This window comes from Callorhinus ursinus, unplaced genomic scaffold, assembly GCF_003265705.2.
Source record: "Callorhinus ursinus isolate GAN/ISIS: 27379988/994484 unplaced genomic scaffold, GSC_fseal_2.0 scaffold3, whole genome shotgun sequence".
Classification (NCBI taxonomy): domain Eukaryota; kingdom Metazoa; phylum Chordata; class Mammalia; order Carnivora; family Otariidae; genus Callorhinus; species Callorhinus ursinus.
Genome location: NW_027397065.1, coordinates 44,879,259 through 45,124,379, shown reverse-complemented (window position 1 = coordinate 45,124,379; position 245,121 = coordinate 44,879,259). Strand labels below are relative to the sequence as shown.

Here is a 245,121-nt window from a genome sequence, read left to right as displayed (position 1 = left end):
GAAGTGCCGTGTAGTGTTCCTAAGAGCAAGAAGGCTGTGACATCTCTTTCAAAGAAAATGTGTGTTAGATAAGTTTTGTTCAGGCATGAGTTATAATGCTGTTAACTGTGAATTTAATGTTAATGAATCCATAGGTATATTAAATAAAGTGTTTTTTTAACATAAATGTGGGTAAAACAAGGTTATATATAGATCAGTTGATGAAAATGTTGTGACCAGAGGCTCACAGGAACCTAACCCTATACTTCCCCTAGGAGCAATGGTTCAGTATTCACTCATTCAGTGTCCATGGCAACTTTATAAAACATAAATACCAAATAATGAGAATCACCTGTGATTGCAAAGGGTTACGGGATGGAGCAGTTGTCACAATATATGAGTGCATAGAGTGAAAATACCTAAGGGATCAAGGAGGGCTTCACAGAGGAAGTGATGTTTGAGCTGTCCTGAAGGGTAAATAGGATCTCCCAAGGAAGAGTGAGTGGGTCTAGAAGGACATTTCAGGCAGAGAAATCAGAATGAAACAACAACAACAAATACATCTTATTCCACCTTCTTCCCTTGCGTTATTTTTCAACTAGGACTGGGAACCTTGAGGACAAAGGCCATAGGTGCTAGCTAGCATGGCCACGGGACAATCAGTTGAAGGAGCTGAGGGGACTCTGATTCCTCAGCATCCAGATTCACCTCTACCCCCCACCCCCCTACACACCTGTCTATAGCTATGAAGGAGTTTCTGGTCCCTTCCCATTTTCTTGGACTGATTTTGAGTACAAGTGCCTATAAGGTGAGATAAACTATAGAAACATTCATTTGCTTTTCTTTTTTGTACATATCAAAGCACTTTCCCATTTAAGAGGATGTTTGATCTCTCAGCACCTTTGGGATGAGAGTGGGAGTGCATGGGTCTCACTAGACAGACAAGGGAAGTGATAGAGAGCATGCCTGAAGTTGTAGAGCTACTTAACAAAGGTGACATTAGAACTCAGATCTCTTTCCAGGTCCTGCATCCTTCCTAGAGATCACACCAAAATTCCAACCATGTTAATAATAATAATGACAATAAAACTTCCGTTTTTGAGCACTTATGATGACTCTGCTTAGCGTGTTATGTTTATTATTTCATTTAATTTTCTAAGAACCCGAGGGATAGGTACGATTATGATCATTTCAATTTTACAGATGAGAACAGGGCTCAGTAAATTAGGGAAACAGTTCATGGTCCCACAATTGGTGAGTGACAGAATGGGGGCTTGAAGCCAGACCTGTCTGTCCCCAAATTCCACGCTCCCCAACCATTCTGTGGGGCTGACTACGGGGCCACGTTTGCTGGCCTCTGACAGTACAGTAGTTCGGGGTCCATTGTGCCTCAGCTACATTGCTGCATTCCAAATCCTGTTCAGAATATGCTCTACCCTCCTTAACAGTTCTCATCTAAAATTATCGTGTATAGAATTTGTTTAAATAAAGATGAAATGTTCTTTGCTGTGAAGTTATGTGTAAAAGATCTGACCTTCAAGGGAGACCAGTTCCGTAGAAGTTGTGAGAAATGAGCAAAGTGAGAGAAAGACAGCATGAAGGGGGGACATACATTTCCAAATGGCCCAGGAGGGAGCCGCAATTTTCAGCAGCACACCCGTTATCAATATTTCATTTATAAAATAACAGGGCTACTTCTTAGGATTTCATGAGGATGAAATGAGCTGATCCATGTACAGTACTTAGCATAGAGGCTGACCTCAAGTAAACATTTAATAAATGTTAGTTTAAAATATGTGCTTTAACAAATTATCCCAGATTCAAAGAAGGAAATAAGCAATCCAGTTTCCTATGGAAAGACCTGCGTCTGGGTCCAGCCAGCCTTGAGCAATCCTTCCCGTTTCTGGGCCCCAGTTCTTTCATCTGTAAAATGAGGCAATTTTGAGCAAGAGCTCAGGTTTTATTTAATGGACAACATAAATTGCATAACTGCCCATCAAGTTTCTCTTTTCCTGCTAACTACATGCACCAAGAGTGTGAGCCTACCGTATGTAGCAAGTCCATTGCACTGAGAAACTTCTTTTGTATTATTTACAGTTTCTCTCCATCTCACATCCTTTCCCTTCTTTCTTTTTAAAAATTTATCATTGAGGGGTACCTGGGTGGCTCAGTTGGTTGAGCCCCCAACTCTTGATTTCAGCTCAGGTCATGATCTCAGGGTTGTGAGATGAAGCCCCGAGTTCAGCTCCTCGCTCAGTCTGCTTGGGATTTTCTCTCCTTCTGCCCCTCCCCATGCTTGTGCTTCCATGCTCGCTCTCACTCTTTCTCTCAAATAAATAAATAAATAAATAAATAAATAAATAAAATCTTTAAAAAAATTAATTCGTGATTCTAGGGGCACCTGGGAGGCTCAGTCAGTTAAGTGCCTGACTCTTGATTTCAGCTCAGGCCTTGATCTCAGGGCTGTGAGTTCAAGCCCCATGTGGGGCTCCACACTGGGCATGGAGCCTACTTAAAAAAAAATTATTATTGATTCTAAAATATTTTAGCCATTATTGTTAATATTACTATTAATGTTTTCTCTCTCCAGAATCAATTCTTATACCCATTTCAGATACTCCATTATTGGTTTCTATGAAGCAGGATCTGTGAATTTTAAATGGAGACCTAGATGTCCTAAGTGATCTGAGACTTTTCTAAAAACAAGGCAATGTTGCCACACATGGAACCACCGTGTGTGGACCACAGCTTAGCAAGTGGCAAAGCAATTTTCTCCTAATAGCTTCAATCCCCTCATTGCTGATGGTGCAGCCAGGGGATGGACATGAAGCATATCTGAAGGCAGTAGACAGATGGCTACACATTTCATTGGTGACATGTAAGCTAAGATTTTACTTTTGATTATTCAACTCACACTTACTGAACTCCTGTTAAGTACTGGTCTCTGAGAAGGTGAAGAGAAGCAAGGAAAACACATCCCTTCTCTCTTTGATTTTATGCTTTAATGATGTATGTGGGCAAGTATGTCAGGAATCACAACACAGCACAACAAGGGGGATGATAGAAGCAGCCAAGGGGACTCTGAGAGCATAGATGACTAACCCTAGCCTGACCCAGACATGGAGGGAGCTTGAAGGAACTGACAGATAAGTGAACCCCAGAGGGACGAATAGAAGTTATGCAGCAAAATGGGGGCAAGGGCAGAAGTGGGAGGGAAAGGAGGATAGATCATTCTAAGCAAAAAGCCCAGCTTAGGCAAAGGCCAATGCAAGAGAGAACCCAGCAAATTTGGGAAACTAAAAGATTGCTTTTAGCTAAAAGCATAGAGAGCTTGCTCACAGAAGAGAATGGGGAGGTAGATGCTAGGTCATGAAGACCCTTGTGGGCCATTGGGCTCCGTACTGAAAACAATGGGGAGCTAGTGAAGTGCTTTAAGCATAGCAGAGGCATGTCCTTTGTTTTAACTCATGTGATTTTCTACATGTAGAAGGATTTTGGAATGTATCCAACTTACTTCATTGTATAGGTGGGGAAACAGGTGAAATGACTTGCCTAGGGTCACTCAGTTGCAAAACTGGGACCAAAAGGTAAGCCTCTGGATTTCCAACACAGTGGTTTGAATAAACCACATTGCTTCCCCTTATAAGCAAATGGAAATCAGGGGTCAGGGAATTATTTTTGCCTAAGACCTAACCAAATATATACGAATATTCTTTTTGTTTCTTTTAAGTAACTTGATCTTGAAAGGTGAAAAGACAGAGAAGAAACAACAGGGAGAAATAGGTCTTTCAGAATTCTACAACATCCAACATAGTTTGCCTTTTAGAATGAAAAGCCAACCTCTCTTGTTACATATTTGTAATTACTGACACTCAAAATCCTAAGGATCACAGTGGAAAATGAAAAAATTAAAAAAGAAAGGGAAGGAAGGAAGAAAAAAGAAAGAAAGAAAGAAAGAAAGAAAGAAAGAAAGAAAGAAAGAAACTCAATTTCTAAAGTCATCCTCCACAAACACCTCCACAGCTTTCTCACAGAAATGTGTGTGTGTACATATATATAAGTCATCCTTTCTGAAATAGCAATTTAAATTAGAATGAGTGATGTAACATCAAACCATAAAGGATCATGAATTCTGAGTGTTTGTGAAATGGTGGGAGATCAGTGAGGGCAAAGATTCCACAAGTCCTTTGCCAGAGACTCGAGTAATGTGGCCCCTCTATAAATAGCCCCTAACAGTAATAGCTAAGTGGTTAAGTATAAATTTGTGGGCCCTAGGCAAACATTTCAGAAAGCTTCCCTTGTAATGGGACTTTATCTTTTAGATCTGTAGTACTTTAAAATGTCTCAAATGCTTTCCAGTGTCTACCCTGTGAGGTAGGAAGGGCAATTATTATTCCTCACATTATAGATATGGTGGCTTTTTAGGAACAAACTGTTAAAGTGATTTGAGTAGGGAGTCTCAGGGTTGGATCTGAAGGCCCACCAGGCTGCACCTCAGTGAGAACCGTTTCTTTGGCCAGCCGTGAATGGCAGATAAGCCTCGAAGAGAAAGATGCCTGTCCTTTCTGGTTCCTCCTCTCACCATGTATGTTCCTTTTTGTCCATTAGGCAGTTCTTCCTGAATGAAGTTGAGGCAGGTCCCTGCTTAAGAGACGGCAGCTTCAGGGATTTGGCTCCAAGGAACTGAGGAGGTATTCCTGAGCAGAGGCGCAGCACTGGGGACCAGGCTCAATTGGTGGGAGTCCCCTCTCTCCAAACCTCAGCTTTATTTTCCATCACTTCGCCCTGTTTCTTTCCTTCACAGAACTTCTTCCAGCTGTAACTGCACATTACTAGGTTAATTTACGCCCTGTCTCTCCTGGTAGATAATAAGCTCCAAAAGGGCAGTACACCAGTGCATACTCAGCTTATGGCACGGGGCTCGAGACAAAATAGCTGCTCAGTAAATACTAGGTAGATAAATGAGCACTTGGAAATAAAGTGAGATCGATGAGAACCGAACCGAGCCCAAAGCTTCCGCCTTCCCACTGCCGCAGGGGTGGCTCCAGGTATGCGAGACCTGGGGGCAGAAGCCCCGCGCAGCGCGGCTGGCTGTCCTGGGGCAGCAGCTGAGGTGCAGGTCGGGGATGCGCCGACCGCGTAGAGGGGAGCACCGAGAGCCCCTCGCCGCAGCCATTTCCTGCTCTTTGTGTGACAGCCGCGGCGGCGGAGGGGCGGGCACCGCGCGCGGGGGAGGAGCCGCGACGGGCGGGGGCGGGGCCGAGGGCGGGGCCGAGCTCCGCAGCCGGCGGAGCCAAGCGGAGCCCCGCAGAGCATCCTGCGCCCCGGCGCGGGGCCCCGCCGTAGCCTTGGGCTGCTCCCCTGGACTTGCCGCAGACCCAGGTAAGCGGCGCTCGCAGGCCTCGGGGCCAGCATGGGGACCGGGATGCTGCGGGGGACGTCCATGCGGCCGTGAGGATGCGCAAGGGGCCGGCGCCCCTTCTCCCAGCCCGAGGGGGGCGCTCGGCGAGGCGCCCCGGCTAGCGCGGCCTGGGAGGGGGGCCCGAAGCCCCTGGAGGCTGGGCTCAAGGCCCTGCACGGTCTCCTTCCCCCTCCGGCCCACCCCGGGCCCGGCGGCGCGGACCCCCCGCGAGGAGGCGCGGACACTCGACGCAGCTCGGGCGCGGCGGCAGCAGCGGCAGCGGCAGCAGCAGCAGCAGGTGCGCGGCCTGGGCCGGAGCCGCGGGCCGGAGAGGAAGCGGCGCTAATCCCGAGCACCGGAGACACCTGCAGCGGCCGCGAGCCCAGCGGCGGCGACATCCCCGAGCCCAGGTATTGCAGAGCGCCGGCCGCCGCCTCTGCCGCCGCGGCCACCATCACCTCCTCCAGGGCCAGCGAGAGCCGCGTGGGCCCGCCTGGCAGACGCCTGGGGCGCAGAGCGCCCTGCGGTGAACGTGAGATGGGTGGGGCGAGGGGCGAAGCGCCAGTGTTTGGGGGTGGGGGTTTTAATGAGGGAGGAGGCAAGTCTGACCCGCTTTGAAGCCTTCTGGCCTACACTAGCATCACTCTCCCTCCCGGCTGGCTGTGGGCGGGGGAGGACAGGGGGAAGGGGGTGAGTGGGCTGACTCCCGGGGAAAAGGTTGGATTTTCTTAAGCTCTAGAGAACCGGAAAGATTGCCTACCTGTCTGTTGTAGCTTCTGCTTTTCAGGACAGCCCTCCCCGTCGATGGATGGGTGAGAAGGAAGAGAAGGGGGTGCTCTCTGTTTGGGGGTGGGGGTGGGGGTCGGGGCCGGAAGCATGGTCGGACAGGAGTATGGTTCTCTGTACTGAGGAGAACCTGGCAGGAAAGGACACCGGCACTGCCCTGGCCCTCCCCAGCTCAGGGAATCTGACTTTGACCTCTGCTTGCCTAGTGTCTCCAGCTCAGCAGAAACACTCACCTAGGGCTGATGGGCCATCTGCTCCCCTTCCAGCCAGGACAAGAAGGTGTCAAGGATCTTTTCCTGCTAGTTCCCAGGTGCCTGTGCCTTCCTAGCATGGGTGAGGAGACTGGGGTGGTCCTGCAGGCATGAGGGACAAATTAGGGGAGTGCTCGTTCCCATACTCATCTCTTCTACCTTCTACCTGTGTCCCCCTTAGGGCAGTGTGTCTTACTTACTTAATCTTGGGCACAGGCCCTGTTGTAAGCAATGCTGGTAACCCCAGAGATTACAGATGTTGGGGAGCAAAATTCTAGGTCCATATCCCTGAACAAGATTGCAAAGGCCATGAAGGCAGTTTTCAGCACCATAAGACCTTCTCTGTGACTCTCCCTGAGGCCTCCCACCTCCACCTCCGTGTTCTGTGCTTTCCCTATTCTCCTGTGTCAAAAATTATTTTCAAGAAAGGAGCCAATGAACATGTTTATCCTTTAAGAGCTAAACACAAAAGAATTTGCCATTCAGTGCAGAGCAGGTCCTTTAGAAGTCATTTAACTGGAAAGGAAACAGGCCCGAGGCATTTGAATGGAAAACAAAGCTTTAAGTCAACATATTTGATATCTCTAATGGTGGAATTTCAGGCAGTGGGCTGTAAGCGGGAACAGGGAACTGGGTAGCAATTTTGGGGAACAGCTCACTGAAATGACAGTATCTGGCAGCTGGCAGCTCTGTCTGCTGCTGGGGCAGAAATACTGTAGGAGCATGTGTATGTGTAACCGTCCAGGGGTTACTGTCACTGGAAGCTATGTGTGGAGCACCCAGTATCCGCTTGGGGGGAGGGTGAAACCTTCCTATAGAGAGTCACTCACTGGCACTGGCTGCCATCTGCCTGGGCAGTTACTAGGCCACAAGAAGAGTGTGTTGTTGCTTACAAAGCCGGTGCTTCTGCCTAGTTCTGCACACTGAGCCTCTGGCTGGGGGCATTAGCTCTCTGCTCACTAAGCTTCTTTATTATATTTCCTGGCCAGTTCTGACCAGTTCTGGAGGCACCCAAGCCTGCCTTGTTCCGTCCCTGCTGAAAGTGGAAAAGGAAAAACTTGCTTTAGGCATTAGGCCAAGATTGGGATATATGATCCCGTAGGGTTGGAGAGTTTTTCTCAAATCAAGTCAGAGGCTGGCCCAGAAAAGGAAGACATGAATTTAAAATCTGGAAAAGAGCCCCAGGAGAACACTCCATGTCCCCTCTGATAAATTGTGGCCTCTTGGGAGTTCAGTGGGCCTCCACTGCTGTCATTGACCAGCAAGCTGAATGAGGTGATGAATAGGCAACAAGCTAATTAGCATTGGAAACAGCACTCCTAGAAAACAGTACAGGGCTTTGGTCCCCACATTTGAGGATCAGCCTACACTATCACTCAAAGAGGTTTCTTTTGGCTCCTGTTGGCCCCAGGGTTCTACCAAGAGCTTCACAAAATGGCCTTTTGTAGCTTCCATGTGGCCACCATAACAATGAGTCTATTTCTTTACCAGCAAGTATTAATTATTCACTTGTAGTTGACAAAACCAGACATCAGTCACCTCATTGGAGCCTTTGTAACAGGCCTTTGGTCTCGTCATTCTGAGGAGCAAACCCATGTCTAGGGTTTAGAGGATGGACCCTCTTTTGGTAGTGGAGCATGCTGGACAGTGACTGGGAGGCCAGCAGGGTTAGGGAAGGAGCTGGTCCTTCATTGGGTGCTCTTTTTAGTGAGGGACGCATGAACGTGTTGAGTGTCTAGCACATAGTGAAGTGCTATTTTTTTTGTTTTAAAGATCTTATTTATTTGATAGAGACACAGCGAGAGAGGGAACACAAGCAGGGGGAGTGGGAGAGGGAGAAGCAGGCTTCCCGCTGAGCAGGGAGCCCGATGCGGGGTTCTATCCCAGGACCCTAGGATCATGACCTGAGCCGAAGGCAGACGCTTAATGACTGAGCCACCCAGGTGCCCCAAAGTGCTATTATATTTATGTATTTATTGTCTTAATGTATTAATTACATAATCCTTAAGAATATGGTTCATGTGTGTAGTCAACCCATAGCTCTTCCCAATCCCTCTACCTCCAGAGCCTTCCTGGATTTGGCTTTTCCCAGGGGAGTTGGCTTTGTGACCAAGAAACCTAGCCCCTGCAGGTTTCCCTGCAAAAGGTAGCCAAAAGAGCGATGAGACGTGGTATCAGTAAGGCCTTAAGATAGGAAGTGCTCTTGAGTAGCTCACTGAAGGTGGATATAACTTGAGTAGGCAGAAAGAAGGGGAGGGAATACACTGAGCAGAAGCCCAGAGGTAGTTCTCACATTTCAACACACAAACAGAGGTCAGGAAGGAACTTTCTTTCTGTGTGCATTTAGCATTTTGCAATCAGCCAAAAATGTTAAGGGCACGCTTCACTTCCCAGGCAGATGGAGCAGAGCCCGTGGCCTTCAGACACAGGATTTATCCTTGACTTGCTGTGTGCCTTTAAATCCTCCACTACCTCTCTGACTTTAAAAACTGGCCAAGGGAAAGCAGCTTGCCCAGCTTGTTACCAACCTGTTGCCACAGGAGCCTGCAGATGAGATAATGTCTATAAATCCCAGTCTTAGAAGAAAAGACCATGGAAACAGAGAAGAGAAAGAGGTTTCTGAATGTGTGGCTCTTTTGGATCCCTGCCCTTTATTCCTAAAGGAACAATTTATTAATTATATATTGTGTGTCAATTTAGGAAGACAAATCTGTAGCCTCTCTGTAACATTGAAGCCAAGGGGAAACTGAAAGGCACTTTGTGATTCACAGATTCTGTCAAGGCCTCTGGATGGCCTTGTCTGTACAAAGACACTTCAGATTTCAGTCAGTGGGTGTGGGATGCCTCCCAGGATGCAGGGTTTGGATATTGGCTTCCTAGCCATGGCCATTATGCCAAGGGTTCTGTGTGGTATGCCTCAAAGGATGACCATTCAAGCCATACTTCTTGGGTCCTGGCAACAGAGGAAGAAACCAACTGGGTATGCATCCTTGAAAGAGATTGTTTTGAGAAGGCAGAGCTTGGGTTCGGGCAGAATGTCTTGCAGGGACCCTTCTGGGTGAGTGGCATTTTGATAGACTCACAGCAACTCAGAGATAGTGCGAGGAGAGAGGAAAGTAAACATGACCTTCTGGAGAGCTACCCAAGGAGGACCCAGTGATGACTTCATCAATAGGCCTTTTGATTGTGTGTTTGCATCATTGTTAGGTCATCTTAGAGCCGTGGTTCTCAGATTTTAATCTCTTCGTGGGATAGAGGGATGTTTAGCATCTCCATGTTGTATGGTCTCTGTCTCCTAAATAAGGGAGGAGATGATGTCCTCTGCAGAAAGGAAAGGCGGTGGACTGGTTAGGAAAGTTCCGGAGACTTCCGGGGGTTTGGAACAGCTGCCTCTGTGGGTGGAATAAGAGATCAGCTGGGGGATGAGTGAGAGGATTGTCTAACGTTACTGAGACCAGAGAATCTGCAGGGCTGACCCTCCTGGAAGATACTCAGTAACTCAGGGTTAAGTGAAGGGATACCTGAGAAAGATTGTGATGCCTTAAGACTGATTTTGGCAAGGTATGAATGGTGAGAAAAGAATTCAGGACTAGGGGTCGGCCATCGACCTTCAAGGATGTTACATCTTCACGTGGGAAAGAGAAATAAAGACCTGCGTCTTACGGGTTAGTCGGTATGACTGAATGTTCTAAGGAAGTCCTCTCAGAGTCTTAGAGCAATAAGGCTGACTTAGATGTGAGGCCTTAGAGGACCATAATGTTTTAAATTAAAAAACTTTTTTTTTTTTACGAGAAGACGTGAATTGGGGCCACTTGCTAATGCATTCAACAAGTTGTTCGTGTAGTGCTTATTAAGTAAATACTATGTACCATGTGCCCTGGTCTTTACTAGGGCTATGGGTCAAACTCAAAAAAAAAAGATGACTCTTCCTGTTTTTGGTGATCCAAAGAATTAGTGAAACATAAAGCAATTTATAATGCAGTAGGAAATTGTGGACTCTTAGACTGAACACTTTCAGAATCCAGAGAAATGAAGGTTTGGTGGAGTTTGGCTGGTCAGACCTTCATGGTGGAGGCCTATCTTGAATTGGGCCTTGACAATGGTCAAGCATAGGATTCGAGAAGGGGAGAGGACAGTCGACTGGAGAGTGGAGGGAGTTGGAGCAAAGGCAAGAATGTCCGTGGGCAGGTTAATGGCACCTCATACATCCTGGCCAGTGTGGGTGTCCGTGTTGGAGAACCGTGGTCTTGAAGGAAGCCCTTTGCCTGGAGGGTCCATCTGCTGTCAATGTCATTTTTTGGGGGGGGGGGGGTTGGAAGAGCCCTGTGAGAGCCTCAAGTCCAGTGATTCTTAACTGGTTATTTTTGGGTTTGCTCTCTTTACTTTTTTAGTAATATGATGGACAATATTGACAGGCTCAACACACCACACCTACAGCCAGCCCCCTCTCCACCCTACCCCCACTTTCTCCTGCTCAGGGAAAGAGATAAACACGCAAGCAGTGATAGCATGGGGTGCTTGGAACCCTCCCAAACACATAATAAAAGTAGCTGTTTGCAAACCTCACTACTTAAACTGTTACGGGTAAAAGTTGCCCACAAGAACCTTAACAACGGACATTTTGACATCACGGTTGAGAACCACTGCCCGGCCAACAGACAGGGAAATGGCCTTTTTAGAGTGAGTGAATATGTGATTCCAGTCTTCAGAGCCAGCCACAGTCAAGTTGCAACCTCATGAAACTGAGGCCTGTACGCTCTGCTCTGGCGGCTGAACCTGCCGTCTCGCTCTTTGTTTCCACAGCACATGCAGGGTGGCTGGCTTCCCTTCCTGAGTTTGAGCAGGTGCTTCTGAGACGCAGCTCCTTTCCCCAGATAGAGGTCACGTTGGCGCCCCTCCCGTGCTGGCTTGTCACAGGCCCCATTGGGAGCAGATCAGCAAGCTGGCAAGCTGCCCTCGGTGGCATGACCCCCCCCCCCCGGGCAAGAGGATGGGATCTGCCCTGTTGGGTTATCAGCGGAAAGGCCCCCTCAACCCTGACAACACAGGAAGCAGCTGAGTAAAGGAGTGGTGGTGGCAAGGTCTCTAACCCTGCCAGGGTCTTTTTCTTTGCTGTAAACAACCAGGAGGGCAGGCCTCCTCCAGAGGCCCAAGACATGGACTTCTCTGCTCCGACCTCACGTCCCTTGTGTGGAGAGAAGCTGCTGGGGATGGGGCCTCTGTCCCAGAAGACCCACAGTGAGGGAGTTAGGTAGCACAGACTGCCCAAAGACAGTGCTGGGGACTGGCCAGATGTCATCAGAGATGCTAGGAAGGAGGCGTTGGGTTATTGTCTTTTAAAGTAAATTTAAAAATTTCCATCAAAATAATGCATGCCTTCAAAAGATCGAATAGTATTGAAAGACACATAATGAAAACAACCATCCAGTGCCCACCTTCCCAGAGAGGCTGTCACTTCTAACTCACTGGTTCTCCCTGCCCTTGCCTCCAGATCTCTCAAGGATATGCTTACGCTGCTGTTTCTTGATTTATCTGTTCTATGCATTGTCTGTTTACTTCCTGCTGTGATAGATGAAGTCTTCGCTTCCTTACACCATCCGCCTCCCTCCCCTGTCCCCATCTCCCAATATAGCCAGAGCTCTGTTTTAACCTAAATCATGTTTAAAGCATCTACATTATTAAGACGTGTAAATGATGATCACAAGAGAGCTAGGTAATGTCCTTTGATTTATCTCCTTTCCTACATGGCTTTTTTGTTTTATTGCAGAATAAGAGTTTTCTCCCTTCCTATTTAATGTTACTCTTTTTTTTTTTTAACAGCTCTGCCATATCTGTTACTGTGTCAGATCCTCCTATCTTCTGGGGAAGTTACAGTGTTAACCCCAGCTCCACCCCTAACTAGCCAAGTGACCTTGCGCTGGTCCATCTTCTCTCAGCCTCCCTGCCCTCCGAGCAGGAAGAGAGCTAGGGGAAGGAGGAAGTCTTATCTCATCCTAAACCTCAAAGCCCATTCCCCCCACCTCAGAGGCTGTTGCTGTCTAAGAAGTACCCCCTCCAGGGTGGGGCAGCTCCCCCCACCCCAACTCAACAGATGGCAGTGCAACAAAGCCTGGGAGGGGGGCTGGGGGTGCTGGTTTGGATGCTGCCCCACGGTGGTCCAGCTCGTCCTGCAGTCTAGAGCCTGCTCCATGTATCTGTCACACTCTGGTTCTCTCCCATTTCCTCTGGTGATTTTTATTCAACATAGTCTCTGCTTGTCCGGGGCAGACTTTATTTATTCACACACTCTGCAGTTCAGCCATTTAAAGCATACAGTTCAGTAATTTTTAGTATATTCACAGAGCTGTGCAACCGTCATCGTGATCGAGTTTATAACATTTTTGTCACCCCCAAAAGAAGAACCTTCATGCCCTTTAGCAGCACCATCTATTTCCCAAAGTCTCCACCCTAAGCCTAGGCAACCATGAATGACTTAATGTCTCTCTTGATTTGCCCACCCTGGACATTTCCTTTAAAAAGCATATTATGCTTCTTTCACTTAGCAGATTTTCAAAGTCTGTCCCTGTCGTGGCATGTGTCTATACCTCATTCTTTTTTATGGCTGAATAATATTCCATAGCATGGACCATATACCATGTGTTATTTACCCATTCATCAGCTGATGGACATTTGAGTCGTTTCTACTTTCTGGCTATTAAAAACAGTGGTGCTGTGAACATTCGTGTACAAGTTTTTGTGTGGATGTATATTTTCAGTTCTCTTGGGATAATACCCAGGAGTGGGATTGCTTCATCAGAAGGTAACCCTATGTTTAAAACTTGGAGGGACTGCCAAACTGTTTCCCAAAGTTGCTGCACTATTTTTACCTTCCTTCCAGCAGAGGTTGGGGGTTCCAATTTCACATCCTTACCAACATTTGTTATCATCTGTCTTTTTGATTATAGCTGTTGTAATGGATGTGAAGTGATAACTCACTGTGATTTTGATTTACATTTCCCTAATGGCTAATGATATAATTAATAATTTCTGTGTGCTTATTTGTCCATTTGTCTATCTTCTTTGGAGCAAGGTCTGTTCCTATTGTTTGCCCACTTTAAAGACTGGGTTGCCTTTCTGTTATGAATTTTAAGAATTCTTTATATATTCTATATAACTAGCAGATGACTTCCAGATAGTCTCTTCCATCCTGTGGATTGTCTTTTCACTTTCTTGATGATGTTTTCTGAGATACCAAAGTTTTAAATTTAATTGTGATGCTGTTTATTAATAGATAGCTAATAAAATCGAATAGATGCTTATCTTTTTTTATTTCAGTGCTTGTACTTTTGATGTCATTACATATTCCAGAGTCAGAAAGATTTACTCCTGTGTTTTCTTCTAAGAGTTTTATTGTTTTGGCTTTTACATTTAGGTCTTTGATCCATTTTGAGTTAATTTGTTGTGTGGTGTGGGGTAGAAGTCCACCTTCATTCTTTCACATGTGGTTATCCAGTTGTCCCAGCACCATTTGTTGAAAAGAGTATCCTTTCCCCATTGAATTGTCTTGGTGCCCTTGTCAAAAATCAATTGACCATAAATATGGGGTTTGTTTTTTATTTTCAATTCTGTTTTTTGTCTTTATAACAATACCACACTTTTTTTCACACTTTTTTTTTAAGATTTTATTTATTTATTTGACAGAGAGAGAGAGACAGCGAGAGAGGGAACACAAGCAGGGAGAGTGGCAGAGGGAGAAGCAGGCTTTCGGCTGAGCAGGGAGCCTGATACGGGGCTCGACCCCAGGACCCTGGGATCATGACCTGAGCCGAAGGCAGACGCTCAACGACTGAACCATGCAGACACCACCTCATACTCTTTTGATTACTGTAGCTTTGTAGTAAGTTTTTGAAATTGGGAAGTGGGTGTCCTCCAATTTTGTTCTTTTTTGGGATTGTTCTGAATTTCCGTGTGAATTTTAGGATTAGCTTGTCAATTTCCTCACAGACACCAGCTGGAATTTTGATGGGGATCACATTGGATCTGTATAAATTCGGGGAGTACTGCCATCTTAACAATATTAAGTCTTCCAATCTATGAAATGGGGTGTCTTTCCATTTATTTGTATCTTCTTTAATTTTTTTGACAATGTTTTATAGTTTTCAGAGTATACCTTTTATGCTCTTTTTTTGCCAAATTTATTCCTAAATATTTTATTATTTGTGATGCTGCTGTAAATAGAATTATTTTCCTGATTTCATTTTCTGATCGTGCATTGCTAGTGTATAGAGATACAATTGATATTAGTATGTTGATATATCCTGCAACCTTGCTAAATATATTTGTTCATTCTAATAGTTTTTTGTGGGTTTTGTAAGAATTTTCTACATAGAAGATTAAGCATCTGCACATAGAGATAGTTTTACTCCTTCCTTTGTAACATGGATACCATTTGTTTCATTTTCTTGCCTAATTACCCTGGCTAGAACCTCCAATACAATGTTGAATAGAAATGGAGAGAGCAGACATCCTTGTCTTCTTCCTAATTTTAGGAAAGCATTCAGTCTTTTACCATTAAGTCTGATATTGGCTGTGGATTTTGTTTTGTTTTGTTTTAGCTGTCCATTATCAGGTTGAGGAAGTTCCCTTCTGTTCCTAGTTTGTCGAGTGTTTTTGTCATGAAGGAGTGTGAGATTTTGTCCATTGTTCTTTCTGCATATACTGAGATGACCCTGTGGGATTTGTCCTTTATTCTATGATATGGCTTATTGCATTAATTGATTTTTGGATGTTATTGTTGAAACAGTCATACATTCCTGGGATAAATCTCACTTTGTCATGATGTATGATCCTTTTTATACATTGCTGGATTTGGTTTTGTTGGGGAAATTTTTTTGAGCATTCTCTATCTAGCAAGCTGTTTACATGGATTAACTCATTTGATTTTCAAAGCCTATGATGTAGGAACTATTTTTTTTAAAGACTTTATTTATGTATTTGAGAGCGAGAGAGAGTGAGAAACAGCATGAGAGGGGAGAGGGGATCATGACCTGAGCCGAAGGCAGTCGCTTAACCAACTGAGCCACCCAGGCACCCCTGACGTAGGAACTATTATTATTCCTCATATCAGAGATGAGGAAGGTGAGGCTCAGAAACATGATGCCAACTTCCCAAGGTCACACAACCAGCAGAGTGGCAGTCAGGACTCTAACTAGTTCTTCATCCCACTCTCACCAGGTAAACCACCTCTCCTGAGCATATCAATGGTGATGTGAGATGATTTTCAGATGATACCCATTGTTTTCATTGTTTTTATAGTTTCCCTTTTTCATGGCAACTGATACTGGTTCTCTGTTAGTGATTGTAATATGAGCTTCCTTCTAAAATGTATTAAGTGAAAAATGGTAAGTCTTTTTTTTTTTAAAGATTTTATTTATTTATTTGACAGAGAGAGACAGTGAGAGAGGGAACACAAGCAGGGGGAGTGGGAGAGGGAGAAGCAGGCTTCCCGCTGAGCAGGGAGCCCGATGTGGGGCTCGATCCCAGGACCCCGGGATCATGACCTGAGCTGAAGGCAGACGCCCAACGACTGAGCCATCCAGGTGCCCCAATAAGTCTTTTTAGAAAAAATATTAAGTAAGTAATTGTATAGACAGTTTATGGGTAAGACTGCATATTCCATGTTGATTTAAGTTATCTGTGTTGTCAGTAGTGAAGGAGAAGGAACGGGAAAGCTAGACATGAAGACATGGCCAATTCAGGTCGTCTCATTTCTCCTGTGTTGTCGGGGGATTCAGATACGGTCATGCAATCATCTGCTACTTCCTCGGTGTGTAATCTGTCTCCAGCACTCTGCTAAGGTCTCTGAGGTTTTCAGTGATGGCTGAGAAATGGTCTCTCACCTCGTGGAGGCTACACATGCGTGCATCATTCTACGCGAGGAAGGGCATCCGTGTTTTCTTTCACGGGCAAATGCAGATTGATGGCCGATGGCCAGCTGGAGCTCTGTATTTCCTGAAGACGATTCTGAGGCTGCCTGTGCACTCACTGAGAAATAAAGCCATTATCAATTAGTAACGGTGGCCCTGACATAGGAAGAGGAAGTATAGGTACTTGCCACCCTTCCCACGCAGCACGTGTCAGAAGAGAGGTACTGCTGATGGACCGAGGAGTGTAATTGCTGGGTCACACGGTTACTCTGTGTTCTAAAATTTGAGGAACTGCTACAGTTTCCCAAGGTACCACACTATTTTACTTTCCTACTGGCAGCGTCTGAGGGTTGCGATTTCACAGCCTCACCAGCACTGGAAGGAGCAATTACGTCCTAGAGGGGAGTGACCTTGAAGGATGAGTGAAATCAGGTCACACCGTGAGAGAAGGAAGAGAGTTTATTTCAGAGATAACTGTTTACAAAATATTGAAGCTTTTCACTTTAAGTGCCCACATGTTAACTATTTGAACCATTTTGATGGAGTTCTTTCTAAAATATAAACAGGTTTTTTGCTATTTATATTCCTTTTCCTCCTCTCCCACTTTTAAAATCCTGGTATCTTAGACATAGCAATGGCTTTCTTGATGTCTTGGGCTCACTGGCCATCTACTCATTGAATAAATCTTTTTTTTTTTAACTTTTTTAAAAAAGATTTTTATTTATTTGAGGGAGGGGAAGCACGAGCAGGGAGAGGGGCAGAGGGAGAATTGGGCTCCCTGCTGAGCAGGGAGCCCCACCCGACCCAGGGCTTGATCCCAGGACACTGGAATCTTGACCTGAGAGCCAAAGGCAGATGCTTAACTGACTGAGCCACCCAGGCGCCCCTACTCACTGAATAAATCTTTATGTAGCTACAAATGTGTGCTTGAAACTGCTGGGAGCTGGGTGTGAGTTAGACACACCTCCTGCCCTCAAGGAATTTGTCATTTAGGACAGGAGAGAAGCTGTGGTAAAAGGTGTAATAAAGCATTATGGATGCCACAAAAGTAGGGGCACACTGGGTTTTAAGGAGGGCCAAAGGAAAAAGTGAATTTGGGTAGGGGGTAAGAGAGTCAGAAAGGCTCCTTAAGGAGGTAACCATTCCCTTCAGTCTCCCCCAGCCCTAGGATCATCCTGGCAGCGTATAAAGTGTTTGGTGGGTTCTCCTGTGTACTGTGATATTGATGAGCCTGCTATAAGCTATTGAAATAGGTAGAGTTCTGCTTCTGTACTTTGTGGCCCAGCCTCCCATGCCGTATGGTTCCTCTCCATCCTGCATGGCTCTGCCACTCCTCTCCACGAACCACTCTGAGGCTTGCTGCTGTCAGCGTTGGGGCTGCGCCTAACCTATGGCTTTATTTTATGGACAGGCGATACATTAAAAGAAGTACCAAGGGGCTACAGTGGGGTTTGGAGCCACAAGGTTTCACCATGGGATCAGTGGAGCATTCCTGTCCAACTCTTCACTTCCAGCCTGTTCAGGATAAGCCACATGGTCCATTCTGGTGGAGTCTGTGGAAGTCCTGTAAGATGCACACGGTGACTGTGTCCCTGCTTGGCCCCCACACCTGTGAAGAGCTGCCCCTGACATGTGGAAGGGTCTCAGCTGCAGAGGAAATACTGACCTGTGGAGCCACAACCAACTTGGGTTCCCACACAATCTCCAACACGCCCAGTGTAAACCCATGATGGAAAAGCAGGCTACACTCTGGGTTCCTTCTTTGGATTTTTACTTGCTCAGTCAAGTGCTGAGCAAGAACACTTTTTTTTTAAGGGGTACAGTCTAAGCCTCCCTTGTATTTACCTATGCATTTATTTATTTACATACATAAATATGCACGTATTTATCATTTTTTTAAATTATGTGTTTATTTATGTATGTATTTAGTTGCTTTCTAGCTGGAGAGATTTACAGGCAGGGAAAATATTTCCTGGCCTCTTAATGTTTGTGGGACCCAAAGGTGACAGTTACCTAATCTTTCTAGGTTGGCAGAGTCTTGTTCTTCTTGGGGAGGGAAAAAGCAGCCAACCTGGAGGGGAAAAAAAAAGTAAAGTCCTTGGTACCTTTTATAAAGATACAAAAGTAGGTGTGGTCTAGAAGAAAGGGCATTGAACTGGGAGTCAAAGTATCCCCTTTCTGCCCTAGCTCAGCCACCAGCTGACCACGTGACCTTGAAAGAAAGTTTTCACTTCTCAGTAACACTGTGCCCTCCTTAGAAAAACAGCAAAAATAACACCTGTCCTCTCGAAACTGCAGGGTGGTTGTGACTGAGGAAATCAATACGAAAGACCTATAGAGTTGAGATGTTGGAGGTGAGATAATAGTAACGCCCTCCTTTTTTTTTTTTTAATAGAATTGTGGCAATGTTTGATTTGTCCATTCACTGTGTTAAAAAGAGGCCACCCGCCTGCTAACATTTCCCAAGGGCTTACTTTGTGCCTGCTATTGGACAGCATTCCACATTCTGCAATGTTATGTAATCCTCAGAATAAATCACTGAGGGCAGGGACCATTATTAATTATTGCCCTTTTAAAGGTAAGGAAACAGACTCAAGAGGTTAAGTAATATGCTTATGGTTATGTAGCTAGGAAAGTGGCAGATGACAGGTTTGAACCCATAGCGCAAGCTTAAGTGCTATACTTAGCCCGGTATTCCACTTAAGTAAAAAGATCTTACTGTTTTTCCTTTTCCTTCCAGAAAGTCAAATAGAAAATGACAATGCAGATCTTTTGCTTCCAGAGTAGCCAGGTTTAGGGTGTGGTTAGTCAGAACCTGTGTTCCCCAAGCCAGGTTCTCCTGGCACACATCCGGCATTTGTGGCCACCCCCCCCACTTGCTCAGGGTCCATCAGCCATCTCAGCCAGGGTGCCCCTAAAGCCCTTCTTGGAAGCAGATTGCCTTGGAGCCCGGGGTTCTTTCTTCTCGGTGAAACCAGGCCACTGCGTTTAAGCTTGTTAGAAAGATGCTGAATTAAAATCGGCCGTGAATGCCCCACCCCGAGAGGCTGCAGCTGTGTCTGGTAAGTGACACTCCCAGAACACTGTTCATTTTTAAATATTTTTATGAATTTCTCTTCCAAAGTGGCAAAAGGGCCACGTGTTCATTGACTGGATATGAAGAATTATTCTCACTTGGAAGATTGCATATTAGGCAGGACACTTGAGCCAGAAAGCAAGTGCTTATTTTCATGTATACCACTTAAAACTTCCAGAATATTTTTTTTCTTTCTCATTGATGTGGAGTTGGCAGTGACTTACAGCACTTGAGTTAGAAATGTCTGATTTCCTTCTCCCTGAGGCAGTGAATGATCTACAAACAAACACAGGAATCCATTAGAGAAGCTGCATTTACAAGGAGAAAAGAAAGGTTGCATTAACAGAAATAAAGACTCCTAATTTACTGGCTGGTAGGCTGTTCACTTATTGATTCTCTTCAAGGGAAGTGCAGGGGTATTATTGTGTTAAAGGGAAAACCTTAAGGGTTATTCTGGTAGATGGGTTATTTTGAAGTGTGTGAAGTCCAGAAGAAACCCAGGGTGTAGGAGAAAGGGGAAGGGAAAGGGTGGCAAGTGGGAGTCAGGGAAGGTGAAGGAAGGGGAGGTAGGTTAGAGCTGGTGGTGTATACACTGAGCCTGAGGATTTCATGAAAATTTTCAAACAAATGTGAAATTGAATAGGAAGATGTAATAAATCCCTATGTAAGAATCACACAGCATTAACAGTTATTAATTCATGGCCAGTTTTGTTTCATCTGTTACTTTTTCCTTCTCTGGTATTATTTGGAAACAAACCCCTATATCATTTTACCCATATTTTAGTAGGTGTTTCCAGAAGATAAGAACTCTTTTAAAATATAATTTTGATATTATCATCACATCTGAAAAATAATAGCACTGTTTCCTTAATATTATCAAATACCCAGTCACTCTTAAATTTTCCAATTTCTTCGTAAATGATTTTCTTACGGTCGCTTGTTTGAAAGAGGATCCAAACAAGGGGACACACGGTGATGGTCTGTTAGTCCCCTATTGGCAATAGCTTCCCCTTCATCTCTTCTTTAACCCCCATGGAATTTATTTGTTGAAGACACTGAGTCATTTGTCCTTCAGAGTTTCCCATAGATTATGTTTTAATACATCACTGTAGTGTATTCTGACATGTTCTTCTGCACTGTCCATTTCCTATCAATGGGTGTCAAAGGCTTGATTGGGTTCAGGTGTTTGGCTTTGGGTCCAGCATTCTTTGTAAGGTGATGGTGTGCTGTTCCATCAGGAGACAGATAATGTCTGATTGTCTTTCACTTAGCGATGTTAGCAGCAGGTGATGATCCGTGCCTATATCCATTTTAGGAGTTAGAAAAATAGGGATGTTTTATTTTTATTTTTTTATTTTTTTAAAGATTTTACTTATTTATTTGACAGAGAGAGAGAGAGAGTGAGCGAGTGCACAAGCAGTGGGGAGCAGCAGAGGGAGAGGGAGAAACAGGGCCTCCGCTGAGCAGGGACCCCGATGCGGGGCTTGATCCCAGGACCCTAGGACCACGACCTGAGCTGAATGAAGGCAGACGCTTAACCGAACGAGCCATCCAGGCACCCAAAATTAGGGCTATTTTAGTTGTCAGTATTTCTGGGGGAAAAAAAGAACTTCTGTATCTGTAGAAATTAACATTCCCCTTGGTTATTCATAGTGGTCAGTTTGTATAAGAAAGACACATCAAATGTTTGCTTCTTTCCGTTTTTGTACCTATTTTCAACATAAAGGTTGGTTCACTGGCATCCTCCCGCAGTAACAAAGTAATAAAAACCAAGGTTTTATTAAGTGTCTTTTTGATTTTATGGATTTAAACGTATTTGATATTGCTTCAGGTGTACTGAGTTATACTAACTGATGCTCACAGTGCCCCTTCTTTGGCCAGTGGAAGCTGCCTCAAGAGAGTTCCTGGGTCCCTTAGACACACCCCAGTAGTCATAGATAGAGAGCTGCTTCTTTGCTTTCTGCTGTGACAACTCGTTCTAAGTCTTTCTTATACAATTTCTGTCCCAGACCTGGACTAAGCTGTTTCTTCAGAATATCGATTCTTTTAACAGGAAATGGTATTTGCAGACCACAGCCTGGCAGTAAAGGTGCTCATTGCTCACGGGTTGGTCATTGTGTGCTTGTCTTTTCAGAGCACAAAGGTAGGAGATAAAACACATGTACACATACACAAACATATATATATATGGTATATTTAAAGTCAAAACACGCGCTGACTTACTACAGATACCCCAAATTCATATTCACGGCTATTTAGTTTACTTGGTTTTGTACATCCTTTCTCTAGAGCATCAAGAATGCCATTCTCAGCACCACCAGGAATGCTAGAGCATTCCATAATTGCTAATTTGTTTTACCTTACACTGCATTCAAACATTCTCACTGCTACAATTAACCAATATAATTACTAAAAAAAGCTTGAGGTATTTTTTTGCAACACTTCATCATTCTTAGGGTATCTTCTGTCAGAAATTTATGAGTTTTAAAATCACTTGGAATAGGTTCTTTCTGTGTAGTTATGCCAAAAACTAATACACATATACCTTAATTTGTTTTATCTTACTTTTTGGGGGGGAGTAGTTGCTTTTTAAATTTAAATTTTATTTTATAATTATGTAAATATATGGTTTCAAAGTCAAATCTACAAAACAAGGTATATTCAAAGAAATCTTGCCTCTATCCCCCACCCCCTTAACCATATTCCTGCCTATCCTTCTTCCCCGTAAGTGGCCAGTTTTTAAAATTAGATGGTTTATCCTTCCATTGTTTGTTTTTTAATGTGTGTGTGTGTGTGTGTGTGTGTGTGTGCGCGTTTGTGCGCACGCACATCACTCCTTTCTTAGATAAATGACAGTGTATTGTACACCACGTATCCTGGAGATCACCCCATACTTGTGTGTATAGATAGATTCCTCATTCCTTTTTACTGCTGCCTAGTATCTCACTGTGCCACTGTACCATAGTTTATTCAGACAATCTTCTGTTGAGGGGTGTTTGCATTTTGCAGAGTTTTGCTATTGCAGGTGGTGCCGCAGTGAATAGCCTTGTGCAAATGTCTTTTTGCATTTTTATCAACGTGTCTTTGGGATAGTTTCCTAGAAGTGATTGCTGGTCAAAGAATGAAATGCTTATACGAGTTTGTTAGATATTGCCAGATTTCCTTCCTTGTGCTCTCTCAGATCCTTACCAAGGTCCTAGGGATGGAGCCCAAGCATGTTATTGTTAAAAAGCTGTGCCTGTGCAGGGTGCCTGGGTGATTCAGTGGGTTAAGCATCTGACTCTTGATTTCAGCTTAGGTCATGATCTTGGGGTCATAAGATTGAGCCCCACATCGGGCTCGGCACTCTGTGGGGCGTCTGCTTGAGATTCTCTCTCTCTCCCTTTCCCTCTGCCCCTCCCCCATCAAATAAATAAATAAATCTTAAAAAAAAAAGCTGTGCCTGTGTAGTATTTTGGCACAGGAAGGACCAACAGGACCACAATCATTGAAGCATAGCATTTGAAAAGACCTAGCACAGGGCACCTGAATTCACTTGGTTAAGCGGCTGCCTTCGGCTCAGGTCATGGTCCCAGGGTCCTGGGATTGAGTCCCACATCGGGCTCCCTGCTCAGTGGGAGGCCTGCTTCTCCGTTTCCCTCTGTATGCCACTTCCCCCTGCTTGTGCTCTCTCTGTCTCTGTCAAATAAATAAATAAAATCTTTTTTTCAAAAAAAGAAAAGACCTAACACAGAGATAGACCTCCTGTCAGTACGTGCAGCCTTGCAATGTGAGCCTCAGCACTTGGAAGGAAGCACAAAATCTGGAGCTGGGGACACCTGGGTTCCAACCCCAGCCCCACACTTACCAGCACTTGACCTTGTGAAATTACTTAAATTCTGAGCTTCTGTTGGCCCTTCATAAAATGGGAATAATCATGGCACCTACCTTCACAAGGTTAATGCAAGATTAAAATAGTGGAGTGCTTGGCAGAGTATAAGGGCTAAAGAAATGTTAGTTTTATTATTATTATTATTACTATTATTATTATTTGAGTTAATGAAGAGAGTTATTAGGGCTTTGGAGCTTGTAGATCATTATGCTCTATAAAATTATTAATCCCTCCTATAAAATGAACATCATACTAATTTAAGAAGGGAGACAATTTTTTGTGTGTTGATTGGCAAATGGTTTTGCTATAGAACTGGATGCTGCCTTTAGAACGCAGGGAAGAGAACAGGAAAAATCGTAGGTATGGAGAGGACCTAAAACCACCCTGATGAGGCCAAGTGCTTGCAGAGGACAGAGGGAAGTCACTTCTGAGCTCCCCAAGCCCTCCTTGGACATGGCCTTTGTTGTCGTTAGCTGCTCAGCCCTGACCTGCCTGCCCTCCCAGCCGTGGGCCGGACAGAGACACCGGTTTGGGGCAGCATGCCTTTGGGTACACTCTGCAGCCCCTAGACCCAGCTGTCATGTCTGGGGCCCTTTTCTGCCCTGGTATCGGACACCACATTTCCTGACAGGCAGTCAAGACACATTCTCCGACACTTCAGAACTCCAGCCTGCAAGCCCATCTCATGCTTGCCTGAGGTCGGAGAAGGGAGGGGTCGGGGACTCTGACCGGCAGCACAGTGGGCTTCTCTTTTCCTTCTTCAAGCGTGCTAACGGGGCAGCTCCTTGTTATTGTTAATCTTATGAAATTCAGGTTTTAGACTTCTGTTCACCTAGTCTACTCTTGGTTTTGCTCGGCCCTGTACTTTGCTTCATTTATTTCTGCTTTTGTAATGATCAGTCCCTGCACTCTCCTTTCTTTGGGTTGATTTCTATTCTTTTTTTAGATTTTTGAGTGAAAATTAGGTTCATTTAGTTTCACCTTCTTATTTTCTGCTAAATGCGTTTAAGATGTTTATTTATGTTCTCTATCTTTCAGTTCTAAATATTTTATGATTTCTATTTGAATTTTCTCTGCAGCGATGAAGTATGTTTTTTGAAGTATGTTTTCACAAGTCTTCATAGGTATGGGTGTTTTTTTGGCTGCAATTTGCATTATTGATTTCTAATTGTATTCATGGTAGTCAGTGAATGGGACTTCTAGGTTGTCATGTTTGGGGGAACTCGTGAGAACCTGTTCTATGGCTTTTTTTTTTATCAGCGTCTCACGTAGGCTTTGAAAAAAATGAGTATTTTGTTTGCTGGGTGCTGAGTCCTTAAAATAGTAGTTAGCTCCGCTTGGGTAAGCACGCCTTCAGATCTCCTTCAGCTTCACTGCCAGATGAAGCTCTCGTCAAAGCCACTGCGCTTTGCCAGGGTCCGAGACACAAAAATGTCCATTTAGGACTCATTTGTTTGGTGTGCCTCACAAAACCTCTCCAGGCCAAGGAAGATCATGGAGCTTCCATTTTTTTTGCAAATAAGGTTAAACGTGTAGGAGTCTGAATTCTTTTAATTCCAGCTTACTTGGCTTGTAAAATGTAGGCCCTGGTTTCAAGTGGAGAATCTCGACTATTTCTGTTACAGGTATTTGTGCTGTGCAGTGATTTAGGAGCGGAACGGATGTGTATCCTCATGAAGAACCAAAGTTGGGGGCCGGCTGTGGCCCACGTCCGGCATCAGGCCCATTTGAGGCGCCCCTTGGCCTTTGTCACGGTGGTTGTCTGTGTGCCCCATAACTGCGCTGAGCCTTGTTTCTTCATCAGTTCTGTGGCTCTAATACCACCTGCCATGTTGATCACAGAGGATTGTGGTGAGGCTCCGTCCAGACAATAGGCAATCAAAAAAAAAAAAAAACCACAACCCCAGTACTTTGTAAACTGTAAAGAGATCCTCCAGGATCAGGTACAGGTTGCAGGCACCTTGTGAAGGAGTGAGTGGAAGTGGTCTTCGTGCATGTAAACCGTCTTTATTCTCTGGAAGGAGCCTCAACAGGGGGAGGTTGAGAAACCCTCGGAGGCCCCTGATGTCCTTTCCCCTCGGTGCAGAATCCGGCAACCGTAGCCATGACCACCCACGTCACCCTGGAGGATGCCCTGTCCAACGTGGACCTGCTGGAAGAGCTGCCCCTCCCCGACCAGCAGCCATGCATCGAGCCGCCGCCGTCCTCCATCATGTACCAGGTCCGTCCGCCCAGAGCACAGGGGCGGTCGGGAACTCCGGATGCCCTAGGACGGCTTGCCCTGAAGGCCTGGGGAAGGGGGCTGTCTGCCTCTAAAAGGTGAAGGGCCCTGAGCTGATGGAGTCACTTGTGCCCTGGTGGAGCTGAGTATGAGGAATAGATTAGCTAGTAAACATATACCAGGGCTGTTTCTCCTCTCCAGGGAAGGCTTGTTGATCTGCTCTGACCCCAAATACCTTCCCGGCTATTCTTGCTGCAGCACCAACCAAGGATTTGGCAGCTCTCATCTCATGAATTAAATATTACAATTTAGAAACCCCTAGAGCTTGCCTGGGTAATTACTTTTCCTTCATGTATGTGAAAAGAGCTTTCAGCTCCCCATAGCTGCTAATGGCTCAGGGAAGCCAGTCACCATTGTTTGCTTTTGCCTGAGCTTGTGATAAACCATGATCAGATTGCTTAAAACCATGACACCCCCCCCACCTCAGGGCATGCCGGGAAGGGCATCGGTGTAGCTAGAGTCAGCCTGACAAACAGCCCCTGGTCCAGGCGTGCTGGGTGAGTATGCCACACGAGGAAAGAATAAGTTAATGCAAAATTTTTAGCTGTGTTTGACCTTTTGTAGGTTCTGGGACTGCTAACTGAGACTAAATATGAATGCATAATATATTTGTAATTTCGTTCAGTAGTTAGATTTTATTAAGCACATTCCTGAAGATTCAAGTCACAAACTTGGCTTATTCACGTTTTCTAACCCAGGTTAAATTTTTAAGTACATATCTTTTTTATTACAAGCAATACAGGGAAGTATAACAAGTAATTTCCCTGTAACTGTGGCTACACACATACACACACACACACACACATACACATCTTTTTACCATATGTATGATATAAACATGTATTATACATAGATATAGATAGATATATTTTTTTTTAACCAAAAGGGAACCATACTATATATATTGCTCTATGATTTGGCTTTTTTAACTTAAAATTTATTATGGGTATTTTTCCATGACAATACTACAACGCTACCATTTTATTTTTAACTACCACCTAGTACTTATAAGTCCATCATATGGATATACTATTATTTATTTAACCTTTTGCTGTTAATGGACATTTGGATGGTTTCCAGTTTTTCTGTCACAAAAAATGCTGCAGTTATCATCCTTGTACATAAGCATCTGCAGCCTCAGGTGAGTATTTTTGCAACTGCCGGATGAAAGCAATGCACATCTTAACTTTTAACAGCTATTTAGGTTTCTCTAGTTTAAGCATTTACTTCCAAGACTCGGGCAACCTGGGGAAGCAGATGCGGGTCCTGTCTAGCCGGCGCCTGCCCGGTGTGAGTCAGAGTAGGATTTCCTTGGGGGAAGATCAGAGGACGATGTGGAGATAGGTTTCCACAGAGACCTGTGGCATTCGTTGGCAGTGGTTTGGACTCATTTTTGGACACCCAGCCACCTTGGACTCGTTTTCCAACAAACAAATGTTTCTGTCCTCTAATTCCTACAGGCTAACTTTGACACAAACTTCGAGGACAGGAATGCATTTGTCACAGGCATTGCAAGGTACATCGAGCAGGCCACGGTCCATTCCAGCATGGTAAGTTGGTGTGATCCTGCCAGCACGGGGGCCACCCCCCCCCGGTGGGCATGTGCTCAGCTCTCCCGGGAGCTGCCTGCCTCGGTCAGGCCCGTCTCCATAAGCCCCTTCTCATGCCCTGCCCCACCCGCTCCCAGTGCCTGGGGCACGCTCTTCCCCCGTCTTCCAGCTTTGCAAATCCTACTCACCTGTAGGTCACCCACTTGATCCCGCTCTTTACATCCCTGAACTTCTGGAGCCTTATAGGTTAACATATGATTAGATCCTGCCTTGTCTTATACTCTGTAGATTACTGGCTGTGTAGGAATTTACCTCTTGATCAAGTTTATCTCTGAGAAAGCAAAAGGTTTCTCAGAAAGAAGAGATGATGGTTGTAGAATAATACCTTATTGACCCAAGGAAGTTGGTGGTTAATCATTCCCAAGTGGGGTCGATGGTCTAATAGGTCTGTACCTGACCCATCTGTGAGGAATCATCCACTTCCCTCTTGGGCTTTCATTGATTTTATTCTCAGGTAGCCCTGGAATTTGCAGATTTCCAGAATCCTCATTCAGAGGCTCTGTCTGCAGCTCATTGGACCTTTCTCACTGTATCATTTATATGCTAAAGCCTTGCCTTACCATCCCTGACCCCATTCATTCAATAAATATTGTGTACCTGGTACCTGCAGAGACTGTGCTAGATGTTGGAGAGGGGGTGTACAAGGACAAATAGGGGCCAGCCTTGATTCTCAGTGAGGCAAGAGGGAAATAGACAAGCTTTCCCTTTATTTAACACTTTCTGTGCAGGTATTTTATTTAAAAATTTTTTTAAATTTTAATTCCAGTGTAATTAGCATACAGTGTTATATTAGTTTCAGGTGTATAATATAGTGATTCAGCACTTCTGTACATGACTCAATGGTCATCATAAGTATTCTCTTCATCCCTGTGACCTGTCTCACCCATTCCACCCATCCTCTGGTAACCATCAGTTCTCTTTAGTTAAGAGTCTGTTTTTTGGTTTGTCTCCTTTTTTCCCCCTTTGTTTGCTTGTTTTATTTCTTAAATTCCACATAGGAGTGAAATTATATGGTATTTGTCTTTCTCTGACTGACTTCCCTTAGCATTTTACTATCTAGTCTCTTTAGGTCCATCCATGTTGTTGCAAATGGCAAGATTTCGTTCTTTTTTATGGCTGAATAATATTCCATTGTATTAATATATACCATGTCTTCTTTATCCATTCATCTATCAATGGACACATAGGTTGCCTCCATATTTTGGCTATTATAAATAATGCTGCAATAAACAGAGGTACATATATCCTTTCGAATTAACGTTCTTGTGCTCTTTGGATAAATACCTAGCAGTATCATATGGATCATATGGTAGTTCTATTTTTAATTTTGGGGGAACTTCCAAACTGTCTTCCACAGGGGCTGCACCAGTTTGCATTCCCACCAGCAGTGCAAGAGCGTTCCTTTTTCTCCACATCCTTGCCAACACTTGATGTTTCTGGTGCTTTTGATTTTAGCCATTCTGACAGGTGTGGGGTGTTAACTCATTATGGTTTTGATTTGTACTTCCCTGATGATTAGTTTTGTTGAACATCTTCTTATGTGTCTGTTGGCTATCTGTATGTCTTCTTTGGAGAAAGGTCTGTTCGTAAGTTCTCTGTCAGATATTTTAAATGCACTGTTTGAATTAGTTCTCATCTCAACCCTGTGAGACAGGTTTTATTGCAATACCCATTTTACAGACAGGGAAAACCAGAGTTCGGATAAGTTAAGTAAATTACTCAAGATCACGCCGCTGACAAGTGACTTTGCCAAATGCAGGTCTGTCTGACTACAAAATCTGTGCTCTAGATTCCTCTGTGCGGGCAAATAGAAATGCAGGAAGTTAAAGGTAAATGACATGTAAAAGTTCAGAGCTCTGTGTTTTTGAACAGTCCTTGAGGGGATCAGAAAGTTTGATGATGAAAGAAGGACCTTTTGAATAGGGCCTTGTATATTATATGTATACAGACACATTTACAGATGCGTTTTAACCATATATAAATGATTTAAAAGTATAAGATATTCTCATACATGATATCCTTGGAGACTTACAACAACCCTGTGACTTGCAAAGGGATCATTAGGTCCATTTTAGAGATGAGAAAACTGAGACCTGGAGAGTGAACAAGCAGGTTTCTCATGATCCCACAACTAGTAAGTCACAGGGTGGAACCTGGAATCCAGGCTTTTGATTCCCAATCCTGATCTCTTTCCACTCAACTCCGCTGTCCCACATAGTTAGAATTTTATCTGTCAGAGATGAAGTGGGGAGGGCATACTAGGTGGTAGAACCAGCAGAAGCAAAGGCACAGAGACAGAAATTCTCAGAGACTTCCTGGGTCTGGGTGTCGCCGTATAGGCACATATATGGTGTCTCTTTCTGTGTCCACATTCCCTTTCCTGAACTGCACACTGGAATTGCCTTGAGAGCATTAAAATATACCGGGGCCTGGCCCCAACCCCGGGAATAAGGATTTAGTTCTGGTGGGGCATGGCCTGGACATCAGGAGTGAACTGGTGACTGAGGCCAACTCTACATGAGAAAACGGTGACATTTTCAAGGTAAAAGGTGAGCCCAAGCAGAGACTGGACCAGGACTTAAGTCTCCTGAGGCCCCACTTAGGGCTCTTTCTGCCACACCGTCCTGACCTCTGTACTCTAGTCATACAATAGATCTGGTAGATGGGCACCAAAGTATCCACAGGGCAGAGTCTACACCATTATTGTTTGCCATCCTGTTCACCGCACACAGCCCAGAGCCTGGGACCTCAAGCGCTCAGTAAACCATTCACTGAGTCAAAGTCAGAATCCTCCCCCTGCTGGTGGGCTGTGCGGTGCTAACAAGTAGACGCACGTTCCCTGCGTTACTGTCGCTTCCCTTTTTTGACCTCTGTTCTGAACCAGGAGCAGCAGGAGACCTACAGGCTTGATCTTAGTTGTCTCTGGTCTCAAGGACAACATGTTATTGACTTTACAAGTGCTCCAAATTAAGAATTGAAAGTATGACTCATCACTGACATTTGCTATTGAAAACAAAACTGTAAGAAGTAACAAATTCCAGACTAAATCTGATCTAGCACAAGGGAGATATTATGAAATAGATATAATACGTGGAATAAAAAAATGAATAAAGGTTTGTTTTTATATCAGCAGACATTTGCAAGAGAGATGGTCTAGTGATACCATTTTTATTGCTTTTTTGTAAACTGCATACAGTATCAAATTCACCATTTAAAGGGTACAACTCAGTGTTTTTTTTAGTATATTTACAATGTCATACCAACATCACTGCCATTTTATTTCTATCACCACAGAGAGAAGCCCCAAGCCCATTAGCAGTCCCTCACAATTCCTGTCTCTCCCCGTCCCCTGGCAGACAATAATTTGCTTTCTGTTCCTGTGCACCTGTCTGTGCGGAGCATCTCCTCTAAATGAATCATGTAGCATGTGGCCTTTGGGGACTGGCAGAAGGTTTTCTGAGTTGACCCATGTTGTGGCACGTATCAACACTTTCCTCCCGTTTACTGTGAAAGATGCTGCACTGCATCGTTATTTATCCATTCATCAGTTAATGGCCATTTGGCTTGTTTCCTCTTCTCTGTGTCAGGACAGCACTGCTGCGAACAAGGGTGCACGTTTCTGTGTGGACGTGTTTTCATTTGTCTGGGATGTATATACCCAGGAGTGGAATTGCTGGGTCACGGGGTAACTCTGTGTTTTACTTTTTGAGAAATTGCCGGACTACCTTTTTCCTAGTAATACTCTTACTTCCCTTTGCGGATCACCTACAGAGAGAGAGAGAGAGAGAGAGTGTGTGTGTGTTTGTGTGTGTGTGTGTGTGTGTGTGTGTGTGATTTAATTTTCATGAAATTCTCGGAGGTTGTCCTTGTCATTATCATTAAACAGATACTAAATGGAGAATTTTAGGTTAAGTGATTTCTTGAAGATCAAAGGACTAAGAAGTGATGAAGCTGGGATTTGAACCCACATATTTAGAACCTGAGTTTAGGGCTCTTAGCACTTGGCGAGGTGAGGTGAGTCATCCCTGTGTTTTTCGGATTCATTTCCCATGCTGTTATTGGTTTTGCCATCTGCTGTATATTATTTTTAAAAATTGAGCTTAATCATTTTCTTGCTCCTGAAATAGTAGCATGGGCTCTTATGAAAGGGCAAACATCGTACTCTATAATATGAAAAGTGAAAGCCCTGTTTATCCAGCCCCATAGTGAGCTTGCTCCTTGTCATAGCTTGATGCATACTGCACCAAAATATTTTTCCGTATATAACAGTATACTTTCATAATTATTACTCTTTGTTTTAACCTACCTGCTGTACATTCTGTTTCGCTACTTGCTTATTTTCTTGCTCACGGTATACCTGAGACAGCTTTTGCTCTGGGAACAAATAGATCTGCCTTCTTTTTTTCTAAGGTGCCTGTGCATCTTTGAAAAATGTGGCCCACTGGTAGCGCCCTCGGGTGTCTGTGGGGACTCCCTGAAGCCGGGGCTTCTCAAACATGAATTGTGTACCTGGGAACACGAGTCACCTGGGAGTTGCATTGAAGTGCAGATTCTGATTCCATAGGCCCAGGGAGGGGCCCCGAGAGTCTGCACATCTTGTCAGCTTCCCAGGTCGTGCTGATGCTGCTCACTTTGATGCATGAAGCTCTTGGGGGCCGTGAAGGAGTCTTCCAGCACCAGCGTAATTTCTCCCTGCTGAGTGTGTGTTTTGGTTTTCAGAATGAAATGCTGGAGGAAGGGCATGAGTATGCGGTCATGCTGTACACCTGGCGCAGCTGCTCCCGGGCCATCCCGCAGGTGAGACTGGCCTTGCTGGGTGACTCTCCTCCACTTCGGCCTCAGCCAGAGAGCTGAGCTTTTCCAGGTGCAGGGAGTGAAGTAGGGCCTGGTAGTCAAGGGTGCTTGCTCGAGGCATTTGGAGAGCTTCCCATTACACTGGTGACAACTTCAAAAATATTTGTTCAATTTATTTCAAAAGCGATATGTACTACCTGTACGACACCCAAACCATTGCCCAAAGGTATAAAGTAAAAAGCAAGACATCCCCACCTCCTCGCCCCCACCACCCAAATGCACCTCCCACCAAAGCCTAATCACTATGGATACTTTGCTGCATATTCCTTTGGATCTTTTTGCTTAAACATCATGAATATTGCTACGAATATTATTTGTAAATTATCATTTATTTGTATTTATAAATGTATATTGTTTATATTTATATGTATATTGTTCTGCCACTTGCTTTTTCCCACTTAATTCCTTTTTAGTAACTTTTTTGTGTTGACTCATGCAAATATATTTACTGTAATTATCAGCATCATATTTATATCCCATTATAACAAAATTAACAAACCACAGGTGTGCAAAGCAAACAGAAACTATTCTTCTCTCTTCCCCCTCACCTTATCCCCCAGAGGTAACTACTTATTAACAGTTTGCTTTGAACTCTTTCAGATTTTCTATGCCTCTATTATATATAGACACACACACACACACACACACACACACACACACACACACTGTTTGTTTTGTGTTTTGTTTAACAAAAATGGGATTCAATTACCCTTCATGTCCTGCAGGTTTTTTCACCTGGCAGTTTATGGTAGCAGTCTCTCCATGTCACTTCACAGAGATCTGTCTCATTCCTTCTAGCACCTTTATGATGATATCATATGAATACATCATATTTTATCCATTTAATCATCGGCTGGTGGGTATTTACCTTATTGCTACCATTTTAAGAATTTCTAAGCAACAGTGTGAAGAATGTCCTCATGCTTATCCTTCGCTCACTGTTCAGTTTCACTTGACCAGTTAGCAGTCTGGGGTGTGCAGGCTATGAAAACATCTGCCATGTGATTCTGATGTGTTGAAACCCACTGGGCAGAGAAAATGGTTTTTTTGATGGGGCCAAGTATGGCTGGGGACCCTCATGCCATGTGCTTGTGGAACAATGGCTGGAACATTTTTCTCTGCTTAGATGCTGGTGGGGTCCCCCTGGGGTAGGAGTAGGGGAAAGGCTGAAGGAGGGAGACCTTGCAGATCAAGGTAAATGTGTTCAGAGCTCATGGTCAGGGCACTGCAAAAGGATTCTATTAATAAGACAACAGATGTGAACCAGAACTGCCTTGGCAAAGTAGGATGTGCAATCTCCCCTCTCCCCACAGGTGAAATGCAATGAGCAGCCCAACCGGGTCGAGATCTATGAGAAGACAGTGGAGGTGCTAGAGCCAGAGGTCACCAAGCTCATGAAGTTCATGTACTTTCAGGTGAGGGGTAAGGGTGGGTCTGAATCAGGAGACTCGAGAGGCCCCACTCTGCCAGCTACTGGGATCTGGATTTTTGACCCAGGTTATTTGTCCATTGAGCAAATACTTCTTGTGGGCCACTGACACGCCCCTTGGTGAGCAAGACAAGCCTCCCTCTCCCATGTGATTTACATCCTAGTGAGCACACGAGTGTGATTCAGGTAGGAGGAGAGACTGACGGTAAACAATACTCCTTTTCAGGGTGTAGTAAGCGCTGTGAGTAAGATAAAATTTAAAAATCGTAACTCTGGGGTGGAGGGTGTCTGTGACCTGGTGCGGCTTTAGGGATGGTCTTTGCACTGAAATCTGTATGTAACAGTCCTCTGGCGTGTGAGGATTGGAGGAAGAAGGTTTCAGGCGGAAGGAACTGCAAAGGCCTGAAGGGGCACAGCATGTTTAAGAAATACCAGGCAGCCAGGGGAGCTGCAGTGAGTAGGGATGGCTGACGGAAGGTGACCTGGGGGAGGTAGACAGGACCTGATCTTCAGGGCACTGTAGGCCAGGAAGTAGGGTGTGAAAAGAGTATGTGGATTTTACTCGAGCACCATAGAAGCCACTGGAGGTTCCTTGTGACGAGTTCTGGCTTGAGGTTTTGCAGCACCGTTCTGGCTGCTGTGTGGGAAATAGATGGGAGATGGGGACAGTTACAGATGCGGAAGGTGGGAGGGGAGAAGAGTGACAGCAGGGAGGCCAGCTGGGAAGCCAGAAAGAGGAGTCATTTCAGGAGGAAAAGAGAAAAGAGCGCTGTGGGGCCTCCATGAATGGAAGGTAAGAGGGCAAGCTGGTGAAACAGAAGTGGCAAAGGGAGAATAATGCAGTCGGTCGGTTATGCTGGTCATGTCGGACGCTGTGCGAGAATGCAGATTGGAGACTTGGAGGCCAGTCTGTACCCTGGGGCGGGGTCATGGCACACGCTCTGTGCCCTCCACAGTTTCCACTGAAGCCCTAAGCGTCATAAATAGCCTTGCAAGCTACTGGCCGGATGTCCCCCCGCCCTGCACCCAGCTCTGCCCAGGCCTGGGGGTGGGAGATGGGACTGCCTGGGAAAGGTGCAAATGCGTGCAGCCCAGGGCAGGAGGGCTGGCTTCGAAGGCAGAGAAACTCAAGGTTCTGCACACTGTCCCTGTGTGCCTGTGAGTTCTGTAACCTCTGACACCTTCGGTTCTCACCTTGGAAATCATGCCTCATCTCAGGTGTGTGGTGAGGATGAAGGAGGTCTGTTTGTGAAGAGCCAAGTGGAGCCCTGGTCACAGAGTAGGTGTGACAAATGGCAGCCGCTGTGACTAGCATCACAACCCTGCCCTCAGGAGCCTGGTTTCTTTGGGAAGGCAGGTCCAAGAGAGAAGAACTATCCAGAGGCTGATGGAGTGCTAAACGAAGGGCCTTCCGACAAAGTATTTAGTGAAGGGAGGATCTGGAGTAATCTAAAACTATGCTGTTCAACACAGTAGCCATTAGCCATATGAGACTATCTACGTGAAAACTGAATAACACTTAAAATTCAGGTCCCCCAGCGCACTAGCCATGAAATGAAAAGTGCTCAGTAGCCACTTGAGATGGGTGGCTGCCATATTGAACAGTGCAGTCATGGAACATTTCCATCATTGCAAGAAGTTGCGTTGTTCTTGGACTCTGGAAGGAGAAAGTAGGGCTTGCCTGGGCTTTGAAGGAGGGGACTGATTCACTGGGGCGGGGTATCCCATGTCCATGGAGTGAAGTTCACATACAAGAGTGATTCCTCTCCTTCCCCTCCCCCTCCTCTTCTTCTTCCTCAACCTCCTCCTCTCTCTGTGTCTCTCCAAATTGTTGCTTTAGCCTATTTTTGTTGTTGGTCAGCTGCTTTTTTTGGTAACGTATTTTTTAATATAATTCATATACCATACAATTTATCCATTTAAATCGGACAGTTCAACAGTTTTCATTAGTTATATTCACAGAGTCGTGCATCCATCACCATCATCAGTCATAGAACATTCTCACCCCCCAAGAGAAATCCCATACCCTTTAGCTTCCACCCCATCATACCCTCTACGTTCCCCACTCCAGCTCTAGGTAACCACAAATCTGTCTTATGTCTCTATGGATTCGCCTCTTCTGGACATTGCATTTAAATGAAATCACATAATATGTGATCATTGGTGACAGACTTCTTTCACTTAACATATTGTTTTCAAGATCCATCCGTGTGGTAGCGTGTACCAAAATATATGACCAAATACTAATCTACTGTATAGAGCTACCACATTTTATTTACATATTTATTAGTTAATGGACATTAAGTTGTATCCACTTTGGGACTGTTATGAACAAGGCTGCTGTGAATATTCATGTATACATTTTGGGGGAGATATATTTTCATTTCTCTTAACTATTCTCCCTGCTTCTATCTTTGCCCCCTATAGTCGATTCTCACCATAACAGCTACTGCGACCCTTTCAAAATAGAGTTCAGACCATGTTACCTTTGACTCACTCAGTGTAGAAACCTGAGCCCTCACAAAGGCCTGCGACAGCCAGTGGCCCTGGTCCCTCTCTGCCTCCAGTTTCTTCCTTCTGCTCGCTTCACTTCAACCACCAGCTTCTTGTTCATCTTTTAAACGTATCAGGGACACTCCTGCCTCAGGGCCTTTGCACTGGCTGCTCACGTTGTCCAGAATGCACTTCCCTCAGTTATCCCTGTCTTTCTTCTTCTCTTCTTTCAAACTCTTTTCCTAAAAGTCACCTCTGGATGATTTCTTCTCTGATCTTCCTACTAAAGTGTACAGCTCCCCCTGCCCTCCCATTCCCCCTTTCCTGCTTTGTTTTTCTCCGTGTTGCTTATCACATTCTAATATAGAGTATTTGTTTTGTTTTCTGCCTTTCCTCACATATAAGCGCCTTAGGGCAGAATTTTTTTTTTTTCTGTTTTGTTCTCTACTCTCCTCCAGTACCTAGAATGGTTCCTGGCATGCAGTAGATGCTCAGTAAATACGATTTATTGGATGCATGAGCCTCTCTCTCTGAATGTCTCTCTCATTCTTGGTCCCTACCCTACTCTTGCCCTGACACTGTCCTAGATGCTGGGATACAAAAAATGAGTAAGACATAATGCTTCTGAGCAAAGGCATGGTGAATAAATACATTGGCTTGACTCACTCGGCTGCAGGTTCTGGGCTCCCCTCTTGAAATGAGCTCTGGATTTAGGGACCCCTCTAAGAAAGATCTCCTGGCAGATCTGACTTTCTCTAAATATCCACGCTCTGACCAGAGCCCCAGGGGAGGGAGTCTTGATCCTGCTCTCCGCACAGAGCACAGCGAACCACCTTCGGGGCTGCCTGTCCTTACTTGCTGCCCCTCCACCTGCAGCGCAAGGCCATCGAGCGGTTCTGCAGTGAGGTGAAGCGGCTCTGCCATGCTGAGCGGAGGAAGGACTTCGTCTCCGAGGCCTACCTTCTGACCCTGGGCAAGTTCATCAACATGTTCGCTGTCTTGGATGAGCTGAAGAATATGAAGTGCAGCGTCAAGAACGACCACTCTGCCTATAAGAGGTCAGGGCACCCTCCCCGACCCCCCTCTTCCTGCGGAGCTGGCCTAGGAGAGGCAGAGGCTAGAGCCCTTCTGCTGGGCTCATCCTCCAGAACCAAACTAACCATTCCCCAACCCTGCAGGGGTGGGCCTATATCTGTCTTTGCAGTTTGAGGAAAAAGATGCAGAGCTGAGTCTTTGGAAAACTGGGCCTTTGTAGGTGTTCTGTCTTAAGATGGGGTCGGAGCCTCATTTTCCCCTACCTGTAGTGGTTTCCCATGCAGTTTGGGACCAGGAAAATAATCATAAGATGGTCACATCAGTCATTTCTTGCAAGATTCAGAAAGCCAATTCAAACTGTTTATATAAAAAAAGGAACTAGATTGGCTCCCAGAACTGAACAGTTTCATGGTATCTGGATCCAGATACTCAGATGTTGTTGGTCTGGTACCCTCTACCTCTCGGCTCAGCTTTCCTGGATAGCAGCTTCATTCTCAGGCAGGCCTGTGCCCTGTGGTGGTCACCAGCAGCTGTAAGCTTCCCTCTGACCAGCGTAAGCAGCCCCAGCTTCAAAGGAAAGAAAGGGCGCTTCTTTCACATACTTTTGCAAAAGTCCCATGGAGGATTGTCATCGCGCTCCGGCTTGGGTAGCGTGTGGACACCTCCCTCAGTTCCTGCTGTGAGTGGGGCCTCCAGTTGGGCAGGTGATTGCCAGAGTCAGTTGGGGGTCAGTGTCAGATGAAAGAGAGACTGAGAGTGGGTCAGGAATTACCACTCTCCAGACGTTTAGGATACAGCCACCCAGAAGGTGGCAGAGGACATTTGAAAGCAACAGGTATCTTTCCTGTATGTTGCTGAGGCTCACATGAGCGCTGCAGTGTTTGGGGACATTTCTTGGGAAGGCTTTTCTGTGTCACTGGTGAAGAGGGCCCCTCCTCCTTGAATCGCATCCTCCTGGGGCTCCAAGGGAACTGGAGAAAGCAGGGAGCAGACCGATTCCCACCCTTGTATCCTCCTGAGTGGACTGCGTAACCTGGGGCTATGTGCCCGCAGGCAGAGCCCCATCTCCAGGCCTGGTTCAGAAACGGCAGCTTGCACAAAGATTTCGGAGACAACTCATGGCATAGTATCTCCCACATCTCCCCCCGCCCCTCCCCCGGTTTCTCCCCAGTTTTGGCCACTCTTTGCATTTGGTCACAAGTGACATGCTCACAAGCCACGTGAGCAAGGTGGGTGTCTTGTCTGTGCGCTCACAGTCGGCCCTGACACAGGCCACACCGCCACCGGGTGAGGCTGGGACAGCTCAGGCGCCGTGGTGTTCCCCCTTCGAGCCCATCATCCCTTCACCTGTAGTCCTGTTAGCTGGAATAGGCTTGTGTTTCCATGCAGGGCTTTGCTTTAGAAACTTGGAGGTTTCCTGTAAAGAGCATAGTCCACGCAAAACCAGCGCTTGCCCTGCCTGCGATTCTTCTCCCCATTTCCGCTGTGCAGTCCCACAGCAGGTCACAGCCCGGCGCAAGGATGCTTCTTTCACTCTGGCTTGCCACCTCTGGCTGGTTGATAGGATGCCACATGCCCTTAAACTTGCTGGGTTTGACCTTCAGTGTATTCTTGCCTCTTAATTGTAGGTGCTATTATTTCGGAGTGTGCATGGCCCCCAACGAAATGACTGCAGAATCCACTCTCCTTAGACAGTGGAGTCAGCTGTGCTATTCAGCGCACCTTAGCCTCGGGGGGCAGTGGGGCAGTGGGTTAGGTGGGAGTGGGATCCGTGAGGCCCGGCATGGGCGGGCTGTGCTTGAGCAGTCCTCTCCGCGACCCCGTGTGCAGGGCGGCACAGTTCCTGAGGAAGATGGCGGACCCCCAGTCTATCCAGGAGTCGCAGAACCTTTCCATGTTCCTGGCCAACCACAACAGGATCACCCAGGTGATGGCAGATTCCTTGTTCATCTTGGCCTGGGGTCCTAATGCCACAGGCAGGGGCCTGATGATCAAGGGACCACGAGCAGGGGAGCTCAGTCTAGATGAACATCCCCCACTTTCCTACTCCTGAATTAGCAGGCTTAAATCTCCCCTCCAACCACAGGTGACCCTTTTACCCTCCGCAGATTTTGTTCCCTGAAAGCCTTCTCAGCCCACACGCTGCCCCCATGTCAGCGAGGATTGAGAGCCTGGGTTCTGGAGTTTGACGGCCTTGTTTTCTAATCGTGGACCCTCCACTGACCCCTTGTGAAACCTTGAGCAAGGTCTAAGCCTCAGTTTCCTCATCTGCAAAGTGGAGCTGTTATTTTGAGAATATGAGCATCCGTCTCCTAGGACTGTTGTGAGAAAGGAGACACCATTTCAAAAGCCCTTAGTGAGCAGAGCCTGACAAATGGTAAGAGCATGAGCTGCCGTAGCTATGGTTACTGCCACCACTTTGCCGGGCACACCCATCAGCTATGGCTCTCGTGCCCTGACTTTATGTAATCCATCTTGCTCACCTGTCAGGTCAGCCTAAGCACGCACCAGCGAGAATGTGAGCAGGGCCCTCGCTGAGAGGGGCCCTCCACCTTGGAAACGTTTCCAGGCCCAGACCTCTCTCAGGGATGCTGCTGGCTTCACTGGGCCCTTCCTGCTCTTGGTTAACTGCACAAGGCTGTCAGTGTTGACATGTTTCTTTCCTGAGACTCAGCCCCACGTCTCAGCCCCAGGTTGTCTGTAGAGAGCACTAGCCGTGCCTCCCATGGCATCCCCCACAGGGGCCCAGGTTGTCCCTTTGGAAAGAAAGGGCCTGAGGTGGAGACCTCAGACTCTTCTCCGATGGAAAATGCTCCTGTACCACCGTGTCCTACAGCAGGGACACACCTGCTGGTCCCTCTCTCCTCTCCCGGGCTGGGTCTTTCTGTCATCATCTGAGATGTCATGGCTAAGGCTATGCCCTCAAAACCAAACCTAGATTGCGACAGGCCTGTTGCTGTAAAGCTGAACTGCTTTTCAGCTCAGCCCAAGAAAGCACTTTCTAACTATCAGAATTGCTGGGAAATAAAAGGGAGGGCTCCAAGGCGGGGCGCGGGGGGTGGCTTCCCTGCCGTGGGGGGTGCACAGGAGCTCCAACCAACCACCATGGGGACTTTGAGGAGGAGACGCAGTCTCCGTCCACCTGAGATGGTCAGGAGGCTGTGCCCTGTCACTGCCAACCAGCTGTGGGCCTTCTGGGGTGGGCGTGGGGGTGGGGCAGGAGAAGGGCTAACGGGGGGGGGGGGGGGCTGCTCTTCAGTGTCTCCACCAGCAACTGGAGGTGATCCCAGGCTATGAGGAGCTGCTGTCAGACATTGTCAACATCTGCGTGGACTACTACGAGAACAAGATGTATCTGACCCCCAGCGAGAAGCACATGCTGCTCAAGGTACACCTGCAGTCGCACGCCCCAGCGCCTGGGCTTGCCCTCCACCTCCTTCTTATTGAAAATCATTTTAAAAAAGGAAAAACGCTTACTTTTTCTTCTTTAAACACTGATACAGATCCCCCTGGACATAATTCTTTGTGATCCTCTTTTGTTTCCCTTTAATACGTCAGCAACACCTTTCCAAATGCCGTTCGGGGTATTTCTGCAATGTAGTTTTTAATGGCCGCTGAGGAGCTTGCGCACGTGGACCTTGTTATTAAACAAATCCTCTGTCATTGGATATTGGTTTGCTAAACTGCACTGAGCATTCTTACTACAGCACAGCTTCTGTGTCCACGCTCTTGCCAAGTCAAACGTCCTAGGGGAGAAATTGCTGACTCAAAGGGAAAGCAAAATCTTCAAGCTTTTGCTGTATTTTGCCAAAATAGGCACATTTGTTCCAGCCATTTGCAAGTTCCATTTCTAAATTATCAAGTAATATTTATTGTAGAAAATCAGGAATATATAGAAAAGCACAGTTTTTCTCTCTCACCATCTTTCCCTCCAGGGGTAACACTTATAGCATTTTGATGTATTTCCTTGTAATTTTTCTACGCTTTCGCGCTTTCAGCATACGCAATATGCATAAATTATGTGTGTGTGTAATTTTTATCCCATTTCATTAAATGTAGCACGGATGTTATGCAGCTGCTAAATAATGCAGTACGGATGCCCTTGCATTTCTGTGGCCATTCCTCTGCCTCTGGCTGCTTGGGTTGTTCCTGATTTCTCTTGACAGCAGTAGCACTGAGATGAGCAGCCTTCTGCGTGTTCTTCTGACACGCTGCATAGCCCCTTTTGAGTCTTTCTTCTCCAAAGCCTCCCCTTTTGGTGTTCTCCTGGTAGTTTTATTTTTCCTCCTCTCCTCCGTGCCACCCTCACCCACCAAGCACTCCGAGACGCTGCCAGCAGGTTTTCCTTTACCGGCTTTTGAGCCCTCTGCACCTCTGCCTCCCAGCCCTGAGCTCTCCCCTTCTTCCAGCCCGGGCTCCGGGTCTCAATGCTGGCTCTTCCCCCATTCTGCACGTTTGTGTCCGTGAACTCAGATGCCACCAGGGGCACCTCTCACCTAAGGTGGGAGAGTCTGGCACACACCCTGCAGAGCACAGGGACAGAATGGGACTAAGGGGGATGTGACCTTCGTGGTCCTCTAGTCCAGGCCCTTATGTGTCAGGTGTGACTTCTCCACAGTCACGGCAGCTGTGAGCCAAGGGAAGCTGCTTTCAGCCTCGCTGTTCAGGCCCCCGTCAGCCTTGCTGTGCATTTGACAAAAGGAGGAAAACATGTCAGCATTCGAGAAGCTATTAAATGGACCAGCATATCAAGAGTCGGCCTGGTGACCTGCTTATAGGGCATTGTCAGGCAAAAATGTGTTCTGAATGAAGTCACCAGTGGCTCCTTGGGAATCTGTGTGTTGTTTTAGCTTCCTTGGGGAAAGAAGTGAATAGTTTCATGTTCATTCAACACCAAGCTGGTATTCTCAAGTCCCTGTGATGTGCTAGACCCCAGGGATGCAGCAACAAGCAGCGCTCAGCCCTTTCTCGCAGGAAGCATCTAAATGTGTAGATGTTGTGGTCAGATCTGCCTTCAGACCCTATCTCTGCAACCTATTAGCTGTGTGACCTTAGCAGGCTGGCTAACCTCTCTGGGCCTCTAATTCCTTGTCTGTGCAGTAAGATCATTGTGTAAACTTGACTCATGAGATTATTGTGAGAATTGAAGAAAATACTTGGGAATGCCCTACGCATAGACTCCAGCCCACAGTAAGGACTCAGCAAGCGGCCACCATAATAACCTACTACAGGGTGTTCTGAATTCTACAGAGAAATCAGATTTTTAGTTGAAATTAGATTTATGTCTCCTTTCTTCAATTGAAGACACGTGGGTTTTGAAAGAGAAGGTATTCCTACAGGATGTGCATGTGTGTGTGCACAGACCTCCTTTTTTAATTTGTTTTGTTTTGTTTTGTTTTTAAAGCTTTTCCAATGGTCATGATAGGCTTCTGTGCTCTGCCCCTTCTCACTCTAGGTAATGGGTTTTGGTCTCTACCTGATGGATGGAAACGTCAGTAACATTTACAAACTGGATGCCAAGAAGAGAATCAACCTCAGCAAAATTGATAAGTTCTTTAAGGTCAGTATCTGAGGGTGGGGCTGGGCTGCAGAGTGCTCTCTCTGGGGAAAGGGAAGAAATCAGCTTGTTGATGGAACGGCAGCTCTAAAGACCCCAAGAGGAGGAGGCAGATAGAATGACAGGGCCTCCAGCCACCCTCTGTAGAAGGTGCTACACTATCGAAGGCTGTCGCGTTAAAGTCAAACATGCTCTCGAGTCTCTGGATTTGGCTGTGAGAGGCCTTACAATTTTTTCTGCATATTGCCTTTTCTCTTTCCTGAAATCCCTCGCTATCTAAAGAAAGAGATGCATCCCAGAAAACAGCACCTGCTTTAATTTTCCATATAAATCAGAGCTCACAGAAGCAGGAGGATTAAAGACTGGATTTTAAATTGAAAGTCACAGCCTCTCCTGGTCCACGGGGGGCTCCCTCGGCTCACCCCTGCCTCTGGGCACAAGGCCTCATCACAGTCCATTATATACCCAGACCTTTGCAGTGCCTCAGACATTTGATCTTCTGGCCCCAAATTTTTTAAAATAAAACCTTGGGGTTAAATGAAGCCTTTGGGGTTTTCATGAAGGGATTTCCTGCTTTGAAATTGAATTCCATGGTGTCGGTTTATACTAGCATTGGGCACTCCAGGCATGGAGTGGAGCCTCAGAGGTCAGACATGGAAACACCAGGCTTAACATTAAAAGTGGAACCCCTCAAAAGTGTGGCATGGGGGACACTGGGCTGGGCCTAGATCCCACTGACTTTTCCAGGTTAAGGGGGAAATAAATCACCAAAAGACATCCTGTGGCTTTGCATTTTTTCAGGGCCAGAACTTTCACTCTGCTCTGGAGCTGCCCCAAATGAAAACAGGGCTCATCTCAGGAGACCTTGCAAAATCTGCCTCTGCCCTCAGTCAGCATGAATGAGATTGGGGTGCAGTTGAGAAATACAACTTTGCCGTAGTCGGTCCTGAGTTTTAGTCTGGCTCTGCCACTTGATAGCTGGATAGCTCTGGGAAAAATCACTAAACCTTTCTGAAATGGAGTTCCCCAGCCTGAAAAATGTGAACGCGAAGGTTATCTACTTGCTAGGGTTCCTTTGAGGATTCAGTAGGAAGGACATACGTGAGTCAGAGCCCTGGATTATAGTCCTGGCTCCTTGATTTCTAGCTGACTTGACTTTGTGTGAAAATCACTTGAGCTATCTAAACCTCAGTTTTTTCATCTGTGAAATGGGGATGATAATAGTACTGACCTCACGAAGTATTTATATGGATTGAGATACTGTTTTTTGTTTAATAGACTATTTTTTAGAGCAGTTAAAGTTCACAGCAAAATTGAGCAGAAAGGGCAGTTTTCCCATTTATCCCCTGCCCTCCCCCACCACGCACAGCCTCCCCCATTATCAAAATCTCCCACCAAAGGGATGTGTTCTCTACAATCAGCAAACCTCCACCGACACATCATTATCACCCAAAGTCCATAGCTTACATTAGGGATCACTCTTGGCGTTGTACATTCTATGTGTTCTGATGAAAGCAGAATGACATGTACCCACCACTGTCCTAAGAATCTTCTGGTTTTGAAGCGCTTGACATGGTGCCGACTGCCTGAAGCCAGCAGTCCGCTCCAGCCTCCTCTCCGTTTGTGCTGGTCTTCACTTAGGACTTGTCTGCCCTTTAGTGTTTGGTGTTAGGGTTTCAATTTCTTCACGTTGTAGAGTTTCTCAGGAAGGCCACACCCAGACAGTGGCATCCACGTATCCACTCCTAGTCCAGAGTTCACAGCTGCAAGGATCCACAAATCCCAGGGAAGTTAGAGCAGAAAGAACCTGCCCTGGGAGGCAGGCTGTCTGGCCCTCATCCTTCGTCCATTCTGCCTGCTGTGTTACCTTGGACAAATCACTTTGCCCCCTCTGGGCTCAGTTGCTGGAACATGGGTTGGCTGGCGGCACAGGAGGACCTGTATACTGTCTGGGACTCTCTTTGGTTGCAAGATGACCCAGTAGCATGATCAGAAGCAGAACCTAGGGGTTGGCCCAGAGGTACACAAAGACCTGCTTTCCCCAGTGGAAGGCAGCCTCCCGGCTCCTCCCTCAGTATCTCATGCCTTGTGTTTGCTTCCTTTGCAGCAGCTGCAAGTGGTGCCCCTTTTCGGCGACATGCAGATAGAGCTGGCCAGATACATTAAGACCAGTGCTCACTATGAAGAGAACAAGTCCAAGTGAGTGCCTGCCATAATGTCTCTCGGCTCCCGCGAGGACGCCCAGCCCGGGCAGGGGGCCGAGGGGCCACTTCAGCCCCTCCTCCCTCCCCAGAGCCCTGGGCAGGTGGATTCCATCGCAACACTGGCACCCAGCTGGCCGGAAGGGAACAGCGGAGGGTGCTCTGAGCCCTTTTGTATCTGCCCTTTGCCGCCAGGGTTCAAAAGTGCTCAGAGCACAGCCACGCCCCTTCTCTGTCCTGGCGCTGATCCGTGCTGCCCACAGCGGGACAGCAGGAGCCCTCCGTCCCTCGAGAAGGGGGAGGACTGGCTGGCCCTCAGTGGTCGGGTGGAGCAAGAAGGCATTCTTCAGCATCTCGATTCTCTCCTCAGATTTGTGTCCATGCAGTAAGTATGTGTTTGAGTATATGGTTTGGATGGTTCCACCTGTGAAGTGAGTCGATAGCCTCGCCTTAGACTGTTTTATAAGCCACCGTTTCAGGTAATCTGTGCTAGGACCTGGGATGTCAGTGACTCCATGGCAGGTGGGTGACACCCAGCTCCAGCCTGGGCCAGCCACTCTGTTGATCTCTGGGGTTGTTAGTAAGGTTCCTTCTGTCTGCATCTTTCCCAAAGCTGATTGAATATGACCTTTCCCTACAGAGAGGGGCTGACTGTCCTTTGGTCAGAAGTGAGGGTTAGCGCCTAAAAAATAGGTAAACGAGTGTCCTTGAACCCCACCAGCCTTGAGCCCCTGCAAGGGAGTCTCACCAAGGAAGCTGGTTTAGTCTTTTCATAACCTGCTGGCTGCTAGTATGTGAGGAGGTTTTTTAGGAAGAGCATGGAACTGAGAAGGCTGAACTCCTTTCCTCAGGTTTCCTGTGTGCATTCTTGACCACCTGAAGTTGGGTGAGAGTGATGATGTGGCCACAGCAGCGTGTCAGAGGTTTGAGTGATAGTGTCCCCATTCCTGTACAAGTAAGCCAAAATAAAAGTCATGCCAAAGTATAAGCATGAGGAAGTCTATCACCAGTCCAAGTATTCTAATGAGAACCACTTCAAGGAGATCCTTTTGAGATATTAAATTTTTTTTTAAGATTTTATTTATTTATTTGACAGAGACACAGCAAGAGAGGGAACACAAGCAGGGGGAGTGGGAGAGGGAGAAGCAGGCTTCCCGCCAAGCCAGGGAGCCCAATGCTGGGCTCGATCCGAGGACCCTGTGGTCATGACCTGAGCTGAAGGCAGACGCTTAATGACTGAGCTACCCAGGCGCCCCGAGATATTAAATTTTTCCCAAAATGTTTATCCGCTTTGTTTGGTGCCCATGCTTAGTCTGTCTCCTGGGTCACCCAGCACCAGATGACAGAATGAGGGTAAAGGGGGCTATCTTTTTTCTCTTGGGGAAGGAGAGTGAAGACTTTCATTCATTGATTTCCTTTCCATTTTAGGATGGTTTTCCCAATGATATCTTTCCAAAGAGTTAAGGAGAAAGGAGAAGGGCAAGGGGAACAACAGGGGGTGGGGAGAGAGGGAGGGTGGGAGGGAGAACGTGCCAGCAGTACCTCTCAGAACACACGTTATCCATCACCATGGAGTCCTTAATGTTGCCTGATCACTGTTGAAAAAGAGGCAGGATCCCTGTGAGTTTCCCCAGTCCCACCCTAACGGCCCCACCAAAGCCAGCTTCACCCTCAGGATGTCAGTGCTGACAGTCAGTAGGCAGATTTGGGGAGGTTGCCCACCTTGCCTTTTCTTCGCTCGGTTTCCAGCTCTTTGTAGCCCTAGAGAGGCTCCTCACTCATATAACTGGTAAGTACCGTGGACACAAGTTACCTGGAAAAGCCTGTGATTGGATCTTAGAGGAGGAAGATTATTCCACTCAGCCTGTGGCAGTCTTTCTTGCTGGTGACTGGGTCACTTGTTGGGTCCACCTAGGGGAGCTGGCCATGTTTGACTGAGCACCAGGAGCAACTAGTGAGTGGAAGGAGCCTATCCCACTGAGGCACGTCAGGCCAGAACCTGCTCCCACCCTGTGATTTTCTGCCCAGGTGGACATGTACCCAGAGCAGCATCAGCCCCCAGTACAACATCTGCGAGCAGATGGTTCAGATCCGGGACGACCACATCCGCTTCATCTCTGAACTCGCTCGCTACAGCAACAGTGAGGTGAGCTCACTCTGGCTGCTGGGATGGAGGCCTGTGGGGGCTCAGGGTACGAAGGGGCCGTGACCAGCCAGGAAGGAAATGGTCCCAGGGATGACGGAGAGCAGGAGCGAGGCGGTGCACATCGGAGGCAAGAGGGCCGAGGGGCCGAGAGCGTGGATTTCAGAGCCAGACAGAACTGGATTTAATTCTGGTTCAGCCGCTGACCTTCAGAAGTTAGTCACCATCCCTGTGCCTCAGTTTCCTCATCTGTAAAATGGGGGTAATAGTATCTGGAAAGGTTCATTGAGAGGATTAAACAGTAGGATGCATGGAAGATGCATCCTGCCCAGCAGATTACAGTGGCCCAGTAATGGTTCATCTGCACATGATCCCAGCCGTTTCGACCCTGGACGGCAAAAGAAACAGTTCTGAACATGCATGCTCAGAGCACTCTCTGAGTATTTTAAAAATACACAATGATAAATAATCATTGTGACACATCAGAAAATGCAGTTAGGGACAGAGAAGGCCATGATATCTCTTATAATCCCACCAATTACATTTTTACTGACGTTACATTTTTTTCTTTTTTTTTAAATATGGAAATATAGTCGATGCACAAACCTCAGAAAAAATACAAATATACAAAGGAGGGAAATCAGTCATGTAAAATTCTACCAACCAGAACAAATTGTGATTAATATTTGGGTTTATATATCCTCCTGGACTCTTCCCATACATACTCTTCTAGTAAATGTATATGTTGGTTTGATAAACACAGCCCCCCCCCACCCCCGCTTGATTTGAACCTGCCTGACTCTGCACTATCCCACGTTTACTCACTGGTTCCACCATGTGGCTGGCAGCCATAGTGCACATGCTTTCCAAACCCAAATTCTGAAAATGTCTTTGATCAAAGGGCAGCATATTTGAAATGAGGACAGTCAGACAAGTGCACACGGTGTGGTCATTAGACAGGTGGCCCATGTTCTTATGAGGGCTCCTGAAAGACATGGACCAAGGTCAAGCCCCAACCTTTAGCCTTCTTTTTTTTTTTAAATTTTTTTATTGTTATGTTAATCACCATATATTACATCATTAGTTTTTGATGCAGTGTTCCATGATTCATTGTTTGTTCATAACACCCAGTGCTCCATGCAGAACGTGCCCTCCTCAATACCCATCACCAGGCTAACCCATCCCCCCACCCAACCTTTAGCCTTCTTAACCATATGTGGCAATCATCTGAACTAAAGCTATGGGAGTCATTTCAGAGCCAGGGCCTCCTTCATCCTTGTCAAGTTTTGGTGGGATCTAAGAGTGAATCTGGCTTCGAGTGGTTTTTTAAGTTGTACATTTTACACATGTGTATCCACAGACAATTCTTGTTACTTGCAGTAATTATATTCTGTATAGTGGGCATGAACGTTGGATCAGCAAATACTGAACCATTGCTCCTCGAAGAAGTACAGAGTTAAATTCCTGTGAACTTCTGGTCACAACATTTTCATAGGCTGACCAGTGTATAACCTTGTTTTCTGTGTGTTTCTCTTTAAAGATACCATATGTAATAGATATTGTTTATTCATAGACATTAACTCACATGCAACAGCACTATGACTTAACGTCCAGACAAAGCTTATCTAAAACACGTGCTTTTCCTCTAAGGCACATCATAGCCTTCTTGCAGTTAGGATCACTACACAGAACTCTAGCACTACATTTGGGGCCATTTTAAATAGTGAAATCACCAGTAAAAAGTACAAGGATATGGAAAACGTGGCATTAAATAAACCATGAAAAGGACAGGTATACAGCATGATTGCTGAAACAAGAAGGCAGAGATTCGCCATGTTCACCCTCAGCTGGGACATGACTCAGATTTTTCACCATTCTGCACATAACCTGCGAATGACCAGTAAAGGGACTGCAAGTATTGACTTGGGAGATTACAAATAAATTTTAGGGAGACAAATTCACAAATACAGAACCCGAGGACTGACTCTATATGTAGATACATATATGTACCTACATACACGTATGCATGTATACGTATATGAGTGTATGCATGTGCGTGCACGTGTGCACGTATGCACGTATGCGTATATGAGTGCACGCACGTGCGTGCACGTATGCGTATATACACATATGCATGGACGTAGATGTATGCACATATATCTATATGCACATGCATACATCCATACTGCCTTATGGAATAATACACATTCAAATAGACGTTTGTCCAGCACTTTGCAGTTGGTGTGTCATATCTAATTAATGAGCTGTGAAATTAATTTAGTGACTTATGATGAGCATTGTGTATGACATAGAATAGACAATCAGAGGAATTCTCATGTGTTAAGAGTAAAGTTGCTTCATGAAAAGCGTTGGTTCATATATATATATTTAAGATCTCTATGCAGGTATGTGTTCCTGAGTCACTCTGGGGTGTGCACCTCCTACTGTAATTAGCAGTTTAAAAAATTTGAAAGCCGCCTCCCTGCAGTATAACAGGGTAGTTGTGAGTGGGGCTACGGTGTCACACCACCTGAGTTTAAACCCTCAGTCATTTACAAGCCATGTGGCCTTCAACAAAGAACTTGTCTGAACCTCAGTTTATCTATCCAGGGGGTATAATAATAGCACCTCCCTTGTATTATTCTTGGGGGAATCAGTGAAATAATGTCTAAACGTGCCAGGCACATACATGGTGAGTGTGACGGCCCATGTTCCCCAGGTGGTGACAGGCTCCGGGCTGGACAGCCAGAAGTCAGACGAGGAATACCGCGAACTCTTTGACCTGGCCCTGCGGGGCCTGCAGCTTTTATCCAAGTGGAGCGCCCACGTCATGGAGGTGGTAGGTGTCCTGAAGGCGGAGGGCCTGCCCCTCCCCGGGCCCCTCCAGCCTGACCTCTGTGCACATGGACTCTTGTCTGCCTCTGCCTCTCCCCAGCACTCTTCTTTTAACAGCCTACTGAGATATAATTCGCACACTGTACCATTCACTCACTGAAAATGTAGATTCATTGGTTTTTAGTATATTTGCAGAATTGTGCAACTACGGTCAAATTTAGAATCTTTTTATCAGTTCCAAAAGAAACCCTGTGCAATCAACCCCCATTCCCGACCCCCACAACCCTAAGTAAGCTGTCTTCTGTCTCTAAAGATCTCCCTCTTCTGGATGTTTCCCATAAGTAGAATTACATACTATGTGGTTATTTGTGTCCAGCCTCTTTCACTTCATGCCTTCAAGAACCATGATCCACGTTAGAGCATGAATCAGAACTTCATTCCCTCTTATGACTGAGTCACACTCCCCTGCATGGACACACCACGTTTGGTTTTTCCCTTCATCCACTGATGGACATTTGGGTTCTTCCTGTCTCCCCAGTACTCCTGGAAGCTGGTTCACCCCACTGACAAGTTCTGCAACAAGGACTGCCCTGGCACGGCGGAGGAGTATGAGAGAGCCACGCGCTACAACTACACCAGTGAGGAGAAGTTTGCCTTTGTCGAGGTGGGTGCTGACTCCCTGCATTACGCCCTACCCCGAGGCTGCTGCTTGGTGTTGATCCTGGTTCCGGGAGTGCCTCTGAGCACGATGGCAGCCATGGTCCTCCTTGTGCGTCCACTTCCCTATCTTCCTCCTCCCGCCTGAATTCATCTCTGTCAAAAGTTACCCTTCAAGGGCGCCTGAGTGTTGCAGTCAGTTAAGCGACCCACTCTTGGTTCCAGTTCAGGTCGTGATCTCTAGGTGGGGGATGGAGCCCTGCGTCGGGCTCCATGCTCAGCACAGGGTCTGCTCGGGAGTCTCTCTCCCTCTCCCTCTGCCGCTCCTGCTCGTGCTCTCTTTCTCTCTAAATAAATAAATCTTAAAAAAAAAAGTTACCATTCAGAAATGATTAGAAACTCATTCTGTTCCCAAGAATCCAAGGGAAAGCATTCACTCCACTAGAAAAATGGGCAAAAGGAAACCAACAACAGAAACAAGGACAAAACCAATGACTAAAAGAGATAAGAAAAATGCCCAAACTGATGAATGATCAAAGAACTACAGGTGGAAACCAAGATGAGATGAGTTGTCAGATTTAGTGTCTCATTTTCTTACCTTTTCTGTCTTATTGTCCATCACTTATTTTTGTTCTGTTTTATGGGATATTTCCTGAAGTTCAACTCCTTATTAGTATTTTTTATTGTGCCTATTATATTTTTAATGTCCAGAAGCTCCATCTTGTTCTCTGAATGTTCCTTTTAGAGGACCCCGTTCTTGTGCCATGCGTTTGATAGCTTCATGAGGATAGTATAGTATTTTTATTATCTTTATTGAGGTATAATTTATATTCAGTAAACTGTGTCCACTTAAAGCCAAGAGTTTTGATCATTGTATACGCCCTGTGAAACAAAAAAGATTGGATGCAGAACATTCTGTGCTCTCTTTGGCAGCACATGTACTAAAATTGGAACAGTATAGATAAGGTTAGCGTGAACCCTCTGCAGGAATGACATACAAATTCACAAAGCATTCCCTTTAAAAAAAAAAAAAATGCAGAACATTTCCATCTCCCCTTAAAGACTTTGTGTTGCTTACCATCCATCCTTCCACCATCCTTGGGCCTGATCACTTTTTTTTTTTTTGGTCACTATAGATTTGTTGGCATTTTTTATCATTTGGTTTGGTTGGTATTTTTTTGTTTGGCTTCTTTTACTCACCATCATAATTTTGAGTTTTATCCCTATTCTGTGTATCAATAGTTTGTTTCATTTATTGTTGAGTATTATTCCATTGTATGGATATATACTGTAATTTGCTTACCCATTCAACTGTTGATAAACATTGGGCCATTTCCAGCTTTGGGCTAGTATGAATAAACTTGCTTTAAAGATTTGAGTATAAGTCTTTGTATAGATGTAGGTTTTTATTTCTCTTGGAATGGTCATATTATAGGTGACTTAACTTTTTAAGGAACTGCCAAATGGTTTTCGAAAGTGGAGGTACCATTTTATATTCCCACCAACTGTATATGAGAGTACTATTGCTCTACACCCTCAGTCCTTGATTCTATCATTTTATTAATTTTAGTCATTCTAATGGCTATTTAGTGAAAGCTCATTGGAGTTTTAATTTGCATTTCCCTGAAGACTGATGATATTGAGCATCTTTTCATGTGCTTATTGGCCACTCATATAGCTTCCTTTGTGAAATCCTGTCTTCTGAAATCTTTTGCCCATTTTTTAAATTGGGTTTCTGTCTTCTTCATATTGAATTGTGAGAATTCTTTATATGTTGTAGATACAAGTCCCTAGTCATATATATGTTGTAAATATTTTTTCTAATTGGTGACTTTGCCTTTTCATTTTCTTAGGGGTACCTTTTGAAGAACACTGTTTTTTAATTTTGATACAGTCCAACTTACCAATTATTTTATGGTTTGTGATTTTTGTGTTCTAGCTAAGAAATCTCTGCCTAGCCCAGAGTTGCAAAGATTTTTCCCTTAGGTGTAACAGATCCGCACACCCTGCTGTGTTTGGAATTATTCTGAAACCTCTCCATCATCTCTTCCTTACTTTGTCTCATTATTTCCTAGTTACGTCTCTAGCCAGGAGCCCAGATGCTTTTGTGATGTAATGTTCCCTTAAGGCTTCTGTCCCATTGTTTCTCTACAATAAAGCTTCTCTCCCGAGAAACCACTATACTTGTTGGTTCTAATGAAAATCCTCACTGCCTGAACTTTGTTCTCACCATTTCCTCTAACCTCAGATGTTCTATTTATTCTTTTAAGGTTTAGAGGGAAGAAAAAAATCTTAGCTTGTAAACTCATTCATTGCCTTATTCGTTCCTTTTCAACAAAAATGTTCTGACGGCTCACTGCAGGCCCAGGCGGTGGGCATAGGGCGTGCACAGCATTGCTGGGCCTTGCCCCGGCAGCACTTACAGCCTGGTGCAGAGCGTGGAAGTCCAGCACGTCACGATGATGTGTGGTCATGTCATCAGATCTGACACATCATGTCAGGAGGCTAATACGGCTTGTGCTGTCCCCTCTGAATTCTGACTCACCCTAGATATTGGCACTTGTGGCTGACAGGGGCCAAAGGATCAGGCATGTTGCTGGTGACGCTAGACTAGGGATGTGACTTCCACCCAAGACTTCTTATTCCTCCTTCGCCCCATTAAACTCACCTACTGGGAAACCGACAAAGTAACTGCAGAAACACATGCCTCTCTTCCTTGGGATGGGGAGGGAAGGGTGATTGCACGAAGAGAGGAACCCAGAAGAGAAGGCGCACGCTCCAAGGCGGGCCAGGATATACTCATCACAGATACCTGTCTCCCCGTCTCTGCAGCCAGATGAGTAGGTGAAGGGGCAGGGGGGAAGGAGGCAAACAGAAGAACAGAGGTTTTCCCTCACCTGAGACTTCTACAGAGATTTTATGTCATAGGAGGAAGCTCTGTGGACTCAAACAGCAAATGACTGAATTATTTCAAAAGCAAAGATTGTCAAAACCCTATAGAAAGTGTTATGGTCAAACAAAGTTCTATTTGATACGGTCTGTGGGCTCATAGTGTGTAGAGAGGCCTCTGGAAGTCAGAGTGGTCCACAAAGTGTGGTCCATGAACTGGCTGCTCTTTGTCGGCAGTCACACTAAGCTAGGGAGCTGGAGCCAGAGTGAAAGTGAGCTGCGCCGAGAAGCACGCTGTGCTGTTTAGCTAACATCTGTGACTGTAGTGGACTTTCCTTGATGAAGGAAGCAGTGCACTCATTTCCATTTGGGCACACGTTTCTTACCTTGCTGTGAACTGGCACTTTGAGTAGCGCTGGCCTCTGGCTTCTGGACCTCTCAGGCAGCACCCTCCCTGCAGTGTGGTGAAGGGTGCTGGACGGATAGGTAAAAGCTGAGGCACAGTGAGCCTGACCTTGATCTGTGCCTGGCCAGGTGATTGCCATGATCAAAGGCCTCCAGGTCCTCATGGGCAGGATGGAGAGCGTCTTCAACCAGGCCATCAGGAACACCATCTACGCGGCCCTGCAGGACTTCGCCCAAGTGACGCTGCGCGAGCCCCTGAGACAGGCCGTGCGGAAGAAGAAGAACGTCCTTATCAGGTGGGTCTTCAGATGGCCTTTTCCAGGGGTCACATAAAAAATCAGGGGTGCTATGTGCAGAACACAGGGGAAGTTCCTGGCTCAGTCAGCTTCCAGCACTGCCTCTGCACACACACTGAACCCTTCTAGCAGGTTCCCACAAGTTCTAGGACGCCTTCTTAGGAGACTGGACATTTGAAATGAATCAAACCTCAGTCTCTGGGTTTGAAGCCTGCATCCACCACTAGCTGTGTGTACCTGGTCGAGTAACGTACTTTCTCTGAACCTCAGTTTTCCTCATTTGTAAAATGTGGAATACACTGGTTGTTGGGATGATAAAGTGATACAATCAGTGTGTAGACCTGAGCACACAGCAGCACAGAGTAAGTATGCAACAAATGTAAGCTATTATTAAAACTTCAAACACACGGAGATGTAATTGGACTAATGAAGCTCCCCTGGAATGAGAAAGAAAAATAGCCAGGGGACATCAGAGTCCCCTGTGGTGCTTATTGAAGAGCAGATTTCTGGACCGTGGCTCAAGCCTGGGAAGCCAGCACCTCTTGGGGTGTGGGTGGGGCCAGAAATGAGCACGCTTCCCCAACGCCCAGGAATTCTAAGACAAGGGGTCCTGGGCCATCACAGACTCTAGAAACAGGCTTGCAGGGCCTCCTTCCAATGCTAAAACCAGGTCTGAGTATCCATTCTTCCTTCCCAGTGTCCTGCAGGCAATTCGAAAAACCATCTGTGACTGGGAGGGGGGCCGAGAGCCCCCCAATGACCCATGCTTGAGAGGGGAAAAGGATCCCAAAGGGGGATTTGACATCAAGGTGCCCCGGCGTGCTGTGGGGCCCTCCAGCACACAGGTAAGTGGCTCCAAGGCCAGCCAGGCCATGGTAGCTCAGGGGCTGGGGCGCCTCAGGCAGGAGGGGCAGGGTCCAGCAGCTGTGCTAGTCTTACTCTGCCATCTTGTTTTAATACAGGAGGGAGGACTACCAGCTTAAGATTCAGGAGACCTGGGTTCTAGTCCTAGAAACCCGTGTGACCTCGGGCACGTGACACAGTCTCTTTGTGCCTCAGTTGTCTAATCTGGCAAATGGGGGTCATACCAGGACTGGCTGTCTCCTAGCCCTGTGAAGTATAGGTTCCAAAGTGCAGGAGGAATTTAAAGTAGAATCTGTATGCATCTCTCCTGTTCCTCTTCAGTGAACCCTGGCCCCCTCACCCTGCAGTGACATCCTAGCTTGGGAATTCACGAGTTCTGCCTCTGACATGCTGTGTGATCTTGGGCAAGCACCTTGATCTCTCTGTACTCTGATTATCTTCTCCATTAAGTGAAAATTTTTAAGGAGATCATGTTACTGACAAAACATTATTATCCCCTCAAGTGCACAAGTACCAAAAGCCCTTGACCCCTTAGAGAAAGTCTAGTAATCAGAGATATCCAGAGTTGCTAACCAAAGCTTCAGAACAAGAGGTCACCTGTGATTTATCCAAAGTAGTCAGTAAATTAGCAAAAAAAAAAGTAAAGAATCTGGGCATCTTGGTTGAATCCTTGCCACTTACTTAAGGATAAACAATACCTGGTAGGCCTTTTGAGGTATTAGAAAAAAGCGTAAGGGTCCATTGAACGTTCAGGAGTCTTACAGGAACTCCCCCTTGACATGACCTTTCAGCCTGTCTCAGCTCTGCAGTCGTGAATCTGAACCATCTGAGATGAGCCGTCTGAGGCCCAGCACCGCCCCCCTCCTATGTGTGTGTGTCTGTGTCTGGGCAGGGGAGGGGCAGGACGGCTTCTCAGCACCGTAATTTCCCTTGGCTTCACAGCCCGTGGGCCAGTGTGCACTAATCTTGCTGGTCTTGGAAATCCCAAGGAAGCTTCTACAGACACTTCTGTGTAATGTCCAGGACCCCAGGCCTTTCCAGCCTAGAATATCCGGGAGGGGCTAAGCAGGGCTCTTGGGTGTTTCTGTAAGTCCCAAGACTTGAGTGAGGGAGACACAAGACAAGGCAGAAGGGAAACTGGAAAGGAGGATGAGGGGAAGGGCCAAACAGGCCGACAGGGGGAGAGAAGGAGAGGAGAGGGGTGGAAGGAGTGTTTGTGTAGGTGGTCTGAGAGGGGAGTGTGGCCACGAGTTAACACTCCCCCCACCGAATCCTGTGAGGTGGCACGGATGCACTGAGTAGACTCCTAACAGGCAAAGCTGGAAGAGCCCTTAGAGACAAGCTAGTCCCAGTGCCCTCCTTGTTTTACAGATAGGGAAACTGAGGTCCAGAGAGGGGAAGTGACTTGTCTAAGTCACAAGGTGAGTCACAGGTGGAGGTGGGACAAGAACCCAGGTCTCCTGACTCCCACCCCAGGGCTCCGTGAGGGCCTGCCGAGCACAGTAGACAGGGGCATCTAGCACAGCTGGGATGTTGGCTGATCTGATGAATTAAATGCTCTGTTCAGGTGGAGGAGGTGGGCAAAGAGTTCCCCCTCTTATCGACAGAATGGATTTTCAAATAGAATTTGACACAAATCAGTCAATTCCACATGGATGGTACTTGATGAATCCTTTCCTGGATGACTCCAAAGGCCGTCATTAGAACAGTGCTTCTTAGGGATGCTCAGGCCTGCCCCCCGATGGGGTTGGCGAGGGTGGACTGGCCACCATGGTAGCTCTTGGACCATCACGGAAAGTGCTGTGGCCGGGGCGCTGGGCCCCTCATCTGTGTGGCTGCACTTCCTGGCCGACGGCCAGGCGCGTGGTGGGGATGGTCCTCGAGGAGATCCAGAGGCAGCCAGGGCAGATGTGGTGGCAGAGGGAGGTTGGAGCTTCTGAGAGGTGGTCGGCAAGTGGCCCCTAGCAGTCGCGGCGGCTTCCCCACCGTATACAATACCTCTTGCTTTTCTCTCTCTCTCTCTCTCTCTCCTCTCTCTCCCTCTTCCCTGTCTCTCCTGCCCTCCCGTGCCCTCCTCCTTTCTCCTACCTGTGTCTTAGGCCTGCCAGTGGTCCCCGCGGGCTTTGTTTCACCCCACTGGTGGTACACAGGGCCGAAGAGGCTGCCGATCCCTGGTATAACACCGCCTGGCTGGGTTGGTTGGGGTACACTTCTCCAGGAGGCAGCAGGAATGGACTAGCCTGGCTCCTCAAGGCCCTTTCCAGCCCTAAGATTCAAAGGCAGATGATGTGGAAAGATCTAGATTAGCACTTGCACCCTTTGCACTTAAGGCCCTCTGTAAGTGGGAGTTGATTGTCTAGTAGACCTCCTGTGTAAGTACCCATCTTCCCCCGCTTTCCGCCCAGGGTTTTGGTAGGCTGTGAGATGCAGCTGGTGCCACCAGAGGGCGCCATCCCTCAGTAATGGATTCAAAGTGCTAAGGGTCAGAAGCTTGAGGTCGGCTGGGTGGGGGGTTTGCTCTGATCAAATCGCATTTCGCAGTTCCTCAAAATGTTAGAGCTGAAGGGAACTGATTTGAGAAAGCATCTGGTGCAACCCCTTCATGTTAGCAGATAAGAACACTGAGGCCCAGAGTGGGACTTTGTTGCCCAAGGTCACACAGCAAGACAGCAGGAGGGCCTGGCCTTAGACCCAAGTCCGGGGCTCCACCCATGGTGCCACCCAGCCAACCAGTAAAGCAGAGAGTGACTCCAGAGTGATGTGAACTGAGGTTCTCCTCTGATGCCCATGCCCTTGGCCAAGCAGAGCAGGCAAAAACCTGGGCCTTGAAAGACTTGTTATCAGGCCCTGGGCAGAACTTCCTTCCTGGGCTGACCAGTCTCCCTCATGAGGGTTTACATGTTCCATATTCACTTCTCCAACCCTAAACTGGTACTTCCTTAAGACAGTGCTTTTTAAGAGCAGACATCTGCAGAAAAAAAGAAAAATATAAATACAGCACAGAGAAACCTTTACCCCAGGGTGGAGGGCCAGCCCCTGACCTTCTCATCTCACTTTCTCTTTCAAGCTATACATGGTGCGGACCATGCTGGAATCACTCATCGCAGACAAGAGCGGCTCCAAGAAGACTCTGAGAAGCAGCCTCGATGGACCCATCGTCCTTGCCATAGAGGACTTCCACAAACAGTCCTTCTTCTTCACGCACCTGCTCAATATCAGTGGTGAGTCACGGTGTCCGGGCAGTGGGGAGAGGATTAGGGTCCCAGATCCCAGACCGACTAAAGCCACTGGACCAAAAGTTGCCAAAAAACGTGATCATTGACCAAAAGAGGCACATTTTGCCGCCGAGGTAAAAAATGCACCCTTTCTGGTGGGCTTGGAAAGGCCAGGCTCAGTCCAGCTATTCTCACTCCGCTAACTTCGTCTGGTAGACATTTGTGGTTTATTTGTCATGAAGTCTTTAGTACCCTCTACTAAGGACTTTTTTAAAACCAGCAACATACCCACAGACACAACCAGGCATTTGGTCAGCCTTTTGCTTCTAAGCAGCAGCTCTGAGCTGATTAGTCTTGTTGCTCATAGCAAAGGAGGCTTCCAGGCTGCACCCCAACCCTGTGTCCCCCATTCCTGCGCTCCTGTTAGCAGGATGACTGTGCAGGGGGAACAGGGCAGGGGGAAGGAGAGCAGCATCCAGAGACGTGGGAGTGGTAATGCACCTGTTGGTACTGAGAAGGGTGACCTTAACAAACAATCCAAACTTCTCCATCAGAGTGCAGACCAGGGCCCTTCAAGGCTTCTGAGCAGGTAGAAGGCAGAATTACCATGTACAAGGAGGCCTGACTGTGGATCTTCAGGATGGCTTTGTAGGGGGATGATGGAGGTTGTGGGGGCACCTAAAGCTCTAAAACATCACTGCTCTCCTCCCCCCGGGGCTGCTACTGTGAGCTTAACAAATGCTGTTTTCTAAATAGATGTTAGACTGGCTGTCAGGTACAAGACAGCAGGATCTACTGATCAAGTCGTATTCATGAGTACCTACTGTATTCTCGTTTAGTGGTAAGAAGAACAAAAGCAGTAAGAACCAAGTTAATAACAATAAGAGCAGAGAGCTTTTGGTGCTTCTCGTGTATAACCCACAACTCTTTCCTTTATGCTTTCAGAAGCCCTGCAGCAGTGTTGTGACCTCTCTCAGCTCTGGTTCCGAGAATTCTTCCTGGAGTTAACCATGGGCCGGCGAATCCAGTTCCCAATCGAGATGTCCATGCCCTGGATTCTCACAGACCATATCCTGGAAACCAAAGAACCTTCCATGATGGAGTAAGAGGCAGGATTGGGTCAGCAAGGAGGTTCCCAGGGTGCAGATGGAGGATAGTTTGCTAGGAAGCTCTGTTCTTCCCAGAACTTTCCAGATTAGGCCGCATACCCCACTAGGGAGAACACTCGTGCCAAGGATCAAGTCACACCAGATTTGACTCAGCCTTGCAGATAGGCTTGGGATTCTACCAGCCCAGCTGCCCTTCCTATGATCTGTCAGTCTCAGGGCAGCCATGCTTGGAAGATAGTCATCTCTGGGGACCAGGAAGCTAATGTCCTTAACTGCCACCTGATTTCTTTTGGTCCCAGACTCATTTTTTCAGGTCTTGGATTTATTAGCATCATGGACTTTTGATTTCTACAGGCAGACCGTAAAGTAAGGCATTCCTGAGGCAGGCTAGAAACATCAGAATGCCGGAAGGCTCTCTCTTCCTAACCCCGAGCTTGTTCACGTGTTCACCCAAGCCTTCGTATTTCCCAGGCCGCATCAGTCGGCTTGCCTTCAGAGGGATGAGTAAGCTGCTGGCCTCTACTTTTCTCTCTTCAGGTACGTGCTCTATCCCTTGGACCTGTACAATGACAGCGCCTACTATGCTCTGACCAAGTTTAAGAAGCAGTTCCTGTACGATGAGATTGAAGCCGAGGCAAGTGACATACTTCTTTTGTTCCTGTAATCTTATTCCGAGAGTCTGGACTTTTTAAATCTTTAGCTCTTGGCACAAAGTGGGCTGTCTTAGTCCATTCAGGCTGCTGTACCAAATAACCACAGACTGAGTGCCTTATAAACAGCAGAAATATATTTCTCACTGTTGTGGAGGCTGGAAGTCTAGATCAGGGAGCCAGCACTGTTGGGGGAGGGCACCTTTCTGGGTCACAGACTTCTCCCTGTATCCTTGAGTAGTGTAAGGCATGAGGGAGCTCTCTGCGATCTCTTTTTTTTTTTTTTTTAAGATTTTGGTATTTATTTTAGAGAGAGAGAATGAGCACGTGGGCCCACAAGTGGAGGGAGGGGCAGAGGGAAAAGGGGAGACTCTCAAGCCAACTCCACACTGAGCACAGAGCACAGCGTGGGGCTCAATCTCACGACACTCGATCTCTTGGACACTTAACCGACTGAGCCGCCCGGGTGCCCCCAGTCTCTCTCTTATAAAGCACTGATCCCATTCATGAAGGCTCTACCCTCATGACCTAATCACTTCCCAAAGGCCCCACTGTCTATTACCATCGCTTTTGGGGATTAGGATCTCAACATATGAATTTTGGAGCAACACAAACATTCAGACCATAGCAATGCAGGATCCATGACTTGTTCTGGAGAGTGATCTCTTTTTATGACTTTTTTTTTAAGATTGTAGTATAATTGACACCCAGTGTTCCATTAGTCTCAGGTGTACAACACAGTGATTCTGCAACTCTGTATGTCATGCTATGCTCACCACAGTGTAGCTCCCACCTGCCCCCATATAATGCCATTATAATATCATTCCCTGTATGGAGAGTGATCTTTACAAATCATGATCATCAAACGTATTAAGGGATGGCCAATGATAGAACTGCATGGGTAAAATTAATTTTCTAATGGGTCTTTTATGGTTGGATTATTTGGTTAATAATAATAATAACAGCAATATCGTGTATCAGTTATTATATATTTATAACTTGCCAGGCGCAGTGCTAAGCACTGGAGAGAGAATGACTTTTTAAATAACCTTTTCAGCAATTTAAAGAGCTATATGCTACTATCTGTTTTACAGATAATAAATCTTAGACTTGAAGTGGTCAGCTTTCATTACTCCAATGTCACACAGCTTCCAGTGTCACTTGCTAGTACTGGTAGGACTAAAGTAACCATCCTTTCAACTATGAAGCTATTTATTAGAGAGACACTCAATGGCTTTATTTCTGTAATGGTCAGGACAAGCTAGATTATGCTGCAGTAACAAATAATCACAAATTTTTAGTACCTTAAAATCAAAGGTTTATTTCTCCCTTATGGGTGGGTTGGGGGCTCTGGTCCATGTAGTCTTCAATTTGGGACCCATGTGGAACATTCACTAATTGCCATGGCAGGGGGAGGTGTTACTGGTACTTCAAGCTTCCACCTGGAAATGACACGTGTCATTGGTCAAAGCAAGTCACGTGCCTGCACCTCCTTTTCAGAGAGGAGCAAGGAAGTACAATCCTGGCACCTGCATGAGGCCAATGGGAGTGGTGGCTACCGCCGTTTCTCAGTTTTGCCTTCTGGGATCTGGAATGATAGTCCGGGTTCTGCTTAATTGCATGGGGTCTATAAATACAGACTGAGGCCAATTAGGTAAAAATATCATAGAAATATATAATTCTTATTTATAAAGGAAAGACATGACATTTTAGGATTAGCAAGAAAAGCTAGTAGAGATGCTGCTTGCCTCCTCTACCCTCCGATTTCTATGGGATTTGAAGACCTTGGTGGACCCCAACACAGATCTCTTCTCCTGAGCACAAACTTGGGAAGAGAGATTCTAGGAGACAAGTGAACTGGTTGCATCTCAGCTTTGACAACTCCATGTTCTGACAAGATCTCATATACTTGTGTTCTCCAACAGGTTGAAAACAAAACAAATCTAGGGTGTCATGTGGCCAAGTGAAATTTTTAAAATAAATGGAAAGAAAGCACACAGCCAGGCCCTGGGTAGCATTTGAGGGCATGGGGCCAAAGTATACATCGAGACCCACAAGTTGTGACCTGCCCCATTTCTCTCCCCATCGCCCAACTCTGTTCTGCACGATGAAGGGCCTCATGTGTATGTGTGTGGATACCCAGTTGTGTCTGCCACCACTGCCCACAAACAGTGACCCCTTAGCTAAACCTCAACCCTAGAGGTACATACACCTGCTGTGCAGTCCACCCTCAGGGATGATCCCAGGGAAAATACCAGACAGGCCTGGAAGGGGCTTGGGCTCTTGGGACAAGGATACTCAAGGCTGGTTCTAGAAGGGGAGCTTAGGGTATGACTAGTGGGCACCCCCACCTTGACTCTGCAGGTTCTTCAACTGGAGGAAGGCCCAGTGGGGGCCCTTGAAGCATGAATTCCAGAGCAGAGGCCTTGGTCATCTGCAAATGAGGGCAGAACTGCACATAGCTCTGTGTTGTATGTTCAGAATAACATTTGGCGTGTAAAATCAAAGATACGGGAGCTCTTCAGATAAAGAATTAACCTTCCACAGCTGCGAATTTGGTGAGGGAAGCATGGAAGATCAGTCACCTAAATATGCTCTGTTCCCTTTGAAGTCCCATGGCACCCTGCCACCACCACATCCCCAGGTCATTAAAGCCCCACCCTTGGCTGTTTCTCGTCCTCGGTGGACAGTTTGGTTTTGATCCAGTGTCTGACATGAACTTCTTACCTAAGCCTCATGGTCTGCCACCCATGTGATGAGACCCTGAAATGGCAAGATGATCCCATATTCATTAAGAACCAAAGGTTTCTAAGCTAAGTTTGAAAAAAAAAAAGAGAGATTTTTCAGTTTCCAAGCACCATCAACTTTTTCCTTTGTCAAGGAAGGGCAAATAAAATGAAAGGAAAAGATGAGAAAGTCTAGCAGGAAAGAGGGTGGGTGGAATGATGTGAGCAATTGCAGGATATGAAGAGCTATCTTGCCTTCCCCCTGGGCGGGCCACCTTGGAACATCAAGGTTCCTCAACAGCTTTGTGAACTTGGCCTTCTCTGTGCCTAACTAAGGGCCTTGAGAACAAGGGATTAAACTTCTTAACTTACTTAACCACAGGATCTTCTTTTTTTGCTACTCGAAGTATCTTGCCCCACAGCACACAATACTGCCCAGCTGACCCCTTGCAGCTGTGCGCGCTTTCTGTGCTAAAGCTAGAGATGCACCGCTGACATTCCTGCTTCCGTGTCCCCAGGTGAACCTGTGCTTTGATCAGTTTGTCTACAAGCTGGCGGACCAGATCTTTGCCTACTACAAAGCCATGGCTGGCAGGTACGAGGGTCTCGGGGCTGTGAGCAACAAACGTTCGTAGCCTGCCACCTGTGAGACATGGTTTCCTATCGTAAAACCTCTCTTCTTTAGCCCCTAAGGAAATTTGAGTGATTCCATGGGCCTGGACTGGGTGCTAAAATATAGGAGAAAGGAAAATAGGCAGGTTTGGTACTGCCCCTCATGGAGCTCGCAGTCTAGGAGGGATATCAGACGTTAATACAAACTGATGAGAGCACGGTGGCAAGGGAGGTTGCATGCTCCCCGTGAAGGAAACATTCATGGGAGTATGGAAATCTATGACAGTTAAACCTGCACTAGTCTTTGGGGTGAGAAACTGGAAAGGCTATCCTGAGAAACTAACATTTGAGCTCTTACCTGAAGTTGATAGGCATTAAATAAAACTAAGTGAAGGATGGGTCGGGAAATTGCAGGCAAAGGAAATGCTTGTGCAAAGTCCCTGGGGCAGAAGTATTGTACTGACAGCATGCCTATTCCATAGGACAGTTGAGACCATTAATGTGAATCAGTGCATGTAAATGCCTTGTCCACAGACCACAAGAGGAGACAAGTTGCACGATAAAGCTGGAGAGGTAGGCAGGGCTCAGATGATGGGGCTTGTAGGCATTTCCCTAGGAGGAATCGAATACCACGGGATGATATCAAAAGTATGACAGGAACTGGATTCAATTTTTATTTTTAAAAATTTGCCCTTATTAAAAACAAAAATGTGAAGAATGGATTGGTGGTGAGCAAGAATAGGTATATAAAGGCCAGATAGGAGACCGGTGAAGCAGTTGGGGTAAGACACTTGTCAAGTGTTGGAGGCTCGTTGGTAGTGCTAGTATGTGTTGACTGAGTAAATTCCTGGGTTTCACGAACCCATAACAGTACTGGTCAAGAAAAACCTCAAAATAGGTATCTATCTTCTTATTGGAAATCTAAATGTACAAACCAACAATGTCAAGAATAGTTACTTAACTGTCATAAATTACTTTTCTTTCCACACAGAGAATTTCCTTCATTTTGCTTTGACAGCTAGAATTGCTCTGACAGATTTCAAGTAGGAGGTGACATCAGAACACACCGGTCTCTGTTAACACAGAATGCGTATTAAATGAAGTGAATGGCTCTTGATGATTGAAAGTACAAAGGATGTACTTTCAGGGAAAACGCAGATTACACAGCCTTCTGCAAAGTAGTCACTTAGCAAGCATCTGGGTTGAATAGGATGCCGTTTTAACAGTGAGCTAGGCTTCCAATGTCTCTAAGATGATTATCATTTCAAATATGCTATATACACAAACTCTGTAGATCCTCTGGTCTGAAATAGATGGGGCTGGGTATTTGAAAACCATCCCCAGTTATGTTTACTGGCCTTATGTAACTTTTATTCCTTGCAGTGTCCTGTTGGATAAACGTTTTAGGGCCGAGTGTAAGAATTATGGAGTCATCATTCCGTATCCACCATCCAACCGCTACGAAACATTGCTGAAACAGAGACACGTGCAGGTGCGGTGAAGAAAGCCAGAGGGCAGGTGGAACTGGCTAGAGAGTAGCCGTGAAGTTAGCGGGGAGATTGGAGATCAGGACTGCATACTCCGCCCTGCGTGCCGCCCATGTGGACTTCTGAGCATGAGTGTAGCCCAGCCTCGGAATCTTACAAGCAATAAAGAGGCATTGGCATCCTGTGGTTCAATTTCTAGGCTTCTCAGTCCACCTGCAGCTTGCCTCTGGGGAGTCGTGGCCACCAAAGCCTTTGTCCTCTTGTCATAAGCCATGGCTCACTTCCTTCCATGGGGACTGCCGCTCAGAAATGGGTAACTGTTCCTGAGCAGGGCCCTCATGCTGGTCTAAGTGAAGGCGGGCTGCTTCGTGCTTTGAAATGAAGCATGTCCACTAAACCCACGCTAGAAATTAGTGTGTTTTTGTGGAGTTGCTTTTTGTTCACATTTGATCCCAGATGTAGCGGCAATAAATGCTGCCAGGAGCTCAGACACAGATCCCTGCTTAAAAATGTTAGTGTGAGCCAGGCAGGCAAAATACGAGATGCTCCAGCCACCTGACTCCTACACCACGCTGTCAGCCACTTGAAGCTGGTATGGCCTTTATGCCGTGACCTCTGCGCTTGGTGTGTGGGCCACGGTGTTTGTAGGGAAGACCCAGGTGAAGGGCCACGGCTGAGAAGTGCCCCAGGTGAAGAGGAAGGGGTTACCCTGGAAACCCTGGGCATTTTCATTACCATGAGAAATCAAAGGGAAATGGAGAATAATGAGAGAGAAAAGAACATCTTCATCTCTCAACAGCAGGAGCTCAGTGCTTTTCCTCCAGCCTCTCAGGAAATTACAGCCATCAGTTACTGATGCAGCCAGAATTAGCCACAGGACATTAAATACTGAGGGCTCCATGTGTGCACAAGGTAGCTGCCAGGGATCCTAGTCAGTTGGTAGAAAATGTCCCAAAAGGGAGATAGAAAAAGAAGTAAAATAGTTAAGAATAATCCTTGGACACCTAGCAAAGTACAATGCACACAGCAGGTACTCAATAAATGTTTATTGCTATTTGCATCGCATCTGTGATAATGCCCACACGTGTGTGCCCTGGTGGAAATTAGCATAAGTTCTGTTTTCCATCCAGCCCTTCATTCTCGTGCTTCTGTACTGATCCCCATAAAGGCACGCAGTAGGCCCTTGCTGAGGGAGCTGCTACCCTCTTGTGATTGGTGGGGCACGGGACCGATGTGGGAAGGACCTCATAGCTAAATTTAGGATGTCAACACTGCATGGGGTGCCGGAGCCTGTCCTGAGCCTTTTCCCACAGTCTGGATGAATCCTGTTTTTCCTCAACTTCTTATATTTCAAACTTAAGTTGAAAGAATAACACAATGAACATATATATACTCTACAGGCAGATTTGTGATCATTAATATATTACCACATTTGCTTTACTTTCTCATGCGCATATTTTTTCTTTCTTGCAAATACAGTAAAAAAAATAGTTAAGAATAATCCTTGGGCACCTAACAAAGTGCAGTATATGAATATGTGTGTGTGTGAATATATAAAGTATAGGTAAATAGTATATAAATATGTAAGTAGTGTATAGTATATATATTATAAATATAACATATAGTAAGTGGTATATAAATAGTAAATTAATACATAAATAGTAAATGTATGTAGTATATAAAGATATAGTATGTGTAAATAATTTATAACAGTACCTATATACGTAACATTACATTATATATACGTTTTAAATATATGTGCTCTTTTTCTCACCCGTTTGGGAGTAAGTCGCAGACGTCATGACACTTTACCATGAATACATCAGCGTGTATCTCCTAAGAATGAGGACGTTCTCTCATAGTCAGGATAGAATGATCATACTCAGGAAATTTAACTGTTTTCTGCATAGTCCTCATTTGTCCCAGTAATGTCCTTTTGCTTTTAATCCAATTTCTTATCAGTGCATTACATTTAGTTGTCATGTGCCTGTGAGAACCTTACGTAACTTTTCTCTCCGTCTCTTCCATGTAGTTGTTGGGTAGGTCAATTGACTTGAACAGACTCATCACCCAGCGCATCTCAGCCGCCATGTATAAATCCTTGGACCAGGCCATCAGCCGCTTCGAGAGTGAGGACCTGACTTCCGTTGTGGTAAGAGACTGGGGGCCCGTGGGAGTTCTGATCTGGGAGTCCTTAGACCTGAGGCCTGGCTGGAGGTGTTGTTAGCTTAGTACTGAGCTAGTTAAAGAGAAGCAGTGAGTCTCTTCCCAACGGAATGGAGCAGGTAAAAAAAAAAAAAAGAATGAGTGATCTTACCCTCTTCTTGATTGCCTTGAGATCTCTGACGTGGTCAGCCCTGGGGCACAGTTGCTTGTCCTTTGGGTTACCACAGAGCTGAGCAAGTACAGGGAAGGTCCTGAGAAGCTAGGGAAGGTTGCACGACAGGGTGGGCGTCGTGGATGTGCAGTATAGGGCCCAGAAGGGCTCCGTGCTGGGTTTAATTCTCTGCCATTGCCATCTTGAAATTCTTAATTTTTTAACAAGGGTCCCCACATTTCCATTTTGCACTGGGACCTGGAAACTATGTCTTTGGTCCTGATACACAAGCAGGGAGTAGGCCTGCTCCCTTCTAGTAAACAGCGATTTGAGCTACTCTCTGCTAACTCTTCCTCTCCAAGAATTAGAATAAACTTGATTGACCAGTCCTGATGTGAATCAAAGGAAGACTTTAATGCTTTCAAAAGCAGATGAGTAGAAGAAATGAGAGAAACAGAAAATCACCATTAAAATGCCACAGTGACAGTTTTGGGCAAAATCCAGCAATGGATGCTAAAATTAGTAGGCAGACCTTTGAGAAGAATATTTTATGGTTCCTCTTATTACGAGGTCTCTAAAGTAGTCACATTCATAGAGACAGAAAGTGGGATGGTGATTACCGGGGACGAGGGAATTGGTGTATGGAGTTTTGGTTGAGGGAAATTAGGTTCTGGAGATGGACGGTGATGATGGTAGCACATTCATGTGAATGAACTGAGCGCCACAGAACCATACACTTAAAAATGGTGTCAGTGGTAAGTTTTCTGTTACATATATTTGACCACAATTTTAAAAATTACCGGAAATTAAAAAAAAAAAAACACAACTAAGAAGCAGCAGGATTCTTGCATAGTCTCAAACTATCTCCTTCAAGATATTTATTAACTCCAAAAGGAAGATTAGTAACTTTACAGTGGGAACACCATCTTAACCAAGCATCAAAGGTCAACAACACCAGTAATAATATATATTCATGTAACCCCTGCTGGTATTCTTCTGTGGTATGCTTGCCGAAATGCATGTTCTCAATTTAATCCTGAGAAAATATCAGATAAACCCCAATTAAATGGCATTAAAAAAATGAATGATACTTTTCAAAAGCATCCAGATCATAAAAGACAAAGACTGAAAATGTTAGTGATTGAAAAAAGACTAAGAAGAATGACAACTAAAGGCAATGTGGGATTCCAAATTGAATCATAGAACAGAAAAAAGGACCCTCGTGGAGAATCTGGTGAAATCTGAATAAGTGTGTCATTTAGTTAATAGAATGGGACCAACGTTAATTTCCTACTTTTGATAATTATGCCATGGTTATGTAAGCTGTTAACATTGGGGAAATTGGGTCAAGGATATGCAGGAACTCTACTTTTTCACTTACAGAAAAGTAAGTCTAAAATTATTTCAAAATAAAAAAAAGTATTTTTTAAATGGACAAAGGGGTTAGAAAAGAAAAAAAGTGACTAGGGACTAGGGCTCTAGAGTCAGAAAGACCTTGGGTCCTAGTCTTGGCCCTGCCACTTACCAGGCGGCAATTTTGGCCAGTTACTTAACTTCTACAAGTTCATTTTCCCATCTACATGATGGAGGAATGTTAGAAATCATAGTATAACGTTTTTATAAGGATGACTTGCCCTTAATAAATAATAGCTTATGAAAAAAATGAGAAAAAGAAAGGAAAAAAGATGAGAGGAGCATAAAAATTTTGGGCTACAGTGAGACATTCTCAGGGTGAATTTTCAGCAGCATTTCCTGTGGGGACTTGCCCCCAGCTACCCACCTAAGTCCTAGGTCAGTTACTTTAGGAGACTATCATATAGCACATGTTCTGGGAGATCTATTTTAAGAAGTAGATTTTTCTTGGAAGGAAGGAAGAAAAAGGAATAGATTTTTCTTTGTTTATGCCAGAATGTTAGCAGTGATGGGATTTTTGTTTTCATCTTTGTTGTTTATCTGTAACTTCTAGCTGTCCAGTAATGAATGAGCATATCTCATGGAAAAACTGGTCTGGGGTGTGTGGGGGTGTCCATGACCTCTTCCCATCCCTTGAAAGGCACTGAATGTTCTTTTAGTTAAGAACAAAATCAAAACAAGCAGTGACTGCCCGTGTTTATCAGGTGAGGGCAGCAACCCCCAGGAGAGCAGGCACTCCCTGTAAAGCCCATGAAGAGGAGACCCCAGGGATGCTCTCTCCTGTGGGAGAGGCCCTACTGGCCTTGGCTGAGAAGCTTCTGCCTCTTCTGAGAAACAGCCCGAGGAATCTGCTCCCTTCAGCCCTTCCCTCCACCTTGGAAACTCTGTTCTGAGATGGGAAGGCGGCTTGATGATGCCAAGCTGGGAGGGTGGCAGAGATTTCTTAAGTCAGCTGTCCTCACCCGACACAGCTGAGCAAACAGATTCTCGGAGAGATCTGATGCTGAATTTGAGGGCTGGCAGCTTGCAGGCTGTGTTTTGTTTAGGCTGCAGAACACATTTGAAATTTTGAGCCAACATTTAACATTTGGAAGAATTTGAATAAAACTGCAGAAGCTTTGGCAACACCACACCAGCCATTCCAGATGGCAGCGATCGTCTAGAAATGACTAGATGATCCAGTCAGCCCGGCTGCACTCTCTTCAGCTTGCCGCCAGCCTCATTGGTGCACCTTATTCCCGTGTGGGACCTTCCATGCCCCGCTGCACCTGACTTTGAGACCCCTGGTCTTCTCACCTGCCTGGGGCCACAGAGCTGGTGAGCAGTCCGGTGTGGCTGACACTCAGCTTTTCTGGTCCCCATCCAAGAGCTCTTTCCACTCCTTCACAGAAGTTGCCCTGTTAGGTGTTTTATTTCCCCAGTTCTGCTTCTCTACGTTGCCCCCAGTAAACCAACTCTACTGTAGAAAACTGAGACCCTCTCAGAAGGCACCAGAACCACTCACAAGGCCGTTTCAACCTGCGCCAAGCTTGATGCACTGAGCTCTGCATCCCAGAGGCAAGTGCCCTCTTATGATTTGAAGACTGGAATAACCTGGCTGAGGCCAAAACAGGGCTTGGATTACCTGTCAGAAACCTTGGTACGGTTGTATGGCAGGATGGCAGGAGAAGTGGACCTGCGTTTCCAGCAGCCCCACATCAGCAGCGCTGAGAACTCCCTCCTTCGGCCTCCCTATAAACGCCGACACACATTTGTGAGACTGTTAAAATCACAGAACATTCCCTGGTTTTTTGCTTGCAGTTATCTTCTTGGTAACATGGCACCTCAGTGTGCCATGGGACTCAGGGAGCTTAGAAATAAAATCATTGGCATTTATTCCATTTATTTTATTTAATTCATTTTTTTACCCATCCAAAGTGAATGGGCACAAAGTTAATAGTCCACCTGGGTAGGCCCTAAGAGACAGAAGCAGAGAGGTGATTCGGTATTTCTGCCCTTCGTTTACTTCATGGTGCACAATGACTGGAAACTTATTCTTCCAGCTGCCATTCCAGAATTAAAATCCAGATTTCGACCTTCTTTTGAAAGACTGTGAGCTCTGTCATCACTGAGCCCATTCTGAGGAGGCAACAACTCTATGGAGTTAAGTAGCAGCTCCCCCGTCTCTGGGCAGACATTTTGCCACAGACAGCCCAGCTCTAGGAGTCCCTCCTGCTCCTGCCTGCGTCTCTTCCCTGAGCTGGCTGGCCTCTGCAGCCACTGAAGTTTGCAAGCTTCGATCTACTTCTGCACCCCCAATTTAGAGCCATAGCATCTGAGTTTCAGAAAAACAAAGCTCCAAAATTGGAAGCATGGTCTGGGGCCTCCACCTGGCCACACTCTAGGCCCCAACTGGCGTGAGGGATGCCTTGTGGCTGATGAGAGTAAAATTGATTCCCTGGTGTGGGACTGCACCCTATGACTGACTGTAGACACCTGAGCTCACTCTCCCAGCCATTAAAGCTGGCCCTCTGGCTGTCCCACCTCCTGGCCACCCTCTGGTCAACTGCCCTTGCCAGCGTTCGTGGAGTTTTTATATTGTCAAACCATCTTTACTTTGATCATCATTACTGTTCAAGGGGCTCTCTTAGCAAATTGCTTCTTTAGTCCAGGCAGCTCTATTATAGAGGCCCAAACGCGTGACTTGACGTCAGAAGACCTGGGATCACACATTAAACTGTGTTCTATATTCCCTGTGTGACTTTAGGCAAGTTACTTCACCCTCTGAGCCTCATCTGTCCCCTGTATGAAACAGGGGCCGTTGTACCCATCTCAAAAGAGGGCTTGACCACAACAATATGGGAGTGTCCTAGAGCATCACAAAGAGGGATGGCTTCTCTCTCTGCACAAGGCTGTGCTTTGATTCTTTTTCATAGTAGCACGGCGAGGGACTAAAGCCAGCCCAAAGGGTTTCACTCTCCTTTTACTTGCCAACAAATGCAGTGACCTGTTGTGTCTGCATATTGTCCACTTTGGTCCCATTCTCTGCCTGAAGGTAGGGTTCCCAGCAGTCAAGGCCCACAGCTCACGTGAGTCCTCGGTCCGTGGCTTTCAGCTGCACCTTTGCCAACATGTAAGCAACCCGGTGACTGGCAGACCCAGGAGGAATCCAAAGGAGGGGGCATTCTGCCCCCAGCTAGTTTTAAAATTCCTATAGTATACAGCGGTTAAGAATATGGACTTTGGAGCTCAACTTCCTGGATTTGGAGTCAAGTGATTCAACTTTCCAAGCCTCAGTGTCTCCAATGCATAAAATAAGGGTTTTTTTGAGCATTAAATGAGTTAAGACACATTAAGTGCTAAGGATACAGTTTGGCGTATATTAAATTGAATCACATGAAACTACTCATATCCAATGGTGTTTAACCTGAAAACCAGTAGTTTCATGTGGTCTGACCTAGTAGTAAGGCCTTCACGGGTGATAACTCTCAGGATGGCTCTCTGCACAGCCGAAACACAGCTCTCGTGACAGCCAGTCACACCTTCCTTTTGTTTACTTGCAACACTGAGAAGCAAGCTTTCTCCTCACCAGTATGGAGACTGGAAAGCAAGCAGGCATGCTCTCCACCCAAGGGGGTCCAGACAGGGCAATCATACATGGTCTGTGGACCCTTCTCAGAGCAGGCACGCAGCTTTCCTCCGCACAATCTGGGAATTCCTCCTCTGAAGAAGGGCATGTTGTCACATGCCACCGCGGGAGCCTAGTCTCCACGTCGGCAGTCGGGAGCTTGTCTGAGGGGCTCTCGCCCACATGAAAGGAATCTGTAAGATGAAGCGGGGCACGTGGGGTGCGTGTGAGGTGTATGTGTACGTCCTCAGCAGCCGTGGGCTCTCTCTGGCAGGAGCTGGAGTGGCTGCTGGAGATCAACCGGCTCACGCACCGGCTGCTGTGTAAGCACATGACCCTGGACAGCTTCGACGCCATGTTCCGGGAGGCCAATCACAACGTGTCCGCCCCCTACGGCCGCATCACCCTGCATGTCTTCTGGGAGCTGAACTTCGACTTCCTCCCCAACTATTGCTACAACGGGTCCACCAACCGGTAAGGGAGTCCCTGTGCAGAGGGGGCTGGGGTGGGCTGGGGGCCAGGGAAGGGGTTCCTTCCTGTAACAGGTGTCTTGTGGAGTCCCTCCTGGCTGGAGGCTCTGTGCTGGAGGCGGGGATGCCACCATGAACAAGCCTGCCTCTGAGAGCCTTCAGGCAAGGAGGATGCTGGTGAAAAATGGAAAGAGTGAATCTGCAGATGGAGGAAAGCCCCAGTCATGAGAGAGAAAAACACCACCACCTGATCCAGCCTGGGAAGTGATGGGAACCTCAAGAGAGGCTTCCTCCTCTGACAAGTAATGCTTGAGCAGAGATGGGAAGGATAAATAGGAGTAAATAAGGTGAAAAGACAGGGGAAGAATATTCCAGGCAGAGTCTCCAAGGAGCCGAGAGTACGTGGTGAGGGTGGAGCCGATGGGAAGAGGCGGTGCCATGAAAGATAGCGCAGGACCCAGGAGGAAGCAGGAGCTGGCTGTGCGCTACGCCATAGTCCAACCTAGGAGCATGCATGGTGCTTTATGAGCAGATGGTACTTTTATGACAATATCCACATACATGAATACGTTTGTGCAAAATAGGCACATGCACGCATGACAAAGTGGCGAATGTCTCCTGCAGGGTGCACACAGCCCTGCGTCAGGCACCGAGGTGAGGACAAGACCTAATCCCTTATCCTCACAGAAGTTCAAAACCTGATGGAGGATGGGAGATGCGTTCACCCACAAAACAAGTACATTAGGTCACACAAACATGCGTGTGTTTACCGGTCCTCTTGGTACCCTCAGGGCCTGGCTCAATACTGTAATTTAATACATTATAGTATTAAATAAATGTGTGCTGAATGAATAGAGGGACCTGGGAGGAAACCACACATGAGCCTGATTCCACACGTTTAGCAAGACAGACTTCTGGTTCTGTAAAGATCTGGGACTTTGAATCCTCTTGAGCAGAGGTCTGCAGGCCATCGCCCACAAGCCACATCTTGTTGCCAACTGTCTCTGTACAACCCAGGAGCAAAGAATGCTATTGACGTTTTTGAATGGTTGGGGGAAAAGAAATCCAAAAAATTATAGTTTGATGACAAGTGAAAAATCATTTGAAATTCGTAAAGTTTTACTGGAACCCAGCCATGCTCATTCATCTACAGTTATTTATGGGCGCTTCACGCTACCAGCACAGTTGAGTAATGGTGACAGAGACAATCTGGCTTGCAAAGCTGAGAATACTTGCTATCTGGGCCTTTACAGAAAGAGTTTGTGGAACGCTGCTCTTAAGAAGCCAACCTGGGTGGGGCGGGGGGAAGGATCAGAGCCCCAGAGAAGGCCATTTGCAGGTCCAGCCAGTTGTCTTTCTTGCCTACTGTCCTTGTGAGCAGCCATAGCCCAGAGGCTAGCCTGGGAATCTGGACTATGGTTTTCCCACCTATGGGAAGGAGACAGGAGGTGAATGAATGGGTGTATGTCATAAGAGTTTAGTACCTTTATAGACAACCACCTAGAAACACTGTGGTTGCACCTGGTCAGGAAGGGCTCCAGCTAGGTTGTGTCCCGTGAAGAATGCTCTCAGGACCCAGTTAACTCCCGCCCCTTCTCTTTTCCTCCACTAGTTTTGTTCGAACTGCCATTCCTTTCACCCAAGAACCGCAAAGAGATAAGCCCGCCAACGTCCAGCCTTATTACCTCTATGGATCCAAGGTGAGTAGTCCTGCCTGTGTCCACTCCTAAGACTAGTGAGCAAAGGCAATTAGAAAAGTGTTCCCCAAATCAGAAAAGTAAAAAGGTGCAGAGATAGAGAGACAGCAGGGAGATCCAGGCAGAAACAACTGCGAGTATATTCATCTTTATTTGTGCACAGCTAGCCAGGATGGGGGTGAAGCAGACCTGGCAGGGGTGGTTCTTGGGTGGGAATTAGTTGGGGGGATTTCACTGAGGTGAGCAGGGACATAGGTGCGTGGGGCTTCTCATCTTCATCCTCTCTCCTCCTGTTGCTCAGTTGATTCATTGCAGTATGGTCGTGTGATTCTGGGATTTTGTGTTCCAGAAAGGCAAGCGTTTTGCCAACAGGAAGCAATTGGGAAGGTGGGGTTTTGAAGGAAATCCCAGAGGGCTGGAGCTAGAGCCGAGAGACAGGTCTTTTCCCATCTCTTTGCCGCTTTGTTCCCAATACACATCCTGACACTAACCAGGCCTCCCAGATGGTGCCCTGTTCTAGACCTTCCATCCTTTGCCATTCATTAAACAGACATTTATGAAGCGCCCACGATAAGCCAGACATGGGGCTAGATTCTGCATGCTGGGGATATATCAGAGATTAAATCGGACATCATGTCTCCCCTCCTCGAATTTCTACACCCCTGGTGGGGACAGGGGGCAGTGTTCACAGAGTCTCACCAACACTATGATAGATGTAGGAGATCTATCTCTTACCCTGTGGGTTTGAAGGGGAAGTATGCCACTGTAAGAGCGAAACGTGTCCACAACAAAGCCAGCATTCTTCTTTGTGATAGAATTGAAATGGCTACCTTTGACCCCATTTTAAAAAAGTGAGCACAGATGGACTCAGAAGAACCACTGAATACATATAAGAAAAGGTACTCCTCCAGTTTGGGGAGCCCAAGATTGGGAAGTGTGGTGAACCAATGAGCTCCCACCACTTGGGCCTACAGGTGGGCTTAGAAGGTCTTGGGATGATGCTGGGACAGTGTAGATGTCCTCTCCAGGACAGCCAGTCTGGTCAAGGCAGCTTTCTCAACACAAGGGACACTCTGAGCCAGCATTTCGGATAGTTCAGACATGTCATTGAATGACTCTGACTCCAAAGCAAGAACAACACCTCCCTTTCCAAGTCTCTTACAAACCTTGTGATTATAACAAGGAGAAAGACACATTTATGTTGATGCTTATATGTCTTTAATACCTTCTCCTTTCCATTTTCCTTTTTCCTGGAAGCTAAGAGAGCAGACCTTAAGCTCAGAGTCTTTAGTAGGCAATCTAAGTGAATCTAAGTCAAACTTAATGTTACTTTGTTTTCATTATATTTATTCTTATGTCTCTTCTACTTATAGCAGGAGGGTGCTGGTTTTTCATTTATGGAGTCATATAAGTCTGTCTTTTAAAATAAGTTTAAGTTTTAAAAATGAGTCAATTTAAAGAAAAATATTGTTAATAATAGTAAAGATAGTCTGTGGTTTAAACAAAATGGAGATGGGGTACGAGATGGTATGTGATTGCCCGAAAGCTGGAAAACACTGTGAAGCAAGGCTTCTCAATCTTTCCAAAATAGTCCCCCCAACAGCAGAGGGGACTGGACGTCTGCCTCAGCTGACTGAATGCATAACCGGGAGAGCCCATTTTCAACTCAAAAGTTTCCTCAAAGTACTGTGTTTTATTAAGTCATGCAAATTTTGCTTTCTATACCATAATATATTCCTGTTTGTTTTAACATTAAAATAATGTTTTTCATTCCGTACTGGGCTCCCTTAAATGGACACTCCTGAGAGACACCATGTTTCCCCTCTGGCATACCGTGGGGGGTATATGCTTTCCAGCTTGAGAAGCTTTATCTTAGGGCCTTCATCCAACCCGGATGATCCACAAGAGCACTGACAGTTGAGGGGAGGCAAATGGGTGGTCTAGGGACACATTTTTACAAAAGATCTACTGTATGGAGGGCTTTAAGCTACATGACGCACGGGCTGCCTCCTCCCTACGTCTCACTCCCTAAAATGAGGCAGCGCGGCAGGATGATCACCACCACCGCCCCTCAGCAAGGCACCCACGTCAGGAACATCCTGATTGGCGGCATCCTGGTCAGCTGCATCATCCTCGTTGGCTTCCCCTTCGGCTTCTGGTTCTGCTTCAGCGCCGGAGTTCTTGCGTGGCATTTCCACCAGGGGGAGCCCTTGCAGGTCTTCCTCTCTCTGCCCAAGCGCGGGGGCCTCCTCTGGCCATCTCACCAACCCATTGGCTTCCTCCATGTGGCCGGCTCGGTAAGACCATCGAGGCTCGTGGCAACGGATGCACCAGAACTGGAGGCAGATGAAAGCTAAGACGGCTGTGAAGCAGGCCATTAGAATGGCCATCAACACCCACAGGGAGATTTGGGGGTCCACCAGGGAGCTCCCGGCTGCCAGTGGACTCTTATCCAGGGTATGGAACATGGTGCAGTAGTGCCTGTAGGGGAAGGCAGCCTTCTTGCAGCTGATGCACAGGAAGTAGAGAGTGGAAGGCGCGAGGTGTTCCAGCACCACGGAGCTGATTGTTCGGGGCACCTTCTCCTCGTGGTGGAAGCTGTAGCGCAGATAGCCGGAGAAGATGCTGTTCCAGTTGGGCCTGTACATAATATGGTAATAGTCCTCCAGGCAGGGCTCTGAGGACGACCAGGAAATGATGGCTCCTGTATGAGAAACGTTCCCAACCTCGATGTTCATCCTGATTCTAGAACCAGAATCAAAGTGGAAAATGACATCCCCTATTGAAGCATTTACGTACGATATTCATAACCACCGTATATTGAGCACTCACGACAGGGACTAAGATTGCCCCTGTTTTACAAGGAAATGGAGGGCAAAGAGGTTCCGTTACTCAGTGAAGGCATAGCTGAGAGATAACAGAACACAGGTTCACATCAGGGCTGTCTCGTGTCACAGCCTGTGTCCTGCAGGCCTGATGTCCCCCAGCCTCATCCTGCCCTGGCTCCGATCCCTCAGATACAACATTGTTTCCAAGCCTTTAAAAAACGAAGAAAGGCCATAAAAGAAATGAGATAGCCCGATTAATGTGCCCACATGAGTCACCACGGCTCTGCGACCTCCAAGTCAGACAATTATGTCACCTACAATATCCCTTCTGGACCTTCTGCTCGCAGTGCTGTGAGCTCAGTCATCTAGAACATTCTGCCCACTGCTTTTTTAGCCTCCCAGTTCTGTTGCCCGTGAGAGGAGATTTGCGTCATCACTCCTTGGCAGCTGATTTCTCCCCAAAGCCTCTGCTCATGTTTTGTTTCTTTGTTTGTTTGTTCAAGGCTGAAGGTACCCAGGAAGTTAGTTGTGTAGGTCAAGGCAGTCAGCTCCTAATACCAGCATAAATGCTGCTATTTAATACCCCTGGTACTGTGAGTGTTAATAATGATAGTAATCACCAACAGTTAGTGAGTGGTTGCTATGTCACATCTAGTATGTGTCATGCTAGATGCTCACATACCGTAATAAAGTTCCCTTAATCTTCATCAGGCCCTCTGAGCTAGATCCCCATTTTACAGATAAGCAGTCTGAGGTCACTCAGCTAATAGGTAGACTCAAAGCCACTTAACTGCTACATTTCCAAATGCAAGGCTGCTGGGTTTAGTTACAGCACGTTATTGCAAAATGAGGTGCTGGCACTAAGACCCAGTTGCTGTTTTTCCACAAATCAAATTAGCCCTCTTCAGATTAGCAGCGCTCCCACTTTGGTAAGAAAGCACCATCTTCAAGCTTTTTAGTTTCTCTCAAATGCTATCTCTTTGAGAGAGAGAGTTTCCCCTCCACTGAATTTCCGCTGATCTAAAAATGAGGGGCAGCCATGTTCATTCAGCCTGTGTGTCTGTTCATGTACGGGTCTCACCCAGCCCTGTTCTCTGCCCTTCCTGTCTCACGTGAAATGCAGAAGCCTGCGTTTTAGATTTTAATGACCCAGTAGAAACCCAACAGCCAGATTTTAACCTGAACTGGATGTGAAGCCAAACTGATTTCTGTTACAAGCTGCGCTCTCTCCTCCCTGCCCCCCTCCGACCTTCTCTTTTCATGGCCGTTTCCCTAGAGGAGGTGGGCTGCAGAAAGATGCACAGCGCTGAGCGATTTTTCAGTCCTTGTTTTTCTTCTCTAAGGATGACAGTGAACTGAAATACTCAGGAAGGGGAAGAGTTCCCTTCAGTTTGGTTGGAAATTTCTTCCCAGAAACATGGGGAATGAAAGGGACAAGACAGGTGTGCTCAGACCCCTCCGGGGGAGGTCATTGCAAAGGAGACTGTTTGCGCCCCCTCCGTCAGTCTCCCTGCTCATGACTTCCCCCGCCCACTCCACCCCACCCATCCCTATAAACACACTTCTGACCACAACGAGAAGAGCTTAATTCATTTCTTATAATACAGAGGCAATGGCCTTTGTAAAGCCCTTCCATCAGGGGTGATCAGGAATCCTAGGGTTTTTTTTTTCTCTTGAATATTTTCTCCTGTTTGCTTCGCATCTGCTGCTGGCCGTCTTTGCAGACTGAGTTCTCTACAGCAGACATTTTTAAGAGCTTTCTGGCAAGACACTGTGGCAGCATCTTCAGCTTTGGGGACCAGATCAGTCTCCCTTATTTGCTTTTCTTTCTCTGCTTCTGTTTCTAAATTCCCCCTATTTTTAGCTATTCATATTGCCATTGCCTGGCCCTCCGCCAAGCAGAGTGTGAAAGGAAAAACCATTTCCATTTCCAAGAAGAGCCATTTATGTCCCTTACCTGATGCTCGCGGTGGATCTGGTTAGAACGCAGCCTGCAGAGGCAGAGACAGAGTGGACCAAAGCTGAAGGAATGGAGCCTTCTCCCCTCCTCTGCTCTGGGCTCTCCTTGATGCCTCTCTCGCCACTGTCTGAGTAATCCCACTGTCGCCCCCAACGCTCACGTTATTCATTTCTTCAGATCAGCATCATTCACCATGGCAACCAGCAGGCATCTGTACGCACGATGCTTTCAGGGACCAGTCTGGAAAGGATTTTGCCCACTGAGCGGAGCTCTCATTCCTTTGGCCAAAAAAAGGCAAACAGTCTCCTGCAAACTGATCCTCAGAGGTACTGATTCTTCCAAGGCTGCCAGATTTTCTAATTGGCTGGTGATTGTTTTTTGCCCCATCTAGACCCTCTTTGGACAATGGTCAAATGCAAAGATGCCCTTCTCAGTTATCCCACAATTAAAATAATTTTATCCCAAGCCATCCCACCCCTACCCCACCTCTATATCACCTTCTTTCTTCATTCTTGTCTCCTGTGGAAGTCTCTATTTACATGACCCTGGTCAGGAGTCTTTTATTCTCTGGGCCTCAATTCCATCTTCTATAAAGCTCTGGGCTTGGGCTAGATAGGGATGGCAGATGGAAAGCAGGAGTACTGCCCCTGCTCAGTCCTGAGCCCATGTCAGGCTTGCTGAACCATCACAGCACTGGCACTGGGTTGATCTGAGTGTCCACCAAAATTCTGGCCTACCCAGAACCCCAGAGTGTGACCTTATTTGGAAATAGGATCTTTATACATTGAATTAGGTAAAGATCTTGAAATGATATCATCCTAGATTTAAGGGGAGCCCTAAATCCGATGACTGGTGTCTTTTTTTTTTTTTTAAGATTTTATTTATTTATTTGAGAGAGAGAGAATGAGAGAGAAAGAGGGCATGAGAGAGCGGAGGGTCAGAGGGAGAAGCAGACTCCCCACCAGGCAGGGAACCCAAGGCAGGACTCGATCCCGGGACTCGAGGATCATGACCTGAGCTGAAGGCAGTCTCTTAACCAACTGAGCCACCCAGGAGCCTGACCGGTGTCTTATAAGACAAAGGAGAGGGAGGTTTATATGCAGAGGGACACGTAAAGACAGAGGCAGAGGTTGGAATGATGCTGCCATAACCAAGGAGCGCCAGGTACCACCTGGAGCTGGAAGATGCAAAGAAGAAGTCTACCCTGGAGCCTTCAGAGGGAGCATGGCCCTGCCAGCACCTTGAGCTGAGGCTTCAGCCTCCAGAAATGCGAGCTATTACGGTATAAAGACACCATGTTTTTGGTAATTTGGTACAGTGGCTCAGGGAAAACTAATACAGCACTCCTTCCACTTGGGCTCAGAAACACAAGCATCCCAAGAAACTGCTTATCAATCCATCACTTGGGGTTGACACGGGAAGTGGAAACTGCTTACTGTTCCTGGATTGGATGGTCCCCAAAGTTCCTTTTCTTTGAGGAATCCTAACTCTGCTTCCATTTCCCACAAAGGTGTATCTCCCTCCGAGATTCTGCCGCTTCCTGGTCCCCTCAACCTTGAAAGAATTTGTTGCCATCACTATTGGGGCCATCACAGAGCGTGTCTGAAATATAAAGAGAATAAAGTTCTGTCATCTTCTGCCACCAAGTTTGTGGAAATTGGTGATAGCAGCTCCAGCGCAGACAGATTTAGACCTGAATTATTTTACACAAATTATGTACTTTTAAAAGTCAGGTGTTTTTTCTCTTCTTGGTTCTTGGCCAAAGTATCCAAGTGAACCCATGAAAGTCTCCTTGTGATTCACATGAGTGATAATCAAAAAGTTATGAAGAGTTTCCTAGTGAGCCACAGACCCTCCCCTGGCCAAGGGTCTCTGTGAGGCTTGGCATCTCGGGATGTCCCTTGATTAGACACTTGCTCTGTGGCTTTCCCATGGCATCAGGTCTTCCCGGGGGCCTGTCTAAACTCTGCTGTGATGTGTGCTAATGGCAACTCCCTGCCGAACATAAAAGTGTCCTCTCCACAGAACGGCCAGTGTGGTAGTTTGCAGGTGCCTTTTGAAAAGGTTATTTTGAGGGAAATAAAAATACCAGACTCAGGAGGCCTGTGGAGCGACGAGATCGAACTCAAGCCTTTGCCACATAAAATGGGAATTTATTTTTAATGCTCCTGGATGCCATTTTTAACACTAAGCTCTTTATTTGAGAAGTTGAGACACTGAGAGAATGCGCGTGAGGCCTGGAAGCCTTCCTATTTCCCAGATCCCAAGAAAGGGGATGGCATTCCTCAGGCCATACAGCTGATTAGTGGCAAAGCCGGGGTGGAAACCAGGTCCCCGACTCAAAGTGCTGGGTGCGTCCTGCCCCTTTGGGCCATCACCATCCACCAGCAGCACCCAGGGGAGCCAGGGCAGCCCTCAGGGCGTGAGATAAATCTTCCCGGAGCACTTGCCACAGGAGATCACATCCCAGCCAGACTCACTCTCTCTCCCCCTTCAGGGAGGACCCTCCTCCAGGGTATCCAAGCTGGAGCCTCTTCAGCTGGCAGCCCGGGAAGGCCCTGATTGGCTTGTACTGCTAGTAAATTATTGCCAGAGATCAGCCCTTCCTGAAGGTGGCAGCAAAGGGATGATGTGAGGGCATTCCTGGGGCATTCCTAGGCCCCAAAGCTGATCGGCACCCAGGAGAAGGTAGTCCTTCAGAGTGCAGGCCCTAAAACCCCAAGGCTGGGTTCAAATCCTGCCTGTATAGCCTTGGCAGATCCCCTCACTTTTCTATCCCATGGTTAATATCAAGAATCTCTGTCTAATAGTTTTGGAGCATGAGATGAGCCTCTCTCTGTAAGTGCTGGGCCTAGGAACAGCCATTACTCTTCAGAAGTCAAGGTCAGTGGACTAGAACCATTCCCGAGTTGACTGTAGCTTCATCCAGGAGTTGTAATGGGGAAGGTTTGCACCCTACGTGATGCTTCCTTCCTTCTTTTTTCTTTCTTTTTTAAAACAGCTTTGTTATTTAAAAAAATATATGTGCTCATTGTATATAAATTATAGAATACAGAAAGCCCAAAGGTAGCAGTCAAACCTTACAACTCAGCAATAAGCACTGAGAACCTGTGCTTTGTCACTTTACCCAGGCAACAACTCTTTGAGGTAGGCTCCTATCACCATTGTGCAAAGGGGGAAACTGAGGCTCACAGCGGCTTATTACCTTGACCATCATCACGAAGTGGGGTTTGGCAGAGCTGTGCCACCCCCTGGTCTGTGGTCCTTAGAGCTGGAGCTGCTGGCCAGCCTCCCTGACTCGCTGCTCCTCTCCTGCACCATTCTTCCATCAGGGCAAGTCAACAGGAACACTCACCTTTGCTCAGCTTCTCTGGAGAAGTAGAGATGGGACTTCACAGTTTAGTGGATTCCAGGATGATGGGAACAGACAAGGAACTAAAAGACCTCAGAGGGAACATCCAAGCACCGGAATGCAGCCAGCAGAAGCAGGGAAACCATCAAATACATCTGGAGAAATGTATTCAGCGACTATTTCCTCTCCCTGCCCTAGAGTCTAGAGTCCACGTACCCCTGACCAAGAGCTTTGTCACTGAGGGTTAGAGGCGACACTCAGTGTCAAAAAATGTTTCACAACTGGTCCAGTAATTGAGACTAGTATATGAGCCTAAGTTTTAAACATATTATTATTTAAGTCAAGTGAATTATATGGAGTCTATCATAAAACGGCCTTCTAGGTGACATAGATTGTCACACAAATCAGCCCTTAAATGATACCCATAATTTCCCAATAATTTTTCAGTCTTGAGAAATTCTTGGTGTGACCTTGTGTTTGGCGTGGTCATCACTAGCTAAATGATGCCCCCGTCTGAGCCATGATTTGACCTCAGGGAAATTCATTACACTCTTGCAGTGCTTTCTCCATTAAGTCATAGTCTGTAAGACCTAGAGCCCAGTGCTTTGCTGCATCCAGCTGAGTACATCTCAGCTGGGTCCATGCCTTGCTACCGGCACTTCCCACCATGGCCTGCCCAGGGATATCTGCGTCAGCCCCACCGACAAGACCACCATCAGCGCCACTGGCTCTGCTGGCGAAATAGCATTTCATGTTTCTCTTCACTTAGATTCCACCTCTGCTAAATGGGGGTGCTTGTACCTTGCCTTACCTGGTGTGGGAGGCTGATAATGCCCCTTAAAGATATCAGGTCCTAATCTTATAACCTGGAAATATTACTTTATCTGAAAAAGGGCTTTTGTAGATGTAAGTGAAGAACCATGAGATGGGAAGATTATCCTAGATTATCAGGATGGGTCCTAAATGCTATCACAATTGTCCTTGTAAGAGGGAGGCAGAAGGAGGTTACACACATCTCAGGAGATTGGAGGGAGGTGGGCTGCAACCAGCCATCAGGAGCTGGAAGAGACAAGGAATGGGGTCTCCCCTCCAGCCTCTGGAGGAGGTATGGCCCTGTTGACGCCTTGATCTTAGTTCAGTCATACTGCTTTGGCTTCTGGCTTCCAGAACTATGAGAGAATGTATTTCTGCTGTTTTACTAGATTTGTGGTCATTTGTTATAGTTGCCACAGAAAATGGATACACCTGGGTAGTGATGAAGGAATTATCCGTAAGCTGAGCAGCATTATATACTTGTGTCTCATCGTACGGGTACAGGTTATTTCAAAAGTGATGACATCGGTTTCTTCCAAAACTTTTAGCATCTCTAGGTATGATAGCACTGGTACGATACCACTGAACAGAAGTTCGGTTCCTGTTCTCCCTCTTGCCTTCTCCTCTTGTCTTTATTCATGAGACAAGAAAAGGAGGAGCATCAACTCTTGAGGTCTCTAGAACAATTGCCTTGGATTTTTCAACCTCTGAGCTGAGAAGCCCAGGAAGGGCCCCAGATGTTGGAGACCCAGCCTACGGCTCACCACGTATCAAGAAGGGACAGACAGAAACATCAGCAAGCTATACTGATGCACTTGAAACTGTACCTCAGGGTTTATCAAGTCCTTTAACCCATCTTAGCCTGTGGGCTCTCCCCACAAGGCCTGCATTGCAGTTTTATTCATTTCTCAGTCTTCTTGCCCTGCAGGGATTTCAGAGAGTTGAGCTACAGCCTGAATTTAACCTGAATTAGGGGGCCGTGTTTGTGTCCCTGGGCTGATGGGATTCGGATTACTCAAGGAACTTTAGAGAAATTGTAACTAATATAGGAAATTAGAAACAGTTTTAACTCCTCTTAGGATCTCTGAAAACAGGGATTGTGATTCCAGAAAGCAGAGATGCAGATTGCTTGCAAATTCAGTTTGCCAAATAAACAGGCCTTGTTTGGAGGGGCTGGCTGAGTTTACTATCAGTGAGAGGTAGAGCCCTGAGGACTTAAAAGTCCATATACAGCACTTACAAATGATAAAAATGGTCACTTTTATGTGATGTATACATTACCAGAGGTTTTTTTTTTAATCCATATAATAATACATTACAGGGCCCAGGATCTGCCAGATCAAACTCACCTTATCTTCTCTCCTTAAAATACTGTCCTGCCTTTTAAAAAAATAATAAAATAAAAATGCACATCTATGTCACGTATTAAAAATATGGTTCTAGTTTCTGAATCAGGATTATTTCTTGAGATCTCACAAAGTTAGCTATTTTGTGCATTATGGATTTAAACAAGCTTGATTTGAAGTGAGAAATCCTAAATAGGGTACATGATTAGTTTGTAAGGCAGGCCAGTTGGATTTTATGTGAGTCAGCAAGATCAGTTCAGTGTAAGAGATGTGTATCAAGTTTCCAATGTCTCAAGTCCTGTTGTCTTCCTGTTTTTCTTTGCCAAACCTCAGAAAATGGCCAGGCTCCCATATTCCCACATTTTCTCAATAGGGCCCAGCCTCCTATTGAGCCAGCAGGTCAGATGGGTGCCCTGCGGGGGTGTGTGTGTGTGCATGCACTTTGCAACATGCCTGTGTGCTTCCTCTTGCATGGCTCCGGTATATTTTGGGGGTTGAGGGGGGAGTCAGGGGAGCTTATTCACTTAGGAGGACTTGAATTCTGCTCATTTCATGCTGATCCTTCCTGAGTGTGGGCCATCACCGGAGACCTAAATTTCTGGTCTTGACCAAAATCCAAGCCTGATGTCGGCACCTCAACAAGAGGCCTCTTCTGTGCCCTGAGCGGGTGTGTAAGAGGAATTCTTTACACCCCTGTGTGTGTGTGGTAAAACGATCCCAAAATTATTCTCCTTCTCAGCCCAGAACCGGGGAGGCTGCCGAACAGTTTCCATCTACCGGAATATATTTTTATTTGCACTCGCCACACGTGTTAAGGAAGACTTGGTCCTGGAAGCTCCTTGGGTGGGAGTGAAGGTTAAGACTGCTAAGGAGGGGCTCCGGGGAAGCCAGCACAGCAGCCAGGGGCTCTGAAGGGGAGTAAGCACATCTATCCAACCTTGGGCGCAGGCCGGCCTCCCTTCTAGCAACACTGTTTCTCAGCCTCCACTGGGACACTGGCAGTCCAACAACACAGTCTGTTGGACAGCTCCCATTTTTAGAGTGTTGTCAATATGGAGCACAATCTGCATTTTTGATGTGTTCCATCAGCTAGTCCCAGCTATTATGATCTCTGTCCCATCCCCACGTGGGACATGCCATGTGTTGTGTAAAATTGTACCCCACACATGCACTCCCCTCTCCACATTCAGAGAACTGTGACTGTAGCCAACGCTGCTGGGGGATATTGACCAAGAATCTGTATTTTCTTCGTCTTCACTTACCAAATTATCAAATGAAGGAATATTAATTGCAGTGAGTGCATCCAGTGTGCCAGGCACCACACATAGGGCTTTATATATGTGTTATCTCATCTAAACTTCCAACACCCAGGGGCACGTGGGTGGCTCGGCTGGTTACGCGCCCAACTCTTTTTTTTTTTTTTTTAAGATTTTATTCATTTGAGACACAGAGATAGAGAGAGAGAGAGCATGAGCAGGGGGAGAGGCAGAGGGAGAGGGAGAAGCAGGCTTCCCACTGAGCCAGGAGCCCAATGTGGGACTCAATCCCAGGTCCCTTGGATCATGACCTGAGCCAAAGGCAGACGCTTAACCATCTGAGCCACCCAGGTGCCCAACACACCCAACTCTTGAGCTCTGCTCAGGTCTTGATCTCAGGGTCCTGAATTCAGGCCCCACATCGTGCTCCATGCTGGACATGGAGCCTACGTAAAAGGTAATGATAAATAAAAATAAATAAACTTCCAACAACCCCATTGGGGTTCAAATTATTATCTTTACTTAGGGAAAACCATGGCTTGGAGAGTTTAAGTAATTTGCTCAGAATCATCTAGCTAGTAAATTTGTGGACCTAGGATTCAAACTCAGATACACCCACCCCAGAGTCTATCTTCTAGAATCAGACAAAGCAAGACAAAAAGTCAGAGAACCAGACAGAAAAAAAAAAAAAGTAGTTGATTGCCTTTGTGCCCTTCAGGGATACCCATTTGAAAGTGCCCTGCTGCTCAGAAATTCCTTTCATAAGATATTTGAGAAGGGATGAAGGAGAAATGCTCAGAGCTTTACTGGGTTCTGAGGAGAGGTCCAGAGTGCCTGGTGTGGGTGCGGGGATGAGAAGGTGGTTCTAGAAGTCAGTAAGCTCTGTCACATGTCCCTAGCACAGCCAGGTCGTCATTCCCTTGTTCCTGTGCAGGCTTGAGCGGCAGCCCTTTTCAGGAGAAAATTCAAATCATGGTTTTGTTTTTTAATCTTTGAAAACAAATGTTGGGAAGTAAATTGGCCATGGTATGGCCCAGTGGGTTTTTTAAATTTACTTCTATATTGAGTTATAATCATATACAGGAAGTTGCACAGTCTTAATCAGTTCAGGCTGCTGTAACAAGAATATCATAGCCTGAGTAGCTTAAACAACATGTATTTATTGCCAAGAGGCTGGGAAGTCTGAGACCATGGCGTTAGCAGATCAGGTGTCTGGCCCAGACCCACCTGATGGTCTGCGGATAGCCTTCTCCTCACTGTATCCCACATGATGGAGAGCAGAAAGAGAGAGAACAAGCCCTTGTTTGTCTTCTTACAAGGGCACTAATCCCATTCACGAGGACTCCACCCTCATGACTTTACTAACCTCCCAAAGGTCCCACTCTTAATCCCATCACAGCAGGGGTTAGGATTTCAACACATGAATTTTGAGGGGAGACAACCATTTAGTCCATAACATACACAGATCATAAGTGTACATCTAGTACCATGAGTTTTGATAAACGTATACATCTATCTGTGTAGTCAACAACCCAAGCAGCTGGGGCATTTCCATCACCTAGACAATTCTCTCCTGCCCCTTTCTCATCAGTCTCCTTCTCCAGCCAGAATCAGCCATGGTGTTTGCTATATACTCCTGATCCCTAATGCTGGAAACAGGAGAATACTGGAGTAGGGCTTTGATTATAGGGCCAGAGCTAAGGTGCACTCACTTAGGAGAAAGAGCATCTCACCTCACCGGGTCCCAGCCCTGTTTGATAGGTGGCCTGTTACAGAGACACTGAAATGGTTTACTTTCTTACACAGAAAGTGCCCAGCCTGGTTCCATGATTGGCTGAATCAAACTCAACAACTCATTCATATACTTCCAGAGTTTGTTGAACTTTGACTTCGGTGAACATCATACGTTTCAATCAGTTACATTTCCCTCCCTACATGAACCTTCCCTGCCTCATAACATTTAGAAATCTCTAGTAACTACGTAGAAGATATCCCTCCCCCAGGTTCCAGTAGAATTTACTGTGACGGCACATCAGTGTTGGGTGCAGAGTGCTGCTCCTTCTCACGTTCCAAGCCTCGCCATATGTAGGCATTACCTTACCAAACAAGATATTCAACCTGCTGGATGCAGGGGTGTTCTGATTCCTCACGAGTTTTTATTATTAGTGGGTACTCTAATTGTATTCTTCATGTATCCTTGTTATTAGAGAGTACTATGAATGTGATACTTGAGTTGTAAAGTTTAGAATTCATATATGGTAGAACATACTTACTGCAAAGCCTAGACCAAACAAAATTAAATCTTCCTTCAATGGCTCCAAAGGGAGTTGAGAATCTTACATCCTCCAAAAGCATCGTTACAGTTCCTATTTAATTTATGTAGAATTTCTAATTAGCCAACTAATAGAAAATTTCCCGCTAATAAAATATCAGATGTGGTCTTTATATATTTGCACGCTCCATGTAGAAGATTTTTACAATTCCAGGTAGGAAACTACACTCAGAATGAAGCTTCAAAGTGACACCTTATCTAAAAAACGAGGTATGGTTTCCAATAGAATTCAGCCTCCAAAGCCCACCGTTATATATTGAGGTGAAGAACGTGGGCTTTGGAATCAGACCTCTCTGGATTCAGGTAGGGGCTCAATTATCTAAGGACTGTGTGACCTTGAGCAAGCTCCTTACCACCTTGAACCTCAGTCCCCTCATCTGTGAAATGGGGCTAAGAATTATCTGTATGCATGTGTGTGTTGTGAAGATTGAACAAGAAGGCACATGGAGGGCTTCACAAAGCCTGCCATGAGGTGTTCTGTAAGTAGCAGCATTTCAAAAATAAAGTCAACTGTAACTCACCAACCAAGTGAAACCAACTTGGGGCCCTATATTTTAGTCACATATTCCCAGACAGAAAGATCTTAAATTCCACGAATTCGGTGAAGGTGTGTCATGGAGTCTAGAGGATAATGGAAGTGGCCGGTCAGTGGCCAGGGCCCTGGGCCCTCAACCAGCAGCCAAACAGAGCAACTCTGCTTTTGTCTGTTTCCCACACCAGCTTCCATGACACCTTTCATTTGGACTGCTCTTTGAAAAGTTATGAAACCCCTGATTTAACCCAGCACCCTCAATTCATAGATGAAGAAACTGAGGCTCAAAAGACCTTTAGTGATTTGCAGGTACTCAGCACAGGTCTCCTGAGTCCCACCTGTTATAAATGGAGACAAGGAAAAGTAGAAGGAGACAATGTTGAGTCAGCTACTGAGTTTCCACACGGTTCTTCCAGCCAGTTTCTAGTATCAAAGATGTCTCTAGAAAAACAAAATCATCTGTTTTACCACCACCCCATGCCTCAATTTTTCCGAGTCCTACTTCTTCGGTGGCAGGAGTGCCTGTAAAAAAGATACTTGCCTGGAAGCCTGTACTCCTTTTCTGCTGGGGACCGCTATTCATGGAGTGGCCTTTGCGCCACCCTGCGATCACTGACCACACCTCTCTCCATGACCATCTTCTTGCAGACATATTTGTAGGGGTCCCCAGTGAGAGATCGTGGAGGATGTCAGGTTCTTGTCCCTTTTAGCAGCAAAAAATCTTCCTCCGGGACTCCTGCCGGCATTCACATACTTCCCAGCCTCTTACTTTGCCACAACCTCTGTCTTCCAGCCTCTCAACATTGCCTATAGCCACATCTACAGCTCCTACAGGAACTTCGTGGGTCCCCCCCACTTCAAGACCATCTGCAGACTGCTGGGTTACCAGGGCATCGCGGTGGTGATGGAGGAACTGCTGAAGATCGTCAAGAGCTTGGTAAGGAAGGACCCTCTCAATAAGGCCTGGGACATGCCTTCAGCTCTGTCCATAGGAATCACCCCAGGAGTCCTGTGCCCTTATCCCTGGGTTACTCTTACCTAGCGCTCTGTGACATTTCTGTGTACCTTCTGACCTTGTGGCTTTGCCTCTTATTTTCTGACGCAGGGCTCACTCATTGTACTTGATAACTGAACTCAGCAATCCTGATTTGGACCTTTGGGGCCTACTAATTACTGCTCATCCTCTCCTCCCATGCAGTGTTTTTTAATTTGAGCATGATAAATCCATGACATGCATGTCGCCATTCCGGCGCAGCGCCCCCCCCCCCCCCCCCCCCCGCCCCATGCTCAGGGCCGACATCTCTAATCAATCACCATGCCTCTCTCCCTTGGGATTTCTTGCTAAACACTTGCAATACTGCACTGGCCTCACGAGAATTCTATATCCGCCCCAAGTATGATCATCAGAACCTTTAGTTAATTCCCCATGACACTGCTGAAGCAAAGCTGACACATTTAAACAAGATTTTCCTGAAATTTGAAGATGACAAAAGAGAAGTAAATGAAGTGGTGAATAACCATGTCAGAAATAGGAAACAGCATTCACCTGCTAACTCCAGTCCTCTGGTAACAGCTGTGTAGAGCCATGAGTTGTTAGAGATTGTGAAGCTAAATCCAGAGTTAAACAGGAAAATATAATGGATTAAAGGTGTCTGCCTTGGACAGACCTATGGATTTTCTGTGTTTAAATTAGCTAATGTGCCTCATTCTCCACAGCTCCCTGGCCCATGATATTTTAGCTCTCAGTCTGGATCCTATGTAAGCGCCTCAACCCCAGGAAAGACCCCGTGCCTAGAAATTGCCCTCCTGGAAATCTGTACGCCTAGGGGACTGAGACAACTCTCTCTTCCGTCTCATGAAGACCCATTTTTCTGTATAAAGGAGAATGGGGCTGTGTCCCACCTTTAGGAGGGGACCTCCTCCCCCGCTCCCAAGGAGCCGTGCCTTCCTGTCTTAGGCAGCTCAGGCTGCTCTAACAGAGAATACCACAGACTTCATGGCTTCAACAACAAATGTTGATTTCTCCCAGTGCTGGAGGCTGGCCATCCAAGGTCAAGGTACCAGCATGGGGGCGGGTTCTAGTGAGGACCCTCCTCTGAGTGTACAGACGCCTGCCTTCTCACTGCGTCCTCACCTCTCTCTCGTCTCTTCTTGCAGGGGCACGAATCCCATCATGAGGTTCCGCTCTCGGGACTTAATTACCTCCCGAAGGCCCCGTCTCCACACACCGCCACACTGGGGGATGGGGTTTCAATATATGAATTTGGAGGGACACAAACATTCCATCCATAGCACTTGCCCGCAGGCCGCAGCAGAACCCTGTGCACCCCAGTAGCCCAGCGTTCAGTCCAGAGATGCACATCTACAGCAGCGGTGATTATTCACACACGTTGCCCTCTTTTGTCAGCTCCAAGGAACCATTCTCCAGTACGTGAAAACACTGATCGAGGTGATGCCCAAGATATGCCGCTTGCCCCGGCACGAGTATGGCTCCCCAGGTGGGTGATGGGGCTCCTGGGGCAGAGGGTAGTAATAGGAAAATAATGCAGGCCCATCCCCTGGTGGGAGGGGTCTTGGCCATCTCCCTAGGAATGTTCGATTCTCTAACACACCGACAAGCTGGCCCAGCACTGGGTTTGCGTCCTGCCTCCGCCACTAGCTAGATAGCCTTGACCCATTTCTAATCCCTCCGGGCAATAGTACCATCTTCCCGGGTGAAGGTAAAGGATGCATGCTGCACCTGCCTCACAGGACTGCTGGCGGGCGAGAGAGGACAGCAGGTGTGGGAGCACTGTACAGTCTTCTTGTTAAGGTCTTTCCTAACTCAGCACCTCTAGGATCCCTGCCTCCATTTACCCACTGGTGGGAGGCACGTGTCGCAGGTGGTGGTACAAGTGACATTTCCAAGGTGAGTCAGGAAACGGGAGTTTTTGTCACTCTGCCTCGGGGCAGAAAAAACCATTCTTTCCTTCCCTAAGAGTGAATGGTACAGGGACTGAATCTGGGGCCTGGGGAATGGGGAAAGATGGAGGCTGTGAGTTTGGTGCCAGGCGTTTTTTTCTAAAAACCAAGCTGTCAGGTGCTGAGTGGGTGTGATTCAGAAGAGAAAAGGGCTTGCACTCGAAAGCTCTGGTTTTCAATCCCAGCTGCCCCACTTACTAGCTGTGTGACTATGGGCATGCCACCTACCCTCTCTGAGCCTCATCTGAAAATAAGAGTCAAAGTGCCCAGTTCATGGTATTCTTAGGAGTATTAAATGAATGGTTGTAGAAAAGTGCTTAGCACAATACCTAACATTTATAAATAAATGTTAATTCCTGCCATTATCAGGATCATTATCAGTTTTTGGAGGGGCTGGGAGAGATCCAGGGATGCTGTATTTGTGTGCGTTTGTTTTGCCCCCAAAAAGATTTGAGCCAGCCTCCTGAGCTTTCTTTAGTGCTGAGCCCTGAAAGAAATCTCACCCTCGGCCCAGATATAGAGAGACATGGGTTTGGTTTTTCGCTCTCCCGCTCAGGTCTGGGACTGCTGTTCAGTCAGCACTTCCCATAATCCTGGCTGACCAGGGTCAGTTTCCCACTAACCGTCCGCCTTCGTCCCCCAGGGATCCTGGAGTTCTTCCACCACCAGCTGAAGGACATCATTGAGTACGCAGAGCTCAAGACAGACGTGTTCCAGAGCCTGAGGGAGGTGGGCAATGCCATCCTCTTCTGCCTGCTCATAGAGCAAGCTCTGGTGAGTCCTGAGCCCAAAGGCCGTGGGGACCCCGACCGCAGCCAGATACTTGAGGCCCCTCTACCGCCCCCTGCCCGGGAGGCCCTGCGGCATCGACTCGTGCTCTTCCTGTGCAGGGCACGCCCTACATCTCCATTCTGCCTTCACACAGCTCCAACCATTTGAACCCTGGGAGGAAGTCAGACACGGGCGTTATGGACCTGGTTTCCTTCCCAGGCCCACCTTCACCACCTGCAGGATCTTGGCCACCCATCCAGCCTTAGCTTTCCATCCACTCATGAAATAATAACCGCTGGGCCGCTGCAGGCCAGGTGCTGCCCTGGGGGATGTGGCGGTGGCCAGTCCCTGCCCCGTGTCCTGGACAGTAGCAGGGAGACTTACACTGAACAAGTGTTTATGCAGAAATGCAGTGTTTACGTTCCAGCAAGTGCTAGGAGGGAGGGGTGCAGGGTTTCGTGGGAACATAAGATAGAACCTAGTGTAGTCCTGGGGGAGAGGGAGGACTTCCCTGAGGAGGTGACCGGAAGAATGACCATGAATCGGCCTGGTGAAGAACCAGGGACCAGGGTCCAGGCTGTGAGAAGAGCATGGAGCGCTCTCTGCATTTGTTGTGATGGGAGGCGGCCATTCTCCCCCAGAGTAATTTAGAGGCCGGAAGGAGGGAAAGCGTACAAAGTGCATACAGTAAGAACTAAATAACTGGTCATAGTTAGCCTGCCATGCCGAGGCTTGCCTCGCCATACTCGCACCTCCCAGGCCCACGCAGACCCAGCACACCCTTCACCGCCTGGCCTCTCATCTGTCCCCACCCGCCCTCATGGCTTCGGCAGAGGCTGCCTGCTTCTCATCTCCCAGTGCTCTGCACTGCCTGCTCCCCTCCTTGTGTGGGGTCCACAGCCCCCAAGCCGTGGGGGAACTGGTGCAGTGGCGCATTGGAAGGAAAGGGAGAGGCATGATCCTCAGGAGGCAGCGGGAGGATCATTCAGCGAAAGGGGACCGAGAGGCTGCACTGCTATTTTGCGGGTGAACGGCCTCGGGTGAGGGAGACAAATTACTACCATTCTTACTCCTGAGAGGGGCGCAGTCGGAGAAGTGAACAACTAAAGACTGGGAATACAGAGGGTGGTACGTGCTGGAAAGGGATGGAAAGGAAAACAGGATAGAGAGTGATGGGCGTCGGGAGGGACAAGCTGCTTTTGCAGACGGTGGAGCTTGATGTCTTTAAGAAAGAGAAAGAACCCTGGAATGAGCTGGGGTGGAGAGGCAAGGGGGACAAGGTAGGAGCTGAGAGAGGCAGGCAGCTGTGGGCCTGGGCAGGAAGCCATTGGAGATTCCTGAGGTGGGGAGTGAGGGGCTTGTGTTTACGATGGTGAAAGGCCCCTTCAGGCTTGGGAGGTGCACCAGCCGGAAGCAGCTGCCCGGGCCAGGGATCATCCTGGAGGCAGGAGGCCCCTGGAGAGGGGAGGGAAGGAAGGAACTAGGGAGGAGGCAGAGCATGGGTAGAGCAAGAGGAGAAGTAAGCTCAGAATAAGAACCGGAAGATTCCTTTTTTTTTTTTTAAGTTTTTTTTTATTTATTTGACAGAGAGAGACACAGTGAGAGAGGGAACACAAGCAGGGGGAGTCGGGGAGGGAGAAGCAGGCTTCCCGCCGAGCAGGGAGCCCCATGCGGGGCTCGATCCCAGGACCCTGGGACCACGACCTGAGCCGAAGGCAGACGCTTATGACCGAGCCACCCAGGCGCCCCCCCTTTTTTATTGTGTTATGTTAGTCACCATACAGTACATCATTAGTTTTTCAGAACCGGGAGATTCCTGCTTCCGACTGTTCTCATCGTCCATGTGAGTGAGCCGGTTGACTCCTTCCTGGGGTCCCCACCTCTACAAGGGACATGTCCCATCTGCCCTCTCAGACCCTTCCCCGCAGAAAGGCTCGGAAACACACAGGGTTTTGCTCCCCCTCCATAAGGAGTAATTGCCTCTCTGTTCCCCTTTAAATAGACTCTTGAGACAGCTGAGTGTTCTTCTTTATGGTAACAGGTTTTGAACACGGTTCAGTGGCCTGAGTTGCCATGGCAACTTAGCCTTCAGAAGTCACAGGGTTAAGATGAGTAGGAAACACTGCTCTGTTCAAGGCTTCAGGAAGATGGGGAGAGGCTCCAGGGGCACCGGGAGGAGCGGAGGTGGGGGAGGGCCGGCCCCTGGAAACCCAGTGCCTACATGTCTCCTCTTAGCACCTTCTTTCATGAGGAGCTGTGACCCGGAAGCACCAATTAAGCTTCCCCTGTACAAACTCCAAGAAGCAGACTATTTATTGATGGGGATACAAGGGGAGGAAAAATTTTTTCTCAGGCATCCCTGCCGGGGTGGTCGCTTGTATATATCACTGAAGCCAAGAGGATCCTCAGGGTAAAAGACCTTCAGAGCTGAGGGAGGCCTCAACAGTCTGGGTTCCCACCGCATCCATTCGTATGTGAGGTAATGGGAACCGGAGAGGGGAGTACTCTCCTGAGGTCCCAGGCCCATCAGCAGCAGAGGTGGAAGAAGGAAAGCTTAGGTTTGTTTCCAGAACTGACTCCAGGCCTGGCGGAGGCCAACACAGCAAGGGTTAGGGCTCCCTGGAGCTGTGCGCTGTACTTTCTGCTTGACAACTGGGGGAATCTGCAAACCAAGACAGTGCTTTCGGAGATGAGAATGAGGCATGACATATCAACTTTTCTAATTAGAGAGGGGTACTAAAAGCACAAAAAGAAAGGGAGGGAGGGAGAGAGAGAGGGAGGGACTTAATGACCATCCGCAGAGGAAAGACTAAACTGTAGGACATCTATTCTTACGGAGGACTCAGAAGCAGTTAAAAAGAATAAGGTGCTCAAGTAGCTTTGTATATACCTACATAGAAAATGTTGAAAGACATAATACTCAGTGAAAAAAAAAACTGCAGGACAAGACACACATTATGATGCCATACGTATAAAATAAACAAAAAATAAACCCACAAAATAACCCTGCATTGAAAACAAAAATCTAGGGGAAAAAAGGTATACCAGATAGTTCAGTCTTTTTCTCTAGGTATCAGGGAGGAAACTAGGATTAAGGGTCAACTTTAATTTTATCTGGAATGTCTAATATTTTGCAAGGAAAGTATTTTCATGTATTATTATTGAACTAAAAATTAACTCAAAAAATAAAAGTAGTGCATAATATGGATTACTAATAACAGAAGAACTAGAAAATACTGAAAAGTACAAATCTAGAAGTTTTTTGCCCGCTCATCTCATGTTGTTTTTTTCTAATACATTTGCAGAGTTTCTGATTGTGGGTTCCATATTGAAATTTTTGCTGCAAATACCTTCTCTCATTCTGTGGCTTGCCTTTTTGTTTTTAACTGAGATTATTAATATGTCATTCATTTGTAGGTAGGCAGAATATAAATTGAAAAGATTGATTACTTGTACAATGGTGTCATTTTTCTCTTTGAGTTAGGTGCTTGTGAATATTTCTCAGAATTCAGGATGTGGTATTAGTATAGAAACCTCTACAGCTGTGAATCTGGTTGTTTGGTATTTTTAATTAAGGTCTAACATACATAGAGTAATATATGGAATATGCAGTATTCTCACTGCATAGACTAATGGAATCATCCATGTTACTGTGGGTGGGCGTTTGGGTTGTGTACGGAGTAAATAGTGATGCTATTAGGAATGAAGATGCCGTGAATGTTCTTGTACATTTCTTTTGGTGGCTCTATGCTTTCATTTTTATTAGGTACATTTACCGTGTGGTAGAATGGCTAGGTCAGTGTGTGGATACACACTGCCAAATAGTTTTACAAAGTGGTTGTGCCAATGTATTTACTCATTTAGCGATGTAGAACAGTTTTCATTTCTGCACATCCTCATGAACACCGGCTTTGTCTGTCTTTTCCATCACTATCATTCTGGTGGTTGTGTCGTGATATCTCATTATGGTTTTGATTTCGCTGATGACCATGGATGCTGGGCCCCTTTTCATAGAGCGCTACCATTGGGACAGCCTCTTTTGTGAAAGGCTGTTCAATACTTTTGCCAGTTTTTAAATCAAGTCATCTTTTCCTTATTGATTTGTATGGATTATTGCTAGATTGTGGATACGTGATTGTAAATATATTTCTGTGGCGTGTCTTGATACACAGAAGTTCTTAAGGCTTGCTGTATTTATCCTTTTTCCCCTTATGTGGTTGGTGCTTTTGTGACTTGTTTAAAAAAATCTTTCCTACTCTAGAGTCATGAAGATGTGTTATCTTCTAAGAGTTTGAGAGTTTAGCCTTTTGAGGCTTAACAGACCTTTAAGTCTGTTATCCACTTGGAATTGATTTGTGCGCTTCATGGGAGGTAGAAACCCATTTTCCTCTCTTCCCCGGTTGTCCCAGCACCAGCGATTGAATAGACCTTCTTCACTCCGCAGTGATAGAGCCATGTACGTCATTGGTCAAGGGCACGCGCAAAGGGCCTAGCCGAGGTAGCCTCTTAAATATTTGTTGAGTCTAGCCTGAGATGAATCAGCATTTGTTAGGTATTTATTTGTAAGTCCTGTTATGTTTTCAAAGGAAATTCAGTTATTAACAACTAGTATTTCCTCTAGTATCTCCTACCCTGAGAAATCATAAGATGGTTATCAGGGAAATATTGCACAGTGGCCGAGTTTTGGCTCAAATTTTGTGTGGTTTTTGAGCCCTCAGCGCATTGTTCATTGTGCAGACACACGCCGGAAGAGAGCCCTGGTTGTTCACGTGAGTGCGGGAGGGCCCAGCCCCTGGGAAGAAGACAGCCTGTCTCACGGCCTGTCTGCCTTTGATGGCAGGACCTCCCATCCAGGACTTCAGAGTGTCCCCTGCCTTAGGCCCTGTTGTTTATTTCTTCTCTCCTCCTGATAGTTGAGTGGGCCACAGTCAGAATCTGCATAGTCATGAGTGCATTGCTCCCCTTACAGGACACCAGGAGAGTCCGGGCCCAAACTCACAGAAATGAACACCACTGAGGGCAGGTCTCACGACCTCGGCACCACTGACAGCTTGGCGCCAGATTAACCCTTTGTTATAGGGGCCTGTCCTGTGCATCTCTGGGCTCTACCGTCTCTCAAGATGCTAGTAGCACCCTCCCCTGTTGTGACAACCAAAAAAAAAAAGACTCCAGTTACTGCCTATTATTCCTTTATAGGACGAAACCTCCCCCTGTTGAGAACCACTGATCTAGTGCAGTCCCACATTTTGCAGATAGGAAGCCAAGGCCCCAAGAGGGAGATGACTTTCCCAGGGTTACAGCTAGTGTGGGCCTTGCGGCAAGAAGCGAAGATCTTAGTGCACTCAGGGACAGAGGGCTGCTCGGCGGAGCCTTGCAGATTGCGTGGTGGGTTTGGGTTTGGGTTTGGGTTCCAGCTCCACATCTGACCCCTCTCTCTCCTGCTTCCACTTTATAGTCTTTTTCCTTTAATTTTGTTTTTCTTAGTGTATAACTGAAATGAAGTCATGGCTAGAAAACCCAGAGAAGTAGAAAAAAGAAAAGAGAAACCACATTGACACACTAGGATAGCCACTGTGTTCAACATTCCGAAGGGTATCCTTGCAGATGCTCTTATGTTGCAGCATATTAATATTAATTTTTTCTTACTTTTTTTTACTTTGTCTAGTTAAAAGAGTAATGTTCACTGAGCTGGGAAGAGTGGTTACCTGTATGAGGTGTGATGGGAGCAGGAGATAGGGGTCTCCCACTGTTTCCTTTACACTCTGAATTTAGTGCAATAGACATTTTTGCTTTCTTTTCCCTTAAGAGGAAGTACTCACACATTTAACAAATGTCCACAATCCTGATGCGAGGGAAGTAGAACAGCGAAAGCCCACCCTTCACTGTCCATCTCAGACCTTTGCTCCATATTGCCCCCTGTTCTTGATCCAGGGTTATTTTTCCCATTGTCCTGACAAAAGACCCCTCCAGCCACTCAGGAGGCACATTCTGTCCCTACATCCAGGCACCACTAACCAGCGCCCCTTGGTGCATCTGCAAGCAGCGCATCTTCAGCCCAGACTCAGTGCCCGGTGGTGTTCTAGATTGAAAATGAGACAGGCTTTGTGGAAAGGGGGCCCCTTGACTCCCAGTAATACCTTTCCTGTACATGGCTTTATAGTTTTTTTTTTATTTGTTTGCTTGTTTGTTACGATTGATTGATTTATTTGAGAGAGGGAGAGCACAAGTGAGAGTGGAAGGTGAGACAGAGGGAGAGGGAGAATCTCAAGGAGACTCCCCACCGAGCACAGACTCAGAGCTTGATCTCACGACCCATGAGATCACGACCTGAGCCGAAACCAAGCATCAGACACTCAACTGACCGTGCCACTCAGGCACCCCATGGCTTTATAGTTCTTATTGACATCCTTTCAGATATGTCCCAGTCTGGAAAACAAACCTGCTAGCTTCATCGACATAGTGGGTACCTAGCAAACATGGTCCGACAGGTGAGGGTCACAGATTCTGCAGATGTGATTGAGAACCACCCCCACCCCCTGCCATGGGCCAGGCTGTGTGTGCGACTCCAGGACTCAGAGGTCATTGGACAAGATCCCTTCCCTGATGGTGCTGTTCACAGTCCACACCTTCAGTCTGCAGCATAGAAGGTTAGCGATCCAGGGGTTAGGCAGGATGATCTCAGAGTTTTTAACTATTTACTTACTCAAAAAATAAGGAAGAAACTAAGCCCTCCTGTTAGCACACTGTTCAAAAATGACAGCTATCCGGAGTTGATCAAATAAATACATCAGTTGAGGTGTTTGCTCAAAATTTTACTGATGAAAGCTTGTGGTCAAACAAGTTTGGAGACCACCAGCCAAGATCCACAACAACAGAGTGATAAGGCTATAAAAGAGTAGAAACAGGGAGGAGGGGATGAGAGTCATTTCCACATCCTCCACACCTAACACAGGGCTCTTTATGGCCTACATGATGAGGAGAGGGACATTTTAGCTCAGTTCTCAATGACAAGTAAAAACAGCCCTGTTTATCCTCTAACCTCTTCCAAGATAACACCATTGCATTTGAGACAGAGACTGTCAGTCCCCTTAATCCAAAGCCACACCCCAGTCCTTGAAACATGTGCTTGTTTCATTAGCCATGCCAGTAATTGCCAAGAAATCCAAGCCTTGGTTAGTCAGTTCTGCACAGATGACTCTTCTATGGGGAGCCCCCAAGGATAGAAGGCCTAGAAGCTGAGGGCTCGGGAGTCGTGATGTAGTTTTCTTTCTGGCGACATACTGGAGAGCAGACATCTGCAAACATCCAGGAGGTAGGGTCGTGGTCCAGCAGCAGCTGCTCAGTAGAGTCGCTCACAGAGCTCCTTCAGTGCCCATGTTTGTGCTGCGTCCTGCTCCGGGAAGGCCCCAGCTGAGATGCCAGGCCAAGAGCTCCACACTTGATTCCAATGTGCAGCCAGGCTGGAGAACCCCCGATCTAGAAGGGCTCTTCTTAGCCAGTGGTTCCAGAGGTTAGTCATTGATGTGTTGTCACAATTCTTGCCATATCTACAGACCCCTAGTCCTCTCGTTTACAAAATATTTTTATTTAAATAAACTGTTAAATTTATTTTAAAAGGACACTTTATATCACTTTCATTAAAAAAAAAAATCATTATCTCTTGGCATTATTAGAAAGCAGCCAGAATAAATTCAATCAAAATCAAACAAAGTGATGTAATTCCAGCCTCTACGTGCCCAGGCCTCTGAGCCAGAGGCCTGCTGTCTCTGTTAAAAATGGAGATGAGCAAATGTTAGAGGTGATAAGATGTGCTGGATCCAAATGGAGACTTTCTCATTAAAGTTGTCAGAAACTGAGAAGAAAAGAACTTTCTCACTGTGACTCACTGTTGTTAAATATCATTTCCCTGCATCCCCAGTTCCCACCTTTTAGGAAATACCAGCCTTGGTAGACACTGACATGCACCCAGGGGGGTGGGGGGGAGGAGCTACGTCCTAAGCCAGTTTCTTGGCTATAGATGATCTTTCCCAGATGACCAGACATGATTCTGATCCGGAATCATAATGATTTTTCCCCTTGACAATTCAGGGAGTAGGGGAAAGAGCAGGAGTGACACATGGTAATATATAGCATTATTCGAGTGAGGCGCATATTGGTGGGGAAGGACCACACGCGCGTACACACACACACACACACACACACACACGCAGGCACACAGACACAGAATCAGCTAAGATCACGGATTTATCTGGCCAGGTTTACAAAGAGCTCCTGGAAGTGAGGGCCCCACGGAACAGGACCAGATGGACGTATCACCGTTGAGCTTTGCACAGCACCTGGAATCCCAGTCCAGGGGCTGCTGGAAGCTGTAGCTCATACTTTCTGGACCAAGCTGGGTGTGGGAAGCCTAATTTGTTGCCTGCTTCACAGGCCCTGTATCGCTGGGGCTTAACATCAGCATGCAGGAAACTTCACTAACCATCCACGTGTGTCCATATAAGGGCATGTTTAGAATGCTGGGCTGTCTGGTTAGGCCCTATGCCCCCTGACACACACACACACACACACACACACACTCACTCACTCACTCACTCCTCCCACCAGAAAACCAGGGTGGAGATTCCTGGGGGGTCCTCAACCTCCAGTTCCCAGCTCATTTCTCCACACTCGCTTGACAAAGACAGAAACATAAAATATTAGCGTTAGTGTCACTGTCTTTGGGTTGCCTCAAAACTTAGAATGTTAGGAAAATAGTGTTCTGAGACTGGTTTGATGATTCCCTTTAGGAGATGGGCTAAAACTGGTACATAGTCATTCCGCCCAGAAACGGAGCCTCAAGGTAGCGTCTGATGCTATTGTATGTAAATCTGACATGGTAGGATCACATTGACACTGTTTTGTTTTTAAATATGTATCCTGAATCTGTAGGGTATCCTTTACACAAGAGAAATCAAGTCCCCATTTAGCCTCAGGCTGAGTGAGTTGGGAACATGAGGTTTTGTGGTATCTGGTGGAAATCCCTCATGGTCAGGGGCGCCTGGCTGGCTCAGTTGGTGGAGCATGTGACTCTTGGGCTTGGGGTCGTGAGTTCAAGCCTCATGTTGGGCAAAGAGCTTACTTAAAAAATTTTTTAAATTAAAAAAAAAAACTTAAATCAGTGGTTAAAAATATTTCCCCAAAAAATGAAAAGAAAAAGAAAGAAATCCCTCATGGTCCATGAGTTTTAAATAAAATAGCAAAGGAAAATGCTAAAACTGAAACTAATACAAAAAATAAAATACTCATCCCTTGAAGAACTTTTATGAGGTTCCCTTTCAATAAAATATTTTTGCATCCTGATTCTGAAACATCTTCACTTTTATTTGCTCTGTTGATGAAGGGCAATTTCACATAGCTTTTGGTTCTTATTAATCATCTAACGATCACTGCCCTCATAACTGTATGGTGTTAGTAGTTGTCCTAAGCGGTAGGAATAATACACATGAGCGTGGCACTCAGTGAGTGCAAAAGTGACCTGAGCAATGGACTAGCTCCTTCCAGAAAGAACCCCGTGCAGAGAACCCCATGCGGCAGCCAGCGGGAACATGCAGCAGGCTCCCAAATAAGGAATTCACTGAAGTCCTTTTGTGTAGAGCAGTTAATACTTCTTCACTCTTTAGAAAACCCATTATGGTTGGATCCTGGTTCCAAAAAAAAGAGTCTATAAGAGGTACGTTTTAGAGACAACTAGGGACATTGTAGTATCAGCTGCATCTTATATGGTATCAAGAATGTCTTTTAATGTAGGCGCTCACAAAACTGAAGATCCTCTTGGTTTTAGGAGTTGCAAGCTGAAGTAGTTAAGGCTGAGGAATGCAATGACTTCAGCTTGCCGTCAGTGATTTAGTAAAACTTACGGAGTCAAAGCAGAAATGGGAAAAGAAAGGGTCACTGTGACTATGTCAAGAGTGTAAGGATGCGGATTGTTCTTTCAAACATTTTATATGTTCAGTGTTTTTCATAACACAAGGTTGAAGGGGGGAAAAAGAAACTTCATTACGGAATCTGGAAGGTGAAGAAGAAAAAGGGTCACTTAAGCAGACAAGGTCACAGTGTGTAAGGAGGAAAAAACGTTATGAGAGTTTTTTTTTTTTTTTTCCAGCTACTTCTGCTAGTTGATGAGATTTATTTTTGGCAACATATGCTTAGGAGCTACTTCTGACCTCATTTTTTTTTAATTTATAGAGGCATCTGCTAGTGCTGAACTCAGCCACAACTCTCACGCTGCTCATCTATTTGATTTATAAACAGGAAAGATCCATGTAGAATTGTGGAAAGGCAGATGAAGTCAGGAAAGCTGTCCAGGCCAAATTAGAAAGAGACCACACGGGATCTGTGAGTGGCCCTGAGTGAATACCCAACAGGCCACTGTCAACTGCCCTCTTCCCATGGGTCACGGTGGGGAGGCTTTCCCTCTACTTCAGGGTCTTTTAGGGAAAAGAAAGCAATAATGCCTTCTCCCTAGGTACCATTTAAGAGCAATGTCTCAAGCCCAGCTTTTTGGAGGGTCACTGCCTTCCCATTCTTCTTAAGGGTGGAATTTACTAGTAGGTAAACATTAAGGAATAAAATGGCCAAGCTGATTTTCCAGGTAGCAGCAAAAGCACCTTCATGAAATTATAAATCAGATCATATTACTGTCTTGCTGAAAACTGACAGGTTCTCCTCGTACTTAAAATTCTAGCTCCCAGCTGTGACCCACGAGGCCCAGAAAATTCAGCCATGCCTACTGTCCCAACCTCATTCATCTCTTATGACACTCTCTCCCTGGGTGCACAGTCCAGCCTCACAGCCGACTTGGAAGGGAAGGGTACAGATAAGGAAATCAAGGTACACTGACGGTCTTGGTCAGGGTACGGCGAAATCCGACTATCCCTGGCTTCTACCTTAATGCTTATTGACATTGACTTCCTTGGTGTCATAATTCAAGGGGCACCAAGAGGACTCCCCCCGCCGCAAGACAAAAGCATCTCTTTCCCTTTCCATCAGGGTCTGAAATTCTCCTATTAGAGACTTTTTGATTTGAAATGTTATCTGATCTTTAAAAGTGCCACCAAAAATACAAAGTCTGCTGAGATAGGTTTGGAGAAAGATAATGCTGTGAGAGCCAGTACTTTAGTGGGTAATCATTTATCAAATAATTTTGAGAAGTAGGATGGTCAGTCAGGAAACGGTGTGGGGAAAGCAAAAGACTCCTCCAGACCAAAACAAAAACAAAGACAAACATTAGAAGAGGAACTCTGTAAGATGTTGATAGTATACACTAAGTGATGAAAAGTGATTACAAAAGAGTAGGTATTTTGTACCCCATTATTTTATTTTTTTAAAGATTAATGTTTATTAGAGAGAGAGCATGAGTGGGGAGGAGCAGCAGGGGAGAGGGAGAAGCAGGCTCCCGCCCTACGCAAGGCTCCATCCCAGGACCCTGGGATCATGACCCGAGCCGAAGGCAGACGCTTCAACTTAACCACCTGAGCCACCCAGGTGCCCCTATACCCTATTATTTTAAAATATATACTTGAATGTTATATGTGTAGAAGAACCTGGCAGGATAAACCCCGAAAGTTTATCAGTGATGACCCCTGGGTGATGGGATTATAAATTTCTTCCTTTAAAAAAAGAAACGCATCTGCATTTTCTTTTTTTTTTTTTTTCAAAACTGAGCATAAATAATTGAGTGACAAAAAGAAAGGGGCTAGAGTAACAACTTTAAAAATATACCTGCTGTGATGTACTGTACAGCATGGTGACTAGAGTTAACAATACTGTGTTGTATACTTGAAAGCCACTGAGAGAATAGATCTTAAATGATCTCCCCACCACTACAGCAAAAAATGATAATTGTATGAGGTGAAAGATGTGCTCACTAACCTTATTGTGGTAACCATTTCACAATCATCAAATCATCACAAGGATGCCTGGGTGGCTCAATCAGTTAAGCATCTGCCTTCAGTTCAGGTCATGATCCCAGGGTCTTGGGGTGGAGTCTCATATCTGGCTCCCTGCTCGGTGGGGAGTCTGCTTCTCCCTCTCCCCCTGCCCCTCCCCCCTGCTCATGCTCGAAATCTCGCTCTCGCTCTCGCTTTCAAATAAATAAGTAAAATCCTTTTTAAAAAATCACATTGTGCACCTTAAAGTTACACAGTGTTATATGTCAATTGTATCTCAGTAAAGCCGGGGGGAAATCTGCCAAATTAATAGTTTTTCAGGGGACAGCCCTTGCCTGAATTAAGTTATTGGGTGCATTTCCAGAAGAAAATGACAAATGTCAGATCAATTCACACATATAAAGTAACTGAAATGGTGGTGGTGGTGGTGGTGGTGGTTTTTAGAGATCAAGGATAACAAATTTGTAACTTAAGTGCAATTACCCCTCTGCTAGCGCAAGACAGATGTTAATAATCGATCCTGCTGAGGCTGAATGTGTTGTCAAAATCCTCTCCAAAAGCAATCACTGCCTCAGTCGTGGATGGTATGTGAGATGACCCCAGGGCCGCTGCTAGCTAGCACATATGTTGCCTGCAGGCAAATCATGAGAAGCTCTCCTTCCTCGAGATGTTTCACTTCTTTCTTTTGAAATATTATCATAATATATTGCTTTTTAAAGAATAAAATACATCTGCTAGAAAATGATCATTATAAACAGTCAATCTCTGGTGTCTGTGGTATGCTTGGCACCCCCTAGGATGGGTGGACAATATACTGTCTTCATAAACCATTCATAGCAATCCTGGGTGATTCTTTTTTGTCATCTCTGCTGGAAATCATTAACCTCCCCCCAAATAAACAGACCCTGACAAGATGATGTTATCTCCCGATGAAAGCAAAGTGGCCTGAGACCCCTGGAAACTGCTCAGTCGTCCTACCTTCTTGGCACTGGAATCTGTCCTGCTTTGGTATCCAGGAGGCATCTGAAATACCCACTTCCTCTTGGTCAGATGCAAAGTCCAATAGAGCAAGGCGATATGGCAAAGCCAAGGACATGAACTGGATGGTATTAACCAGTCAGCTGTTTCTGTTTCAAGGCAGCATGATTCAAGGAGGACCGTGGGTCTTTGTTCCAATTAAAACTCAGACTTAATTCCATTTTTTTCCAGTCCATGAATTTGCTGATTTCTCGTTCCAGTGATTTGCAATGAACATCATTCCCTGGGGCCTTGGCTGTTGCACTGGCCACATTGCAAGGCCAGGCCCTCCCTCCTAACACCCAGCGTGTGGGTTGTGCAGTCCAGTGGTTGGGAAGGAGATGTGTCGGGTCCACTGGACCTAATGATGAGTAACGGAAACTCAGATGGTAAGGACCCAGTAGTTAGCACCCAGTAGTTTTCAATTGGCCACTTTCAATTAACAACAACAACAACAAAAAGTCAGCATTCCCATTTTGAGACTTGCTACAGGCACTTGCTCCTGCCTTTGTCCCTCAGCAGAAAGATCTGTGTCTCATTCAAGGCTGTATGGCTCAGCAATGGAGCCCAATGAAAGAACAGGGTAAGGCTGGTTTAGGAAGTTGGCCCAGTGGCCAGGCCCAGGTCAGCAGGGGAATTCTGAGAGACTTCAGCTCTTTTACCTATGCCCACATCCAGAAGAATACACAGTGCCTTATGATTAAAGGAGTGTCACTAAATCTGGAGACCATTACACAGAAGACCAGAAATGCATCAAGAGCCAAAGGAAAAGGCAAGGCTGAGTTATATCAATTTGTCTCAGCCTAATGTCAGCTTGACTCCCAGGCACTCCCTGGAAGGGGCCTAACTCTGGACTCAGAAATCCTGGGTTCAAGTTTTGCCTCTGTACATAATAGCTGTGAAACTCCAAGGAAGTGATGAAATCCTCTCAGCCTTGTTTTCCACACCCCAAAAATGCCAGGGCCAAGTGCAAGGATCCCCTGCTCTTTGAAAGTTCGCCACTTCACTTTTACAAAAGACCTGACAATGGGACCTGTTTTCACTAACCACAAGAAATCCAAAGAGGGTACTGCTTTCAGGAAAAAAGGTGAAAAGCAAGAGCAGCATTCTGCTGTTGTCTTGCAGCAAGTTGCTCTAGAGGCAACATGAGTGGCCCCGGCCAAACTCTGTCCCCAGGAACTACACTCAGCATCTCCACATCAGCCCGCCAGCACTCGGCACTGTGCTTTATCTGTGCCTCATCTCAATTTATTTTGCACATCCCTTAGAAAGATGTGTCCTAAGGTAGCAGAGAAGCCTAAGAGAGGTTGTTTTTAGGGGTCTGGGAATGTTCAAATTTTTTCCATATAAGTTAAGGGTCATTTCTTCTTTGCTTTATGCCATTTGGGGTTAGGAAAGGTTTCATTAGGAACCCTCTGCTTCCAGATAGCAGGGGGACACCTATTCCGACTTCATCATCTTTGTCTTAAGTGAGGTGATGAAGGTAAAGTCACCAGAGCTTCATAAGCAGGCCCGCAGCTCCCATGGGTCCCTTCTCTCCTCTTCCCAGAGCAAAGAGGCTTTGGCCCGGCCTTTCCTGCAAGTCCCCAAGACCGAGAGCCTGGCTCCTGACTGCCAGCAGCCCTGTCAGCCCACCCCTCCCTCAAGAGCCCCAGCAGATGGTTTCCTGCTCTCTTCACATTGATCTGGATCTTGTCTCCCTTCTGCCTTTACCTGCCATTGCATGATTACACCTTTCCTGTGGTTCGGGACCTGGCCCATTCTCTCCAACCATCCCAAAGCCCTCACCAGCTCTGTTCAGCACACACCTATCAAATGCCTGTTCTCTGCCAGGAACCTGGGCTCATCGTCCCTCCTCCCAGTCTTTAGAGACCTTTGTTTTATTTCCCAGTTGCAGGTGTCCTGGGCTCTTCCCCCATTACATAGGAAACTTCATTCAAATCTCGTTTTTCCTGTCTTATCTGTCATCGTGTTTCCTGCAGCATCAGGAACCCTCTCTACCCTGTGGAGGACACCATCCTATCTCTGTGCCTTTAGGGTGCATGTCGGATCACAGAGGAAGCGCTCAGTGGATGTTTGGTGGAAGGGAGGAAGGGAAGGAAGGGAAGGAAGGGAAGGAAGGGAAGGAAGGAAAGAAGGAAGGAAGGGGCAGCACCAAGTACATAGGAGTGGCCTTCTTCCTCTCACCTGCTTTGCCAGGTGGCCTGTCATCTTCCTTCAGGTGATGTGCTGGTAGACATGGAAGTGCCCAGAATTTATCAGTCTCGCCTTGATCTCTTTGTGCCCTCTCTTTCTTTGGTCTCATAGAGTCTGAAGAGCTGAAGTATGTGTAAGGGTCTGGTCACCTTGAGAAATGCCCACCCATGCCTACCCTTTCACTGGCGTATTTCCCTCTTCTGGAGTCAGTTTTCATCCTCATGCTGATGATTCCCAAGCGCAGACCCACTCTCCAGATTCTAGGGCTCCACACTTTACCTCTGGTTGTCCGTTAGACATGCACAGACATCAGAAATTCACCTTGCCCAGATCTGATCTCAGCTCCCTGCCACCTGCATACGCACTGTGTCCTCAGACTCTGTGAACAGGTGGGCATGGGTGTCATTCCCCTTTCTGTTCCTATATTCCATCTGACATCAGGTCTGCGATGTCTGCTCCCTCCTCTTCGTCTCCTTTGCCACCACTCCCTACCCTCTCTTGCTTGGACTATCCCAACACCTCTTTCCTCCCCCCCCCCACCCCAATCCTTTCTCTCTCTTGCAGCCAGAAGGTGAAACTGCAAATTTCCCAGATGGAAACCAACAAGGTGTCATTCAGATGCCTGAGAGAAGCTTGTAAGATCCTTCCTGATCTGCCTCCTGCTTACCCCTCCTTCCTCATCTCATACCACCTTCCCCCAGCACTGGAAGCTTCAGTCTTCTTCAGCTGTCAGCCCCTCACCCAGTGTGGTCCCTCTTGCTCTCCAGCCTTTGCAGGAAGTGTTCTTTTTCACCTGTCCAACACTTACCCCTGGGTCAGGTCTCAGCTTCGTGTCCCCTTCTCCGGAAAGCCTTCCCTGTCATCCTCCCTGGAAGTCTGGGTTGGTTGCCCCTCTTATGGATTGCCCTAGCCCCGTGCATGCCCCAACTGCAGCACTTCCCACAATTTTCCATCTCTTTGTTTTCCTTATCATCTTGATAAGCACCGTGCTTCAGGTCAGCCCCACTCACTATTGTGTCTCCAGCACCTTGCCGAGAAACTTGTGTATAATAGATGCCTATTATTTGTTGAATGAATGAATGAATGAATGACTTCTTTTCTGCTCAGGCTATATCCTAGTCAGAAAGAAAGTGTTGAATCTAGATCTTGCTTGATCTCTAGATAATATTATACTCATGTTCTCTATATTCTTCTTGTTGGCCTCCCACGTCAGGTCAGGTGTGGGTCTTGAATATAACTGGTCCCTCCAAGAAGACTCTCTCTCAGTCAGTGTTTTCATGGGATGTGAAACACTGCTCTGATTCTTCATCAGAACCACAGACTTTGGGGCCCTGGACTGGAGCTAGATTAGACAGTTCAACCCACAGACAACTTGGTTGGGGGCCCTGAATTAATAAGGACTTTGATAAGTCTTTAAAAAGAAAGCCACTGTAGACTGGAGCGTCTTGGAAGACTCCTAGGAGGTAAAGCTTGAATGGGGCTTTGAGGGATGGAAGAGAATGAGTGGAGGTTGGGAGGGTGGGGAAAGAAGGAATTTATAGGTGTAAATTGACCACATGAGTTGTCTGTTATTTACCTTGGTATCAAGCCAACAGATCTTCAAAAGTTAGTGGCCTGCAAAGAAATTTTTTACACAAATCTAGAATAGAGGTTACCTCTGGGGATTAGGGAAGAGAGGTTTCAGTAATTAATCCCTGTTTCTTGGACAAGAAGTGGCTCAAGACTTTTCATCTTCAAACTGCCTATATATGTCACAATTTTTTAAGTTTAAAGAATGTTAGTCGCTATGACTAAAAACCCAGTGAATACAGCAACAAATGATATGATCCTATCAGATATGAGTGAGGCTATAAAGTTTCTCAGGTGATGAGATTTTAAGTAGTCTTCTCCTGTTTCTATTTTTGATAATTTTACTTTGTTTTTTTCATCATGTGTATGTATCATAAGAGGGGAAAATATTCCACACTTCCTCAGGCTTTGCCCACATGGGCTGCCATGGAGAAACCATGGGTATCAAAGTGAAGTGGCCCTTGCTCTTAATTCTGTCAGCCCTACTGTTTCTTTATCACTATGTGGACCTGGGTAGGAAACGTCACCTCCCCAAGAGTCTCAATGCCCTGACCTGTGGGATGGAGATCGTAAGGCTACCTCATCGGATATCCTCAAGTGCAAAGCAGATGACGGGTACAAAGCACCTTGCACAGAGTTAGTGTTCAGTCAATGCTCATTGCCTCTCCTTCCCTAAAGAACAAAGCAATTATGTTGGTAGAAATTCTCAGCTCTAGGGAAAGACCCTTAGAGACCATTTAATCCGACCTCTTCATTTTGTTCCATTTAAATTATTCTTAATTGCACGTGATAAATAATACAGATGAGCTTATGCTGAGAAACATCATTCTAGGCTCCACTGCACCCTCCCCACCTGTCTCCTAGTCCCCAAGGCAACTTGTTTTCATCATTTCTATTTCTAGTTCTTCTCGTTGTTCTCTCCATGATGCCTAGTAATAGGAGGATAGCTTCTATTTCTTAATTGGCAGCTCTAGACACGACTTATTGACTCCCTAGTTGGAAAGATGAGATTTTAGCTCATTTACATCTCTCCCCTCACTTTCTCTTTAGTATTTGATTATGTTACTTATTACCTCTGTTGCTTCTCTTGTAATCAGAGATAATATACTTACACCACCATTGCTTCTTTTTGTAACATTATTTAGTATCTTGACTCCTTTCTGTGCAAAATGAGGAAATTAACACCCCCCAACTTCCACTTCTAACACTTGCACAAACTCTTACCTCGCATCAGCTACACTTTTATTTTTCTATGGTCAAAGCTGTATTTTTGTAACATTTGTATTTTCTTCTGCATCTGTAACTTGTCCTTCAATGTAGCTTAAAGAAAACAAAACAAAGCAAAAACATATACTATTTATGTTGTCAAATCTATGCAGATATTATTCCTTGCTAGACCATGTGGCATGCTAGGATTTCATTTCCTTCCCTCTAATGCCAGCTCAAAACCCCCAAAGCTCCATATTTTAAAGCTGAAAAATTACTTTCAGAGTTTTTTCAAATTAATTTTTTAAAGTAATATATGTTCAATATAGAAAATTCAGTAAATATATAAAAAGTAGAAAAAAAACAGAAAAAGAGGGGTAGAAAATTAAGAACACCTGAAAATCCAACCACATGTAACATTTCTAAAAAATGCTTCACATAGGGGCACCTGGGTGGCTCAGTCGTTAAGCGTCTGCCTTTGGCTCAGGTCAGGGTCCCAGGGTCCTGGGATCGAGCCCCACATCGGGCTCCCTGCTCAGCGGGAAGCCTGCTTCTCCCTCTCCCACTCCCCCTGCTCATGTTCCCTCTCTCTCTGAGTCTCTGTCAAATAAATAAATAAAATCTTTAAAAAATGCTTCACATAATTTACAAAGAGTAATCAGTAAAACTGAAGAGAAAATACTTTCCTTAGTAATACAGGGAAATGTGCAGGCCCACATAAGATGGGCCCACATCCCAAAATAGGAGAGATGCTGTCCTAAGTCTCAGTTCCCTGATATGCTACAGACATTCCGTTTTTATTGCACATATTTACTGGGCATTTGCTATCTATTAGATGCTGTGCTCACTATTGGGAATAAAATATGGTCAAAAATAGACATTGTCCCTACCTTCGTGAAGGTTTCATTCCAGTAGGGGGAGGTAGACAGTAATCAAACAGTCATGGGTAGGCAAGTATAAAGTTCAAAACAAATTTGAGTTCGCATGTTGAAAGGAAAAGAACTTGATTCTTTGAGGACACCTAAGGAACCTGCCCAGGCTCAGATCCCCCTTTCTTGAGGGGGTCAAGAAAGTCTCTCTTGAAGGAATGATGGTTGAATTGAGATCTGAAAGAAGAGTGGGAATTTACTAAGCAAAGAGAGTGCAGGCAAGAGCTAGGTTTGGGAGCATTCCAGAGAGAAGGTAAAAATTCTATGATGGGTGCACAGATGGTACATTCACATAACAAAAGTTGTTTTGGCTGGAGCAGAAAGAGCCGGGGGCCGAGTGGGGAAGAAACCCACTCTCAGGGCACTTCACGTGTCAAGGGCTGGATGGGTGCCTGGGCACAGTGGAAGGCCAAGTGTGGATCCTTTCAGACAGAGATTAGCTGAGGAGGAGGTTAGCTGTTAGCACAGATGCCCACGATGGAGGCTTGTTTGGCTCTCTGACCCAAGCCCTTCTGTGCTCTCAACTGGACATTTTTATCAGTTGCAAATGGCCTCATCTAAGGAATGCCAAACAGATACCTTCCCTGAAAGGTGTTGCGGGATATGTAGCCACCTCATTATGCAAATGACCACACAGCCCATCCTCTGGGACCTTTCAGGCAAACTTTCCCAACTCTATTAGGAAACCACATCCTTCTGTCTTTCCTCACCTTCATTAACAAATTGCATTAGGAGGTAGAGAACACACAGGAAGTGTGTGCCAGAAGGCAGTTCCCCTTGCCCCAAAGAACCTCTGGTCCTACAGTTACTAACTGGAGCACAGCAGGATATGCAGAGAGGGATAAATGGAGCACTCTTGTCCCTCCCAAAGGAATCTGAAGCGGAAGCTCATCTTGCGAAATGAGTAAAGCAACAACATTGCTCTTGTAGTAGAGGACCCAGGACCTTCTTCCCCTTCCTCTCCCCTAAGGTGGCACCCAACGTCAATTTTATTCACGTTAATAAAATAGAAAGCTGATGATAGTTCATGCAATAGGCGACTTTTCTAGTAAGTTCATGCAATGGGCAAATTTTCCAGTAAGAAGACATTTCTAGGAGCAACTGAAATTTTTGGAAGAAGAAAGATAGGAAAACTGGGCAGTAAAGCTATCATAACCAGTCCTCTGCTTAGACTACCCCCGTAGTTCCTCACTGCACTTAAGATAAAATCCAGACTTCATACCATGCCTATGACCCCCACATGATCTGGTCCCTCCCTATCATTAGGGCCGTGATCACGGCCGTCTGGACCGTGATTCCCAGCACGGCATCGCTATGCTCCAGCTTACTTTCTGCCCCAGGGCCTTTGTACTGGAATGCTCTTACCTCACATCTGCATAGCTGGCTCCCTTGCTTCATGCCATCTTCTTTCAAATGGGTCTCTCCCTCCAAAGGGTTTTTCCTAACCACCCTACCTCAAACCGCCTTCTCCATTCCCAGTCACTCTCTAGCCTAGGACCCTGTTTTCTTTTATCACTATCTGAAATTTTCTGATTTGTTTGCTTGTTTTTATCTGTCTCTATCAACTAGAACATAAACTCCGTGACGGCAAAGATCTAGTCTAACGTGTTCTACATCATATCTGCAGAGCCTAGGACAGTGCCAGGCACCCAACCAGTATTTGTTGGATGAATGGATGTAATGGTATTCTCATACTTGGAGGTTGGTTATGTGGCTAAATAAATTTATTCATCTAAGAAAAATATGAGCTAACAAATATGCATACATTTTGTTGAGAATATGCCTTCTCAATAGTTATTGAGAAACTGTTACATCCTAGGCACTAGGGAGAAGAGGCAAAATTAGAGACAGCATCCCCACACCTAAGGAGATCAGAGTGTTGTGGTGGCCAGTGGGAAGGAATGTGGAAAGAAGCAAGAGACGTGAAGACTTAATGGTCATGGGAAGTAAAGAAAAGAGAGAAAATGAACCCCGGGTTTTAGACTTGGGCAGATAAGGAGATGGTTGTGCCATTCTGTGAGCAGAGGAACCCTAGGGAGGAAGGGGGTAAGGTCAACTTTGGAAATGTTGAGGTGTGGAATATGCAAGTGGTGATACCCAGCGAGAAACTGGATATCCAAGTCTGGAGCTTGGGATTGGTGAAAGGAACGATGTCCTTGATATGTATAAACCCCCAAAACTCACTCGAGAAAAAAATTGGTCACCTGAATCGTCCTATGGCTATTAAAATTTTTTTATTTCTAATTAAAAAAAAATAAAAACTTCCAACAAAGAAAACTCCACATGCAAATGGTTTCACTTGTGAATTCCACCAAACATTTCAGGAAGAAATAATACCAATTCTTCACAGTTGCTTCTGAAATACAGGGAAAGAAGGGAACTCTTTCCCAATTTATCTTACAAGGTCAGCATTATCCTAATAGCAAGACCAAAGACATTTAAAAAGAAAACAGCAAATCAATGCCCCTCATGAATATAGAGTAAAAATCCTCAACAAAATATTAGCAAATAAAATCCAGCAATATATAAAAAGGATAATGCATCACAACCAAGTGAGGTTTATCCCCAGAACGCAAGGCTGGTTCATCATTGAAAAATCAATCAAAGTAATTAATAAATTAAAGAATAGCCTGACTGACCAATAAACCAAGTTTTAGATTATATGATGAATCCAAAGACCTAAGTTTGGAAATAGCAATCAATACCAGGTTATTTGATTTAGGGTTACGAGAGAAATAGCTTAAGAAAGAGGGAAAATTTCCCCTCTGGCTAAGAAACTGAGAATGGCACTCAGGCAAGGCCCTTTGAAGGGCTCACTCGCCTTTCCTCTGCTAGCATCACTTCAAGGACTGACCCAGAGTGAAGAAAGGAGTTGGGGGTTCCCCGTCTTGAGCAGCCAGCCTTCGGGATTTCTAGGACAGTATATTCCATCCATGCCCAGGGAAGGAAAGCCAAGGGCACTCACAATCCTGATTTTCTCAGATGCTTAGGATCCAAGAGTGCCAGAGTTGAATGAAGTCTGGATCTTATGTAATCCAAATCCCCACAGTTTAAGGAAGAGAAACCAAGAGCCATGGAGGGTGGCTTCTCTAGGTCCCCCTACCTTATCCTCTGTTCTGAAATCCAGTGATCGTAAATTGGTCCCAGGACAGCAAGCCCATTGGACCCTATCTTCCAGGCCTGTCCTCCCCAGGCTTTTCCCTCTTTTTAAGGTGTTTTCAAGCTCACTTTTATGCATAACAAGTCACTGTCAAAACCTATCTGTCCTGGGTTCTAGTTTCTCTTTTCTCACTAGTTGGTGTCTCTTGTGGAGAAAACCAGACACAGGCCTTTGCGTGGACTCATCTACATCAGTGAATTGGCGGATTGACGCAGCCACCTGCTTTGAGCCTACAAGCCTCACAACCAACCAGACAAACAGAGCCTGGGGCGCATCATCTCTGTTTGAGTCCTCTGTCACTCATTTGAAATCTTCAACAAATTCCTCATAAGATAATGAAAATGAAAATGTACTACACACTCATTACGGGCCACGGACTGTGCTATAGGGCTAGGCATTCTCTCACTCAATCCTTACAAAAACTCATTAAATAAGTACTATTCTGGTCCTCATTTTACAGATAAATAAATAGGCTCAAAGAGATTAAGCGACTTGCCTGAGATGCCGTGGGTAGTAAGAGGAGGAGCCAACATTGAAACCCTCCCCGGCTGACTGCGGTGCTCAAGGTTTGAGGAATGAAAATTCTTTGTAGTTTAAAATGAGACTTGTTTTCCCTTTCTTTCTTTCCATCTCTGTTTGCAGTCTCAGGAGGAAGTCTGTGATTTGCTCCATGCTGCACCCTTCCAAAACATCCTGCCCAGAGTCTACATCAAAGGTAAGAACCACTAACAGCAGCTAAACAGCCAACTTGCATTTGAACTCCATGCTCACTTAATCACAGTAAACTCAGATCTGCAGTCAGAAAGGGAGAAGGTTATATAAAGCTTTGGGCAGTGCTTCAATATTCACAGAATGGCAGAATTGGAAGTGACACTCCAGGCCTTGTTCCTTGGTCCTTCTAGATCATCCCTAGTGCGTTCCTGTCTAGCCTTGGTTTAACTCTTTCGAATGATGGGGAACTCCCCACTCCATGAGGTAGATAATACTGTCACTGGACAGAGATACTAGAACATTTTTCCTTGTAGTGAGTTCTGATCACACTTTAGAATGAAGGAGAACAGTTCTACAGAGTCCATCTAAGTTTGGGAACACAGATATGTCACCGTCCTCTGAGAGTTTTCCCTTCCTCAGTTCCCCCAGGGTACCCTGAGCCTCATTTTCTGCTCTGTTTCTCCTTTTTCAGAAGGGGAGCGTCTGGAGGTCCGCATGAAACGTCTGGAAGCCAAGTATGCTCCGCTCCACCTGGTCCCTCTGATAGAGCGGCTGGGGACCCCTCAGGTATGATCCTTCTATCCAGACTCTGAGAACCAAAAGGAACTTTAGAGGGAGAGCCTTTGGTCCAACCCCCTCATTTTACAGGCAGGGAAACAGGCCCAGAGAGAGGGTGGGGAAGAATGTCTACAAAGCCTATTAGTGGCAGGGTCAGGTCTGGAAGGAGATTTGCTGTTTCCCAGGCCTGAGTTCTTTCTTCTACACCCTGTATCCGCTCTTGTGCCAAGAAAGAAGTATCTATTATGCTCCTGTTAGGTATCAGGAATTCTGCTAAGTCATCTCTCAGAATTAAAACTCCACACACCCTGAGAACCAGCAATTCACTTCTAGATATCTTTGCTAGAAAAACACCTACAGGAACACAGACATTTACTGTAGCATTGTTTGTTAAAGCAAAAACTAGAAACAACCAGTAGAGGGTTGACTGAATACAACATGGTAAAGTTATCTAAATGTCGACTACTTGCTACATATTAACGAAAAGGAAAGATGAGGTCTAGGTGCATCAATGTGGACAGATCATAAGCGCCCGGTTAGGGGAAGAAAGCATACAACAAAACCCTATCAGTGAAACTGTTCCTATAACATGATAATACTCACGGTTCCTAATGGCGGCACCCTCTGAAGAGAGATGAGAGAGACAGAGATGGGGTGATGATCTCCTGGGTCAGGAGACTTCAGCTTTCTCTGTAATGTTCCAAAATTTCAAAAGTGAATAAGCTAATATGTTAATTCTGTAATTAAAATTAAGTTTTACAGGGGCTCCTAGCTGGCTGAGTCAGTAGAGCATGTGACTCTTGATCTCGGGGTCATGAGTTTGAGCCCCACCTTCGGTGTAGCGATTACTTAAAAATAAAATCTTGGAAAATAAAATTAATTTTTACAAACCAGTACCAGTTGCTATGAACATGGAGATGAGTGGGGCAGGACCCCTGCCTCAGAGGACTCACAGACTGGGGTAGGAGTCAGGAAAAAAGAGAAAAGAGGAGGGAGGCAGCCAAAAGCATGTGTTGTCTCCTTTCACACTGATTTGAGTAATCTGCGCATTTTAGGGAGGCCGGGGGAGGAATTTCGGAGGAAGAGAAATGGGGCACCCTGGCGAGACAAGCCAGGGTGGTCTGTCTCGTTCGCCTTTGCCAACTGTGTAAGAGGTTTAGGATTCAAATCTGCGCTGGACTTGCATTGCAGGGGTCCTCTCTGCTCTCATCACAAAAGCTGAGGCGTCTGAAGGACTCAGATCCTCAGCAGAGGGCAGAAGGCAGCCTCTTCTCTCAGAAATCAGGGCAAGTATTTGGAGCACATTGCAGGACCCAATCTGCTCAGGTGTCCCGCCAATGAGCAACTCTCGCCAGACCACCTGTGTGCCACCCACCTCCTCCTGGAAACAGTGACTAAATGTTCAGTGGCATTTGGGTTCTTTGAGTCACCACAGGGAGAATTCAGACCCTGCGGAGTGCACACATTTTCTTTTTTGGCCTTCAGAGGCTGAACAGAGGAGTCCTCGAAAGATTTCCTTTTAGGGATAAATCCCCCAAGCCAGCGACATAGAAATGTGTCTGCTCCACTGTTGGTGTCATCCTACAAGAATCTGGCCTCTCGCACCCAGGGTTTGGCATGTGTTTCCACTTAAGAGACTGTGAATTCCTTCCCTGTTCTGGTGAACACGATTTCCCTGGGACTGATAGAAATCTCAATTTATCAAATGCCGAGTCTTTAACAAACAAAAGCCTAGACGTTCTGCTGGCGAGAAAGTGCCAGTTTTCTACTCACCCCGCCCTCAAGGGATAGTCCAAAACTTAGTCGTCCCCTAGACCAAAGAAAAGTTAAGGAAATATTCCCTTCCAAGCTAGCTGGGGTGCAGGGGACTCACATAATATCTCAGTCCGTGACGGGAAGATTCTGCCACATATTTAAAGTCAAGAGGTTTTAATGATATTGCTCTGTTTGCATTTATTTCTGGGACATACTAAGGTGCTATCATGGAAGGCATACTCTGGCAGGAGGTCAGAAGACAGGGGTCTTCGTCCCAGCTTCACACTTGAACTGATGCACAATCTGGTGCTAGATACTTAATATCTCAGTCTTTGTCTCCCCACCTGTGAAATGGGCTAATAGCCACTTTGCTGCCTTCATTGAACTGCCTTTCATGAATATTATGATGAACAAAAATGAGTAAAAGACTTCCAAAAACTATAAAGGATTATATAAAGATTTATTGAGATATCATTCTCCTCCAGAAGGTACTAAATGTAATCAAAGTATTCCATGCAGAAATTTATTTCCACATTTATATTTATTTTTACTAGGATTTATTTTCACAGATGCTTTTTCTGTTCCCTTGTTAACTCAGAAAAGAACGACAGAAAGAGAGAAAACTCCCCCACTGAGTAGAATAGAAAAGAAATGGATGAAATTTATGTGAAACACACACAATATATATGTATATAACACCAAGTCACAAAGTGGGGGCCTTTGCTGCAAATAGTTCAATGCACTTTTTCAAAGCCAGAAGGAAAGGATAGACCTACCCCAAAGGAAAAAGGACATGGAAGAAAACTCATACCCTAAAAGGTTTAAATGCCAACAAAAACCAGCAAAAGTGTTCAGCCTTATCAGTAATCCCTGAAATGGAAATTAAAAGAAGGGTACAACTTTTCATCCAAGTTGGCAGAGAACTTTTCTTACTGCTAAGAGAGAGCTGGTGAAGATATAAGAAGGGGAAGGGTGTAGAGTGGTTCAACTTTCCTTCAGACTAGTTTGCTACTATGTTGCAAAAGCCTTTTAAAATATGTATCCACTACAACTGCGGAGTCCTACTTCTAGGATTTTATCCTAAGCACAATCAAAGAGAAGCTTAAAAAGTGTTGCCTATGAGGACGGTTGCTTAAGAATTGTCTGTAATAATGAAAATTTGTAAACACTTTAACCAGTAAGCATAGAAGATTCAATAAATGGTGATCTATCAGTGGCCATTTTCTGTGGCCATTAAAAAATTATGTTACTGAAAATATTCAAGGAAATGATTTTGTAAATTGCTGCTATCTGAAGAGAAAAAAGCAAGATAGTCTGATCCAAATTCTGTCAGCTATAGATGTATACACACACTCACATACATTAACACCAATCATAGATCAGTATTTTAAGAAACCTCATTTCTAGGTAGTGGGGTTTATGGGAGATTTTTATTTTCTTACCACTTTTTGAAAGTGTTTTTCCATATTTACCCAAGTGACTGTTATTTTTACAGTTCCCAGAAGAAACTGAAGGGTGAACGCTTTTCTGAGGAAGGGCAAAACCCCTGAACCTTTTCCATCAGGGCCCTTTGGTTGGCTCTAGTGGGGAGGTCACCAGATTTCCAAGTCTGTCTGCAGATTTATAAACCCCATTGCTAATTTTTAGTTCCCCGCCATGATTGTCAGGCCCTGGGGATTGATTCAGACTAACTAGATGCACACGAGATTAATTAGTAAACCAGAAGTCTCTGTGTTAATTTACGAAGAAGAATATTCATGACGTGAGAACAAATATGGGTCCTTTATGTATTTACTGACCATCTTCCTTGTACCAGGCACTGAGTGGAGAGGTCTTTCAAGGTCCAAGTACCAGCGTAGAGTGTTGCCTGGTAAGAACAGAACCAAGCACTAGGTTCAGGATTTTTTTAAAGACCTATATCTAGCCAACTGTGGCAACCTGAATGGTCTTGTCTCTTCTTAGGAGCTTCCTCTGCCTACGAAATCAAGATGAGTCACTGTGAATCAGGGTTCCCTCTCCTTCATGCTTAAAACACATGTTGTCACGTTCATCTTCCCCAATTCACATTTTTTGTCCTAGACTTCTCTCAGTTTATAGTTGTCATGACAACTAAGCTCCTGGCCCATTTTCCTAACAGGCTCCAGTGTTGTGTTTCCTGATTTATTTCCCTCTGTGGATTAATTTAGAGGTTGCCCTCCTTCTAGGGGCTCCAGGGTGAGAGCTTACAGGGAGAAGTCAGGTAGGCTCCTTCCAGGCACTTGTAACATGAGCTCTCTGGGGAGACTTCCCTCTGGAGAGCTGACCTCACGAGCTCCCTGTGGACCTCTCTGTCTCAGAGGCCAGCCTTCTCTAGCTTTGTCCCTAGATTTGGAGACCTTCCTTTGACCTCAGATTTTGATATCTATCTACTATTTGCAGATGGTTTTGAGACCTCTACCCCTAGACATTTTTACTCATAATGCAGACAGTAATGTGTTTTGATGTGCTTGTCTAGCCAGCTGATTATTAGAGATGCAATAACCAGGACCCAGATATGAAGCCAGTTTAAATTATTAATAGAGATAGTTTACAATGGTTAGAGGACTTCTAATGGGAGGAAATGATCCTGTAAAATCAGTGGCAAATTTTAAGAGTAACATTTTTATTGCAGAACATTCAACTGTACGGAAGTATTTAAAGTAAAAAGTGAAAATCCTGCCTGTTTATCCAAGCCCATCTGCTCCCACAGTTGATGTTTCCTTCTAAACTAGTTTACAACACACACACCCCACATATGGTTTTATTTGTTTGTCTGTGGGATTGCATGTTGTTGATGTTTTTAATAGGTCTGTAGTATGCATCCTTTTCTGAAACTTGCTCTCTATTCACTTAACAATTTAACCCGTACATCTAGACTATCAGGATTCAGATCCCAGCTTTTGCCAATCAGTGGCTGCCTCTCTGAACCTCAGTTTCTTTATCTGTAAGATGGGGATAACAATGGCACCTATTTCATGGGGTCGAAGTGAGGAATAAATAGCTTAGATCCCAGCCTGATGTATCACGCACCCACGCACTGAGTGTAAACTAGTAGTATCATCTCAGTCTTCTCAGTGGATGTATAGCATTTCATTATGTGATAGACTGGGATTTTTTTTAGTTTGACTCTTTGTCCTTGACAGCGCCTAGATTTTACTTGCCACAAGTAAGTCTTACCACAAGACCCCTGCTATTTCACTAGGGCTTACAAAGGTAGTGCCCAGCTCTGGGCAAGACATCCACTCTGGTGAGTGAATTCCAGATACAGCCAGCTCCAGGGCACGGGAATCTCTGGTGAGAGGGGGACGATGGGGTCCGAGGTGAGGATAGAAGGTTTATGCACGTCTGTGTTCCCAGCAAATCGCCATCGCTCGGGAGGGCGACCTGCTGACCAAGGAGCGGTTGTGCTGTGGCCTGTCCATGTTTGAGGTGATCCTGACACGCATTCGGAGCTACCTGCAGGACCCCATCTGGCGGGGCCCACCACCCACCAATGGCGTCATGCATGTTGACGAGTGCGTGGAGTTCCACCGGCTCTGGAGTGCCATGCAGTTCGTCTACTGCATCCCTGTGGGGACCAACGAGTTCACAGCTGAGTGAGTAGCCCCGGGGAAGGGTGGGTCGCCGCCCCACTTGCATGTCTCCCCCCAACAAGAGTCTCCAGGCTACCAGGGCTCAACTAGAAAGAGGGCAGGGGTGGGCTGTCCAACAGCTGTTTCTGGAATACCTGTGATGTGCGAGGTACTGGTATGCTGAGCAGAAGTAGATGGTTTCTGGCCTCATAACAGCAAAGGCGGGAAGGGTGACAGGTGCCTGAGAAGTGAGCTGAGTGGGTTACTGGAGTGTAAATCACACGGTAGAACTGAGCCTTGCATGTTGCCTAGGATTCAACTCTTAGAGGGGTGGGGGGCACATTCCAGGAAAGGCAACGAGTGGTTGGAGGCAGAGAGGGAGTGTGTGCATTGGGACTTAGGACCCCTCAGGGCCTGGTCTTTCCAAGACCGGAAGCTGCTCCGATTTTGCGGGCAGGAGGGAGCCCTGGGGAGGTTTTGGCATTGAGAACCCCAGCCTCCACCTCACCCCTCACAAAACTGCAGGGTTCATAGAACAGGGAGAGGCCTCCTCAGTAGAGGGTCATGCCCTAACTTGCACACGTGAGCCTAGCTCGTGAGGCCTCTACTCCTGAAAACCAGGAAGCCTCCGAGAGGAACCCAGTCCTGTCGTCAGAGAAGACAGAAGCAGATTCCAGTTCTTCCTTCCCTCGCCCAGCTACACACTGAGACCAGAGTAGTGAAGAAGGCAGACAAGGTCTGCCCTGCAGGAGCCGAGAGCTCTCAAGAACAAGGCCAGAGAAGGCTTCCCTGAGGAAGTGGTGTTGGGACGAGCTGGGCTGTGCAAGCTGTTTTCAGAGCAGCTGCTGGGCCTGCACTTCTAGCCGGAGTGATGAGGAAGCGGGGAAGCTTGCCCACTGGGCTTCAGCTGCTGCTTGAGGATAAGAAAAACAGCAGAGAGATGACCCCACAGCCTCTGGACGTGCCCAGGATGCTGCTGGGTGCTGGCGGCTTGCGGCTGAGCTTCGCCAGACCCACAGCCCCGACAGCCCTCGCGCGTGCCAGCCCCCACTCGCCTGCCGCAGAGGCCCCTCCGCACACCACGCCCTGTCCCCGCTTGTCCTTGCCCGTCCCCGCCCTCTGGGCCTACAGCCGCCACCTGGTCTTCTGGTTTAAAATGGTCCTTCCCTTCACAAGCATTTGCCAGCTCCTTGAGGAGACCAGTCTCATCCGAATCCTCATCAGCCACAGAAGTCTCAAGGACTGGTTGAATTTTTTCCCTGCAAATTTATCTTCTTTCTCTTACCTCAGTGGCTGACAGGCTAACACCTCTTTGTGGCTAGAGGGACTTAGGCCACAGTCCCTGGAACAAATGAATGTACGCTCACCTCTTCCCTTGCACCCACGTTACAGGTGAAGAGGATGACCCAGGGACTGGCTTGCCCACTCTCTGTACTCCGGGCCCAAGATGAGGGCCCTTCCCCGCACCCTCCCCTGCCCCTCACTTCAGCTGCTTCCTCTCCCCACCCCCAGGCAGTGTTTTGGTGACGGTCTGAACTGGGCCGGCTGCTCCATCATCGTCCTGCTGGGCCAGCAGCGTCGCTTCGACCTGTTTGACTTCTGTTATCACCTGCTGAAAGTCCAGAGGCAGGACGGGAAGGATGAGGTCATTAAGAATGTGGTAAGCAGCCACGGGCTGGGGCCTGGGAAGTGGGGCCAGGCCTGACAAGCCGGCTTTCATCTGAAAGGGAGGGCGAGCTGCTTACGGAGGCCAAGTTCCTGCACGGGTAGGTACAAAGATGCTCCGCGGCCAGGGACCTTCTCGTCGGAAGCCATGAGTCACTTGCTCACAACCTGCTGGGATGAATCAGGTCACCCTGCAGGGCTGGGCCGAGCTCCAGACCTGAATTAGCCCTTCCCCATGCCGGTCAGACCGCCGATGCTGGCGCCTTGTGCCCACACACTCTCACCGAACCCAGGAGTCGTGCAGGCGCAGGGGTGGGAGGAGGCTGGTCGTGGCGTAAGCGGGGCTGCTGTGGGGGCACTGAGAGGGGCTATCGAAATTGGGCCGGGGGGACGGCGGGGAGGGGTGGCCAGAGAAGGCTTCGGGTGGAGGCAGCACTTGGGCTGAGTCCAGAATGACCACCAGCCAATAACCAGGTGAAAAACGGGATGCAGGGTGGGGAGGATGTTCCGGACAGAAGGAACAGCTGTAGCTGTCGCAAAGGCACAGAGACCTGAAGGTGTGTGGCTACGACACAGAGTGGGTCTCCAGGGCCAGCTGAGAGGAGGGGGAAGCAGGAGCTACCTCATAAAGGGTTTTTTGTTTGTTTGTTTTGCTGTTGTGGTAGAATATACATAAACATAAAAGTTGCCATTTTAACCATCGTTAAGTGTACGGTGTGGTGGCATTAGGTACACGCCCACTGTCATGCTGCCGTCACCACCAGCCACCTCCAGAACGTTCTCAGCTTCCCAGAGGGAAAACACTGCCTGTCTCCCCTCCCCCAAGCCTCTGGTAACCACCCTTACACTTTCTGTCTCTAGGATTTGACTAGCACCTCATATAAGAGGAGTCCTACAGTATTTATTCTCTCATGACTGGCTTATTTCACTTAGCATAATGTGTTCAAGGCCACCATGTGGTAGCTTGTATCAGAATCGTCTTCCTTTTTAAGGCTGAATAATGTTCCATGGTATGTATATACCACATTCTATTTACCCATTCTTCCTTCAGTGAACACTTGAGTTGCTTCCACTTTTTGGCTACTGTGACTATGCTGCTGGGATCATGCGTGTACAGATATTTGTTCAGGTCCCTGCTTTCATTTCTTTTTTTTTTTTTTTTTTTTTTTTTTTTTTTTTTTTTTGTGACAGAGAGAGAGAATGAGAGATAGAGAACACGAGAGGGAAGAGGGTCAGAGGGAGAAGCAGACTCCCTGCTGAGCAGGGAGCCCGATGCGGAACTCGATCCCGGGACTCCGGGATCATGACCTGAGCCGAAGGCAGTCGCTTAACCAACTGAGCCACCCAGGCGCCCCCTGCTTTCATTTCTTTTGAGTAGCTACCTACAAGTGGAATTGCTGGATCATGTGCTAATTCTATTTTTAATGTTTGAGGAACTGCCATTCTCTTTTCATTTTACATTCCTGCCAGCAATGTGCAAGGGTTCCAGTTTTTCCATAGGCTTCCTAGCATTTGTTCTCTGGGGTTTTTGGTAATAGCCACCGTAATGGATGTGAAGTGCTATCTCATTCTGGTTTTGAGTCCCATTTCACTAATGATTAGTAATGTTGAGCATCTTTTCACGTGCTTTTTGGCTATTTGTCTATCTTCTTTGGAGACATGTCTATTCAAGTCCTTTTTTCACTTTGTAATTGGATTGTTTTGTTGTTGTTGAGGTGTAGAAGTTCTTTATATATTCTGGATATTAATCCCTTATCTGGTATTCGAGTTGTAGATATTTTCTCCCATCCTGTGGGTTGCCTTTTCACTGTCAATAGTGTCCTTTGATGCAGACAAGTCTTTAATTTTGATGTGGTCTTTTATTACTTGTGCTTTTGGTGCCACATCTAAGAAATCATTGCCAAATTCAATGTCATGAAGATTTTCCTCTGTGTTCTTCTAAGAGTTTTATAGTTTTAGATCCTATGGTTAGGTCTTTAAACCATTTTAAAGTTTGTTTTTGTTTTTGTTGTTGTTTTGGGTTTTGGGGGTTTTTTTGTATATTATTATAAGGTAAGGATTCAGCTTCATTCTTTTTGCATGTGGATATCAAGTTTTCCCGGGGTTAGGGTTAATGTAGAGCATGAAATCATCCAGAATACCTGGCTTGCTAAAATGTAACACAGAGGCTGCTGGGGGCGATGGAAGGTTTTGGAGAAGGGTGCAGGCCTTCAGAATGCCGAGGCCCTCGTGACCACTCTGCCGTAGGAATGCCCTGGGGAGCTGCCTTCCCCCAGGCTTTCTCAGCACAAACAGCAGCCCTGTGATCTAAGAGACGTATGCATTGTCCCCTAGGCTATGTTTAGCAGAACTCGTAGAATACGCAGATTAGCATATCGTATCTTTCCCGTAAACAGATCCTCCTAGTTCCAGTAAGACCCCTTGTCACACATCACATGCTTGAGAGACGATGCTAAGGATTTATGATTATCCTGAAGGACCAATAAAAGCAGGAGCAAAGAAGGGCAAAGGGTGTTCGTCTCTGAGCGTTGACCCCTTGCCTTCTCCTCTCTTTCACAATAACGTTTGGAGTCATCGTTCATCCTTCGTACAGGGATTGCGAGCCATTCCCGGCATCCCAGCACCGTTTATTGAGAACACCATCCTTTCTCCATTGAATGGTTTGGGCACCCTTGTTAAAAATCATTTGACCACGTGTGGAAGAGTTTATTTCTGGGCTGTCTCTTCCAGTGATCTATATAGGTTTGTCTTCATGCCATTGCCATACTGTTTTGATTATTGTAGCCTGGTAGTAAATTTTGAAACTCACAAAGGGTTTTATGGCCAAGTTAACATTTGATTGCTAAGCTCTGGAAACCCACAGAAGGCAAGAGAGTGACATCATTGTAAGCAAGTGACTCTCTTGTAAGCAAGAGAGTGACATCATTGATGCATCGGGACCCTGGACCCCAACCTCACTGCATTTTCTTGCTCTTGCTTTTTATTTCTCTGTCCCTCCTCCTGCCCCTAACCTGCACATCCCTGTCCTTCCACAGCCCCTGAAGAAGATGGCAGACAGAATTCGGAAGTACCAGATCTTGAACAATGAGGTTTTTGCCATCCTGAACAAGTACATGAAGTCCGTGGAGACGGACAGTTCCACTGTAGAGCATGTGCGTTGCTTCCAGCCACCCATCCACCAGTCCCTGGCCACCACCTGCTAGGTGGAAGGGCCTGCAGACCCTTGACCTGGACGAGAAGAAGAAGCAGGAGAGAGAAAGCCATGGCCAGCCTGCAACAGGGTCCAACTGGACAGCATATGGGATAAGCCTGGAAGCAAACAAGAACCTCCCCAAACACATCTACACCTCCCAAGGGCTGGGCCTGTGCATGCTCTCCCATGACATCTCCATGGTGGTTTTTCCATAGCGTCAATGAAAAAAAAAATGAAAAGAAACAGGGCAGTATGTGCTTTTTCTTTTCTTTTTTCTCCTCAGCCATGCTAAGAGCCCTAGTTTCACCCCTTCTCCACCTCACAGCCCCACCCCACATCCATGGTTGCCTCTCAAGACCTCCTCCCAGATGGTGACCTCCTACCCAGTGCCCATGTACCACCTCAGGAGTGAAGTCTCAGAGAAAGAGACAAGAGCATGGGCGTATCCTGAGATAACAGCCCAACCTGACAGGCGTGTTTCCACTTCCTGGCTTCTTCACCTCCTCTGGCTCCCTACCCCCCATTTTCCCAGGCAACACCTCCTCCTACTCTGGATGCCGGGGATTCTACCACCAACAGTGCTTGTGGACCAGACGCTAAGAGCCAGGGGAAACAGAAGACAAGGTTCCTGGTACTGGCACCGTGATAGATGGTGTTGGCTCTGGCCTTCCCTGGACTCCCCAAAACCACGCTCCCCTCTCAGCGCGCTCCTAGAGAGAAATCAGAAATGCATTCACAACCATGTCTCACTGACTGGAATTCGGGTAGAAAGATGGTCAGGCCTGCTGTGCGGAAGCAGTATTTATTGACATAGCCAGGAATTCCATAGCCCCAAACAGAAAGCTGTGGGACCATCTCAGCTTGATGGTGAGGTGGTTCCTTTATTCGTTCAGCAAATACTGTGAGCAGCAAGGTGCACAGGGCTGAGGACAGTGGGAACACAGCACTGAACAAGTCAGGCACATACTGCCCACACCAGTAGCCGGTGGCCAAATTAGGGACCACTTCTCTGCACAGACTCTCTCATCAAGGAAAACTCCCACGAGAAAGATAATGTTAAGGGGTTATTTCAACAGAAGCCCAAAACATATTGGGGTCAGGGAAGTGAGGAATATAAATAGCACTTGTCAATGAGTTTTTAATATGTGGATACACTCCCAGAAAAGGAGTCCTGTTTTAGTGAATCGGGACTTTCATTGTCGTAGAAGCTGAAAGATTCTTAGGAAATTTATCTTTTGCTCTCAACATCCTCAGTGTTCCTTAACCTAAATTTTGAGGCATGGAGCATATCTCGCAGGGGCCTGTCTACTTGCATTTCTCCAACTGAACCAAAAGTCTTTGCAGAATCTCCCACCGAGCGTGGGGAGACTGTGTAGAAGGATGGAAGGAAGCCTTTGGGAATGAATGTCTTATTACAGAGCAACTCTTCTTCAAAGGGAGCCTGTGACCCTGAGCTTGTAAGAAAATGTAAAGTGAGACATTTGATATCTCTCCCCCAGTCCAGGGAAGAAAAAAGAGAGAAAATAGAAACAACAACAATGATCCACTCCCTCAGGGCGGATGAATGGAAATGGTTACCATTAATCAGATGGCCCATTTTAACCCAATGGAAAGAGAAAAAACAATCCATAGCAAGAGGTTTGTGTGATACACTCTGCTCACCAGGGAGGAGAGAGGTGGGGCTCACCAAGTGTGGCCCAGAGGCCTCCATCAGGACGTCCTGAGGTTAGCCACGTTTGGTGCCGATTTCTGGGCCCTCCCCCAAACCAGTTAAGTCTGCATCTCTGGGAGTCAGGTAGGGAAATCTGTACCTTCCACAAGCTCTCCGGGCTGTTCTGTTGCACATGGGAATCTGAGGACCACTGAGAGGGTTTCTCCATCGCTAACCTGGGCTCTGAGCTCCCTCTGAGCCATGAAAGAAAATATTTGTAGGGTAGGAAAACCATTCAGGGTGGAAGCTGGCGGATCCTGTCTGGAGATGCCACTTCCTATTCTGACTTTTTGTTGTTGTTGTTTATTCCTCTTGATGACCATAGATGTGTCCCAAAGGCAGAAGGGAGAGGCTACACCACATGGTAGAACACGCCTTCCAAACCCACGTAAAATCTCTAAGCTCCAGGGTCTTCTGAATCTTCGTCCTGTCTGAGGACAGTGGGTCTTTCAGATAGGTGACCAGCTATGAAGTCCTAGAGTTTATTCCAGATCCTTGCCCATTGCTTTTATGGAGATTTGGATCATCCATTTGATGGGATTGCTGTTTCAGCAAGCTGCCCCTCGGTCCTGCCTCTGTAACCCTGAATTTGACCCCCTGGGTAGAATCCTTTTATCTTCGAGAGATTTGACCCTGGTAAGTTGAGGTCTTCAGCTTAGGGAGAGACGTTGCATCTCCCTCACTCGCTGGCACATTTATTTATGAATACCAACAGGTTTAATACCCTTTTCTCCCTGGTAGTCTGCCTCCTTTTGATTTGATTTTGTGTGTGTGTCTAAGAACCAGGAAAAAAAAAAAATCTTAGGTTTTAAAAAAGTTTAAAAAAAAAATTCTGTTTCAGAAACTGTCAAATGTACCATATTTGTATTAAGAGTTGCTGGGGATTTTTGTACAATGAATTTACATTTATTTATGGTGACTTATATTTACGCTTGTGATCAAATAATGATGTTAAATTCTTAAATCATATTTGCTATGCAGCTGAAAATGATATTTTGCTTTGTATTTTGGGGTACCTGTGTTGAGTTGATAAACATTTCCATCTCCATTAAAACTGCTTCCAAGCCAGCATCTTGGCGGTGATTCCTGGTCCTCCCCCAAGGCTCGTTGGTCTGTGGAAGGCCCTGTGAGCACTGATGACTAAGGAAACATCCTGAGGGGAATGCAAGGAGATAGGGTAGAGCAGGTCGGTGCATCCTAAACTAATGGCTTGTTGTGCTTTCTTGCTGGGGCATTACCTTTACTAATTGATTGACACCGGACGAGATTCAGGCAGTAGTTCTGAGTGATCCCTAGTCTCGGAGGGAGGATGGGAACCAGTATTTAATGAGGTCTGATGTGCACAGGCCCCAGGCTAAATCCCATTCCTCCCTTCCATTAAATCAGCTGCAATCACTTTATATGTTATTTCCCACCTTCGAGAGAGAGGCTCTGCGGTGTATTTATTTTCACACAGTAAGCGATGATTCTGATTTGAACCAGTTTCAAAGCCTGAGCTTTTGTTCGCACACTGTAACGAACTGATCCGCCAGGCCAGACCCCGAAACTAGACTTAGGGCCACTGGACTTTTCAGGGCTTTGGGTGAGTAAGATGGAGCAGAGTCTGGTATCAGGAGAAGGCCCAGCATGGCGGCAGGGAAGTTTCCAGGCTGAAGGTACCTCTCACCCTCATCAGAAAGGATGACACCAGAAGAACACGAGAAGGTTGTATTTAAAACAAACACCAGTGCTTGGAGTCTCACATTTTATGCAGCGGCAAGTTTCCCAAAGACCATCCACAAAGATGAGTCCTAGGGCATTAGTGACTCCCCTTGGCTGTGGCCTTGGGCAGCCAGCCCTATCATCTCTCAGGGCCTTGGTTCCCTCTTCTTCAAGTGGGAAAAAATAATCTGAGGTCCCTTCCAGCTCTACTACCCTGATCGTTGGTAATGTCCCAGTGGGGTACTTTGAGGGGCCTGACTACTTCATAGACTTGAAATCTTTTTCAGCCACGTGTCACCACCTCCAAGGAGTCTCATCATTACGGGTTGTATATTTGAGCTGCTGTAGTTGGGGTGCAGTTGGTATTAGCCCTGAGAGATGCTCAGTGAAAAGAGGGTTCCGTGGTCACATGGATTTGGGGACTGCCTCCCTGCTCTTTCCCTTCTTGAAGATCTGCAGTGCTCTGAGTCCTGCAGCACTAACCAGCCTGGAATGGCACCCCATCACCTAGTGGCCCTGACTTCGGAAACCCCTTTCTCTGCAGCACTACTGATCCTCTCATGGAACATGCTTTGAAAAATACTGGGCTGAGAATATAGAAATCCACGTTAGATGTATACAAACAACAAAACTCCCAAGGGAGAAGGGCCACTGCCTCAAAGGCAGTCATAACACCTGGGCACAATCAGGGAAGCAGGGACCTGGCAAGGATTGAAGGGTTTCACATGGAAGGGGGAAGCATTTTCACAATGGGAGAGAATAGGGTAGCAGAGCATATTCATTTGCCAGGGCTGCCATTGCAAAATACTGCAGACTGCATGGTCTAAACAACAGAAATTTATTTTCTCACAGTTCTGGAAGCTAGAAATCCACGACCACAGTGACATCAGGGTTGGTTTCTTCTGAGCATCCCTCCTTGGCTTTTAGACGCTGTCTTCTCCCTGTGTCTTCACATGGTCTTCCCTCTGGCTGCATCTGGGTCCTCATTTCCTCTTGTAGTAGAACACCAGGCATTCGGACACATTCATATGACCTCATTTTACCTAATGTACCTTGTTAAAGGCTCTATTTCCAAATACAACCCCATTCGGAGGTACTGAGGGTTAGGATTTTAACACACGAATTCTGGGGAGTGGGGGCAGGGGAGACACAATTCAGTCCATAACACTGGAGAAGAGAAAGGCTAGATCTGAAAAAGCCTCTGTCTCTGGGGGCCCTGAACTTGTTTGAAGGCTGGGATACTGTTGCTTTGAGAAACACATCTTGAATACTCACTATCTGCAAGACTCTATATTAAAGATTAAAAATTGATTATAGCCACAGACCTAAAGGAACTCCTGGAATTGTAGGAGGGATAAAAAAAATGCATATAGTGAATAAAAATGTGAAGGAGAGAATATGGTGATTCTAATGACCCCTAGCAATTATTGGGCTTCCTCATGACAGGCATCAGAAAAAGTGCTATAAACTCTTTGTTCACTTAAATGTCACAACTTGTAGGAAGTGGGTACTATTCTTTACCCCCATTTTACAGATACAGATACTGAGGCACAGATCTCAAAGAGGGTAAAGGAGCTAGAATTCAAAGTCCAGTAAGTCTGGATCCAGGTCCAATGTCTTAACCCCTAAGCATATAACAGTATGCTTGCAGCACCTCTATCCTAAGGCATCCCGAGAGATGGTCACACAAAGCGTTTCTCAGAGGAAGGAGAGCATTCTTTCAGCTGGGGTAAGATAGAGTAAGGGCAATATCAGGGAGGACTTCATGGAAGAGGTTCCATTTCTGCCTCAACTTGAAAAAAAGAAAATGAGCATCTGATGAACGCAAGGAGATGCAGGCACCAAGATAATGAAGAGAAAGAATCTTCCAACATCAAATATTGGCCAAGAAAAGGCCCTGACCAGCTTAGATCAGATTAAACATGCTCCTGCCCCTAGCCCTACACTTTACCAGGCCCTGAACGTCACAGTCCTACAAAACAATGCATTTATTAAGTAGCATTATGCATCTGTGTCACCCGAAATCCGATGCTCAATGTGGGCCCAGTGCAGCCTATAATCCTAAACATCTACCCTGTGACCAATGCTGTTCAGGACCCCATAGAACCTTCTCCCTTATTTCTTGCCCATGTCCTTGAATGCAGTGACCTCCAAATGTGATGAAAGTTTGTGCATCGTGCTGCCAATGATACCAGGGATGTGTCCTGCTTGGAAAGTGTGGAAGCTTGAGCTGTAGAGGCACATAGGTGAGGAGAGAGGGCAAGCCTATGAGAATGCAACTTTAACCAGAAATCCAGGAGCATTTTTGTGTCCCATTGTGCACACAGCTTGAATTTGTTACTAGGGAACATGGGTGACTACTGTGCCTCTAATGAGGTCACCTTTTTTGAAACAAAAAAAAGATTATATACGACAGTGTATGGAGCTGTTGTTCAAAGATAGAATGTTTGATGAAACACATAGCAGATTTCACATTATAACCACTTTCAGACACTCAATGGAACTGCTGACAAAATGCTGTTCAAGTTATTAGGTTTAGTTTAGATAAGATAAAAGATGCACTAAAAATTTAAATAAAGACACAGAAAATCCTCAAAAAAGTGAGTAGCAGTCTTAAGAGACAATAAAATTCATTTTGAATTTACACTATAGTTATTTGGTTTGCACTATTGCTTACTATTATTAACATTACCCCAAAAAATCAATGGCATCCAGGTCTAATTTGCTTCAAGGGGACTCAAACTTTTTTACAAATTTTAGAGAAATTGGCTTTCCTAAATGAAAATGCATGTGAAGTATGCAACAAAAATGCCATTCCAATGAAATAGAAATCGAAACAGTGAAACAAAAAATATTTTGCATGACTAAGAAGATTCCCATGCAAATAATGCCAAATAACTTGTTTTATACACTATTTTTTGGCCATCTTAGGTCAAAAGTATAGTCTTGAGGAAGACCAGAACAAACTGAGCCACAGGCCACTTTCAGGGAAGTTTCCTTACAATATCCCAGAAATGAAAAATTTGAAATAACAAGAAATACTGTATGCTCCAGATGCTGCTTTAAGAGACAGTGAAAATTATATCATAAGGGATATTTATTTAATAAAATGAAAATATTTAATATTTTCTGTTATGATAATTATATGTGACCCCATACAGTAGTTGAATATGATATGTAAAATATCTTATTTTTTAATCTAAGTATTGCTTAAAAAATCCTATTGATAATTTCAGGTGCTATCCTCTTATCAGAGCAGAATTTCTTCAAACTAAAAATGAAAACCAAAGAGTTACAATGACTGAAGAAAAGTTGTCTGATCTGGTATAAGTGACACTAGAACACAAATGATATAAAACTCCTGATCATACAGAGATCTTGAGTATTCTCACCACACCAAAAATGGAAAGGTAACGTGTGAGATGATGGATGAGTTAATTAACTTGGTTGTGATGATCATTTCACAGTGAACACACATATCCACACATCATCTTGTACCCCTTAAATATATACAATTTTTATTTCAATTATATCTCAATAAAGCCAGGGGATGGGAGGTCTTGACTATAACCTCTAATATTGCTAAAAGGAAGGCAAGAAAGGTAAAATTTATAGTATAAATATATATTGATTTACGAATTTGATTTACGTCTTTGTGTTACCCATCCACACACCACCGGCCCCACAACAGAACATCCAGGAAAATGCAGTGATAATGAATTAAAGTCATCTTTGATATTTTGGCCAGCTTCCTGTCATGTAAAACCCACAACTTGACACGTACCTTCTTTTGTGTCATAAAGGTATATTTCATTGTCAGGAAGACAGAGCATATTTTCTAACAGTGTAATAGTGTGATTTAGAACTTCTATTCAGAGACATGATATTTGGTACCTTTGACCCAGACCCTGCAGATGGTTGGAGGACTCTGCCTCTAGTAACCCTAATGTGAATAAAGCCAGAAGGGGAAAAGGCCAAAGACCCATTTGCTTCCAGGCAAGGAGGAGAGTAACGAGCCCCCCAAGCCAGTCCCCGCGTCTCCATCTGGTTTGATTTACTCTGATTGCCTCAGCCCACTCCCGCCTTCCCAGATGCTGCATTGTCTCGCTAGCCGAGAGCTTCCGGCAGAACGGGGAGAGTGGAGGGTTTCCCTGGGAAAATATGCCGTGAGATGCTATCAGAGCTAAAAATATGCAGCCCCTAAGCTCCACCTTCATTAGTCAGAATAAAACCCAGGGATTTCTGCCTTCTGGAGTTTCAGACCAACAGGAAAAGGGGAAATCAAAGAGCCTCCTGGTTGGGGCTTTTCTTAAACACTTTCTGGCAAGGAGCCAGGCCCTGAGCTGGGGAAAGCTCACGGGACTTATTGGTGGCTGCAGCAGGGGAGGGGCTGACTCTCAGCAGGACAGCCTCGAGTCAACCCAGCCATGGCTACCACATAGTCTCATTTAATCAGCATCCCCATGTTCTACTTGAGGATCCTGACTCAGAAAACAACAGAAGTTAAACAACCACACTCCTGACCTTTCTCAATTCATCCTGGACCCAGGCTCTCCCTTGTCCCCCAAGATGCTCACATTGCCCCCTGCCAGCCAAGAATTCTCCCCGCCCCCCACAGCCTAAGGCTTTCTGTCATCTTTCAAGTCTCGCTTCCAATGCCCTTCCTCCTGGAAACCTCAGTCCCAGTCACTCTGTTAAATACTCCGTGCATTCTGGACTTGATGTTCTTGTCATTTATCAAAACTGTGGCTCAACATGAACTGCGACCACTGAATACAGTCCATGAGTACGGGGATTGCATCTATCTTGCTCATCATCCACGTGCCTGTGCTTTTCACAACAGGTGACAGACACATCAGAAGTGTTCCGTCTATGTCTGCTGACAGACTGAATTCCCCTGCCCCCTCAAAAAAGTTTGCCATGTAATTGGTGTCAACAAGTTAACCTGCCTCAAAATGGCAGCTATCATAAAGGAGAGGAAGGAAAAGAGAAGAGGAAAGGAAGAGGAAAAGGAAGAGAAGAGGAAAAAGGACTAATCATCTAGTGTAGGCAGTAAGCATTCTAGTTGTACCCTACAGGGCTGTGGGGGGCATCGTGGAGATGGGCCAGAAGCAGGCGGGCAGGGACAAACACAGGAAAGAAACAGAGTAGTGGATGGGTGGTAGGCTTGGGGGATAGTGTGCAGGCAGAACCTGCTGGGAGCCGTTGGTGGTGGGGATGGTGATTTTCTCTCTCTTGGGACCCTTCTCAGCCAAGAATGGGGACAAAATAGAGTAACTGGTTAAAAGCTCATTTTTTTTTAAGATTTTTTTTTTAATTTATTTGACAGAGACGCAGCGAGAGAGGGAACACAAGCAGGGGGAGTGAGAGAGGGAGAAGCAGGCTTCCTACTGAGCAGGGAGCCCGATGCGGGGCTCGATCCCAGGACCCTGAGATCATGACCCAAGCCGAAGGCAGACGCTTAATGACTGAGCCACCCAGGTGCCCCTAAAAGCTCAGTTTTTGAAAACTCAGCTCTGTCAGGGTCCCTGAATGTCAGGTTCCTTATGGATAAGAATAGTAACAGTGATAATTCCTACTTCTGGGGTTGTGGCAAGGATAGAATAATATTACAGTATCCCCCCCATCTGCCATTTTCATTTTCCACGGTTTCAGTTACCCATGGTCAACTGCGATCTGGAAGCAAATGATCCTCTTTCTGATGTGTTGTCAGAAAGCCAAATGGTAGCCTAAAACACTACGTCACAGCGCCTACGTCATTCCCCTCACTTCATCTCATCACGTAGGCATTTTATCATCTCTCATCATCACAAGAAGAAGAAGGCTGAGTACAGCACAAGAAGACATTTTGAGAGACCACATTCACATTTATTATAGTGTATTGCTTTAATTGTTCTATTTTATCATTGTTGTTAATCTCTTACAGTTTAATTTATAAATAAAGCATGATCATATGTATGTAGGAAAAAACATAATATATATAAACGGTTCAGTGCTATCCACAATTCAAGGCATCCACTGGGGGTCTTAAAACATATCCCTTGTGGTTAAGAGGGTAGTGCTAGATGCACAAATCACCTTAGCACAGCGCCTGGCACATTGTCAGTGCTCAATGACTGGAACTGATTGAGAAAAGGGGGTTCAGCCAGCCAGGGTCATTCATTTTTCCCCCCTGCAGCTGGGGGCCCTATTTCCTTCTCTCCCACCTGGGTTTCCACTCAGGACTCCCCAGGGAAGGTCAAAGCTTCCTTTATCTTGGAAGGTCTCATCACCACTTCTTCCCATTCAGTCCAAAGCTATTTTCCAACAGACTCAAGAACCAAAAAGCTTAGAGGAGGGAGAAGAAACCAGTTGGAGGATACTGTCCCAGAAATCAGGAAGCCAGGAAATCAGATTGGGTCGTTCCTAAAAACCAAAGGGGAGAAGGCAGGGCCTATTTCCCCATCCCAGCCCTTTTTTTGAAAGGCCCTTGAGTTCCCAAGAGAGACCCAGAATGAATTCACAGGACGTGGAGCCTGAGGCCAGGGGTCCCCAAACAGGTCTTCAATGGGACCATTCCCCCCACCCCAACAGAGCGTAAGGGCAACCTAGGGGAGGCCTTTACTGCCTGCGGCTGATTGGTTAAGAAAGCTGTCCTCACCTGTACCTTGAAGTGTTTCCAACACCCCAGCTGAGCCCAGAAATGCTTCCCAAACTTTGTCTTCCCTTGCAGACAAAGGATATACAGACCAAAGAGTACCCAGGACCAGGAATCATGTGATCGGGGTCTAGTTCTAGTTTTCCTAGCTCGGGCCTCATTTCCTCCACTCTAAAATGAGTGTGGTACCCCACATGACCTCGAAGGGCTCCTCCTGTGCCAACAATCTGCTATTTCCCAAACGGAAACCGCAGATATGAATCTCAGCCTGCCTTTGGGAAACTGGCAAGGGAAGAGAAAGCTGTCCTAAAAGGACAGCTCTAACCTTAGGAGGTCCGGGGACAAGCTTCGGGGGGTCCGTGGTTTCTCCGAAATAGTAGACACATACAAGGTGTATTTTTTTTCTTCCTTAGAGATAGTGCTTCATAGAGAGCCTCATAACTCTGAAAGGAAATCTAAACAGGTTAACAACTTCTGGTCGGAAGAGGCTGCAGCCGTGAAATAGTCTATTTATTGCTGCTTTAACAAATTACTGCCCATTTCATGGCTTAAAGCAATACAAATTTATTATCTTACAATCATGGACCTCAGAAGACTAAAGCCTTCCAATTTAGTCGCTAGGCTAAAAATCTAGACGGCAGCAGAGCTGGTTCCTCCTGGGGTCTGCAGAGAACAACCTGTTCCTTGCCTCTCGTGGCTTCTAGAGCCTGCAGCTCATAGCCACGTCCCTTCAGTCTCTGCTTCCATCCTCTCAGGGCCTTCTCCCCTGACTCTACCCTCCTGCACTCCCCTAAAAGGACTCTAGTAAGTACATCGGGCCACCCAGATAATCCAGGATAATCGGCCCACCTCAAGATTCTTAATCACATCTACAAAGTCCCTGTTATGACATGAGGTATCAAATTCACAGATTCTAGAGATGAGGATGTAGATATGGGGAGGGGGTGGCTAACTAATATTCCGCCTACCACAAGCCCTTTGGGAGGAAACATTTTAAATAAGCAAACCCTTTACCCCAGCAATTCACTTCCAGAATCTCTCCTCCAGGCGTAACTGCCACACGTGTAAAGATGTATGTTCAAGAATGTCCATTAGAGCGGAGTTTATAATTCTAAAACCAGAAAACAACTGGCCGTACTGATAATCAGTAAAAATGTAGTTAAGTCATGAAATATTCATACATTGGGATATTCTAAAAAGGAGCATTCCAAATATAATGAAGTATAATCATATATACTAATATAAAAAAAATCTGCAATTACCTTATAAGGTGAAAAAGCAACTTGAAATACGATCCGTATAACATGATCCCATTTTTAAAATGAATGCACACTTTTGTGGGTATATGCGCCTCATTTCTAGATAGATACCAGAGAATCTGTTAGTGGCGGTGACTGCCTCTTGACTACAGATTAGCCAGTGGGCTTTTATCCTTCATTTGATACCCTCCTGAACTACAATTTTTTAATAAAAAACTATTATGAGTTTTATAATTTAAAAACCATACATTTAGGGGTAGGGACGCCTGGCTGGCTCAGTGAGTAGAGCATGAAACTCTTGATCTCAGGGTTGTAAATTCAAGCTCCACACTGGGTTTAGAGATAACTTTAAAAAGAAATAAAATCTTTCCCCCAAACCCGATACATTTCAACTGAAATTCAGCCCTTTGAGCAAAAAATGAGGTGGGAGCAGGGTCACAGCTCTGAGGGGATCCTTAGGAAGCTCTGAGCAGGAAGCATGAAGGAGAGCAAGAATTTCCTCTTCCAGGCGCCTGGGTGGCTCAGTCGGTTAAGCATCTGCCTTGGGCTCAGGTCATGATCCCAGGATCCTGGAATCGAGTCCCACATTCTCCCTCTCCCTTTGCCTGCCACTCTGCCTACTTGTGCTCTCTCTGTCAAATAAATAAATAAAATCTTAAAAAAAAAACACACAAAAACTCCTCTTTCTTTAACTTCAGCTCCCATCCTCCGCCTGCCCCACCTCCCCCTGTGACTCGAGCCAAGAAAAAAGGACAGTTAGTATACAGTTGTGGAGCCCTGGTGTCCCATAGGTCTGGGGTTGCATTCCAGTGTGACCACTAACCAGCTTTGTGGTCTTGGTCTTAACCTCAGTAAACCTCTGTGTGAAATGGTGATAATACCGCTTACCTTTGATGTGAGAGTTTAAGTTATGTTAAGTGCAGCACAATGACTTGAAGTTGTGATTATTAGTAAGAGTGACTTAACCAGAAGAAGGCAGCTTCAAGGCTCAACATGCTAAATGTGAAGATAAATGGATTTGTACATGTGTATACAGTCTTGAAGCTGTCATCCAGATTCTATATGGAACACTCCCAGCCTTCACTATTTTTTATGAAATGTACATTCAGAAACTTAGGATTTTTTTCCCCTTTGGCCAAAAGCCAAGGGTTATTAACCTGAGTCCCCCTGAAATTCAGTGAGGAGTATGTACAGATAGGCAGGTGCATCTTTCTGGGGCAAGTATTCACCATTCTTGTCAGAGTCTTAAAGGGATGTGGGGGCCCCTAAAAAAGTAAAAACCACCAGTCAGGCCCTTCCCTAAAATGAGGACCACTCACTCTTGGTTCAGCTGGGGTGTGACGGACTAAAGGTCCGACCACCCTGTACAGACCAGCCTTTCTAGGAAAGCAGGATGCGAGCTGGGGAGGCACAAACATATTTATTGGACTGGTCGCAAAATAAACATCTACGTTTTTCTTTGCAGAGCTAAATGCAGATAATTATCACCAGTTTGCTCTTTAGCGCAACTGGAAAAAAAAAAAAAAGCGTGGCTTTTTATTGGCCAGGCACCTTGGTCTGCAGTCAAAACGGAGGCGCGTGGCTCTGCCCACACTCCCTCCCCCACATCTCCATCCCTGTCCCCTTGAGGCAGAGGTCCTCTGGTGGAGGGGCAGCGGCTGAGTCCCCTCTCCCACCTGACAAGTCCTGGAGAAACCTTAACCCACGCTCTGGATTCCTTTGGGGCTCGTCATCCAGGCCCGGCTCACAAACCAGAATTTCCAGCGTGACTGTGTTGGCATTAAATTAACGAGCAACAGAGGAGGAGGCTTGGGTGCCCACTGCAGTGGATCCACCCACGGGAGGCAGGCCAAGACTCTGGTCATTGGTCTTTCTCTTGGAATGAGACAGATGGGGGAGGTGCAGCTCAGGGAGTGGAGGCCAGCATTGAGAATGAAGGCCCTGAGGGGCAGGAATCTGGACACTGAAATCCCAACCCCTAAATACATTCGTCACTTGCCTATATTGAGTGCATGTTGGATGTACACCAGGCCTTGGGCTATACACAAGCTTTACGTCAAAGAATGGGGCTTGAATCAGAGGGCTAAGGTGTGGAATCGCAGCTTGGCCACTTTGTAGCTGTGTGGCCCTGGGCCAGTTGTGTACTCTTGTGTGTGTGTGTTTGTGTGTGTGTGTGTGTGTGTGTGTGTGTGTTAGGATCCTCTTCTGTAATGATGGACTTAACAGTAGTATCCACCCTAAACTCCTAAGCATAGCTTCTAAGCTGGCCCCTGCCTAGAATTCCAATTTTTTTAAAACTTGAGATACAATCCATTTACCATAAAGTTCATCCTTTACAAGTATACAAGTTAGCAGTTTCTCATATATTCACAAAGTTGTGCAACAATCACCATCATCTAATTCTAGAACATTTTAATCACCCCCAAAAGAAACCCCATACCTATTAACAATCACTCCATATTTCTGCTCCCCATCTCTTCCCAGACCCTCACCCCAGCCCCTGGACATCATTAATCTACTTTTTGTTTCCATAGATTTACCTATTCTGGACCTTTCATATAATATGTGACCTCCTATGTCGGACCTCTTCCACTGAACATAATGTTTTCAAAGTTCATGCATGTTGTAGCATGTATCGGGGCCTCAGTCTTCCTTATGGCCAAGTAATACTGCATTGAATGAATGTCCCAAACTTGGTCCATTTATCAGTTGATGAACATTTGCAATGTTTCCACTTTTTGGACATTGTGAATAACCCTGATATGAACAGTTCTGTACAAGTTTTTGTGGGACAAGTTTTTGTGTTTTTATTTCTCTTGGGTCTACACTAGGAGTGGATGATTTTATTTTGTACCATTCTCCTCCACCTTGATCAAAAGGGTTTTCCTTCTGCCCCTCAAACAAACCAAGTTTGCTTGCACCTCAGGGCCTTTGAACTAGCTGTTCCCTCTGTCTAGAAGGCTCTTCCCCCAGATTTTTTTAATGGTTCACTCCTTGTCAATCAGATCTCAGTTTAAATAATGCCACCTCAGTGAGGTCTTCCCCGACCATTTCATCGGTCCTTCTCTGCCCCTTACTCTATTTTATTTTCTCTATATTAAATATTATACTCTGAATTATTTTTTATTTATTTATTTGTTGACTTGTTTGTAGCATGTCTACCCCTTCTAGAATGTAAGCTCCTTGAGAGCAGGATCTTGTCTATTATGACATTAGCCATCCCAGGCTGCTAGAACTGGCATGTAGCAAGCACCTATTAAACATTAGTTATTATTACTTGGTACCTCACAGCAAAGTTAGAAAGTAGGTACCATTAGTATCTCCATATTACAAACAAAGAAACTGAGACTGAGAGAAGTTAAGTGATTTGGCTAAAATCACAAAAGTAGAAAATGTCAGAGCCTGGCCCAAAAGGACTGTCTGGCTCCAAAGCCAGTGTCTCTTGCACGAAGCTTACTGCTTACCCTAGCTTTCCTTCCTGGACCTGTCAGCTTTGCAAAGTGACAGTTCCATCAAGGATTCCTTTGAGCTTAGACAAGAGACGGGGAGAGAAGGCGGACACGTGGACTATTGGGTCTGGCAACACGAAGAGGCCTAGCTCCAGGGGAAGGTGGGAACTTTGGCTGGAGCAGGGGCTCCTGAGAGCTGCCAGCAATCCCTGGCCTCCCTTAGCCCGGCCCTAGTGAGTCCTGGCTGCAAGCAGCCGACTCTCTAAACTAGCAATGGACCCCCGCTCCGGGGCAACGGATACGTGTAAACTTCACTTTATGCAAACTCTAGTAGGAACAGTGATCATTAACTACGTTATGCCGGATGCTCTTCTGCCCACCTTTCTTGTATCTACTCGCTGAATCCCCCAGTTTGCCTGATGAGGTGTATGCCCTATTGTCCCCCATATAACTGATGAGGAAATTGAGGCCGAGGGAAGTGAAATAACCTGTTCAAGGACACTTGGCTAGGAGATGGTAGCGGCAGGATAGAAACCCAGTCTGTCCAACTCCAGGTTCCTGCTTTCAACCACTATTATGCCCTGCATGTACCTCAGTAGTGAGTTTGAGAATAGAGCTTCTACCCTCATAGCTGTATGACTTTGGATAATCCACATAATAAGCTCTCTGGCCTCTAGTTACCTTATCTGCATAAAGGGAAAGAATCAGCTTCCCTCCCAGGAGTGTTCTTTAGAATAGGTTGTGAACAGGTGTTATGTTAATAGGATATTAATAGGGGTGAGGCATGGGAATTCCATGGTCAGGGGGACATGGCACAGTCTGGGTTAAACGAAATTGAGCAGGATTCTTTACAGGCAGGACCTCTCAGTGCCTTTAATGTGCTAATAGGCAATGAACATCTCCAAGAGGAGGGTTGAGAGGGTAGCATTTACCAAACTTTATTGAACATGGGACAATGTGGCATGGTGTTTCATGGATCATAGTTTGGGAAACACTCATTAAAGAAGCATTTTTTGCAGGAGAAAAGTAATTTTTCTTGAGACCAGGTAGAATTATCTTCCCTTTCCCTACTTTGACTTGCTAGGAAGAGAGGGACTTGTAGATGGACATTCACCAACTCTTTCTGGCTTGCAGGAGACCTTCCGGGCACTTAGCAGATGAGGAACCAGAACCCATTTACTGAGCACCTACTACATGCCTGTGATTATGACGTAGGGTTCCTTTTGTGATTCTCAAAACAGCCTTCTGAGGCAGGCTTAATTTAAGACGGCAGTATAATGTGGCAGGTGAAAATGTTGGCTTTGGAGTCAGAAAAACAAGGTCTGCCTGCCATGTGAGAGCCGTAGCTATGTGCCTTGTGCAAGCCGTCTAGCTCCTCTGTGCCCCACTGTCTACATCTAGAAAACGGATCCTGCAACACCCGCCTCATAAGGCTAACGTAGGGATTTGCTGTGTTGTAATAGATGAGACGCACTTATATAGAATCTACACAGAGCAGGCATTCAATAAGAGGTAACTTTATTATTATCATTATCATTGTCATTATCCTTGTTTTACAGATAAGACAACTGAAGTCCAGAAAAGGTAAGTGACTTGCCTCAGACCACACAGCCATTGTGTGTGGTGGAGGTGAGACCCATACACACCCCAAACCTGCTCTTCCTCCCCAGAAGCCCTGAAGGAGGCTGAGCTATTCACAGGCTGGCAAATAAAACACGTCTCCCACCCCACACCGCCTACAGCCCGCTCACATGGAATGCCACTCCAGAGTGTGTGGGAATGTCCCCCCGGGACTCAGACTGTACCACCCACGCAGGGGGGTTCAGACCCACTTGGCAACAACGTGGCTGTGTCTCAGGACCCTTACAGCTGGGCCTGGAGAACGAAGGTCCTGAGCCCACAGGCGTCACTTCAAGAGCTTCCCCATGCAGGAAAGTCTCTGGCCATTCTTCTGAACCCCAAACAGGCTCTGTGGGAGCATCCCATAAGATGCAAATACTGTGTGCTTCAGGAGGCCACACAGGCCCCCCACTATCAACATGGGATCTTCCTAGTCCTAGCATGGGTGGGGGTTGTCTCAGTGGCTGTTGCAGGGGAAGGGGCACTGGGGAGACGACATGGAGGCCGAGGTGACAAGGTTCCAGGCTCCTGCCCCGAGTCAATGAAAGAAGTGCCTCTTAAAGGACATGTGTATGTTGTCCTCCCATTTAACTTTCTCCTTGGGAAAGAAAGTTTGGTATCTACCCCCATCTCATTTAAAAAAAAAAAAAAGCTTTAAAAACCACTCTCTAGTCCTTCATTTCCATTGCACGTACTGGGGAGACTGAGACCCAGAAGGGAAGGACCTGTCTCTGGTCCCAGTATATTAGTGGCAGAATGGGGACTAGAATTCACATCACCTCACCCTTTAATACCCACCTCTCAGATATCAAAGTCTAGGATGGGTTAATTTATTAAAACTCAAAAGGGAAAACAGAGCCTAAGTTTGTCCTTCCTTTTCAAGGTGACTCTTCCCACTTTAAAAGCAGGCCTCCCTCTGGCCACGGAGCGCACTATGCCCTTGTCCTCCCTGTTCCCACATAACAAATGTTCCCACAAGCAAACAGGTGCAGGAGAGGAGCATCACTATGGTCCCCCAGATCCCCTGCCTTGAGTTGCCAGCCTGAGCAGTGACTCAGATGAGCAAAAGGCGGGGAAGGAGGAAGAGACTGAAGTAGAGCTTTGAGGACCTGCTCAAATCCCAGCTTAGCCACTTCTTATCTGCGTGACCTTGAGCAAGTCACCAGCCCTCCCAGATTCTCTCTGTCATCGGCTAGCTGTAAAACTAGGGTAACTCCATGGCCTCGTGGGACTGCCTTGAGGATCAGAGTTAATACGTGTAGAGAACCTGAGCAGCAATAGTTCATTTTAGTAGTATGTGAAGGATAGCTCGTTTTTTATAAGATCGGAAGTTCTTTTCCATGAATTAAGTGCATTAGGCTCCCTGCACATCTACACCAAGGCCAAGCAGTGCGGCACTTCCAAATATATTCCTCCCAGCGAGCTCTGCCCTCCATAGGAATTTGAAATGTCTTCCACCTGTGGTCAGATCCTCTGATAGGGGACCCCCTAAATGCAGTGTGACAAGCCCGAGGAATGCAGTCAAGAAATGGCTCTAGAATCAGTCTGCTGGGTTTCCTCTTGGCTGCACTGTTTAATTGCAGACAAGTTCCTCAGCCTTTCCGAGTCTCAGTTTTCTCACCTCTAAAATGGCAATTATAGCAGCGCCCGACTCAGAGGCTTATTGTGAGGTGTAAATGGGACAATGTGTGTGAAATCCTTGGTGCACTGGCTCATCCTTAAAAAATGACCAAAAATAATAACTCATTATTTGCCCTAAGGTCAACCCTTTCTGCTCATAAAGAAAGCATCGTGGGAGATAAAAGTGCTGGCTTGGGGTTGGAGTCATTATCAGTAAAGTTCTGATTCTGCCACACATTAGCAGTGATGCTGGGCGTGGCCTTTCCCCTCTCCAGGCCCAGTTTCCCCATCGGCAGACTAAAAGGGCCGGTAGTTCAGCTCTCACTCTGAAGGTTGTGTGGCCGCCCGTGTGGCTTCTGGATAGCCTCAGTCTTCCCAGCTGCCCATTCAGAGCAGGGCCAGGAAGAGGTCTGCGAGGAAGCCTCTGACCTCCCTAAACCAGGGCTTTGGTGAAGAGAGCTGCTCTGGGGACACACAAGCCCAGCTGGAAGTTTTGTCTTTACTTTACCATTGAGTGTGACCTTGGTACAGTCACTTCACCTCTCTGAGCCTTAGTTCCTTCATCTGTAAAATGGGACCTAAAATGGTATCCAGTTTTGAGCCAACGCCTGCACAGCGCTCAGCACACAGAGGAAGAAGTCTATCATTGCTTGCTGTTTTAATCATCATGACTGATGCCAGCTTCATGTGGACTCATCCCTGGGCATGTGCTCAGAGCCAGTCTGAGTGCACCTGTGACCGTTCCAAGTATTCTTTCTAGTGACAACAAAGCTTTTTACGAGAACAGTAGCCATCCTGGAGACCCACCCAAAGAAGAGGAGTTGGTCAACCTCTGCATGCCAAGAGGCAGGATTCCCGTGATTCCAGGGCAGTCTGAAGGAGGCGATAGCCATCTGTCCTTCCCCACCCTGCCCAGAAAACCAGCTCTGCAGGGCTGGAAAGGACCACAGCCTGCATCTTGCCCAGCCCTTCTACCTGGGCTAAGATGCCAGAAGGGGAAGTAACCTACCCAAGTCCCGTGGGATGTTACTAAGACCTAGGACACTTAGCATGTGTAGTATTGAAAAATTTATCTATGTTTGATTCTTGGCTTCTCGACTTACAGGCTCAGTGACCTCCCTGACCTTCATTCCTCATCTGGAAAATGGGGATAATAATAAAACCTGCTTCCCAGGATTGCTGCAAAGATTAAATGAGCATGCATATACATATATACAGATAACTTCTATGCATGTTAACATATAACAAGGCCTCTATAAATAGCAATGTCCAATAGAAATATAATGTGAGGCACTATATAATTTTATTTTATTTTTTTAAAGATTTTATTTATTTATTTGACAAAGAGGGACACAGCAAGAGAGGGAACACAAGCAGGGGGAGCGAGAGAGGGAGAAGCAGGCTTCCCGCTGAACAGGCAGCCCGATGTGGGGCTCGATCCCAGGACCCCGGGATCATGACCTGAGCCAAAGGCAGACGCTTAACGACTGAGCCATCCAGGCACCCCATATAATTTTAAATCATTCTATAGCCACTTTACAAAAAGTAAAAAGAAGGAGAGAAAATTAATTTGGGTAGTAAATTTCATCTAACCTACCATATCAAGATATTATCATTTCAACATGTGATCAGTACTAAAAAGTTATTAATAGCTTACATTTTTTTTCTTATTAAGTCTTTGAAATCTGGATGGGTTGCAACCTGGGGAGATTTTGGCAATTGTCTGGGATGCTTTTGGTTGTCACAACCAGGGGAGCCTGGGAATGGGCAGCAGTGTGTGCTACTGGTGTGAGACCAGGGACACTGCCAAAAATCCTACAGTGCATAGGACAGCCCCCCACAGCAAATAATTATGTGGCCCAAAATAGTCACAGTGCCTGTTTTACACACCTAGCATAGTTCACATTAGCCACTTTCCACATCCTGAATAGCCACATGGAACTGGTGGCTACCATATTGGACAGTGCAGTTCTAGAACATAAAACATTCGGACATGCACTTAGAAAGGCCACATTTTTAGGAGTTTGGGTCTTGGTAAATTAGTTTTCCTGTTCATCAGGAATAACTGGCCACAGGAGATGTGACTGGTTCACCAGAGCCTGGCTGGCTAAGGACAGAGCCCATCTGTCTCTGGCTGGGCAGACCCTTCCAAAGTCGCTGCCCTCCCCTGGCAGACGAGCCTGGGACTGACACTGAACCCTGTTGTTCCTTTCTGGGGAGACAATGCTGCAGGCCCTGCTACCTGCCTGACAGTGCTATTGTGGCTTGGGCAGAAAAGGGCTTTGTCAGGACAGCAGGCCAGGAGACTGCGGGTCAATGGGGCTCATTATATCTGCACTCCCGGGATGCTGATGCCAGCCCTGGGGAAGCCCCGCCTCCTGCTAGAACAAATGGGGAGCCTGAGGCCCAGAGAGGGTGTGGAAGGCCCTTCAGTAGATCCCAGCTCCTTCCCCCTCAGCCCACTGCCCTAAAACATGAAACTCCCCTAACTCTGAAAAGCCTTGTCCAAAGCACAGGGGGAAGGCAGTAGTGCCCTTAACCCAGGGCGAGGGAGCCCCTGCCCGGGACCCTAAAATGTAGCGGCCCCACCAATCACAAGCCCAGCCACAAACATATATATTAAAGAACACAGGTGGTTATCTATCTCTCAAGATCTGGGCTCAGCTCTGGCGCAATGTGACCATGATCTAAACATCCTCTCCTGTGATTAGAAAAGCCCAGGCCAGAAAGAAAGACCACAGATGTCTTGTTCTGTGTCCTTGGAACAAATGCAATCCGAGTTTGAAGGCAGTGAGTGTTTGAGGACGGCGCTTCTGCCAGCCTCAGAGATGGATGCTGTTTTGTAGCATGTGTTAGATCTGAGCAGCAGAAATGCTTAGGTAAGAGAAAAGGCCAATTAAATTCTCGTGTCTGATCTTCCGTCTCAGGTATCACAGATGCTTCTGTAATGAACTATCATTTCCGATCACCCAGTTTCTGGCTTCTCTGTGTTCCAATTCATACTGGACTTGGAGGTACTCACTTCCATGTGAACTCTGGTGCCACATCCCCCCAAAGTGAGGGGAAGGTCTGGGTGCATTAGGGCCCCTTGAACTTGAACTTCTAAGTTCTACCTTACCCACCTTGCCCCCAAACCCATGGTCACACACACACACACACACACACACACACACACACACACACACACAGAAAGAGAGAGAGAAAGAGAGAAAGGAGCTCTCTTATTTGACAGATGAGGAAACTGTTTCTCCTGGAGAGTATGTGACTTGTTTAAAGTCACCCAGAAAGTTAGGGGAAGCCACACGCTGGGAGGACCCACCCCTTGTATCCCAGCTAGAAGTGTATTATACTCTACGTGTAGAGGGTGGAGAGTGATGGGGGGAGGACAGGCTTGGGGGCAGAGCCTGTTTACTCCTGATGCCCTCGCTAGCTGTGGGACCTCCGGAGCAAGTTTCTCAGAGTATTTCAAATATGGGCTTTTGCTCTTCCTATACAAAATGTCAACATTAAGGAGGAACCTGGGAACAGGTATATGGGAACTTTCTGTACCATTTCTGTGACTCTTCTGTAAATCTAAAGTTATTTTAAAAGCATAAGGTTTTTTTTAAGTACAGTTTTCTCTCATCTGTACCATGGAGATGGTAATGGTATCTACCAAATGAGATAATGTCTGTACAGGGTTTAAAGATTTTATTTATTTGAGAGAGAAAGAGAGCACAAGCAGGGGGGAGGGCAGAGGGGGAGGGAGAGGGAGACTGAGAGAATCTTTCAAGTGGACTTTGAGCTGAGCGTGAAGCCTGAAGAAGGGCTCAGTCTCACAACCCTGAGATCATGACCTGAGCCAAAACCAAGATTTGGAAGCTCAACCAACTGAGCTACCCAGGCGCCCCTCTATAGGGTTTAGTACAGGGTCTGTCTCATAGTGACGACTCCGTAAGTAACTATTTTTAAAAGCTACCTCCTCCAGGAGGTCAGTGACCACCATTGCTGGAACTGGCCACTGCTTTCTTGGTGGTCCCATGTCTTCGCTACCCAGGAGCAGGAGTGTATTTCAGTCTAAATGCCAGGCATTTAGTGTGGCCGCTGGGAGCATGCTCTTAATCTTCACTCTTCCACTTCCTAGCTGGGAAAACTGGCAAGTTCCTTGATTGCTCTGTGCCTCAGTTTCCTTTCTGTAAATAATAAGAGTCTGTACTGCATGTGGTTGTCATGAGGATTAAATGAACGGGGATTTTTCAGCACTAATAACAGTGCCTGGCCTATAGCAAGCACTGCACAAGTGTTTTTATGGTCCAAGATAGGGTTTCTCTAATTTATTTTTACTATTACCTGTAGTAGCCAATATACTTTCCATAACCACAGTTTTTTTTTTCATGGTGATTTGGAAGACACCGGTTTCTAGATAGTAAATCCCATTTTGTTTCTCTCATTAATATATAAGGTTCTCCAGGGACAGAGAATATGTCTAACTCATTTTGGTCTCCGATCGCTTGGAAGAAGAAATATACTTCTCTCATTCATTGCCAAGCGTCTATCATCCATTCATTCCACATAGACATATTGACCATTTTATGGGCACCTACTTACTGTGTGCCTGTGGTATACCAGTGCCCAGAACAGATCAGACCTATGTTGGCAGGGAGGCAGGGAGGCAGGCAAGAAGGGAAAAACCCAGGGTCTCCGACACCACCCCCGCCTGAGAGGGCTCCAACTGGCAGCAGTGCCTTTTCCAACCCCCACGTTCCCACTTTGGCCAAAAAATCTCACCCTCTCCCACCTCTCGGGACCCATCAACTCTGTCCCTGCGGACGCAACTGGGTGCAGTCCGGGCGTTTCGCGCCGTGGCGGCGCCGGGGGACCCGCCTCCTTGCCTCCCGCCGGGGGCGCGACGCGGCGACTCCCTCTCGGGGAGCCCAGCAGCCTCCGCACCCCGGGAGGGCGTGCGCCCCTCCGCGGGCAGCTCGGGCGGTGGGCCCCCGACCCGGGGAGTTGCCCGAGACGCTGGGTGACTCCTCCCCGGGGACCGTCCCCCTCTGCGGCGCGTCATTCTCTCCACCCCTGGGGCCGACCCCGGCAGCTTCTCGCACGCCGGCCACGCCGGGACGAATCTCGGCCACCTGCTCCGGAGCCCGGGAGTTCCGGGCGCCAGCCGCCCGCGCGTCGGTCCGTCGGTCGGTGCGCGCAGGGCCCATGGAGCTGCCCGCCAGCAACACCAGCTGCCAGAACGGTGCGTGCGGGCCCCAGGGGCCCCGGGTGCTCCGCGCGCTTCGCGCCTTCCCTTCCCCGCCGCTCCTTTCCCTCGCGTCCGCTCCTGCGGGGGGCCCAAACCCGGGAGGGCTGGGTCAGCGCGACTTGTGGTCAGGCCCGTCTTGGGGGGGGCGGGGCGGGGAGCAGGCTTCTGGCCGACTTCCCCCACCTTCGGGGCTGGGGAGCTGAGAGGGGGATTGGGAGGAAAGAGGACGCGTGGGGAGGGAGGGGCCTCGGCGGGCATAATTAACCAGAGCTGGTCAGCCAGAGGTGGGGGTTTTCACGGTAGTTCCTTAGGTATCCTTGCTTCAGATTCTCGCACCTGCCCAGGTCTGGTTGTCTTCCTGGGACCCACCAAAAACAAGGGAGAGGGGCGCAGACATTCACCACCTCCAAACCCACCTGCACCTTGTAGGTGGGAAAGAACAACCCAGGGAGGGATAAGGAAAGACCCTGAGCTTAAGCTGAGTTCTTACCAGGAACCGGGTGGTAGACTAGGCCCTTTACCTGCATTATCTCATTTAACCCTTAACCCTAGAGGGCAGATAGGTATTATTACCTTACTGTCTCCTTTCTGGAGAGAAAGAAACAGAGGCTCTGAAAAACCTGATAATTTGCTCAAGCTACTGCAGTGGGGGGAGTGGAATATGAAATTAGAGCTCTTGGATTCTCAAACCTGTACTCATACGACTGTACTCCTTTCCTGGTATGTCTGCATGTTCCTACCTCCTCTTGCAATGGCAGCCTGCTGACAGCCCTGTTTCTGTAACTTCTTTTTCCCAGTGAAGAGTTCAAAGCCAGCTCTGTGGGTGTTGGCTAGCTTTGGGTTCCTGGCCAACAATGCAGTCCATTTTCAGCCTCACCTTCCCCTGGGGAAGAATACGTTCTCCGGTCCAAGCGTATTCTGGAAAAGAAGAGGGAATCACCGGGCCCAACACCCATTTGTCTCATGAGAATCCTCCTCAGAATTGGAGTTTCTTTGGCCATCAGCCCTCCCTCTTTTTCGTTCTGTCTTCATGGGAAAACTTAATTCAGTGGAGGCTACTGCACCCCTGGGTGCTTCAGGCCTCCGCAAAACAGGCAAGCTCACCCTTTGGCCCCACCTCCTGGAGATGCACCTTCAGGAGGGCAGGGGAATGGGGTAGGAATGGGATTGGCCTTCTTGGGAGTCACCTTCCTTGGCCCATGTCCTGGCTCTGGCTCATTTCCTGTGTTCAGGGAACTCCCCAGACTCGACGGTCTGAGCTGAGGAACAGGAGTGAGAGGTCAGACCGAATCTGAGTAGGGATGGAGATGGCTTCTTGTCTCACCTTCTCTTGATTGTGAGACAGGTGTCAGTAAGAGAGATCTCCCATGGCAAGACACATGGATGTCCCCTGGTGGGTTCCAGGCCCAGCTCTGCCACTAGGTTTTTGTGAGACTCAAGCAAGTCCTTCCCCTTCTCAGGGCATCAGTTTTCCTGGCTGCAAGTAAGAGGGTTAGGCAGACTGTCTTTCCGAGGCTCTCCCAGTACCATTCTTCTGTGCTTCTGTGCCATGGAAGAAAGGTCAACATTGCCCTTACTTTATTCCACCCAGTTGCCACTCTATGATCCAGATACACCAGTGCCAGAGCTGCATGACCTTTGGGGCCCACCTACCACTGCCTGTAGTTCCCATTGCTCTGAGGAGAAGTGCCGCCCAGGCTTACATCCTTGGCACAGGAGCCCTGAGTTTTGAAATTCCAGTTTGGAAAAAGACCTTCTACCACCAGAGGTCACAAACTCAGATGCCTACAGGGGCTGAGCATATAACCAAAATGACTGAAGGGAAGCAGATAGGGACTCCGGGGCATTGCAAAGGACATGTCCCTTTGTGGGGGCAGCCACTCTCATCTGCAGTCAGTGGTCGGCTCTGGGAAGGTGTGCTCGATAAGGTAAACAGAGGCAGCTCAAAAGCTGAATTTTCATGGGAAATTGGATTTTAAATGTTGGTAATGAATTCATAGTTTAAAACAACCCTCAAGAGGCCAACGGAACCCCAGCCTGCCCTTGCTGCCTGCCCTGTGGGGTGTAGGTGGCAGTTAAGTGCATGGCTTTGGCATCACGTGGGCTTCGGGAACAATTTGGCTTCACTGTGTACCACCAGTGTCGTCTTACTCAGCTTACCAAACTTATCAGGGCCCAGTCTCTTCCACTAAAGCCTGGACACGATCGCTGTGCCATTTCCATGATAGGAATGCTCATGGAAAGCCCCAGAGTGGAGGAGCATGCAGTCCTGGCGCTGGGGGATTACTGGCTCTGCTGTGCGTGGTTTTACTGAACTTGGCCAGCTTGCTCTTCTGACAAGGGTCTACCCCTCGGGCCCAAGTTTGTCCTATTTTCCTTGGCGTTTGTGCCAGAGGGCAAGCAAGGGTTGGTGGGTTCTGGGGCATGAGGGCTGACTTGGGCCCTCAGGATCTCTAGGGCTTGGAAGGCAAACTAAAGAGGTGCTCCATGGGGCGGCAGGAACAGCAATCCCTCTGAGGCCTGAAGGAGGGCCCAGCCACTGACCACGGGCATCAGAGGTCTTAGAATAAGGCCTGGGAATGGTCAGTTCTAACCAGTAGGCTGCTTATATTTCATTATCTTCAGGCCTAGAAGGGGCTGGGGGCTCTCTAGCCTCACCCCCTCATGTTAACTGTCTGGAGTCTCCATTGTGGCTAGAGGTGAGGATATGGAAGTGAAGAGGCCTCTTGGAGGGGAGAATCCCTGTGTGATCCTGAGCTGTTGGAGGTCCAGAAGCTGGGAGGAGATGCCCAGGAAGGGTGGGAGGTTGGATTCAGTGATGCTTGAGAGCTTGGAAGACCCTGCTTGGTGTGGGGGGCATTAGTACACCTTAGTGGTCATGTGCTAGAGTTCTGGAGTCAGATAGTCTGTGTTCTTAGGCGAGGTGCCTGACCTCTCATAGCCTCTCTTTCCCATCTATGAAATGGGAACTCAAGGCAGCACTTATCTGACAGACGATTATAAAAATTGGTTGAGTTCATACAAATAAAACCCTTAGCTGGGGGTAAGCACTCAGTGAATGTTATCTATTATTGTTAGGTTGAGGCCCATGGCGTGGATGGAGGCCCACAGCAGCTGAACTATGGGGTCTGAACCCGTAGCCAATTCCAGTATTTGAAAGCATGCAGATGTCCCCAGTGTGACTTTCTTATGGTGGTCTTCCTGTCCAGGTTCCCTGATCAGCCTGTACTGCTCCTCCCACCAAGTGGTGTGCCGGATCGTCGGTGACCTCAGCCCCCAGGTGCCCAGCAATGTCACCTCTCACGACTGGAAGGAGAGGTTCAGGCAGAACTACAGCTTCTACACTGGTCTGGGCCTGGCCTTCTTGTCTAGCTTCCTCATCGGCAGCAGCGTCATCCTCAAGAAGAAAGGCCTTCAGCGACTGGTGGCCTCTGGGGCCACACGGGCCGGTAGGGTCCTGGCAGGGAGGGCGGGTACGGGGTGCTAGGCAGCTGAGCCCCCAGCCAGCCCCATGAACCTCCCTTCACAAGGGGGCCTCTGCGACAGCTAGAGAGCCTGGCCTACATGGTCACAAAAGGCTTATTGTCAACCCTGCTGGGAATCCAATTCACCCGCAGGAGACCTCCCTTTAAAATCCAACATTTCTGGAGAACTTCAAGATATGTTAATTGGGGTACAGATAAGGAAAAGTCTCAGGGCCAAGAATGAGAAACCCCAGATCTAGTCCAGTTTTATTTCTTACCCGCTCTGTCATCCTGGGCAAGCTAAATGGGAATACAAATACCTCTGCCCAGAGCAATGTCACACACCACTGTGCCCTCCTGGACCCCCAGAGAGGGCCCCCTCAAGGCCACAAAAGAATTCCTGAGTCTCTGTCCATAAGGATTTGTTTGCTTGGAAAGAAGGTGTATTTCTACGAACCCACCCTGGAGAAAAGGAATCGCGTGTAAAACAATTCATTCATTTAATTATCATTCACTGCATACCAGCTGTGCCAGGTCCCACGCTGGACGTGGGAGCCCAGTGCCCCATGGGGCATTGAGCCGCGTGGGGGACACAGGCAACTGTTCCACAGTGGTTGGCGTGCTCTTCATCATGGAGAAAATCCAGGACACTTGGGGGATATTTTGGAGGACCCAGGCTTGGAAGGTTAGGGGAGGTTTTCTGTAGGAGGCGATCTGGAAGCTGGGACTTGATGAGATGGCCAGGTGAAGGGGAAAAGAGGAGGGTGTGGCGTTCCAGGCAGAAAGAACAGCCTGTGCAGAGGCTCTGAGGTGAGAGAGCGTGAGTGATGGTAGAAGCTGAAAGTAGCTCAGGATGGCTGGAACATGGGGCTGGGGGTGGGGTGGGGAGTAAGAGGTGAGGGAAGGGCCAGATCGTGAAGGGTCTTATAAACCAGGCCACAGGGTTTGGGTGCAGTTTTAAGTGACAAAGGTTTTAGGCAGGAGAGAGACATAGTTCAACTGACGATTTGAAAAGATTCCTGGTTGCTTGGAGGGCAATGGATTAGGGGACAAGCCTGGCACCTAGGAGACCAGTTAGGGGAGAGAGACAGCACAACTCGGACTGGGGGAATTGCGGTGGGAATGGAGACCATGGTGGAGTCCAGAGATAGTTTTCGATGGTAGAACTTAACTGGGTTTGGTATTGACTGGCTCCAAGGGGAGGGTAAAACAGAGTCGAGACTGACTCAGCTTTCTGACTTGAGCAACTGGGGAGATGAGGGTGTTGTTTTCTGAGATGAAGAATGCAGGATGAGCAGGTTTATGGGACTATGATGGTTCAAGTTTGGACACGTTCAATGTAGAGTTCTGCGGGACACTGCTTTGGAAGCAAACTCCTAGGGTTCCAGTCCTAGCTCTTCCGTTCCTGGTGATGTGATCCTGTGCAAGGGAAGTGGTTTTTTCTGTGCCTCAGTCTCTTCCTCTGTAAAATGGGATTCAGAACAGTTCCAGCCACTAGGATTCTTGTGAAGATAAGTAGTGTGTTTACAAAGAGGCTTGGCCCAGAGTCAACATGAGGATTGGCGTTACTGGGAGGGCCTGGCAGGCAGTTGGATGCCCAGGTCTAGAGTCAGGTGCCCTCTGAAGTGGAGAGTTGTGAGGTGTGGGGAGGAAGTCAGGAGCCATGGTCTTGGCTGCTCTGTCCTCTACTTCTGGACAAATGTCCGAAAGTCCACCATGTGAACCGAACAAACACAATTCTGGGCGTCTTAGTGTCTCCATTTTAGTGGGAGAAATGCCACAAAATAAATACATTAACTCAAATTATAAATAAGTACCATGAAGGAGAAGAGCTGGCGATGAAAGAGAATCCCAGGAGGGCAAAAAAACAGAGATAAGGGGGTCAGAGAGGGCATCTTAGGGGAAGCAACATTCAAGCAAAGTCCTCAAGAGTGAGTGTAGATATAAACAAATATCATCAAGAAGACTATCCCTGACATGGAAATGCAAAGGTCTTAAGGCCAAAAAGAGCTCATCCGTTTGGAGGAACTAGAAGAAAGCCTGAGTGGCAAGATAGTGGTAAGAAGAGTGGCAAGAGATGCTTTTGGAGACGTGAACATGGTCAAAACTATGAACCGTCTTGTTTGGGATTTTGGTCTTTTTATAGAGTATTTGGAAGCCATTGGCCTGTTACAAGCTGAGGAGTGACAGTCTGCTTTACAGTCTTAAAAGACCATTGGCTGCTCTGAGGGAATGGGTTATAAAGGGATGGTGAGCGAGGCACCAAATGAACCTGGGGAGGCTGTTGGCTCACCCCAGGCCAGAGGGGGTAGTGTCTTGGGGTCGAGTGGTGGCAGTGGGACAGACACATGTGAGATGCTCTTCGGAGAGGGAAACAGCAGGATGGATGGAACACAGAGGTGAAGGAGTGGGAGAGTCAAGGGTGATTTCCTGGGTTCTGGCTTAAGCAACTGGGTACATGGAGGTACCACTTACTGAATTTCCTTTGGTGGGTGGGTGGCATTTAAAATCAAGAGTTCTATTTAGGACAGCTTTTCGGATGCCTGTGAGAGTTCCAAGAGATGTCAAGTAAGCAACTGGACATTCACCTAGGCTCAGAAGAAAGGCTCAGTACACATATATGAAATAAGGACACCAGCGTAAAGATGGTATGTGACACTTTGGGATTGGATAAAGTCGCCCAGGAGGGGACCCAGAGGCAAGCCCAGAGGACCAACCACAGGGAACATATTCTGAACCCTTCAAGACTGGCGAGTGAAGGTAGAGATGGGAAAGGTGCCTGAGAAAGCATGGCCAAGCTCTAACTTTTTGTCCATTCCTTTCTGCAGTGGACGGAGGGTATGGCTACCTGAAGGATGCCATGTGGTGGGCTGGATTTCTCACCAGTAAGTGGGCTCTTTCCTAACAATACTGACCCATTGATGGCAGAAGCAGAGATGGAAGGAGGGGTGAATGGGGCCATTTCTGTCTTCATTGTGCAAAGTGTGAATCTCAATGGGAAAACCTTGGCAATCTTCGCAGGTAGAACATCTTCCCTGTATTTCAGATCACATTCTCCACCCAAAGTCAGTCCTTAATCCATGAAACATGTATCCCCAGAGAGGCTTGTAGAGAGCTGCTCATGATAGAGGTGTCATTTTTCAACTTCCCTTGAAACAGAGAGAGTTATCACTGCCGGTTGGAGTCTCTTGGGGCTCCTTAGCCAGGTTTTCCATTCCACAGGCAGTGTGTTGGCTCACTTAGAGCATGGCTGGTCTGCCACTTAAAGTTTGCCCAGATTTGCACATTCACACATTTCCCCTGCTTTCCATCCACCCTCGCTGGCTTTCAAACCCTAATTCTTTCAAATGGAAAATTACCCAGCTTTCCATTTATAAATCAGGTTTTGATCCCAGTCTTAGCCAGGGCTACCACATTCATCCTCTCCTTTCAAAGTGTAGACCCAGGTCATTCTTTACCAGCAGAGACAGAAAATGCACTTGCAGGAGTCTGCAAACTAGAAACTCAAATGTGGAGAATTAGGCCCTGTGGGGACATAAGACTTTCTAACCACCTGCCCACAGTTCCTGTGGGACAGATGGCTCACGACCAAGTGGTACCTGGAGAATCAGTAACTAAATGTTTCTTTTTTTTGGAAATTAACTCTTTCTAGAATGCACCTTAAGATACAGACCAAACATGAGCAGTCCCTGAGGTACACTTACCGTGGCCTGGACTAGAAGCCAAGACGCCGCAGGAACAGGAAGGCGTGCTTCCACAAACATGTCATGTGACCTTGGACTCTGGGCCTAGCTTGCCCATCTTTAAAATGCAAGGATTTGATCAGGAGAGTCTGGGCCTGACCGTCCGATCAGATTCACCAGGGGGAAAGCATAAGGACCAAGACTTTAGGGAATGTGGGCCCGAGATTCTGTGAGTGGCTGATCACTAAATGAAGCTGTTAATGCCCAGGTTAATTTGGGCTGTAGATGGTGCATCGAAGCCACACTAGCCTGTTTTCTCCCTTCATTTCTTAGTGGCTGCTGGAGAAGTTGCCAACTTCGGGGCCTACGCGTTTGCCCCTGCGACAGTCGTCACGCCTCTGGGAGCGCTGAGTGTTCTCATAAGGTTATTGTCACCTCTCTTGCTGTCTCTGCCTCCTTCCTATTTTCAGTTTGTTGAGGTCTGGAACTGTGAGTGGGGTCACCTGCCACTTGCAGTCAGGGACCTGGGTCGGTCCCAGCTCCCAGAAAGAGGCACTATACTGGCCAGAGCTCCAGAGCCTTGGATTGTTTACTGCCTCTTGTTCTAGGATCTCCTCCAACGACTGGCCAATAGAGGGGCAGGCCACAGCCAGACCAGTTGGAAGGGCTTCCAGTGCCACCAAGCTGAACGTCTCCCATCAACATTTTGGTGTGTCAGTAGGCGCGGCATACAAGTTGAAAAGCACGAGCTCTAACCTTAAGCTTTGTCGCTTAGTAACTACGTTACCATGGACCAGTCACTTAACTACCCTAAGGCTCAGTTTCCCCATCTGCTCAGAGGGGATGCTAATAATCCCTACCTGAAAGCATTGCTTCAAGGATTCAGTGGGCTTCCCATTGCCACATTCCTCTTGAACTATAAGCCTAGTTCCTCCGTGGGGGTCTTGGAGCCCCATTTGAAGCTGGCTGTGATGATTGGCTTAACCTGGGAGCCTTGGTAAATCCCAGCGAACCACACCCAGTACCCATAGTTTCCTCTGTTTTATTTTACCCTCTCAATGACAATTTTGTAACATTGACCCAATCGAAAGTAAACAGGGGCATGCCTCACATCACACAGCTGGCTGATGCAGCTGAGATAGTACTATGGCGTATCCGACTGTTGTGCAAATTCCCACTCCCAGGCAGTTAGGAGGGGTGGGGAATCCTCCACTGTGTGACCTCTGCCTATGCCAATGCCCCCAGACTCTCTTGAATGCAGATGTTTTTGGTGGTTTTAGAGGAGAGATGGAGGACATTCAGAGGAGCTCGGACATCAATCCCCTCTCTCGATACCTTAAACCAGAATTTGGGGGAGTAATTCAGTCCTAGATCAGCCAACTGCTTTTTACCCTAAGCTCAGGTTACCTTCGCAAAGAAACAGAAACCTGCCCTGTGATCACACCTGTCTTGCCCAATTACCTTCCCTTCTTCCCTCACCTCTGCCACCTCATCTGAGGAGGTGAGGGGAATGAAAATCATATCACCAAGGAATAGCAAGAAGCTGGAGGCGTTTTGCCCAGGAAAGAGAAAACTTAGGGAAGTCACCGGGATTCTAATGAGGTGTAGAGGAAAAAGCATAGGTTTTATAGTTAGACAGAAATTCAGCTAAAATCCTGGCCCTGCTACTTACCAGTTGTATGACCTTGCCAAGTTACTGTAACTTCTCTATGAGATTATTTTCTCATCTATAAAATGGAGATAGTATATTTTACTTCTCAAAGAGTTGTGAGATGTTAATGAGATAGAGTAAGTAGAAAATTCCTAGCATAATACCTAGTCCATAATATAAGCCCAAGACATAGTGCCTGTAATTGTCGTTGCGGTTGTTTATATTGGCGTATACAAATGGAACAAGGAATAGCTCTGTTTTGTACGACTCAAGGAATAGAAATAGGACAATGAGTAGAAATTACCATATTTTTGGTAATTAGAATGCACCTACGATAGATTCATTTACCTTGTGAAGGGGTGAGTTGCTTGCCATCAGAGGTATACAAGCCAAGCCTGAAAGCAGTCTGTTCGTAATGTTAAGGGAAGATGTGCTCTTTGGGTAGGAAGTTAGACAAGAATGCCCTGAAGGGCTTTTCTGACTCTTCTGTTTGGGGATCCCTTTAGTCTCTGAAGTGAAAGAAATCCACAAGTACGTCGATTCCTCCAGCACCCACTGTAACCCTCCCATAAATAAGTCTCTATTTCAAACGTTTTCGGGGGGAGAGTAGTGAGTCCTGATCTGTTCTTCTCCACGAACGCTTGCTCGGCCCCCATTTTCCTTCAGAGCGCTGGGACAGGCCTGGCGGCTAAACCCTCTCTCCCACGTCCTCGTGCAGTGCCACCTTGTCCTCATACTTCCTGGGAGAGAGTCTGAATCTGCTGGGGAAACTGGGCTGTGTGATCTGTGTGGCCGGCAGCACAGTGATGGTGATACATGCCCCCGAGGAGGAGAAGGTCTCCACCGTCGTTGAGATGGCTGCCAAAATGAAAGACACAGGTTGGCTCCCCCCACCCCGTGAGCAGGAAGACGGTGGGGAGTGAACCCCAGGGAGGGTCTACCTGGGGGCTGACCAAGCCAGGTGCTGCCACCTGGAGGAGAAGGAGGCTAAAGAAGGAAAGTTGAGGGGGGCTGGTCCTAGGGTTAGCTCACGGGCTTCCCAGGCTGGTGTGTGTTGATGTTATTTATCATGTGTTTATTCTGTGCCAGGCACGGTTCTAAATATGTTCTATGCATTGTCCTGGTCTGTTCAGGCTGCTATAACAGAATACCACAAGACTGGGTGGCTTATAAACCGCAGAAATGTATTTCTTACAGTTCTGGAGGCTGAGAAGTCCAAGATCAAGGCCCTGGTAGATTTGGTTCATAAACGGCCAACTTCTCTCTGTGTCCTCACATGGTGGAAGGGATGAGGGAGCTCTCTGGGGTCTCGGGGTGCCACCCTCATGACCTAATCACCTTCCAAAGGCCTCGTGTCCAAATACCATCACATGGGGATTAACGCGGGTTGGGGGGACGACACAGTCTTGTAGCATGCATTATCTCATTTAGTCCCACAAAAAAAGATCTGTGAGGAAGGTCCTATTATTAGGCCTGTTTTACAAATAAGGAAATGGAGGTCTTGTGGTTAATTAATAACCTGTCCAAATTATTAAAAAGTTGTGACGTGGGCCTGGAACCCATGTCTGCCTGACTTTGGAGCCCAAGTCCTTGCTCCTATATCCCATGACCATGGTTAGAGGGCTCTGAAAGCTAACTGCATCCTCTGCAGCTCAGATTACCCATCTCCCACCCCTCCTGAAGGGTACCTCGTGTTTGCTGTGCTGCTGCTGGTGCTCTGCCTCATTCTCATCTTCGTCATCGCCCCGCGCTATGGACAAAGGAACATCCTCGTTTACATCATCATCTGCTCTGTGATCGGAGCCTTCTCCGTGTCTGCCGTCAAGGGCCTGGGCATCACCATTAAGAACTTCTTCCAGGGGATGCCAGTTGTGCGGCACCCCCTCCCCTACATTCTGTCCCTCATCCTGGCACTTTGTCTCAGCACTCAGGTCAACTTCCTTAACAGGGCACTAGACATTTTTAATACCTCCCTGGTGTTCCCCATCTACTATGTGTTCTTCACCACGGTGGTGGTTACCTCCTCCATTATCCTCTTCAAGGAATGGTACAGCATGTCTGCAGTGGACATTGTGGGCACCCTCTCTGGCTTTGTCACCATCATTCTGGGTGTGTTCATGCTTCATGCTTTCAAAGACCTGGACCTCAGCCAGATCAGCTTGCCCCACATGCACAAAAACCCAACCCCCTCTCCCACCCCTGAGCCCACTGTCATTAGACTAGATGACAAGAATGTCCTTGTGGACAATATAGAACTCTCCAGCACCCCATCACCGGAAGAGAAGCCCAAAGTATTTATAATCCACTCTTAAAGCTTGGACTCCATGAGTGAGAAGATGAGCTCTACGGTACAGCCTGACCTCTCCATTTCAGAGGCACCTGGTTATTTTCACCAGCCCTGTTACCAATGGGCTCTCTTTTCTTGAGATGTTCATTTATACCTCATCACTGTTTCCAGAAGAAAAGTCCCTACCCAGTGAGTGGTGGTGGCAGAACTTCATGGAAACAGCCTCAGTGACCAAATACGTGGGTGCCAGCAGGTCCCCTGGACCTCCCTTCCCACTTGTTTCCTCAGTGCCATTGCTGTGTTGTTGGGAAGAAGAGAGAATTTGACCCGTTGAATGTAGCACAGGCCAGGACCTTCCCTGAGATGCTGGTTGTCGGGAAATCCTTAGCACTGGTTCTCCTGAGACCGAATCCCATTTCTCGGCCCGACGACGAAGTGCACCGGGTTCCCAGAGGCCCAGTCAGCAATTCATCATGCCCCCCCATCCAGAGCTGACAACTAATGTGACACGTCCTGCTGCTTTTGCCACTTGGTCTTTGGAGACAAAAGCATGACCTCAGCTGACCTTCTTACTGTGAAAACCATCTGATGTCTCAGGGAACATTTCCACCAACCCCATTCCCCGAGCACTCCAGCCTGGAGGTCAGCATCTTAGTTTCCGTCCGCTCTGCCCCGATCCCTGCCCCTTCCGTCTCTTTCTCTCGCCAAAGGAGTTGTCACTGAGACATTCGGGCAATTACCTTAGAGCTCAAAACAAAATGACAAGAACAACAACAAAAGATCCTCCACGGCCAAGCTCTGCCGGTGCAACCCAGTGTTTCATTTTGCCTCGCTCTGGAAAGAGAACAAGCATTTGCACTGCTCTTAAAAGTAGTTTGGCTGTCAAGATAGAATTTGGCAGAACGCACTTTCCTTTTCCTCAAGGAGTCAACCAAAATATGATTTGGGGAGATGGGGAGAAGGAGGAGCCATGTCGGGATCTGGCAGAGAACAGCCATAGGCCCTCCAGAAACCTGGGGCTAACTTTTGTGTTTACTATGGTGCCCAACCAAGAACCCAGGTGGAAGGGGCTCTGGGTAATTTCTAGGATGTAGCCTTAGAGGCCTGAGCAGTGGGATCAGCTTTGAATTTTAGTGACCAGTGGGGTGTAGGCTTGGCATGGGGTGCAGTCTGGCTGTTGATCAGATGGCCCCAAGCCCCCAGTCCCACTGATGAGCTCCCCGCCCTGGGAAGCAGCAGGTCATGACTGTTCCACCACCACCCGCTCTGGGGACTGCCTTTAATCCCCTCACATTTGACCAGAAGCTTTCAAAACACAAGAGCAGCTAGAGAGAGAATTTCCTTCTTGTCTTCTTTCTAGCTCCAAGAGTATGGGAGTTGGTTGAAGGACCATTGAAAGGGAAGTAAGAGAGCCAGTATATCTGTAAAGAGGGAAGGCTTAGTCCTCAGCCCCCAGGTGGGCGCAGAGCCTCCCCTGTATAACCCTGTACCTGTGTCCTGTGTTGACATCCCAGGCCCTAAGCACAGCCAAACCCGGGCCAGACTCTTGCTGGCCTTGAAGCTCCAAAGGCTCGGCTGACCCACAGACTGGCTTCCTGCACCTCCAGCCTCAAAACCCCGGTTTTTAATGAATGTGGATTTCTGTCTGTAACTAAAATCAATGCAACATGTTGGATCTTGAGAATGGCCGTCATCTAAGGGCCCTGAGAGTGTGGTCTGCAGGGTCAAGAATAAAGACCTCTGAGTGTGTTTACTTGATATTTGTGTCTTGGCCTTCTTTGGACACGGAACAATTAAACTGGTTTGTCTGGTGCTGAGGGGCTGGTGCCCAATCCCTGGAGGGCTGTGGCTGCCAAGTAAGTCCCTCCGGTAGCTTTCGCAGCCACACACCCTCACTGCAGTGGGAAAGGCCGTTCTGGGAATAGTCCGTTGAAGATATTCATCCCTTGTTAATGCCTGAGCCCGTACTGGGAACCAGGCACAGTACTAAGAGCTTCATGTGAATTCTTTAAGTCCTCACAAATCCCCAAGGTAGATACATTTTTTTATCTCCATTTTATATATGAGGAAAGGGTCTCAGGGAGATTAAGTAATTGCCCAAGGTCACACAGCCAGAAGAATCTAAGCCTAGAGTCTTAACCACCAGGCAGCGTGTCTCTCCAAAGTTTGCCAAACGAAGGTTGGCGTTACTTTGTTCTTTTCTTTTCTTGTGCTCTGCGCTGTTTCCCCGGTCTGGACAGAAGCCCCATCGGGGTTGGTCTTAATTTGCTGCTTATTCTCAATGTCCAACACATAGTTGGTACTCATAAAAACATTTACTGAATGAAGGAACAGTACTGTTCCAATAGTCCTTCTTTGCCCAAACTCTCTTGGGGGCCAGCTCTGGATTCAGAGCAGATCTTAATGAACCCCGGGCATGGCCAGCAGAGCAACTCTAAAACTGTCGCAGTCAGCAGTTTCTGAGCCCTTGGCCTGTGCCGGGCACAGGTGGGTGCTATCACGTGGAGCACTTCCCTGATAATCACAGCACTTTTTTTTTTTTAAAGATTTTATTTATTTATTTGACACACAGAGAGAGATAGCGAGAGAGAGAGAGAAAGAGAGAGAGAGGGAGGGAGAGAGCACAAGCGGGGGGGCAGCAGGCAGAGGGAGAAGCAGGCTTCCTGCATGAGCGGGGAGCCCGATGTGGGGCTCAATCCCAGGACCCTGGGATCATGACCTGAGCTGAAGGCAGCGGTTTAACCAACTGAGCCACCCAGGCGCCCCTAATCACAGCACTTTTAAGGGAGGTGTTATTCCTGCGGTGTAGCGAAAAGAGCCTCAGCGTTCTGGAACTCATCCACTCTCACGCATCTAGTAAGCAGCAGAGCTGGGACGTGGACCCAGGTCTGTCCATCCAGGCTTTATGCATTATGTTGCTGATCAGTCTAGGACTAGTGGCTAGTTTAGATGCTGGTGCTAAGCAGGTAGAGGTGTTGGGTAAGGGGCTAATTTCATGAGCAGGCATTGTAGTAAAGCATTTGTGTTTGATGTCTTTGAAATCCTTAGGCAATCTCAAAACCCTGAGAAGTTAGAAAAATAGAATCAGATACCAAAGACCTCCCAGGGCTTTTGTGAAGATTCAATGAGATCATTCACATAAAGAAAGTAGGCTACAAAGCCAGCATATGTTAAATACTCAGTAAATGTTACCTCCTCTCATGGTTATTATAATTCTTAGAGAACCTTAGAATTGAGGTGGGGATCAAATGAGACAATAAGGGTGAGGTCCTTTTGCAACTCAGAGGCACCAATGGATGTGAGCTGTTATCACGCAGGGCTCTGGAGTCCGAAAGCCTACCCAACCCTAGCCTTGGCTCTGCACCTGCCCACCCAGCCCAAAAGACCTTGAGCAAGTCTCTCCCCACTTTGAAGTGCATCTTACCTAGCAATAGGATGAGGAGGCGAACACAGGATCTCGGTTGTCTCCTAAACACATTAGTGTAGCAGGAAAGAAACATAGCAGAGAATCCCAGGATCATTCCTGCCTTTAGTGACCCAAGACCTAACTAAACTAGACCAGCCTATGTCCAGGTACAAATACAAACAGCCCCCGCGACTGATCATGGGAAAACCCAGGCTTTTCTGTGGCTTCAGGTCTTCCATTAGGGCCTGACAGGTGGACTGACGGTCTTTGTGGGAACTCTTATGAGGAGTCCTCACAGGTGGCTCCTATCCAGGGTGAGCAGCGGGAGATTAAAGCAAACAAATAAAGAATTGCCAAACCAGACAACATTTCAAATGACAATTTAATTAAATACAAACAAGGAAAAAAGGCACCATGGCCCATTCAAGTATTTTGCATAGATGTACAAATATTGTAAACAATTAATAGGTGGACAAGAGAGAAGAGGAACTGTTTTCCGTGAACAATCTCCAAATAAAAATTCACATTGCCCTAGATCCCAGACACATACATACACACACAGTGGATGGTGTGAGAGGGTGCACAGAGGGTGACTTTGGGGACACTGGCTTGGATTCTGCAGAACCCCTCTTAGCAAGCTTCCCTAGGGATGGGGCACCTTTCCAGTTGGCATTCCCTTGGGTGTCCAGCAGAGCTGTTATATGCACATTTAACACAATCATGACTTTTGAACTGGTCCCCAGTGTAAAATATGCAAGTCTTCCATACCCTTTGCCAAATAAGAACAAATTTGGACATAGGCAAGGGGAGGTTTTATTCAAAAGGATTATTGCAGGAGACAGCAAGGGGCTACTGCACTATGGAGAAGGGGCTCCCCCAATCCTGTAAGATCTGCAAGCATCCTAGAGCTGAGGCAGAAAAGGGCCTTTATAGGGAGAAGTCAACAAGGCTAAAAAGAACTGATGGCAAGCAGGTAGTTACAACTTGGAGCCAGGCACCTGGGATAAAACTCCCACTGAGACAGGGGGACAGAAGTGTTAGCTCCCTTGAGGTTTACATTTCAGAGATGGCTCCCCGGTTCTTAAGAAAAACATTTCCAGGGTCGTCAAACTGGCAGGCTAAGTTAGCTTTTAAAAAGATTTATATCCAGCTCCATCTGAACAAAGGGCTGGTTAACTCCTCCAAGCTTTAGTTGGGCTCCTCTCCTCCCCACCTGACTCTGAACTTGGACTTAACATTCAGCCTGAGCCAGCATACAGCCCTCCCGCCCCCCACAGCAGCCCCCTCCCTGGGAGGCTGAGCGCAATGACGCCCCAACTGCAGTTCTCTCTAGCCAAGTCCACTCTGTCGATCAAAGAAAAGGCCCCTTCTTTCTGAGTTTTGAGATGCTCGCAGATCTTGCAGGAGCTCACCTGAGCATCCTACCTACTGCTAGAGCCCCTGCCCGGACTACAAATTCCCTTTCCCCACCTTGCGGTAATCCTTTCCAATAACGTCCCTCTTAAGGCCGTATTTGCTTTTATTTGTCACCTCCAAGCAGCACGGGCACAGGAGGGAAAAGGGAGCACTCAGGGGCCACTCTTGCTCCCGGGCAGGCTCCCCGGCCTGCCAGAATGGCGACTCCTGGTCGCTGAACACAGCCAGAAGTGAAACCGTAAATAGAACGGGCTGCCAAAAGTCTCCATCAAATTTTAAAAATTCGACCTTCTTCCAGTTCACAGTACAATTTTATGGGATGGAGGTGGTATTAAAATAACAGAAGACCAAAAACAGAAAAACAAGAAAATACAGCCCTGCGCTCTTTCCAGTACGGGTGCAGGGAGGTCGGATTTCAGGTTCGAAAGGCTCATGCAGTCCCAATGGCTGTGGCATTTTCACTTCAGAGCCTTCGATCTCCTCATGTCTGGGAGAAAAGCTGGACATACCACAGGACTGTCTGTGAGGCATGCAGGTGGGTATAAGATTTTTTTTTTTTTTTTTGCCAGGGTGTTTTCACCGTTAGTTTTTTGGGACCCAACCTTGAGGTCTGGGGCGTTTGGAGCAACACAGTTACACGGAAGGCTGCCCCCTGACCTAATCAGGCAACAAGGAAGGTGGAAACTGGCTATGGGGATCAACCAGGGCCCATGTCTGAATATCAGAGGGATGAATATCAGAGGCATGAATATCAGACTACCTGAGGGAAAAGGGCCTCATTTTCCTGAGATCTTTCTAAATCCACCCCATGTGTGCCCCCAGGTGCATATGCCAAATCTCCCACTTGTCTAAAACCCGAGAACATCATCCATTGAGCACCTGTGTTGTATGTAGAGAACTGTAAGGGGGCCCTGGGTTGGTGGTTGGGAGGGAAAGCTCAAGCTTCTTCCTTGCATTGAGGTTTTCAAGAGCGAACAACGGCTCACTGCAGGAGGTGGGGACAGCACAGCACCCTTCTGGGGGTGGGAGACCATCACCAGAGAACATCTCCAGTGACAAGTCATCCACTTTAGCAGAGCACCACATAGCCTTCCTTCCCTGCTCCAGGCTGGGGGTTGGGGGGGGGGGTAGTACCCATTGGAGTGGCATTTCCCCAGCTGCTCCAAGTTCTTCCTGTAAAGGTCAGATAAGGGCAGTGACCAGAAGAAAGAACACAAGGAAGTGGATGACAAAAATCCTGGTGTTCCCAGCTCAGACTCTGTTCCGTCAAGACCGTTGACTGTTGGTTCTCTACAGATCTCTAGAGACAGGTCAGCTCTCGGCTTAGAGGGCAATGATCGTGCCTCAAATCAGTGATCAGACCTAGGGACACGCTGGGGTGCTGCCCCCTTTGCTGCCATCCCTGAGGACCTACCTTAGATTTCCATCAGGAAGTAGAGGATAAGACCCTCGCCCTGCTGAGGTCACAAAACACAATGGCAAATAAAGGTTCGATGCTCTTGAGACCCTCTTGAGAACCACCTAGGAAATCCAGTGGCTGACCCTTGAAGCAGGATCCTCACTTGTAGGTCATAAGCACCAGGTCTCCAACAGGCTGGAACTGCTGAAGACCCACTCACCGCAGCACCACACATTAGGTAGGTCTGAGCGGGGAAGAAGAAATTTCTGAAGGAGAAATCAAACGTGCCGAGCACTTGGAAAGAGAAGAAAACAAAAGGCAACCAAGAATGATTCCAAGTTGAGAGCCACAACCTTTGGCATTGGCTCAGAGGAGGCCCAAGCCTGGTGCTCCCTCTGCTGTCTACACTGCCCACAAATAGTACCTGTCAGAGTCAGGGGGACCCGTGTGAAGGGGGGCAGTCTTGGGGGGAGGGGACTTCTCTTGGTCACATGTGGTCACAGGCCCAGGAGTGGCGACCTCAACCAAGCCCTGGGCAGGACCACAGTGGAGGCTGGTTTGACCCCTCTCAATCTCAGAGCTAAAAGGGATGAGTAAGCGTCTGGCCTCTGTCTAGCTTGGGACCATCAAGGAAGACAGAAGCAATGGAAAGCTCTGATGCATACCCTCTACCATAGGACGTGCATGGATGGCTTCTCCAAGCTAAGTCCTGGGCTGAAGGGCTGAACAGGACCTTTCCCAGCTGGGCTTATCAGCTCAGACAGCCCAGATCATCCCCACTGGCACCTCCGAGGTGCCGGGCCAGCTGAAGGGAGGCTGGAGAAGAAGCCGCCATCCGTCCTCTTCTGTGCTCTCGCCTCCCTTCCCCGGGGCAGTATATTGCACAAAACAACACTTTGATGCCACTGGATAGTAGTCTCTCTGGGCCTCCCAGGAAGCCAAGGAGGCACTGAGTCAAGAAGGAGATTTTCGGAGATGCAGTGGTTCTGGGAGGAGGGAAAGAGGGGAGGAAGGACTTGGAGGTGGTCAGACATGCTTGTTCCAGACTCCATGGCCACAGATCCTCTGGGGGCTTCAGAGTCCTCAAGGAAAGGCAGGAGCCCCTTTAGAGGGGTCTAGGTCTTCGAGCCAATCATCCCCCCAGCCCTCTGTGATCTGTATTCAGGAAACTGTGGAAACAAAGAGAAGAGAGCAAGAGAGAGATCAGCTAAATGCTGACCGGTGGAGTCGACGGGAGCTGTCTTCTTACTTTTGACAGGTCAGAAGGATAAACAGACTGTCGGCTAAGAACGGTTTCCCGCAGAAGCCTGTCACCACGTCTGTGCGTCCAGACTATCAACCCTCCAGTGAGAGGCCAGGTAGGGCCCCCAACCCAAGCTGCAGTTCAGCCCACAGATTTCCCAGGCCTGGTGGGAACCGGGGGCAGTCAGCCAGCTTCCTCACTTCCTCCCTTCTGCCTCGACTCCTGGACTGGCAGCCTGGGAACATCAGCCCCAGGGAAGAGGTAAGAAGAGGGGCCATTTGTAAATAGGCTCCTGAAGGCTGGCAGTTTATAGAAACTAACTGCCTTGACCTACACGGCAGCCTGATGGGGCAATCCAGAGGAAAGAAAGCAAGACTCGAGAGTGATCTGCTCAGAGTCATTCAGTGGGTGAGTTGTAGATCCAGGTTGGAAGCCACCATCATTCAGGCTCCTAGCATCACCTTTCATAGGAAATGAAAAAACTCCCACCTTAACTTAAGGGATTCTCATGCAGGCACCAAGAAACACTAAGTTTTTGTCCTTGGCCTTTGTTCTGGAAATTCACACCCCTGCCAAAAGAAGCAGGAATTGGTCCGTTTTCTCAACCACATTCTTGCCTCCTAGAGCCCTGTGGCCCCAGCTTATATCTTGAGGGCTTCCAAGGACTCACCTTTGGGACAGGTGCTGCCAGAGGCCAGGGCTGAAGAGGGGTAGCGGCAGTGGGCTGCAAAACGGAGGCGCCACCTGGCCTGGGGAGGCTCTTGCGGCCTGGCACTGGGTTAGCTGGGAGTGCCTTCTGTGGCGGCCGCGGCCTGGAGAAATCCTGGGGAGAAAGCCACAAGCCTCACTCAAAGGCCAGAGGGGCCTGTTTGAAAGAAAATGCTCCCAACGTATTACCGATCCAAATCAGAGGAGAAAAGGGATATACTGTATGGTCCTATCCAAAAACAAATTGTGTGTGTATGTGTCTACATGCTCAGGAAAAAGCCTTTTTGGAGAGCAAGTTGGCAGTATCTGTTAAAATGAGAAATGGTCATTCTCCAATCTGATCATTCCGCTTCCTACCATTTGCATAAGTGCACAAAAACAAAATTGCAAGGATGTTGCTTGCAACACTATTTGTGACCGGAAAGGCAATTACAAACAGCCAAAATGTCCATCAATAGACAAGTTAGTAAAGTTATACAGTGACAAATGAAGTGGTATTTAAAAAGAATAAAGTAGGGCATACAAGCTGAGGTGGAATGATGATCAAGAGTCATTGCAAGCTGACATACAGGTTTATGTAAAATAAGTCACCACCTTCCTCCCCTATTGTCCCCACCGATGTAAATGTAAATGTACAGAAGAAAGTCAGAAAGGATACAGACCAAACTGGTAACAGAGGTTAGGGATGGGGTGTGAGTGGGGAGGGGGTCATGCAGGGGAACACTCAATTATTTTTAACATGAGCATATATATGTGTATTACTTGAGTAAATAAAAAAAAATTTTTTTTAAAGAAGAAACCACATTGCTGCATTGGTTTTCTGTGGGTGGCGCAATTAATGGGATTCTTCATTTTGTGCTTTTATATTTGTCTTGTTACCTTCTCAATAAGATCTTCCCTGACCACCTTATTTAAAATTACAACACCCCCCACTCTGGCATTCAGCATTCCCAGACCCTTTTATCCCAATCTACTTTTTTGTTTTGGAAGGGGGATATATATCACTTTCCCTCCTCCAAAATACCATACAACTTACTTACTTCTTCTTTACTGCCTCTCCACCCCCCACGAGACCAGAAGCAGGGGCAGAGGTCCTTGTCTGTTTGGTTCACTGATAGAGCTCAAGCTTCCAGGACAGTGCCTAGTACACAGTAAGCACTCAACACATCTTAGTTGAGTAAGTAAATCTCTGAGGGGCACCTGGGTGGTGCAGTTGGTTAAACATCTGCCTTCGGCTCAGGTCATGATCCCCAGGTTCCTGGGATGGAGCCCCGCATCGGGCTCCCTCTCCCTCTGCCCCTCCCCCCAGCTTGTGCACTCTCTCTCTTCTCTCTCTCTCATGAATAAATAAAAAATCTTAAAAAAATAAATTTCTGAGCTAGTCAAAATCCTTCAAATATGTATTTCTTCTGTGATCAAAAAAACATTTTTTTTTTCTTTACAGGGCAAAGAATGGGCCATGGCACCACTCACAGATCCCCAAGACTGTGAGGCGTGAGCCAGAAGCCAATTCCAGGCACTGGGAATCCCAGTGCCCGAAGTCCTTGATGTTCCCCTTCCTGAGGTCACTAGCAGGCCTAACAATGGCCAAAAGGCAAAGCACAGGGAGAGGGCAGGAGCTAATCTGAGAAGCGGGATTTGGGGAAAGAAGCTTCTCACCCATCAGAAAACCGAGAGCAGAGGGCGCCTGGGTGGCTCAGATGGTTAAGCGTCTGCCTTCGACTCAGGTCATGATCCCAGGGTCCTGGGATCGAGTCCCACATCGGGCTCCCTGCTCCTTGGGAGCCTGCTTCTCCCTCTGCCTCTCTCTCTGTCTGTCTCTCATGAATAAATAAAATCTTTAAAAAAAAAAAAAAAAGAAAAGAAAACTGAGAGCAGAAACTAAAGCTCAAAAGAACAGAATAGCAGATTCTTGTGACCAAAAAGCCATGCTCTCCACCTCCATGCCCTCCCCCAAGGACAGTGCAATCGCCCACCCTTGCAGTCCAGACAGCGGCCACATGGCGGTGGCTGCTGGAGGCCAGGACAGAGACCTTCTGGGGGAAGGCAACAGCTGGGAGCAGATGTCAGGGAGCTGTGGGGAAGTGCTGTGTTCCCGAGCTGCTTGCTGTGCAAAACGAGTGCAAAATGAGCGACCGGGGGGGGGGGGGGCAGGGCGCGTATCTTGGCAGGAGCCTTATGGGCATATGGTAACACCCGGCCTCCCACAGCAGCATCCTGCCACGGGCCACGTTGCAGGGTCCGAGCTGGGCTCGACCAGGGGCCTCAGCCAGCACTGTTTTCCAGAGGCAGCAACAGTCCCGAGGCGCTCCAGCCCACTCACGGGGCGGTGCCTCCGTCAGCCAAGCTGCATGGACTAGACACGGGAGGCATCGGCAACTGCTCCCCATGTCCCATCCGTCTTCTCTCCTATGCATCTCCCGTCAGCTTCAATCCAGCACTCCTGCCACCTCTGCTCCAGGCTCCTGTCGTCTGTCCTCTGGGAAGCACGTCAGCCTTCTGACTAGCACGTCCACGCACCCAGTCTCAGCCCCTCGGACCAGTGACTCATACCGTGGCTGGAGTGACCCTCCCATTTTTTTAAACCAGTATTTTAAAGTTGAAGTATCATATGCATATAAAAGTGTGAATCATGAATATACAACTAGATGAATAATCATGAAGTGAACACACCTATGTAATCCCTACCCAGGGCACGAAAGAAGATGAATGGCCCCAGAAGCATCTGGGAGTCCCTCCCAGCCACTACACCCTGCTCCTGCCTAAAAGGTAGCCCAAAGAGCAATCCTCATAAATGGCAAAGTGGTTCATGTCACCATGCCCCAACACTACCCCTTTCCCAAGGAATTCTCCAGCCTCATCTCATAGCTCCTCGGGCCCCAGGGAGCTCCCTATCAGCAGGTCCTTGGACCAGTTAAACTCTCTCCTCTCCCGCCCCTCACAGCCTGCTAACTCCTACTTATCCCTCAGCTCTCAGCTTAAATGCCACCTCCTCAGGGAAGCCTTCCTAGACTTCCTAGAGTAGCTCAAGTCCCCCTGTAACTCTTTTTCTGAGAACCCTGAACGTTTCCTTCACAGCATTGATCCCTGGTGTAACTACACATATTGGGGTCTCTTGCCCAGCAGAATGTTGAGCCTGTGATGCAGAGCCAGTGTCTGCTTTGCTCACCACTGCCCAGTAGGGAGTAGAAGCTCCTATATACCTAGAGAGAATAGAAGAGGGAGGTTACAAAACTGCACCACCACCTCCCCAGGGTGGTCCCATCACCAACCTAGCAAGCGGTAGAGCTGAGATCTGGACCGTGAATGCCCCCAACACAGGGTGGTGTCTCATTCAGCTTGGGAGACCCCAGGGCCTAAACCAGGAGTTGGCACACAGGGTGGTAAAGAGTTTGGAGTCAGACCTGGGTTGAAATCCTAGCTCTTCCGACTCCTATGTTGCAGCCCTAAGTCCCCAGACCTCAGAACGTGACTGTATTTGGAGACAGGGACTTTAATGAGGCAATTATGTTCAAATGAAGCCGTGAAGGCGGGCCCTCATCCAACCCGACTGGTGTCGTGAGAAGAGGAAATCTGGATGCAGAGGCATCGAGGCACAAAGGAAGGACTGACAGAAGACACGGGAGACAGTGGCCACCTGTGAGCCAGAAGAAACCAACCGTACGGACAGCCCAGTCTTGGCTTTCTAGCCTCCGGCACGGTGGGAAGACAGCTTTCTGCTGTTTAAGCTTCTGGTCGGCGGGTCAGTGGGACTCAGTTAGGGCCTCCCGAACTGACCGGCGCACTCTCTGCCTCCTCTCCTCGGTTCTGCCCTGTTGCTCTTCTCCCTTCCCCCCTCCTCTCTCGCGACTAGCCCTTCCCTCCCTTTTCTGCAGGGCCAGTTTCCATCCCGCCCCTGCCTCAGATAAGAAAAACGGGAGCGCAGCAGCTTCACATCGCTGGAGAACCAAAGCTGATGCTCTCGGCTCTACCCAACCATGACACTGCCCCATGTCCCAGGGACCCTCCCAGAGCTGGGGCCAAACTTACAGGGTCAGCCGGGACCCCAGAGGGGCCCCTGAGCATGCCTAAGAAAAGCAATCCTAGGAGGAAAATAAGCAAGTCGTCTGCCCCACTTGAGGGGTCACCCTCAGAACACATAGGAGGGCTCTGGAAGGCATCAAGGCCTGAGCCCTGCCAGGGAAACTGTGTGTCTCTGCTGTGGGAAATTCTGCAAGAAGAGTGGGAGCCATCCGAGCACAGACAGGCCAGACGAAGAGGCTGCAGGGAGGTGACACTCTTCCCACACCTCCCTTGACCTGCCTTCGAATTAGCATCCCCCATTTGACTTCCCGATGAGTGGAAAGTACAATTCGGTGGGACAAGTACTATGATGAGAGAAGTACCAGGGTACCAGACTCAGGCTTGGGGGGGCGGTCAGAGAGGGCTTCTCGGGGAAAGTGGCCTCTAGGAGGAGATGTGAGGATGAATAGGAGCTGGCCATGCAAAAGGGGAAAAGAAGGTCCTAGGCAGAAGACAAAGCATTTGCCAAGACTAAGAGAAGCACAGGAACCGGACAGAGGTTCACTGGGGCCAGAAGGGAGGTAGTGGTCTGGCATAAAACAGGCCAACCCTGAAGGAAATCCTCTGTAATTTGGGGGCCTCCTGGGGAGTCAATTTCTCCATGCTCACCGGTCTCACGCTCTGTGTGCTCCCTGCATTTACCAGAATGCAGGGAAGGCGGTCCGCTCCAGCCTCAGAGTCCCATCTTCATAGCCTCTGTCACTCCCTATTGCCAGTGGCCTTGAAAGCTAGTCCAGGGCTGCCGAGAATCCACTTACCTGGGAGAGGATGCAGTTTGGGGCCGGGGGAACTGGCCGGCTTGGAGGAGGCCTCCTGGATGACTCCTTCCTCTCTACTTGGGACCCGGGCCCTGGGGAGCTCCTAGCAGCCCTGCTGAGGTGCATTGGCAATGGCGCAGGTGGGGAGCCACCGTGCAGATAGTCTGGAGGGGGCCGAGGAGGAGGCTGGGAGGGCTTCCGCAGGGTTTCAGGGGTGTTGGTCACCTGTATGCATAAGACCAGGAATGCCTGAGAAACAGGAATCCTCAATATGCTGCAAAACTCAGGGGTGCCCTTGCACGTCCCACTGAGATGGCCAGAGGCCAAAGGGAGGACGTGCTGACCTGCCAAACCCCGAGGTACCCAGAGGTCAGGTACAATCTTTAGAGTCATGAGGGGATGTCAGAACCAACAGAATCTCTCTCAAGCCAAGAAAGTGCCTTTTATCACCAATCCTACAGGCCCACAGAAGCTCTTAGGAAAATCCAGCAGGGTCCTGGGGAACAAAGGAAAAGCAGCGAAGTGCAACGGTGCAAAGCCCTTACCTTTCGCTTGCCCTGGGGCGTCTGTAACTTAAACGTTGGGTTGGAGTGGCCAGTTCCACTGTTCTGAGACACCCTGAAGGGACAACTAGTAACAAGAATGGGGGAGAAGGATGAGGGGGAATGTTCATCAAGGGTCAGAGCCTGAGTTCCCTCTGGCTCAGCACGGCCAGCAAGCAGCTAAATCCCCCCCCACCCAAGTCTCTGGACAAAGTGGGATTAGCTCCCCTGAACCCCGGCTCCCTTCGTGTGGAGACACTGTATGGCCGGTGGAGAACTCTCAAGGAAAGAGAGCTGCCCTTACAAAACAGAGTTTTCCTTAGCACCTTCCCTTCACCCTTTTGAGAACCTTCTCCCTCAAGGAGACACAAGGATGTCACCAGCTATCCACCAAGTCCCTTCAGGCATAGACCCAGGTAGGCTTGGGATTTAAAATGCTCTTCAGAACAAGCATAATTTAATAGGGGACTCAGATATCACACAGCCCCAGGATCCAAAGGAATGAATCACTGGGGGGGAAAAAAAAAAGCCTTTGTCTTGAGTGGATGTCCAGACACCCCTATGACTGACTGAAGCTGGTTAGTCCATCTGGGTTGCCTCAGTTCCCTGTGCTTTGAAATGGAAATCCAGACGATTACAAAGAGGATGGCAAATAGATTTCATTTTGTATTCCAACCTGAATTGGTCAGAGGCATTCTGCTGAGGATTCTGAAGTGACCACCAGCAGAGAGTACTTACATAAGACCAACTAGTAATGTTGGCCATGGTGGTGAAGCGAGGCAGAAAGGAAGATGGTGGCATGGATGGCTCACTTGCCTGCTCTGAATTAGACCACTACCACCAGGTTTTTGTTTTTGTTTTTTACCATGTTCTGCTTACAGAAAGCTTTATGACCCATAAATGGACCCAAGTCCTTCATGGCACCCCACCATACCTGAACTGTTGCCTCAGTTGGGAAGGGAGGGCTAAGGGCTTGAGTTGGCCCAGTTTGTTGTTCTGTTTACAGCAGTAGTAGATCAGCATAAGGACCGCCAGCGCAAACATGGCCGTAAACACTCCGGCTATCACAGGACCAACACCTTCCAGAAACAGAACCCAAGTGAGAAATTCAGAAGCTGTTTGGGCCACAGCAGTGGAGTTCAAACACTGTATTCCTGATTCTTCTTCAGACACTTGATTTACATTTAATTTGTGTTATTTATTTTAACTTAAGAAGTATAATGAAACACACACATTAGGTACCACTGGGAAACCACTAATATTAGCTTAAACAGTCAGGTCAATTTGCTTTGTGCAGACCTCACAATGAAGCTTCTCCAGCCACTTCTGTTTAATTGAAGAGGCCCTTTTGAGACAAGGAGCTCAAGTTTTATTATTACTTACCGCTAGTTTTCAGCCCAATTATGATTTTTCTGGACACAAAGCAACCAACCCAAAGTGCTGGGAGGCTGAGACTGATCTAAGACTAGAAGTCTCACAAATAATCCACAATTTCATATTTGGTTTCATCAAAGCTGCCTCAGTGTTCTCACAAACTACAAATTTAAATGTACAAAATATATATATCCCAGTGACACACTACTTTTATCTGTTTTATATATTGGGGTTTCTTCTCTAAAAGATTTCATTCAAATAAAAGTACTTTGCTCTTAAAAAAAAAAAAAGAAAAAAAGCTTGGAAACCAAAGGGCTAGAATTTCCGTGATTTACACTAAAAACTGTAAATTTTTCCACACGTCTGTTCTCCATCTTAAGCTTTGCTCATCCAAGGGATCCGAACCACTATAATGTGCCCCAGGTTCATGATTCCTTTTATGTGGCTGAGAAGGACTGGTCACCACCCACTGTCCAAAAGTAGATGAGATTATTCAATAACCCATGATCTCTCTTAATCTCTCCCTCACCCAAGGAGTGTCATCGTCCTCAGTAGAAATGATAAGAGAAAAAGCAACTGAGATAAGCCCCACACCAGCCCAGCAGCCTCAGCCGCTCTCCCGCTTAGCTCCCCCCTCTCCCCTTTTGTTCCCTCATCTACAAAATCAGGATAATGGAGCGGACTCACTCTTTGTCTACACCATGTCACCCAGCCCTCCTCACAAAAGTGGGCAGAGCCCCTGAGCAGGCCAGACACTTACCGTCAGGGGGCATGGGCCCACTGTCGATGCTGCCCCCCTGGCCAGGTGTGTTGCAGAAGGGTGGGGCCCAGCCCCGGAAGCAGTGACAGTTCTGGTTGTTGTTGCAGACCTGGAGCAAGGGAAGGGCATGGGGGTCAGCACCCCGGAGGGCTGCGGTCCCCCACGGGGCCTGTCCCCATGGATATCAGTGCAGAGGAGCCCCAGGACCCCGGGCACACGCACCCCATGGCCATTGCACTTCTTCCCGCAGCCTTCCGTTTCAAAGAAGGAGGTGTTCCTGCACTGCCCCTCGAAGCAAATCTGTAGCGAGGAAACCAAACTGTCAGTCCAACGGAAGGGACACTGGGTAGCCATCAAGAGGCTGGGGTTTTACACTTAGAACATACAGGACTCAGAAATGCAACTCTGTTCAGGTATTTATTATAGTGAAAAACTAAAAATGGCCTAAAAAGCCAGGACAGGATGATAGTTAACTAAATTCTGCTATTCCTTTTGTGACCAGGGAGAAAATAACAAACGCTATATTATTTAAACATTATATTAATATAATAAATATGTTATTACATTCTATATTAATGTGTTGGTTATATGTTAGTTACTTCGCTATATATTAACATGCACTAATTTTAATATTATCCTTAAAAATAATGATGGTGACAGCAGTCAACTCTGCACCAGGTCCTACACCAAGCGCTTCACATGTTTTTTGTAATTTTGTTCTCGTTAACTCTGAGATAGGTGCCCTTATTTTCCCCAGGCTTCTGGACTAGAGTCTAGTCCATTTCATAAATCATATAATAATTTATGATGAGGACAAAAGTGATAATGGCTAGCCCCTCTAAGTGGTTTACAGGGATCCTCTCATTGAATCCTTATGGCAATTCTATGGGGTGGGTCATGCTATTGCTAACATGCTTTATAAAGGAAGCCACCGAGGCTCGGGAGGCTGCAAAGATGGGATTGGAGCCCAGGCACCTTCCCTCCAGAGCTCACATTTGTCAGTCACTCCCCTCTCCCCTGAGTGAGGCAGGGACTCACATGGTTGTAGCCACACTTGGTCCCGGTCATCACCAGGCCTGGGTCCAGCATGTCACCCTCCTCCTCAGGACCACGGTAGACATGGGTGCCCCGGCACCGGATCTGCCGCCCATTCAAGATGATGGTGGTGTCGATGGGCACTGCGTTGGACTCCAGCGGCCGGGCCTCAGAACTCTGACACTGGATCTTCCCACACTTGGCATCTCTGAGCCAGAGAGAGAGAGAGAGAGAGAGAGAGAGAGAGAGAAGGAGGTGGAATCAGAGGCAAAGGAAGAGCTGGGGCACAGAAGAGCCTCGGTCTTTCTCGACCTGGGGAGCAGGTTCGGACGGGAGAGGGGCCAGGGAGCCTGTGTGTGCTCTAGGGATCCAACAGGAGAGATCTCATGTGAAACTGGACTTGGAACAGGAAATAAGATCCTTGTCCCCAGCTAGATCTAGGCCAGAGAACAGGCCTGAGGAAGTCCTCTTTACTGCGAGGACAACTGCCTGACCTGTGCCCTCGTATGCTTCAGCCGCTCCCCCATGCACCCAGGGGCTGCAGCCAGAAGCCTGGGGTCAGCCCCAATGCCCCATTTGCCCTTGCTCCTGGGTTCAAGTGATTTTTGAGCTCTGTCAATCTTCCCTCGTATACATTAACCCTAAATCACATCACCACCCTTCTTTACTTGGACACCAAGAGTCAGATCTCCCTGCTTCCTGTCTTGCCCCCACTGGTCTGATTTCCAAACTCCTCTCAGCCAAAGTCCAAACTGGCCTAGGCATGCCTTCATGGCTTTTCATGATCTGGTCCCTGCTCAGCCATCCAGGCTCATTTCTCAGCAGCTCCCCATTGACTGTACCCCAACATCATACTTTAACTACATCAAACTGTTTTCAGCTCCTCCTGCCACCAGTTTTTCTCTACTCATCTATCTACTTTCCCATGTACCCACACCATTTTCCGTCCTGCTCAACTAGATAATTTCTCCACATCTCAGTGTAGACCTAACTTCCCTTGGGACATCACCTTGACCTACTAAGACCAGGTTGGGTGGCTCTCACCACAGTTCTGGTATCACATGGTATTGTTAACTAAAAGTTCCATGTACTCAGCATCATGTCTGGCATACAGCAAGCGCTCAACAGATAGTAGATAGGTGGGTGGGTGGATGGGAGGATGAATAGATGGATGGATGGGTGGATGGCTGGTTGAAATGAACGAACGAAATGAATGAATGAATGAATGAGTGACAGGCTATTCAGGTGAGGGTATAATTAGCATCCCACAGAAATGACCCAAGAGAGCTGATTCCCTCCCCAGCTGTAAGGTCCCAGAAGGAAGTGTGGCAGCTTTCTAGGAAGCATTGCCATCCACACCCACCCTTTGACTTCCCGAGACTGAATGGTACATTGTCTAACAACGGGCCTGAAATAGGTGACTGACTCTGACAATTTATTTAAAGGCCCAGGCTGCTGAGCTGGGCGGGAGTGAGGACAGAGCAGAAACTGCCCTGTCACACTTCATCTTACGGGGTTAGCCCTACGGTCATCACCTCATGTTGCACTTCTTGTGTTCCCCATTCATGTCCTTCCCACAGTTTCCAAAGGTGTCCCCTGCCACATTCACCTTCTCGAAGCAGAGATCAGGAGCAGGCCGGGCTCCTGGGTGGGCAAGAAACATTTATCAGCACACTAGCCAACTTTAGGAAAGGTCAGAAGCTCCCGAAGTGCAAAGCAAGCCCTTGGTAAAGTCATGAGGTTAAGAACGTTTTTGGGGGAAGGAATGGCCAGCTTTTTCTTCCTGTACCCCCATCAGGTTATTCCACCCCCAACTTCTCATCAAGACCTACTCACAGAAAAAGCTTTTATATCAGTTCTTTATACCTTATTGAGGTATTCTATCTACGGGTGGTTTGTGTGCTCAGCCTTTGCTGTAATGAAAAAGTCGTGTCCCATTTCAGATTTTAAAATAGGTAATACATGCACAAAATGTTAAGGAAATAAAGTATGTCTTTATTTTTCTAAGTAGCCATTCCAGTTCCTACTTCCTCACAACCTGGAGAAGCAATCACAACTAACAATGTATCTTCAAAAAGTAACTGTATCTCTCTATCTTGTAGATACAATTCTTGTGTATCTTCTAGAGATAATCTAATAAAGAATGGCAGCAATTCTATTTGCTGTTCTGCATCTTGCATTATTCACTTAATTTATTGTAGGAGATAGTTTTATTCAGTACATACAGAGTTGCCTCCTTTTTTTATTCGGCTGCAGAGGGGTCCACGACATGGGTGTACCAGGATTAATTTAATCGGTCCCTACTTAAGGACATCTAGGTTGCTATTGCTCTATCACTAACACTGCTACAGTATCCTTATCAATCTGTCTTCACATACATGTGTAAATAGAAGAGTAGGGTACACTCCTAAGTAGTGGAATGGACAGGTCATGAGAAGCTCACATGAATTTTGATATCTTCAAATCGCTTTCCATACCGGTTGTACCTATATGTTTCCCCACATTCTCCACACTACATTATTTCCACCCTTATTGTGACAGCTATGGTATTATAATTGTTATTACATTGACTTCGCAGTCTTTGCCAGTCTGATATATGAGAAATCCCATCTCATAGTAGTTCTAATGTGCTTCCACTTAATGAGTGAGGTTAAAGATCCGTTCACAGCTGAGGGTCATCTGCATTTCGTTTTCTGTCTCCATGCTCTACCCATTTTTCTGTTGGATTACTCTTACCGTTTGCCCACTGTGAGGATTTAAAGCATCAAGGAACTGGGAAGAATACTGCTCACTGTGTTTCTCTGAAGGTCTACTCTGAGTCAAGGGGGAGTAGAAAGGTAGAATCTAGAGATGCCATTTGGAAGCCAAGGGTCTAAGCTATGCCAAGGGCCTGCAGGGGGAGGTTGGCTTGGAAACGGTGGGGCAGGAGGAGGGCCACTCTGTAGGAGAGTCCTTACCAGGCCCCCACAGCTGTTGGCACTGCTCCTGGTAGGTGAGGCACATGCCATTGTAGCAGTAGGCCTGGCCACCCTCACAGGGGGTGCCGTCCATCTGGTAGAAGTTGGTGGGGCAATGGGGAGACTTGCCCGTGCAGAATTCTGGAAGGTCGCACTGCCGTGCCTGCTCACGGCACAGGGTCCCAGGGGCCAGCAGCTGAACCGAGAGAAGAAGAGGGAAAAAAGAGTCAATCTCCCGCATGCCCTCAACCCTACCAGCAAAGGTCTCGTGGAATAGAGTTTCCCATTTCCAGTATTCGGGGGACTGCTATTTTGCATGGCCTCATTAGCTTAAATCATCATTAGCCTTCTAATATGAATAATGACTTAGAGGTTTTTAAGGTGTTTTCACAAATGCTAACTCATTTCCTCTTCTTAGCCATTTTAAGAAGTAGGTAAGAATAATATTTATGCAACAATTTACAGTTTACTAAGTGCTTTAGTAATAATGGCTACTTTTACAGAGCTCCCACTTAATGCCTGGTACAAATATTACCTCATTTACTTCTCATGGGAGTCCTAGGTAATATATAATTATCCCTATTTTACAGATGATGAAACCTGAGGCAGAAGGGGTTAAGCAAGGTATCGAAAGTCTGCTGGTCAGTAAGTGGCTGAAGAGCCAGGCCCACTAATACATACACACAAATGTCCATGCACATACGCACACACACACTATTCACACAGCACCCCTGAATTTACAAAGCACTTGAGCAATAATATATCCCCATTACTGAGCCAAGCACTGGGCTAAGTTACACTTACTGATCCCATGTGAGCCTCACAATATCCGTGAGGCAGATGCTGTTATTTGCCTCTTTCTGGAGATAAAAATAACCCGATTAATAGCACAACGGTGGGGAATGGTAAGGACTAAGTTTCCCATTTGAGTCTTCCAGTCTCTCTGGGTGGTCAGTGTTATTAACACTCTTCCCATTTTACAGATAAGGAACCTAGACTCAGATGGTTAGTAGGCTGCCCCAAATCACACTACCAGGGCTTAAACTGAAGGTTTCAGACTCCAAGCCTCATGTCTCTGCACACACTTCTCTCTAGAGGATCCTTTCTGAGACCCAAAGTGAATGGACATTGTCCATGCTTATTCTCAGGCCATGGTCGAAGCCTCAAAGGACCCCACCAGGCACAACCTCCATGGGGAGATGCCAAGTCTACCTTAGAGTGAAACCAGATGGTGAGTTTCTCCAGGCCTGTAAGGAAAGCCACATCTGAGAATGGTGCCATCCCTACTCCCAGGTGACCCCATACCACCTACAAGGCCTTCCCAGGAGAGAAGGCAGAGAATGGGCCCATCTGAGCAGCTTGCTAAAAGCATGGAGCCTCAGTTGCAAGGGTGGGCACTGGCCACGTGTGGAGGAGGAAGACGCAGGATGCATCTCTAACACCAAAGGACACACCTGGAGCCAGCCTGCCTGGGTTCAAATCCCAGCTCCTTAACCAGCAGTGGGGCCTGGAGCAGCTACTTAACCACTCTGGGTTAGCACAGAGTAATAACCTTCTCATGGGATTGTTACAAGGACTGCGTTCAAACAGAGCACTTGAACAGTATCTAGCACATGATGAGCACTTAGCAAGCGGCAGATGGAAGCACAGGTCCACAATTCCTACCAAAACTTTGGGGCCAGATGGGCTTCAGACTTTTCAGATTTCAGAAAGTAGACATTACACATATGTACATACATATGTATGTATATGCATTCATACATTACATATGTATATTATATGACCCCACCCCCAGCAAGGCCTGGGGTTATACTTTATAATCAAACACATTAATTTTTCCGCAACAAAACAGAAATATTCACTTTAAATGTGTCTTTTTATTTTATTTATTATTATTTTTTTTAAATCCTAGAGTTTATTTAGATTAATTCATGAGACAAAGAAATAGAGGCATAGAGATCAAACTGATCAGCCAGGGTCATGTAGCAAAGATCAATCTCGGGTTTGTTCATTGATTTATTTGTGCAACAGATATTTATCTCACCAGGATGGAACAAAAGTTCCATTAATTTGGCCAAGTCTACGTAGAATGGGAACTAGGCAAACAAACGGCAATAACAAGAAACACAACCACAAAACAAAGCCCTGGCTCCTACCTGTTAAGTGTATCTTTTTTAAAAAAGAATATCATTATGTCAATTCAGGTAAGATTTGCCACCAAATGAGTTAAGAAGTTTTTTTCCAGTTTTTAGAATTTTCTGAATTTCAGAATTATAGATAAGAGATTGTAAAGCTATAGTAAGATTAGTAGCAATATCTTCCACATCAATACTAGGACTGTAGGCTCCAGAGGCAGGCAAACGTGGTTCAGCCCCCTTCTGGCTGTGTGGTCTGGGATAAGCCACTTATCCCCGCCGAGCCCCAGTTTACTCCTCTTAAAGTGAGGATGTTAATATACATCTCATGGGACTGTTGTGAGGATTGAATGAGCTAATATATATAAAATTCTCTGCATAGTGCCTGGCATCTAATAAGAAGAAGTCCATTAATATTAGTCAAAATTATGATGATTATTATTATGAACTCCAAATAAAATCAAGCCTACTCTCTCTGGATACTTCTTAAAAAAAAAAAAAAAAAGTCTTCCATAAGACAATATCAGAGAGGGAGACAAACCGTAAGGGACTAAACTCTGGGAAACAAACCGAGGGTTGCTGGAGGGGAGGTGGGTGGCGAGGTGAGGTAAATGGATGATGGGCATCAAGGAGGGCAAGTGATGTAATAAGCACTGGGTGTTTTTTTTTTTTTCTTTATGCAGCTGATGAATCACTGAAATCTACCTCTGAAACTAATAGCACACTGTATGTTAATTAATCGAATTTAAGTGAAATAAAATAAAATTTTAATAAATAAATAAATAAAGTCAGTCTTCCATCTTCCAGGTGGCACAGCCCTCTGGGATGCTTCGAAGCCAGTGGGGCATAATATAGGAAATAGTAAACTCTGAGGGGCCAGTCCAGCTGCATGTTTCTGAAACTTTGCCGCCATCACTTCCCAGGGAGGGAGGCTGAATCCCAGGCATCAGCCCCCAGCAGAGCACTGGGTTGTCAGGTCAGAGCCCTGGGTCTCTGGCGGGGTGGGGTGGGAAAAGGGCCTCTTACCTTACACCGGTGACAGCAGGCGCCGTGGGCACACTCAGCGCCTTCCTTCAGGGTGCAATTTGAAGCATTACAGCACGGGTTCTCACATTCCTGCAGAGGCAGAGGGTATGGCCATGGGCTCCTGGGGCAGGAGAGCAGGGAGACAGGACTCGGGGCGGGGGGGAAGCCCTTCACCCGCCTCCCACACTTTCCTACCCCTGCCCCACAGGCCCCTGGGGTCCAAGCTCCCCAGAAAATCTTTACCAAAAAATTCGCTTTGTAGGTTTATCATGAAGGTCATGTATATTTATCACAGAAAATATATAAAAGCACAATTATCAGTAACATCACAACATAAACACAACTACATGTTGAGGGTGACTATTTACCCAGGCGTCGTCCCTTTCACATATATTGACACATACTTATTTTATAAAATCATAGTATCCACACTGCTTTTTAATTTAATCTAATATGTACATTTCTCCCTGCAACCCCATATTCTTCAAAAACATGATGTTTAGCATAATATTACCCTAGAGAAGAGTTCTGGGATTTGTTTTTCTCAGCCCCAGTAGAACGAGCAGAGACCATGTCTTGTATACTCTGGGCCTTTTACCCCACAAGAAAAGGCCATCAGAAGCAAGGGCCAGGCTGGAATAACTTCTGAGTTCAGAAGTTCTGCTCTCATCATCTGCTGCTCTTCCTCACCCTTCACTGGCCTGGATCTTTCTGGAACAGAAGGTCTTTAGGGGTTCCATGCTCCCTTCTCTTCTTCTTGCCTTATGGGTCCTGACTTGCTGATGTACATACAGCATGAGATTTAAAAAGATGATGAGAGGCCCCTCCCCGCAATGACTCTGAGTGTCCTTATCACACTCCTCCTATATTCATAGGCCTATCCTAAACCATGTCTTGACAATGTGCCAGGCCCCATGCATAGGTCCATCATAGCCTTGTGAAGCACAATTACTCCCACTGCACAGATAGGGAAATGGAGCTCAGCCAAGTCCTATGCTGGTCAAGGCACACACCCAGCAAGTGCTAAAGCTGAATTCAAGCCATGTCTGCCTGGGGCCTGCCCAAGCTTATGAACCATATCCTAACCTCAACTGCCCAGATCTGGTCTGAGAGACACATTGCATGCCCGACTACGATGCCCATCCACTCGTTTCCCCTAAGAGAAGGAAGAGGCCACTTTCCTCCCATTAAGCTCCCACTGTCCTAGGCTCCAGGCAGACCATGCTTCCTCCCACTTCTGGGTGAGGCCTCTCCTCCAGCTGAAATGTGCTTCCTCTCCTTGTGCTTCTCAGTAACTCAGAGCTTCGCCTGCAGATATGGGGTCAGAAGTCACACTCCCACTTGAGTAGGGCAGCCCCTCTCACACTGCAAATGTTCACAGCACGTATCATTGGCCCTCCTAAGCCTTGACCACAGATTGGGCTCAAACGCTTCGGCGATTATTTGGCCACCGTGTGTTTTCCCCAGGAGATAGTATGCTCCACGAGGACAGGAATTGTGTCTATTTTTGCTATCCATCCTATCCCTAGCACCCAACGTAGTGCCCCACACTCAGTAAATGTTTGGTGAACATAGGCCAACTGGCTGAGCCCACTCATGGACTGCTCCTCAACTCCACTAGACCCTCCAGGGTAAGAGGGGACAACTCTATCCTTTCTCTTGGGTCTGGACTGATCTCTCTGAATTCATGGTGGCGGGGGAGGCGGAACCTTTCACTAGTTTCTGTTTTATTATGAAAGTTAGGTGCCGACATTAAAGACAAAGATCAGGGGTGCCTGGGTGGCTCAGTCAGTTGAGCAGCCCACTCTTGATTTTGGCTCAGGTCACGACCTCAGGGTCGTGAGATGGAGCCCTGCGTCGGGCTCTGCACTGAGCATGGAGCCTGCTTAAGACTCTCTCTCTCCCTTTCCCCCTGCTTCTCCCCTGCTCTCTCTCTCTCTCTCCCAAAAACAAAACACAAAAAACAAAAAAGAAACCATAGAGACGGTTGTAAAATCAAAGACTTATACATACCCTCAGTCTCCCCTTCACACAGTTGACTGTTTTGCATATGTCAACGTACATATTTCATCCTTCAGAAAATAGACATGAAACTATCCAGTTCTGCTTTTTGCAGAACAACACACATCTGCCAAAGATGACAGCGCTATGCTGCATGCCCACCACTCATTTTGAAGATCAGAAGGAAGGAAAGAGCTTGAACACAAACAGTTCTGTTCATTCTTCCTGCAGCTGCCCTTTCTAGACCTAACAGCACTTCCTACATCCTCTTTCAATCATCTATTCTCCAGCCTAAATAGCCCAAGCTTGTTATTTTAAGCCTCCTCAAGGCCCAGGTTCAAGTTCATATATCCAGCTGTGTGGCCTCCGGAATAAACTCCGTGCAGCTGGAGGACCAAGGAAGCCATCTGGAACTCCACTGGGGAAGAGATGATGGGTTTTGGTTAGACGAGAAACTCCCAAGGAGAACTCCACCCTGACCTGGACACCAACAGTGGCAACCTCAAACTGAAAGAGTCTGCAAAAATGGTCCATATTGAAGGCTTACTCTCCACATCTGATTTGTGATGGGGTCTTTGATGGCCATGTGTATGTGGGAAATGCCCAAGACTAAGAAGTATTCAGTTGCATTCTCTTTGACTCTAAGATTTGAAACCAGTGCCCATTCTTCCCTTCCTCCTAGCACTACCATGACACCTTACCTCTTCCTCCCCACAGTCACATTCTTCCCCATCTTCCAGGTACCCATTCCCACATCTCCGGCCTCCATAGAGCGTCCTGGTGTCTGGCATATTGGAGAGACACATCCCACCGCCTGACTGCAGATACCTGTCCAGCTCCTTCCTGTTGCATCCATTGAACACTCTTGGAAAGGGATGCCTGGCAGAGAGTTAAGATTGGAGTTAGTTGGGAATCTGAGCATCAAGGAGCCAGAATAGTCTCAATCCTGCTGCCCATGAGGCTGATTCCACCTGGGCTCAGATCCCCACAGTCCCATGCACACACTTTCTGTCCCATTAGAACATCACTGATACATCATCTTACAATTCTTTCTAAGCACCCCATGATGTTCTTTTTTCCCCTCATTGTGCATGGAGGAGGTATTTGAGAATCAGAAGCAGCAATTTTTGCCCTTTGTAGGAAGGGGTGCAATAAATAAAGGGTAATTGAATATGTTAAAATAGGCTTCCTGAGTTTTAGAGCTGAATAAAATACTAGCCAACCCAAACTTTTCCTGAAGCTGATACTAGATGGAGATTTTCTTGGAACAGAAGAGCAGGCCAAAAAAAAAAAAAAAAGAAGCCAAGATCATGGGTTTAATTTCTTCATCGGGCCAGGAATCTTATGACCTCTATTCTAAGGATACAGGCAGCACTCCAAACTCAACCAGCAATTCACAGATGCAGTTTTATCATAAGATTATGAAAAGTCCTGAGTTCTACTATTGGAAAAAAAGAATCAGAAGTCATACATTCTCTAGCAGCAGGTCAGTACCACAATTTAGGTCTATAAAGGAAGAGTTATCTTCTTCCCAATGCTCTAAACCAACTAAAGTTAAACACTGGAGGGTCCCCTAGTTGTTAGGTCTGTCACAAGGAATTTGTGGCCAACAAGTTTTAAGCTACTTTAGTAGTTTATATTTGAGTATAGTTTAAAAACAAAATGGAGTATTACTTAATATAACTCTCAACCGTATGACTATAAATATGCTTTTCAGACTGAGAGAGGGATGGACTTAACTGTGAGCTCTTAGGGATTTGAGCGTGACCCACGGAGTTGTATCCTGCATCCTATTTATGTCACAGCCAAGAAGCGATGAACAAACACTGGACACTGGAACCCCAAGAAAGTTGCATTTCCTCTTAGAGACACTGAAACAGCATTCCCTGAGAAGTATAAGCAGGCTCTAATGGTTTGGGGTAGAGGGAACACAAAGTCCTACCATGATGCCTTCCAAAGAGTGACTCAAGTCTTGGAAGAACCCAATGCTCTCTACTGTATGAGTTCAGATACTAAATATTAAGAGTTTGACAAAGAGTGGTGGCTGTTACCAGAATTCTCTTTCAAAGGCTCTGGTTAAAAAACCCATCACAGATACAGGAAGATGTAGCTGGCTTTTCTTGTTCCTCATGGTAAATGCAACCTGTAAATTCCCTGAGGAGTCACTATGTGGGCATGGATGCTCCCTATCCTTTTCCTTGTTGTGTAGGCTACATCAGAACTTTCAATCAGCACTGACCAAGTTCCCAGGGAACTTAAGGATTGGGGCTGTTCAAAATGGGTTCTCCTCAAAATTTCGTGAAGTGAAAAAGACACACGTGGTCAGGCCAATTTTACAGCTGAAGACCTTAAGACAGAAATTAAGTATATCTAGGGTTCCACCAGCACCAAATTGCCTGCTACAAACCTAGAGCTCCTTGCACACATTTGCTTTCTTGGTTCTCTTCCAATTTCTTTGTTGTCAACCGCATTTCTCTCCAAGGCCCCTGAGAGAGGGTAACAGAGGCTCCTAGGGCCAACGGGGAGGAACACTTGGGTTGTACTATCCTCACACACTCTGCTCTCCTCACCTTGCTGCTTGACTCACCCGGTGGCAGCCGCCATGATGCACCCACCGTCAGCCGCGCTGGCCGAGCAGCAATCCGCAGAATCATGGCTCATGCCGAAGTTGTGGCCCATTTCGTGGGCCATGGTGGCAGCCACGCCAATGGCATTCTCAGAGTGGTCCTGCCCAAGGAGAGAGCTCAGGTCAAGAACACAGCTCTCGGGGCGCCTGGGTGGCTCAGTTGGTTAAGCGACTGCCTTCGGCTCAGGTCATGATCCTGGAGTCCCGGGATCGAGTCCCGCATCGGGCTCCCTGCTCAGCGGGGAGTCTGCTTCTCCCTCTGACCCTCTTCCCTCTCGTGCTCTCTGTCTCTCATTCTCTCTCTCTCTCAAATAAATAAATAAAATCTTTAAAAAAAAAAAAAAGAACACAGCTCTCCCTACTCCCTGTTCCTGTCTTGTCTTAGCCAGGCCTCACAGTGATTCCACCATCAGTGCGCCCACAGACTCGGTGACGAAAGCCTGTGCTTTTAACTGTCATGCTACATCTGTGGATAAATATGGGATAAAGAGGTGGACAGACAAATGGAGAGCAGACCTCCTTGACATCTACTTCACAGGTTAGAAATGAATAATCAAAACAGTCCCACAAAACTACAGAGAATTTCAAAAGAAGACAATAATTTCCTAACCATGACTTTGAGACAAGCTCTTGTTTCATAATGATATGCATAATAACATAAAACCGAGGATAAAAAATACTTTCTTATCTCTATTATCTTACTATTCTCCAGCCCTTGGTTTGAGAGATGAGAGAGATCTAGTGACATCACTAGATGTAATGTAATCACTCCCAGGATTCTCCTGAGCTTGAAAATTGGGGATAAAAAACAATAATTGAAAATTTACCTCTAGATACCTCCATCTCTTAGAACTTAATGACTTCATTTTATTTATTTATTTATTTTTAAAGATATTTATTTATTTATTTATTTATTTATTTATTTGACACAGAGAGACACAGCCAGAGAGGGAACAGAAGCAGGGGGAGTGGGAGAGGGAGAAGCAGGCTTCCCGCTGAGCAGAGCCCAATGCAGGGCTCGATCCCAGGACCCTGAGATCATGACCTGAGCTGAAGGCAGATGCTTAATGACTGAGCCACCCAGGGGCCCCTTAATGACTTCATTTTAAACAATTGCCTGACTTGATGTCAAGGTTTTTTTCCCCTGCAATAATAAGCATAATCCACCCCCCCCCAAATGACCTCCTGTCCCGTGAGGCAGTTTTCTGCCTTCTGCAACATCAACATACTGGTTGAGACTCACCATATTGACTCCTCCAGACTGGTACACAGAGCACATGGCCATGAGGGGGGCCAGCCCGATGGTGGTGCCGTGGAAAGACATGCCCCTGCAGGAAGGAACAAGAGAAGGTCATTCAGATGGCAGTTGGGAAGGCTGTTCCACTGTGCCTGGGAACAGGTGGCCATCATGGAGTTCCTTGGCCCTGCTGACATTCCTAGATCCTTCCCAAGGAGAGAGACCCTGGTGTTCTAGGCCAACTGGACAACTTCCAGGTCACCACACCTCTCACTTCCTCTCACCTACTCTCTCACTGCTCCAGAGAAATAGAAAGGGCAAAAGGTCACTTTTTCCCACAGTATGCCCAGAGCCCCATTCCCTGGAAGGAAATGGGCAGGGCTCATAAAGCAGCATCCCATTCCTGCTGCAGAGGAAAAGGTCAGAGAGGGAGGGGCTGAGGGGAGAGTGGACCATGATGATGCTGAAGTGACTCATGACCATTTCTGTCAGCTGCCAGGGGCCCGTGCCATACCCCCGGCTCTGTGGTATGCGTGGCGGGGCAGGGTGGGGGGATCGGGCAGCAGCTGTGGGGGCTGATGCTTCATTTCCACATCACTTTGGGGCCAAGGAAACAGATGTGTCCCATCAGGAGCCTCACAAAGTGCAGCTGGGTGCAAAGATGAGCTGTTGCTGCTTTTGTTTTGCAACTGTGATGCAAACCTGCCAACAGCCAGCTACATTCCCCCAGTTCAATCCATCCCTCTCTCAGCTGTATCCATCCAGGGCAGAGGAGAGGGGACGACTCAAACTCAGTATTCTCCTGCACGCCACAAACATGGGATTTATTGAAAGGATCTACATGGAAATGCATTATGCAGTGCTTTCAGAGCTCCCTGTTTGTCTTCTCATCTAGACCACAAGACCTTTGAGAGCCAAGATGGCCTTATTTCTTTGGGGGTCACCAGAACTTAGCATAGAATCTGACACATAGAGGGCACTTAATAAGTGTTTGCTGAATTGAAGGCAGATTCTTCTTCAGAGGAACAATCTGCAAGAAAACACATAAAATAAATGCAAATCTCTAGGAAGCCCCACAGGTCATTTTATAAACTTAGACATGGCCCTGGGGAAGTCTTACTGGACACCTGGATTCAAGGTCTTGCCCAAAGCAGGACACCAGGCTTCCAAAGTTCAGGCAAAACCCCAAAATTTCCTAGGTGAATGTACCATTGTGAAATAACCATAGCCCAGATTTTTGGTACAGTTATTTCCCCACTTCTATTAAAGATTTTTTTTTTTTAATTTGACAGAGAGAGAGAGAGAGAGAGAGCACAAGCACAGGGAGCAGCAGGCAAGAGGGACAGGGAGAAGCAGACTCCCCACTGAGCAGGGAGCCCGATGCGGGGCTCGATCCCAGGACCCTGGGATCAGGGCCTGAGCTGAAGGCAGATGCTTAACCAGCTGAGCCACCCAGGCGCCCCTCCCCATTTCCTTTAAAGAGTGAACAAATGTTTAACTGATCGTTGATTCAGAGAGATTTTTTTAGGGAACAAAAGGAAAATGGTTTTACTATGTATGTGCCTTTCGTTATAACTGTCTCAGAATACCTTTGGAAGTCAACACTAAAAACACCAAATATTCACCCCCCACCTCCAGGGGACTTCAGGTACCACCATGACCCCCAACACTATCTATTTTTTTCTCTCCAGGATTGAAGAAATTCCGGCCCAACTCCCCCCACCCCCGATGTCTCCCTCCCAGCCAACACACACGGTTCCTGCACTATCTGCCACTCAAACCAGTTCAGGCGCTCAGCGCTGAGCCCCTGGGGACAAAGTGAAGGGCAAGCTAAGTAAGCTGCTGCTTTGGGAGATGAGCACGCGTACTACAACGTGGCACCATGAAGACCAAAATGAGCCCCTTAGAAAGTCTGAAGTGACAGTCAGTCACTTCCCACATACACACCCAACTGTTTCAGATGTTCAACGGAATATGTATAAGTCTAAGTTTCTCATCTAGATTGTCAGCACTGCTTGGGGTTGACTGAGAGTCTATGACTCTCAGGGTTTTAATACTTTCCTGGGCGTCTTGGGGGCAGAGCACATGCCTGAGACATAAGGGATTATCTGGACCAGAGAGGCAGGATGGCTGGTACCACCAACACTGAGCCCTGGGGGGAAAAGGGCAGAGAGTGCACACACTGCAGGCGGGGGCTGTGCAGCCAGGCCCAGGGAAACACACATGCACAAAGGCCACGTACGTGATTAACTGTGCGTTGTCATGGTTCTTCTGGGTGAGCAGCTTGCGCCTCCAACTGAGAAATGACCAGAGAGTAGAGTAGGGGTTCTCCGAGACTTCACACATATTCCCGTGTGTCCAGACTTCCAAGCCCACGAGGGCAATCCGGATGTTCAAGGATCGGTAAAACTGAAAGCGCACACAGGAGAGCCACTGCATCGTCTGTCAACACCACCCGACGTTTAGATGCAGATACCGGATTGCTCTGCGGCACATGCCTCCCAGGGCAGGGAGGCAACAGGGGCTGCGAGTCACGTTTTTCAGGAGGAAGCAGTGAGGTCCTGAGAAAGATGCGCAATGTTCTGGAGGCAGAGCTGGGGTCATTCAGCTTAGAGGAAAGAAGCCTGAGCCAGGACAGGACACAGACTTGCTTCCGCAAGTGGACAAGGCTCTCGTATGCAGACAGCATCAGTGCTGTTTCTAAACTGCTCCCTAAGTGGGGCGTGACCAATAAGTACAACAGACTGAAAGACCCGTTTCATTTTAAAATAGGAAAAAAAAAAAACCACCCTTGTAACTAAAGTTAGTTAGAAGTAAGCTCAGAGCAAAGCTTTGCGGTTGTCTGTGATAAGTACCCTGGGCCCAGCTGTCCGGGACAGTCCTCTCTCCCAATTCCTTACATGGTACTTTTCTTTTTTATACATGTCTAAAAAGTTCTCTTATACAAAATTCCTCTTGTATGTTGAGGTATAATTTACATACCATAAAATCCACCCATTTGGGGTGTACAGCTCAATATCTTTCGTAAATTTACCAAGATGTAAAATGATCACCCCAATCCAACTGGAGAGTATTTTCATCATACCAAGAAGGTCCCTCATGTCCATTTACAGTCTTTTCCCATCTTCACCCCCAGACCCAGGCGATCACTAATCTACTTTCTGCCTCTACAGATTTAACTTTTCTAGACGTTTCCTCTAACCAGAATTACATAATATGTGGTCTTTGTGTCTGGCTTCTTTCACTTAGCATGTTTCTGAGATTCATCCATCTCATGGCCTATACATCAGTTTGTCACACTTTTTATTGCTAAATAGTATTTCGCAGTATGGATACGCCAAATTGTAAATGGATGCATTATTGTGTGAGGTCTCCCACTCATTTTGGAAGTAAATGGGTATAAATGATATACAAGTAGACAGATACGCTTATTCTCAAAAGTTCCCTTTCCCACCACTGGAGGTGTTCAGGCTTTGTCACGAATGTCACAGACAGGTGGCCAGCACGAGGCTGCAAAGGTCCCAGATCCCCTCTAGAGTTCTGTCCAGAGATCCTAAAATTCTATAAATGAGGCCTCTCAGGTTCCTTCAGACTAGAGCTACACCTGACCTTTGTGAAGTGGTATCTTTCATCTCATACACACATAAACAGGAAGAGGGTTTTCTTTAAAGCTAAGTACCACTGGAAGGCACAGGTTGAAGGGATTCTTTGACCGGCCTACGCTAGAGATTACTGAGGTAGTGACTCTGAAAACAAAACTGCACGTAAACCCAGGTCACATGCGCAGAAGATACCATCTTAATCCAAAATTGGCAGGTACTGCAGCAGCTAACAACAACAATCGTAACATCAATGTTTATGGAGCACATTCTATGTCCCAAGCACGGAAGCTTAGAAAAGTTCAGTAACTTGCCTAAAGTCTCAGCAGGAAGACGGTGGAGCCAGGATTAAGGCCCAGATGATCAGATCAGATCTCAGAGCCACTCAAGACTCTCACTGCTTCAGTGCTGGCATATTTACACATCCAGAGAATCATCTTGCCCCCAAGAAGTTGCGGTCTCAGATGGGCTCCAGATTCGGTGAAAAAACAGTTGATTGCAAAGGAACTTTTGATTTTCCCATTTTGTGCCAGGTCAATCATTACAGAAAATAAAGGGTTTGGATTCCAATTTAACTTGCTTCATGTGGGAGCTTTTAAGGACTTAAACTTGGCTTTTTCACAGTTAAGGAAAAATATTTTTGGATTGGATTCATGATTCAGCAAATTAGTGCAGTTCATTCAGTTTTAGTTCAACAACAGTTCAGTTCAAGTAGCTGGGTCAGCAAGCCTCAGAAAAGTGCCTTCCTTCGCCCCAGCCACAGTGACTAAAATCAGAAGAAAACCAAGACCGCTCGCCAGAAGGGACCAGCGAAGCAAGGCTAGGGGCTTCGCATAAGGGCTGAGGCGTAATGTCGCCTCTCTTCCACTTTTCGTCAGCACCCTTGGTTCTACCACGCAGACCAGCTGGAGAGTTCACAAAGGGGAGACCCAGCCAAGCTTCCCACCTGCTGGGTCTCCAGAACAATAGACATCATGTGGGTGAGAACAGGGCCTGCCTCCTGTATATCCCCCAGGAAATGAGCTTTTCTTGTTTTCCCAGATGTTGAGTGTTTGGGATGTAGGATCATTTAAATGTTATTGTTGAGTGAACTGAGAGCTAGAGAGAGGGCTGAGCTGTGTCCCTGGAGGCCTTCCTTCCAGGAAATGCTCATGACTTTCACCTGTTACCAGCGTTTCCCGAGCCATCTAGGGCAAAACAAAAACATAGACTACAGACTCTTCCCGCCTGATGACTTCAGAACACTACCAAATTTGCTTATAAATCCCTAAAAAAATATTTAATGTCTCTTCTTTATCTTCTAATGTTTAGAAAAAAATAATTTCCCCTTTAGACCTGGGATCCATGAATCCCTAACAGGCCCAGAGGTAAGCTGCAGAAGTGCTGTGAGTGCCCTGAAATTGTACGATAAATATTTTCAGATTCTCAAAGAGACCTGTGACCTTAAACATATTAAAATCTATTTTTAAAAACTATTTACTACTAGGCTATCAAGAGAGTACTGTAATTTAAGGTTATCTATTCTACTGCATTTTGCAGTGTAACAAACACTCTGTTTCATATAAAGAGGGTATTTCCAAGTCCCAGACCAGGCTGTTCTAGTAAGATTCAAGAATTTGGGTATTTCCTAAGGGCATGTTTTAAAAGGGCCTGATCTAGGAAAGTTAACCATTCACATGGTCTTTGTAAGAGATAAATAATTTTAGAACCATTTTATAGATGAAGGCTACACAGATTGGCCCAAAACAAACCACTCAACTTTTAGGTTCTGTACCTTTCCCATGCTGACCTACCTCAATTCTCCCCCAAGTCAGGAAACTGGGCTTTATACCCGGAGGGAACCTTAGAGAACCTCAAAGCATTCTTAAACTGGGCTCTTCCACGTCCTAGGTTCCCTGGCAGCCATTTGCAGGGGTGCGGGGAAGGAACAGGAGGCCGGCACTCTGGATCCTCACCCCTGCTTTGGTTTAAAGAGTCCGTTTTTATCTGACTTTATTAGACACTGGCATACGATTTCATTTAAAAGAAGGGTTCCACCAGAGAAATGAAAACATTGAAAGCCACTGATTTAAGCCAGCCCCTCTACAAAACAAAATTGCAACCCAAACAAGCTCCCTGGCTAAGGTCACATGGTTAGGGCTTTGGCATGACCACTCGGAGCCTCTGTGGCATTGCTATTGCCTCTCGGAAACTGGCTGGGGTGACCAGTCCCTGAGGAAGCTCGGGTGCCGTGCCATGTTCTGTCCTGTGGCCCTTCTAAGGTGCTGGCGCCTTGCCCACAAAGTACACACCTGGTCTCACCTTATCAACATAATTGGCGATCTCCATGAGCTTGTGTTTGGTGGCGTCCTGGTCTCGCCGATTCTTCTGAAACTAAGTGGAGCAAGCAGAGCAAGGTGAGGCCCCAGAACCCCTTCCTGGGCCCCTCCTGGGCCCCATTTCTTGTCTTTCCATTAGCTTTTATTTTCTCCAGACTTCTATGAGCAATTATTTTTATACAATTTCCTCTCCCCCGCCCCCCCCCCCCACGGTGTCAGCTCAGGGAGGGCAGAACCTCAGTCACATTTATCTTGGTATCCCCAGCTGCCAGTTCAATGCCAGCACACAGTAGACATGTAATAGTTGTATAGGAAACTGAATTCTCTTCCTCCAGCCCTTGAAGTCAAACCTGCTCTCCTGTCCTCCAAATTACCAGGTCTCCTGCAAACTCTCACTGTGGCTTAGAAGTGGGACCAGTCTGATCCTCGCATTGGTCATCACTCCAACATGAAGCCATCATCACAGGGATCTCACGAGGCCTCCCTACATGTGATCAATCAACATTGATCAAATTGCCGCTAAAAGTCTACCATGTGCAAAACATTATGCTTGGCACTAGGTAGGACACAGTGTGTGAGATCCTGGTACTGGCCCAGAGGACCTTGCATTAAAACAGAAAGAGAGGGGCTCCTGGGTGACTCAGTCGGTTGAGCATCTGCCTCTTGGTTTCCACTCAGGTCATGATCTCAGGGTTGTGAGATCAAGCCCTGCATCAGGCTCTGCACTCAGCAGGGAGTCTGCTGGGAATTCTCTCCCTCTCCCTCTCCCCTCCCCCTGCTCGCTTGCACTCTCACTCTCTAAAATAATCTTAAAAAAAAAGAAAGAAAGAAAAAGAGCCAGAAATAATAACAATGGCAGATTCTGTATTTAAGGAATACACAATTAAAATGGGCACATAAATAACTGCAATGGGAGGCCACATGAATGACACACTTGGGTGCTGGCAACCAGGACCGTAAGACCTTGGCAAACAGGCTTTGTCTGGCATGCCACTCAGATCGACTGGCAGTGCCTTCTACAGTGAGAAGAACTCTGAGACTCGGTGGGGTTCAGCAGGAAAGAGTGCTGTGCTCGATTACAAATGTCTGCCATGGGTACCGGTGGGGAGACATTTCAGTATGTAGCCTCGCATTGATCATTCCTGCCTGAAAGGGAATACATCTCTTTCAGGTGCAACAATGAAGGGAAGCGTCACAGTGTAAAGATAAAATCTGCTACAACTGCAACCTAAATTTGCAAATGATGGGCATGTCCGGGACGCTGCCATCGTTACAGAGAATCTGGGTACCCATCTGATTTACCCTGTACACACTATATATGGTTCTTCAATTCCAACCCTTCACATCCTTCCTCCATCCCAACCCACAAAAATATTCAAGCAAGAATCACAAAGAACAGCCAGATAAAACACCCTGGGCTATCTGTTGGGATGAGGGTGTGGCTGGCCATGATACAGGGAAGAAAACCGCCGCTTCTATTCTCCCACTGCTTTTGGACTTCTTGGGCTCCTTCAGAACCGTCAATCATCTCACTTCCCCACTGCTTTCTAGAGCGCAATTTGATGCAAAGCCTCATCACTTGGACCTATGACTTGTGAATCCTGAAGTTTCTCTCTATAGAGTCGTCCCATTTCTAAATTGGTCTCACTGCGGAGAAAGGGTTGCAACATTTACTGAATATTTATTAGAACATCAGAGTCAGAGGTCACTGTTTTTCACATATATTAATCCTATCTTTAAACAACTGGTTGACAATACCACCATAAAGTAATGTACCACGTTGTCCAGAACAGCCTCAAGCAGGAGTAGCAAACTTTCTATAAATGGTCAGACTGTAAATACTTGAGGCTTTGCAGACATACTGCGTCCTTTCTACTCCACTCGGCCACTGCAGCTCAAAAGCAGCCATGGACAACACATACAGCGGGAAGCATTTGTGCCAATAGAACTCTGTTTACAAAAACATGTGGTGGGCTGGCTTTGGCCATTGGCTAGAGTTTGCAGATGCCTGATGAAAGAAAGAAATATTGCAACCTTATACTTTCTAGGGTGACACAGGAAGTAAAATGTGGTATATCATCTGGCCTTTGCCAACTACCCCACTTTCTGTCTGGAGCATGACAGCATTCTGCAGGCCTGTTTTTACAACTATCCCATATCCTCCTACAACATCCTGTCTTGCTCTCTCCTTGCCTAGATTTCCCACTTCACCTGTGGAATGAATAAACGGAGAGCTGCCCCAGGCCCTCCCACCTAGGCCCAGGGAGTGAGCAGCTGCTTGGTCATTTTTACCACAATAACTCACTCTCCCGGCGGCTCTGCTCCCTGCAGGACCAAGTTCAGAGCCCAGAGAAGGAGCCTGGCCTGTCTCAGCACCAGGTTGTAAATCACAGATAAGGTAGCCCTCCCCCTCCCTATCTTCCCAACCTCTCAGATTAATTAATTGTCAGGAATACATTTCTGCCTGCGGAGGATGAGAGGCCACTTGAAGAGGGAGTCAGGGAGAGATGGTATGGGGAGGAGGGGATTTGTCATCCTGTGCACCCAGCCTGGCTGATTACATCCCCCTCCAGTGAATCATTCAAAGCCCAGGACCCTGAGAAGTGAGCACATTCCTGATGCACAGGCTGCACGAATCACAGCCTGTCAGCAGTGCCTATGGGGCTGGTGCTGGAGGCTCTCTCTGTGGGAACAGGAAGATGGTCCTAGACCACACCACCATCTTTGAGGCGCCTTGGGGGCCACTTTTCCTCTTGGGGGTCTGCTGTGACCCCGAAGGTCATGAGACTGAAGATGCCCAAGCCCTAACCCACCCCCACTACTTCAGCTTCCAGAGTTTCACACCCAGTAGGTTTTAGAACCCTCCAGCAAGATGCCACTGGGGAGAGTGCAGGGCTAAAGGGGAGAATCACCCCACCTTTACATTAGAGCAGGAGCTTTGGGGGTCCTAGGAACTTTATCTGAACAAACAATTCTGTGGCTAAAATATATACATAAAAGAAAGTCCAAGACCACTGTATGAGATGATCTTAGATCATCTAACAAAAGCTTAAATGGAAAAATGTCCTGGAGTCAGAGGAACTCAGCTCTTTTCCAGTGGCCCTCTCACCACAAGGCAGTCCTGCCAGGCGGAGGCCAGCGTCGTTACCTCTCCCCATGACCACGGAGCCTCGGCTTTTAAATCAGCTTTAGATTTTTCTCCCCACACTGCTCCCCCATCCTACACATACACCAGTCTTTCGAAAGGAAAACGAAAGAGAGAGAGAGAGAGAGAGAGAGAGAAAGAAAGGCTGCTGGAAAAACCAATACCTACATCAATTACAAAGCTAAATTCTTCTCAAAGCAGAACATGATGTTCCCTCTGCCTGAAATGCCCTTCACCTCCACTTTTCTGCCCAGTTAGCAACTCCTTGTCTCTTAGTGGCCGCCTGCCACTGCCACTAACACGCTTGAAGGCAGCTCTTCCGGCCCGAAGCCTAGTGTTCTTTCCACGACCCGCACTGCTCCAGAATGCATGCTTTGGGACCGTGGACTAGGTAAAGCCGCCTTGGGATGAGGTCTTTTCGGGGAGCTGGTAACTGCAACATCTGGATGGGGCATGAGACAGATGGAGCCCCGACGAGTTCTGTTCTAGGGCAGCCCCAGGTGCGGCGCTGGCGTTAGAACATGGTGAGTGCTCAGGTCATCGTGACTGCCCCTGCCCAGACGTGTTTTGTTGTGGCTGAGTCACTACATGAAGTGAGGACTGGAGGTGAAATATGGCTAGTTTAAGCTCTGGGACCTGAACCCACTCTTCAGGTGTCAGCTGCAACATCATCCCCTTGGAGCTTTCCCCATTTCCCAAAACCATGCCAGACCTTTCACGATCTTTGCTCTAATCTTCTATGAAGACCAATCTTGGCAGTCACCACACTTGAGTATTTGTGCTGCTACCGTAAACTCTGATGTCAGGGACAGGTCTGTCTTAATCTCCTGGGGCCAAGCTCTGTGCTCGACACATACAAGAAAATCAAGATATCACTGATGAACAAAGGAAAGAGTGAGAGAGATGAGTGTTCATCACAAATCTTAGGAGCCAAGGCCCATGAGAACCTGGCTGATTTGAGAAATACAGAATTAAAGGGCAAACAGCTATTCCTTAGGTCACTAGTTCTCAAACTTGCCTGTGTCCAGAATCACCCAGAGGGCTTGTTAAAACAGGGATTCCTGGACCCCAGCCCCACAGACTGGGACTCAGCAGGTCTGGGGTGGGGCCTAAGAATTTATACTTCGTAAGTTCCCAGGTGCCGCTGATGCTTTGGGAACCATGGTTCTCATTTGGCACCAAGGGGATTATACAAACGGATCCACACACGGGCAGGGAAATTGTATTCAATCAGATGACTGAGAATATACTTAATATCTCTGCAAAAAAAATTTTTTTTCAAATTTCTATGGAGAATTTACGGGCTCCCTAAGAATAAGCACCAAAACCGAAAGGTCTTCAGACTCAGTTTAAGAAATGTTAATCCAAATAACGCTAGTTGCTAATTTTCTATCTGATTAATGTATGGAGCCAGAAGAGATTTTTTTTCCTTGTTTTTTTTCCCAACTATGTTTAAAATAGCAAAAACAGCCGTTGGTCAGATTTAAGGCCAAAATCACAGGACAAACTGGAGAAAGATGAATGTTTCAGTATTTACCTAAAGTGGTTAGAAGCCTGGAGTGGAAGCTATTGAGAGAGTAGCTTTTCCACTAAAACCCATTGCCTCCCCCTTACCTCTGCATAATCAGCCACGAGGTAAAGCTCCACATACTTCATGGAGTGTAAATCTTCCCTTTTCATCTAAGAAAGAGATATAAGCATATCAGAGCTGTAGAAATGGTGGGTGTGGCCTCATTTAAAAAAAAAAACAAACAACTGCTAAGAAATGGTGCTAGTTAATAAGCAGCGGACCTCCTTACTGATTTTACACTTGATGCTGGTTAGAGTCCCCATTATCCACACTACACCTTCTGCCCGCCATCTTGGTTATCACTGGGGCTGCTCTGGGACTATGAGTCCAGTCCTTTATACTCAAAAATAATGAGCTGAGCAGGCAAGTACAGGGGCCACCATACTGTGAGGGAACATGCTGACAATCAAGTTCCCAAAAAGCAATGAAACAACATCCCTCTATTTTCAGTATACATAAATATTAGCATTTTGTGCATATGGTTAAGTGGTTATTCCAAAAGGGGAGGCATATTTTTTTTTCTTACATTTTAAAGTTTCTGAAATCAGCATCTCAGGGTATTTTAAATGTCATAGTGTTTTTCCCAAAAGCAGTTATTCCATCCAATACAAGGGTATCTCACACAGCCGTGAACAAGATAGTAACTTAGAATAAAAGAGAAACGTTATTTCCTCCTTCGTGGCCATCTCCTTTAATTTGGAAATACTGGATCCAAAGCAAGGATCCTCAGAGGATCCTCAAGATCCTCAAGGACTCCTGCACTGAGACTCACCCTGCGAGGTCGTTTCTTGGTCTGGTTCGTAAAATGAAGGACCCAGTCCCTGGTGGTGGACTTGGAGTACTTGACCCCACAGTTCCCCAGGGGCAGCTTGAGATGTTCAGATCTGTAAATAAGGTGGTGGCCCTCGCTGTCAGGCAGGGGCTCGATGATGTAGCTGAGGTTACTGCTCACCATAATCAGTCCTCTGTCAACAGGAGAAACAGAATCTCTGGTCAAAGATTATAGTCTTGGAAAAGTCTCTTGCTCAGGCCTCAGTTTCTCCATATGCAAAAATGACAGGGTTGGTTTTGATCACTGGTTCTTAACTTTACTATGCGGTCACGCACCTTTTGGTTAAGAACCTGATGCAAACTCAGACTTCCTCTCCAGAGAAATCTGCACATGTATATGAAAGGTGGTATACAATTTCAGGTACTAAAAGCTTATTACAAAGAAGCTCAAAGGTTCTAAAAAGGCTCACCAGGGACAGTTAATAATATAAAGGACGGTAAGACCAGGATTCCAAAAAGCCTCCCAAACTCAAACATGGCATATGACAAATCAAAAGTTGAAACTTAGAGACTCAGAAAATGATGGTCTGGTGACTGGAAAGGAAACAGTGGCCTGGGGGTGAGGAGACCCAAGTTCTGGTCTTCACTCCAACGTTAAGCTGTCAAATGATCTTCAATGAACCTCTAAAAAAAAAAAAAAAATCACTCCAACCCTCAGTTTCCCCATGTGTAAATTCAAATGATAATTTACTTATTTAACAAGACTTCAGATGATTAAATGGAAAGATTTTAGTGTACAGAAGAAACCAAAGCTAGAGGCATCACTGATGGCCTTCCTACTAGCCCCAATGAGGCTGCTCTTTAGTGAAGTGATGTCCACAACCAAGGATGCATGACTGCTCTTGGCTCTTGGTTCTAGATACAAGCACTGACCTCAGAATGAGGACAGGTGTTCATTCATTATATTCTTTCACACACTGAACTCTTAATCTGTACTAGATGTGATCTAGACATCATCCCTGTCCTCGAGTAATTCACAGCTTCATTGGGGGACAGTCATTCATTCCACAAGTATTTCCTGAGCTCCTGCTATCTGCCCGGCATCGAACTAGTTGCTGAGGATGGAGAAGTGAACAAGACAGACAAAGAGCCTGCCCCCATGGAGCTTAGACTCTGAACCTGGGAATAAATCACTAGAGTATATAACAGAGCAAAAAGATTTCATCGCCTCTAACACTGATGGATTAGACACAGTTGCCTCGGGGCACCCCATCAATGAGGCTTCCAAAAGAAAGAGTGCCAGGACCTATTATTGATCACTGTCACAAATAATCCACGGAAGGGTGAGTACAGGCCCATGGAGCAGGCATCTGTCATCCTTGATATGGTGAGATGAATATTGTAGCAAAGGAATGCACTCAGGGCTCTGGGGGAGGAAGAAGCCCAGGAATAAACCCCAGGGCACCAGCAGCATCTCATGGGCTCCAAAGCCACAGGCCCTCACCTGTCCAGAAAGTTCGAAAGCTAAAGTATCTCCAAGTCAGTCTCTGTCACTCTAACCTGGCAGGACCCCTCCCTGGCTGCCCCAGCTTCCACCTCCCCCCCTACCCCCTCGAATCCCCACCCAGGTTTTGCCCTTTGGGAAGAGCCTGATGCCTGTGGGAGAGATAGCGCCAAGTTCTGATCAGCAGCAGCCTTCCTGGCATCCATCCCTGGCTGACTTCATTCCGGTGCCAGGGAGCCAGACGACTTCCTGGCTGCCTCACCCAGGCTGACACAGCAATCCGGGACCAGCCCCTCAGCAGGACACCAAAGGTGCTCCCTGAACAGCTGGGGGTGGGAGTGGGGCAAAGAGCAAGGGTCACATCCACTCTCGAGTCCAGACAGGAAAGGGCAGAGGGCAGAGCCACCGCGGGCATCCTGCTGCCAAGCTTTCTTCTCATCTTGGCGGACCAAGGCCCCTCCCATGACCTCAGTTTCCCCCAGTGGCTCCAAACACTGGAAACAGAGGGCTTGACAGCAAGTCAGATGATGGTTTTGTGCCCATCGGGTTGTGGCTGTGTAGGTAACACCCAGTGAGTGGAAAATTCCACACAGGAACCAGTGAAGGTTCCAGTGTGGTTGACCAGGCATCCTTTGAACAAGCCTCTGGGTCAGATAGAGCAGAGATCAGGCCAGAGTTTGGTCCATGGTGAATAAGAGCAATCATGGTGGCTATGTAGAGGCCCGGGCACTGTGCTGAGTATTTCCTTCTTCACACTAACATTTCTGATCCCCATTGTACAAATAAGAACACTAAGGCTAGGTGAGGTTAATAAATGGACCCAAAGTCACACGGGTAGTAAGAACTCAAGCAGTCTGGTTCCAGGTCCCACAACCTTAACCATGTTCTCACACTGCCTCTGTCACAACAGCGCTGCAGAGTGGGCCAGAAAGACATCCCCGGTTTATAGACGGGCTACGGCTGACAAGCACTAGTAACTCCCCACGGAGGTGTGATCGGCCTGTGGGGAGTCAGATACCAGTCTGCTGGCAGATGAGAAGACAAAGGGGGCATTTAGGCTACTTTTCACTGTTAGAGGCCATTTTTCGAGAGTTAACCATACGCCAAACACTGTACTTACAATCGTCATTCTTTTTTTTTCTTTTTTCAGTGTTATAAGGCACCATCATGAGTCCCATCTTATAGATGAGGAAACTGAGCCCCAGAGAGGTTGCGTAACAAGGTCTGATGGTTATCTGGAGCCAAAGATTTAAGGTCTGGCAGCCTCTGGGCCGTCTGTCTCCACCAGTGAGTTCCAAACTTAGGGGTCAGCGATCTCCAGGATCAGAGCTCCCGGAGCTACCTATTAGACTATTCTGCAGTGTATGTTAACACTACAGATGTAGGAGACTCAGATTCTGTGGGCTGGAGCATCTGCACTGTAAACAAGTCCCATGGTAATTCCCTGCACGGGCACACTCAGGAAGTCTGGCCTGGAGCCCAGGCTCAGTGGCAGGAGCCTGTCTTTTCACAAAGGCCCAGATGATTCTGTTTCAGAGAGCAGGCAGATATTAGGGCTCAGCAGGACACTGAGAACTCGTGGCCACTCCCCTCCCCTCCCCCTACTGTGGTCCCTGGTAACTCGCCCATGGCACCGCTGCAATCCTCCCCGACTGCCTGGTTTGGAGAAGCCGCCACAAGCCCCAGCACTTTACAGTGAGCACCAGCTTTGACAATGGTCGGGGGTGGGAGAGGATTTCTTAGACTCTAGTTCCCGCAGCCCTGCCCTATCACCACCCCCAAATCCTGCTAGCTGCTCTCCCCTGAGCACCCACAGGTCATTCATCTTTCTAAGAGCCTCAGTTGATCTAATTTGCTAAATGTAAGCACTGGCGGAGCTCAGCCAGGGGGCAGGGGAGGGGGGCCCAGGAGGCTGGGTGGCTGAGACCTCACACGCTATTCTCCATTCCACTCTCTACCCTATTGCTCATTGTTGAGAGCCTGATATAAATGAAATTATACAGAGGAGCCCTGGGAGGTCAGGACAGGCAGGCAGCAGCAAGTGATTCGTGCTTAACTCCTGAATGACCACGGGACTCACCCAAACGCACCCTTGAAGGACCTAGGCAAGAAGCGCTTCCTAGGAATGTGTCCATTCAGCGCTAAACGTCAGGAGACACATCCCACGTCCCTACATCCAGAGCTGCCCTAAGAGGTAACCACCCCGTTCCCCTTCTTTCCCGCCCCTCCCCCCAACCCCAATCTGCATCCAATGAGAAAGAGGTACTAGGAGCATCAAAGGCAGCACAGAAGGAAGAAGGCACATAGGTGAAGTGCTCCCTCAGGAATGGGGTGGCAAGGCACAAGTGGAGAGCATAAGCTCAGAAGGGAGACATACCTGGGCTTGAATTCTGGCTCTGTTGTCTACCAGCATTGTACTAACTCAATAACGCTGGCCAGCTCACACAGCGCACGTGGCTGTGATAACTGAAGTAATAGGGAACGATTCAGTAGCCATTCAGCACACATAGATGGAGCTACTATGTGCCAGGAACTGTTTTAGGCACTGGGGAGGCAATATGACCAAAAAGAGCCCCTACTCTCAACAGACTGCACTCCTGCCCTAAGGTAAATCCACCAATGATGTCACGACTGTCTCCATTCTATAGGTGAGAAAACCGATGCTAGGGAGCTAGGTTTTAGACCAGGACTGGTTTGTCTCCAGAATCTACACCCATCATGACTTAGCAGTATGGCCCTGCACGGGCTTACTCTGTGCCAGAACACAGAGGCAGCCTTTATAATGTGTTCTTCAGAAGGAAGGCCAGGTATTCAAAGGCAGAAGACATGCCCCTCCCTGGCAGAGGGGCAGATGCTGATGGCCTGCTGTGGGTGGATGAGCCACCTCCTCCTGCCCCAGGCGCCCACCTCTCTGGGACCATACACTCTCTGCAGCGCAGAACTTCCAACACTCAGTAGTCCTTCCCGTGATGTGATCTATTTTCTTTTTTAGATGAGAAGAACCAAAGCCCAGAGAAAAGGAATCTGCAAGGTCACCCAGTGAGTTAATGTTAGAGCTGGTGGCAGATCCCAGTGCTCTGGTGAACAGGTTTCTCATTTCCCAGTGCAGCCCTGACCCCAGCCCCACCCCCATGGCCCACTCACAGCCCCTGCACCACAAGCACCATCTGCAAAACAGACGAAGGCCCACGGGAGATGCCAGTCCGGCCAAGGCAAAGATAAGGACAAAATGATTCAGGGAAAGCAAAGCTCAGAGATCACATCGCCAGGAGGTGTGGAGTCTCAAACGCAAGTCCTTTGACTAAATTCTGAGCTCCTTCCAGGCTATCATGCACACATTTTTACACATTCTTCCGCATTCATTTTCAGTCTCATGTTCTCTCTCCCGCCCTCTCTCATAGAGTCCCAGGGCGAGGAATCAGGTATAACCACAGTGAGCATGGGCCCCAGAGTCTGGAGGACAGAGCTGCTATCAGATGATTTATTGTATATCCTTGAAAGACCTTCTATGTAATTAAATTTGTCGGACATTTGTAGATAAGACACTATGCAGCCGTTTGAAGAATGAAATAGATCTATGTGTGCCTAAGACATAACGTTAAGTGAGAAAAAAATTACAGAATGTTATGTATCAGGTAATCTTATTTGGATTAAGAAACACCATGCATACACAGTTATGTCTTTTAGTTATGTATCTCCCCAACAGTGATTAGAGGAGGGGAATGCCATTGGTTAGAACAGTGGGAGGGGATAAGGAACTTTCACTTCTTTTAACTTGACACTTGAAGATTATTTGGATGTTCAACACATTAGTTATGCAATAATAATTTTTAATAAGCATTTTTTAAAAAAATAAATGACTTACCAGTGAGGTAAAAAAAAAAATTGTTTTACTGAAATCAATACCTCTCTTGCTGGCAGAGAGTGAGCTAGGACATATACACACACATATATACACACACACCATGTCTCCTGGAACCCACAGGTTCCCTCACATTCACTTCATCCCAGTACGGTCTAGATTTCCTCACAAATAACCATCTCTCATTACACTGATACCTGCAAAGCATTTGTGCATGCAAGAAGTCAGGTAGACATTTAGATGATGAGTTGTTGATCAGAGACAGGCTTGTGGAGGGGGGGCTGGACCCCCACCATCCCTAGTGAAATGGTATGCCACATCTTTTTACCGGTGTATTTTATAAATATCCATAGCTGCCATGCCATTCTCAAAGGTGTCAGCGGCCCAAATAGGATTATAAAACACGGTATTACCTACCAATGTTCTTTTTTCACAAGAAATATTTCTAAGAGGATAAACAAGAAACCAGTAAAAGTGGCTGCCTCTGAGAGGGGGAGGCCTGGAAATCCTGGGTGAGAAAAAGAACCCTATCTTTCATTGTACCCTCTCTTTTGTACTATTTGAATTTGCTTTTACTATGATCATGTATTACTGCTTCAATTAAAGTCACCCAAACACTGCTTTGGAGAGAAGAGGGGGCCCCTCAGCAATCTGGCAACTCTGGAAACTCAGGGGAACTCCTCTGTATTTGTATTATCAGCCTGAAGATTCCATTCGGTATAAATCCTACCTATTTTCTCTAATCAAAAGAACACATTTCCCGGAGAGAAGCACCATCACTATGGAGATTATTCCACTGAGGCATCATAGCTTTATGAGCCTTGGGGAGGGACTTGAGGGTTACATGGGTTTCAAGTCTGTTGCAGCTGCTCCTTCTCTAGGGTCCGAATGAGACACCTGGTATACGTCTCCGGCTCTTACGCCAGCCGGGCCCACAGATGCCCTTTAGTTCTTAAGGTGTGTAGTGAGAAGGCTGGGAAAGTAAGACAGGCAGACCTGCACCAGAGGGAAGCATGCAAAACACAAAACACAAAACCGGCTCACCCGGTTTCCCCCTGTCAGCACGGCTGCGGGAATGATTTGCGAGAGGCCAAGCCAAGTTCCCACTGCTCCAGACCATGGACACAGAGGAAGACGCAGAGAGAAACAAGTCACACCTGCATGTCCCCTTTCTTCCTTCTTGGGACAGACATTGTTTACTTGCAGACTGCAGGTGGTGGTGGCTGGGCCTGTAAACACCACTGCGAGACCAGTTGGCTTGGCTCAACCAGGTCATCTGAGCAGGGGATTTGGAGCCACGGTTATGGTCTCCCGGCCAAAGCTTGTTTCCTGCCTAATTCCCTCTGGCAGACACACCACGAAGCCTTAGAGAGGAGACATGGCCCAATTTGTAAACAAACATATGGGATCTGCAGCACAAGGAGCACTGTCCTTGCACATGAGCCTGGGTGAAGTCTTAGCATGGCTTCACTGTCACAGGATGATAATAATCCTGTACGTCTGTAGAGTGCTGTAGCTAACATAGCACTTAACATTCTCTACCATGCCTATCATCCTGAAAACTACCTTGCGTCTCCTTTCTCTTCCTCCCTCCTCTTCTCACTAAATGCCCATTTCCTTTTTTACCGCCCACTAGTTCTTCTACCAGAGGAGAGCAAAGGAGAAGTGGGAATAAGGGCTCACGCTCATTTCAAATGTCTGAACCATGACTTTTATTTTCTATATTCCGATGCTCTGACAGCTGGGGCCTTGCCCTTCTCAGGATTAGCCAATTCCTAGGGACGGTAAACAATTTTCAAATGCAAGCTCTCACCCTCTCGGCCAGTCCCCCTGCCCCGATCACTCCAGGGTCAGGTGCCAGACACCTAGGAACGGCCCCTGTGCCCCAGATCCCACTTCAAACTGGCCAATACAAAGCCAACTTACCCTGTCTTGCCTGTTTCTTCCTGTAGAAACCACAGCAAACACTCTTGGCCACATCCCCTCACACCCCACAACCTGGCCCCTGACTGACCCCTATGCTTCCCTATGTGGTATGCCCCCTCCTCTTGGGATCTTGAGTACAACAAACTATTTTTTCAATGGCAGTCATCTCTTGATCTGCTGGCTTTCTCATACCTAAATAATAATGAAACCTCAAGCTCCTCAAGAAAGAGAAAGCGCAATGCCAGTGAATTTGCGGATTACCTGGTATTTCCCTTGCCTCTCCCAAGCTCAGGCCTTCTTAGAACTGGTTTGCATACACTCTCAATGGATAGCTTCTCAAGGTCCCTGCCCAAGGCCAGCCCTGCTTGTCCTAAAAACTCCATGCCTGGGGAAAGTGCCAGGCGCCCCTCCCCCCCCCAACCTGTGCTGACAGGGCCTCTTACCTCATTCCCCGGCAGGTGCTGAGTGTCACACTGGACTGCTCTGCCTTCCTCACCGTCCCATGGTAAAAGCAGTGGTCCTAGCAAGAAGAAAAGGGGGGTGGTCAGGCGAAAGGACACTGATAAGCATGTCAAAGCTCATGTCTCATGAAGGTCAGGGATGATTATATACGTCCTAACTTACAGTCTGCAAAGAGCTTCCCAAGCCACCCTTTTATTTGATCCTTGTAATAGTGCTGGGAGGTGGGATAGAGCAGATGTCATCATCCCCAGTGAACAGATGAAGCAGCCGAGATTCCACGAAGCAGAAAGATTTGTTGAAGGTCTCCCTGTGAGTCAGGGAAGCCAGGACTTCATGTCTAATTCAGGGCTCCTGCCATGACACGTGGCCACAGGCAGCACTGGCTTCTGAAGAGCCTGCCTCCTGCTAGAGTCACCTCCGTGACCCGCTGCAGAGTTGAGATGCGTGTCCTCCCAGAACCTCAGAATGTGATCTTATTTGGAATAGGGTCTTTACAGATGGCCTTAAGAGGAAGTCATACTGGACCAGTGTCCTTTGAAAAAGAGGGGAGGACACAGAGAGCCCGAGGGCGAGAGAAGAGGCCACTTGAAGATGGAGGCAGAGATTAGGGTGATGCAACTACAAGCCAAGGAGTACCACAGACTGCCAGGAGCCACCAGAAGCTGGAAGACGCACGGAACCATCCTTCCCTAGAGACCACAGAGGAAGCCTGGCCCTGCTGACACCCTGATTTTGGACTCCAGCCTCCGGAACTGTGTTTTATACCCTCAAGTTCACAGTGCTTTGCGACAGCAGCCCTGGGAAATGGAGAACTCCCCCACTTCCCCACCTCCCCTGAATCCCTGCGTGTCTGGATCAGACCCAATTTGGCACCTGCATCCACGGACGCTTAGAATTCTGATGCTGTTCTCACATCGGCGCGTCTCACAGCCATCTGGTCTCCCTGACCTGGCTGGACTCCTCATGACTACAAGCAGCTGCCGAGCACTGCTCCAGGCCAGGGCACCGGCTAGGCCCGGGAGACACGACAAGGAGCGAACAGGCACAGTTCCAGCCTTCCTGGGACTTAGCGTCTTTCAAGAGCCAATCTTAATTAAAAAGCCATATAGAGCTTTAATTACAAACTCTGAAGAGAGGCTTGAAATAAAAGTTAGAGGGGCCAGCAGGGTGTATTATAAGTAGGGGAACCAGAGCATCTAAGAGGCCACCCAGGACACGGCTGGAAGCACTGAAGCACCAACCAGACAAATGGGCACAGCCCAGGACTGTCCCCAGCACACACAAGGGCACACTCCTACAAACTTCTCCCCAAATGATTCAAGGGAGCTCAGCTGCTTAGAACAGAGAGAAGGAAAAATCCCCAGGGCAGAGCCAGGTTCTGCAAAGGTGTTAGGAAGGGTCTGAGCTATGCAGCTACAGACACGGGAGCTTTATCTCTCCCTCCCAAAGCCCGGGCAGGGCCAACCAGAAATCTCAGGCATCTGCCTACAAAACAGTCCCAGCGATCCATCACTAGGACCATGCTTGCTTGCGGTTATTCCTCGATCCCCAGCCGGCAGGGATGTGACCCAGGAGACAGCAAACCCATTTGTCCGTATTCTCGGGCCCTGTCTCCCGCCCAGCTCCAGGCAGGGGTATGGCCTGATGATTAAATTCAGGGATTTTGGCGTGGCCAGCCCAGATTTACATGCAAGCTCCCACACCTGCCAGCAATGGAAACAGTTCCACAACCTCTCTCAGACCTCCAGCATCTTCGGTCTCTACTTCACGAGGTAGTTGTGAGAATACTCTACATCAAGGACCTGGCACAGGGTACTTGGCCCAGAGTGGCTGGCAATAAACCTTAGTGATCATGATACAGGCATTAAAGAGTCCTTGTCAAAGGCAGAATGTGGCCTCGAGGGAGCTGGAAGCCCACCAAAGGCCTGAATCCTCAGTCGTCCCACACCAGGTCTGCGTCCTATGCAGCTGAGCCTGCAGCCAGATCACAGACTACGGGCCAGGCTGGCTCTCAGCTCAGGGTCAGTGTCCAGACCACTGGTGCCCTTTCTCCTGGCGACAACGCGCTGGCCAGCTGTGTGGTTCGGCTCCTCCACCCATTCAAGCTCAGGCGGTCAGGAGGAGGGCAGGCAGCGGCCGCTCTCTTTTGCATCCAACTCTCCTAGACTTCAAACAAGCCAGATCCCAACCTTCAGAGGAGCACAGAGGAAAGCCGCTGAGTCAGCACCTATGAAGGAAGGTGAGGCAGGCACAACCCTCCTTCCAGCCAGGATTCCATCTGCTTGCTGATGCCAGCCTGTCACATGGTTTGCCCCCTCCCCCTGGATTCCAAACTTGGAGATGCATCATCAAATACCCAGCTCAGAACCCAGCCATGGGGCCATCAGCTCCACAATCCGGGATCATTCACAGGGGGAAGAGGGAGTCAGGCCCGTATAGGGTAAATGCGACTCACAGATGTTGGAATGACAGAGAATCAAAAAGCTCAGAAAGGACCGTCAGCTGCCGTTTCAAAAATCTGGGTACCTCTACAAATCAAGAGAATTCAAATCCAGGGATGAGTGTGAAGAATTCCTGGGAGCTGAGGATTTCAAAAAGAACCTAGAATAGAATACACCATTTGCCATCTTTGGGCTGATGCTAACAGTGTTTGCTGAGTGCTCTCTGAAATAGCATAACGGACTTTTGTAACATGCTTGAAATTGACCAAGGGCTTTCACAATATCATCATGACCTGTGCTAATGATACCTGCCATTTACTGTTGTAAACAATGAGGGCTAACTAACATCCATCCAGCCCTGACTACTGGATAAAAAACTAATGGAGATTTTTTTCCTTTAATTCTGACAGCTTTATGAGGTAGGTATTTTTACTCCCCCCCCCCCTTTTTTTTAAAGGAAATTAAAGGCGGGAGAGGTTTCCAGTCACAAGGTCACACAGCCAGATGGAGACTGGAACCAGGGCAGCCTGACCCGAGACTTGACAACCTCTCCAAGCAAAAGCAGCCCCAGGAAAGTGTGCAGGACTGAACTGACCATAGCCCTAGTCTCTTCTGGCACCACCAGGGACTTAATTCTAGTCTAAGCCTTGCCACTCACTGGTTATCTGAACATTAACATGTTACTTTGTCTCTTCTCTCAATTTCCCCATGAGTAAAATGTGGCGCTGGGAGAGATGTTTATAAATTCCCACAAAATCGGTGATTCATCTTACCCTTCTATAGCTCAGAGAGATCTCTGAGCTCTCAGATCTTAATATATCCAATTTTCTGATGAAGAAACTCAACACCAGTGGGGTCAAAAGGGTTGGTTAAAGTCACATAGCTAGTTAAAGCCAAGTCTACAAGCCTGGCCTCAGACCCCAAATCTATAACTCTTACATGCCCAGAGAATGAGTTTGATGGTTCCCCAAGTTCCCAGGACCTCCAGCCAAGGCTGACGGTAGGGCGTGGCCCTCCACGTTTGGGTCAGGCACAGCTAAATGGTGTATTCTATTCTAGGTTCTTTTTGAAATCCTCAGCTCCCAGATAAGAAAGCTGAGTAGGAGCTCCATGAGGCTGGGTGGGAGCTTTGCAAGAGTCCAATAGGAGGGGATGTATGACAAGAATGGGTTGTCCCATGCTGCAGCTAGGATGTGCTTCGGTCAATAAGACCTTCAGGAAGGAGGGGTGTTCTGGGGGTGAGGGGAAGTTCTCTTCCACTCCTTTGTTTCTGAAAGGCCCTCACAGCATCTCTGCCTAATGCTGAGAGCACAAAGAACAAGTAAATGAACAGTCATGAAGTCATCGCATTCCTTCTCAGCTTCTCGGCCTGAGGGGGCCACCCAAGGGGGCTTTCACAGCAGGAAGTATGAGCTCATGGCAAACTTGTGCACTGAGACCCTTTCTTGAGCTTCGGGTGGAGAAGTGCAAGAGCCAAACTCAGAGGACAGTGCTTTGTGAGGTGCTGGGGCTTTTAAGGCATGCCTGCACCTCTCCCTGGAGGTCTCGATGATGGAGGAAGTTTCGACCAAGGGGCACTGACGAAGGTGTGGAGCCACGGCTGAATAGCCTCCCCAGCGATGAGAAGACATGCCCACCTTGCCTGCTGTGGGTACTGGCCACACTCCTGCTCCTCCCCCCTCCAGAAAGGCCTTGGTGAAGAAGCCAGCATTGATGGAACACAGCTCCTCAGTTACCAGATTACTATGCTCCAGACCTCTCAGATCTATCAAAACTTAGCAGTCCTGGGTCCCTTTCCCCATTCAAGGCGAATCTGATAAATGAACCTAAGCTTTTACTGCCGGAGAGTGGCTGTCATTGCCTTTTGGCCACCTGCACTCTAGCAGGGATATTTTAAAGATGGGCCATGGAGGAATCTCCAATCCCATGTGAAGCTGCCAGAGGAGCACTGAGGCAGAGGGACCTGTCCTGCGGCCCCGTACACCACACTTCCCCATCTGCATGCCACCAACGTCCATGATGTCCTGCCCCAAAGGCAGAAGACCACTGCTGCTTCTGCTGGAGTCCATCTTCCCCCCTTCACCCCATCTCATCCGCGCAGTCTGAGAAGGATCACTCTCACCCAGATTTTCTCATCTTGGGCACTGCTGACATTTGGGGCCAGATAATTCTCCGTTGTGGAGGGGCCGCCTTATGCACTGTAGGACATTTAGCAGCGTCCCTCCCTTCTACCCGCTAGATGCCAGTAGCATCCACCTCCCAGTTGTGACAGTCAAAACTGTCTCCAGACACTGCCAAGTGTCCCCTCCTTTGCTGGCTGAAATGGTCAAACAAATAGAATATTTAAGGGTAACTGCAGCTGATTAAAACTGATATATCATTAAACATATTTTCTTTGCATTATGGTAGTTACCCACATGTTAACAAAAGTTTAAGTAAAAGAAATGACTTAAGCAAAATCACTCCTAGCTGAGGAACAATGTTCTGGTCCCACTAAAGCTAACAGGTCCCCCAGTAGGAAAAGTCAGCAAACCATGAAATGGGTACAATTCACTACCTTAAATGCCCACCAGTGGGGTATGGTGAAGCACACTAAAAAGAATCCATCTGACAAACCATTTGAAAGACCGTTTTTTGTTTTTATTTTTTTAAAGATTTTATTTATTTGAGAGAGAGAGTGTGCTTGCAAGCAGGAGGAGGGGGAGGGACAAGCAGACTCCAAGCTGAGTGCAGAGCCGGATGCAGGGCTCGATCTCATGACCCTGAGATCACAACCTGAGCTGAAATCAAGAGTTGGATGCTTAACCAACTGAGCCACCCAGGCGCCCCTGAAAGACCATTTTTTAAATGACAAGTCTTTGTGCAAATATCCAAAATCAAAAACATCTTTGAGGGAAAAAAATATCCAGTATGAAGATGGCTGCAAAACAAGAAAGTCTGTATAACCTAAAATCACATTAAAAAGGCAGACTACAAAACCTTATACATCTATATGGAAAAGGATCAATTAAATATCTTAATGAAGCAAAATGGCAAGATTACCAGTAATTCATTTCTTTCACTTAAACTTTTAATAATATGTGGGTGATTAACATCCAACAAAAAAAATGTATGCTTTTAATTTTAGTCAGATGCAATTACCTAAAATGCTGTTTGTCTGACCATTTTAGCCAGCAGAGGAGAGGGCACCCTTATGAAACAACAAATTCACGCCCTTGGTCTTGGGTCAGGGCAAACAATCCCTTCAGAGGGGGGACTGTCTCCACCATATATCGCCTCACTCCCCAGCGGTGGGTCCAGGATAGGCCAACTGTAGATCTCTGTTGACCTGAACTTACCTCAGATTTCAGCGTGGTGGTTTGAGGGTTGCCACTTGGAGTATAATGGGTTTCCGTGTAGGCTGGAGCAAAAAGGTGCCTGCAAAGAATAAACACAGGCATTTGTCTCTTTAGGTGATGGCCTCCACCCTCCTGGAAACAGTAGCCAGTCATTCTAAACGACCCAGGAAGAACCACCCAACCATCTCCACGCAGAAGAAAATTAGCCGCCATAAGGGCCTAAGGAACAAAAAGAAAACCGGGAGGAAGTTGATTAATTTTGTATTCAATGGGTTCATCACTTCATTTGGACACAACCAAGTAAAGTAGACAAAACTAAAGCAGTGGTTGCAACTTTTTCTGGGTCCTAGGAATATACACATGCAAACACATACTCAGAATTTCCCAAGGTCTATGGACTCTATTTCATACCTACATTGATAATGTTAGCACTGCATCCACCAACTTTCAGTATCAGCATGCCAGTTTTTCTTTAAGGGAAACCCTCTTTCCTGTTCCATGTTTTGGTGAGATTGTCAATCAAGGTGTCCCACCTGGCCCTGGCCAAGGGTGGCCCATGATCCAAGCTAAGCCAATGGAGTGATGTTGCAAAAACGGAACAGATGGGAGCAATTCATCTGTTCCTTTGTTCTTGCTGCATGGATTCCTGGCATGGCATCTGCCTGCCTTTTCTGAAACCTAGTGGTTCAGATTTCCTGAGACCTGGTAGTTCTATGTGTTACCCTTAAAATAAATTCCTTTTTTCTTTTCTTTTCTAAAATTGGACATTGGTTTCTCTCTTGCCACAGACCCCTTGAGGCTGAGGCTAAGAATCCCTCACCAAAGGCAAGGCAACACCAAACAAGGTTCCTAGAATTTCTCTAAAAGTTAAAAGAAAATTAAAAGAGCCAAATGGATGTTTCAACTAGCTCAACCACATTAAAAGCAAAATGCATCTATAGAAAGTTGAGGTCCTGGTGCAAAAAGATGTTTAAGGTCCCTAAGAGAAGAAAAATTGGGAATCTAACAAAAAAAGAATTAAGTGGAAATGCATGAAAAGGGCTTAACACCAGGCCTGGCATCACAGAGTGAACTTAGTAAAGGTCAGCAATCATCATCATTGCTTTCACCAGGGATTATGATGGAAGAACCCAGAAAAAGAGATGGAATCTACCTATTTTCCCCTAACTCTCCCCAGCCATTAATGCTCCAGTTGATCACTTGAGAGAGGTGAAAAAGCAGTTAGCTCATCCCTGCAGCCCCACTTCCTGGGTCTGCTTTCACAGACAACATTATGGACAGCTAGTCATGGGTTCAGAGTTCAATGGTCTATCCCAGTGCCAGTGGGAGATCTGAATTTTCCCACAGGAAATGCACTCCTGGCAAATACATTCTTAACCTCTTTCTGAGTCTTGGGGTGGAGGGGAATCATTCATTCAGTGACATCAAGATGCTCCAAAGAGAACATTCCAGATTGAACCTCAGAGGCGGTCCACATTCTCGTCAGTCCCTGGCCATGTCTTCAAAAGGGTAAGCATCTTCCTATAGCTTTTTATTCTGAGGATCTTATCATAGGACTCTCAGAGCCTCAGGGTTAAAAGGGACTTTTGTAATCAATTAGCCAAACTCACTAGACTGTGGGCTCCCTAAGAACAAGGGCACAGGTGCTTTGTTCAAGACTCCTCCTTACCTCCCAGCACCTCCCAGGCAGGCAATATATGTTTATTCTGTGAATAAGTGGATGGATGGATGGATGGATGGATGGATGGATGGACGGATGGATGGATGAAGGAATGGATGAACCTTCTACCTTGTGTAGGAATCTGCCAGATGGCCATTCAGTATAGGACATCTCCAGTGACACAGAGCTCATGAGACCACCCACTCCATTTCGGAACACATTTAGTAGTTAGAAAAAGTTCTTACATTGAACCTCTCTGTAACTGGCACCCACTGGCCTCATTCTGTCTTTTGAATCCACATGGAACAATCTGCTTCCTTTTCTACCTAACCGCCATTTCAGGACCAGCAGCAGCACCTAGGAATTAGTTAAAAATGAGATCATTGGGCCCCACCCCAGAAGTACTGGGGCAGACAGAAATTCAACCATCCATTGTAATAACTCTCTAAGTGATTTTGATGTAGAACCACCACCCTAAATCACAAGTTAGTGAGTTACTTTTAAGGTAGGCAGCACACCTCAGAGATATCAGTGTCTCACTCCCTCCCCATCACCTTCCTGCCTCTACCATATCCTGGATCATTCTCAACTCGAAAAACCCAGAAAAGTTCCATCAAAACAGTTCACACATATTTATGTGTTAAACCATTTAACACACCTATGTACAACACACCTCTGAGTTAGGTCCTAATCCTTTCCCCATTGTGTAATTGAGGACCATGGGAACTCAGACATTTAACTTGTCCAAGTTCTCCTGGCACAATGTCAGGGCCAGGTTTCAGACCCCAGTCTGTTGGCCCTGACCATATTACTTAAGCACTCTTCTGTTCTGTTTTCTTAAAAAGTGGAAGCTTCACTTCCAGGAACCAGTAGTCCAAACCACAATTTGATAGTAATGATAGTAGCCTTGAGGACATACAGGATGTCTCAAAAATGTCATGAGCTATTAGATGTGCATATATGCAGAGAAAAATATGGGTAAGCAAAGCACTTGGCAGGAGAAAGAGGATGAATACATAAGAACTTCAGGGCGAGTTTTTTGAAACAACAACCCTTTCCCCAAATGGGGTTGCAGATGTTGTCCAGGAAGGTCCTTTTTTCCAGAAGCAAAAAGAAGGGTTGTGTTTCATCACCACCACCCGTGCAATTTTACCGTGAGACAAAACACCACTTTCAAATCCTCCCCACTGCCCAAGCCAGGCCCACCCATGCCTATGTGTCCATGTGGTATGCTGGCAGTGCTGTCGGGACTCAGAGAGGGGGCCATGGAGCAGCCCAGCTTGGCCCATCTGCCCCTTTTCAGCCACATCTTGTTCTCATCTCCTCCCTGACAAGGGGCTGGCTCAGCAGATCAGCAGGAAGCCATCTCTCACCACTGGAGTGTATTAGGATTTTCAGGAAACAAGTTGTGAGTGATGTGCCTCCAGGAAGGGAGAAGGACTGTCCAAGATTTCCCACCCCACCCCCTCCTTTTTCTGGCTTTGATGGAAAAGCAGTTTCTATGAAATGCTCCCCCGCCTCCATGCACACACCCTCCAGGCTCACAAGCCCACAAGGCAGGCAGAGACGGTATCCCAATGCTAATAGCAGGCAGCATGGAAATGCTCACTTTGGGCAAAACCAAGGTTGCTTAGACCCCAACGTCCTCCAGCAAAACCTGCATCTTCCGAATCCCACCTGGGAAAAGAAGCTGCCCCCCAAATACTAGACATAAGGTTGCTCTCCAGGGAATGACAACAGAGTTGCCTCGTGGCAGCCTGAGCCCTGGGTGTAGGTGCAGCCGGACCCCAAAAGCACACTGCAGTCTGAAACAGCCCTGACCCCTCTTCCCTAACGTTCAGCACCTTCAAAACCAGAACAATCCCTTTAAGGACTATTTGCTATCAGGCACATGTCAAACGCCTCTCTAAACTTCAATCTCTAAAACTCCCTCTGGGGGGAGAAGCAGCAGGGCTCAAAGAAACATCTTCTCTGAGCTCAACCCTCCTTCCTCTGCTTGAGATAAGCACCTGGTGAAGACAAAGTGATAACAATTTCTAAACCACCTTGAAAAACAACCTATACAGCCATGCTCAGCACAGCTCAACATTACTTAGCTCATCCCACAGTGGCTATTTTTACAGACACCTCCTTCCTCCAGAGCTTGCTCCATCTAGGTCTTTCAAGAGTATCCTGGCACTTAAACACTGGTGATGCCTGGGGAGGTACAGCCTTGCTGGCCCCTCTCATTTTCCCCGGAGGATCTTCACCCTGCCCACACATGCTGATGATAATGCAAAGCCTCTGTCATTTCTTGCTCATACTCTCAATGCCGTCGTCATGGGACTTAGCCCAGTAACTGCACAACACCCGGAAACACTGTGAAAAAATATAAAATCCCAGGCCCCATCCCAGCCCCACTGAGGATTATATTCTCTAGAGAAGGACTAAGAAATCTGTATTTTTATTTATTTTTATTTTTTAAAAATTTTTATTTATTTATTTGAAAGAGAGAGAGAGAGCGGGAGCGGGGGGGGGGGGTGGGCAGAAGGAGAAGCAGATTCCCCACTGAGCAGGGACCCTGGCTAGGACTTGATCCCAGGACCCTGTGGGATCATGACCTGAGCTGAAGGCAGACGCTTAACCGACTGAGCCACCCAGGCGCCCCAAAAATCTGTATTTTTAATGTTTTTCCAGGTGATGCATTTTCAGGCCCTGAGAATTCTCCTACTCCACTGGATCAATGTTAACATTTTAAATTCTTTTTCTCATTTCTAGGTTCTTAATCACACCCTTCTAAACCTGAAGATGATATTAGCACAGCACAGAGGGAAAGTCTAGGCTCAGAAAGCTTTGGTTTGAGTACCAGCTGCACTACTCTCTAGATGACTGTCCTTTGAAACCCTAGAAATGAGGCAAAAGATGACCACGGTTGCTTTCAATTTCATGGAGCTGGTAGGCTTGAGAGACCAGGCTAAGGGTCTTTGGACTCTGTGGGGTGGGTGGGGGTGGGGGGGGGGGGGGGGGGGGAGAAGGTGTAGCTTTGAGACATTAACTTGTAAAACGCTAATGAGTTATGATAGAGATGCAAATGATTTCTACCCAGCAGAAAAGATAACTCCAAAGGTTATGGTTTCATTTCCCCTAAAATGATATTAACCAGTTTTATATCGAACTTAGTGATCTTATCTCAACATTCATTTTTTCATTATTTAAAAAATACATGCATATGTTTTCCTTATCCAACTTTTAAACCAGTTTTATCATCTTTCTGGCTCCATGAAATGAGATAAATCAAATTTTGACAAGTGCTCACTAGTATTTTAACTGCCAGGAACTATTTCTTTTCACTTGGGCCACCTAAACCACCTCCGTGTCCTTGACCAACAACAGCAGAGTAATGATTACTATCTCACAGCATCATTTAAAAAAGGATCAAATGAGAAAGTGACATTCGAACACCAGCTCTGACACTTTCAGTTCTGGGGAGCTTGGGCAAGTCAGTTAACATCTCTGTGCCTGTTTTCTCATCTATAAAATGGGAAGAATTTTAGAATCTACTACACAGGGTTGCTGTCAAAAGCCCATGAAATTTTGTCAAGTAAAATCAACAAATGTGAAAGAACTCTTTGTAAAGCATAAAGTATTTGTGCTCTACAAATCGTTATCATTTTCTCCAGGAATAGCTAGGTGCACATGTGGCAAAATCTTGATAATTGGTAAATCCAGAAAATGGGTATCTGAGGGTTCATAATACTAGTCTCTCTCTTTATGGGTCTTAATTTTTTTTTTTTTTTAAGTAGGCTCCACGTCAAAACAGGGCTTGAATTCATGACCCTGAGATCAAGACCTGAGCTGAGATCAAGAGTCAGATGCTCAACCAACTGAGCCACCAAGGCGCCCCTGGGTATTAATATTTTTTAACTAGCTAGGGGACCTTATACCAATCACAAGCTATTTGACTTTAGTCCTCCTTTCTATCAAGCGAAAATAGTCCAGGACAGGGAGGCACTGGAAGGGTTTTTGAAAAGCCGGGAGTGCTGTTCTAATGTAGTGGCCGATGTTTGCCCATATTTGGGACAAAATAACAAACTCAGTAAGTATTGTTTTGTTTTCTTTTGTTTTCGAAGAAGGAGAAAATAAAGGGGAGAAGGGACAGCTGTTTCAAAACAAAGATTTCCAAACCAGTGCTCATTCCACCTTTGACTCCAGAGGAATGGGAAGAAACCAACATGCCAAAAGCATGGCCCTAAAGCCAAATAAGGATTGACAAGTCCAGGGGCCCAGAGACAGAGGCATTCCCTTTTGAGGGAACAGAAAGGCCAAGGAAAGAGGAACTTTAAGCATCGGTCCTAATCTAAAGAGTGGGGATCTCCTCCTATCCCAAGCACTTCCTTGAACAAGTCCCATTCCTACCTGAGGACCAGCCCCAGAAGCAACACTTTGAGGCAAGATGGCACCACCCATAATCCAGGCAAAAGGCCGAAGCTACATGGCATGTTTTCTTTAACCTTTTATTAAGGAAGTTTCCAAACAATGCATTAAATCAACACTCCTTTTCACCAACTGCTTCCCATTACATCTTCTCCCAGTCCACACAAGACCTGGCATTCTTCCAACCAGCTCCTGGTCCTATGTTTTGCTTTTATATACCAGAGGATGTTTAGACGAGTACTGTTTACTCCTTTGGCCAGCAGGGTCTTTATTTAATCCTCTTCATGCCTCCTGGCTAACTCCACAAAAATGAGTAACCTCTCTGTGCAAACAGGGCTGATTTCTTGGGATCAGGGAGCTTAACTGTCAGGAACCTGAGTAAGGGACCTCAAAATGGCTCACCCAAGAGTTTACAGATTTGTTCTGGAGTGTCCTGAAAAGCCCATTATGAGTATTTATTGGACAGTTAAAGGAAGATAAAGAAGAAGGAGAAGAAGAACAATAACAACCACCACCGCCATTAAAGGAAATGGGGTACTATATTTCTTAGAAAAATTTAAAAAATGAAAACATTGATAGCAGCCTCTCTGACAACCAAATTTTTTTAAGGATTTTATTTATTTATTTGCCAGAGAGAGAGAGTGAGCACAAGCAGGGGGAGCAGCAGACAGAGGGAGAAGCAGGCTCCCAGGGAGCCCGATGTGGAACTTGATCCCAGGACCCTGGGATCATGACCTGAGCTTAACCTACTGAGCCACCCAGGCATCCCTAACAACCAAATTTTGATAAATAACCATGTGCCTGTTTAATAGATCAACCTGAAGGAAGGGCCAAAGCAAGAGGCAACAGGCATGTTGTAGAGATATACTCTGTGAAGAAGACAAAGAGGGAAGTGAAGAAGAGGAACCTCCAAGATCACCAGGCCTCTGAGAATACGCTAGGACAGAGGGCAATAGGTGGACCAACATATGAAAAAAAGCAAACAAACAAAAAGCCGGTGGGTGAAGACCACAAACCAACCTGCTCTAAATGTGAGTGCTCGGTCCCTTTTAGAGCCTGATTAAATATCCCAGTAACTTTGATAAATCTTACCCCATGTTTCCTAGCCTCCTAATGCCCAAATCACAGCTCTGGCCCCGTGAAGAAGGTCAGATGTGGGAAAGCCCTCCTTGATCATAGTGGAGAACTACCGTTCCAGCCTCCAGCATCCCTGCCACCTTCTTGGCAGAAGGTTGCCCCAATCTGCCTTGAGACCAGTGTTCTCTGTCACTGAGTACTGCTGCAGGCGCCTGGAGTCAGTAGTGACAAGCCAGGACGATCTTATTTCACCGCATTCCACGGCAGGTGACATCTGGTGAAAATGGCTGGAGCAGAGTCACCCCAGCAGTGGCACCTGAAGAGGCTGCCTATGAATTCCTAGACCCTGTCCTTTCTGAGCCCTAGTTCTTCAGCTTTTTTTTCCAACATTCTATTTGTTGTCCCATATCGTTTCCATAAAGTGTTTGGGGGGGAGGGGAAGATCAGTATATAAATTGCAGAGTTGACTGCAACAAAAGCATCTTTATATGCCACCCTCTCTTTCCAATACTTCCCCTCAATCCACTTTTATAGAAGAATTTGAAAAAGAGCAAAAGCAACTTACCCAACATCACACAGTTACATTTTGCTTCTAAACCCATCAGTCTAAATAAACAAAAGTAAGCTAAATGTCAGTGGTAGATAATCCAAGAGTTAGGCCGTCCAGACACTCCCAGAAGGCAGAGAGGAAGGATGTTTGTGCGATCTCATCAATAATTGCTTATTAAGCAGCAGCATCAGTACAAACTGTGGGGCATATGGGCCTCAGGAAGACCAAATTGCTCCTGGCTTGAATTCATCACGTATTTGTTCTGGGTCATCGGCCAAGCTGCAGTACCTCTTCTGAGCCTCAGGCTCTGCATCTGTAAACCCATTTACTCATTCCACGAATATTGCCTGAGGTCAGTGGAGTGCCAGGCACTGTGCTAAGATGCTAGGGGATGTGAGTGAAGCAAGCATGGTTTTTCTGCCCTCCACCCAGCACCTGCATCTCCCGTCATGAAGATCAGAGGAGGCTAAAGGATGGCAGAATATGCCACCCCCAAATATGCGCCACTTTAGCCTAAGGATTCTTTTGCACCGAAGGCAACTGAGAAGAAGCAGATACAGAACAAAACAAAACAAAAACAAAAAAACAAAACAAAAAAAACCCCAAAAACAAAACCTCTCTGCCCTCCCCCTATTTGCCTAAAAGTAGGACAAAACTTTCAAAGGCTTCCCTCCTCCCCTCTCTACCAGGAAGGACAAAAGTTAACCACCGGAGACAACTTCAGGCCCCATCCGCCCGGAGAAGGCACCAGAAGAATCTACGCAACTTGTACTGACTAGCCTTTGTCTCCCATTAGTTTCCCATATGTTTACCTCTCCACAGTTTACCATCTTTGGAAGCCTAACTGCTTTCCTCTGTCCTGTCATTTCTCTACAGATGTATTGTTCTTTGGGAAAGACACTACATAAGCCTGAATTCTAACTGAGTTACTACTAATTTTTCCCTGGGTAGCTCTTACGTACACATGCTAATAAACTTCTGTTTGTTTTTCTCTTGTGAATCTGGCTTTTGTTACAGGGTTCCCAGCCAAGAACTTAGAAAGGTAGAGGGAAAATGATTTTTCCTTTCCTACAAGGTCAGCTGTGCAAGCACTTGGCAAACACGAACAGGCCACACAGAAGGTGGGTATGACCATCTGGTCCCTGGAGGCCAAGTCACTGTTAAACAGCCCATCTTCCTTCCTTCCTGGAATTGCTGCAAACCAGTTAGGTAACCAACTTCCAAGTACCCCTAACATGCTGCCAACACAGCTATGGAGGAAGGGTGCTTGGGCATCAGTGTTTATGTGTATGTGTCCATGTGCTTGAGTGTGTGTGTGCTGAGGACAGAGAGGAAGAGTGGAGTAAAGGAATAGGAACTAAGGGTCCTTACTCAACATTTCTGATTTCCTTTCCCCAGCCGTATTCCCACCACCACATAACTGAAAGGCTAGTTCACTCTTTGCACTCTTACCCAAGCCCCAAATTTAGCATCAGGAGGTCAAGAGATCAAGTGCTTCTAGACTACAAGGAGCCTGCTATCTTTCCCAACACTTAGATCACCTTTTTCCCTAGCGTTCCAGTCTCCCAACCAAAGGAATCCCTTTCCATGACTTGCCTTTCCTTTCAGGGGAGGAAGGGGGCTTGGAAAAAGGAACCATGCCTGATATAATGCTGCCATTATAGCCCCTTGGCCCATCTGGACCTCTCTCCAGGGAGACTGATGCAAGAGGAGAAAATGTGGAGGCTGCCAGTTTTCCACAAATCTGTAACCTCGGGGGAGAGAGAAGGAAAGGGGGCAGTGGGGCACATGGGAGCTATGGAAGGGACTGGAAAAGAGCCATAAGTACAGAAGTCATAAAGACCCCATTTCTCCTTAAAGTGGCTGAGGAAAGCCTGGCCCAGCTCCACCCACTCAATGATATCATTGTTTTCAACAAAAGTGGGTTTGAGAACGCCCAGAGAGGCCCCCACTGAGGCCTCAACTGCTAGAACAGGCAGAGGTCTCACCAGTTCCTGGGAGATTAAGTGCTTAGAATTGCAGATAAGGAGGGAAAACTATGTGAAAGCCCAAATTACATAAATAACCAGGGTAAGGACAGATGTTGCTTCTGCCTGGCCTTCTAGGGTCATAGAAAGAGAACAGGACACTACTTTACACATAGTTTTTATGCGTGGATCCCTACCATGATCCTGCAAAGTTGGTGACTGAGGATTATATCTACATCTAATGAGAAAACTAAAGATCTGAAAAAAGAAGTGGCTTGTCTGAGGTCCTAGCACAAGCTAAGGACAAACCCAGAGACTGGCAGCCCTGTTCTGCTACCTACTCACGCAGGAAACTCAGATTGGCCCTTGAATCCATCCCCCCCCCCTTCAGCCCACAGTCAACCCACCTCCCAGTCTCCATGATTCTACCCTGTAAACACCTCTGTAAGGCATCCCCTTCTCTCCATATCAGCTACCTCTTCCCTAAATTCGATCACCATAATTTCTCTCTCAGATCATAATAAAACTTTTGAATGGGTCTTCATTAGGTTAGCTCCTTCCAATCCATCCTATGCTTCGGGTGAAGTAATCCTTCTCAAATGCATTTTGGATGCTATTCTATCTGACCTTCAAAATATTCTTCAGTTCCCAACTGCCCTCAAGATAAACAGCTAACCCATTTAAGGAGCCTTTGAGGCCCTTCAAGGATTCACCCCTGTCTACCTGGCCAACCTCTTCTCTCACCATTTCCTCCAGCCCCGCCCCCCCAACCACAAAGAACCTCTTTACATCTCCACATGTTACTCTTGCCCTTGGGGCTTTGTTTCTGCTACTTGTCCAGCTTGAATATGCTAACTCTATCACCCTCCTCCCCCCACCCACCTACTTCTTCCTTACTTCACTTCCTGGGGAGTGAAGCTGTCCCTTCTCCCCAGTCCAGGGTAGGTTCCCCTTCACCAGGGCCCACAGTGCCCTCTACTTCCTCCACTATAGCCCTACCACGTTCTGTAATAGTTTAATTCCCTATCTCCTCCACTAAGCTCTAAGCCCCATGACAGCAGAGACTGTGTTTTGCTTGCCACTGCTTTCCTGGGAACACCCACGACCTAGCTTAACACCTGCCACATGGCTGGCACTCAACAGTATTTGTTAAATGAAGGAAGAGAGGGAAGGAAAGACAAGAAGTTAAGAGTTCCCAAGGAGGAGTCCAGAGCTCAAGCCCAGTAGAATAGAGACTCTCATCAGAAAAGCCAATGATTTGGGGTGCCTGGTTGGCTCAGTCGGTAGAGCATATGATTCTTGATCTCAGGATCATGAGTTCAAGCTCCATGTTGGGTATAGAGCCTACTTTAAAAAATAAATAAATAAAGAGCCAGGGATTCTCTGACCCAATGTCTGCCCCCAACTGAGCTTAAGCAAGACCTACAACTTGCCCCAGGGTGCCTGCCCAAGGGCCTATTTATTTAGTATTCAAGGTATCAGCTAAAGGTCTGTGTATGGCACTAAGTTCTACACAGAGAAAGAACAAGCTCATTTTCTTAAAATCAAAATATTTCCTGGGTGAAGTGTAAATGCAGTTTCATTCTCAGGACAGAACCAGTCCAGAAGCTCCAGTATTGACCTCCTCTTCTAGATTTTTCTTGGGATCCTCACGTTCCGTTGCCCAAGCACAAAGTTTGGGGAGTGGAAATATCCTCCAACTTCTAGGGAGTCTAGGTGAAGAGCCTAGACTCATCCCGGAAGCTAGGGAGAAAACAGAGGTCTTGAAGGTGGGATTTCCACACTTCTCCCAAGTCCAAAAGTATATCCATATATCCATCTGCATCCCACCTACCAAGCTACCAAAACTTCTCAAGAGGCTTTTTCCCCCAACCCTAAGTTGTGAAGAAGCTGCTTCTGTCTTATGCTCAGCCCCCTGCAGTCCATGGCTCCATGGCTCCATCCACTAGGTATACCTGTATCTACTGGACTCAACCTGAATTTCCTTCAGTGGGGAGGCCTGAGGGAAGAGCTTCTTCTCATCTCATGTGTAAAAAAATACAGCCTAGCTTTAGAGTATACCTCAAGCATCTTTCCTAGCAGTACCCCACCTACCTCCCAGATCACATGGTTTTACCTGAGGGAAGAGAGCCCAACTCAAGTAAAAAATCAGAGACTAAAAAACTGAGCTTCAAGGCACTGAAATCTTTGGGTAGCAAGCTGTGGAAGGAAAATAAAGCTCTTCCCTATTCCCTACATAACACCCTTCTGAATGAAAATGATTTGGCTAGTTGGAATACTGAACTCCTAAGAAATTATTAGCAGTACAGTATGGTTCCCCTTGATCCAGACCAAATATGTATATATTAATTTCTCAGTGTGAATTCCTTTCTCATTCTTCCTTTCACCTCTCCTCCCTCCCTCATCCAAAGCTTCTCTTCCTTTGGATGAACCTAGAAGGTAAAATGCTAAGTGAAATAAGTCAAACAGAGAAAGACAAATATCATGTGACTTCATTTAATGTGGAATGTAAAAGCCAAAACAAATGAAAAACAGAAACAGGCTCGTAGACACAGGAAACAAACTGTTGGTTATTGGAGGGGCGCGCGCTTGAAATAGGTGAAGGGGATGAAGAGGTACAAACTTCCAGCTATAAAATAAACAAGTCATGGGGATGTCATGCACAGCATAGGGAATATAGTCAACGATACTGTAATAACTTTGCATGGTGACAGATGGTCACTACACTTATCATGGGGATCATTTCATAATGTATAAAAATATCAAATCATATGCCCCTGAAACTAAGAGGATACTGTATGTCAATTATACTTCAATAAAAAAGACAAAAAACAGCCTCCCCTCCTTGCTCCTGCAAGACAGAACTCCAAGTAACTGTCCTTAGGGAAGCTTTCTCTATCCCCAGTCAGAAAGTCTCTATTCCCACCTGCCTCCTCAGCCTTGTACTTTCAACTCTATTATTAAATTTGTAATCTGCCTTGAATCATGCTGCTTGTATGTCTTCTCTCCCGCAGAGAGCAAACTGCCAGAGGGCATGGATCTACTCCCTACAGCACATAGTGTAGGAGTTTATACGTATGTGCTCAAGCAACATTTGCTGAAATCAACCTCGTGGAATGGAGCCAAGTAAGCTGGCTTAGAAGACAGGAGATCCATCAACTAATGAATGAATAAACAAAATGTGGTATATCTATACAATGGAATGATATATAACAACAAGGAGTGAAGTACTTATAAATGCTATTCAACATGGATACAACTCACAAACATTACCTTAAGTGAAAAAGACACACAACCCACACACACACACACAAATGCTGTATAATCTTTTATATGAAATATCCAAAATCGCCAAATCAAGACAGAAAGTAGATTAGTGGTTGCCTATTGCTGATGGGGGTGTGGGAGAATGAGGAATGCCTGCTCATATTAGTTTGTAAGGACTGCCTTCACAAAGTACCACAAACTGAATGGTTTAAAAAACAGATTTATTTTCTCACAGTTCTGGAGGCTAGAAGTCTAAGGTCAAGGGGTTGGCAAGCCATGCTTCCTATGAAAGCACCAGGGAAGGATCTGCTCCAGGCCTCTCTCCCAGCTTCTGAGAGTCCTTGGCTTGTGGCAGCATGACCTCAGTCTTCACACAACCTTCTCCCTGTGCCCGTGTCTGTGGCCAAATTTCCCCTTTTTATAAGGACACCAGTCATGCTGGATTAGGGGCCCACCTTACTCCAGTATGATTTCTCTTAACTGATTAAATCCACAAGGATTCTATTTCCAAATAAGGTCATTCTGAGGTCCTCAGGGTTAGGGCTTCAACATATGAGTTTGGGGGACACATTCAACCCATACAACTGTTAATGGCTTCTCTTTTAGAGTGATGAAATGTTCAAAAGCTAGAACATGTGGGGTTACACAACTCTATAAAACATTCAATTGTATACTTTAAGTGGATAATCTATATGGTATATGAGTTATAGATCCATAAAGCTGTTTTTAAAAATGGCAGGAGAGTTGGGCTTAAAGAGTGTGCCCAAGCTCAAAAATCAACCCATTGGTGAGAGTGTGTGAAAACAAGTTCTCTCCACAAGGACTATAGGATGTAACTTAGAGAGAAGCCAAAGTAAATGTGCCTTTATCCATGTGTTCCATGTAAAGTCCCCTGATCCACTGATTGAAACATAGAAGGTGATCCTCTAGAAGTACCTTCCAAAGAATACAAGGGTGTTCACTTAAATATTGTTTGTTAAAAATGAAAAAAAAAAAAAAGAAGAAGAAAAAGAAGAAAAGAAGCAGCTTGAATGCCCATCAATATGGGGGTAATTACATTAATTGTGACATCTTTATTATTACTGAATCTGGATGATGGGTACATGGGGATTCATTATTTTATTCTACTTCTGTGTGCATTTGATGATTTTTCATTATAAGAAATTTTCAAAGTTAATTATGGCATACACATACAAGGTAATATTATACAGCCATTAAAAATTGTCACATAAAAAAATCATCTGATAAATTTACATGGAAATGTGTCTGTATATGCTCTCACATTCTGCTGTCTGACTGCAAAATGGTACAGCCTTCGGGGGTAGAAGCTGTGGAGTGAGAGGTACAACTGATGAAAATTTAAACCATTTTAAACATATATGCTAAATGACCTTGCAACTCTATCTGTAGGTATCAATCCTATAGAGATGTTTGCAAATGTTCTTAAAGACAGTGTGTCAGCTGATTACTGCAGCATTTATTTGTCGTAGCAAGAAATTGGAAACCTAACTCTCCATTAATAGGGAAATTAATAAATTTTGATCTATCCATTTAGTGGAATCCTATGGCACCATTAAAAAGAATGAGACAGACCTATAGATATGCTAATATGGAAAGATAATGAAGATAAATAATAAAAAAGCCAATTACAGAATAGCATATAAAGCATAATCTTGTTTATTTTGAAACTCTATTAGGGCCGCCTGGGTGGCTCAAATGGTTAAACGTCTGCCTTCAGCTCAGGTCTTGATCCCAGAGTCCTGGGATGGAGCCCCGCATCAGGCTCCTTGCTTGGCGGGGAGCCTGTTTCTCCCTCTCCCTCTGCCTGCTGTTCCCCCTGCTTATGCTCTCTCTCTCCCTCTCTCTCTATCAAATAAATAAATAAAATCTTAAAAAAAAAGAAACTCTATTACTTGTGTAATTTTTTTCTAGAATTTTATTATCAAACTTCACACACTCCAAGAATTTCTTGCATAAAATTTTTTAAATGATTTGATGATTGTCCATGTTCTATGTCCAAGTGAAAAAAATACACATAAAACTGAGGATATAGTATAACCCCCTTTGATTAAGTTCACATGGAAATTTACAAAGGGTTAAAAAAAACAACTTACATCAAATAGTAAGTTCGGGGTAGAAGCTCCCGCACTGGATGCCTGCGATCGGCAATCGTTGTTATCTTAAGGTAAACAACCTGATGGTAAAGGGATCCTCAAACTCAAGAAATCAACTCCTGACTTCCTGACTTCCTCCAAGGGCATGGCTTCCCTTTGCTCGGACAAGGGTCCATCTAAGGCCAGCTGACAGCTTCCTCCCATTCATTTTATTCCATGCTCCCGCTGAAGGGCCGCCAGGAGAAATAAGCTTGAGACAAAAGAAAACCAGGGACATCCTTCCTTGCTACACAGGCAGCCCTGGCTGCGGGTCCCTGGAAGGAGAGAGAGCCGGAACCGGCAAACACATCCTGACCTCCTCGTCGGACAGTTCAGGGCTTTGCCAAGGGAGCGATTGGGCACTGACTCCCAGGCACAGAGAAGACGTACAGTTTGGCTTGGCTGGAGAGCCCCTCAAAGCTGTATTCATGAGATACAGTGAGGTCAAACTGGCCGTAGCTGGAGAGCAGGAGTGACTTTCCTCTCACAGGCCATGGGCTCTAAGGTCAACCCTCCCAAATTATATTTGGAAACCAACTCAGGGAAATTCTCTATTACTTCATTCTTTTTTTTTTTTTTAAGATTTTTTTTTTTAAATTTATTTATTTGACAGAGAGAGACACAGCAAGAGAGGGAACACAAGCAGGGGGAGCCGGAGAGGGAGAAGCAGGCTTCCCACCAAGCAGGGAGCCGGATGTGGGGCTCGATCCCAGGACCCTGGGATCATGACCTGAGCCGAAGGGAGACGCTTAATGACTGAGCCCCCCAGGTGCCCCTCTCTTACTTCATTCTTAACGGTTTTTCCGACCCTGCAAAATACAAATAATAGCAATTTTTTATTGCAATTTTGTAGTGCACCAGGCATTGTGTACGTCCTTTGGGAGCATGACGTTATTGAATCCACACAACATCCAGCAAGGTGGCCACTATTATTAGCCCCACCAAGGGGATGAGGAAACAGATTCACAAAGATGAAGTGACTTGCCAAAGCTTACATCGCCAGTGGGGGCAAGGAGCCAGGCTCTGAAGCCATACACACCTGGACGACACTACTACCATACACTTTAGTCCAGATCCTAATCAGGGCCTAGGACTGTTAGAAGGAAAGGGATGAGGGAGGGTAGGACAGGGAAGTAATACCAGTTCTAACAAGACAGAACATACTAAGCAAGGACAAGGCTCTGAGAAGAAACATCTAGCCACAGCTAAGAGCCTGGGCTTCGGAGTCAAACAGATCTAGCTTCATATCCTGGCTCTGCCCTTCCCTCCCAGGGGCCCTGGAGCAAGTCACCCTGCTCCATTCCTCAGGGTCCCCATCTGCCAAATAAGGCCAATACAAGTCCCTCCACCTCAGAGTTGTGGTGAGAATTCACTTAGATGAACCACCTAGAGACCTCAGAACAGTGCCTGCTCTGTAGGCATCTTCTACATGGTAACAGCTATAATTACCATGATTATTAATATGTGACCATCATTCCTCAGCCAGAAGTTACCTGAAGGCAGACTGAGCATCTGAGAATATGACCGGAACTTAGGAAATGCTGATAAGTGATAACCACACACACACTATTTCTCAATATGTTTTTCTCTTGTCACTTCATACTTGAAGACAGTCACAGGGGCCACATGCAATGCTATGCATTACCAAGACATTTCAGAAAACATTTGTTCTTGCTTTTGCATTAATAGAAGTTAGTGTGTATTGAAACCTGCTTGTTAAGTGCTGGGCATTGTACTGAGCACATCCAATACATTATCGCTAAACCTCAGGAGATGTATTTGTTTCCTGTGGTTGCTGTCTAATTAACATAAGCTTAGTGGCTTTAAACAACAGGAAATTAGTCTCTCCTGGTTCTGGAGGCCAGAAGAATGACAATAGTCCTACCAAGCCAAAATCACCGTGTCAGCAGGACTGCACTCCCTTTGGGAGATGCCATTCCCTGCCTCATCGGGCTCCCAGTGGCTACCTGAATTCCGTGGCTTGTGGCCACATCATTCCAGTCTCTGCCTCTATGGTCACACTGCCTTCTCCTGTCTATGATCAAGTCTCCCCCTGGCTCCCTTTTATAAATATAATTGTGATTTCACTGAAGACCCACCTAGATAATTCAGGATAATCTCCCCTTCTCAAGATCCTTAACTTAATCACACTTACAAAGACTCTTTTTACATATAAAGTAACATATTCTCCCGTCCCAGTCATTAGAACTTGAATATCTTGGGGAGGGGCCCCTTTTTCAACCTAGCCCATGAAGGTATTAATATCTACTTTCTATGCATGTGGTAGAAGATAGTAAGAGACAGGTAGATCTGAGTTTGAGTCCTGGCTCCGGCTGACATTGGATAAATTATTAAACTCCTTACACTTGAGTTTCCTCATTTATAAAATGTGAATAACAGTGATACCTCCCTGGAAGGGTTGCCATGAGGATTATATAGAGCAGTATTGAAGTGCCTCTGCACAGTAACTGGCTCTCAGTACATGCTCACTAAGGAGTGAATATTATTATGAATATAGATGAAGAAATATTCAGAAGGCAGGTGACTTGCCAAAGGCCACCTAACCAGGAAGTGTCAGTGCCTAGAACTAAATCTGGGTCTCTCTGGCACCAAAGCCTGAGCCTGTTCTACTCTATGGGTTATAATGTTTCAGGTTTAGGTACTCACGGCCTTCAGAATCAACACATCTAGGTTATTTCAATTCCAGACACTCCCTGATACTCTCTTCTGGCAAATGTAGAACTGCATCCCTTCAGATGAGCACTCTTAATTACTGAAACTGAATTTATGCAATGGACCCTAAGATAGCAATATCATGTCCCCTCCAGTGATTTGGAAATAAATAAAGACCCTGCTTATGCGATAATTTGGCTTGCAAAAAGATCACATCAGATAGGCTGGCAGTCCATTTTGTCTGCAACTCCAGGGGTTCTGGACAACATGGGAAGTGTAGATGAAATCAATCTCAGTTTGCAAAGCTACATTTGGAAACTACATCTCAAACAGGACCACGAGGTGTCTCTGGGGCAAGGTGCCTAGCACAGTGCTTGGAATTTGTATCCGCTTATGCATTCACTGCCTCAGAGTCAACATGGCAGGGTTAACTTCAGTTCCTGATGCTTGAGAAAATGTTTGAAGTAAACTTCAGACACTCACAGGCCGCTCTCATCAAATTCTCGTGTCCCCACCCATCCACTCAACCATTTCCTCGGCACCAGGTTCCCTGGGTTACACGATCTCCACTGCAGGGAATGGGGAGCCCAGCTGCATGCCAAGTTTGGAAAAACATTTTGAATGCGTTAGATCTGCCAAATACTTGGTTAAGGAATGATATCCTCTAATTTCTTAAGCCATGTGTATTTTAAGTGAAATGTAATCCATATGTCTGTTGACTCATTTCAATGCGACTCAGTGAAGCATGGTTTACCAAGAGCATTGGGATAGCGTCTAAGCCTTTCTTAAGCTTCTCTTTGATCCAGGAAATTGAATTTTGCCAACAAATGAAGCTCCTGACAAGAGAGGGTCAAACAGAGCTGTCCTTTATCCTAGATAAGATGTTAAAGTCTACTCCCAACTCAAGAGGAAACTAGAAAAGTGGAGGCAGCAGAGAGTGCCATGGCCTGGGTGTAATCAGGATTTTGCTCTGGATCAGTTACACATTTATACCAGGCTTCCTTGGAAGAGAAGTGGAGCACCAGGAGGTGGTAACTAATCCAGACTGTCTCTCCTTTACTGCCCTTCTCCAGTCCTCCAGTATTATACAATTCAAATAGAGTTGAGGGGAAAAAGGAGAAAATTAGGGTACTAGATCACTCCATTAGCAGTGAATGCTGTTGATTTTCCAGGTTGTCTCTTGATTTCCAGGACAACAAAAGCAGTCTCCTTCCCAGTGGCATCTCTGAAGGACTAATAAGAAATTAGAGAGATGAGGAGAGATTAACATCAGAAGTAATCGTGGATGCTACAAACACTGAGCCTCTAAAAGTCCAAATTCTGCCTTGACAGTTACTGTTCTCCATGAAGTCTGGAGGTAGACATACACACAAAAGAAAACAAATGTCCACTCTTATTAGCTAGACTCGTGCAAACAGGATCTCCCTTTAGCTAGCTGGCTGGAGCACAATGAATGGAGCGAGACCAAAAGATATTTCTCTCTTTCCCAAGCCAAAATCTGAATCTTAATCATCATTTGTACTCAAGGGAAGGACAGTATACCAAGGAAATTAAGAGTTCCAGAACGTGCTCAAGAGACCAGCAGAGAGAAGTGCATGGCCAAAGGTCCTCTGGGCAGAGTGCCCACTAGTTGAGCTGCTCGTGTGCTTTTGAAGGTGACCTTGTAACCTAGTGATCCTGCCCTCGAGAAATGCAGCCCAGTGAGCATCCTGCAAGCTGATTCAACAGTTCATTGGGCCCTCCTTGGGAAAAAGCACAGAAGGGAGAAGGGAGTGAGCCAGAGCCTACATTTCCTGGAGGTGTTCATCTCCCTAGATGCTTACAGCTAAGGAAGATTCCATTTGATTTCAGCAAACAAATTTTTGTCTAGTAGAGCTTCTGGGTTGATGAGGCAGTCCTCAGGGCATGGGGGAAATTATATGCAGAAAAAATATTATGGATTTATGCCTCAAATCTGTGGCTTGTGGAAATAGCAGCCTATAATTTCTTCCCTGTCATTTCCCTTCTCGTGTTTGTGTTGCCTAAGTGGTGAGTCCTGAGCTAGCAGTTTGTCCTCAACTTCAAGGTCCATGGTTTGGGGGCATTTGCCTTTATCCCAGTGCCCTATTTTCAAGGATGTCTCTATAACTGGAGAGCAAACTCCGTAAGGTCGGAAGTTCTTTTCCATTTTTCTACTTACACCATGTCCTTTAAATAGGTAGTGCAATTAAAAAGCTCTTAGAGCCCAACGGGGACTAAATCCCCATTTTAGAGATGAGAACGTTGAGACCCAGGAGAGCCAGCTGGCTTGTTGATCACTTCTACATCATCTGTCTCTGACCTCAGTACTCTCTCCACGTACAACACTGCCTCAATCACAAGTAAGGCTCTCCTAATAACAGCTGCGCACCAACCTTGGCGGATTATGTGTATGCATGTGAGTAAATGTAAAGCAACATTATACATACTTTTATTAGAGTAGAATACTACCTTCAGATATACAGTTGAATCTAAAAAAACAAGTATGGAACAAGATATATAGTATAGTCTCATTTCTGCTCCTCCCTCCCCAACAAAAATAGCAGCCGGTATGTGAGTTTCTGTGCAACTGTGTTTATGAGTATCTGTGTGCGTGTTCTCACACACACGGAAAAGGTCCAAGGTATGCCCACCAAACAGCTAACAATGGATTCTCCTTGAGGGTGGGAGACTTTCACTCTTTTACTTACATATTTTGGTATTGCTACATGTTTTACAACAAGCATGTATTACTTTTGCAGTTAAAAAATCATGAGCAAGAAATAATAGTAGCTGCCATTTACAGAGTATGGACTAGAAGCGAGGCAGTGTGCTGGCTTTCCACACACCATCTCATTTCATCCTCCCCATGGCTCATGGCATGGGCTATCTTTATATCCCAGATAGGGAAACTGAGACTTAAAGAGAACATACAGCTCCGTAAGGGGCAGAGTCAGGATCTCAACCTAGGACTGTCCGACATGAAAGCCATATTGAGATCAGCCCTACAAGGCCACTCCTTTTTGCCTGCACTCAATAAAGGGTGTGCGTCTCCCATGGGAATGCCATCCATTTATCCTGAGTTGCTTCACAGCAGGAAAAGGCTGCCACTTGTCATGTTATTGAATTAAGACAACTTGGGGTGTCTGCTTTCTGAGCTGAAGGCCCGTTTGCTACGTGCCCACTCCCCCAGCCCATGCCCCTGCTCCTCCATCCTCACCATTCTTGGCAATCTCTCCCTGTGTGAATTCCATTAAAGGTCTGCTCACTGCTATTTTGGGCCATGCATTAGCACTTGGGCTTTGACTTGATGGGAGAAGGCCAGACACCTCAGGATGATGAAAAATAAATTAGAAATGTCCTCTCCCTTCCCTCACAAATCCCAGAAGCCCTTGCCCAGAGAGGCCTGAGAATCCAATATATGGGGAAATGTATGGGGGGTGGGGAGCTACAGAGAAAGGGAAACTTCATAACCTATCAGGGGCTTTGAACTTGGCTGTTGCTTCTCCTTGGAATGGTCATCTCTTAGCCGACCACAAGGTTCACTTCCTCACCTCCTTCAGGTCTTGACTCCAATATCAATTCACCACCAAGGCCTTTCCTGGCCACGGTTCTGGAAAGCCCCTCCCTCCCGACCCCTCCCCCCACCCCCCACTTTGGTTCCGCCATAGCGCACATCTTTGAGCATACCACAGTTCACTTGTTCATTTGTTTACTGTTCCTGCCACTGGAATATAAGCTCCATAAGGGCAGAACTGTTATACTCACAGCCAGGTTCCCAGTACTGACACTGGGGCCAGCAATGCTATGGATGCATAACAGATGAATAACAATGAATAAATCCGTTGAGGAAATTAAGAACCAGAGCTTGAGAAGTCACCTGGCACAGAGCCTAGCTTCCCCTCAAGTATCATGGGATTACAAAAACTTTAACGCAGCAATTTGAAAAAATCAGAAAAGCCTCACTCCCCCACCCCCCACCCCCGAGCTGTTCTGAATCCGGACTCACAAGCCCCATGAATGAGAAGGCTTGGGGAAATAAACACACTAGGAAGTCGTGTGCAGTTAAGAGTTCCGCTTGCTAACACATGTTCAAAAACAAAAAGCCCAATTTAGATGAAAATAGCAGGAAGCCGTCCCCCAGGGATACCTGGTGAGGTCATACTGCTTGGCTCTGCTGCTTCCATTTTTGTCAAGTCTCCTGCCTTCTGCCAGCTCAAGGAGGCCAGGAAGCACATCCAGCCCCCTGCTGCTCACTGGGAAACCAAAGGGCTGCCTGGAGCAGCCGACAATAGAACATGAGGGCCCTGCTCTGAAGCTCTCATGTGGGACCATAAAACTCACCACCGTGCCTGATCACTCACCGTGTGCTCTATAATATAAGCACCTTGTGCACACTGCCTATTCACAACTACCCTATGGAATTAGCATTACTATCCTCATTTTTTAGATGAGGACATTGAGCTTACACAAATTGCAGCAATTTGCCCCAGATTACACAGCTAGGAACTAAACCTCGGTTTCTCCAGACCCAAGCCAAGAACACGAATGACCCTAGTCTCACCTCTCTCGATTAGGTTGTTGGGCAACCTTCGGCAAGTGCCTGCCTATCGCTCTCTGATTCAAAGTTTCTACAACCATGCATAAGACCATCGTGTCCAGGGTTTTCTAAGACATCTTCCTCCTCGAACTTCCTATGGCCCCTTGCACAGGTTCCAAAACCCAAGGGAAGGATGAGTCTGGGGATCCCATTTACCCATGACATCCCCCCCATCACTTGGACTGCCCAGAGGAAGCTGAGGGTTAAATGGTCCACTTGAGGCCAAATAGGACGGATTAGACTCAGGTGGCAAGAGGAGACATTCAGCCTGGAGCTGGAGGGCTGGAGCCACGAGAAACGGAAGCAGGTTCCTGAGAGACCAACAAGAAGAGACCCTCTGAAGGCATTTTCTGCAGGACCAGAGGAAGACAACACAGGGAGAAATCCCAAACAGGCAGAGTCGACACCTTCTGGGGCCATAGACAGCCAATTCTGTTCCAGGCAAATGGGACAAAAGGAAGCCATTCTTGGGGTGGCTTCACTGTTAGGAGGAAAGTAGCAAAAATGATTGAGATGCCCAACTTCCCAGCTTCCCAGAGGCCACCATAGACTGGAGGCAGAGGAAAGATGTGGATGAAGCCCATTGCTGTACATGCTGCTTAAGGCATGCTTTTACCACACTTCCAACACTACTCACGCTCCTTTGCAAGTATCCAAAAGCCCAAATTTGGAATAATTCATGTTTTTGCTTTCTACCCGAGCTTAGCAGCCATTCCCATCCTTCTGGATATGGGAAGGTCTCTATCCATCTCTTTCTTGGCAGTGATGCATCTGATTACTCATCTGCTTCCAGGGGACTCCAGAGGCTGCCAAGAGGAGGCAGGCAGTTCTCTGAGCCATGCAGCCTTATCTGCGAGGTCTGTGAGGCAGAACTAGTTAGTGGGAAAATACCAGAAGCCTCAGCATCCCCCAGCCAAGTAAGGAGAGCGCTCGGCGGCCAAGCAGATTGGGAATGGCCGACGAGTAGCCATGCTTATGTCTATTCACCTGCTCAATAAAATGAATCAAGATACAAATGCACTTGATGGCAAATCAATGTGGAAATATTCCTGAGCCAGGCAGCCACCCGAGATGAATGAGGTTAGGAAGATGGAGGAATCAGCCTGATGAAGCCAGGAGACTGCTGACCATGCCCTTCCTGGCAGAATCTCAGACTTAGCTGACCCAGAACACATGGAGCAGCCTGCATTTGAGGCGCCAAATCCCACAACACTCCGCCCTGCCTCTCTCTCTGCTTTCTGCTGTTTTCCTCTAATCTCCTTCACTTCCTGCCATGCGCTGTGCTGGAGCTAGTAAGTCAGCTGCCAAAGTCCTCCATTCCATCCCTCCCTTCGTCACACACACACACACACACACACACATACACACACCCCTGTGTGCCTGCAGTGAACTCTAGGAGGCCCCGGAAATACAGCCAGAGGAAATTCAAGGAAGACATTAAATGGTCCAGTAATTTCACAGCAAGTCAAGAGATGGGGGATATGCTGTCTTTGGAAGACACTCCCCGCAAAGGAACCAGATGGAGCGCTTGGTGATTTCACAAACTGCTTCCTTCCAAAACAGTGGCACCTGCATCCGGCGTTGACATGGAAGTGAAGTGTTTCATTATGGATAAATGAAGAGTCCACTTACTCATTCTTCTCCAGGTCCAAGATGAATTCTCGCCCCTCGGCCGTTACCCTGAGCTCAGCTTTGAGTGGATGCTAGAAGCAACAACAAAAGAATGTCAGTTCCTAAAAGCAGGGGACAAGGCTCCCAGGAACAAGCACAGTGCTCTGACATTGATCCACAGGAAGTGAACGAGAAAGGGTCAACTGCATTTCCAGCCCAAACATGAAATGACTTCAGCCCCCAAAAGACCCTGTTCCCCTCCCCCACCTGCCTCCTCCTCACACACAAAGGAAAGAAACCCCAAGCTGAAATGTGATGTAAGTGCTTCCATGCAGGTCTGGTCAAGGCAAACACTCGACAACAGGATCTTCGACAGTAAATTTTCTGTGCAGTCAGATCTGGATTCAAGGGCTAGCTCTCACACTGCAGTTGTGTGAACCTGGGCATGTTACTGAAGCTCCCTACAACTCAGTTTCCTTATTTGTAAAACAGATAGTAACAGTCAGCCTTATGGGAATCTTGTGGCAATTAAGCGACATAGTAAATGTAAATAATGTCACAGAGCCTGGCAACAGAGAAAACCGCTGATACTTGCTGTCTATTATCGAAAATACCGGGAGTACCCTCTTCCGAGTGAGTTCGTATTTTATTTCATTTTGTCTCTCAGTTAGGATACCCCCCACCATTTCAGAGGAGACAACTAGGAGAAACTCTAACTGAAGTTTTGTAGGTCCAAAAGAAGGTACATTTTAAAAACACATGAGAAAAACTTACAGATGGCCAAATGAGCAGCATACCCAGAAGAGATCATTTAAGATATCATACAAATGGCCAATAAGCATGAAAAACATGTTCAACACCACTGGTAACTGCTCTCCACCAAAAAGCAAAATTTTTTGAAGAAACCTTTAAAAAAATCACAGTGACAGATATTTTTTAAAACCCATCAATCACAATGAGCATACTGAAAAATAGGCACTCTCAGACCCTACCAGTAAGAATTTAAATAGATACCAACTCAGTGGAAAATAATTTGACAGATAGACCAAGAGTTTTTAAATGCTTAGACCCTCTGACTCAGTAACACAAAACTCTATCTGAAGAGAACAGAAACACAGGCAAAGGTTCATACACAGGGATGCTCATTACTTTAATAATGACTAATGAAATATAACTTGAATGTCCAAAAATAGGAGAATAGTTAAATAAATGATGATCAATCATATGACAAAACACTCAACAGTCATTAAAAATGACTTTAAATAATTTTTAAACTATCAAGAAAGTATACATGATAATTATTAAGCACACAAAGGCTCAAAACAACACTGTATATTTTATTTAAATATACTTTTGTAGAAAGAAATAAATCAAAAAGTTACCATAGTGACCTCTCAGCAGTAGGACCATGGTTGTTTTATTTTCTTTGTGCATCTTTCCATGTTTTTAGAATTGCTTTTATATTTTAAAATAGAAAGGGATTTTCATCTCTTTTTACCTTATTATTGTGGAAAATTATGCAACTATTGATTCCGTTGAAAACTACAACAAAAACCTATGATGTACTATATGCTGGCTAACTAAACATAATAAAAAAATAAAAATTTAAAAAATTTTTTTAAATTTTAAAAAAGAAGGAAAAAAAATTCAAGTCATAATAAACTTCCATGATTCAACAATTCAACTTAAGGTGGTTGAACTAATTTCGAAGGGAAAAGTTATTTATTTGAAATGAGATATTTACATATTTAAGCATATTAAAAACAGGATCAATTCTTTGGTGTTCTCTAACTTGGGACCAAGGAACTGATAAACTCCTGAAGTTGACCCCAAAGCTTAGTTTCAGCATCAGAGAAAGTGGGCCCACTGCTTTGCCACGTCTGGTTGTAGGGGCCTTCCTCTTCCAAGCACACTCTGCTTTCTATTTGCCCCAAACTGCACTTCCCTTTAGGGTCCTAGGCACTGGGCATCCCTGAGACATTCAGGCCACCAAGGGCTCCGATGAGATCAGTATTGCATTCTGATCCAGGAAGCTTGGGCAACCCTGTCCTTTGTTATTTTTGTACTAATTCATCCTATTGACTTCTCTTAAAAAGGGACATTTCAAAACCATGGGGAGAGGAAGTTAGGTGGTTGTTTGCCCAGTAACTTTCACTAAGGGATCCACATCTCTGTTTCTGATGCCCTGATTCAACTCTGATAACACCTATTCTGGCTGCTGATCCTTTGCCACTTTACCCTGGGATATTCCAGAACAAGGACCCTGTCCAGTGACATTAAGCATCAGGGACACAGTCCCAAGTGGGCATCTGAGGAAAAGTACACAGCAACAGAGCTGTAGCAATTCCCTTATTCAAGGAGTGGATGTCCATGTGACAGTCCACACACAAAAAGGAAAGTTGACACAAATCAAAGCACTGTCACCTCTCCTCCAAAGAGACACAAGCTGCAACCTGAGTACAAATATTTACAAGTGGGTAATCCAAAAATATTTCTCTCTGGTGTGGAAGATGCTCAGATACTGATATTTAAAATATGTTGTCATTGTTTCCAAGGGACACTTCAAGCAAACAATGAAACAGCTCTATCAGGATCTATGCATCTTCCCTGTTGACTTTTCCCTTGCAACCCCACTCTGTGCTAGGAAAGGGCAACATCACCTCTCCTAGGAGGTGGAGGGAGTCGACCCACTGGTTATACTTCCCACAGGGAAAGGTTAAAATTCCTTTGCCTTTAAGGGTAGATTAAATAGATCTTCAGCTTCACAGGGTATCAGAAACCTGTCCTACATATGTGCACCGCCCCCCCTTAAGATCTAGTACAATACTTATTATTCAGTGACTGTTCAATTAATCTTTGATGAATGAATTAATTACATAAATGAGAATAAGAGGCCGGACTGAAACCTACCTTCTACTCTCTCTCTGACATTCATTCATTCGTTCATTCAACAAATACTTATGGCACCAGGCACTGTGCTGACTCTTCCTACAAAATACAATGACCCAGATTCTGGGCAGACAATGGCTAGGAATAAAGACAGGATCTGGAGCTCTACTTTGTTTCTCAGGCCCTTCCTGAGGATGCCCGGCATCCCACATCTGGAAGGAACAAAGAACCTCTACAGAAAGTATCGGATCCATTCCTCGAGCAGTAATAGGTATGTTGGACTATCCAAGATCCTAATTTCTAAAAATAACCTGCTCTAGGAAGGCATCCATCAATCTGTCTAGATTTTTCCTGAGGCTATTTTCAGCCTTTCCTACTTTTTGATGAAATGAGGTTCATGCATTTATTGTCTTTACTTACTTTCATTTCTCCCAAATTTGTTGCTGCAAGTTCCCTTAATAAATTCAAATGGAAGCATTCTGGACACGAGTGTATTACCCTAGCTGTAACTTCAAGGATTCCAGGCATTTCTCCTCTCCATTTACCTTTCCACAAAGTCTGAAATCTTCCCTGACACAGCTCTCTCTCCATTCTCTTCTACTATAATCTTGCTTTTTTATATGCTGCCCAATAAATCATAGACCCTTTGAGCCCCAAAGGACCTTATTAACTATCACTTCTCCCCAGCCCTCTCTATTCCTATCCCCTCGAAGCCCTATTTTATAAATGAGGAATCTAAAGTTCGGAAAGTAGAAGGTCCCATAGCTGGTTACGGGCACACAGCAACTGTCTTCCTTTCTAGCTCTTTAATGTCTCACTTGAACTGTAAAGACCAGAACCACAAAAAATATCCTAGATGTCCAGGTCCTCTTTGCAGAACAGGATAATGTTTTCTGTCTTGTTCCCAATCTCCTTGATAAAGCCTGTGCATTTTGCTGGTGTCATGGCCCAAGGAGCCTACTGCATTTTAAGATATATCCCCCAGTACTAGATTCCTCCCCTGTCTCTTAAAAATAGCTTGAATTATTATTTTTCTCTCCAAGTACATTATCTTGTCAGTAAAGTAAAGCATGTATTATATAGAGCCAAAATAACAGTGACAATATTCAATCAATTCCATTTGAGAGCTGGTGATTTTTGTGACACATATTTGCACTTAGCTTGTGTCAGCATTAATAATTTTCATTTCCTCAACTAATAGCATTTGGAAGTGTTCTAGAAGTTTGTCACACAATGAAGGAAAGTCCCCTCTGGGATTTTCAAAACCAATGCACAGAGAGGATAGAGTAGGCCAGAAACAGAACTAATAGCAATGACGCTTCCAGGGAAGTTGAGAAGGTGGCCCCGCATCTCACAGAATGGACTTGTCAGCTCCTGGCTCTGAAAATGAAATATTTTGTGTCTTACCTTTTCTTTCGTGGGGCTTTCTGCAGTCTTCCACTGAGGTATTATTCGTTCATGCTGTAGCTGGGCGGTGCCTTCCCCATTTCCTCCTACCAATACAGGATGCACAACCATTGGAATTCCAGAACTCTGCACCCCAGCTAAGCTAGGCATGCACCGCCAACTGGGAAAAACCCCTTATTGGGTCATTAGGAGAACACCTGCTGGAGGCCAGGCTCTTGGCACTTAATATAGGTCAGGCACTCTGCTAGTTTTTGGCCATATTGTGGTAAACAGTGATAACAAGGTCTCTGTAGTCCTCACAGTTTACCTTCTAGAGGTGGGAGATGCAAAATACACAAATATTCTCAAATGGTCTAATAGGGTCATGGAATAAAGAGACACCGAAGAGAAGGTGCCTATTTTAGACAGGATGTTTAGCAAAGATGGTATTTGAGACCTGAGAGACGAGAAGAAGGCAGCCATTAAAAGACCTGGGGAAAGAGTGCCCCAGGGAGAAAGACCAGCAAGTGCAATGATTCTGCCTGAGCAGAAGGTGACTTGGCCCGTTTAAGGAACAAGCAGAAGGTAGAGGTAGCTAGAATCTAGTAAATGAGCAGGGAAGGTGGTAGGAGACATGGGTCTGATATCACAGAGGCCATGGCAAGTGTCTGGATTTTATTATAAATAGACTTGGAAGGCACTGGAGGGTTTAGACACAGAGCAATATGATCTGTGGTTGGTTTTTAAAAGATTCTTCTGCCTGCTGGGTGGAGATGGGGGGTACAATGGGGGGGGGGGGGGGCATAAGAATAGAAGCAAGAAGGCGGGGCTGGAGACCTGGTGAGAGATGATGGTGGCTCAGACTAAAATGAGCTCAGTAGAGAGGAATGAAGTGGTCGGATTCTGGGTATGTTCTGGAAGTCAGGTCCATGGGTTTTTTCCCCCTGAGCGTCGGTATGCTCATCTGTCATATGAAGACAATGATACCGGACTGCTTATCTCACAGCAGTACTGGGGAGAGTCACCATGAAACTGCTCCCACATCCACAAAGCATCATCACATTACCCTGAGCTTCCTAATGGCAAGTTTACGTTTGTAGATCACTTCCTACTTTCCAAATCACTATCACTCCTCGGTTCCCCTTCATCCTCAAGACAAGATATGCAGCAGGATTTCTATTTTCCAAGAAAGGTGAGCTGAAACAAGTCTTTCCTTGTTCTAGGTACCACTCAAACACTTTTTGCAGATAACCTTAATAAAGTGGTGATTCCCCAAGACCTAGATAAATTAGTCTCCACAGGAAGGGGCCAAATCCATAGGACTCCTGGGGTGGGGGTGAGGATTCCAAAATCTATTCTTTCTAAACCAACCACATCGATCACATAGAACACAATGAGTGGTGTGAGAGCTGGCTGGTAGAATGGCAGGATTATGAGTGATTGATGTTCCTTTCAGATTACTGATATAATGTATTCTCAATCAAAATATATCTGAAAAATAATCTCACTAGACAAGTATTAGATTCATAGTACTGGTAAAAATCAGAAGCAATGCATTCATTTATTCATAATGTGTTTTCTGAATGCTTAACTATCTACCAAGTACTATGCTAGGTACTTGATATTCCTGGGGGGACCAGAGAGGCCTATCCCTGCTCTGGTGACTCTGATAAGTCTAGATTCTTTGCAACAAAAGGGAATTATATGATATTTAATGGAATGTTTAAAGGAATGAAATTATCTTTATGATTGCAAAAAAAAAAATACTGAAAGCAAGGCTTAAATAAGACAGGAACAGAGTACATCTTAAGAAAAATGGTTCAAAACTTTTAAATGAGGCAAAAAGCAAGCAGGATGCCCTTTCAATGTCACACTGGAGCATTGTTTAACAGGCCCTCCCATAGATCACCACATTTTTCTAGGGGAATGCACCTTGGTTTGACTTTTTTAATTTGCAACAAATTAAAAAACCATACTGTGTGAAGTTACATGTTAACCGTAGATTTTTGTCTGGTAGAGATGCAAATGACTTCGGTATGGTAGAGAGAGCACTAAGAATTAAGGTTGGTTGACCCTACGGGGCATTGCCCACTTCTGTACCTGTCCCAGCGCACGGCGTCAACATTTTCTCGGAGGCTTGTACCACCCGTTCCTCTCATGCTTTGAACCAGCTTCACCTTCCTACTCACCGCCTCATCAATGAAGTGAAGGAATCTTTGCTACCCATTCATCCTATATTTGCATGAGGCATGTTAACTTTTTGAAAATTACACTTCTGCGATTTCCTGATGTAATCTACAGTCATTAAAATCATGTTTTTGGAGAATGTAATGATGTGGGCTCATAATGTGAAGTGGAGAATGCAAGGCACAAAACTGTACATATGGTATGGTTCCAATTTTATCAACATATATTTATAGGAACACACACACAAAGACTGGAGAGAAGAGGAGAGACTAGGAAAGCAGCGGAAAGAGAAGCCAAAGCAGAAAAACAGTGGAAAAAGAGAACGAGGGCGAGGGAGGCAAGCCAGGGAGGGGACCGACTGTTTTCTGCCTGCTCTGGGTCTCCCGGACCCCCACCACCTCCCGGGGCGCACAACGTGGAAACAAAGCCCGGGCTCCCAGGCTGGGGGACCTCGGGGAAGCAGACCCGCGGAGGTGCAGGGGGCGACTCCCAGGTCCTCGGGCCACCCAGCCCACCCGCCTCCATCCTCCCCCAGCCTCGCCCCCCCCCACACACACACGCGCCCCGCCACTTACTTCTGGTCCACCCCGGCAGGGCGAGCGCCAGCAGGCAGAGCCGGACGGCGCCCACGCCCCCGGGCATGGTGGCAGTGGCCCCTCGCGCGCTCCGCGTTCACAGGCACGCGGCCATGCCAGCCCCCCGGCCAGGCGGCGGCGCGTCTGGAACCCACTGCTCGCCCAGCGCCTCCCAGCCCGGCTCCCAGCCATCGGCAGCAACGCTCCGCCCTCAGCTCCGCAGGGCTCCGCCGCGGGGTGGAGGAGGGGACGCGCCCGCCGGGAGGGGAGGGGAGGGGAGGCGGGGCGGGAGGGACCGCCGGGAAGGAGGCGGGGGCACCGCTGGGAGCCGGGTCGGCTCAGGTGATGGGGAGCAGCGGAGGGCGAGTCCGAGCCCGCGGAGGGGCCGGCTTCATGGTGGGCGCGGCCCGGGGAGGGTCGGGGGCTCGGGCT

General features: G+C 46.6%; 4 protein-coding genes and 1 non-coding gene across 10 annotated transcripts; 3 read left to right on the top strand and 2 right to left on the bottom strand.

Annotated features, from left to right (window-relative positions):
• Positions 1 to 5,248: 5,248 nt before the first annotated feature.
• Positions 5,249 to 128,527, top strand: CYFIP2 (cytoplasmic FMR1 interacting protein 2). 4 transcript variants are annotated; one of them, XM_073890531.1, is made up of 32 exons: positions 5,249 to 5,361; positions 25,356 to 25,490; positions 27,011 to 27,100; positions 31,880 to 31,957; positions 33,328 to 33,429; positions 36,813 to 36,994; positions 38,802 to 38,898; positions 40,231 to 40,359; positions 42,427 to 42,531; positions 44,636 to 44,727; positions 46,758 to 46,875; positions 49,592 to 49,711; positions 50,246 to 50,371; positions 53,788 to 53,954; positions 54,652 to 54,799; positions 56,918 to 56,992; positions 57,886 to 58,039; positions 58,979 to 59,135; positions 59,680 to 59,776; positions 63,037 to 63,113; positions 64,514 to 64,622; positions 66,650 to 66,769; positions 72,229 to 72,428; positions 74,037 to 74,124; positions 89,334 to 89,477; positions 90,948 to 91,038; positions 92,145 to 92,275; positions 114,919 to 114,991; positions 115,460 to 115,554; positions 120,676 to 120,914; positions 122,403 to 122,550; positions 125,591 to 128,527. In XM_073890531.1, exons 2-32 carry the CDS (start codon positions 25,374 to 25,376, stop codon positions 125,756 to 125,758), a joined length of 3,837 nt encoding a protein of 1,278 aa, XP_073746632.1. In that variant the 5' UTR covers positions 5,249 to 5,361; positions 25,356 to 25,373; the 3' UTR covers positions 125,759 to 128,527. The 4 variants fall into 4 exon arrangements, with proteins under 4 accessions (XP_073746632.1, XP_025722929.1, XP_073746634.1 ...); XM_073890533.1 differs by lacking the exon at positions 5,249 to 5,361 and adding an exon at positions 5,420 to 5,790; XM_073890538.1 differs by lacking the exon at positions 5,249 to 5,361 and adding an exon at positions 14,142 to 14,293.
• Positions 51,282 to 51,388, top strand: LOC112820494 (U6 spliceosomal RNA). The gene has a single exon (XR_003207162.1). It is a non-coding gene; the product is annotated as a U6 spliceosomal RNA (small nuclear RNA).
• FNDC9 (fibronectin type III domain containing 9) lies at positions 76,124 to 79,035 on the bottom strand. The gene is made up of 2 exons (XM_073890546.1): positions 78,907 to 79,035; positions 76,124 to 76,866 (listed from the first exon to the last, which is right to left on the bottom strand). The coding sequence occupies exon 2, from the start codon at positions 76,857 to 76,859 to the stop codon at positions 76,143 to 76,145; it is 717 nt and encodes a 238-aa protein (XP_073746647.1). The 5' UTR covers positions 76,860 to 76,866; positions 78,907 to 79,035; the 3' UTR covers positions 76,124 to 76,142.
• Positions 128,528 to 148,725: 20,198 nt separating the features above from the next.
• NIPAL4 (NIPA like domain containing 4) lies at positions 148,726 to 161,370 on the top strand. The gene is made up of 6 exons (XM_025867528.2): positions 148,726 to 148,972; positions 152,188 to 152,427; positions 155,271 to 155,327; positions 156,459 to 156,549; positions 158,495 to 158,655; positions 159,460 to 161,370. The coding sequence occupies exons 1-6, from the start codon at positions 148,936 to 148,938 to the stop codon at positions 160,086 to 160,088; spliced, it is 1,215 nt and encodes a 404-aa protein (XP_025723313.2). The 5' UTR covers positions 148,726 to 148,935; the 3' UTR covers positions 160,089 to 161,370.
• A 2,463-nt stretch (positions 161,371 to 163,833) lies between these two features.
• Positions 163,834 to 244,890, bottom strand: ADAM19 (ADAM metallopeptidase domain 19). Of its 3 annotated transcripts, XM_025867141.2 has the most exons (23): positions 244,690 to 244,889; positions 241,949 to 242,034; positions 237,674 to 237,744; positions 213,685 to 213,763; positions 207,887 to 207,963; positions 200,153 to 200,345; positions 199,425 to 199,490; positions 194,649 to 194,720; positions 190,991 to 191,157; positions 188,755 to 188,839; positions 187,473 to 187,612; positions 185,587 to 185,764; positions 182,885 to 182,974; positions 179,724 to 179,919; positions 178,302 to 178,410; positions 176,770 to 176,974; positions 175,954 to 176,031; positions 175,732 to 175,840; positions 174,532 to 174,676; positions 173,601 to 173,685; positions 173,056 to 173,280; positions 168,198 to 168,350; positions 163,834 to 167,453 (listed from the first exon to the last, which is right to left on the bottom strand). In XM_025867141.2, the coding sequence occupies exons 1-23, from the start codon at positions 244,754 to 244,756 to the stop codon at positions 167,400 to 167,402; spliced, it is 2,730 nt and encodes a 909-aa protein (XP_025722926.1). In that variant the 5' UTR covers positions 244,757 to 244,889; the 3' UTR covers positions 163,834 to 167,399. The 3 variants fall into 3 exon arrangements, with proteins under 3 accessions (XP_025722926.1, XP_025722928.1, XP_025722925.1); XM_025867140.2 differs by lacking the exon at positions 163,834 to 167,453 and having other exon boundaries at positions 167,491 to 168,350; positions 244,690 to 244,890; XM_025867143.2 differs by lacking the exons at positions 237,674 to 237,744; positions 241,949 to 242,034; positions 244,690 to 244,889 and adding an exon at positions 221,400 to 221,693.
• Between the last annotated feature and the right edge of the window lie 231 nt (positions 244,891 to 245,121).

Coding starts and splice junctions, on each gene's coding strand:
- CYFIP2 (XM_073890531.1), top strand. CDS start 25,374: ATGACCACCCACGTCACCCTGGAGGATGCCCTGTCCAACGTGGACCTG. Junction 40,360..42,426: donor AGAAGCACATGCTGCTCAAG/GTACACCTGCAG, acceptor TTCTCACTCTAG/GTAATGGGTTTTGGTCTCTA. Junction 92,276..114,918: donor TGCTCATAGAGCAAGCTCTG/GTGAGTCCTGAG, acceptor CTCTGTTTGCAG/TCTCAGGAGGAAGTCTGTGA.
- FNDC9 (XM_073890546.1), bottom strand. CDS start 76,859: ATGAACATCGAGGTTGGGAACGTTTCTCATACAGGAGCCATCATTTCC.
- NIPAL4 (XM_025867528.2), top strand. CDS start 148,936: ATGGAGCTGCCCGCCAGCAACACCAGCTGCCAGAACG. Junction 152,428..155,270: donor CTCTGGGGCCACACGGGCCG/GTAGGGTCCTGG, acceptor TCCTTTCTGCAG/TGGACGGAGGGTATGGCTAC. Junction 158,656..159,459: donor TGCCAAAATGAAAGACACAG/GTTGGCTCCCCC, acceptor CCCCTCCTGAAG/GGTACCTCGTGTTTGCTGTG.
- ADAM19 (XM_025867140.2), bottom strand. CDS start 244,756: ATGCCCGGGGGCGTGGGCGCCGTCCGGCTCTGCCTGCTGGCGCTCGCC. Junction 237,745..241,948: donor AAAGCCCCACGAAAGAAAAG/GTAAGACACAAA, acceptor TGTTGCTTCTAG/CATCCACTCAAAGCTGAGCT. Junction 179,920..182,884: donor CCTGCTGTCACCGGTGTAAG/GTAAGAGGCCCT, acceptor CTCTCGGTTCAG/CTGCTGGCCCCTGGGACCCT.